Below are 288,358 nucleotides of genomic sequence, written 5' to 3' on the forward strand. Positions count from 1 at the left end.
AGGAGAAACGTGGTGTGGTGTTTGCATGCTGGAACAGAGAAGAGTATAGAGAATCAACACTAATGGATTCAAAGCAGAAGTAACAGGGTAGAAGGCTAGCAGGGTGAAGAAGAAAGGCTAAGGGCTTCTATTTTATCAGTGTGGCCTTAAGCAGTACCTTCACATTCAGGGAAGGGTCTCTAAGCATAAAGATGGGAAGTCATGACTATGAGACTGGAAAGGGTGAACTATTGTCTGATTCTAATGTCCCACTTGGAAAGCCGAACAGTTTTCAGGCCCTAAATGAATTATTGGACCAAGATAAAGGTGTAAAATAGAATACTTTTATATTTATTATATTATTATATGTATATAATTATATAATTTATAATAATTTTTTAAAAATAATTAGGATTAGAATAAATCTTAAATTAGAATCACTAGAATATTCTAATTCTAAATCTAAATTAGAATATTTTTATGTTTATTATATTTATATAATTTATAGTTATATAAATTATATAACATTATTATATTTATTGTATTTATATAAAACTTCCAGTTTTATCTTGTATGACTTGCCTTTTAAGTTAAAACCATCTTAAGATGCAGTTCACATGAGTCTTAATAGTTTTAATTCCACCTCTCATCTCTTTATAAGAAATAGGAGAGTGATTCATTTCTGTGTTAGTTAACACCAAACCCTTTCTCAGCAATATTTAAAATGTAAATAAAAGTTCTTCAAGAGTAACCCAAAGGCAACAGCTGAGCTGTGCCAACGTTGTGAGGTAAACATAAATCCTTCCACAAATGTTCTAACTTGTTGAACTGTGGATTTCCAAGTTGCAAACGCAAAGGATCCATTAAGCAATCTTAAAAGAGAGGACACCGCCCTAGAAAAACTGAGATTTGCCAAATTCTTCATACCTCTTTCAGGAACTTACCTGACATTCCTGAGTGTCTTCTATGGTCAGTGATCTGTGCAAGCCTCCATAGGGATACAGAAATGGATGAACATGAATTTGGACAAAAATTACAATGCAAATTAGGGAATGAGTCAGTGGCAAACTATACAAAGTTTAAAGAAATTAGAGAAGGGAGAGAGTGTTAGATGGAAGGCCTTAGAATGTAGGTGGGATTTGAATTTGGTCTTTGATGGGTAAGTGGGTTGAGGTGATGGGGTGGGGGGCAGGGGTAGAGGTTTGAAGTAAGTAGAATGGCTAGCCTATTTTTTTTGCTTATTTATTTATTTTGAGGAGGGGTGGACAGAGAGAGAGAGAGAGAGAGAGAGAGAGAGAGAGAGAGAATCTCAAGCAGGCTGTGCAGTCAGTGCAGAGCCCAATGTGGGACTCGAACTCACGAACCGTAAGATCATGACCTATGGCGAAATCAAGAAATGGACACTTAACTGCCTGAGCCACCCAGGAGCCCAAACAGCATGTTTTGACTGAAGTGGAAATTATAGCTGTCTGGCCCCGATGATAGTGTGGCGCTATAAACTCACTGGTTTGGTTTCTAAAGTGAGCCATTAAAAATTAGGTAAAGTGATTTTCTTTACTGTCACTGAATAATGTGAAAAGTGTTGCCAGATATATCCCTCTGCCCTCTAGACACACTCTCCACCTTTCTTCTCCTCCAAAGACTGGTGTTAAGGATCTTCCTTACCTTTTGGTTTGGTCAGTGGGGTGACCTGTAAAAGATCCAAGGAAAAGAGGTGCATGTAGTGAAGGAATTTATTTCCCTTCTTGCAGGGTCATCCTGGACTACTTCAGCCCACACAAGAATTTCACAACACCTTTTGGCCTTTGGGTTCCAAAATCCTTCTCCTCTTCTGGTTGGGTGTAGGGGTGCAAACATCCTAGTACTACTGTGACCCCATTCCCTACACCCTGTCATGCCTTTGTAAAGAGTCCCTTTATTAAACCTTCCTCAAGTTATCCTAAAATGAGCATATTCTCTTCTCTGCAGAGACCTCCATCAGACCGGAGCTACAGATACACCGGGCCTCTCCTCACCTCAATCCCAGGAGGAGCACCAAGGTGTACGGGGTGTACGGGGTCCCACACTCCAGGCCAAAGTTTATTGGAAGGATATATTGACACCTGAGCAAAATTAGACCAATCGGATACTCAGGGGGAGTTTACATTAAGAAATTCTTCATATGAACTAGAGGAGGTGAAGCCCTTTTTGCACAGTAAGTGGACTGAGAGGCAGAGAAAGTTGGTCTGTAGAGACATTTTACTTATTGAAGTTGTCTGAGTTTAATGGTTTTTCAGTCCTTGGTTCTAGTCCCACTTGACAGCCAAGTAAACTCTCGTCCCTAGGTCCTGTGAGGTAACTCTTGTTTTCTTATAGAAGTACCACATACACACATTCACGCATGCGCGCACAAGCACACGGTTTTGTTGGTTTAAGCACGTTCAAGTTATTTGCTGTTACTTCCAGCCAGAGACACTTAACTAATAGAAGACTTGCTACATATAATCCCAGTTACCACTTACAGAGTACTTCGTGTATGCCAGACTCCAGCATGACTTATCTTGTTTCATGTTCTCACCTTCTCTGAGAAGTTGTTTTCCCGTGACCCAGACTTTCACTTTCTTGGCTTAAAAGTTCTTTCCGATGACTCCCTCTCTGTGACCCTCATTTTTTTTCTGGGTGTCTCTCTCAAGGGGTGCCTCATTAAGTGGTTTCTGATGGCCAAATGCCGAAGGGAGAGCTTTCCCCATACCACCAACACGCACTTCTCAGACACAGGCTGGGTGTCCTACAATGGAACTCGATTCTGACACCATCCGGCCCCAGAGATAGCATCCGATCCCACAGGTAAAGGGCCCAGTCCTGCAGGATCATCCTCCATTTCAGACACCAGTTGCAAGCCCAGGTTGTTACCTGTACTTCTGACTGACCAGCTCTAAATTAGAGGTTCTCAGTGCCCCCCCCTTGGGTTGGATTCATTTGTCAGAGCAGCTCAAAGAGCTCGGGAAACCCGTTTACTCATTAGATTACCCATTTATTGCAAAGGATTTTACAGGATACAAATCAACAGCCAGATGAAGAGAGGCATAGGCAAGGAATGGGCAGAGCGCACAGAGCTTCCATGATCTTCCAAGTTCACCTCTTCCCCGAATCTCCTCGTGCTCACCCATCCTGAAACTCTCTGCACCCTGGCCTTTGGGTCTTTATGGAGGCTTCGTTACACTGGCATGGTTAATTAAATTTTTTGCCATTGCTAATTGAACTCAATTTTTAGCCCTTCTTGCCTCCTCAATGGGGCGGTGGCAGGGGGCAGGGGTGAGGTGCTGAAAGGGGCTGAAAATGTTCCAACCCTTAGGCATGGTTAGTTGCCTTGGTAACCAACCCCCATCCCTAGGTGCTTTCCAAAAGTTACCTTATTAACATAAATCGGGGGTGGTGGAAAGGGGCTTCTTGTGAATAACAAGACATCCATTTCACCTTTACTGTCTGAAGCGATTTCATGAATTAAGGACAAAAGACCAAACATTATGACAAAAGATGCTCCTACTGCTCTTATCGCTCAGTAAATTCCAAGGATTTGGGCTGCCGTGAGCCAGGAACCATGGATGAAGACCAAATATATGGTCTTCTCACATGATGAATTCTGTTCTTTTTCTTCATCACAGATGTCACTGCACACCGTGAAAATGACAACAGCTACATCCAACATTCCATCTGCGGATGCTACCAAACATTCTAGTCCTCAGGGTGCCCAAACATTCCTAAGTTTGATGAAAAGAGAGAACGTCTTGTCTCCCTCTGTGTCAACTTGGCCCTTTAGCAGTTCTCCATGGGGCCAGAGGCTTCTAAATTCTCCTGAGGAGATCCATGAGCTAATTGGTAGAGCTTCTCAACCCGGCACCGCAGCACAGGTTATGTGGCATATTGATTCCCCTGGCCCCTGGAAGCCTGATGGGGACCAGCTGACTAGAGCTCCAGCACTAACCTTGAGCAGTCTTATTTCATCAATCCCAGTGTGGTCTACAGATGTTACCATTTTCTGTAAATACCATGTCAGGAAACTAGCCATGTGCACAAAACCCCTACCCTGTGCCAGTAACAGGAGATGCAAATCCTGTCTGGACCAGGTCAACAATAGGCATTGCGCCGTTACTCGATGCTTGCCTCTTCTGTTTTCTGGTTTCTCTTCTCTGTTAGAAAATGAAACTTGCGTGCAAATGAAGAAGCAGATTGTGGTGTGTGTATGAGTGTGTGGATGTGTATATGTATGTATCATTAGGGAACAAGAAAGGTGTCGTCTGTACTGCCATTAGCCAGCCCCAAATGCCTTATTATATATACCGTCCCACTCTGACCAACATGGAGACAGTCATGGAGAGTTAGGTCACCTACCTGACGTTACACACTCAGTGAAAGATCCGGGATTCCAGTTGAGGCCCGCTCAGCTCTGGCGACATATGCCCCATTCCACATTATTGCCACATCCCATCTTTCTGGTGCTCCATTGATTAGGCTAAGACCTTCAACTCTCCATTTAGGGAACAGACTCTGGGGCGGCCGCGGAGATGCCCCCCTTAGAAGCCTCTTCAAGACGCAACTGTCACAAGGAATGCAGTCAGGCCACAGCCTCCGGCTGCAGCCACTTTGGGGTTTGGCGCAACGCTTGGGGCAAAGACGCACCCTCTCCCGGTAGCTCCGGCCAGTGACTGAGCATGCGTGGCAGCGCTACTGGGGCCCGTCCCCTTTGTTCAACCTGACACTCCTCTGGAGGAAATCTGTGAGCTGGAGCCCTTGTTGGGTTGGTCAGGGTGGACTTAGACCTGCACTCTCGTCAAAAGGCCCGCTGGGTGGGGCTCCCTTTCCCCTTTATCATTCATAGGCATTACCCCCAACAGATCTCTTAGACTTCTGACTCTGTCTCAGTGTCTGCTTCCTGACACAGACTCCCTGAGGGAAGGGCCGTGCCACAGCACCTAGCACAGTACTTTGTACCTAACGAGTTTCATGGAGCTTTTTTTTTTTTTTTTTTAATGACTAAGCATGGTAGCAATGAGCAGTTCCAATGTCTTCTTGTACTCGTTCTGGGGAAACACTGTGCCCAAAGGCCCAGAATGCTTACAGGCCAGGAAGGCTTTAGAGCATCGGGCCACCTGCAGCGTTTAAATGAAGATCCCTGGGTCCCATGCTCAAGGATTTTGCCTCAGTGGCATGTAGGGCCAGGACACTCCATGTTTAGCAAGCACCCCTCATGTGTTTAAAGCCAGGCGGTCCTCGGCCCTCTCTTGAGAGTGACTACACAGCTCTAAAGTTCTCCCCTTTCCCCACCACTAACACATTCGGTGGCATGGGTGTGCCCATGAATTTGGAGACTCTTGGTTTATTCTAGGATTAGGATTTTCTTTATCTCCTGGATATGTTCCAGTCTGCATTTAAAAATGAGTAGGTCCCCGAGGGTAGAGTGTAAAGATTGCCTTGAACTTGGAAGAGACACTCATTGGCGGTACTATCAGCTGACATCTGGATGTGGGCTGGGATTAAGAAAGGTAAGCAAGTAAGAAAGGAGTTCAGTCTAGTCCAGCCCCACTTTGTTATTTAAGCAGAATGTCTTCCATTCATCTCTGTCCTTCCTTCAGAGGTGACCTCAAATACCCCTTTCTGGCTCCTCCAAGTGCACACCTTTTCCCAAGATCCCCTCCCCCTCATACTTCCTTCCACAACAGTACATTATACTTAAATTGCTTACTTTACCCATCTTTCTTTACCCATGCCTGTGAAAATTCTTTGGGATTGAAGTACAATTCTTTTCATCTCTTCATTCCAGTGCCTACCTCAGGTGGTACTTAAAAATGGGAGGAGCTCCACTGATGGGATGGAGGGGTGGTGGGAAAGACGGAGGATGGGAAAAAAATCAAAGGTCAGAGAATGAACGCAGGAATGACCTCAGACGACCAGATACCTTCATTTCAGTGCTTCATCTGACTAGCTTCCCACACACATCTCCAATATCACATTGACGTAAAAATAAATGACTATGAAATATATATTTATTTTCTTTGTGGTTTCAACTGATTTGAATTTACTTTAAGCAAATTGAAAATATTTGTGAGGACATTTTTTTAAAAGTAAAATTTAAAAAATGCCTCGTCAAGATGAAAATTTGGATTACGGGAGGTAGTGTGTTCATAGCAGGCTTTGGAATCGATTAGTCTGAGGTTAAAATCCTGCCTTGTTATTACTTACTTATGTAGCTTCAGGATCCTCATATGTAAAATGGGTTCAGTGATGTTTCTACCGCAACAGTTATTAAGCCATTACAAAGTGCTTGGCACATAGTAAGGGCTCAACAAATATTAATTACTTTCTTTTCCTTTGGCCAAAACTTAATCAGATCCTTATATTTGGAGACCAAATCCATTTTGTCATTTAAAAAATTTTCTAAATGCATACACATGGATCAGATGCTCATAAGTACATGTTACATGAATGAGAAAATTGATGCATTGCTTCTGCCTTATTTCAAATTCTAATTTTAGTTCACTTCAGTGTTAGGAAGTGAATTTAAAAGCATGGCAACATGACTCAAGAGAATAAGATTTTCTATCCAGAAATCTTGATTTAAATCTTCACTGGTTGACTTTTCAGAAGAGTGCAAATGTTGGCATTATCTTCTTTATTAGCAATTTGTAAAGAACTGGGATCTCACACAGCTGTGTGCAGCTCAAAGATGTACCAAGCAAAGAATAAATTTCCTGCCCACGCAAACTCAAGGCAAAAAACCCACAAACTGTCTGATATTATTCTGACAGCCTGAGCAATGTTTCTTATTTTTCTCATAAAGCAGCTTGACAAAATTACAAGAATTTTCCACTATGTAGAATTTTTACCTTGTGGGATGGTTAAAGCTGATGATATATTTGTTTTAGGAGAGACTAAAGGCTCAGAGTCGCAGAAATGTACAGATTTCACTCTAGCAATTTAGCAAATAAAAATTCCTCTTTTAAGCCTCAAGGTGACCAGTGATATGATCTGGACCAGGTCCACTCAGGCACCTCTCCAAGATGCATTCCAAAAAATACAAGTATTTCGTACTCACAATTGTCGTGTACTCAACACTGTGGCCGGGGTCAAAGGGCGCCAGGCTTCCTCAAAATCCTGCTGGAACCCACCTCTTATTTAAAATGTACACCAGTGGAGGGGTGCCTGGGTGGCTTAGTCGGCTGAGCGTCCGACTTCGGCTCAGGTCATGATCTCACGGCTTGTGAGTTTGAGCCCCGCGTCGGGCTCTGTGCTGACAGCTTGGAGCCTGGAGCCTGCTTCGGATTCTGTGTCTCCCTCTCTCTCTGCCCCTCCCCCGCTCATGCTCTGTCTCTCTCTGTCTCAAAAATAAATAAACATTACAAAAAAAAAATTTTTTTAAATGGACACTAGTGGAAATAAGGAATTCAACAGTGGTCATTCTGCTTACGTCACCATTTACTGGACTCTATCAGTGTAGAACACAGAGATGAATGGAGACATCTAATAGTCTCAGTAAAACCAAGTGCCAGGCAAGGACCAAGGTGTCTCATATATTGGGCACTAATTCTGTGAGAGATGCTTAACATTATTGTGTATTTATATATATTTTTTACTTATACTTCCTTACGTTCTGGAATAGTTGTTTCCAGAACCACTTGTATTTTCTCCACCCTACACCCTCATATCAGTCATTTTTATAAGAGGCCCTGGTTCCTTTTATTGGAGAACATATCACCTTTTACAACCTGTCCTCAAGCCACATGGTTTCTCCTTGCTGGTTGAGTCACAAAGTCCACCCAGGTTGAAAGGGGAAGGGAAATGGATTCCATATCTTGATGGAGGAGTGGAGGTATTGCACAGTTTCAGGATGAGAGTATTTTATGGCCATATTTAGAAAATACATGCAGTCACAGGTGATCTGGATATCTCAGTGGGAAGGGAAAATTTGAGCAAAAACTTAGAGGAGGTGAGGAATTCAGCTTATCTGTGGGAGCAATGTTCCAGATGGAGGCAACAGTCAATGTAAATAAAAAGGCCTTACAATGAGACTATGTGTTAAAACACTAATGTGTTTTAAAGGAACAGCAAAGGGGCCACCATTGCTAATGGAGGTGTGGTGAAGAGAGTCCTAGAAGAGGAGGATGGTGAGGTAAAGGGAGGACAGATGGGATTGATTATAAAGAACCTAGAGGACATGGTGAGGATTTGAGTGAACAGCCATTGCCAGGTATGGAGTGATGGGATTTTAAATATTTTATTTTAACTTGGCCACCCTCAACATTTTAAATGTTGATCACCCTCAACAGGACCACCCTGTTGTGACTTGACTTCAGAGGACAAGGGTGGAAGGAGGTAAGGCGGTCAGGATGCTGTTGCAGTAATCTACACAGGGGTGATGGTGGTTTGGACCAGGGTGGTAGCAGTGGAGGTGGTGCAGAGTGCTTGGATTCTGAACAACTTCTGAAGCTAGAGCTAACAAACTTTCCTGCTGGAATGAAGATGGAGTGTCAGAGAAAGAGGAAAACTAATGATGACGTCAATATTGGCCTATAAAGCTGCAAGGAAAGGTTGTTGTCAGTTGAGATGACTATGGATGGGAGAGAGATCAGGAGCTTATTTTTGGAAATGCTGATTTCCAGATATCTCTTGGACATCCAAGTTGAGAGGTCAAGAAAGCTTTGGGCATACACATTTGGAATTCAGTAGAGGAGTCTAGACTGGAAATATACGTTTGGATGTGATTGCATCTAGATTTGTGTTTCAGGTCATAATGGCATCCCCAAGAAAGTGGGTAAATATAGAGGAGAGAATCGAATATAGAGGAGAGTACCTCAGAGGACTGATCCCTGGGGTACTCCACATTAAGAAGAAGGAATCGTCAAAAGGGATAGGGAGTAACCAGTAAAAGAGAAGAACATGTTGTATCTGGGAAGGAAATGAAAAAAAAGTGTGCCGTGGAGGAAAGAGTCATCGCCTGCCAAATGATGTCACTCAGTTCAGTAAAATGAGGATCCGGAATCTGACCATTGGATTAAACAATATGGAGGTCACTGGTTTTCCTTGACAAGAGCAGTTTAGGTGGAATTATAGAGCTGAGTGTAGCGGTTTGAAGAGAGAATGTGAAGAGAGGATTTAGAGATGGTATAGATATCTCTTTGAGGATTTTTACTGCAAAAAGGAGTAAAAATAATTTTGTGGTGACTTGTCAGGGAAAATGAGTTCAAGTGAGGATTTACATGCCTATGGAAATAAGCCTGTAAAAAGTAAAAGACCAATGATTTAGGAGAGAAGTGGCAAATTGCTGAAGTAAGGTCCTTGTGCAGGTGAGGGGGACAGAGATCTAGTGTCCAGGGGCTTTAGTAGGAGCACATATAATTCCTCTGATTCCAGGCAGAGAGGCACAGCGTGTGAGCGCAGTTGCTGGTAAGTCAGTGGTGTGTGTGTGTGTGTGGGGGGGGGGGGGATCAGTTGAAATTCTCTTGCAATTGATTCAGTTTTTCTAGTGAAATAGGAAACAAGGTCATCAGCTGAAGGTGAAAGTGGGGGAGGGTGTGTTAGAAGTTTGGGGAAAAAGGTAAAGGGGTAGAGTAGGCACGTTACAGCATGGGAGAGTGATTAGGGACACAGAGATTAGGGACACAGAGTATGAATTCCTGGAAGCACCATGGGGCCATCTGAGGGTTGTCTTACCTTCAGCAACTTGTGTTACAGTCAGCACCACCTGTTTTATGTTTCTCCACCCACCTTCAGGGGCAGGTGTGAGTAGGCAGAGAGGTGAATTTGACCAGGGCATGATGAAGTGAGAGAGGACAATGGAGATGAAGGTGTAAGCGAGGGAGTGGTTACAATGACTGACCATGGGATTTAAGCGGAGTAGGGAGGATAGTGAGGACACATCGAGGGGGTGAGAAGACAACGCAAAGTCTGTCGGATCATTGCACTGAATGTTTTAAGTGAGCGAAACGCCCAAGGGTGTCAGGTGGCCCCCCCTACCCTTCAGTTTAATAAATATACAAATCAATAGCCAATTCCTACTTCCTCGCCCTGGACAACTTCCTAGGGAAAAACCCAAATTAGGTTGAAAGAAGACAGGAATACCTCTCCTTGGCAATAATATCTACAAAAATTAGACAAGGTAATAAATGGATTTCTTTGGGCACGCAGTAAATGCAACGATGGGTTTCGACTAGTCTTTTTGTCTCGTAACAGCCTCTGGTTTCATATGCTAAGGCTCAGTGCTGCCATTTAGTCCCGGCTTGTGGTTGTCCCATGAAGGGTGGGTGGGATTGACACCCCTACCCCAAAATCTGTTTGGATAAGATGGTGCCACACGAACCCCAGAAGAGTATGGAGAGATTTATTACTCACACATTGAGGCTTCTGGGGGATCAGGACAGTCCCCCAAGGTGGTCTGGAAATGGCTTGAGAGAAGGAAGGGGTGAGTGGCTTTCATGTGTTCGGTTAGGAGGTGGGCTGGGGTGTGGTGAACTTCCTTGTGGGCACCAAGAGAGGAAAGATGCAGGCTTCCACATAGGCTTGCCTGGACGTGTGGCAAAAAGAAGCAGAAAGGGTGGGAACCTGAAAGCTGTCCGCTTTCCAGTATTAGAAATGAGGTCAAAGTCTTTATTACAAGTGTGTGCCACAAACCTATGGGCAACAAGTCTCGCATGTGCTTAAAATCTTAAGCTTTGGAGTCAGGCTGGCATTGAAATCCTGGCTCTTTAAGCTGTGTGGTTCTCAATTAGCTACTTGACCTTAGTTAGGCAAATTACTTAGTTTTTCTGCTGTGTCTCAGTTTCCTCACCTGGCAAAGCGACACAAGAGTAGGTAACTCCTGGGTTGTCGCAAAGCATAATAATGTTGGTATACTGCTCAGCACAGCTTTGCAATTTAGCAAGCCGCGTGCTAATTTCTGAAAATTCTGTGATTGACATTTCTATCTTAGGTAAGTGTAGTCTTCAAGGCGGAACAGTGTCACGTTGCCAATGACTCTGAAGATGTTACTTTTCAATAATTTCTTTCCTTTACCTTTGAGAGCATCACATATTCGCTACACAAAAAATATTCTTCTGTTGAAGCTCCTCTAATAGTTTATAGTTAGAAAGCAAAACTTAACACTAGAAAAATAAGGGAAGGAATCTTGGGTGAATCAGTTGGTGAAGGGCTTGAAATTCCTTTATCTCTGAAGTTCAAGTTTTCATACATAGAATCTCTTAAATCATAGGATACGTTCCACTTGTTTTGGGAAAATGAAGCAGGACGTTCTGATGTTGTTTACTGGCATCTCTTGTGTGCTCAACACTCATTCATTCACCAAGTAACTTTTGAGCACTGACCTTGCTTGAAACAAAGGAACGGGCCCCAGGGATTACGCCTTGTGAACAAGCAGACACAGACTCTACTCTCCTGGGACTTGGTAGTTTGGTGGGTTCTACCGACAATCAAATAATGCCAGGCTCACAGTCAAGGCTTTTGCTTGCAAAAGACGGAAACCAGCTCTGGTCACCACAAAGGGAAGAGGCGCTTTTGGAATGATGGTGGGTAACCCACGGATACCACAGGAAATCTGGAGAGCAATCTCACTTGAAAAGGGACTTGCTAGGGGAGCCTCAGCTCCTGAGCCAGGTCAAAGCCCAGTCGGGGAATTTCTGCTGCCCCTGCTGAATCCTGCCAGGGAAATCACCGCCACCGTAGGACATTTGGGCAGCCACTGAGCTGCTACAGCCATGGCCATAATGAGTCCTAAGCTCCCCTTGCTTCTTCTTCCTTTTTTTTTTTTTTTATTATTTTATTTTGAGAGAGAGAGAAAGTGCTAGTGGGGGAGGGGCATAGAGAAAGGGAGAGAGAGAGAGAGAGACAGAGACAGAGGCAGAGACAGAGAGAGAGGGAGAGAATCCCAAGCAGGGTCCACACTGTCAGCACAGAGCCCCATGCAGGGCTTGAGCCCACAAACTGTGAAATCATGACCTGAGCTGAAGTCAGATGCTTAACGGACTGAGCCACCCAGGCGCCCCTGCCCTTGCTTCTTCATGGCACTTGCTCTGTATTCATCCAGGAGCAGAAGCATCCAATTGGTGGCACCCACAGCCTTATGCCCAGCGCCTTACTGTCAAATTGAGGAGGTCAAAAGAAGCCAATTTGTTTTCTGTGCTGGGGGGTAGGAAATGCTGGGCAACCAGTCATATAAACAAATGCATTAGAAAAATCAAAAGAGGGTTTAGAAAAGGGACAAATCTTCAAACTTTATATTTTAGGGGTTTTTACTGGTTTTATTTTTTTAATCTTAGAAAGAGAGAGAGAGTGCATGAGCAAGGGAGAGAGGCAGGGGAGAGAGAGAATCTTAAGCAGGCTCCATACTCAGCAGGGAGCCCGACTCGGTCTCGATCCCATAACGCTGGGGTGAAGACTTGAGCAGAAATCCAGAGTTGGACGCTCAACAGACTGAGCGACCCAGGTGCCCCTTTAGAGCTTTTGGAATGCTCTCTGGGCACCATTTCAGATTAACTTTTAGGGGCGTCTGGGTGGCTCAGTCAGTTGAGCATCCAACTTTGGCTCAGATCGTGATCTCACGGTTGGTGAGTTCCAGCCCCACAGCTCACTGACGGTCAAGGCGGAGCCTGCTTCGGATCCTCTGTCTCCCTCTCTCTGCTTCTCCCTCTCTCTCAAAAATAGATAAACATTAAAAACAAACTTAAAAAAAGTAACTTTCACACCATTACTGGCACATGTTCTATGCTTGGGGTGATAAATATTAGAAAGAGCATGGGCTTAAAAATGGAAAAGGTTTGAGTTTGAATTTCAGCTCCCGCACTTAATAGCCCTGTGATGTTAGGCACATGATATAACCTCTCTGAGCCTCACTATATCCATCTGTAAAATAGATGCAATAATGCCAGATTTCTTGGTGTGTTCAACAGATCAGTGCTTTCCAAACTATATTGTGCATACAAATTACCCGGGGAGCGTGCTAAAATGTAGATTCTGATTTGGTAGGTCTGGGATGGGGCCTGAGGTTCTGCATTTCTCATAAAATCCCAGGGGATGCCGACACTGATGCTGTGATTTTGTGGACCTCACTTTAAGCAGCAAGGTTCTATTCCGTGCTGTCAATATGGTAGTCACCAGCCACATGTGGCTTTCGAGCCCTTGAAATGTGGCCTAGTGTACCTAAGGAATGGAAAGAATACTTTTATTTAATTTTGATTAACTTCTGAGCACTGATACTTGGTTTAGCTATAGGAAAACAATTTCTAGTATACTTTTATTTTTACTTTTTTTATTAAAAAAATTTTTTTAATGTTTATTTATTATTGAGAGACAGAGAGACACAGAGTGTGAACAGGGGAGGGTTAGACAGAGGGGAGAGACACAGAATCCGAAGCAGGCTCCAGGCTCTGAGCTGCCAGCACAGAGTCGGATGCGGGGCTCGAACTCACAAACTGCGAGATCATGACCTGAGCCGAAGTCGATTGCCCAACCAACTGAGCCACCCAGGCGCCCCAATTTCTAGTATACTTGGCACAACTTGTAACTCTATCTTTTCAGCTGTTCATTTTATGAAACGTAGTTAACTGAACATCTATTTCCAGTGGAAAGTTAATGCCTGCATGGAGAAAGGCTCCAAGTGTAAAATAAACAACACATTTTGAAGACTCAGTTGAAAAAAAAAAGTAAAATGCCTTGTTAATAAGTTTGATATTGATTGCAGGTTGACATGATAATATTTTGGGATAAGACATATTATTGAAATTAATTTCATTTGTTTCTTTTTACTTTTTTTGATGTAGCCACAAGAAAATTTAAAATTACTCAAGTAGCTTATGTTATATTCCTATTGGACAGCGTAGGTACAGGCCAGGGAGCACTGGGCCCAGCCCATCAGCCCCCTTCATCCTGTCTCAGTTAGGTGGGTGTCCTCTGGATGGAAAGAGGAGGTGAGGTGGTGGAAAGAGACAAGGTTTCTTCCTTCCCAGCAGGAGGCTGTAGCGAAAGCCAAAATTCCCAGCAAAAGTTTTTGGGCTCAGAGACTATTTCTTCTGTGGTGGGTTATTTCCACTACATTCCAAGGCAGGCTTTGCTTTCTGCAGAGGTGAAAAAGGAACATTTCCGCGGTCCACAGTAAGTTGCTCAAAGCTGGCTCTCATAAGAAGACGCTCACTTTGCAAGTTACGGGTCATGGCGAAGGGCTCGCTTGACCCAGCCTCCTCTGTGATACTAAGGGGAGTTAATGAAAACAGCGTGAGCTCCTGTAAATGTGCTGCATGATTTCTTGGTTGATTCAGCAGTTCCCGGGGAGGCTACAAGTTTAATGAAAAACAGTAATGAGGCCATCTACAAATTTGACAACAGCCAAGAAATTAGCAAAAAGAAGTGCGTAGAAGTGAAAGAAAGGTTTCTCATATCGTAAAATGCATTATGGCAACCTCCGTTCCCCCACTCTTGTGAAAAGTTCTTTTTTCAACAACTCAGGCAAATATTTACATGTAGAATCAGACCTGGCAGCAAATTCAAAGAAAACTATTAAGGCCAGAAAAAGCCGCTTCTGTATCAGAGGCTTGGAGACTCCAGGTCTCAATTAACCTTTTTAAATGGGAACTGACAGCCTTGGATGGAAAATGTGGGGGGAAAGTAAAATGTTTTTGAAGAATGTTTGACTACAAAGTAAACAGCCTGAATAGAAAATATTAAATCAGATGCTCCCTCCGCATTCCATAAGACGGTACGCAGTAAAGTATACTGTAATAATTAAAAGGCTTGGATAAAAGAAATATGAAACAATTTTAGTCTAGTGATAATTCAAACTTCATGGCCCTAGTTATGTTGGCAAAAGACAGAGAATTTATTTTTTCTTTTAATGTCAGATCTCGACATGAAGTTGTACAGTCGGCAGTGAAGGAATGACTTTGAAGATATTTATCGTTAAGCCTTCTTGTCCTTTCTGTCACCAAATCAAACCATGACAAAATATTTATTAGGCAGATTATTCACCAAGGAGTAGAATGTCCTCTTCATAAGCTCCCAAATTCATTTTTTTCCACAAAATTGTACAGTAAATATTTATTATTCTGAACCAGGATTTATTTTGCATTAGACGGAAGTGAAAGGAAGGCGGGTGTAGCCAATTCACAGTATAATCGAGATTATAAAGGGAAAGGTTTAAACAGTGGAACAGAACACATTAGAAGTACGCATTTATAAGCCACTGTTGCACTGTCAGTTTCTAAAAATCTATTATCCAACAGTTATTCTCATCTGAATGCCTTCACGTATTTAAAAGCAATGCAATCCCACATCTCAAAGAGTCTAGTTAATCAAGATAAGCCTTTCCCATTAGCTTGTTCTAGAGAGATTTTGACTATATTTTAAACACCTATAATTCAATTAAACTTAAAAGGTAGTGAATTCAGATCTATTGCTTACCTGATGGGCTTGCAGATGGTGGAGGAAAGATGTCTCCCCTGCTTCTCTGCCCCAGCTGTTTTCTCTGTGTGGCCCGCCTCTTGGGTGGAGCCCTGTCCAGCTCTCAAGTCCTGTCCCAGGGGTTTCTCTGCTCTGCATTCTTTTTTTTTTTTTAATGTTTATTTACTTTTGAGAGAGAGAGAGAGAGAGAGAGAGAGAGAGAAACAGCGCGAGCAAGCGAGGGAGGGACCAAGAGAGAGGGAGACACAGAATCTGAAGCAGGCTCCAGGCTCTGAGCTGTCAGCACAGAGCTTGACATGGGGCTTGAACTGTGAGATAATGACCTGAGCTGAAGTCAGATGCTTAACAGACTGAGCCACCCCAGGCATCCCTGTGCTCTGCATACTTTAACTGTGGATTTCCATTCTTGTTGGAGTTAATACTCCAATGTAGCCTGTCTGGCATGGCTATTGCACTTAACTGCAGTATTATAATTGTTCCTGTATCAGTCTCAGATACTGGGGATTGTGTCTTTTCCACACCTGCCCAGTGAGGTTTCTGGACCAGAATTTAAAGCATCACTTCGAGTTAGTCGCGTGACGGGACTACTTATTCCTGTAAGCACTGCTTTGCTCTGGTCTATTCTCTCACTGTCACTCAGCTTGGGTCTTCCATTTGAATCTCTTCCTAGAAGCTGACCTCCATCTCCCTCTCTCTGATGGAGAAATAGCTTTTCTGTTTATGTCCTTGTCTCAACTTATGAGGATCCCACAGAAGAGTGGCTTGGGCCATTGCTGTTTGATTCTACGGCCCTCTGGGGAGATGCCCTTGATCGCATCTTGCTGAGCGATTCAATACACAGCTCTTTTAACTTTTACTTCTTTCTTCAAGGGAGCCTCTTGTGAACCAAGATCCTCTGCTCCTTCCCCTCAGCTGGCCTGGTCACTGAAATTGGTGTGCCATGGTTTACACCTTCATGTGGATTGTTTTTCTTTCTAAATCTGGGTGATGAGATTAACTATAGTTTTCCTTGTCACTACATACTTCCCTTATTTAATAATGAGTGGAGATTAGTCTCATAATCTAAAATAAAAACCAAAGCTATTTGTATCTGAGAATGTTTCATAACAAATATAATCCAAAAATCTCCCGTATGAATTTGTTTCCAATCCAACGATAAAAGATTATGTTCCAAACGGGAAAGCATAAAAAGTTGTTTTCTCGATAACACTATTAGCGATCATTCTTTTGTTCTACCTTCAAATTAACTCAGTCACATGGCAAATCTCAGGAGAGCTTTACATTTTTATACATCCTAATAATGCCTCATTTATTTAGCACAGATCCGAGTATGAATTATCCACATCATCTGCTTTCCAACTCCTTTGCACTGTCTCCCTTTCCAGAAACTGGAGAGGAGAGGAGAAGAACATAAAAATGAAATGATGTAATTCAGTCACTTGTTCTTTGTATTAAGTAATGTTTTGGAGAAGCCTGAAATTAATAGTTAAAAGAAATTATACATATATCTGTGGATCTGTTTTTCATGGGTCTCACAGTTCCACAGGTAATCACGAGCCACTGAAGTCTTCCCCAGGTATCCTAAACCACAATAACCTCAACATACATGTTTCAAGGTTGTATGGACTTCAAGGGACAAGCTCTATCCAAGTTCTCCATTCTTTAAAAAAAGGAAAATCAGTATGCAACACACAATACCTTTTAAATGGTCTCTTTAAATTTGCTACAAGCATTGTTGCAAAGCTAATTACGATAAAAAGTTTTTTGAAGTTATTAGGCTATGTTAAACATCGGCATTTAGAAAGCTGTGAATTGCATGTTTCGTAGAAGGAAGAAGTATTGAGGGCTTGTTGACTCTAAGCAGAATTCATTTATATTAATTTCCATTATTTAAAAATTAGGACAAAACTAATAAAACTCTTAAGAGTCCAATATTAGAGAGACAACACTTTAGAGCTAGGTTCAGCCTCAACTTTGTTTTTAGCCAGTACCTTGGGTGAGTCACAATCTCCTGGGGGGTCTTAACTCACTCTTCTACACAATGAAGAAAAGAGAGGATTGTCTGGTCCAACGGGCTGGTTCCTTGTGGCTCTAGCATTTAGAAGCAGCTACTGCCTGCATACAAATGCCTATGGGGCAGGGGCAGGGGCAGGGGCAAGTAACATACACGAGTGAACAAGACCAGAGCAAGAAGAATTTTTGTTGGGAGTGAATCTTGATATTATCAATCTTTCATTATTCCACACTCCATAGCAATAAAAACATTTCACTTTCTTCTTAGTTTTGCTATAAGAGAAACAATAATAAATGGTCACAGATACTAGTAAATGATAGTGGTGTAGAGACCATAGGGATTGGTGGGGACTGTGGCAAACTGGAGAAGATAAAGGACCAAACTATTATCATATGGGACTGAGGGGCTAATGTTGCCAGATGCTACCAGTTTGGGTGCTTTCAGGGAAATCTAATGGTCAATGCAGGTAATCAATTAAAAACATTAAACAAAACACCCTATATCGGCCATTACCAGTTTGGCGAAACAAAACACTTCGATAGATCAAATGGGGTTGATTGGCTATCAGCTTACGCCACCTGATCTACTTTGTCCCCCTCATTGTACTGGGATCAGCACATATTACATCATTTGTGAATAATACCACTTTAATGAAAGTTCTTCCTACCATAAACCAGAGTATTTACTGAATTCTTTTCCAGGTTGTGCTCTGTACCAGGACTTTCTGACTTTTCATCTTACTTGATTGTCACAATAACCCTGAGACATAGGGGGATATATGATTATCCCAACTTTACAGGATGAAGTAAGGCCCCTAGAGACCAAATAATATGTCCTACTCACACAACTTATTTTGTTATAATCGAGTCTAAGATATTGACGTGGAAACATTTACAATATTATGCTGAATGAAGAAAAGGTGGCTATAAAAATTATGCATGATACTTTTTAAACTGCTTTTGAAAACATTTTAAACTGCTTTTTAAAACATTTTTAATGACTGAACATTCTATCATGAAGATATGCCATAACATACATAAACAGGCCTCTACCGTTAAACACGAGTTGCTACTAAAGTCATCTAGGGAACTAGTTTTTTCTTTAAATCATGACTTCATTCACTTATTTAGGGTCATCAGTTGACAGCCTCTATGTCAGTCATGTTATTGGATGCTGTCCTCAAAGGGAAATCTGATTCGTAATGTGTCCGGTAAGCAAGATTTATCTTATATATTTTTAAAAAGCCACAGGCCTTCTTTGAACTTTAAGCAGGGATTCAGCTCAGCTATGTGGAGTTTTAAGGTACTTAAGTCATCACCTCTGAATCAGTGGTCGGGTCCCAACTTACAGCTCAGCCTTTGGGTGGAAAGAAGGTCGGTTCCCCCAGATAGCCTAGTTTGAAGAACTACACAATGTATTACAGTGACCCCTTCAGCCAGAAACTGAGATTTTGAGATTTAGGAACTGAACTTTGAGAGCTATCCTGCTAGCAGGATATCCTTTGGCTACCCTTTGTGATCTATACAGATGACAAAAGGGGGCTCTGCATCTTTTCTCCATTTGCCATTAGAATCGCCAATAACACAATTTCAAAATAACAGCTTCCATGTCATAGACACAGAGGGATATAAACACATTAGAGGAAAATGACAAAGATGATGATGAAGCTTGAAAGTATATAATTTGGGGGGGCACCTGGGTGATTCAGTCAGTTGAGCATCCGACTTCAGCTCAAGTCATGATCTCTTGGTTCGTGAGTTCGAGCTCCGCATCGGGCTCTCTGCCGTCAGCCTATCAGAGCAGAGCCCACTTGGGATCCTCTGTCCCCTTCCCTCTGCCCCTCCCCCACCGTGCTCTCTCAAAAGTAAATAAATATTAAAAAAAAAAGAAAGTATATAATTTTTTATCATTCAAGCTAGCACACTTTTGAGTGTGAAAGGGGGAGCTCTTAACACTGACATTGGGATGGCAGGCTTGTACTCAGGCTAAGCCTGGTAACCTGGGGTGCACATAGGGTCCCCCTACTGTTTAGAACAGTGGTAGAAATTGGAGATGGTTGAGCATGGAAAAGATGGGGATGGAACTTAGAGGGCGGGGGATGTGCAGGCTGCCTTTAGACATTTGGAAAACTCCACGAAGAACTGGTTTGATACGATTTTAATTCTGACACTTGGAGCAACTGGACCATGCTGAAGAAGCTGGACAGTCTGATATAATGGTTTTGTTTGGTTGTTGAGCAGATCCGAGTGATTCAAATGCCGGATGATATTAACTGTGTGGCCATACACAAATTTCTTAACTTCTTCATTATATAAGGGGGCTAGAATTATAACGATTTGCTGAGGTAATACAGGAAAGCAAGTGACCCCCGAGGGGGCCTCAATAAATGTTAGTGTATGCATTGTAACTAATGCTGGAAATATTCAAGCATAGGGACAGACCACCAGTTGGCTCATGTTATGGGATCATTAAGAGATTAACTAAATGGATGGTTAGAGCCAACCTTTTTTGGATAATTTAACTTAGAAATTGTTCTTAGAAATAGAAAAAAATCAACTAGTAATTTTTTCCAGATATGAAATAAGGTGATTTTATGTAAAATCTTAAAGAGGTATAGTTTTAAATATTGTATTATAATTTAATATTCATCATAAATGACATTCATCAACACATCAAGTGATAGATGCCATTTACTTTCAACTATGTAAAAAAAGCATAATGTGCTAGAAATACATTTTTTAAAGTTATGTATTTATTTATGTATTTATTTTTTTAGAGAGCACACAGGAGAGGCAGAGAAAGAGGAAGAGACGGAATCCCAAGCAGGCTCCGTGATGACAGCCTGATATCAGCGGGGCTCGAACTCTCCAACCATGAGATCATGACCTGAGCTGAAATCAAGAGTCAGACGCTTAACCGACTGAGCCACCCAGGTGCCCCTAGAAATACATTTTTTTTTTAAATGGCATATTGCTTGAGTTTGAGACTGTATCTATAAATAGAGACTAGAAATTTCAAAACCAAGTAAGCAATAAGACCTGATATTTGACATCATTTCATTTTGCTTTTATAAAACCAACTAGTTTATTTTAGAATTGGCTAGAATTTTTCATGTCATGTGATAAAGAGGTTTTAGCTTATTAGTAAGCACATTTCAAAAAAAATACATTTCAGGTTAATTTTTAAAGTAAATTAAAAAAAAAAACTAAATTGAATATAATCTATACACACTCTCTTCTTAACATTGATTTTTAAAGTACTGGAAACAACCTGATTTTTTGAAAGCATTTTGTCCAAGCAAGTAGACTCTGGTACTGAACATCATCTTACTGGGCAAATTTATACAAAATTATCATGTTTTTTGATTAGCTACTTGCATTTCAGCATCGTAGTTCTCAATGTTTCCTTCTACTTAACCAGTACTTCCCAGACTTTGGCTGCATATTAGAATCATGTGGGAAATTAAAAAAAAAAAACAAAAACCCTCACGGCCAGGCCACATCTTTGTCCACACTGCCTGGGACTGGAGTCTGGTACCAGGGTGTTTCAAAACTCCTCAGGTGACTTCAATGTGCAGCAGTTTGGGAAATAATGCATTTATCCCATAGTCCAGTATGGGGATACAAATATGACCAGGAACCAAAAAAGCAATTCCAACTAGGTAATGGTCCCATGTTCTCGGAACATCTAGTGGTGTTCTGCTGAATGAAAACAAAGTTAACAAAACCTAAATGACTAGGCCACTAGTACACTCATCTGGCCTCTCCCTCCTAGATGTGCAAGAGGCGAGCAAGCTGCTTCTTTTTAAAAGGGAAAAGGTTTCTACTGACTAAAAACAGAGGGAAAAAAGGAAACAGAAGCAAACACGTATAATGAGGTGAATCTTCAGGGTAATCTTCACAGGCCTTAGGTGTTTATGAACCAGTTGGGGCTTAAGGGTCCTTTCAACTCAGAATCTTCTACTTAAACCAATTTATTGGGAGAGGCAGGAACCGGTTTTCACAGAATTGTTTCTGTTGCTATTGAGTGAATAGCGCCATCTTGCATTGCCCTTATAATTGTGAAAGCGCTTTCATGTTTCCAAGTTCACCTGAATATCCAAAAGCGAGGCAGGAATTGTAATACAATCCTGTTGAGGAAAACAAAGTTTCAAATATTAAAAACTGGTACAAGACGGAGTTGGGACCAGAACCCAGGTCTGCTGACTCACAGGCAAATGCTCTTTGGACATAATACTGCCTCTGCCTGAAGAGAGACCCACTGTTTGAGCTTCAGCACTGTCCTGGAGAGGCGATTTTCCTCTGAAAATAGCACTCTTCACCATTTCTTGCTTACATGTCAATTGTGTTGACTGGCTGGTGCATGTGCTGTGAAGAGGTAGGAAGTGCAAGAGGGGCCGGGAACAGGGCGAGAGTTTCAAGGAGGAATTTACAGGAGAGGGAACAACACAGAGGATGAGCTCATAGCAGAGGAGAGAGGGGCAGGTGACAACGATGAGGCCAAAGACTTGTGAAGGAGCAAATAAAGAGCCATTCAAAAGCTTATTATTTAATCATCTATTTTTTGAGGAGGGGAGGGGTGATGTGGGCTAAGGGGCCATTTAGGAAGGTTTGGATTATGTGATGGATAGATTGGTGATGGGAGAGGTGGAAGGTAGGGATATAGAGAGAACCATTGAGAAACCTAAGTGAAAGCGTCTGAGGTGAAGAGTGAACAGACTAGGGTAGTAAGAGTGAAAATAAAGACTGTCCAAAGAGCACCTGAGGGGCACGTGGGTGGCTCAGTCGGTTAAGCATCTGATTCTTGGTTTCAGCTCAGATCACGAAATGACGGTTCATGAGGTCAAGCCGCACGTAGGGCTCTGTGCTGACAGCATAGAGTCTGCTTGGAATTCTCTCTCTGCCCCTAGTGCACTCTTTCTCTCTCAAAATAAATAAACATTAAAAAAAGAGCACCTGAAACTAAGAAAGAACTATTAGGAGCAAAATAGGAAAGGTAGTAGATAGCATTTCAAGACATCATCCATTTCTGGATCTGATGGCCATTTTTGTGTAAAAAACATTTTTTTTTTTTTTTCCAAGTAGGCTCCATGCCCAACGTGGGGCTTGAGCTTCCCACCCTGAGATCAAGAATCACGTGCTCTACAGACTGAATCAGCCAGGTAATTAGTGATTCCTAATTGGTTGGATGACTGGATTAAGTGTACATTAATAATTCTGCATTATAGGTAAAGTGCAAAGTAAGGCAAAGGGTGGTTGGCAGACCTGTCTTTCAGTTTTGTTGTGAAATAGTGGTTTCCATAAAGGGGTAGAAGGAACGCAAATCACTGTCTTGGGCAACATTAAAGCTGAGAAGAGTTGAGAAAAAACTAGATGATAAAATTATTAGTCAAAGTAATAAGGGCTGACTAAAACAATAGTTTAATATAGACATAAACTCGTTTGTGGGGATGCCAAACCAGTAACAAAAGCACAAGGAGAGGCTGCTAAAATGTGTGAAAAACAAACAAACAAACAAACAAACAAACACACACCACAGGGCTGATTGACCATGAGAGGTAGAATGGAAAAGGCATGTTCTAGAGTCAGGCCATGCCTTGACTCTTTTTGGGTGACAGGAAATGGGCAGGTTCTGAGAAAAATGCAAAGGTTTGGAATAAATGCAATGAAGGAAGAATGACCCTAAAAAGAAGGAGAGACCAATTAAAGGTTGGTTTGAACATCAGTGAGGAAAACCAGGAAATGAGTGTGAATTTTTTGGTCACCAGCGAGTTTGTGAGCACACTCTGAAGCTGAGGACAGATACAAAGTTAAAGGTGCTTCAGATTTAGGTACCAAGATAGTGAAATGTCAAGGAGGCAAAGCCATCTAGGTCAATTAGAGAGCGGGAGTGAGGCAGCCAACTCAAGTGCATTGGTCAGGATGGAATCCGTGAAGGTTAGTAGGCTAAAAAAGACTGGAAGACGCTGCAAGAAATGAAAAGACTAGCAATCATCCCTATTAGTATACAGGGTAAGTTAGTAGGTGTAAAGAGCTTAAAAAAATTTTTTTTAATATTTATTTATTTTTGAGAGAGAGAGAGAGAGACAGAGTGAAGCGGGGGAGGGCCAGAAAGAGAGGGAGACACAGAATCCGAAGCAGGCTCCAGGCTGAGCTGTCAGCACAGAGCCCGACGTGGGGCTTGAACCCATGAACCATGAGATCAGGACCTGAGCCAAAGTCAGACGCTTAACAAACTAAGCCACTAAGGTGTTCCTAAAGAACTTTTAAAAGCAAGGAAAATTTAAGGTGCCAAATATAATCCTAGAGACCAAACAGCTGAGAGATGGCCATCTTCTATCTGTGACCATGCTGCTGAATAACAGAGCAAAAGCAAAGGCTACTGTGATCCATGCGGGAAACTGCAGCTAGCCTAAAGCAAATGAGGAAAATACGTAGGTTCTCCAGGGTTGAATGTCAAAATGATGGTAGTCTTGTGTCATCTCAGAAAGCAGGACAAGCACGAAGTTAGAAAAGGTAAAGGAGTCTACAGGCTCTTTAGAAGGGGGCTACAAAAAGGCAGAAAAAGCTAAATTGGAATGAAATGAGTCTAAAAAGGTTACCTTCCTAACTGGTTTCCTAACCTCCAGTCTCTCTCTCCAGAGCAGTCAGTGATCCTTTCAGAGGTCAGATTATGTTGCTGCTCTGCTCAAAATCATCCACTGGCTTCCCAACTCAGCATAAAAGCCAGAGTTCTTGCCAAGGCTTAGAACTGTAAGATTAGGCCTAGTCTCCCATTACGTGCCCAAGCTTGCCTCCTACCACTCTCCCAACTGGCTCACTGCTCTCAAGCTACAATGGCCTCCTTGTGTCCTCTCACACTTGCCAAGCATTATTTACCGGAACCTCCCTCTGGGAGTCTCTTCCAGACAACCAACTGGCTCCTTCCCTTCCTTCAGGTTTCTGCTGAAACGTCACCTTATCTAAGACAATGTCTCTGACCCTACTCTAGAACACAGCACTGTTCCCTACCAGGTGACAGAGGTCTCTTACTATAACATAAACTCTGAGGGGAAGGGCCTGACTTGGTTCCCCCAAGTCTAGAACTGTTTGAATCCCCCAGGCCAGGTACCAAGTATGTGTTGAATGAACGAATGAATGGCAAACAGGAAATGGGAGATAAGAAGCATGAAAGCGGGTGGCAGTTAAGAGAATTTTGGGTGACAGGAAATGGGGGACAGTCAGTAGTGTTTGTAGGAGTCCCAGACTCAGGAGACTTGGTATGGCTTCACTTGTTACAATTTCTCCTCTCCCCCATCACACCTCACACGTTGAGACCAAGCTCACGTCTCCAGCAGTGAGAAAGCAAAAGATGAACAATTCTAGCTACTACACACCCTCCTCAGAGGGTCTGAAGCTAAATGAAAGAGCAAGCTTGAAAAAACCTGCTTTCATTTATTTTATCTTGATTCACTAAGATAAATGTTACCTTAAAGACTATATAAATTAGTAAGCATCTCATTTTTAGACTACAAGGGTGGCCAGTTGATTATTCATAAACCATAAACAACATCAATGTAAAATGGTATTAAAATAGCAGTGAAGGGGTGCCTGGGTGGCTCAGTCGGTTAAGTGTCTGACTTCGACTCAGGTCATGATCTCGTGGCTTGTGGGTTCGAGCCCCACGTCGGGCTCTGTGCTAGCCTGGAGCCTGCTTCAGATTCTGTGTCTCTCTGTCTCTCTCTGCCCCTCCCCCGTTCGTGCTCGGTCTCTCAAAAAGAAACAAAAACATTTAAAAAACAGTAGTGAAATAATGGCTGCAATTTTTATTTTAAGAATTGCACATTTAAAAAGGGCAAAATAATTTTTCAAAAAATGCAAAAGTAGGTAGGTCCTGCTTCACAAATATCAAGAAAAATGCACAGTATATCATCAATGTGATAAACTTACTTTCATTCCAAGTTATTTGGGAAATAGAGCAGTGACCTGTTAATAGGTTATTTATGGAACTTAGAATATAGGTGTATTCTAACATATCTATCTTAAAAGTAAAGAATCACAAAAGTCTCTAATGGAAGTATGCTAGTAAAAGCGCCATTCTACTAAGTTTAATTTTGACTCTTCAGTTACAGGAAGTCTGAGTAAGGAAGGCATGGGTTATGCATCTTAATTGGGGACCCTTTACCTCAGTCTCTTGAGTGATCCTCCAGGATGTTCTTGAAGACTATCTCTGGAGCATTTGGTATCAGAAAAGTACAACACTGGAGGACTTTAAAGTTAAGCCCAGAATTTTAGGCGCTGGGCCCTGACTCAGGTTAGCAACGTGCTGGTACGGCAGAAAAGACCCACCAGCCTGGGCTCTTGAGAAGGTCTGCATTAAGTGTGAATCCCTGGTGTGCCATGTGACCTTAAACTCCTTAAGCCTGTTTCCCTATATGTAAGATGGCAGTAGTCATACACGTCTATTTACATAATCTACACAAAGTGCTTAGCATATTTAATAATAAATTAAATATTAATTTATGTGTGATGATATTCCTTTTAATACCTAAGGAAAGTTATCAGTGCTTACACTTCATGATCTGAAAAGCAATTTGGAAATTATGCGGTCCTTGTAACCCTGCCTTAAATTAAGAATCTCAGGGTCTTCCTGCATTGAACCCATAGCTGGACTTGGGTTAATACAGATTCTGGAAACAGTTTTCCTAGGATATGGTGCTGGTGAAGAAAGCTGTGCCAAAGACGGATGCTGTATAAGCACATAGGCACATTTCTTATTTTAATTGCCTACTTCGGAACAATTAATATTACATAGTTCAACAGTGATACTTTGGATTCAGAGAACCCAGATTAGACGTGTCTACGTTTAGCAGAATATCTGGAGGCTGAAGCGTTTTTCTAAAAGAGGGAAAATGTTAAAGAAGTAGTTAAGCTGAAAAGCATAAAAGTAAACTCCCAATTGAGAGTTTCAGGGACGAAATTATTGGTCTGTTGAAAAGGAAACTACATTATAAGGATAAAGACAATTCCTTTTTTGAAATCTAGTCATGAGAGAAGTACAGGAATACAGCCACAACTTCTGCCTGCATGAAATGCTCTTTACGGTATTATTATAGTGCTTATTCTAAAAGAAAGATTATTTTTCAAGAATCTTACAAAGATTAGTTTTTAGTTAGATGGTACTAATTATGCTAATAAAAGTATATATACACACACATATGTATATACACATACATGTATATATACATATGTGTATACACACACACACACACACACACACACACACATATATATTTTTGGTCTACAAATGAGTGCAACATCGTAATTTAAAAACAAAGGTTGGGATGGCATTTGGACACAGAATCTGAAGGGTAGCAGAGGTTAGAAGAACATCGCAGCTGCAATAGGACAGTTATCTAAAGACACAGGGAAGCAAAAATATCAACAAAGACTTACAGAAACTCCCCTTTCTTACTTAATTTTACAAAGGGAACTTAATCCTAATACATGACACATATATAAAATCTAACTTGACAAAATGGAAAACATCTCAGATCATGTCATAAATGTGGTACTTACAAATACTCAATAATTTACTGATAATTTTTACTAATGGAAAAATAATCACTTAAATTTCAGTATTTCAACAAAGTTGCCGATTTATGTGAATAATTTATTATAAAAATCAACTAAGGGCAATTTGATTAATTTTGTTACCACAGAGTTCAGATAATTGCTATTGACAATTTGGATCATTTAATGAAAAAAAGGAGCTCTAACAGTTATTGTGAAAAACTAATCTTTTCTAAAACCAAAACATTACACGCTCATAGACTATAGAAATGATCTAATGTTGCTGCAAGGATTGAAGACCATGGGTAGAAGAGTTAAGGACAAGATACCCACTTTCGGTCTAGGGGCAAGGTCATGTGTATTAGAATATCGATTCCGTTGTAACACAACCACAACATTTCAAGTACATTACAGCATTTTCATTAACCAGATTTTCAAAATTTCAAGTAGAAAAAAGTAATTCCAAAATATGATGTTCTGATCAGTTCCAATATTCAAAAAGTTCAGTCCCCATTCAGAAACAGATAAACAGTATATTTATTAAATGAGTTAAGACAAATAAACTTTACAAATAGACAAATAATAAAAGGCTCAGTGGCTAAAATAGATGGTAAGCATCATTGAAAGAAATCAACACCATCACGGTATCTCAGTTGGCTTACACGTGTAAAAAGAAATTTTCAAAGAGCAATTTCACAGAAATGAAGCCAGTTTTTTTTTTCTTATAAACAAATCATCATTTCTTGGTTCAAAACTGACATCTGTTATGAAAATTACCATATCACATATTTGTAAGATGACAAGGAGTAACTCATCTTCAAAGTGCAAGTAAGTCTATTTACAACCACAAAAAAGGCAATGATGAGGAGAAAAGGAGTTTTAAAAAATATACAAAGATTAAAAACATTTGGGATGCAAAATTAAACAATTTTTTGGTTAGAGGATAAAAGAGAAAAAGTGATTGAATTACAGATGCTGATTTCAGCTATACATACTATATAATGGGATCCAAGATCTTGAACAGCTTGCTTGCATTTTTTTCTACTTACATAATGCTCTGGAAATTTCTGGTAGAAATTACAGTGTCTCAAAGAGAGAAATACACACTAAGCATGTCTTGCTACTAATTCATGGATGTCATAAGACCCGTTTATGGATTAGAGTTGGTGTAAAAAGCCATTGCCTTGAGTTGAAAAATGAATACTGTAAGAGCTCAATACAAATCCTCCAAAGCACATGCACGTCTAAATCTTTTGGTAATTACATTCATATTTAAGCATAACCAAAATAAAAAAGAAAACTAAAAACATTTCCCTTTTCTCTATTCCCTATGCCTTGTAGGCTCTCCAGTTGCTAGGGTCAATTTTTAGAGTTGAAAGGGTTCTTCGAGAGAGTCTAGTCCACCACCCTCATTTAGGGTAAATGATTTTCCCAAGGTCATGCAGCACGTTAATGGCAAAACCAAGACTAGAAACCAGGCTGTGACTCCTAGCCTCGTATGCTTTCCAGCATATCATGCTACCTCTTTTTACAGTATGATTCACTATAAATACCTGATGAATAAATGTACAGTTACAAATGCTGACAGAGCCAATGTGTTTCTAAGACTTGCAGAGGATTACTGCAAAGGACTGATGGAGAGAAAAAGATTTTCCTCCACCCACCAAAAATATCAAGCACCATCAAACTAAACGTTTCTTTGCTAGGTCAGCATGCTCAGATGTCATAGTCCTCGTAAACTTTATGTCAGCCTGAGGATTGTATACCTGGTGAAATCTGGGCCCTAACACAACGCCAGTTCCTAAAAGGTAAAGACAGAGGCAAAAAAGGGGAGAAGGTAGACAAAAGAAACAAAGACTGAAAGAACCCAATTGGCTTAGAGATAGGCATTCATTCCAGTATATGGTTTACTGTTATATCTAAGTATGTATGTTTTAGGACCTTTTTCCACCTTTTCATATAAATCTCATTTTACCTAATTTGTTATTTGGCCACTTACAAATTAAAATAAATGTATCAAAGATAATGGTGATAATTATTATTTTCTTAGACTGTGAGACTATTTTAGACAAACTAAATTCTATGAAGAATATGTCAAATGGTGATTCTATTAGATTACCACTGGGGATCTATACCACAAGCGGTATTTCATGGGGCTGTTACCATCTTGAAATTCATTCCAATTGTGGTTAAAGAGAACAGACTGATGCACCATATATGCAGAATTAAGTAAAGAAGCTGCAATTTCTTTTTAAAAAAACATTGCCGTGTATTTATTTAATAAAAGGGCATATTTATGTTTACAAACAAGTTTCAAAAACAAAAGGAAAAACATGTATGCTTCCACCTGTTAACCTTTTTCAAAATGCCAACAGCCCTCATGCTGTATGAAGGTTTCTAAGGATTTATTAGAAAAATCAATACAGTTCACTCACAGTTCACCAAGACATCACTGAACTAACATGTTTAGACAAAAACAAAAAGGACTAAGGTTCTCTTGTAGTTTGATAGTTTGATTTAATTTGATTTGCCTGAAATAACAAAAGCATTTCAAGCATCTTTCATTATGTAGTTGATGTCCCACATTAAACAATCTACTAAATTCTGAACAAAGGTTATTAGCAAGTTTTCAAAAATTTTAAAAATTAAACAGTTGTTTCAAAACCATTAAGTAGTAAATGTATTTAAGAAACTAATTAGGACAGATGCCATAACTTCATTAAACACCACTGCTCATGTTTTTTTGTTTTGTTTTGTTTTGTTTTTTTGTTTTTTTTTTAAACAAAGCATTAGTGTTATCTATTTGGCTATTAGTATTAGCAATTTATCTACAATATTTAACAAGGTAAATTGTAGGCAAAAATTTAGTACAGTTTCAATAGAAACACCCCTTTTTGTTTTCCTGAAAATACAGCAGTATTTGAAGGACTAATTTTTCTCTGCATCAGTTATAAGGAAGCTTCCCATCTATGAACAGGAACAAAAAAAGTATCTACAAACCTTGTAAACAGATCTGTATCATTTATAAACATAAATAATCCAAATTATTAACAGCCAACAGCAGAAATTAAAGTATCAATTCAATGATCCAGGGTTTTGCTCGCTGTACCCTCCCCCTCTCCCATCAAGGACTGAGATAAACTAACGCTCTGCTAATACACTGTTCAGGACCATTCTTAGGTACTACTGATGATCCACAGGTCAGCATATGCTGAGTTTACTGTTTATCTGTCAGTTCGTTTCTCCCACCCCCCAAAAAGCACCCTCAGTCTGGCAGAAAGCTTTGCTTTTTTTTTTTTTAAAAAAATAAATCTACATTCGTACAAGTGTGTCTTCTGTTGAAGTCCAAAGACAAGAATACGATCTTGTCCATCACAATATGTGAAAAGACCCAGTTTCAATTTGTTTCTTTACAATGCAGCTAGTGTGTTAACATTCAGCTTACAATCAGAGTGATGTTTCCAAACTATGTAGTGGGCTTCCTGGGGATGAAGAGGTAGCAGACTTGTTCATTTCTATTGTAAGGTGAATCCCGCTGTCAACAGCATTGTTATTTTTGTTGGGAGAGGGTGGAGGACTGGAGTTACGTTTTGTAGGAGCATCATCTTCAGCATCAGTGTCATCAATAAGGGGGATATGAGGCTCTGAATCTTCTATCCTAAACTCAGGATGTGTCATAAAGTTGTGAATCGAACTTCTTGATTCCGGTTTTTCTAACCCTTCGTATAAAGAACTACGAAATGCATTCACCACTCGAATCTGTAAATATCAGAAAACATAGAAAGATGTCAGTATGCTATTTGCTTAATTTAAAAATGGTTCATTTATGAGTTTGAATCCACAAACAGCTAGGTATGAGTGAATCATATTTGCATGTAATGCAGTGGGACTTGCAATACACTGTAAAAAAAATGAATATTTTAGTAGGACACTACAGAACAACAAAACCACATACGCTAAGAATTAAGAGTTATAGAATTCAAAGTAATACTGACTGAGAAAATCTCATGGTCACTGGCTAAAAATTTAATAGCCATTTTATAGGACTTTTTTTCCCTAAGAAAACAAACACAAACAAACAAACAAAACAAAAACTTAATCATACACAAGCTTTAGCTGAGTTTTAAAATTAAAAAAAAAATGTAATTTTTGAAAACAATTCAAGTAAGTTAAACAAAGTCAAGCACAGAGGGTTACTATTTATCATGCTAGGAATTAGGGGGTCACCGACTATGAAAAAGCCAAGCAAATATAAGCTGAATGCCACAATGAACTCACATCTACCCCACTAGTCCATTAATTAAAAAATAAAAGTAAAGACAAAACCCAAATAAATATCTATAAAATGCCATTAAACAGCTATAAATATTTGAGTATATGCCATTTGTCTATAAAGCATTAGTATTTTTCTCTATAATAGATTAAAACATAAATCACTTTATATACTACAGTTCACTGGAAATAGATTTAAAACAAAACCAAAACCCTCTGGCATTCTTCTATAAACAACTCCGCAGTAAGACACAAAACTTTTTGGTATTTTTGCCCCTAAACAAACAGCCCAACAATTCACCCTCCTTCTTAGAAGTCTGCTGTATACGTGAAAAGAGGTTAATGGGTAATTAACTTAAAAACACTGTTGCACACACTGACATTAGGTCTCATTAACCCACGTCATACAGATTTTCAAAACAAAAAAAGGGACAAAATCCAAACAGTTGAGCATCTACTAAACATCAATCCAAATACAGTGTTTACTTTTGCATTGATTCTAATGAATCCTGTTTAGTAATGAAGACATCATTTACTCAAATGTTAAGAGAAATCACTAACATCAACCTTCATCAGAATCATCTCATATGACAATGATAATGAAAAAAATTAATGAATTTCTTCAAATGAACATTTGAATGTATTTTTAGAACAGGGAACAGGGGTGCCTGGGTGGCTCAGTTGGTTAAGTGCCCGACTTCAGTTCAGGTCATGATCTCACAGCTTGTGAATTCGATCCCTGCGTCAGGCTCTGTGCTGACACCTCAGAGACTGAAGCCTGCTTCAGATTCTGTGTCTCTCTCTCTCTCTGTCCCTCTCCCACTCATGCTCTGTCTCTCTCTCTCTCTCTCAAATATAAATAACCATTAAAAAAAAAAGTAACAGATTTATGTCCACTTCTTTTAATTGTATATAGCTAAGATGTACAAATTGATGATTTGATATACATATATACACTGTGAAATAATCATGATGGACAGTCAAGCTAATTGACATAATACATCCCTACACACTCTTATCATGTGTGTGTGTGTGTGTGTGTGTGTGTAAGAGTCTATCTTCTTAGCACATTTCAGGTATAGAAGTATTGTTACCTACGGTCACCATGCTACACATTACATCTCCAAAACTTACTGGTCTTACATAACTGAAACTTTGTACCCCTTGATAAACAGTTCTGTATCTCTCCCGACCCCTAACTGCCATTCTACTCTCCATTTCTATGCGTTTGACTATTTTAGACTCCCATTTCCAGGAATTTATCCAGAGGATTAAAATCAGGATCTTGAAGAGATACCTGCATTCCTATATTGCAGCATTATTTACAATAGGCAAGATACGGAAGCAGCCTAAATGTCCACTGACAGTTGAACAGATAAAGAGAATGTGGCATATACATATAAGGAAATATTATTCAGCCTTGAAAAGGGAATTCTGTCATTTGTAACTACATATGCTAAGTTCTGAGTAAAACATCATCTCTCCTCCCAGTTGTCTTCTCTCATTTACCAAGCCCTGTCTGCTGGAGGCTGCTTTACCTCTTGTTCATTTAGCTCTTATACACAGAAAGAAGATAGCATGGTAAAGTGAAGAATACAGAGGTGAAAGGTCTGGGTGTGAATTCCAGCTGGGCCACCTCCTAGCTGAGGGATGCTGGACAAACCTATTTCCTCAACTATAAAATGGGAAATAATAATGGCACCTACCTTACAGAGTTGTTACGGGAGATTAGTTAGTTAATACATGAACAAATTCAGAACAGTGTTAGCTCACAAGTAGCAATGTCATGTCAGGGCTTTTCAAACTTTAATGTGCATGCAAAGCATCTGCGGGTCTTGTTAAAATGCAGATTCTGATTCAGGAGGGGCTCTCAGTGGATCTGATATTTAATGTAAAGTCTGCAACACAACTCTACAGAAATATGGTAAAGATAGCACATCTAAGGTCATATGACACCCTCCAAATGAAGAGCCAGTTATTCAAAATTTTGCTGAATAAAAATGAGTATATACCACCCGGAAGATGAACTTGTCTAGGAAGTTTAACATGAAGTTAATCATGCAGAAACAATTAGACAAATCCAGAATGTAGGATAAGGCAATTGGCCTTGTTTCTTCCAAAAGGTCAAGGTCATAAAAAAAAAAAAAAAAGAAAAAAAAAGGAGAGACAAAATGGATCAAAAATGCTATATACTATAGGACATTGCAGGGACAACTGGAGAAATCCGAATAGGACTGTACATGACACAATGGCCATCAATGTTAAAGTTCCTGGATGTGATAATACAGTATGATTACATAGCACACTTATTTTTAGGAGGTATATGCTAAAGTATTACAAGATGAAATGTCAGGATATCTGCCACTTACTTTCAAATGGTTCACAAAAAATGTATATACCAATATGTAGACAGATATATACTACTAATGTATAGACAGATAAAGCAGACATTATAAAGTATTAAGAGTAGTAAATTCAGGTGACGGGTATTCATGTATTAATCTTTCCAATTATCTGTCAGTTTGAAGGTTTTCAAATATAAAATTTTGAGGGGTGGAGGTCCTTCAGGATAAAGTCTCATTTTGCATCCTTCTTACAAGATATACACAGACCCTAACCCCTACCTTCCATTCCAGTGTCATCTTAGCACCTGTCCCTGAAGCCCACTTTCCTCAACTGGCAAATTTCTATTAAGGGTCAGCTTGGGGGAATTTCTTTCAGGTAATTTTTCCTGACTTCCCAGGGTGGGTTAAGGACCCGGTTGTAATAGTCCATGTTTCGTTGCCATGTAGAAACACATTTGTTTCCTGTACTAGATTGCAAAGTCTGGTGGTTCTAGCACACAGCCCTGGCATATGGTAGGCCTTCCACAAGTGTTTACAGATCACAACTAAAGAAACATGAATTAACAGTAGGGGATGAAAGGGCGAGTGGTAATAAGCCCTCAAAAGCCAGGATGATGTGAAATCCATAAATACAGGGAAGGAGGGATGCAACCAACACTAGCTGTCCTAGGCATAACGCCAGGCAATTTACGTACACCATTTCATTTAGGTAGGTGCAGACCTGGGGTAATTTTTAAAAGCGAGTCCTATCTGTGGATGTATGTAAATTTAACATCCTGTCTAACTTTACAGGGTGGTCTGTCCTTGGAGTACTTGGACAAGCCACTTAAACCTCAAGTCAGTTTTCACATCTGCAAAATGGGGATAGTTCCTGTTCTTCCTGTTTTCCAACACTGCCGAAAGTGACAAATGAAAATTACTTAAGCAAACTGAACACATAGGCACTGTGTAAACCGTCCTCCTTAAGATAGCGCTCTTTTCTTCTTCAGCTCATCGCCTGTCTAGCTTTCTCGTTCTTCCTAGTCTTTAACTGGTGGAGGACCAAATGGAAAAGATAGGTCTCTGCCCAAATACGAGATTAAGCATAAGTATTTTCAGCTGATTTTGGGGATGGGTTGAATGGTGGGGTGAGCTTTATATCTTTAGTGCCTCCAATATTCTTAGAATTCACCATGAAATCAAGACTCTAATGCATAGTAAAGATGATAGAGGTTAAAAGGCTTTTGGGGAATTTGCCATTTATTAAAAACCTGAAAGAAAATGCATTATTCTAGTCAATTAATGGAAATCATGACATGTAATGGTTTAAGAATTGATCAATGGTACACCTTCCTACTTCCTTGGAAAACTTAATGGAACATTTCTTACCCAGGATAAAATTTTCATTAAACTGATTATATAAATGAAAAAAAAATACCCATAAATGCCACAAAACTTTGAAGCTTATACAGGGACCCCTTCTCAAAACTAAACAAACAAGTAAATAAATAAATTCAAAGCAATGCCACAAAGTCAGGACTAAGAAGGTAAACAACTGGCTGTATACTGAGATCTTTTCTTCAGGGTACTAACTTAACTTTGCAAACCGAACAAGATAAAAGTCAAAATGTTAGATTAATATTTAGCTTTAAAAATGTAAATTCTTGGTTCTGTTAGAGCAGTTTCAAATCACATGCTTTTGGGAACCATGCAGTATGAACATGTTTAAAGGCATATACTCAAAAATTTATAGTAGTTTCACAAATTCTAAGCTACAATTTTATTCCCCATATTAACTATCAGAGTTAGCACAGAGACAAGCTCACAGATTTCATATCTAATCTTTGGTTGCAACTGTTCCACCTGTTAGCTAGCCCTCTAAGAAATAAAACAACAACAACGACAACACTTTGAGGTCTCAATCCACTTTACGAAAAGAAAGCTTTATGAAAAGCCTGAACAATGAATTTAAACATTAAGGAGAAAATGAGAAACGTTAGGTGTGTGAAGTAGGAAATGTTAATTTCATGCACTTAGGAACACACACTCACACCCCACAGTAGTAGAAGCAGTAGAAGAGGAAAACACTACATGTGTAGGGGTAGAAATATTTGTTACATCATGATGCTGGCTGGCGATGGAGGGTTGCCGCCTTAGAGCCCCCTGAATGGAACTTCCACTCTGGAAAGCATTCACTACATCCATCTGCAAGGAATCAGAGATTGTGACAGCTTGCTCAGCAAGAGAGAGAGAGAACAAGAGAAAGGACCATTCCATCTATCAACATATAAAAAGTAAAGAAAAAGGCACTTTTTACAGAGCAGATAAATAGGCAAGAGTAGCATTTTGAGATGAAGGGGGGAAAAAAGCTAGGAAAAAAGGAGCTGAGGGGCATATAGACACATTCCTTCACGATGAGTTAAAACTTTCACTCATTCCAGGCACCAGTATTATTTTTCAAAAGAATAAGTTTTGTGGGTTGGGAAGGCTAGAAAGGAAGTTAAGGAGGGCATTCAAACCTCCTCCCCAGGTCTAAAAGCCCTTGGCCCCCACTCCCATCACTGCTCCTACCTCTCTACCAGGCCCATACCTGCGTCTGGATTCTGTTCAGACCTCTAAACCACAAGATCTGGCCGCGCCGCAACTCCCTTTCAGCATGGTCAATCTCTTCCACGTCCTCTGCTAGCTCCTCCTCAGGTATTTCTTCCTTTTGTGTTCCATGACCAGCTTCTTTTAGGAATTTTAAGCGGCTAGTTGGAATTGTTGAAATAAGCTACAACACAGGGGAAAGAACTTAGAAATAAATCAAAACCGAGTAAAATTAAACCAATCAACTGTAATACAAAAGGCACGAAAAGTTGCGAGTGTGGCCAACTATCGTCACCGACAGAGCAATGAGATCCTGTCCATCAGGCTTTGTTTCTCAGAACCACAATAAAATGCTCTTTCCTTAGCTCCACAGAAGATTTAAGTTTGAAAACTAAAAAGTTTTCCTGAGTGGAAATAACCTGATTATAGCTTTCTTATTTTAAGAAAGACATTCAAGACAGTAAAATACACAGACACGCCCTGACCTATATATATTAAGTTCATATTAATTATATTGATTTCAAATAAAAGAAAAATGGCAAGTAGTCTTACTGGATGCAAAACAAGTTCATGTTTCATTAGTGCAGGGAAGAGTTCAATGAAAAGAAACATACCCAAATCAAAAAATCTTCAAGGTTAAACTGAAAATAGTTTTTCTGTTTATTAAATGCATCTATTTTTACAAAATGAAGCTCTTTAAGATTGGATTAATACTGATTTATCATGACACCAACAGGAACAGATGCCCCAGGAAACACAAAGAGCATAAAAAACAGTAATAAGGATGTATTAACTTGTAAGTATTAATAGCCACTAAGTGCTTAAGGAAGTCTGGATTATCGGGGGGAAACAAGCATGCGGCCAAAATCAGAGCTGCTTGAAGAGCTTCTAGTCCAACCACCTCATTTCACAGAGGTGCTGGAACAGACTCAGGCACATAAGACCTAAGGTCTCCTGACAACCAAAAGCAGTGCTCTTTCTACGGCAGCACATGTAAAATCAATAGACGACATCAACCAAAGCCAGCAACCGGTCCCTGTTGGGTATGTCGGCTGTACTGAACTTCCTCTTCCTGAAATGAGCCAGATGTTTTGGGAGGTTGTGGGGTTCTGTTTTGCCTATGAGGAACATTATGAAATAACTGAAAAGGTAATCAAAAAAGAAAGGAGGCCCAGGTATGGATCCTACTTATAAGAAGATCTCTATTAATGAGTAATGCAACAGGAGTAAGAAGAGAAACCCCAGAACCTAGAAACATAATTAAGAAAAAGGTGAGATAAAGGCACATGAAGATTGAGTTAAGTTTCAGTAAAACCTGGATATTTACTTAGACTGACTTGCAGAACAATAAATTAGGTCACACAAGTTACACACCACAGCCTAATCGTTTATGGAAATGTTAGTACAGACTATCAGTTACTTTTACAGTAATGGTAACGGACTTAAAATGAACAGGGAACACACACCACTGCCATTTATCGTTTTTAAAAAAATGACAGGCATTTGTAAGCTGCTTATACCAAGGATGAAATAGATCTCATTTTTCAGGTATTGTATTTTATATGTATATTGTCAAAGCCAATCAATCCAAATAACTGAAAATGTCATTTTGTGGCCCATTTATCCAGGTACCATTATTTTTACAGAAGTATCCTCTAAATGAACTGAAATTCAAGCTTTTTCCTTAACTGTATTTTGGATTAAATTACATAACAAAATGATGAAAAGTCCAGTAAAAATATTTACTCTGACAATGCAAAAATAGGTCATAGAGCAAAAGATAGAGATATTAGCATCTAAATTTTTTTTTTTTTTCAATGTTTTTTTATTTATTTTTGGGACAGAGAGAGACAGAGCATGAACAGGGGAGGGGCAGAGAGAGAGGGAGACACAGAATCGGAAACAGGCTCCAGGCTCTGAGCCATCAGCCCAGAGCCCGACGCGGGGCTCGAACTCCCGGACCGCGAGATCGTGACCTGGCTGAAGTCGGACGCTTAACCGACTGCGCCACCCAGGCGCCCCGAGATATTAGCATCTAAACCAGTTATAAATACATCATCTTAATAATGGTTATAAACCTTGCTCTAACGAACAAATTAAAAAAAAATAGGTAAGAAATTTAAAGTTTTATTATATTGGCATAACCATCACAAACAATAATAACATATGAGAACAAATATTACATTTAAAAAACCCTCATGCCCCCGAATACCCTTTCATGATCTAGAATGGCAACTACTTAGAATTAAGTAACAGAACTGATTAAAGAAAATACATACTGGAAATTAAAAAAAAAAAAAAAATCACTTCAGGTTTCAACATAAAATGATGAGCTTTTTACCTGGCCCCAGAGTAACGTTCCCATTCCTAGGAATATTGACCATAGCCACTGTTCTATTGAAAGTTCTGAACAACTGAAAGGTTTTCCACCAAACTGCACAATTATTATCTGGAGGAATAATCAAGAGTAAATTTATTTAAATCTTTTAAACTTTACATTTCATATACTTCAAAAATTACCCAAATTTGTATCCTTTAAAACTCAAGCTGAGTAACGATTATTCTGATGGTGACAGGCATTATCATATTCACAGCTGAAAATAAGACAAATGAAAATAAATTAAAATCTCTCTGCTGAAAATTTTAAATGCATGTATATTTCATGTTTAAATTATGTTCACTAAAAACTAAAAAAAACCCAAAAAACTCCTAACCAGGAAAGATAACTTTACGCTATTTCTGGTATGATCGAAGTAACTATGTGCCCTTGTATTTAGTATAATTCTTTGCGTAATTTTAGTGTATTTTTGTGGAAAAGACCACAAACTATGAAAAGCGAACATAATATCCAATCTTGTTTTCCTCCTCCACAGCTGTTCATTCTTTGTTCACATTTAGATGTCAGGACAAACATGAAAAGTAACAGAGGACAAGCAACTTGCAAAGTTCCATGAAATACATGCTTATTTAGGTGGTGAATCCTCAGAAATTTGGTCTCCCTTATAAAGGGAGAGAAGTCTAATGATCTGCATGAATAAAATCCTTAATCCGGTGCTTATGCTGCTCTTATTTTAAAGGAATATTAAGAATTAAATATCAATATTCACCTTCTCGTGAGTCTGACAGGCTTCTCTTTCATATGGCAGTTAGTAGCTACCAAATATTGAAATTAAAAGGAATCAATTTGGTATTAACATTTTTAAATGTTTCAAGTTATGCATTCCATTCTTTATAGCTGTACTTGATCCCAAATTCAAGTGATATGTGTTTGTCAATTCCACTGTTCTTCAAAATCAAGACTATTTGTATACTTTAAAAATAGATTTCTTTTTTTTTTTTTTTCCAGCAGCCCAACCAGTCAATTATAACTGACCTGGCAATCTTGCTTGGATTTTAATAGAGATATCTAACTAAAATAATTTTCTTTCATAAACTGAATGCTCAATATTTATTTGTGGGTTTTCTATTTTTTTAAAAATTTGAACTTTATCTTTTGGTATAATAAGGATGTGAAAAACATATTAAGATGTTGGGCAAACAATCAACAATTAATATGATTGGACTGATTTAATTTTGTAGTTTCAGATTTTTTAAATTTTTATTTATTTTTTGAGAAAGAAAGAGAGACAGAGCGTAAACAGGGGAGGGGCAGGGAGAGAGGGAGACAAAGAATCCAAAGCAAGCTCCAGGCTCTGAGCTGTCAGCACAGAGCCCGATGCAGGGCTCGAACTCACAGACTGTGAGATCATGACCTGAGCTAAGTTGGATGCTTAACTGACTGAGCCACCCAGGTGCCCTGGACTGATTTCATTTTGTGAGAAATAATCTTTCATTTTAGAGTTGTAAGGAATAAAACTGAATAGTTGTAGCATTTACTTCTAAGAGCAAGAGACTAAGTTTCCACATATTCCTCAATATATGCCTTACTTAGATCAACAAAATACTACAGAACTGTGTAATTGTGCGCTGAAGCATTTTCTAAATGTGTGCTGAGGGAGCCTTGAATTAGGTGTTATCTAAATTTAGAAGTAGCTGGTTTAAAAATATTTTTTTTTAATGTTTATTTTTGAGAGAGAGAGAGACAGAGACAAAACCTGAGTGGGGGAGGGGCAGGAAAAAAGGGAGACACAAAATCCAAAGCAGGCTCCAGGCTCTGAGCTGTCAGCACATTGCCTGACATGGGGCTGGAACCCACAAACTGTGAGATCATGACGTGTGAATCACGACGTGATTAAGTCGGACACTTAAGTGACTGAGCCATCCAGGGGCCCCTGGATTATTTTTTAACTTTTTTTATCTATATTTGAGAGAGAGAGGGGCAGAGAAAGAGAGAGGGAGACACAGAATCTGAAGCAGGTGCCAGGCTCTGAGTTGTCAGCACAGAGCCTGACTCGGGGCTCAAACCAGGAACCGTGAGATCATGACCTGAGCTGAAGTTGGATGCTCAACCGACTGACCCACCCAGGCAACACTAGAAGTAGCTGGATTAAACAGAGTTCAACAAGTTCCTTAACTGTAGGATTTCCCAAAGACTTTGAACTGTTAATTAAAAAAAAAAAAAAAAAAAAAAGGAAAAAAAAATGCTGCGGACATTTGGGTAATTTTCCCTTCCAAGCACTAAACTCAGAGCTTCTTCACATGCATGGTCTCTCTTAATGATTCAGTAATTCTGTGATGTGACCCAATTATTATCCTCCCCATTTCAGAGATGAAGCAACTGCAGCTTGTCAAGGTCACACAATTACTAAGAGGCAATGACCTGACTCCACGACTAAGTGACTCCCAAGTTTGTACTTGTAACTACTGTGTTCTATTGTTTGAAGAAACTCCAAGGGGGTGCCTGGGTGGCTCAGTTGGCTGAGCATCCTATTCTTGACTTCAGCTCAGGTCACGATCTCACGATTCCTGAGTTTGGGCCCTGTGTTGGGCTCTGCGCTGACAGTGTGACACCTACTTGGGTTTCTTTCTCTCCCTCCCTCTCTGCCCTTCCGCAGCTTGTGTGTGCGGCCTCTCAAAATAAATAAATAAATAAATAAATAAATAAATAAATAACCTTTAAAAAAAAAAAAAAAAAAAAAAAAGAAAGAAACTCCAAGAGGTAAATAGGCAATATTTCCTTAACTTCTCTAAGGGTGTAAGAGGAACTAAAGGAACCAATGTTTCATGAGACATATTTTGAAAACACTGATTGTTTTAATTGCTACAAAGTAGAAGAGAGACAAAATATTTACAAAGAACTAAGGATTATGCTATACTTCATGACCTGTCCAAAAAAAAAAAAAAAAAAAAAAAAAAAAGAGAAGAAAAATCAGCTAGTAAATAAAAAGAGACAGAAATTAAATTTAATACAATTTATAAGGTGAACTCTTCAAGTACCTCAGCTCTACAATCAAGATTTTGGCTAGACTATCTGTGTAAATCAACGGCCATGTTTTCCTACCCAGCTGAAACTGTCCACAAAAATGCTAATCAAAGTGCTGATCCATGATAAGAAGATAAGGAACAGGCACCAAAGTACAAATCAATGCACTGTTTGCACAGCGTTACCACTGCGGCTGCTACTACATGCAAAAAGAAAAAAAAACACAGAAACCTCCAGCAACATATAAAAAACTCTCAGTTGAAATACAGTGTGATTAATGAAACTTGTTAATTTACATTCTGACACATGGTCCTTATCTCGCTGTGGACCTGTAATAAATGGACCAGTAGCTGGTCCACGGACCACACTTTGAACAGTACTGGCTTATTTATAAGGTATTGAAGAATGATATCTCACATTAACTGTTTTGGGTAGATCAATCTTTGCTGGGAACCAAATTACCAGATTTGCCTGATAGACAGTTAAATTTTTTGCAACTCCCACATATTACAAAGATAACTTCAATTTTATAGCAAGTAAAACTTTACCATGTCATGAACAATGATTTTTTAACAAACATAAACAAAATACTTCCAGAAAATACTTGATAAAGTAAGCAACGTTTCTCCTAAAGTTTATGGAAATTGAAAGCTAAAACAGAAACAATTAAGTCTGGGGTTTTGGTACCTAGAGTACACAAGCTATGGCTGAATAAACTGTTTAAAATTCTTCAATCTTCATTTCAAAACAAGCACTATCACTGCCTGGTTCCTTTGTTGAAAAAGCTCACTATTTAATTTTCAATCTTGTTTGACAGTACAGGTAACCCATGAACAACACGGGTTTAAACTCTGTGGGTCCACTTATACATGGATCTTTTTCAGTAAACACAGTACAGTACTGTAAACGTATTTTCTCCTTATGATTTCTTAGTAACATTTTTTCAACATTTTTTCTCTACCTTACATTATTGTAAGAACACAATATTTAGTATTTGTATAACATCCAAAACTATGTGTTAATTGACTAAGTTATTGGTAAGGCTTCTGGTCAATAGTAAGCTATTAGTAGTTGATTTCTGGGAGAGTTCCAAAGTTATATTCAGATTTTCAACTGTGCAGGGGTGAGCTGGGGTGAGGAAAGGGTGTGGGCTGGTGCCCCTATCCCGTGTTGTTCAAGGGCCAAATGAAAAACTGGCATGTACCAACTCAGAGAGCAGCATTCAGAATCACATGAATTTTAGAATATTCATTTCAGATATTATTATTTAGTAACAGACTCGACTGTAGACAAAGGATTACTATCAACTGTGGGACGCAATTAAGCGATCCCTGTAGCTAGACTAGAAACTGGTTAACTAAGATTTATCTTAAGTAACATTAAAATTATAATAGTTTGATCATGATATAGAATGAAGAATCAGTATCAGATTAAGTAAAAAGTATCACAACCACAGAATTGGTAGTGCAATTAAAATAGTATTAGCTTAATATGATCTTCAGGATTTCAGGATAGAAATGATCATACTTTCACTGGAAGTATGATATTTAAAACTTTTTTTAGGTGTCATTAAGGCAATACATAGAAGCCCCACACATGTAGCAGTCAAGTAATTTCTGGAACAAGCTACCTGTTTATCTAGTATCTCCTACATAATAATCAAATGTGAAACTATCTTTTCCAATTACCCACCTGTACCACAAAAGTGCCTAAAACAATTGTGCAGAAGATGGCATTATTAAAGATTCCTTCGAATACATTTCTTTCACCATGAATTTTCCGGGCATTTATTTCGTTGAAAAGTTGCATCAGCACAAAGGTATTAAAAACAATAGTATAATGTTCGGAAGGAGGAGCATGCAAAGGAGCATTTCTTCCACTATCAATATCAAAAAACTTTTCTCCTGAAAGAATGAAAAATTACGATTTTGTAATTAACCATACAAAATAATTTAACATTTCAAGAAAAGTATGCAGTAATAAAACCTAGCCAGACCTTTATTTGATCTCCAATGACAGCACAGGAAAAGTTGGAAGGAACCTGGGGTTATCTAATACAACTCTCTTGTTTTATAGACGAGGACATGGAACCCCCCAAATTATGATATCGAAGTTAGTGGCAGAACCAGGACAAGAAACGAGGATTCTTTTTACTTCCTCCCACTATCTATTGTAGTGCCTTCCTAATAAGCATCATCCACTGACAAAGAGGAGAAAGTAAAGATAAATGGGGGTCAGAAACAGAACAACTTCTGTTCTTGAAGAAGTTGTAACATTAAAACATCTGGGATTACATTAGCTTGGAATAAAAACAACCAAAGCTTTATCAGGCATTGAATTCTTACCAGCAAATAAGAGTGTAAAGACTACTACAAGTTGATAGAATGCATGACCCAAAATATTCTTCATCATCGTGCGTGAGATGAGAGGCTTATTTCTACCATAAGGCTTCCGGAGCAAGAGAGACTCAGTGGGGGGTTCAGTCGCCAGAGCCAGGGAAGCGAGCGTATCCATTATGAGGTTCACCCACAGCATCTGTACAGCCTTAAGTGGTGAATCCTAGAAAAGACAGGTTTCCTAATAGACATTCATAACTATTCAGGGACTCAGAAATTCTCAGGAAGCCTTTTGTATTTAAGAACTTACAGAACAGAACAGGATTACATTTTTATATTAATTAACCTATAATATTAAGGTTCAGTTTATTCAACTATTTAAGTACTTTAACGCAGCAGATTATACACACAGTTTTGCTTTAAAACAACCATGTTTTAATAAAAAAAACTGTGAACCTACTTGAGTAATACAGGCGCCCGTGAAAGCAACAATCACTGCTACTACATTAACTGTGAGCTGGAACTGAAGGAATTTGGAGATGCTGTCATAGACATTTCGTCCCCACATAACTGCCTTAACAATGCTCGTAAAGTTGTCATCTGTGAGAATAATATCAGATGCTTCTTTAGCTACGTCAGTTCCAGCGATACCCTATTAAAAAAAATTCTGTGAATTAGACTCAATGTTTAAAGTATAACCTTTAAATACCCGAAAGGGTAGTAAATAACAAAAATTGTTACCTCCATACTTAGTAACTAAGGACTTAAATTTACTGTAAAAGAAGGTAATATACTTATTCTGAGATACCTGTCAGGAAGATATTCCATCTAAAGCAAAAATCAAAGAATAAGATATTGCATGAAATATAAGTACAAACCAAATATTTCCAATGAAAACCTAGTGTTGTAATTGAGATATGCTGTAAGTATAAAATATGCACTGGTTCTGAAGACTTAATACAAAAAAGAAAAAAGAAAGCTCAACAGCTCACTAATTATTTTTTCATTGGTTACACTTTTAAGGGATATTTTGGATTCACTGGTTTAAATAAAATAATTATTAAAAGTTAAAAAGGAGAAAAGAAAGTTCAAACTTGGCTTGAAAACAATGAGAAATGAACACAGGCATCACCCAAGTTCCTCCCAACAGTCACACAAAAAGATACATTCAACAATAACAACTCACAACAACATTAGTGAGAAAGGAGACAGTGCAAAGAAATCCTAAAAGGCTAGAAAGGAGATAACCAAACTGTAAGCTGGCAGACCCTAGAGAACGGAATCCTAAGCCAAGAGTAGGGAAAGCAGAAAATTAACTTTCTTTGCACTACAGAACGCTCCTATACAAGGCCCAGTACTTGGCAGCACCAGGTAGCACTGGAAGGAGGGGTGAAGGTACGAATGAAAAGAGAAGGATTTCTTGTAAGTCGATCAAAGACACTGAAGAAGTACCAAGAAGGTCCAAACTAAGAACCACGTCCGTCAAGAGTAGAATGGGATGCATTAATAAACTGTGGATTAATCAAAACAACACAGGTGAATCTCATAAGCATAATGATGGATCAAGAATACTGGACTCACGGGGCACCCGGGTAGATCAGCCGGTTGTTTAAATGTCTGACTTTGGCTCAGATCATGATCTCGCGGTTCACAGGTTCAAGATGGACTCAAAATAACACGTAACACAATTTTCTTATGTTCAAAGTTTGGTAACAGGCTAAAGTAATCTTCAGACTACTAGTTATCTTTGCAGAGAAACAGGGCAACGATTAGAAGACGGTGTGACTGACACACCTATGGGAATAGGTAATAATCTATTTCTCGCCTTGCATAGTAGAACAGGTCTGTTCATTTGTGATAATCCATTCAGTTGTACATTTATTTATGTATTTTTTTTAATTTTTAAAGTTTATTTATTTCGAGAGAGAGAATGAGTGGGGGGTGGGCAGAGACAGAGGGGGACAGAGGATCCAAAGCCAGTTCTGTGCTGACAGCAGAGCCGGATGTGGGGCTCGAACTCATGAACTGTGAGACCATGACCTGAGCTGAAATTGGACACTTAACCAACTGAACCACCCAGGCGCCCCTCAGGTGTGCATTTATGACTTAGGCACTTTTCCGTATGTGTGTTACACGTTAATAATAAAATTAAAAGAAAAGGCACCTAGATCCTCAAGGCCTCTTCCCAAGTCCATGCAACCAAGTGACAATTTGGTGAGCCCTATGACCTGGACGAAGACTGCCTGCTAATTTATCAGAGAGGGTATGACAAAGAAGGTCGAAGGTCCAGACTGAAGGGTAACAAGCACTGCTGAATATAGGGGTGCTACCCTGAAAAAAAAAAAGAGGCTAAGAGTAACTCTGTTTATTGAGTGCTGAGACCACGACCCTTTTTTCTCTACTTCTTGTCCAGTACTGTACCAGTATTAAGGTACAGATTTGACAATTATTTTCTGAGAAATATTAAAAGACCTAAAAATACAATTCACTGTACCCTAAGGAAGTGAAATGGCCAAGCCAGAACACTTTACTGAGAGGCTTCTGTTTGACAAATTCCGCCTACAGGTCCAAGGCTTTCCAGCTTTCCACTGGTAGACACTCAGAGACAACCGAGAATCACCTGACATCTGAGGAAAGGCTAATCTGAAAGAGACTAAACCAAAAGGCAAATGGACACACAGACTCTGCAGAGACAAAAATTTATTTTAAAAAGTCAAAACCTTAGAAAGGTACATCAGTGAAACATGAATAGGATGCTAAAACAAGAACAAAAAACTTAGAGATCCAAAAACAACTCTTGGAAATTACAACATATGATCACAGAAATGAAAAAAACAAAAACAAAAACAAACCCAAAACTAAAACAAAACAGAAACCGAGGAAATATCCCTGAAAATAAAGCAAGATGACAAAGGTATGGTAAATATGAAAAAAGGAGACCTGATAGTAAGTCCAAGCAGTTCAAGAACTGGGAAGGACGTAGCACTTTTACGGGCTCACCAGGCACAGGGTGGGAAGCAGGGTGGGTATTCCAAAAGAACAAACAGTGGCGATGAAATGACTATTACAAAAAAATTTCCCAAAATTGAAGAAAATGAGTTTATTTCATAACAGAAAGTCGTTCCATGACAAAAAATCATTACATTTCAGGAGACTGGAAACTAAGATGTATATAGTTCCAGAAAGGAAAACAAAAAAAGAAAACAACACAAGAGGTTCAAAATTCAAAATGGTTCGTAACAATAGAGGAATGAATTCAAAATTCTGAGTGGAAAAAATGATTTTCAAACTAGACCTTTATACCAAGTCAGATTAAGAATCAAGAGTGAGGAAAGGGTGGAGACTTCAGTCATAAAAGTTATAAAAGAGTTTACCTCTCCTGAATTGTTTTTTTGTCAGGAAGTTATTGGAGAAGACGGCATTACTATATGAGGGAGTACACCAAAACAGATGATGACATCGAGTCCAGGAAACACAAGAGCCGACATGAGAGAGGAAAAGGAAATCCTCAGGTACGGAGAAAACAAGACAGCTGGGTCGCAGGCCTAGCCAACAGTCCACATTGAAGCATGTCAGAAGGTCTGGGAGAGGAGGCTCTAAGAAGGTAAAAATGTAAAAGTGCCAGATGATTCTGACGTAAAGAAAGGAGAATTTGATGATGAATTAGTGTTGGAGTACACAGAAAAGAGTGAACAAATTAAAAAAAAAAAGATTTAAAAAAGTCAATGAAAAAGATAATTTATAGGGAATACAAAAAGTTGTGCAAGCAAGTAAGACTTATCAGTAGGCCACACGGCTCAGCTTGGATCAGCATTTACAATCACAATGCTGATCAATATGTTGATCTATCTGAAATCATGCTCTAACTCTGGGGGAAGAGTGATAGGATAGGTAGTGTGCATGTATGCAGTTATGGAAGTGACCGTGGTGTGTGCCTGGTGAGCCCATAAAAGTGCTACATCTGCACCTTCCTTGGCGAAAAATCAATAGCCAGTGCTTAAGAAAACAAAAAAGCACCATCATGTCATTTAGATATGTGGACGCAAACAACTAAGGGAAACAAACAGCTAAACTAGTCGGTTTCCTTTCATCAAAAAAATGAGCTGGAATAATACTTATCACTGGGGACCTAAGCAGTAAATCTTACGAAGTGATCTGACTTTTTAAATGCATATATTGTTTTGATAAATAAGCTTTTCTCAAAAATATTCAAGGGGAAACAATCTTAATTTAAAATTTGAGGGGCGCCTGGGTGGCGCAGTCGGTTAAGCGTCCGACTTCAGCCAGGTCACGATCTCGCGGTCTGCGAGTTCGAGCCCCGCGTCAGGCTCTGGGCTGATGGCTCAGAGCCTGGAGCCTGTTTCCGATTCTGTGTCTCCCTCTCTCTCTGCCTCTCCCCCGTTCATGCTCTGTCTCTCTCTGTCCCAAAAATAAATAAACGTTGAAAAAAAAAAATTTAAAATTTGAGTCTCTAGCTTCTAATTGGAGTATTTGACTTGGAACGTGAACCGAATCTAAAACATCTGAGCCCTATAGGTTTCCCTGTTTCTCGGCACCCCCGTCTTGTACAAATGCAAACCTCACCATACCCTTGTTCAGAATCCTTCAAACTTTAAAGAGTAATTTTGAGATGTTAATTTGTGTCCAAATAAAAATGAGTTCCATAGTCAAGTAAGTTTGGGAAACTTCCATCAGAAAAAGTTAAACAGCTTTTTTGTGAGCTTCTCTGAGCCGTGCACCACCCTGTGTTGTGAGTCTCCAAGCTTCCTTTACTCCACTGGAAGTCTGCTCGGGAAAGGGCTGGTCTACCAGATGAAAGAACGAACTCTCTTTTCTCAGCATTTAAGGCCCTTTTCGGGTCCCCAATCAGCCTGACCTCATAGTCCATTACCTCCCAAGAGCACACACCCTCTTCTAGTCAAGTTAAACTTCCTGCAGCCCCACTGAGGGTCTCTGGGCTGTACTTCCGCACCTCCTCTTCTCTCTCCCTCAACTCCAATTGGCGCTTCTTTCAGAAACCCTTTCCCAGTTGCTCCAGGCAGTCTTCCTCCTTGGAGCACTCCGCATGTTGTGTCTGGGCCTTCGCTTGGTGCCACCATGCTCTGATTATTTATTTCTCTGCCTGTTGAACCTTCAGGAGGCAACTACTCATCTCTAATGTTTCTGGACCAGAATACTGAAAATGGCTTCTTGATGTTTGGAGAATAAACAAACAAATCCTTTATTAATCCAAACTTTAAAAAGACAGGATCTTAATTACCTTAGGGAAGATTTTACTGCCAAAGATGTATATGGTTATAGAAATACATCATGGTACTCAGACTCTGAGGACAGAAATATCGGTATGTTATGGTAAAGTGAATTTTGGTAAGAATAATGTAATATAATAAAATAATATAATCATATTTTAAATGTACCACGGAGGCTTGCAATCTTAAGGAATCAATGGGGCATGGCTAAATAGAGGAAAAAGTCAGACTTCTTTGCAAGCTAATAATGTACTTTTTTTTTTTTTAAGTACATATTGTATTTATTTTTGAGAAACAGAGAGAGATAGAGCACTAGAGCACAAACAGGGGAGGGGCAAAGAGAGAATGAGACAAAGAATCCAAAGCAAGCTCCAGGCTCTGAGCTGTTAGCACAGAGCCTGGCGTGGGGCTCCAACTCACAAACCATGAGATCATGGCCTGAGCTGAAGTCGGACGCTTAACCGACTGAGTCACCCAGGTGCCCCGCAAGCTAATAATGTACTTAGAGTCCTTTTGTAAATGTCACTTTAATGTTGAAATTTTTTTTAATGTTGAATTTTCTAAATATCAGTATGTATAGTGTGTGTATATATACATTATATATACATATATAAATACGCATACATACAGATATATATACATATATGTGTGTATATAGATATGCATACATATTATGTACATATATAGAGAGACAGAGAGAGAGAATACACAGATAGTATTTCTAAAATGGCTATTTCTGCCTGCAAAGTAAGAGACAAATTTAAAAAGGACTAATCAATAGTCATTTCTTGCGGGTATCTATTAAAAACTCAAGCCAAATAATTTTGTCTTTCAGTTTTAAAATATAAGATTGAAAAACTGAATAAATACACAAAGTAAGCTTGACTGAACAAAAGTGCTTTCAAGTTCAAGTCATTCTTCCTCTGTCTTTTTAAAATAAATTTAGATGTCTGATGTGCTAACTTAAAAAGAATAAGTGGTACAATGGGCCTAAAACCTTCCGGGCTTAAACAAAGCAGCCACTGTACTGTTCTATCTGTAATACTATATTTACCTGTATGTTTTGAAACCTCTTAGCATCTGCCTTAAACACTGAAGTTTTGGGAAGAAAGCTTTTTAGTTTTTAAAATGCACTGCAAAAGCCTTCCTGGCTGGCTGTCCAGATGAAAGTAACAGTCAGAGTCCTGGTAAATGCTCAAGAGCAGCAGAGTGTGATCCCGTGTTCCTAAAGTGAACAATGATCCTATCTGCCCACAGCCAAAGGAAAGGCACTTCAATATTCCTTCTCCCTTCATCTACCTTTCACAAGTCTTCAGAAATTCAGACAAACTTGCTGCCAACCCTACTGAGTTTGGAACAGGGTAGGGTGGGGCTCTTGGGGTTCACAGCTTTCGGCTGAGAGCACTTCACCCACAGAATTTCCTCTTTCCATCTCTCTCATGCCAGTTGAAAGGCTGTCACCATGGTGATGGTTCTGCTAAACCCCTATTTTAGCAGCAAAATATCAGGGGGACGAATTACACAAATAAACATTGGTACACATATATAATCTTGTATCTGAAACGTGTAGGGCCAGACTATGCTTCACGATTCAAGTCTCCCATATTTTAGAAAGACGATGAGGCACATAATTCCCATCACAAATTCCCCTGGAGGGGGCAAGTGCCCCCCAAAAACTTTAATACCTATACAATGGCTATGAAGGTTCACAGGAAGAAATTGATCCAAAGATATGAAAAACCTACTATCAATCATTAAACATTTATGTAGTACATATTTTCATGATAGCAATTTTATAGTAAATACTTAATCAGTACACTATCAGTATTATGGCTAGAGTAAAAGAAAATAATAATGAAATGCTGAGATTTTCTAGCACTTTAAATAATCAATCTAAATCCAAGACTTGTGGGGGAGGGAAGTACATTTTTTCCAATTGAAAGAGGATTATAGCTATTATATATGAAATGATGATTCGGTGACTCTTTAACAGACATTTTCAGTTGAGTGGAAGATTCTCAAATCATATTTTTAACTTAGACAAACACACACATACACACACACACACACACACACACTCCCTCTCTCATCTGTTCAAAGCCTGTCTCTCAAGAGGATTGCTGAAAGGTTCAGATCAGATGACAGATACATATATACATTTTGCAGAGTATAAGGTAAATGCATGATGTTATAAGTGTTCAAGAGTCACCTTCTAGCCAGATTTCACTGCATCAAATAAATGTAGTTACAAACTACTCAGACTTATATATCAATTTAGAGACATACTTTGACTCAAATCTTGAGGTACAGAGTTTAGTATCAATAGCAATTTAGTAACAAACAACTCAGCCAGTAAATTATATCTGAATACTTAAACAGGTAAGTTCCTACCATTGCAAATCCAACATCGGCTTTCTTTAGTGCTGGGCCATCATTTGTACCATCACCAGTTACAGCTACAACCTGGCGTTGTTCTGAGACAGTGCTGTCAATTATACCTGAAACAAAAATAATATTTTTGCTGTAAAAACATCCCCTTTAATTAATAAGATGATTCTGCAGAGTACCCTGACCAGCCAGTTTTACAGACCTGAAGTTAAAAAGAAACAAACACACATAGAGAAATGAAAACTGCTGAGACGCTGGGCAAGGACCAAGTCCAGAAACTAAGGTTACATTAGGAGCAATATCCTGTTTTTTTTTTTTTTTGTTTTGTTTTTTTTTTTTTTCAACATTTATTTATTTGTGGGACAGAGAGAGACAGAGCATGAACGGGGGAGGGGCAGAGAGAGAGGGAGACACAGAATCGGAAACAGGCTCCAGGTTCTGAGCCATCAGCCCAGAGCCTGACGCGGGGCTCGAACTCACGGGCTGCGAGATCGTGATCTGGCTGAAGTCGGACGCTTAACCGACTGCGCCACCCAGGCGCCCCGCAATATCCTGTTTTACTGAAGATAAACACAATTAACCAAAGGTGTGAATAGGAAATAGATTCATAGGGTGCCTGGTGGCTCAGTGGGTTAAGTGTCTAACTTCGGCTCAGGTCATGATCTCCTGGTTCGTGAGTTCAAGCCTCACATCAGGCTATGTGCTGACAGTTCAGAGCCTGGAGTCTGCTTTGGATTGTGTCTCCCTCTCTCTCTGTTCCTCCCTCAATCATGCTCTATTTCGCTCTCTCAAAAATAAACAAACATTAAAAGAAATAAAAAAATAAAAAGGAAATGTATTTAGACTTTATTGGAAAAGACAACATCCTAGAGTCAATAAATCTATTATTCAGTATCTATTACTATTTTCAGAAGGAGAACACATTTCTGTTATTAAGAAATTGTGAAATAACTGTAAAACCTACTCACCTTTAACCAGTGTATGTTTGTCAGTAGGAGATGATCTTGCAAGTACTCGAAGCTTTGGCCAAATCTTGTCTATCCTCTCTTGCTCAATCTATAAATGTTTATGACAGTTAAAATGCACCCAAATCTAGTTTTATAATTCCCCAATTAGCAATCTGGCATATGTATCAGCAGTTCTCAAAAGTATGGTTAACAGACCAGAACCATCAGCAACTCTGGGGAACTTGTCAGAAATGCAAATTTTTGAACAAGGCACCAAGCCTATCATCTTATCAAATAACAACTCTGGGTTGGGGCCTAGCAGTCAAGGTTTTTAAAAAACTCTCCAGGTCACTGTGATGCATACTCAAGGTTGAGAACCGCTACTGTATATAATCAAAATTAGAAAATCTTCCTACTGTCTATGAAAATGAAAACTCCTTAGCACAGTATAAAAAGCTCAGAAGAGTTTGAGGTGCCCTAAAATATGCTCCGTTATCAACCTTTTCAAATTCCTCTTCCCACACTCACTTACACATACACTTCTGAAATTGGCCTAGACTGAAAAAAAGAAGTGCTCTTTTTTGTCCCTTTAGGACAAATCTCCAGATCATGAAATCCTAAAATTTTAGTGTTTTTGTGCTTCAGGTGCAGGCTGCATTTATTCATGGTGATACCTAACACATGGTGCATATTCAGTATGTTATTTGTTGAATGAAATTCCTAATGTATGAAAAATTTATCAACATAAAAAAAACCAAAAAACAAAAAACAATCCTTACCTCTCCTTTTTCATTTCGTATTCTTCTGTTGAAATCTTTACCTTCTAAGCATAGAAAATCTTCCCCAGGATGTAAAATACCACATTTGGTAGCAATAGCCCGAGCGGTATTAATATTATCACCAGTGACCATCCGCACAGTAATTCCAGCCCTCTGACACTTCCTTATTGCTTCTGGTACCTGGTTTACACAGAAAAAAAAATCATATTATGAAAGAAAATTAATATTTCCGGGGGGGGGGGGACCCACTGCATAATGCATTACTGCATCGTCCCACAGATAATGAAAATTTAAATTTCATCTCAATATATTCAGTATTTCTTCAATTGTTCCCAATAATCTCTTCTTTCCTCTTCTACTGCCACAGTCCTAGTTCAGGCTTCATTTTCAGTTGTGATTCTATTTTATGTTTGCATTATTTATTTACCAAAGCCTTCTTAAAATGCTCCCCCTCCCCAACCATTATGCAGTTCTTTTCTGGTTGGCTTTCTACCTTTCTGGGTTTACTGCCCAGACCACACCACAGTAAAATGCTGATGTATTCTTGAGAGTATAGTATGGGTGGCTCACTTCCTGCCCCCCGCTCCCCCCACTCCTTATCTTCTAAGGATGACTTTACCTACTCTTGTAACTTCAACTGTCATGTATGTGCTAATAACTTTCAAATTTACATTTTTCTCCCACCTCATGGTGAGTGCTGGGTTCATAATTCCATCAGAGAAGTGGACATTGGAATTTGGGTGTCCAAAAAGGGGACGATGTTTCTTAAACCTATGTATCTAACAGAAACCTAAGGGCCATCATCATGACGTCTTCCATCTCCTTTATCCTATCCATCTTTAAAGGACAGGGAATCTTGTGGATTCTACCTCAAACCTTCCCTGCACCTTGTTCCCTCTACCTGGTATCCTTGTCTACGTTTGTTCCTCCTGTAAAACATCTGATAGACTTGATAGAATTATTCTTCTAATAGATTTTCTTAAAATTATGTGACGATTCCTCTACTATTATACTATAAACCACAAAGTTCTTAGTATAATAAAGTATCACACTTGAGCCTCAGAATAGTTTTCCAGTTTATCTACAATTCTCCTCTACTACACATCTTGATGGATGAATAATCTATATGTTGTTTCTGTGTCTCTGCTTCTAGCAATTCCTTTTGCCTACAAAATCCTTCCCTACTCTTCTCTAACAGGAAATCCATACTGATCCCTCTAGAGCAGAGGATGCAGATGCAAATGCAAATGCCTACAGAGCCATGTGGGTAACATAAATGAGGAAAACACTCTCACAGTTACAAACCCCAAACTAATGCCTCATGAGAGAGAGATTCCGCTCCAGCCTGTTTTCACTATGGTGGAGTAAGCATCTAATATTGATAGAACCTACAACTTCAAGAGAAAACAGAAACCTCGATTTGTGTATGCTCTCTCAATACATAACTCTTTAAACATACATACACACACACACACACACACACACACACACACACGGTCCAAGGAAAATTTGACTGAGGCTAAATTTGGTTTGCAGGCTGACAGTTTATGATTTCTTTTATAAATACAGTTTAAATGTAATGTCTCTGGAAGCAGCTTTCATGGCTTATCTACACAAAATTGTGTCTTTGTATAGTGCATACCTCTATCTACACAAAATTGTGTCTTTGTATAGTGCATACCTCTATTTAAAAAAGAAATCAAAATTTGATTTTGAAAACATTGGTTTGCTGTATAAATGTAATATATATTTGGATATCTTATTGGAGATAAAAAAATAACTCAAGATTGTCTACCCAAGAACTCACTGATTGGGTGCTATCCCAAGATCATTTGAAATAGGGAGACAATGAATAAGAGGAAGAAGCTGCTCTCAGGTTAAAAAGATGTGGCAAACAATATTTAACAAGGACAAACTAACATTTATTGATGGCCCACTAACCACACCAAATACTTCCACTCAAAGCTGACAAACTACCTCCACTTTTAGAGATAGGAAACTGAACAGAAGCCAATTACCACGTTCAAGAACCTATGCAAATGCAATAAAGCTGGATTTATTCTAGATACCTAATTTATCAAAATTCTCTATATCAGAAATGCACAGTCCAGAATACCCACCAAGAGAAAGCTGTTGTATATCACGTTGTCTCACTTTAGTCTGAAAGTACCCATCTCATTTGGTGATACTAAAAAAATTAAGTGCCACTTACATGTTTAAAAAAAGATGAAACTCTCCCATCAACCTCAATGCCAAGAGCATGATAAAAGCCATATATTTTCCAAAGGACAAAAGTTGTAGACACCTGATTTAATACTACATTTAGGTAAGATTTAAGGCATAAATCCATGTATAAAACTTTGGTTTCCCTTTGACCAAAGGTTGGGAAACATTACCCACCTGTATATTTCATAAGCATTTGAAACTCTAAAACCCCAAATGGAATTTACCTTGATCTCTATATAGGCTGTTTCTGATTCTCTTATTCCACCGGTAGTACCATCACCCAGTTATGCAAGCAGACTGTCCTCTATAGGGCATCTAATTGTAGAGCTATACTTTCCCCAGGAGATCTCTGGGAACCCCTCATGTGGATATCCCAGCCTAGGCCACTTTCAGGCTACTAGGTCCAAATGCCCACATGACATACATTTGGATGTTTCAGACACCTCAACAATGTCAAAAACAGTATATCCCAACCCAACAGATTCATTCCTATTGGTTCTACCTCCATTTACTTTGAAATCATCCTTTTCTTTTCATCTGCCCTGCCACACTATGTGAAGTGCTAAGCATGACCATCTCTTGCCTGCAATCACTGCAATAATCTTCCGGCTTCCCTGTTTCACCTCCTCTGTTTCTTACACAGTACCCAAGATAGTCTCTCAACAACACAAATCATGTCACTTCCCAGCCTGAATTACTTCCCAGTGAGTTTCAGAATACAATTCAGAACCCTTATTGTCTTTATAAGACCAAAGATAATCCTACCTGCCCCTTCTTGTCCATACTTCTGGCCATACTGGCCTCCTTTCTATCTTTGAAATGGCTAAGACTTTCTCACCATCAGGCCTCTCTGTATTTTTGGTTCCGTTTGCCTGGAATATTCTTCTCACAACTATTAAAATGGCGGGCTCACTTTCAGCCATCAGATCTCAATACAAATGTCTTATCTTCAGACATTCTTAACGTGGTCTCTCTCAGTTACCTATTTCATCACCCTGTGCCTATCCCTTGTAGCTCTTTTCACTTGTAGTTGTCTTATCTGATATCACCCTCCCAACTACCCCCACATGCCAGTCAGAATATAAAGCCTTTGAGGGTGGGGACCAAGCCTTATTCCTCACAGTATGTATTTTCTCTTGGCATAGTAAGTACCTATTATTTTGTCTGTTTGGCCTCCTTACTTCTCTAGAATATAAACTTCATGACAATTTTGTTTACTGCAGTATTTCTAGTTCCTAAAGAAGTACTTGGTTCTACACATTGGGTGCTGCTGACAGTGAGGAGCCTGCTTGGGATTCTCTCTCTCCCCCTCGTTCTCTGCCCTTCCCCCGCTCATGTTTTCTCTCTCTCTCTCTCTCTCTCTCTCTCTCTCTCTCTCTCTCCCCACACACACACCCTTCTCAAAATAAATACACTTTTAAAAAAGAAACATTTTCAATATTAAAGAATATATATATATATGGCATAGTGATCTTTTAAGAACATGTGTTTTAGACAAAGCCAAAATTTGAACATACTAGTTCTATGGTCTAGAGCTAACCTCTACACACCTTGACTTTTTTTCATCTGTCAAATTAGAGTAATAATTAATAGAGGTGAACATGAAATAATACATGTAAAGCAGGTGGCATAGTATCTGGCACACAGTAAGAATTCAATAAAAAGATGCTATTGCTTTAGACAAAGTTGGGGCTCATGCTGTTTACGTGTTTGCTCATTCCCACCCAAGAGTGACTTCTTTGAGGCCAGGGAACAAATCTCAAAAATCTTTATGGCTATAGTACCCTAGCATAGTGACTGGCACACAGCAGTTGCTCAATAAACTTTAAAATAAAAAGAAGAGAAACAAAGTCTAGAGATGCATGCTGTCCAGTATGGTAACAAGATGCTTCCATTCAAATTAAATAAAGCTTAAAAATTCTGTTTTTCAGTTGTACTAGCCATACTTCAAAAACTCGTAAGTCCCATGGGTGAGTGGCTACTGTGTTGAACAACATCTAGAAAACTTCTATCATCACAAGAAAGTTCTATTGAGCAGTGGTGGTCTACAAACTATGAAAGCACATAATTTAATGCATCTATTATTCAACATAAATATGACTGGAAAAACCTACTGAGTTCAAGGTACTGTGTTAGGTTATGGTGCTATCAGTACATAAGATCCTCAAGGGAAGCGGTCTAATTAAAAACTGTACATGGGGGTGGGGGGCGGCGCCTGGGTGGCTCAGTCGGTTAAGCATCTGACTCTTGATTTCAGCTCAGGTCATGATCTCGTGGTGTGTAAGGTCAAGCCCCACATCGGGCACTGTGCTGTCAGCAGAGGGATCCTCTGCTTGGGATCCTCTCTCTCCCTTTCTCTCTCTGCCCATCCCTGCCATCTCTCTCTCTCTCTCTCACTCAAAATAAATAAACTTAAAAAGAAAAAAACTATACATAGGTAGCATATGCATCACAAGCACTATATTTTCTTCACCTTTTGGACTGACACAGAAAAAAAAATTAAATCACAAACACCAAGAAGGTTACTAGAAAAGTGGCTGTAGTCAGTGCCTAGATGCCCTGGGGTTGAGAGATTCTGCACATGCAGAGCACGGAACGGTTCACCACCTCGGGTCTCACAGGGTCTTCAATCCCCACAACAGCAATGCACGTAAGGCCGGTGACAATATCATTTTCATTATCCCACTCGGGTTCTGGTTCTCCTGCTGGGAAATCTCTGAACGCAAGACATATGGTTCTCAAGCCTTCTGAAGCCATCGGTTCAATCACTGTTTTTACAATATCATCACGGTCCCTTGGTCTGAACACTTTTGCCTCACCATTAGCACTCAAGATTTTGAAACACCTAAAAGGAAATGTTGAATCCAAACATCAATAATTAACAAAAATAATGGTTAATGCCACTTAAGTGAATGGGAAGGGCTAGAAATCATGGGATCTGACAACTGGAATTTAGAGAAATTATGTATGCTGCATTTCTACAGACTTAAATTACATTCACTTTTCACCCTCCCCTTTACAAAAACAGTTCTAAATTTTTATGGTTCTCATTTGATAGTTCTCCACTTTATCAGTTACTCTAGATATTCTCTAAACCTTCTCTTTTGGAAACGCAAGGCTTTTACATTTTTGCAAAGAACCCCTAGTGGCAGAAGAGAATACACGATACACCTGTCCATTCTGGTACAGAATGAGGCATTAACTTTAACAAAAAAATTCACAAATATTCTTCTTTTAAAGTAAAAAGCCAAGTTCAATCAACCCCTTACCTGAGATGTTGTTTCATCACCTATATTGTTTTAACCATGAAAGAAAAAAAATAACTTGTTGTTAAAATAAGCATTCTATTGGAGGGAGAGAGATAATGCCAAAATAGTTTCAATTTCAGTGACACTAACTACAAACTTTTAATTATGTAGTAAATAAAGGTCACACTATGTACTTCCCTATTTAAAGTTTATTTTTCATGACTCCTTTCTCTGCTCCTCTCCCTTGGTGATGCGACCTCCTCCTGTTCTAGGCAGGTGACTGTCAAATCCACATCTTCTGTTTTGATGGTTTTCCAAAGCTCTCCATCACTGCTCGGGAACTCCATTCAGATGCTGTACCAACACCTAAATCTACTGCATGCAAGTCTAAACGCTGCCTTTTCAATATTAACATCAACGTCAGCCCAGTAATTTCAATGTAAATCTTAAATCTCACCTGAACACTTCCTTTTTCCTCGCCACTTATATATGATCAGCTCCTGAGTCTCCTCTGTTTGTCCTTGTAACAGTCTCCTGAATGGTACCTCCTGAATGGTGCCTCTTCTTTCTGTTCCCCCTGCTACTGCCTTCTTCAGGCTCTTACTTTGAGCTACAGCTATTGTAATAGCTTTTTAATTAATATGTCTCCAGTGCATCCTTTCTTTCCCCCCCAACCCACCTTACTCCTTGATGATGGAAAACATACTCCAGTTACATCATCTGGCCCACTTCCTTTTTACTGCTCAGCCTAAGGTGTAAGAGCCCCATGACAAAATGTAAATATCACTGTAGGACTAGTTACTGTATACTTATTATCTATCAGACTCCTAGCTAGATGGTTCACATGCATCATTTTATTTCACCGTTGCAGAGTTGGTGGTCAAAAAGCCTGATCGGTTTTGATTCAAAAACCTCCCTGTACCACCTATCTGGTATTCAGCAAGCCATGGATGAGACAGATTTCTAAACTTTCATACTGAAATCAGATAACCAAGTGTACAGTTAAGGGAAGAAAGCTCTACGTGGCGTGTGTGTCACAAAGCCCATTATTACCCAGCTGAACTGTGTACCCAGATACCTCCCCAATATGGCCAGCATATTCCCACCTCCTTCCCTTTGATGTGGCTTCCTTTCCCTTTGTGCTCTTACTTTACGCCAAAACCTTTCTAAAGTGCCACATGTTTGGAATAAAAGACTCTTAAAGTTAATCCTACTTCTGAGATTTCTTAAAAAAATAACGAAGTGTCACATCCTTCGTAAGAGTATGAACTCATCCTAAAACTGTACCTATCTGTCATATGCTGCCTTTTCAGTGATTTATTTACAGACCTGTCTCTTAAACTTGTTAGAGTACAATCTGTCAAGTATTCATTAAGGTTAATGCTGAATTATAATCTACACATAAGCAAATTAAAAGTAAAAATTTTTTAAATGTTATAATTTCAAATGAGCTTTAATTTTCCAAAGCTGCTTTTAAATTGGTTTTAAATTCTCTACTTCTCTCTGGAATAAAGGAAACCAAAATAATTTCAACACCTGTAATAACATATAAACACCAGAGAAATTATACATAATGTGTAATGTCAAAACTGAAACTACTGCTCTGTAAAAGGACAATAAAAAAGAAAGATAATGACTCAAAATGACAGGAGATATTTAAATATGACAATGCAGCAGCATAAATACAAAACCTGATTGGAGAATTCTCAAGATCTACTAGTTTTAATGCTTTGCTGTTCTAAAAACTAATCTATAATTCATCCATCACATTTTTCGAGTTCACTATCTACAATGCTGTGTTGAAGATGTAAACTTGAGTTTTTCTTCCCAGGAGGCTTTTATTTTTCATGATCCTCTATAACCACGGAATCAACATGTCTAAAAACAAAGAGCAAGGTTTACTTTATAAAGTCCACCAGATTGAAAGTGATGGGCAGAGTTTCCCTATAGAAAAATACTATGAAATAAAAGAAGCTGAAGTATGAAAATGGCAGAACACCATGGGCAAGTATCTAGATACCGTTAAAATATACTGGAAAGCTCTGAGGTCCTATCAAATGCCTGATGTTCACAAAAAAATGAAATAGCAACAATAGCAACATAGTAGGTATTCCATAAAGCAACTATAGTGAGCAATTTATTCATCTAAGCATTTTACTCTTACTTTTTCAGAATTATCTCAGATGCACCCTTGCTGAATATTCGATAACTTCCATCTGAATTTTTCAGGACAGTACTCATGGACTTCCTAACAGAATTGAAGGTGTAGACTTTGTACAGTGCTTCTTCTGGGATTTCATTTCTAACATCCTGATAATCTCGTTTTAAATCCAAAAGAAGTCCCAACAAGGCACATTCAGTTTTATTACCAACATGACGAGGTAATCCACCCTCTTTCTCTGGTGGCTATAAGAGAAAAAGGTTTAGAAGCTAGTATCATCTTGTTTCTCTATGACAGTTTAATTTATAATGTAAAATAGAATGCGACATTCTAAAACAAAATTATATAGGAAACTTCTAATAGCAGCATTTCAAAGAGGGACACAAAAAGGTACAGTAGAAAGGATCTCTGGGGCAAGAATGACATGAATTCCAATCTCAGCCCTGCCAGTTACTAGCTATGTGAATTTTTGGCAAGTTACCCCACTGCTGTGGTCCTTGGCTTCAGCATCTGGAAAACAGGTGCACTTATGACCCAAGAATTAAGTGAGATAAGGCATGTAAAGCTTACAGTTGGTTCTTGACACATAGTGGGATTTCATAAATTTTAATTCCTTTCCTTTTCTCTTCCTGTTTTCATTGAACATTTACATTAACTCAAATTCGGTCTACTTTACAAGTTTTTTAACTTAAAATAAAAGTAATGCATTAAAATAGAGCACTGTTGCCTTAAACATACATAAAAGCTTTACTTCTTCATAGTATCTTCCCAAATACCACCTTATATAATTGCCACTGCACTAATAAGGGCAGATGTGATAGTCTTTACTTAACAATTGAAGAAAGTGAAGCTCGGACTTTTAGCTAGTAAAAGGCAAAGCTAGATCTAGAACCAAGATCCCATAACTTTTCAGTCCAATAATCTAATTCATGCATATCTTCACTAGACAACTTGCAATATCAATTTTGTTCATGGTCTTCCTCCATAAATCAATAGAACACATACCAACTCAAGCAATTTCATACTTCATGTTGTAAATAACACTTTTAACTTGCAAAGTTAAAAATATTTTATTTTAAGGCAGCACAAAGTCTAGAATTACTTTACTGAGTTAGTTTCAAAAGGTCTAAGGATGACCTCAGGGGTAGGATCTACTGAGAAAGCAAAGAGAGCATATGGCAAGCATATATAAAAACATACTCAGTTGAAATCTGGCTTCAAAATTTTCTCTAGAAAATTCTACAGTAAGATAATCTGGACTTTCACAAAATAGGCTTAGTAAGAATTTAAAATTAATAACTTGCTCTGGTTATAAGTCTTGACAGTTTCTAAACATGGGACATTCAAAACATAGGAGGAAAATACAAGTAAATAGAAGATATAAGTCCATCAACAGATCTTACTCATAATACAAATTGTATCAAAGAAACTTATATTAACTGAACACATGACTTTTAAAAACATAACATAATTCAGTTCTTCAATTTATATATAATAAGGGTAGGTCTGAAGAGCTACATATAGTCTAATCATTACACATTTAAAAATTAATTTTCATATATAAATTAATTATTAAAGAAACCTTACCAATATTTTTGATGTATAAGCACAATTCACAGAAATCCCTGTTACAAGATAGGACAAAATATTTGGTGGAATAGCTTCTGGTTCAGGAATCTTTTTATAATGTTTTTCATTTATGTAAGCTTGAACAACTGTCATCCTGTTCATTGTCAATGTCCCTGTTTTATCTGAACAAATAGCTGTAGCGTTTCCCATGGTTTCACAAGCATCCAGATGCCTTACTAAGTTATTGTCTTTCATCATTTTCTATGGTGACAAAAAAGAACAAAAACAAAAACCTAGTTAAGCTACATACAAAACTAATCACCTCATTACACAAAATTGTAAAATGCTTTAAAATAAGAACAAAAACTCCCAGCTACATACAAATACACAGTATAAAGCACCAACTGGAAGAATTTTAGTATATTTGACCTATTCAAATAAAACTAAAGAGCATACCAGTTTTCTGTGGTTTCAATCTTTTTTTTTTTTTTACCACTATATAACATAATCTGGTAAATGAATACAGATACCTGTACTCATATGCAAATCATGTTGACTATATGCCCCCAACAGCCTCTGTAAGTGTCTTCACATTATAAGAGCATTGACAATTTGTATTCCCAAGTACAAAGGTACTTACAACCTTGTCAAAAATATAGTACATTTAAGGATTAAGTCTCCTTACAAAGTGGAAAACAAATCACCAAGGAAAAAGTAGCTTTATCAGTTAAAATACAGAGCCTGTGGGCACACAGTTGTCTCATTTTTTTTTTTCCCTTCTTTTAACTCTGATAGATTGACATAACAGATCAAAACCAGAGTGGGTCTTTTTTTATCCTTTCCATATACTAGACACCTGGTATTCTCATCTTAGGATAATCTCCTCCTCTAATTTACACGAACAAAAACACACACTTTCTAAACAACCAAGAGTTTTCACAGTAGCCCCAAAAGGCATTCGAATTAAAATGCTTGATATTTCATTCTCAAAAATGAAGAATGGGTTAAAAACCACACAGAGCTGTTTTACCAAGTATGTTCTGTGACTGCTAACATGCTAGATACTGCAAGAATTGGTTCCTGGAAGAAATAAAAATGGGGAAGAAAAAGGTGTACCCTCTGAAATTACTTACGATTTGCATTAATATTGATGCAAGTATTAATACTAAAAAAACTAAGTTCTACAGTGAAAAAAAGTTGTTTCACTTTGCAAAGTACTAACAAAGCATCCATAAATACGACACAGCTCCGTGAAAAAGAGCAGTAATTGGTAACATTTGGGCTAAACCGTTAATAAAAGCCTAAAGAACAGTAGTTACAATGCTCTTACTCATTTTCTATTAAAGAAATGTAAATTCTACCTACATCTTTTGATCAACTGAAAAATTAATGTTATTGGTGACTATCAAAATGAACTGGCAGTACTGATAAAATGATCATCTAAAACTTATTTACCCCAATTATTTCAAAATATCAAAAAACAGGACAAATAGATGATTACACTTCATCACCCTGAAAACGTTTACTATTTTATTTTTGAAACGGAAGATGTTAAATGGCTGAAAAGAAAATAAACCCAAACAGTAAGCAAAATATTCTTATCCTAATAGGCTTATTGCAAAGCATGCTGGAATACTGAAGATCAGAGCGCTAAAGCTGAAACTGTTTCTTCTGTTGCTCATCATCATCACTACTGCTTAAGGAGAAGAGCTAATTAACATCAGAAAATTGACAACAGAAGCATTCTTCCATTAAGTATAATTTTACCTGCAAAGTCATTTTGAAAGATCAAAATTATCCAAACTAAACCTTTCTAAAAATCCAATCCACCATTTCCATTTAAGATATAAAACTAATAAAAATAAATTAATAATTGTCAACCAGATGATGACTTTAGTAAATAGTAGTTGGCAAAGGTGTCAAAGCTCAGGTTTAGAATTCTACCTGGAAAACAAGAATCGAGCTTCCAGAGGTGACACCAGGAGACACCTGAATAAAGTAAGAGCAGATGATCCACGGGAAGAACGACTGGGCCCTGAAGTATGTGACAAACTACAGGGGGGCTGGTGACGCTGGACCAGAGGGACAGAGGTACAAGATGAGCACCGAGGGGTCAGCAGGGCCACACTGCCTGGGGCCTGCAGGCCACGGTGAGCTTGGATTTTTCTAAGTGTGACGAGAAGCCACTGGAGTTTTACGCAAGGAAATAACACGGCTGGATTATATTTTAAAAGGGGTCTGCCTACTGTGTGGAAGCTCGGCTGTGTTGTGATGAGGGCAGAAGAGTGGAAACAAGGAGGCCTTAGAAGCTTGGACTTGGAGAGAAGCCTCTTGGCTCTTGTCCCACAGGTGAATGACAAACACTTGAATTTTACAGATGGGAAAAAGGAGGCAATGTGACTTGCAACATAACTATCATACAGTGAAAATTAAACTAGAACTTTGCCTAGCAGGGTTGCACTGGGTGTCGTGTCCAGGCTGCCCTGGGAGGAAATACAGAAGTCTTGATGAACAGAGACCTTCACCTTGGGGAGTGGGAAAGGGAGAGGGGGGTGGGGGAGGGGCACGAGGGGAGGAGGAAACCTGTGACAACATTTCTAAAGGAAACTAAATTTATGGAAAGCTCCTACTTTCAGAACCAGGAAAAAGAGTAACCTGATGTGAATTTTCTCTACCAACTAAGGCTTTAAACTTAGTAAGTGTACTTAGCTCTTTTCTGCTTACCTTGACAGAATAAGCCAGGGAGATGGTGACTGCAAGTGGAAGGCCTTCTGGCACGGCGACCACTAAAACTGTAACTCCAATAATGAAGAACTTCACAAAATATTGTATATAAATTGGCGTGCACTCGGCAAGCCATGGTCTCTTCTGAACCCAGAACGTATCAATTACAAAATATAACACTAGAATGATAACTGTGATGGCAGACATCAACAAACCTTTCAGTATATAAAAAAAAAAAAAAAAAAAAAAAAAGAAAAGAAAAGAAAAGAAAAGAAAAGAAAAGAAAAGAAAAGTTGTGATTATTTCAGTAGTCCAGACACTACCCATTGCCAATTACATATTAGCCACTGGAAGAATTACCATGGGTTAGATAATACTTACTTTAAGTTCTTTGATAAACTGTTACCTTTTTGTTTTGTTTTTTCTTATACCTAACTCATCATTCAGCATTGTCAGATTTAATTTCTGCTTCCAAGTCTAGCCCTGTCCCCGGGAGAACTGGTAGAAAAGCATTTATGATTCTTTCCTAGACTTAATTGTATCTTCAGCCTTCTACTAAAGCTAAGACAAAATAACAGGCAATGACAAGGAAACACCAAAAGCTTAAATAAGCGGGCAGTTTACATGCTGCCAACTGCTTAATGCTGAAAGAGAAGCTGGTAAAAGTCTGATCAATGGGGAGACTTGGAATTAAACATTCAACCCTATTTTTTATTAAAAAAATACATTCTCTGAATTATTTTTTTCATCTATCCTTAGTGCTTCATTAAGTTAAAAAACCAAGAGCTAATCATGTTTTACAAACCATTTCCCTATTTTGTGGACTATGTAGCCTTTTACAAATGAATACTAAAAGATAAGACAAATCCACATATCTGCATCTGATAATCCAGCCCAGTGTCTGCTACCTATATCACCACCATCTAAAATCCACCCTTTTCCCCAACATGGAGTCAGTATTACCATACAGCTATATGTTACAGAAAGCAAATATTTGCTATCGGAAAACAAACTTATTGAGAACAGAAGCAAAAACCTCACTTTTTCCGACATACTCCTAAGAAGCAGAATTATAGAATTTAAGTGATTTTAATAATATATGCTGATTTATCCACATGTGATCTTTCATACAGATGATACTGTTGGAGGGCATGCTCTGTTTTTAGCTAAAAGCTCTGCTTCCGCTTTTTCTCCCCCTAAAGAGTGTAACAGGTGTTTTCTAGGGGTGCCTGGGTGGCTCAGTCAGTTATACATCCAACTTCAGCTCAGGTCATGATCTCACAGCTTGTGGGTTCGAGCCCCGCGTCGGGCTCTGTGCTGACAGCTCACAGCCTGGAGCCTGCTTTGGATTCTGTGTCTCCCTCTCTCTCTGTACCTTCCCCTGCTCACACTCTGTCTCTCTGTCTCTCTCTTCCTCTCAAAAATAAACATTAAAAAAATTAAAAAAACAAAATCGTAACAGGTGTTTTCTAGTGAAGATAGTAATTTAGTAAATTTCAGCTTCAGCAGGATGGTGCTCCAACTAATCCATTCAATTTAACTAAGCTGTAAGTTTTAGAAAAATATATACCTAATTTTTTTTCATAGTCAGTAAAAAGATGAGAAAATGGGTGGTGAAATTTCTTTTTATTAAAATGTAGCTGGGTACCTGTACTGAGTATCTTAACAGCCCTCTCTCTATTGCTTCCAGAAATCCTGAGAAATTCAGAGATGAGAGCATGGGCTTCTGAATAAACTGGGCAGACTCGGGTACTAATCCTAACCCGACCACTTATTAGCTGGTTGACAGAGGACACCTCCTTCCACGTGAGATGGGGTAAGAGCCCCCCAAACTGCCATGATATTGTGAGGATCTGCAAGAACTCAAAAGACCTGGTATATTGTGGATAAAAGTGAAAATACTTTTTAGCTCCCCTTCCACTCACAAAAGCAATGATTTGTAGCCTTAAGTGGGTCAAAAGACGATTTTCAAGCATAAAGCCAATATATTTTAAAAGCAAAACACCATATTTTCTTGTTTATCATACCTGCTTTGCCAATCTGAACAGCCAGCTTTGTAAGCTTCCCTTGTAAGACAGATTTTTCCTTTTTTGGCAAATTTGCTTTCTTTTTGTCTTTTTCATCACCATCTCCACCTTCTTCACTCTTCAAAGGCTGCATTTCCATGGCTGCACCATCCTGGGCTTTTGCTACATTTAAGAGCAAATATAACCTCACTACATTTTAAAGGCACCCATAACTACTAATATTTTGAAACAATTTTGAAACAAATCAGTTTCATATAGGAACTAGAAAAGATTTAAACATTCAGCTTTGTGTATGCAGGGTTGTATGTCTTACTTTCTCTGGCATACAGACAAATGTACGCCAGAGAAAATAAGACAATAGTGACACTAGGTTGCAAGTCTTCATACCAGACTTGAGAATGTTGTGCCGGTAACAGGGATGAGGCATAAGAAGAAACATAGTCCTTAAACCAAGAACTAAACACCAAACCATTTCTCTTCCCCTGTGTTGTGTTTGATAAGACTTATCCCAAACACTATAAAACCTGCCCACGTGTGACCATAATGGAGAATGTTATGTATAACCACACAGATAGAGAAACGTATGTGTGTTTACAAATCTAAATAAATGCAAAAAACCATTTAAGTTGTATACTTTGTTTCTTACAGTTTTCCTGGCAATAATATAGTAACCAATGCTAAAATACTTGACTTAATACTTGCTTAAGCTGAGAGTTACCTCACATCTGGATTTTTCTAAGTTTACTACCACAAATCACAGTTAAAATCTTATTACCATTGTAAAGGCAGCATGACTAAGGCACTGGCAGGAAGAGGTGTTAATAACCCAAGTTAACATAAACTGATTGCCCTTGCTACCCGTCTCCTACTTTTGGATAAATACAGTCCACGGTAGATACATTTTTGGATACAATGAAAACAAGCTAACTGTACTTTTAATCCTTGCGAACTCACCTTTGTTGCGATTCTCAATAGCTCCATCTTGTTTCTTATCTGTAGGAACAAAATGGGAATTAAAGCTTTCCAAAAGAAATAAAGGCAGCCATGCTAAATTATGCGAAGGCAGTTCACATCTGTGTAACGGAACTGTTACACCACGGTGTGTGCTGGTACAGATTAGAAAGCATTTGGCCTATAATGACCCGCTGGGTCAATCACTCCCCAGGCTCAACCGGAAGTACCCCAATACATTTTGGGGCACCTATTCTTGTTTGGATTCTCTGTAAGACTTTACTCCTTTATATGCTCTAATGAACCCAGAAATAGTACAAGAGGTTTCAAACTAAACACACATATAATTCTCAGAAAGTAGAAAACAGCAGGGGTAGAGGGGGAGGGAGCAATGCCATCAAGACAACAGGCACACGAGAGAGCTGTGAGGAAGAGGACAGCAAACACCAGGTATACAAGACAGAGGAGATGCAAGTAAGTAAACCCGGAATGTGCATGTAAAGAATAGGCCAGTGAGGCCACCAGTGACGGGGATTCCCCAAGTTAGCTTAAATTTGGACAGAACAGAAAGATGATGATGTCTGCAGCAAGAAAATCATCAAGAAGGGAATGAGTCTACTGTTCGGAGCAGGGAGTGGAATACTGAAAATGGCAAAGAGGAGGCAGAGCCATTCGGCTAATTTTTCTTCCAACTTTTCTATCTAGAAGAGTGATCTTGAAACTGGGAAACGTGGAACAAATAGAAAGGAACAGATGCTCAAGATAGATGAGGAGACAGTAAGAGAATATCTAGCTACTTTCAACGAGCTCTGAATCTGGAGAGATACCAGACGGCTACATTCCAGACTAGGAAGGAAACACAGACATATTACCCTGAACCGCTTTTGAGTAACGGCCAAAGCCGTCAAGGGAATGGAAGAAGGGCTGAAGTCCACAGATAGAAAAATGTCCTGTTCTGTGAAGAAAACAAATGAGTAACACAAATGAAGAAAACAAAAGAATAAAAAATGATACACAATGAGTTAGATGTTCATTCCTGGGAATATTTTTGATTGGATTAACAAAAAAAAAGAGGTAAAAGATCTCAGAAAAAATAGCGTTTATTGGAAAAGACACTGTGGGGTGAATTATAAACAAAGTCATGATACAAACTTCCCTTCCTTTTCAAACAGGGTCCACTGACCTCAGACTCCTATAAATTAGGATGCGGTACAGTGTATGGTTAAGAGCACAGACTCTTGAGCCAAATAAGCAGGTCTGATCTGCCACTTACTAGATCTTTGACCTGGAGTAAGTACTTAACCTCTTTAAGCCTCAGGTTACTCATCAATAAAAAGAACAATGTCTTTCTGTCATATGGCTGGGAGTATTAAGGAGATAATGCACATAGCATTCAGTAAATGGCAACATTTAAGCTGCCTTCCAGTCTACCTTAAACCTAGGGAGGTACAGCGAGGGCTGCCATGAGGACTGGGGACAGGAGAACTTACGAGGAGGGTCTTGTTACGTTCATTTGCAGTCACCACTTTTCAGATACACTTTTGTTTGAACTAAAAATTTCAAAACTGAAGACAAAACCCAAAGAACAAAACATCCAAATATCAAAAACATGGTTTTAGTTACAGCAAGCCAAGGTTTTAGCAAGGTTTTTATTTTAGAAGAACTCAAAGCGCTTGTGTGAAAGAGAGAAATATGGGCTTACTATCTTAGGTAAAATTAAACAAATCCAAGTGGTTAAGCCACAGTAAACTGCTGTCAACCTGAAGAGAAAAACCTGTAGAGGAGCAATCTGGAGTGGGAGAAAAGGGTAGTACAGCAGATACTTAGAAGCAGGCTGGGGAGGGCTTTTTCAAAAAAGTGACATGCCCCCAGCTAAGTAATTCTGAGCTGTCTCCTTACATACGACGGAGTTATTACTTGTGAGATCCTTGTGCATAAACTATGGTTATCAATTTTTGCTGAGGATAGATCACTTGTAGGGATAGCAAGCAGATACAATGGGTCAAGATCAAATTTCTAAAAACTTCCTATCTAACACTTTGGACTAAATGTAACAAAATAGACGTAACAGGTGTCAAAGTAAAGTCTTCACCTTATATCCAAAAACCAGCTACTTAATTATGGACTGGGAAATGTGAAGAGTAGAAAACCTGAAATAGATTAAAAGCTCACTGAGGCCAAAAGCTATCAATGAATTTGCAGAAAATATAACCAAATAGGAAGTTAGAGTTTAATTCATTTTGCTGGTCAGATAATAGAAAGATGCTAAAACTAAAGAATAAACAGAACAAAGCCAATGAAAGTGTTCAAGAAGATGGTGAATTTGTCTGGCTATGGTAAAGGGGACTGACATAGTCACTAAAGGCCCCTGATCGACTGTAAAGTCAACAAGAAAAACTGAGAAATGGAGAGGACTCCACTCCACTCGAAAGCACTACAGTGCGTAATTAACTTTTTGTATAACTTTTCATATCAGAACTTCCTAAGAGAAGTGAAATTTTTGTACCAGTCCTTATAACCAGTTCCCTTATTTCCAAATACTGATTCTCAAAGAAAATTGCTTATCTTACTTTTCTTTTCCTTTTTCTTTTCATCTTTCTTCTCTTCCTCTTCACCTCCAGCTCCAAGTAAGGTAAAGATAATTCCAGTCTGAGAATTAACACCTACAGCAGTAACTACCATTCTTCCAGAGCCTTCCATTACATGAGTACCTATGACAGAAAATTCATTATGGATTTTTTCCTCCCACTTTCATATTTCAAATTTTAGTCATATTGTCTTTAATATCTAGTATGTAACAAGATAAACTCAATAAGATATTAAATAAAGCCTAAATTCTTATGTTTAAGGTTTAAACTCTGTAATCCATGTTATATGAATTCAAAGCTCACTCCACCACTCATTTATCGCCATGTGATATTGGGCAAATCATAATACCTCAATTCCTCACCCATAAAATGAGGATAATAGTACCTGCAGTTGATAAAAAACAATGAGAGTCAAATAAGCCTACAAATAAATGTAAAGTGCTTTGCACACTGCCTGGAATTCATGGGGGTTCAAGGAATGCACATTATTTTTAGTTATAAAATTATTACAGTGATCATTATTGACATTTCTCTGAGAAAAACAAATGTCCCATTTACCACACCCAACCCCAAACCTGTACCTAAAGCCAGCTTTCATCCCAGCCAGTCTACATTACTGCAACAGCCTCCCAGCTAGTCTCTGTCTTTGCAGTTCATCCTGAAATCAGTTTTAATCTTCCTAAAATGTGAATGTTATCATAATTGTCTCATGGCTCAAAAACCTTTGATTCTGCATTGCCTACTGGATTAAGTCCAAGGTCTTCACCTTGAGATCAACCAACCTTTCAAACTTTCATCCACTACTCTAACATAAAATTCCATTATAGAAAGCCTGGGAACAAAGATGGGAACACTGACTGTATTCTGACAATCCCTTACAACAATCTTGCAAGATGTTAGGCATTATTATTCCTATTTTCCCAAAGTTACACAACTATTAAGTGGCAAGACAAAGATTCAATCCAGTCCTGTCTGGAGACAAAGGGCATATTCTCCAACCCTCTCCAAAGGGTACTGTTCTCCAACTTGTACATCCACATCCCTGCATCTTTCCTTACTAATTAAAAGACTTCTCATCTCTCTACTGCAATATTTTTGTGAATTTTAAGTAGCTTTCAAAACCAGCTCTTTTTTCTGAACTCTCAACAGTCTTCTTTATAGTTATCACAGATTTCCTTGATCTCCTAGTTTTGTTTTTTTTTTTTAATTTTTTTTTTCAACGTTTATTTATTTTTGGGACAGAGAGAGACAGAGCATGAACGGGGGAGGGGCAGAGAGAGAGGGAGACACAGAATCGGAAACAGGCTCCAGGCTCCGAGCCATCAGCCCAGAGCCTGACGCGGGGCTCGAACTCACGGACCGCGAGATCGTGACCTGGCTGAAGTCGGACGCTTAACCGACTGCGCCACCCAGGCGCCCCTTGATCTCCTAGTTTACAAGCATGTGGAGGACAGGTTCCATAGCCCCTATCACCATCTAATAGGCCAAGTCAATACACTGAGGTTATTTGTTAAATAAAGTCATAAAGCATATGTACTTATTCCAGAAGTTATAAACTTATATTTGTCTATTAATTACTGGGGAACTTCTCCAATGTGAATTTTTTAGGCCTTTGGTTTTCTTGCTTTTTAAAAAAAAATCTCTATTCTGAATATTTCACTAATTATTAGCTTCTCTGCCAGTGAAAAGGCAAGGGAAACAAGAAATGAAGTTCAAGATAGTGAAATAGTATTTAATGAGGAACTTCTACATGTAAAAGACAATTTCTTTCTTCTGACAGTTCAGGCTTTTGGCAGATTTCAATTATTTATGTTCTGTTCCTCCTTACCACAGGTAATCAGATGATGGCAGTTAATGTGCTCAGGCAAAGTAAACAGTTTTTGTTCTGGTCATATCCCCACGGCTAACTGAATAACTGCCTTTAAAAATCTAAATTTAAAAAGCCAAGAACAGCAGTGAGAGATGGCATCATGAGAATAAATTTAAAAATAAATGCATTTTATGTTTTTTATTACATTTTTGGAATAGGGAAATAAATGCAGAAAAACTTTCCCACCCACATTACGATAAGGGACTCTGCAAAGTTATTTCAGTCTTTTCTTAACCATGGAAAATTTACAGAGTTTTTGTGGTACACATGGTGTGTTAGGGACCTGAGTCGACATAAAGCTTACTAGCAATCTCTGTTAAAATAGAAAAGGACCAACGTTCAGTTAAACAACATCAACCTGAAGAGCTAATAAGCACTTTGTAAATGAGCTGGATGTACATAAAAGTCCATGCAGTATATATGGCAAAATGGCAAGAATACCATCTCAGGTTGCCAAATATCATGGTCCAGACAGTCTACGGTGGTTAAGGTATGATTTGATTGCTTCCCTTCCTTGGAAAAACTACGGATTTTTATTTGGTTAATAATTATAGTTTCTTAGAGGTATAGCAAGGAATAAGTAAAATGAGTATACGTTATACTTAAATACACCATACTTACATATCCAAGAATATTTCTGTCTATTTGAAATGAATTACAACTACACCCATGTAAAGAAAAGGCTAAACAGAATGTTCTTGGTAGAGCAGGATTTTGAAGGTGTACGTACAAAATCCCAAGATATTTCTGAAGAAGTTAAGTCTGTTGTAATTGGGAACGCTACCCTTTTATAATGGTGTTTATAAATGCATACATATGTAATTACTCTGATTTTTAGTGGTAGGATGTTTTGCAATAAGCTTTTTAGGCACATGTTTGCCAATCTTCAAAAGGTAATAGTTAAATTTAAATATACACCTGGAAGTTGTGATTCTCACTTAGCTGATTCTTGTCACAGTGACTCTGGTTTCAGTGAAGCCATGTTCAATCAATCAAAATATAAAATTCACAAAGAACTGAAAAATTATAGCTGCCAAGTTATTACACAGTTAAATCAGCAGAAATCTCCTTACACTGTATAAAATGTTAGCCCTCCACTAACATCTGAAAATGATAATAGAAGACAAATAGGCAACCTTCTGCTTGTTCCAAATTCTGGTATAATTCGATCTAATAAACACAAGTAAACAACTGTCCTACAGGCAATTTTGTAAATTCTATAAAGAATACTAGAAAATTAAGAATAAAAACCTGGAAATCCAATGTAAAAGAACTGGCATACTTTTGGAGGCAAGCTGTGGTACTCTTGCTTCCTCTCACGTGACATTTTAGAAGGCCGCCTGTGAATCTTCCCATCATCCCTTCTGTTTCATTTCTCATTAACCTCAGGTCAGGCTATCACAGTTACTGTTACAAGAGCCTCCCAAGTTGACACCCAGCTCCCCATTTCAAATAGTGCCCTCACCTGTACCAATCCTCTTCATTCTCAGAACATGTCCTACTTGTGTGCAAATTCAATCCTCCCTAGTACATGTGGTGCTACTTCTGGGCCTACTGTTGATTAGCCATGTGATCTTCAATAAATAGTTTATCTCAGATTTATTCCTTGACAGTTAAATGCGGGAGTCGGATTAGACAAATTTTAAGGATTTTATCGGTTCCTTAAAAAAAAAAACACAAAAAAACCCTATCCTTTATAGATCACCATAGACAGTTCATTAATTTGCTTTAAAAATACAATCATTCTGGGCAACTGGGTGGCTCAGTCGGTTGAGCGTCTGACTTCGGCTCGGGTCCTGATCTCGCTGTTCACGAGTTTGAGCCCCACATCAGGCTCTGTGCTGACACACCTCAGAGCCTGGAGCCTGTTTAGATTCTGTGTCTCCTTTTTTCTCTGCTTCTCCCAGGCTCATGCTCTGTCTCTCTCTTTCTCTCTCAAAAATAAACATTACCAAAAATAAACAATGAAAAATAATCATTCTTTAATTTTACACATCAACAGGCCTTAAGAATAAATGTAATACAGGAAAACACAACAGAAGTCATCAGGCTTATATTTTAGTTTTATCACTAACTAACATCACTGACTCTCAAAATCTCTTGATTTTTTTTTTTTTTTCATGTTCCTCATTTGTAAAATATGACTCTGGATTCAAAGACCTCTAATATCTCTGGCAATAAGATAATAATATCTCTGGCAACTTAGAGGAAAAAAAACCCCAAAACAACTCCCTAAGGATTATAAGGGTAGAAGCTAACATAGAATACAGAATCCTTCACCATGTAGGCTCTTAGGCAAAACTGTTTGCTGACAGTGGAAGAGAAAAAAGTTCAAAGATACAAAAGCAATTCATACCTGATAGAAGTAAGGGATCCTTATCTAAAGACTTCTTGACATGATCAGATTCACCAGTCAATGAACTTTCATCAATTTTAAGATCATTGCCTTGAATTAGTATGCCATCAGCAGGAAGAAGATCACCTAAAACAAAGAGCAACTGTAATGCACACTGTAAACAAGATTACAATGACTTTACCTCTAACCTAAAAGGGGTTGCTCTTTTTCACTTACCGTATTTCACCTGAGCAATATCTCCAACAGTAATGTCAGCTACAGGTATCTGAATGACCTGACCACCCCTGATGACTGTGAACTTCTGTTCTTGTTCAATTCGACTCTGCAAACCTCTAAACTGTTTTTCCTTACTCCAGTCATTGAAAGCTGTTACTAACACCACACACACTACTGATAAGAGGATTGCAGCTCCTTCAATCCAACCAGTTTCACCTTCACCTTCTTCCTCTCCAACAGAAACTTCTCCACAAACTATATGAAAAGAAAGAAAATGCTTATCAAAAAAAGATTCTGAATTGATGGCAAAGACAAACAGTAAGTTAATTATGATGTTTACATACCTTGCTAATTTTACTCTAAGTACCTTACTGAACTCAAAGCATTCCATAATGGCAAGAATGCAAACTACGTCAATTTCAAGTTCCCTGCACATGAAGATTCTCACCCTCAGGACAGGGAGGCAATCTAGGGCACTAAGATAAGCATAAGGACACTGAGGAAGATTAAACCTCAGCCTCAAGGCAAGTTCTTAATCTGTCAACACCACCTACCCCAGAGTCCTGAGGATTAAACGAGAGAACATTTGGAAAGCAGGTAGACCAGTGACTGGGAAAAATGGTTAATGCTATTAATTATTACATATGTTAGACAAGATATACATGAAAACCCACGAATCATGCTTACTTATTGTATAAATTTTACAGGAGTACAAGCAAAACTTGGTTTCCATAACATGAAAAGGTAAGCAAAGTGCTACTCAATCCAACTATTTGGGCATCTACTCTAGATGCCAGGCATAATTTTAGGATCTGAGGACATGGCAGTAAACAAGACCCAAGCTCCCTCTCCTCACAAAACCCATACTTAGATTGGTAGGTGCAGACAGTGTATGAAGAATTCAGGTAATAAAACAAATAATCAATTTCAGATATGGTAAATGCCATAAAGAAAACAAAGGGCGGTGATATGCTATCAAATGAAGAAAGGAAGTAACTGGTTGTGTGAACACAGAAGGTCCCTCTGAGGTGTCCATGATGTTTGAGCTAGGAGCCAAGTGATAAAAAGGAACTAGCCATATAATCGCTTTAAAGCATTCCAGGAAGAGCATTCCAGGGAAAGATTAAAGAGTATTCCAGGGAAAGATTAAAATCAGTAAAAAGGCTTTATGGCACAAAAAAGTTTACAGAAGAATGGAGGGGGGAAGAACCCCCCAAAACTCAAAATTTAAGGTAAAAAATGTTGAAGAAAGAACAGTGAAATAGTGCTGTTTTGACTGCGGGTTCTAATCTCTTTGGAGTCTAAAATCAATTCAGTGGCTTATGACTAGCATTTTTAAAAACGAAACAGAATAAAATAAAAAGGATATACATATAATAAAGGTAAGCATTTTTTTCTTGAAAGTTTCCATTGGGTATTTACAAATTCACATGAATGAATAGGTTCTGCACTCCTCTTTAAAGTTCTTTCTTACTGAGGGTTGAGCTGAAAAGTCTGAAAAATCAGTGGTTCTCTTAGGACATGTAAAGCAGGAAAAAAATTATTCAGAAGAAAAGAATGAGTAAATGAATGATACTAGAAACGATTAAAGCATGTTCCAGAATACAGTGCATGAGCCAAAGAAATGATGTGAAGTATAAAGATGCTGAATAAAGACTAATCCAGGAGAAGTATGTGGGACAGATGAGGTCAGAGAAGACAGAGACTAGAATAAAATCAACTGGTGGTGGTGGTGAAATGGAAGGAATGATGAGATTAAAACAAAACCAAACCAAACAAACAAAAAAAAAAAAAAAATCCTGAGGACCATCAGCAGGATTCAGCCATCAATAGGTACAAGAGCATGTTCTCCAAAGGAGATGGCTGGACAATCCATCAAGAGTGCTGGCTTCTCCATCCAAATATTAAAACCTCTCTTTGAATTACATCCAGGCCGGAGAAATGACCACGTACCATTGTACACAATAACCAGTTAAATGAATTTATGGTTTACAATGTTCGAAACAGAAGTGGTAGGACAGTTTCTCCTTCCCCTTCCACCTGCCCAGAAGACTCGAGATGTACTCCAGGTAGACCAAGTCAGGATGAGAGTTGAAATGCCATGTTGACCACTTTCACCAACTTGAAATATAGCTAAAATATTATCTTCCCAATGAAGCATTTCAACGGGTTTGATCTCATTGGTTAAAAATGTAAAAATGCAATACTTTCTAATAGTATGTAAGAACAATACATTGAAAGCAGAAGATGGACGGGGGGGCACCTGGGTGGCTCAGTCAGTTAAGTGTCTGACTTCGGCTCAGGTTATGATCTCACTGTTCATGAGTTCAAGCCCCACGTTCGTCTCTGTGCTGACAACTCAAAGCCTGGAGCCTGCTTCCGATTCTGTCTGTCTCTCTTTTCTCTCTCTGCCCTTCCCCCACTTGTACTGTCTCTCTCTCTCTCTCAAAAATAAACATTAAAAACAAATTTTTAAAAAGAAGATGGAATTTACCAGTCATATGTCAAAAAAATTTTGTGTAACTGGTGGATGGGAGTGAAGATATCATTAGTGAGTACACTTCTTACATGTGGATTTACAAAATGTTGTAAGTTTCTTTTCAGCTGTGAGAAACATTAAAACCAAGTTCTAGGGGTGCCTGGGTGGCGCAGTCGGTTAAGCGTCCGACTTCAGCCAGGTCACGATCTCGCGGTCCGTGAGTTCAAGCCCCGCGTCGGGCTCTGGGCTGATGGCTCAGAGCCTGGAGCCTATTTCCGATTCTGTGTCTCCCTCTCTCTCTGCCCCTCCCCCGTTCATGCTCTGTCTCTCTCTGTCCCAAAAATAAAAAAAAACAAAAAAAAAAAAAAACAAAAAAAAACCATTAAAAACAAATTTTTAAAAAGAAGATGGAATTTACCAGTCATATGTCAAAAAAATTTTGTGTAACTGGTGGATGGGAGTGAAGATATCATTAGTGAGTACACTTCTTACATGTGGATTTAAAAAATGTTGTAAGTTTCTTTTCAGCTGTGAGAAACATTAAAACCAAGTTCTAGGGGCGCCTGGGTGGCTCAGTCGGTTAAGCGTCCGACTTCAGCTCAGGTCACGATCTCGCAGTCCGTGAGTTCGAGCCCCGCGTCGGGCTCTGGGCTGATGGCTCAGAGCCTGGAGCCTGCTTCCGATTCTGTGTCTCCCTCTCTCTCTACCCCTCCCTCGTTCATGCTCTCTCTGTCTCAAAAATAAATTAAAAAAAAAAACGTTAAAAAAACAAAAAACAAAAAACAAAACCAAGTTCTGAAATAAAGCAAACTCAGACCCAAATCAAGGGAAATCAAGGTTAAATCAAAATTATAAAATAATGTATATTCAATCAGGCTATCAATAATGATATTTTATGGTTACTAAACATCAAAATTTTAAACCTCATTTCATCTTTTTAACATTTCAGTTTATATTTTTGCATATGTTTAAAACTATACATATTATAAAGTATAAACATTATACATACATTATGTAGATAGCTTTACATATATATAATTCATAAATGCATCCTTTGAATATATGCTCATATTTCTTCCTGATAAGGTATACAACCAAAAAAAGCTTAAAGATCAATGCAACAGAGATTAAGGGGAAAAGAATTATGAGACAATTATATCATTTTCAGCTTTAAATCTCACATGCATATTTAGAACTACATGACTAAATATTTCAAAAGAGAACATGAAACAAGTTGATGCCATATTTCATTTCATATATAGTTCTACCTTAAATTACAGATAAATTTAGAATGATTTTGAAACAGATGGTAGTAAAATACTTCCAAAAATTAAATCCTTTTCCTGCTGCTGATCGTTACAAATTTTTAGAGTAGCTGCAGTGAAAAAATAATTGCAAAAATCAAAGTTACAAAAGGACTGTCCTATGCTTTCAGTAAAGTCGGAGTATAAATACAATAAAAATCTATTTAACCAAAGGTGTTCCCCTGTAAACATATTCACCTGAGAGAGATGCACAATCTAAATTCAGTCTGTGCTCTACCATAAGGCAAATATTCCCTCTTAAAATTCTCCATTTGGGCTATTTCTTGGATGGTGCATCAAGTATGTACATTAACAGTATAAAGAATCAGTTCTCAAAAAGTGTTGTCTAGGAACCCCAGGAGGATCCCCCAAGGTCAAAACTATGTAATAATACCAAGATGTAATTTGCATTCTATTTCAGGAATGTGTAGTGGAATTTTCCAAAGACTACACTACATGTGCTAACACAAGACACTAAATGCAGAAGCAGATTATCTTCAATTATGCCAGACCTTAAAGAGATACAAGGAAATGAAGAATACTGCTAATTCTCTCTTCATAATTTCACTTAAGATTTCATTAATAATTATAGCAATTATATTTATTATAATACAACACTTAGATACAACTTAAATGCACTGATACAGTGTTTTTAAATTTCTCAATTTTAATTAAGAATACAGTAAATATCTACAGATATAGCTCATATAATCAAAATCCGTTTGTGGAGTCCTTAGCATTTTGAGTATAAAGGGGCCCTCAGACCAAAAGGTTTGAGAACCTTGGTATTATACTAGTAACTAAAGATGTGTTTATTGTATGGGTTATAATGCTTATTTTTATACCATCAGTACTAGTAAGAAATTTTGATAATATAGTCTATGACTACAGATTTACTAGTGTTAAAATATACGTGATGAAAAGACACATGAAGTACACTAATAAATGTTAAAAAAAATGCAAATACTAACATTTCACCGTGGAACAAAAATATCTTTGTATGTTTTACTAACACCTTCTAGCAGATTTTGACTGTTTTTAAAGTGTCTTATGACACTGACAATTTTAGAGTATCTTCCCAGTTGGATCTAATGCCAGTATTCTCCTTAAGCAAATTTGGGAAAGGGCTTGTCACTACATCCTACAAATGAAGCAGTCCAAATTCCAAAAAGATTTGTCCTTGTTAGTAACAAAATCCATTCCTGTTGAAAATATTTTTCTTTAGTCTTCTTATAATCTTAGGGGGAAAAAATGTTAAAAGTAAAGAAACATTTCATAATCTGCGAACTCGCTGAATTCTAGAATACCAATTCCCAATATTCTATAATGATAGTTGGGTAAATTGAACGCTACAGAATTCACCTATATGTTGATGAACATGGTATGACCTTCCCTTTTCATATAAAACATTTCATATACACACAGTTACACGCCCTCGTGCCTACCCACATATGCACACATATACATACGTGAGTACCCATAGACATACAAAACATATTTTAAAATCTGGGAGAATATGAAAATGGTATAGCAGTAATCTCTAAGAAGTGAGATTTTCGGTGAATATTATTTCCTATGAATTGTCATTTTTCCCTCCTAATATTTCCACAGCAAAATATGTATTATTTATTTAATAAAAACAAAAGTTTAAAAAATAATTTGGCTCAATGTTGACAAGAATATTGCCTAAATTTTTTCTTATTTAGACAAGTGATTCTCAACCATAGACAATTTTGCCCCCTATCAGAAACCTGGCAATGTCTGGAAAAGTTCTGGTGGCCTCAACTGGAGGGTAGTACAGTGCAGGGTGACAAAGAATGCTCTGGTGTAAAATGTAAACAAAGCTGTTGCTGAAAAACCCTGCTCTCCGATAAACTGACTTCTTCAGTGACCTACTTTCTAAAATAAACAAACAAAAAACACAACTCTCACATGAGCTCCAGGCACATCTTTAATGGCATTACTTTAAATTTTTACTTAACCCAACTTTTAGAGTTAGCTAATGTTTATTTAACTCTTCATAACTTGAAAGGCATAAGAATAAAGTTTTTACAAAGAAAAATATTGGTATATCACTCTCCTGATATATAAAATACTACTGGTTCACTCTATAGCTATTTAAACATAGTGACCAAAACCCAAGCTAGGTTTCTTAGCAGTTATAGAATGTACTGTCAAGGACTATCTATTTTAAATAAATTGATTAAAAAGAGAGTAAGAAATTTTAAAAGAGAAATGAAGAACATAGGCAGGAGAAAGACAAAACCATTGTAGCTACAAGTTAAAGCAGATCTACCACTGTATGATGTACTTTTCCTTTGGTCAAGATAAGTTGTAGTATAAACATTTCTAGAATGGCAAGGCATTACCCGAATCATGCCTATAATAACAATTTAAGAACTTGAAAAATAATGAATCAGGGAAGAGAACAGAATTTTGCTTTCATAATGATTTCCAAAAGATTAAAAAAAAACCCCAAAATTAAAAACTGTAATTATTTCAATTTAATGTTCAAAGACCTTAAAAACCATGATGGCACAAACCACACTGTATATGTGACTTAGCTCTTTGCCAACACATGGCATACACACATTGGCAGGTTATTTAACCTCTGTATCAAACGTGGAAGTGACACTAGCTCATAGGGTTATTGTAAAATTATCTGAGATGGTATATTTAAAGAACAATTAAAAACACTGCTAGAATGCTATCTAGCACACTTCCCTGACCTTTACTTATGTTTTCCCTCCCAAATGCCAACCTATTATTATATTTTAATTAAGCAAATGAATTTATTAACATCACACATGAAAGTCTTTTTTTTTTTTTTCCCCTCCCCAATTTACTTACGTGCATTATCCCCTTCTGGAGGTTGATAAAAAGAAAGGCCCAATGATACTATGGCTGCAATTTCTAATATAATTAAAGTGACATCTTGTAATGCTTCCCATACTAATTGAAGAAAGGTTTTTGGCTTTTTAGGAGGTATAAAATTCTTTCCAAACACTGCTTCTCTTCTCTCTATATCTGCAGGGTTTCCGCTCAAACCTAGTGAAAAGAAACAAATTTCAGTGAAAAGTTTCACTACTTACAAAAGGAAATACCTATTTTACTCAAAACATTAATTCATTACACTTTATTAAAAAAATTTTTTTTAATGTTTACTTATTTTTGAGAGAGAGAGAGAGAGAGAGAGAGAGAGAGAGAGAGAGAAAGCATGGGGAGGGGCAGGGAGAGTGGGAGAAAGAGAATCCCAAGCAGGCTCCAGGCCCTGAGCTGTCAGCACAGAGCCCAATGCAGGGCTCGAACCCACAGACTGTGAGATCATGACCCGAGCTGAAGTTGGATGCTCAACCGACTGAGCCACCCAGGTGCCCCTTCATTCATTGCACTTCAGATTCCAATTCATAAGACCCAATCAAACTGACCTTTACACATTATATCAAATAAATAGAATTTAAATCACTGAAAAACATGCACAGTGCTTTAAAAGAACAATTCACGTAGACAGGTCAAGACTGGATTAAAAATTTTCACTTTTCCAAAATGTTCATTTTTGATCATATTACCTTATACCATCTTGTAGGCTGCCAGAGACCAGAGTGATATGACAGTTGGATGGGTTTTATATTGGAATTAAAAATTTCCCTGACCTTTACTTATGATGTTTTCCCTCCCAAAATGGGGAATTATGTATTTATTTGATTTACTTACAGCATCTTGGTCACCCTAATCAGAGAAAGTCTTTGATTTTCACTCTTTTTTACTAAAGACCAATGAAACATTTATCACAAGCTCTAAAATTTCTCCATTAAAATGTCTGTTACACATGGACTGATAAATGATTTGCAAGTCACAAAAAAAAAAAAAAAAAGGAAATTATGGGATGACCTTTCTTTTGAATTTTATTTTTAGGATTTCCAGCTTGAGAAATAGGTACTTCTATTGACTGATAGCACCCACTGTCACTGTAAGGGAAAAGGTGCATGATAGGACATAATATTTATTGCCTGGAATGTGGAATTGGAAGGTTATGAGGAAAGAGGTTAAGAGAGAGTTGGATGACATGAATTTTGCCTTTCCCTTACCCCATCAAGCAGGTCGCCCTCAAACTTAACCGTGCTGATCCAATCAAACCTAGATATATCCCAAATAGCTAAAGTGAAGTACATACACATTTATATTTTTGTGGGAGGTATGAAAACAGGCAGGAGTGACAAATGACATGTTTCTGAGTCTGCTTAAAAATATCAAAGAAGGCAAAGATATCAGAATGATACAACTTTCAATTTATCATCATAAATTTAAATTTATAATTATTTTAGTTAACATAAACTCTTTTTTTGGCAAGAGCTCATCCCAAGAGAACAGCAAAGGAGCGAGACAGGAAAACAGCAGATTACTGGGAGGCTCTTGGTTTTAGGTGTTTCGACTAGTAATCTCAGTGTGGAGGCAGGCAGAGAGTAGAAGAGAGAGAACAAAGAAAGTACACTTTTAGAATAAACAACAAGAAATGAACACAGACATTTTAAAGTCATTATTTATTTGGTTAAAGGTATCAATAAGATTCCAGAGAATGTTTTCATTAGCAACTGTAACAAGGTCCGTCCATACTGGGCAGAAAGATTTGAGATTTCTGATGACAAAAGTCATCATCTGAAAGCTTCCACAGAGCTCCAGGCTTTGAGACAGTTCAATAGAAAGAAAGGAATGAAAGGATTGTAGTAATCGTGACTGAGGGAAAGAGAATATGAGAGAAGAAACTTGCAAACTGTAATTTAGAATCCAGTTTCTTCAGACTAGAGCAATGCTCCCCAATCACACCTGGCTGAAACCAGTTAACACTGGTCCATGGTTTAATTGAGGGACAGAGGAATCAATGCAGTAAGGTTTTCCACAAAACAAAATTTGTTTTAAAGGACTAAACTTTGAGATGTTCTGAGATTACGTGCTTGCCGCTTTTTAAATTTAAGTGCCCTTTCTCTTATAAAAAGATAGTAAGTTTGTTATATCTTGTATTTCAATGACCTTACTAGAAAAAATAAAAGACAACCTTCCCTAGCTGTCAGTCTCCAATCTTTTTTTCTATGAAATCTGAAGATATTGGTTTTATCAGTTTAACTCACACTTAATAGAACCTACTATTAATTACAAGTATATAACACCTAGTAGTTTTAAGTAGCACCACTATAACTATAAAAATAATTGACCCAAACCTACATTAATTATAATGGAGGCCAACATTTTATGTTAATGCTGATAAAAAGAGCCACAGAGCTAAAGAGAGCTTAAAAGCCTATCCGAAAGGGTGCCTGGGTGGCTCAGTCAGGTAAATGTCCAACTGTTGATTTGGGCTCAGGTCATGATCTCCTGGTTGGTGGGCTCAAGCCCTGCATCCAGGAGCATCAGTGCAGAGCCTGCTTGGGATTCTCTCTTCCTCTCTCTCTGCCTCCACCTCAAAATAAACTCTAAAAAAAATGTATCTGGAGGGAATCTGGGAATTAAAAAAGCAGCCGGTCCTAAAGGTTACTGTAATTCTTCTACACCACTACCACACATACAAGCACTCACCTAAGACACTACATCAATAAAGTCATCTGGGTTACAAACTAGAAGACCTAGATTCCAGTTCACCTACTGAAATTTTACGCATGTCACTCAATGTCTGTGGCAGTTGGGGTAGAGGCATTAGTATTTGTTGGTGTATCTTACAAACTTGTTTGGAAGAGCCTAAGAAGGTACAATGGATCAAAGCATATACTACAGAGTAACAGTGATTGAGCTCAGTAAGGGGATGACAAGTTATAAACTGGACATTACAGGTTTTAATTCCACTTTGGGGGAAATTAATTTCCATAAACTCAGAATAATAAACTCACATAATCTAAATATAATGAAGTTAAGAGTTTTGTAACAATAGTCTGTTCCCCACCCTATATTTACTTAACATCTACTACCTGCAGGGACTATTCTACATCCTGAGGAGTCAGTATAAACACGCTATATATTCAGCAATCTTATACTGGAGGGAAACAAAGAGATTATTAAAGTAACACAGCGAGAAGACTAGTACTATTCTAAGTGCAACAGAAACCTTTCTAAAACAGAAGGGATTTAAAGCACCATAGAGTATGGTAGTAATAATTGATCTCATTTAAATTGTTGTGTGAAGTATAAATTGAAGAGAGCAAGAGTGGAGGGAAAAGACCAGTAAGGAGGCTGTTTAAGTAGAAAGTAAGAGGTGATCGTGGCTAGTATCTGAGGTTTTTAACTGAATCTGCCAATTATCCTATAAAAAGATCAGACAGGACTTGCTAAACGACTGGATGTGGATGAAAGGAAAAGAATAAAGAATGATATCTAAGTTTTTTTTTTTTTTTTTGTCTATACACTTAAATGATTGGATAGTAAAGACATTCACCAAGATAGAGCAGGCCTTTGGGAATTGCAGAATTAAGTGGAAAAAGAGAGGCAAGAGTTAACAGTTTCATTTTACAGATTTACACCTGAGATGCCCATTTGTTTTTTAATGTTTATTTATTTTTGAGACAGAGAGAGACAGAGCATGAGCTGTCAGCACAGAGCCCGACACTGGGCTCGAACTCACGAGCTGCGAGATCAAGACCTGAGCCGAAGTTGGACGCTTAACTGACTGGGCCACCCAGGCGCCCCTGAGATGCCTATTTAATAAATAAACAAGTGGAGAGGTCTGTAGACAGCTGGCTAGCCATATTCGGAACTCAGAAGAGGTCTGCGCCAGAAAATCATCAATGCACAGATGATTCTGGAGTCATGGACCCAAAGAGAGCTCCCAGAAAGCAGACAAGAGAGAAGGATTAAGGCTAGGAACTTGGAATAGTCCCCAACATTTAATGATCAGATAGGGGAAGAAAAGGGAACCCAAAGAAATAGGCAGGGGGAGGTGTATGGCTCAAAAACAGGCTCGTGTAAAATTATGGAAGCCTACAAAAGGAGCGTTTTTTAAAAAAGATGAAGATGATGTGGATGATGACATCAAATGAGTAAGATGAAGCCAGAAAATAAGACTGGCTTTGGTTAGCTGGAGGCCCATGCCCTTGAGAAGAAATTTTCCAGTGGAATGCTGTGAAGCAAGTCTGATTAGAAAGAACTGAAGATAGAATAAGAATTAGAAAATGGATGGAAACTATGATTATACAACTTTTTCCACGAGTATGATGCAGCAGAGAAAAATAAAGCAGTAAAGGTGAATTAAAGTGGATAAATAAACCCATTATGCTTTTTTAAAGATGAGTGATAGATATCAAGGCAAGTAATTTACCAGCAGAAATAATCAAGTAGAGAAGACAACACTGATGATACAAGAGACACAGGCTAACACTGGAGTAAAGCCTCTGAAGAGGCAAGGGGAATGGAATCCAGGGTGTAGGTGTTAGCCTCCTCTAAGGGCAGGAAGAGGCTTCCATTGTTAGGAGAGAGAAAGCAAAGTTCTTGAGGGAAGGGAAATAGCCAAGCTGGTAAAACTGGTAATGAGACTACATGGTCTTAGTTTTGAAAATAGAGTAGATATCACATGAAATCATTAAGTATAACTTATGAATAAATATACTGACAACTCTTCTGCCTGGTCCCATTGGCTCAGTTGACTGTAGAATAGTGGCAATGAGGCCAAGGGCATGTGTGGCATCTGATCTCCTTATGCCCCAATTAGCTTCACAAAGAGACAATATATTTAAAAAAAACCATCAAAGCAGCTGTGAAAATGAATCAAGGAAACCGATTTAAAATGGAGTTCGGAAGCCATGAGGAGACAGTTCTCGGGCATGTAGCACTCCTCTCAGCTTACATGAGCAGCAGGAAGGAGGAAGATTTCCACATGCCTCAGTAACAGCAAACTTCTCACCACCTGCAGCCAGTGAGAAACCACCACAACCTGGAGCTCTTGTTCTTCTCCAATGAAGTTATTTTCAAAATGACTCACCCCATGTCCTCCCAGCACCTCATAAAAGCTAGCCTCCCCTCTGTCTCTTCAGACTTGCCTATGGTTTGCCACAGTCTGCTTGTCCTGAATGGCAACGCCACTGTTATTCCTGAATAAACTCATCTTTATTTAATTAAATTACCATTTGTTTCACTTAAGATTGATTACATGGTGTCATGAAGTGGGATCAGAAGGTGCAGAACCCCTGGGGAACTAATGACTGTTTGTGGGTCCCACTTGAGCCCCTTGTCCTCTCCATTTCTGTGAGCCGTCTTTCTCCTTTTGGTTCAGTGGGTTTCCTCTTGGATTCGAATTTAGTTTCTTTGGTTCAGCTCCCTGACTATCTGCTTTTGTGAATGCATTACCCTTCTTGGTGAGTTCTCTTTTGTTTTCTGTACTTCTACTTTGAGTAATGGGATCCGTAAAATCCAAAGAGTTAAGCAGGTCACCTTCTGGCACACCTATCTTTTTTATGTCTAAAAACTATGGTTTCAGAAGTTGTAAAATATCTACAAAAATGGCAAAATCTTACTAAAGACAATCCAAAATCACAATGGCCATTATGAGAAATGTTCCAGTTAGATAGGATCATTTAAGAAGTGCATTTGAAAGCAAAGGAGTCTCAAATCAAACAGAATGGGGCACCTATTTTTATTGGTATGCAGAAGTTTCCAAACTTCAAAATTCCAAAATAGCTTCATTGAAAGATTTGTTGTAAAAGGCTAATGAAAAAGTAAAGATATAAGAGGTACCAAAAACAAAAGGCTTTAAGACTGACATAATACTCCTACTGCTCCCCTCTTTCTTCCTCTGAGTACTCATTCTAGCAATCCTCTGTCTGAATTGCCTTTACACTCTGAAGAGACTATTAAATTACCTTTTAAAATAACACCGCCTGAGACTACAGGTGATTCTCTTCAGTTACTTTTCACTCCTTGGTCAAAGGCCACGCTAAAGGCCAAATGAAGTTAGGGCTATAGTTAACTAATTTCTTGAACTCAAGAGAAAATTCTCTAACAGTTTTAATAACTGGATTAACTCCAGAGATTACTGGAAACATAAAAAGGCAGAAAATAAGATGAGAGGCACTAGTCGGAGCCTGACAGAAAATTTTGTTAAGGCACTCTTCCCTCTGCTCATTGTGGATAATGTAGTTGGATCAGTGGAACAAGCTATAATGTCACTTAAGTTGCAACTCAATTCGTTGAGGAATTGAGAACAACAAACCTTATCTTGCAAATCCTTGTGAAACTAGAAATGCAACTCTAGAGACAATTCAAAGTTTATCCATTTCTTTTTTGCCAATACCCAAACCTCCCCTACTAATCTTTAAAGGTTTGTAACTTGCATTCTTCCTTGTGCCTCTGAGATGTAAATGCTAAAGTGCAAACTTCAGGGAAGTAATTCTTACCAGAAGAAAAACAAAAGGGGGAAAGGTCCTTCAAAACTTAGCTTTAGCTATCTGGGCAGGTAGCCTTAACTAATTCCATCTACCAGAAAAGTTAGATCCAACTTTTATCATGAGTGAAATGGAAGCCTCTGTTTATGTCTGTCTGTATGTTTAAGTGTGCCTATGCATGTGTGTTGTATATATGTAGTACTGTCTACCTCCAATAGTATTACTACAATCAATTTGTAAAAGACTTCTATTTAACTGACTCAAATGTGAATTAAGTATTCATAGAAATTCTCAAAAATGTAATAGAAAGTAACCTAAATGTTTTTCAGGTTCCCCTGAGTTTGGCAAACAAAAGCTGGCCTTAAGTTTGGTTTAATTAAAATAGGCATGTCTTCAGAGTTACCAGGATTAAATATAATGTAAACATACAACTTTTATTCTACCCGGTTTTAGTAGTCAAATAAGTTCACGTTATCTCTGTTACAAAATCTGTCAACAAGAATAACAGCTTGGGAAGATGGTTGATTTTGTCTAATGTCTCATGAAGTTTTTGTGGGATCTAAACATAATTGTGTTTTTTTTTTTAAATTTTTTTTTTTTTAACATTTATTTATTTTTGAGACAGAGAGAGACAGAGAATGAACAGGGGAGAGGCAGAGAGAGAGGGAGACACAGAATCTGAAACAGGCTCCAGGCTCTGAGCTGTCAGCACAGAGCCTGACACGGGGCTCAAACTCACGGACCGCGAGATCATGACCTGAGCCAAAGTCGGACGCTTAACCAACCAAGCCACCCAGGCGCCCCTAAACATAATTGTTAAGAGCAAGTAAACTAAATAGAAGTAAGTAGGATAAAAAGGTTTTAGGTGAACTTTTCAAATAATTTACCCAAGTCTTTTTGGGGAACCTTAAAGTTTTGCTGCATTAAATATGAGTTAAATTCATTAAATATCCAGATCATTTCCAAGTAAGATAAAATATTGCAACACAGATTACTGAACATAGGTTTTTTTGCTTCCTTTTACAGAGGAACTAAAGATATTTGAGTCTAACAGTAAACATGTTTTAGCCATGCTTAAAAATTTTTTATGAAAAAAGCATGTTTTCAGAAATCATAAAAAGAATTTATAAATCTGCCAATTCACAGAATGCTAATGTAAAGGCCAGTTCTTAATTGTTTACTTCTTAAAGTTGCTAAGGGTTAAGAATTCTAATTAATATGTGTGCTTAAAGCTACCAGAAATAATAAGGGAAACACCTCTATATGCAAAAAAATTATGACATGGGCTTTTGGTAAAAGAAGGTATAAGGAATATAAATGCACTTTTTAGAGGGAAAATTTGTCCTAGTGAGGCTAGTTATTTAAAAAGAGAAAAGAGGATAAAATCTGAATGTAAAATGAAAGTTGTAGGTTTGTGGAAAAGGAATCTTTGGGCATTTTAATGTACACTCAAGCTGGTTAAGATTAAAATACATTTATTTAAAAATGAGTTTTAATTTCAAAAGTACAGTGGTACAAAATTGTAATTTGTTCTTTTTCCTGTCAAAAGAACAATGTTTTCAGGGACCCTGGGTGGCTCAGTAGGTTAAGTGTCTGACTCTTGGTTTCACCTAAGGTCATGATTTCGCAGTTTTGTGGGTTTGAGCCCTGTGTCAGGCTCTGCAGCGTGAAGTCTGCTTGGGATTCTCTCTCCCTCTCTCTCTCTCTGCCCTTCCCCCGCTCAAGCTGTCTCTCTCTCAAAATAAATAAATAAACTTAAAAAAAAAAAAAGAACAATGTTTTCTTACATTATTGATCTGCTCTTAAGAACAAATTGTAAACAAAGGTTTTCCTTTACTTTTAATGTAATCTTCCTAGAAAAACAAAGATTGTGTGTTTTGCTTTCATCAAGTCTTTGGTTACTTAAAAAAAAAAAAAGCTGAGTCTTTTCAATATTAAAGAAGTTAAGGCTTTTTACAACTATTTAACTTTCTGTATTTTTCTGCAAAGTCTTTGTCACTTTGATTAAATGGATACCTAAAAGTATCGTTTCACGGTGACATATGATCCTCTTTGACCAAAGGTCCGAATCGTTTGATATTTAAAAAAAAAAGTGTCTGTTTATTTTGGAGAGACAGAGCACAAGTGGGGGAGGGGCAGAGAAAGAGAGAGAGGAAGACACAGAATTAATCCAAAGCAGGTTCCAGTCTCTGAGCTGGCAGCACAGAGCCTAGTACAGGCTCGAACTCATGAAAGGCAAGATCATGACCTGAGCCAAAGTCGGGCACTTAACTGACTGAACCACCCAGGTGCCCTGAAATCTTTTGATATTTTTGACAAACTTCCCAAAAAATCAAATTCAAAAGGAAGTATTTTGATCTTGAACTAACTTTAGGTTTTTACAGAGGGCCCCTAGAACATATCAAAGGACTTGTTCTCCTTATAAAGAAGGATATGTTAAACTAATTAGACTTATTTGATATGTTAAATTACCTGGGAAGTATTGTTAAAAACAGGTGATGCTAAACCTTCTTAGAATAAATTTGCATGGAAATGTTATTAATGTGTCCCAATAATAGCATGAAATTTCTAAAGATCTTATATGCCTTTTTATCACGTTAACATTTGTAATTCTGGTTACTATCATAAAGGGTAAGTCACAAAATTACCAAATTTCCTTGTCAACTGCATTATAATGAACTCTCATTGGGTTTTTAACCATGGCCACTTTTAAGTGTTTTGGCCATTTACAGACAGTTACCGTTTTACTCTGATGCTTATACAAGTGTTTCTGCAAAAGTACTTCATCTTCAAGCTGCTTCAGGAAAGGATGGTTTTCTGATAACTTTAAGACAATAGAACTGAACTTGGTAAGAATTTCCAGAACTAGTGACAAAACTGAATGCAAGCAGAACAACAATTAAAAACATGGGACTAAATGAACTGAGAGGATTGTTATAATTTTTATAGCTTCTTGTTTAAAACATTCCTGATTCTGTAATATTTTGCTTTCCCAGGTTTTAGGAAACCCTTTTCTCTCTTAAGCTATCAATAATTTGGTAAGATACACCTTTGTGAATAAAGACAAAACATTTACTTTTTCTCTCTATGTGATCCCTCCAGAATTTGCAAACTCTTTGTGAGTATTCTTATTTTTATGATAATAATTTGCATAAATTCAGTAAGAATCTTTTCTCTTTGTATCAGGACAGAGAAACACTGGTTATATTACCAAAGCTTTGACTGGAATATCGTATTTGAGAAATGTGCATAGATTCAGATACAACCAGAGAGTTTTAAAGAACACAGTTTGACTTTACAGCGCCAATAAATAAAGCCCTTTGAAGGAAAAATCAACTTGGTACCTTGCTTACAAAATTCCAGGAAAGCAGTCTTAAAAAGAGCTTAGATGGTTAATCATTTTTCTTGCTGCACTAATGCAAATAATCAAGCAATGTTTCATGCAAAGAAATTATTTTTACTATAAAAAATGAGGGTACTTGAAGAGAGAACAAATTATGTTTACCTCTTTGTCTATATCAGATTCTAATCCTATTAACTGTCCTTGAGTTTCTGTTATATACTTGTAAATTGAACTGGATCCTGAATTCTAGCTTCCTCAAAAATCTGGCTACAACTCTCCAAAGTAACATTTCCAATTTTCTCCCACCCTTTTGATTTGGAATCAGTTTGAACAAAGACTGCCCCAAGAATCTAGTTGGAAAGGACTATACCAGGTCTTCCTCACCACCCAGATGGCAGCCAGACTTCAGGGACTTAAACCTTGAATATGTATCTCACAGATGAAAAAGGCTCCACCTGACATTTGGCCCTACACAGATAGAGACCTCTGAATCAAACTGACTAGAAAAAGAAGTAGCTGACATAGAGGATGACTACTTACTCACCCTGATGCTTAATCAAGACTTCATCTCAAACATGAAACTTTTGTCTTTCCCTTTATTTTTTCAACTCTGGCACTGGCCTGGAAAGATAACATCTTCATCTGTTTCTCCCAGGCCTTTGTTAAGGAGGGGTAACTTTTGCCTTTCAGACTGTCGGATTTGTCCTTTAAAACTCTTATCTATCTATTAACAGTGCCACCTTAGTGAGAGTGATTCATACCCCAACAGGATTTATGTTTATCTGGGGTGGTTATCATTCATTCACCTTGGGCCTATACAGCTAGCATATAGCAAAGCAAGGTCTCTTAAGCTACCCCTAACTTTTCACAAACCAACTCAAGCACCTTCCTTAGTTGAATCCCCTGCACTGTCAAATCAGAAAGGACCTACCAGGAGGTTTTATGATTCAGGGTTCACTTCTGTTAGCAGGGCCGTACTTCCCTGGTTAGGAGTAAATGTGAACAGGAATATAGCAAGAAATCTCTCCTTAACTCTTAGAGATACTGCAGAATCAGTGCCAAGACAACACCTGCCCAAAAAAGAGCCTTAGACTCTTTGACCAAAGTTGATAATAGGTCAGTCCTTGACTAGCTTTTAGCTGAGCAAGGAGGTGTCGGCACTGTGGCCAACACCACCTGCTGCACCTGGATTAACACTTCTGGGGAAGTTAAAACTCAGTTACGTAAGATCATTGAGCAACCCACTTGGCTTAAAAAGGAAGTTGACCAGCCAACCTGGAATTTCCTAGTCAGCACTAGGAGATTTGGTGGCGGCAGTAGGACCAAAGGAGATTTCCAACAGCTCTGGGGACAAAGAGAAATACAGGCGTGGTACCTGCAAACCCTTTTTTGAGTTTAGTCTTAGCTGCTGTTTCTGAAGGCCATGAAAATAATAGAGCAAACAGAATGTTAGCCCAATGCCTTGAGATGATCTCCAAGGTTTCTAAGCTTAATAAGATATAAATTTATGCATGGGAAATGCCTGACAGCTCCTCCTGCTATTTTCCCTGTTACTCAAAAGTGGCATCCATGGTTTCCACTTTCTACCCATTCCTCCTCCCCCCACCAAAACCCCCATGTGAGACATGACTCCTGGGAAAGGTCCTTCCAAGCACCAATTGATAAATAGAGAAAAATATTTCAATCAAAATGAATGATCTGATGCTTGATCAGTGATGCTTTCTGAGAAACACCTTAATCAAAGGGGGGAAAAGTGAAAACAAATCAAGGAAATCTGATTTAAAATGCAGTTGGGAAGCCACGAAGGGAGAGTTCCCATGCACACAGTGCTCATCTCAGCTTACATGAGCAGCAGGAAGGAGGAAGGTTTCCACATGCCTCAGTAATAGCAAACTGCTCACCACTTGCAGCCAGTGAGAAACCACCACAGTCTTAAACTCTTCTTCTCTAATACAATTATGTTCAGAACAACCCTCTTTAATTTCCTCCCAGAGCCTCGTACTGTCTTCCTCAGACTTATCTACAGTTTGCCATAATTTGCTTGTCCTGAATTACAATTCCCCTGCTATTCCTGAATAAACTCATCTTTGTTTAATTAAATTACCACTTGTTTTATTTAAGGTTAACAATCTCAGAATTATGTTCTTTTGGGTTTTTTTTTCCCCTAGGTCTTAGCAACTGAGTGTGAGTGGGTGAAAGTTTCCTGTCAAAGTCCAGGCCACTTAAAAGACATATGTAATTGGAATGCCTGGGTGGTTCAGTTGGTTAAGCGTCTGACTCTCAATTTTGGCTCAGGTCATGATCTCAAAGTTCATGGGTTTGAGCTCTGCGTCATGCTCTGCTTGCTTGGGATTCTCTCTCTTCTCCTCTCTCTCTCAAAAATAAACAAACACTTTAGGAGGAAAAAAAAAAGATGTATATAATGATTTTGTTAGAAAAGGGAAAAAGAGAGTATGCTTTCAGAAGGTAAAGCCTGGAAAGGTTAAGAAAATAAGATGCCTAAAACAAATCAGGCTTCTAGGCTGAAGGCTTGGGGTAAAAACGTGGAGTGGAGCTACAAGAAACACCAGAATCCGGATGACATGTGAAGTCTTAGATGTGCATGGCATCATCCAAGGAGAGTATACAAAGAGGAGTGTGCACAGATAAATGGAAACCTGAGGCCCACCAACATCTAAAGGAAAACACAGAAGGCTGATACATGACCGGCCAAATAGGAAGAAAGAAAACGCTAATAATCTAATATTAAGAAAACCAGAACAGAATGGTTTCAAAAGGAAATATAAAGGTGCTTGGTTAGCTCAGTTAGAAGAGCATGCAACTCTTGGGGTGCCTGGGTGGCTCAGAAGGTTAATAAGCATCTGACTCTTGATTTTAGCTCAGGTCATGAACTCATAGTCATGAGATCAAGCCCGGTGTGGGGCTCTGCAATGACAGCGTACAGCCTGCTTGGGATTCTCTCTCCCTCTTTCTCTGTCCCTCCCCTGCTCATTCTCTCAAATAAATAAACCTTAAAAAAAAAAAAAGAACAACATGCAACTCTTGATGTTGGGGTAATGAGTTTGAGTCCCATGTTGGGTGTAGAGATTACTAAAAAAATAAAAAATAAAAAAATAAAATAAAAAGGAAGTAAGTCTATCGCACTCAGAAAAGTGAACTTAAAACAACTCTAATATTATACTACTTCAGGCTCTATCAAGTACAACTTTAAGAAATAATATATATGCAACAAAGTTAGAGAAGTAGTGTTACAATTACCTTCAAAAAATTCATAAGCAATGAAAACTAGTGAGCTGAGCAGGTATTCAATTAAATGCATAATTCTCTATTACAGCAGCAATAAATTTCCAGGACAAGGTCATGCAGGATTATCAATATCAAACCCTTGTTGGTAACTCTGTACAAGTATTAAAATATGCGTGGCTGGCATACCATGGTGATGGGAATCCTTCCTGAGTGCCTGAAAGAGCTGTGCCAACCTGTATAACCAAGCACATCCATCTGAGCATCAGAGGATTCTTGCAGTAGCCTATAAGTCAACAATGACTCATGCTGGGCAGCGGATGATTTTTTTTAGAGTTAAAATATATTTCCATGTGTGAATGTTAGTTTTCTTGTATTACATCATGAAGACCTGGTCAAAAGCACACCATTACTAACAATTTTACCTCTAGGAGTATGAACATAAACTGCCAGCATTATGGAAACATTAGTCAGCCAGAGACGATTACTGTTGACTTTACCTTGCTTTCTACCACACACCTCTTTTGTTTCTTTCTACCACTGTTTCCTTTTCTTATTCCCTTTGCTTTTTTTCTCTCTTATACCTAATTTTAGCAACTACGACTTCAGAAACTTAGTGTCTCATTTGCTTTCTTGCCTCTTTACAACGCTATGGAGCCATCCATGTCTCTTACAAAATACCACTCAGTACCTGTCTTTAATCTGTATACATTCATTGTTACCCCTTATTTAACGTGGTACTACTGAATGATAAACATGCTACCAGGGCTAGAGACCTGCGTTCCAGAAATCTCTTTATTAGACAGTCTCCTCTACCATCCAATATAAAATATAACATAGATAACATAGGAACACATTAAAATGGAAAAGATACCGAAAGCTAGGTTAAAAGTAAAAGGATCAATAAATAGGATTTACAACAGGAATAAGAAAATCAATACAGGAAAACAATAAAGATAATGAAAAAAACTACAGGGATAATTGCATGTAGTTAGGATGTTGTAAGAAGGTAATTCTGTCATAAAAGTATATTCTTAGATTCTGACGACTCTTAAGAGAGGTGCTTTCTCTAATAGACAAAGCAGAAATATGAGGTGACAAGTCTTTATTTCAGTTAACCTTGAAATTTATACTTCCAATTCTTTTAAGAGTAGAGATGGCTACATTTTTAATATGGAAATCACATCTGGCTCAAAACACTTCCTATTGATCAGTACACATTAAGAATGTCTCAAATCCAGTTAAAGGAGTACTCTGCTGGAAGACGAGCAGTAAATTAGCAGGCCAAATGAGGAAGCACACAGATACAACTTCCTGAACAGGGCATATTTTAAAAAGACTGACTGAGCAACAGAACCTTTATTAAACTCAAAATTGTTTTCACTATAAAACTCCTGCCAACCAAAAATACTATTTGAGAAGACAGAACACAGGTACCTCTTTCTTAATATTGTCAACTCTTTTGTAAGTTGTATGAGCTGAACTTTCATAACAGGCGATATAATATAGTGGTTAAAAGCATGTAGCTAGCATGTCAAGGTTTGAATCCCTGCTCTGGCACCTTAAGAGCTGTGAGACTTTGAGTAAGCCGATTAACCTTTTTGTGTTGTGGATTCTTTGGCTGTAAAAAAAGGTAAGGCCGTTGTGAGGATAAAGTGAATTAATATTTGTAAGTGCTAACAACAACCTACTGGGAACAAAAAAGCATTACCTATGTATTATTTTTGTTGTAACTGCTCTTAAGAAATGTCTTAAGCTGTTCCTCTTCCAGATTTTATAGCAATCTAATAGCCACATCCCCAATATTTCTGATTTTCCTTTTCCACTCAATTTTCTCTTAAGCAGACATCAATAATACACTATGCATTTCATCTAGCTGTCTTGTAAATTTGTCTCCCCCTTGTAGAAATAAGTCAGGGATTGTTTTATTGACGAATATATCTACCCAGCCAAGAAAAGTACCTACCACAGAGCAGGCAGAATATCCCAGCAATTCTAAGGTGCACATATTCTTACACTGTGTTAACACTGATGAGATTGGGATGTAACTTAATTACACACTTATAATTATCTTACGATTAAAACTGCCAACACTAATTCTTTCTTTAGAGGGAATAAACACCATATGGCAATTAACAACCTAGATCTGATGAAAGACTATATGTATCAATGAATAAATTAATGAATGAAAGAATTAAAGAAACAAACTTCAGTTTTCCTAACCAAACTTCATGTTCTTTAAAAAATTATTTTAATCTCACTTTCCCTCACGATAAGCAGCTTATATTAACAAAAGAGTACTTATTGTCTGGATCATTTTCTTGGGCAAACCCCTGGCTGATTACCCCTGATGATGATTTATTTACTATCATTTGCCTAGTTGATCAGTGACAAAATGTTCATTAGCTTTCTTAATAAATTATTTCTAAATTAAACTAAAACTGTTCCTCTGGAAACAATATTCTTATGAAGGCTGGTGCTGTTTTTATTTAATCTTACAACTGTAAACACAAATATAATGCTTAAAATGGTTTGTTCATATTCTTTAAAAGAATCTTTCAAAATGACAAACTGTTTATATAAAACCAGTAAAGACAAAAGTTTGTACAAATTTTAACAAAAATTCACAATACTAGGAAGAAGATGAGCAAGAATTTTCTAAGAATAAAAGAGGGAAATAGATTTCATATATTTATTTCATAGCACAAAGCAGCAACAATGAACATCAAATTTTGAGTGTTTAAGTGAATTATTTCTAGTAATTACCTACAGCTCCCATCATATTGTAAGAAAGATACATAACCATCTCCTCCCCAAATTTCAAAACTATTGTACTAAATGCAAAATTTTTCAGTTAACTTAATAAACTTCACTAATTAAACTAAAATCAATGTAAGGAGTACAGCCCAAAATAACAAAAAAGAATACAAAAAATAAACAAAAGAAAGTGCAATACAAACTAATGAGAATCACGTCTATTAAAAATGAGAACAGACCATGTTGGGGTGTTAAGTTATTAGAAGACAAGAATTTTGATTAACTAATAGCAGAGGAATACAAAGACATGGTTGAAGGATGTGTAGTTAGGTGATGAAACTGAAGTTCATTATCACCTTTTATGAACAAACTATGTAATTATATTGAGGATTTTTTATAATGTTTCCTATTAATTTGGTGATTATGAAACATCCAACAATTAGGTTTTAGGTTAAATGGATAAAGTACATATAGTTGAATTAATGAATATACTGAGAACAGCACATCAATATACAATTCTCTAAACAGGATATAAAGTTAGCTAATATTTCAAAATGGGTTTGAATAACGAACAAGCTACAAATTTTGTTAAATTACTATCTGTTACAGTCCATGGGTTTGTTCCTGAATCCTAGAATTTACATCAACAACAGGGATCCTAGCTACCTTAAAATGGTACAGCATATTAAGGTATAACTAAGAAGCTCATGTTTCTAAGTAGTTCTGACTTAAGGAAAAGATCCAGAAGATACGAAGGCTTAACAGGTCTTACAGAAAAAAGAACATACTCCAAGTGATCAAGGAAGCCCTTTCCAGACATGTGTGAATGATGTGTAAATGCTGATACTGGATTTGTCAAGATCATGCTACTTCAGAAAAATTAATTACCTACCACTTCTTTAAAACAATTAGGAATTTAAACAGCAATTCAAATGTGTATATATATATTTTATAGATATATAGGGTTAAAGAAATTTTTAATGAAATTTAAAATTAAAAAAATTTTTAAAACAATTTTGGAAGTAACTTTTTGCTATTACTTTTAATTTTGTGACAGTATGGCATGACATAAGATGTTTCAAAAAAAAATATTCAAGAAAAACATTTCTGGGGGCACCTGGCTGGCTCAGTTGCAAGAGCATGAGACTCCTGATCTCAGGGTTCTGAGTTCAAGCCCCATGTTGGGTGTAGAGATTACTTAAAAATAAATAAATGAACTTAAAGAAAAAAAAACATTTTTGCATAATTTCCCTGGAACTGGCTTTGGAATGTGTACTAGTCTACTTCAACTTTTACATTAATAACTGCCCATCCCTACTAAAATAAAGTACAATCATCAAACATTCAGCATATCTCTCTCCTTCGTTTGTAAACAGGAAATGCCTTTCTGAAACTTTCTAAACCTTAATTTTCTCTTCAACATGATGAACGTATAAAAGGTCATCTATCTCAAACCGTTTCAAAGACCATAATGCAATAAAGTCATAACTTTTCCTTTCTTGATTCTCAAGAAGAAACTTACTACAAATTGAGAATTATGAAAGCAAAGACTTCCTTGAAACAGGCAAACTGAACATAATTCTAAGACTGAAAATTAGTTTTCATTAAAGAAAAGGTCTGCTACGTAAAAAATTGGCATCTAATCTTTAGGATCTTCTGAACTAATTACTAAAGTTTAGGGTAAAAACAAATTGGTCAGCTACTGGCAGTGACAACTATTTTAAGCCACCTTATAAAATGAAGGATAAGTGAGCATTTATTTTCACTGAATCCCCTGGGTGGGTGGGTGGCGGGGGGGATTACATCCTCTATAATTCCAGCAGAAAGGCAAACTTGTTATTGTAAACAAGCAGCAATAACATGCACACTAGTACAAGTATTTCCTCCCACCAACCTAAAATATATAAATTAGGTGCGCCTAGGTGGCTTAGTTGGTTAAGCGTCAGACTTCAGCTCAGGTCATGATCTCACAGTTCGTGAGTTCGAGCCCCACACTGGGCTCTGTGCTGACAGCTCAGAGCCTGGAGCCTAACTCAGAAACTGTGTCTCCCCCTCTCTCTCTGCCCCTCCCCCACTCGTGTTCTGTCTCTGTCTCTCAAAAATGAATAAACGTTAAAAAAAATATATATATATATAAATTAATTTGCAACATTATTTCTTGATCTAAAGTTCTGTTAATTGCACAATCTGATAACTGACTCATCTTAATGTCACTAAAATTATGATATAATCATACAATAACCAAGACAATATAAACATGTTTACAAATCTACAGTACTCTTCGTACAAAGAACTAAAAACAAACATAACACAACTCACCTTCATTGGGAGATGTTTTCAACCTGCTGCAAATTCCATAGACATCTCCATAGCTTTCCTGTATTTTTCGTAATGCATCTGTAGACCTGAGCTCCATGAGAGCCCGCAGCTCCGCGAGCGTAATTCCAAAGTCTCCATCATGATTAGCTTCCTTCAAAGAGTTTTTTACTCCACTATATGCAACTGAGTTGTTTGCCATGTCGCCCATTACAAGTATTATTTATTAGGAGGAAAATGTTTCCCAAAAGACTCTAATTTTCACTTGATGTATTTCCAAGTTGAAAATTTTTTAAATATGAAAATCTTTCTTAAACCAAACACTCATTGTAGGACTTTCTAGAGCAGCATCAGCAGCATTTCCCAGAGAAGTATCTTGACCTTTGGCCCATGACTAGTTTCTTCATATCAATCATGAGATGTACATATCTGTAAGAAAATATTTAAAAGTTAATAAAATCCATCTTTTACAGCATTATGCATATAAGCATATTTTCTAAATGTCATCAGGTAACTAATGAAAAACATCATAAAAATATTTTTAACTGTGGTCTCATGCGTGTAAAGTTTTTGCATGACAAAAGATCAAAGCATAACCACTAAATAAAATTGTATTTCAAGATATTAGATCCCATCGTTATTAAATGAAACTGCATTTCACATGACTGAATTTTATGTTTCCATTCAGTATTATGGTTATTAGTAGTTATCATTAAGCACTTACATTCCAAGCACTATTTCTTTAAGTTCATTCCATTTAATCATCACAATGCAATCCCACGAGGTGTTATTAACTCCTTATTCTACTGAGAAGAGTAAGCCTCAGAGAATTTGAGGAGTTTCTGCACACCTAACAAATGCCTAAAACAGATGAGCTGTGATGTCTCCAACCCATGTTCCTTCTAATACGTGGACCATTCTCTCCAAACCTTTCATACAAAATAGACCTTGAAAGGGCACAAAGCACAACAAACACCCCACTGTGCTTTCCTGCAATTTTCCTTGGCCACTCTGTGACACCACCATCTTTTGTCTTCCTAAAACTATCTTCCACCATGATTTGTCATGTCACCATCTCCATTCTTCCCTTGACCCACCATCCAAAGAAATTCTCTACCCATGAGTCACTCTTTATTACTACTCTGGTTTTTTTTGCTGGCCTTTAGTATTATCTAAAATTACCGTGTTTATTTGTCAGGTTTGCCCATTAGTACATCCTGGGAATCGAGAACAGTGCCAGGCACATGGCAGACATTCAGTAAGTGTTTAAGCAATAAATGGATGCATTATGGGGCACCTGGGTGACTCAGCTGGTTAAGTGTCTCACTTTAGCTCAGGTCATGATCTCATAGTTCATGAGTTCGGGCCCTGTGTCGGGCTGTGTGCTGACAGCTCAGAGCCTGGACCCTGCTTCAGATTCTGTGTCTTCCTCTCTCTCTGTTCCTCTCCAACTCATGCTCTCTCTCTCAAAAATAAACATTAAAAAAACTTAAAAAATAAATGGATGCATTACTTAAATTTTCCTGATAATAATTTCAAGTTCTCCTTGTACTCTAAACTACCCAAAGATGAGTGTTCAACTTTTATCTCCATCCATGTCCTTTAATCACCTCAACCTTAACATGACCAACAATGGATTCATCTTATTCCCTAAATAGGTAACTCCCTTCCTCAGTCACCATTATTCTAATCACCTGGGCTTGGAATCCTAAGTCATCTTTGAGTCCATTCACTTCAGCTTCCATCAGTCACTGAGTTAATTCTTCCTTTGAAAATCCCGTTTTACATAACCTTTTTCTTTCTCATCATCAAGTCCCTCCTCCACAAATTATAATCACTACCCCGTATGTTCTCTCTCATTCTAATATTCCTTTTATCCAACGGCATGCTCTTTGCTGCCACCTTTTTTTTTTTTTTTTTTTTTTAAGTAGGCTTCATACCCAGTGCAGAGCCCAATGAGAAGCCCAATGCAGGGCTTGAACTCACAACTGTGAGATCAAGACCTGAGCTGAGATCAAGAGTCGGACACATAACTAAGCCACCCAGGTGCCCCAACTGCTACAGTTACTTTTTGAAACAGTTTTCATGCCATTATATCTAAACTTACAGGGTGAAAATACAGCTCTACTGCTTATGCCTGTTTGGCACTCAAACCTAAGCTTTATTTTATCTATTCAGTCTCTCTCCCTCCCCAAGTACCCAGTCTTCAATATTTAATAAAATAAGATGTTCAGTGATTGGGAACTAGAAAAGATTACTGGCAAGCACAATTAATCTTCATTTATTAAGCTGTTATGAGAATGTTTGTAATGGTATGTGATTCTCATAGTTCAATATGCATCCAGATGCCTGGGCCTCAACTCCACAGTTTAGATTCAGTAGGATTAGGGTAGGCTCCATCATTTGCCTTTTTTTTTTTTTTAAATATTTTTTAAAGTTTATTGTATTTATTTTGAGAGAGAGAGACAGAGAGTCAGAGACAGAGAATCCCAGGCAGAGCTTGAACTCAGGAACTGTGAGATCATGACCTGAGCCGAAATCAAGGGTCGGATGCTTAACTGACTGAGCCACACAGGTGTCCCTTCAACATTTGCCTTTCTAACAATTCCTAGGTGATACAGATGCTGTCAGTCCATGCAGCACACTGTGAGAACCAGTGGACAGGAGAATGGGTTAAAAACTTTGAAATTCATACCAGCTGGTTGAGGAAAATTTCCTTGCCTTGGGTTAAATGTGCAAGGATGTGATAGCTATAGATTCTATAAGACAATTTCTTTCATTGCCTGCTTCCTCCCACTTCACAAATCCTCCCTGTTTGCCCAATTATTACCAATTTTACTCATCTCCTAGGAAAAGTGGTTCCCTCCTAGTCACACATCAATTATTATAATAACTCAACTCCAAAATCTAGAGAGGGTGGTTATTTGATAATATCCCTGAGTTTCCAACCCAAATTTGCTGGCATCTGAATTATTATGCTAATCCTAAATAAATTATTATTTGTTCAAGAGATAAATTCCTAATGAAGTCTCTGTGTCGGAGGCATCTATGTCATCAGTCCTCTGGTTTCCTCCACAAAGAGGAATTTTCCTCAACAGTGGCTTCCTCCCCCATCAATTACCACTGAGGTGAAACAAGCTGCCTGACAGATTTTCCAAAAGGAACTAGGCAGATGTGGTTTCTTCACCTTTCTGCCTTCTTTTGGAAGCCAGATGTCTGCAGAACTCATACACATCGGTCTGAGTTAGTAGGGTAGGGACAGACCCCCCCGGTTAAAAAAAAAAACTACTACCGTTCAAAGTTGCTGGGGTGGGGTAAATAACTATGCCTGTAGTTTGGGGTTCAACATTAGAGCTTCCCTGTTGTCACACAAAAAACAAATCCTCCATTTCAGCTTCCGTCAGTATTAAAACTAATATTTTTACTCCTATGTGTCAGTCGTTGCCTTTGCTCTTGACAGAATGCAAAAACGGGAGAAATGAGTGTTAAGGGGTTCTGTTCCATTTCTCAACAATAAGGGGACATATCAGAGCTAGGATCTGAATTTCTGTTTGTGACTCAAAAGCCATGCTCCCTTCCCTACACTGCCTCTACTTTAGGTCTTCACATTTATTAGATTCAAATAGAAATTGTCATAGGTCAAAAAACAGCCAAATGCACCAGTTTATATAATAAAATCAGAATTCAAGACACTACAGTGGGTATTTGTTATTTGCCAGCTCAGCATCCTTTCCCCCACTTTTCAGCAATAGTCCCACTTTTGTTTAGGGATCTGCCCTTCCCTGACTCTCACTGTAGTCTCATGAGGTTCCATCCCACATCCAAACATTCCCCTGGCCATAATAACTGGTTCAGGAATGCTCATATGACCCAACAAAGGCCAAGAGGGCAAGGAGGCTTCTGCTGTGACTCTGGGGCAGAGACTTGTCTCTTCTTACTGAACTTAAATCTGACATGGCAAAAACCTCTGTGACTGGATCCAAAAGGGAAGGAAAGACAGAGGGAGGAAAGGAGAGAGGAAAGGAATGTGCCTGTCAGTGCTGGATCACTTGAGCCCCTTGGTCAATCCATGTCTCAAATCTGTTCTATCCCTGGATTTTTTTAGTAATTTGTCAGTAAGTTCCCTACCGAGGTTGAATTTTCTATCACTCTGCAAACCACATAGCTTTGTTAAATACATGATTACCAATTATATCCAGTCCCCCCTACTGTTTAAAGAAGTCCAGGCAAAAGCACCAAATGCAAAATGAGCCACTTTCCAAAAGAGGGCGATTGGTAACTACCTACAAGTTATATCATCAGGATGTTGTGTATTTCGGGATCTACTATAGCCTTCTCCACTATTTTCCTTTCTATCCACTTTCATTCCTCCATTCACTGAACTAGCGGACAAAGGTGCTTAGAACAATAAAGTTTTGTTGTTTATTCACTACAAAATGACAAGAGGGGGCCACACTATTTGAGATCGTGATACAACAGAAAGTAGATCTGTTTTGCTTTTGTGTTGTCTAAAAGATTTTGATCTTCCATTTGAAAAATTTATGAAGAAATCCTGTTATGTGGAAGCTGAGGCCCTAACAAGGGGGATTTTTAAAGAAAACACACAGCTACTCTATGGGGGCCTACTGGCCTCCATAACTTATCCCTGATCCCCAAATGACCTCTCTAGCCAAATGACTATTGGTAGTCTTTGAGGGATTATGAAAAAAGACAGAGGTAGTTTAAGACTGGAGTTAGGCAAAAACAGTTACAGTCTTCAAAAAGCAGGATAAGATGGAATCCAACTGACACACGAGCTTTACTATGAATGAGCAGGGCCCTCAAAAGACCAAAACATGACTTGAGGTCCTAGCAATGAGTGGAGCTCATAATTAATCACTAATTGCAATTTCAATTCCTTCTTTCACAAGAACACTTAACTTACAGCGATCATGAAATGGTTGTATGGACATTATCTAGACTCAACAATGAAAACCACAAAGACTGCATATCAGAAAAACTCAAAGAAAAACAGGCAAACAGTTAAGTAAATTGTGGGATGAAATATGAAGCTGGAGCTTCATTTCAGGGCTCTAAAAAGGATTATTATTATTATTATTATTATTATTATTATTATATTATAACATAGTAACATGAAATTCTTGCAGACCAAGTATAAAATATGTCCTCCTGAAGTGTATTAGAACAAAGACGGACAACCTGGAAGACACTACTGGGTTCCTCATTCCTGACTTCTAAACTATTGTTGGTGATTTACAAACATAGTATTTCTGTTTCTCCAGTCTATAGATGGCTTGAAGCTAGGTGAGCCAGCAAATGTTTGATGACAGAATCAGGATCCATAAAGACAGGTAGGAATGAGAAGATATATTTAATTGTTACAAAATGCACTAACTTGATGTTAGTTAACACGAGGTAAGTGCTTCCACTGGGCCCCAAAGCGAGTATGTTCTTAGGCAGCAATGACAGGACTCTAACATCAATAAAGTTAGGAAACAGACCTATTCTGCTTTGCCTTGGACATACACACCAATAATATTACTGGCTCATCTATAAAATATAGATACAAAAACAGTACCCATCTCTTTAAATGTGTTAATATATGGAAAACTATTTGAACTTAGCCTAGAACACAGTTAATGGTAAACACGTTAGCTACTTTTATTGTTAAGAATGTTTGCAGATATATTCTACAGAGAATATCCCCGCTCTCCTCAAATGAGAAGGGCCGCTGAGCCATTTCAGATGAGGAATGTTTGAAGGAATAAGATTTCTAAACCTAAAGGAAAAGATTCTATTCTTTTAATTAAAAAAATTTTTTTTTAACATTTATTCATTTTTGAGAGACAGAGACAGTGTGAGAGAGGGAGGGGCAGAGAGAGGGAGAAACAGAATCCGAAGCAGGCTTCAGGCTCCGAGCTATCAGCACAGAGCCTGATGCGGGGCTCGAACCCACGAACCGTGAGATCATGACCTGAGCCAAAGTTGGACACTTAACCAACTGAGTCACCAAGGAGCCCCAGGAAAAGAGGATTCTGATGATAGTCCAATATAAAAGAAACTCTGTTATACAGATAAAACATATGGTGACTCAATGTATCAAAAAGACTGAATGACAGAAAGAGAGGCACCAACTTCTATTTGTATTATACATAACAGGCCCACTAGACTTTGCACTGGTATGGTATGAACAATAATAATAATCATAAACAATCTTTAATAATAAAGAGAACACTGAAGAGTCAAGAAACTAGTGCATTTAAGAAATGGAGGAAACTTAGTCTAGGGGACGAATGACCTCTGATGGCAAACTTCAAACATTTGAAATTTTATAGTGTAGAAAGTGACTAGATAGATGTTGTGGAGTACTGGAGGACAAAACTAGAATGTAAACAGAGTAAGCTACAGACGAGTAGTTTTTGGCTACATAAGGCAGAACTCTTGTAACAAGTTATCCAAAATTGGAATAGGTCCATAACAGTTAATTTTACGGCAACTTGACTGGATCACAGGGCGCTCAGATATCTGGTTAAACATTACTTCTGTGTGTACCTACGAGGGTGTTTCTGAATGAGATTAGCATTTGAATAGGCAGACTAAATAAAGCAGACTGCCCTCCCCAGGGTGGGTGGGCATCCCAATTCATACAGGGCCTGAAATAGAACACAACTTGAAGAGGGACTTCGGAACACCTCTCAGCCTTCATGCTCTGGCTGAGACATCCATCTCCCACCCTCAGACAGAAAATTACACCACTGGCTTTCCAGGGTCTTTGGTTTGAAGAAGGCAAATTGTGGGACTTCTCAGCCTCCATAAATGCCTGAGAAAATTCCTCATAATAAATCACTCTACGTATATATTTCCAATTGGTTCTGTTTCTCTGGAGGACCCTAGTAAAGGGCCCCTAGGCCAGTGAGAACTCTCTCAGAGGCCTGGCATTGATCAAGCAAGATACTAAAAGAATGTATGGTTAGAGTGCTCAATACCTAAAGACAGCCCATGCCCTTTTTGTGACAACTCTAATCTTTAAAATTCCAATCCTATTTTAATTTTTAAAAATGTTTTGAAGAGAAAGCACACACACACACACACACACACACGTATGCACAAGCAGGGGAGGGGCAGAAAGAAAGAGGGAGAGAGAGAATCTCAAGCAGGCTTTGCACTGTCAGCACAGAGCCCTACACGGGGCTTGAACCGTGAGATCATGACTCGAGCAGAAATCAAGAGTTGGACGCTTAACAGAATGAGCCACCCAGGTGCCCCTGAAACGCCATTCCTATTTTAAAAGGTAACTCCACTGGTCTAATGCACTGAGCATGTTCTATACACATACACAACTGACTTCCTGTCAGCATCCCATTCTCCACTGACTCTGTTCAGCTTTTAAAAATCAAGACTCCATTTATGCAAGATTACTTCAAAGACAACAAACCCCAGACAGAAAAAGTATTCTTTCTTGTACATGATGTATGAAAGATCATGTACATACATTCAAATTAGATTTGAATATCTAATCTGAATATCTGCTAATTGTGGTCATAAGCTTAGAAAAGTCATTTAATTTCAATTCCAAATTTAAACAAATTGGTTATAAATCAAAAGTAATTTGTTAGAAGCCAATCCTTTTGTTTAAACTTTCATTAGTCTCTTTAAATGTCCACTGAATCAACTACAGTTTCTCAAGTAATCTTGATTTTTTTTATATCACCCCAAATTCAGAATGAAATTTCAAAACATAAAAATTTGTACTCCTCAATCTTACTCTTCAATTTTCTAATACTTGTAGATTTTGTAACTATTCAGCACATGAAGTTACTTTTGATTTCATATACTCTTTCCCCAAAATATTCAGTTTTCTTAAGGTATCTACACTGAAACAGCTCAATAAATGTCTTTGGGATATGCTGAAATAACTTAAGGGTTTAAGTCAAATTTCTATTTCCTAGCTCTAGCTCTAATATATGTCTCATTAAATTTTTAAAAGTACAAAATTAGTATCCACAAAGGTTTTTAATCTATGACTGGCTTTATAGGAACACAAATTATGGATCTGAGGCTTAAAAAAAAAAGCTGGGGGTGCCTGGGTAGCTCAGTCAGTTAAGCACCGACTGATGATTTCACTTAAGGTCATGATCGCACAGTTGTGGGATCCAGCCCCAGTAGGGCTTTGTGCTGACAGAGTGTAGCCTGCTTGGGATTCTCTCTCTCCCTCTCTGCCTCTGTCTCATTCTCTCACTCTTAAACATTTAAAATAAATAAAAATGGTTTAAAAGTTGAAGCTAAAGATAGATTTTCGCTCATTTAATAAGAGAATAATTGTTTAAAAGTTTCTAAGTCAAAATAGAATACTAACCACAAACAAATTTTAAAAGGCCATCATTCTGTTAAAAAAAAAAATGGTTACAAAGGAATCATAGAATTTAACAGCTGAAAGGGATGTTGATCAAATCCAGTTGCTCATTTTATACCCGTAGAAACCAAACACACCCATAATCTTCTACTTCCAAAAAGAATAAAAATGCTTATAATAAAAGAAAGCAAGCATTGAATACTCACAAAATCATTTAAAGAAAAAAAAAGAGTGAATGACCAAAATTAAATCACAGGATAGATCATAACAATGTACAGGTTGTAAAGAGGCTACTCCATGGAAATAGCTGGCATTTATTGTGCTTCAAAGTGGATACGGACACCCTAGCTGTTAGACACAACATTTGACTGACAAAAAGCTAAAAAACTGCTTTTGACTGCAGTCTTTCAAAAAGAATACTCACGAACCTTCATTTTCTTAAGTTTCTTTTTTTCTTTTAACATAAAAATTAATCCTCCTTTGTAGACAAGTAGTTGGTGAGAAGAGGGATAACCAGGTTTGATAGCTGTTTCTCACTGTGGCTGCTATTGGTGCTTTCTTGTCAGTGCTAGCTCACCAATGAAGAAATCCAGCCTGGCCCGCACCGCTCCATTAGATAATAGGAGTGATCTTCTGTCCTAGGGACAACCTAAAACTTGCCACTTTGAATGCCCCTCTGGAAGGCTGGATAGTAGGACTACTATATAACTAAGTGTAAATTTAGGCCCATTATACTTAAATTTATATAAAGGCAAAAACCCTGCCTTTTTCATCTTTAATCTCCCATATCTTACCAAGAGGTACCTATGATCATTCAAAATATAGTCACTTTGCAGGGGAAAAAACAAAAAACAAAAGAAAACCTTATACCCGATTCACATCCTACAAATGTAAAGTCTTCCAACAATTAAAACAATTTTTAAGAAGAAATGATAAAAATGTGCTGTAAACTGAAATAATGTGTAATATCAGATTAATGGTAGAAAGAAGATGCTTTATCCATAAGATGCATATCAAAGAGCAGAAACTTCAAGATCAAGAATGGTCATGTTTCTTTTACAGTTTTGTTATGCTCAGAGTGTTTTAATGAAATAACGTGAGCATAACAAAACTGTAGGGACCAAGGACCAACTATAAGAACCAAGGGATAACTCAATTTTAATATTCTCTGAACTCACACTTTTCATTTTTTAAGAGGCTCAAAAGAAAACACACACGCTGCATGAAGGAACATAAAGACTATAAAGCTTGTTTAGAAAAGTAATTTATATCAGGTGAGTAAAGAATGATACATATAAACAAGATTAAATTTACCAAACATGATTTCAGTTTTATAGAACTGATAAAAGCAGAAAATAAACATTGTCTACAATGTCTGATTTATTGGTCTCACAGGATTCATAAATACCATCACTGTGTCTGAGTTGACTAAAATTAGTCTCACTCCCCTCAGTAAATTACTTATCATCTACTAGACTCTTCCAGAGGCAGAGACTAAGTACAATACTTTGAAGGGCAAGTTACAGCTGCTGTCAGTGATAAATTCAGCAGGACCACTTTCGCAAATCTTTCAGGGTGGGCAACAAGTAGATTAGAATAGAGGAGGCACTGATTTGTTCTTCTCTTATAGCTTTTATTGCACAGCTGCAATGATTTGTTTACCTCTCTGTCTTCCCCAATGAACTGGGAACTCAAGGCAGGATTTGTGGCATTTAATTTTAACCCCCAGCACTGTCTGGAATACTATAGATGCTCCATATTTATTGAATAGAAATGTTCCTGTTTGAAACTTAAGCTAAAAATCAATTTGGAAAACTGGTTTTACAACTGTAAACAAAGACATTTTAAATAGAGCAAAAGAAAACCTCATAACCCTGTGTTTAAAATAATATGCTAGGCACATAGGGAGTTAAGAGCAGGTCATAGTATTCAAGGAAGGAATATTCACGCCACCTTGATATATAAGATATACAAGCTTAACTTTCCTTTAAATCCTTTCACATAATATTAAAAAGTACTTAAGATTTTCTTTTTTTTTTTAATTTTTTTTTTCAACGTTTTTATTTATTTTTGGGACAGAGAGAGACAGAGCATGAATGGGGGAGGGGCAGAGAGAGAGGGAGACACAGAATCGGAAACAGGCTCCAGGCTCTGAGCCATCAGCCCAGAGCCTGACGCGGGGCTCGAACTCACGGACCGCGAGATCGTGACCTGGCTGAAGTCGGCCGCTTAACCGACTGCGCCACCCAGGCGCCCCATAAAAAGTACTTAAGATTTTCAAATGAACTATACAATGACTGCTACATAACAATGGTTTTTAACCAGGGTCCTATATCCTTGAGGCTATGAAAAGTAATAATGCTGAGTTTCAATATTTCATAAACCCTGGAGTAACTGATACATTTACTTGAGAAATCATTTGTTAGGATTACCCACACTAAATTAAAATTATACCAAATCAATATGGTAGTAAGGTTAGCAACTAGTTCTAAATAATACATAAAAATCTCACCCAGTTGGGGCCAATGGATAACAAAATCCTGAACTCCATACCTAACGTCATCTTTTCTGAAATTTGCTATTTCTACTTCATCTCCAATGCACAGATCAACCCATTCCAGGCTAGCTGCTTCTGTGCTACATCAAAACTACTCTTCGAGGTGACCACTGACTCCTCTTGTTCTAAATCTAAAGGTCATATTTAGTCCTTCTTATCTAACCTACTGACAACCTTTGCCACTGCTAACCACTCCCTCACTCCTGAAATGTTCCGTTGCCTTAATTTCTCTGATGCTCCATTTCTGTTCCCACCACACTGCCATCTCTGGCTGCTTGTTTTCGTTTTCCACTGCTTGTTCCTATTCTTGAACAATTGTCAAGGGAGTCAGTGGGGAGGGGTTGGGTGGCACTGTAAGCCTGACCATAATTGCTTTCATCTGTTTTTAGTGAGAGCATGAGATCAGTTTATAGATAATAGTTAAAATTTATTTGCATGTGCATTTACAAGGTTTATTTTTTTTCTGTCTCTCTCATATTTGGAACCTCACAATTCAATTAAAATGATAAAACCACACTATAACCTTCTGGCTCAAAGTGTGAATGAAATCACCTCATTTCCTTTTCCTAGCCTGAAACACAGCCCTTATTCCCCACAGCCTTTAGTTTATAAAGAAATATGTCAGCCCAAAGAAGAGATTCTATAAACTGATGATTCATCCCCCCTCCCCAGGGCTGTAAGACAACTACTCTTGCTTTTGATGGCACAGATTGTTTATGCCAACAAAGTACTTAATTAAGCAGAGTATGTGATAAAATTTTAATGTGAATGATCCCAAACACAGATATCTTGAAGATCACTATAGGTATTTTTGCTTTATGGTCAAGTCAGCTGGAATCCTCTTATTCCAAACACTGATGATATACCCCCTATCTCTTAAAAAGTTGTTCTAATTTGCAATACTGATGATACCCATATATCTTAAAAGGCTGTTCCAATTTTGCAAAGTTGTACTTGATATAGTCAAAAAACACAATCCTTCTGAATGTACCACAGCTTGGTCACACACTGGATTATTAAAAGCATTTATATACTAATTCTACATATTTCAGATCAGTCATTCTCAAACTTCAGCATGCATCATAATCACATGAAGGGCTCCTTAAAAGAGGATCGCTGGACCCCACCTGCACAGTTTCAATTCACTAGTAGATCTGGGGTAAGGAGCAAGAATTTACATTTCTAATAGCTTCTCAGGCGAAGGTGATGCCGATGCTGCCTGCTACTGATCTCTGGAGAGGCACTATTGTAGATCACTGTGCCCTGAACTTCGACTGTTGGATTATCACTTTAGTCCAAAATTCCCTGACGATAATATAAGCAAATTACTCATGGTTCCTCATTATGCGATTCTCAATTTGCATGAATAATTGAAGGCAGATCATTTCTAAAAATATTCTGTGAGCTGTTATTTCAAATTGCCTTGATTTTTAATACCAAGTATATTGATATACAAACACTGAGAATAATTTTTCATGCAAAGAAATAGAGACTCATACGGTTTCATTTGAACAAATGTAAAATGACTTTAAACACCTAGAAGTATTAAATTTTAAGGAATTTAACAGAGAACTATAATTTTGATACCTACCTTCTCCTGCTGTTCCCCCAAATAAACTAGACTTTGTTTTGTCCTATTCTATTGTTCTATCTAGGCATTTCAGGAATTCTCATCCTAAGAGGAACAGTTTGCTAGTAAAAGGTAAGCCTTCGAAAAGCTCAAAATTAAGGAAAGTTAATTTTATATAATCCTGTACAGCTTACCACCAAATGTAAGAACATATTATATCTCTAGTTATACATGAGAACAAAATGTTCTATCATTTTCTAGTTTCACTGGTTTTGAGAATTTGAACTATAGTCAAGGAAGAGATTTCTAAATTAAAACACTGTTTTTCCCCCTTCTGTTCAGGAGCAAGAAGGCAATATGAACACTTGAATGTCACACCAGCTGCTCCATCAGCCTACTCAGTCCTTACGAGCTTCTATCCTGTCAGTTCACAAGAACCTACACTTAAATGCTTAAGGAAACAGGATGCTCATTATGTCACGAACAAGCTCACAAAAATAAAGTTGGCAATATTTAGGGAGGCAGAACTCTTATCTGTAAATTTAACATGAGCTTTCTGTTTTCTTAATTAAAAACTGTAAATTTCAAGGAGTTTTTATCCCAATATTTAAACAACTGAATGCAGAAATAAGGAGAGACAACACTTTCCCATTTCTTTATCTTCTTTTTCTTTATTTACACGGTTTGACGGCTGGTGGTTTTTTGCAATTTCCAGCTGTAGTTACTAAAGAACAGCACAGTAAATCAATACCCACTTTTGCAACACATTCAAAGACTCTGGCTGAAAAATAAGGTAAGCGGTATTTTAAGAGGATGTTAGGCAAGAATCTGTCTTAGAGTTAATTCACCAAAGTGCAAAGAATAATGGAAAGCAGGGGATGTGTTGAACCATAACCACTCCATCCTACCTTGCTGATGATCCTTCAAACTGGTTTCACACTTCCTGACCTTCATTCCAAGGCTTTGATTTGTACTCTGCTATTCAAGGGTAGAGCCACACATGAAAAGTCATCTTCATGTGGACAGTTTTATTTTCAGGACTTCTCCAAAACAACTGATCTCTACTCTCCTCATTTACATGGAACCTCGTGTACACATTCTGGCCTCCATGCTCAAAGGCAGTCAAGACCTCTTCTGATCATACCGGCTTCCCTAAAAAAGTCAACTTCCCAATAGTCAGGGACTCCAGTGTTGCTCTCATGTCTCACTTGCTCTTGTATTCTCCCGCTACACCCATCCGGCTCATTAGCTACCCCTGAATAGATATACCGTCTGGCTGAGCAATGCTGGTTACAACTTTTAAAACTGAGTTCTCAGGTCCACTGGAGACGTATTTTTCTCCGTTGTATATGATCCACTGGCACATATGTTTCCCTAGCATGTTCCTCTTTCTATTCCAAGTCTCCCAAATCACTCCAGCTCTTGTCTCTATGCAGGCTACGAGAAGTCTACTCCAACACTTTACTTCCTTGATTGTCATTGCAAGCCACTGCCACCACTTCATACAGATTCCTTCACTTAGCTTAACCAATATTCAGATGCATTCTACCACACGGAAGACTGTTCCCTCCTCACCCCCCACCCCCATCCCCAAATAAGCCTCTCCTGGATTCTGTTAATCAAACAAATTGTCCTTCCCCACTCCACCTTCTTACCACACCTCTTGATAAGATCTATCCTTATCCTTCTCACCATGGACCCTGGCAAACTGGGTCCATCCTCACATTCCTGAGCTGGCTGCCTGTGGTAAGATTTGATCTCTGGCTTTCTCTCAGTCTTTATCTTCCTATACACCTTTGTGTCATTTGACAGTACTCTTCCCTCTTATCCATTCTGTTGCTTACTTTGTTCTTCCCGGCACTTCAGAAATCATCCTCAGCCCACATTCCTTGGCTTTGTTTTTGTTTTCCTAAGATGGCTAGATGGAAGACTCGTCTTTCTTGGGCAGAAAATTTAGGGCAGATCTCATCTGCTCCTGGCTCAAGTCTGGCCATTAGGCCAGTGCTATCAGATGGGGCCACAATGGTGGGCTGATGTCTTAGGATGCAGGAGGCTCAAGCCATGGCAATTTGGAAGAGACAACTCCTCCCTGGGACCTGTCTTATATGACAAGGCCAAGGGCAGGGCACTCACTGTGCCACAGAGGTTCATCTAGCCCACCGCCTGTGACATTCTCACTTATTAACCTGCCTGTTGTCTCACCAGGAGGGGACTCCTCCTGGCAGGAACTGGGTGAGGACTTTTTACTTTGGGATGTTCAGTGCCCTAAACAGAGCCTGGCATGGACAACACACCCAGTGAGTGACTGTAGACCAGAACTACACCAAAGTTGGGTGTGAAATTCTCAGAGACTGTAGTTAGTTGAGATGCTGAGAAGGAAGAAAAGGGCTGTTCTTGCTGCCATAACCAAATACCACAGACTGGCTGGCTTAAGCAACAGAAATTTATTTTTTTTCTTTAATATTTATTTAAGTAATCTCTACACCCAATGTGGGACTCGAACTCACAACCCCAAGATCAAGAGTCACACTCCTTTGGACTGAGCCAATCAGGCATCCCCAGAAATTGATTTCTCGCAGTTCTAGAGCCTACGAAGTCCAAGATCAAGGTGCCAGCAATTTGGTTGCTGGTGGAGAACCAACCCTCTTCCTGGCTGTGGACAGCTGTTTTCTTGCTGTGTTCTCAACAGTGTCTCCTGAGCCTCAGTACAGGACTGGGCTCACTTTTAGGGGCTTGTCTTGCTGTGACTTGCTGGGAGGGGGGGGTGCTGTACATCACCTCTCTGTGCCTCAGTTTCCTGTCCTCTCTTTTTATTCCTTCTTGTTGTGCCTTGATCTTTCTCTCCGCTGAAATGGGAGTGCTCTGGTCCTTCTGGATTCTGGAGTGAAGGTCAGATGGGGGCCCACACCTACCTTGGGTGGTTAGGGGAGGAGCTGCACATGACCAAAGACCAGATTCTCTCACTTTTCAGGGGGAGTTTTCTGACTGTGGGTGCAGCATGGGCAGAGACTCCCCTGGCTCTCCTGGTGGGGTCAGGGGCTAGGCTCCCCACTAAGCTGGGGGGTCCTGTGCCAGTGTCAGTCCATTGCTCTGACACTAAGGTCCTATTCCCAGGTATCCCTCCTTGGCTTTTTTAATCACTACTATACTCTAAGTGAGGTTATCATGCAGGGATCCATGTGCAGACCTCTTTTCCCTCGTGGCAGCTGATACCACAGCATGACCCACATGTAAGGCCTTGATCAAGTTCCAGGGCCATGTTTTCAACTGTTAACACACAACTCCATTTGAATATCTTACAGCACAAACTCAACCATCAATATTAAACTTATCACAGTCACTCCTAAACCTGTTGTTCTTATCTGAAGTTGCTATCAGTCCCAAATATGTCAGTAAGCCCTATGTCCAAGGCTCCTTCTTCAAGGAGTTTACAGACTAAATGAGGGATAAAGACAAGTATACAAGCAAGTCCAATTAAGTGTTAGAGAGCTCATCATAAAAAAAAGTGGTGAACGCACAAACAAAGGATAAAGTGTTAAATGAATATGTGGCTTCAAGAAAGGCTTCACTGTCTAGGACACATCTAAACTGAGGCAGACTGGGGCCTGAGTGGGAAGGAGATCAAAACACAGAGATGTGTCTGATAGCTGATATAACTGAGCACAGGACAACAAGGAGGCAGCAAAAGTGAGTGCTGATACTGTGATTAAAAAAACAGTATCAGGGTGCCTGGGTGGCTCAGTTCGTTGAGCGTCTGACTTTGGCTGACTTTGAATCAGGTCATGATTCACGGTTCATGAGTTCAAGCCCTCCATAGGACTCACTGCTATCAGTGCAGAACCCACTTCGGATCCTCTGCCCCCCCCACCTCAAAAATAAATAGACATATATTAAAAAAAATCTATTCTGTACCTCTGGAGGGCTTCTTGAAATTCAATCTTCTTTCCTCAAATACAATGTAAGCTTCTTGAGGACAGGAGCCACAATCTGTGCTCTTTTTATAGCTCTTACAGAAGTGAGTAATAAATTACTTAACAGTTCACTTCAATAAAAATGGGTAAGAGTAAAGCTGACATTGTGAAAAGATAAATGTAATTAAAGTCCTCAAGTTCCTCTAACAGAAAACTGAAATAAAGTCAACAGGCACACACATAAAAAGAAAATAACTGAAACTTCAGGTTAATGTAGCACTGAGAGGGGGAAAACACAGTTTTCAGAAGGTCCTGACTTCCTAATACTTTCTGATAACTTTTGAATACACATGATTTAAATCACCTCATAAAACTAATGAGAGATATACATCATCTTTTGAGTAGGTCAGAACACGTTTGATTTCCTTTTGTAGCAATCACGGCAAATAAAACGAAGGGACGAGGGAGGGAGAGATCAGAAGGAAGTACTTTCAAGGCAGTGACAGATCCCGGGCACCTTGCAGCCTGTGAGCATCTTCCTCCTGCAGAGCTCTTCAACAGAGGACGTGTGGATGGGGACAGCTTCAGCATGGCTGTCTTTACCAAATCTGCAAACTTCCTCTCTTCCGTTTGTTTGAGTACTGCTCTCACACTCCCCACCTCCTTTTTCTTTGGACAAGTTTCAAATAGCAGTCTCTTACTGCCGTTTCCCTAATGAATTTTCCCTAATAAAAGCTGGCCTCTTCCCTTTGCCTTTCTATGAACTTCTCCTTCAAGGAACAGTTAACATGTCCTCTCTATCCTGATCCCATTACATGAAATTAGTCTGTGTGTTTCTATCTACGTCTGTAGTCTTTTTGAGACACTTTAACATTCAGTACGTACTACTATAATTATTTGTATGCGGCTTTCAAATGTGCATACAGTCGACTTGTGCATACAGTCGATTCAGCTTGACTGAACTGTAAGCTCTGAGGGCAGGATGGTCTTGCCCATTTCTGTATCTCCTGATGACCACTAGAGCAACAGCACCTTGCCATGGAAAGTACCCCTACAGGATAACTGAATTGAACTGGAGCACACAACACAATGCACTAAAGACAGTGGTCCTTTAGTAAGGCCCATCGTGGGTGCCAGCAAATGAGAACCTCAACTCTAGAGAAGCAGAGACTCTGCCATCAAGAGGATGCCCAGCTCACCACCATACAGTAGGTACTCAGCAGGTCCATAACATCTAAGCTTTTCATCCCAGCACTTTCCTGCACTGGCTGAGTGACTCTGGATAATTTACTCCATGTTTCAGCTTCCTCGTTTGTAAAATGGGGATAATATCTATCTCCTAATTGGTGTAGAGATTTCAATGAGTTAATAATATGAACTATTTAAACATCATCCCCGTTTCTTAGTGCCTGGCACTTAATAGTAAACATTCAATAGACTATAACTATTTAATTGTTATAATTAGCAGTAAGAGATTTTAAATTAGTTTCCAATAAACTGTCATATTTAGCACATATTATATAATACTTATGTTAGCCTACCGACAAGAAGACACATAATACATATTTGTTAAATAAATGAAAACCTTTAATTCAGTATTTCAATGTGATATCCTTATATATAATGACACCTAACAGTATTTAAGAATTAAAAACCAAGAGGGCTATATCACACAGCCAGAATTTTGTAACAGCTGATGTACAAACCAGACTGGTTGACTTTAAAAAAGAACAGGGGAGTGACACTCTAGAGAGAAAAGGGTTTTCTTCTTAAAATTAAAATTAGATGATTAACTATTGAAGATTCTTAAAAACTTAAAAATAACAGTTAAGAAAACTAAACACCAACCTGGAAAAACTCTTTTTGACACAAGCTTCATGGGGAAAACACATAAATACATCTATCCAATTATTATAACCACTTAGAATTCACATACTATAAATAGACACGAACCAGAAAATAAGAGGGAAAATGAGCTAATTTGTCAGATTATTTTCTTTCCTAAATGATTTGGCTGTTATTTAAGAACATAAAACTGAAGAATTTCCCTTCAACCGTTAGGCATTCTGACTTTGATCTGTCAGCATTATATTGAAGTTCCAGTGCAACAAAAGAATTTACCAACTATGGTTTTGACCCATAATATCCACATCAACTTTTTAAAGTTAATGGCTATGATCTAGAGTATCATGTACAGAAGTATACTAGGCAGCAAACGTTGGTTTAATAATCTTAATAACTTTAAGAATGAACTATGTAGGGGCTCCTGGGTGGTTCAGTTGGTTGAGCGTCCAACTCTTTTTTAAATAATTTTTTTTTAATGTTTATTTATTTCTGAGACAGAGAGAGAGCACGAGTGAGGGAGGGGCAAAGAGAGTGGGAGACACAGAATCCGAAGCAGGCTCCAGGCTCTGAGCTGTCAGCACAGAGCCTGATGTGGGGCTTGAATTCACAAACGGTGAGATCATGACCTGAGCCAAAGTGAGTGGTTCAACCGACTGAGCCACCCAGGCACCACGAGTGTCCAACTCTTGATTTCAGCTCAGGTTGCGATCCCAAGGTTGTGGGATTGAGCCCCACGTCAGTCTATGATTCCCACGCAAAGCCCATCAGAGAGAGAGACAGGGAAATCCGAGTCCCCTGTCTTGCAGCTATGGAGGCTCCTCAGACCCGCTCATCCCATCCCAGGACACCAGGCAGACCCAACCCTGGTGGGAAAGGCTGTCTCCAGCTCAGCACTGCACACGTGGGCTCCAAATGCTTCTCCAAATCCTGCAGTTTCACATGAAGCAAGAGAGGAGAAACTCAGAACACAAACTGACAGCGAGAAGACAAGAAAACCCAAGCAGCTGTACATACAGACTGTCACTTTCCACTTTTCACACTCAACATGGAACCTACTTGAAATTCTCTCTCTCCCTCTCTCTGTCCCTCCCCTGCTTGTCTGCACACATGCTCTCTCTAAAATAAAAGTAAATAAAAATTCACTATGTAACTATCAATCAAGGAAGTACAAATGATCATGCATACCTTCAATGTTGACCTGGGCAAAAAAAAAAAAAAAAAAAATGAAACTAAATGTAAAGAGAAGAGGAAAAATGACACACTACACAAAAGCATACATGCAATAATATAAGAACTTTCTCAGCATCAGCAATCAGACAACAAAAGGAAATCAAAGGCATCAAAATTGGCAAAGATGAAGTCAAGCTTTCGCTTTTTGCAGATGACATGATATTATACATGGAAAATCCGATAGACTCCACCAAAAGTCTGCTAGAACTGATACAGGAATTCAGCAAAGTTGCAGGATACAAAATCAATGTACAGAAATCAGTTGCATTCTTATACACTAACAATGAAGCAACAGAAAGACAAATAAAGAAACTGATCCCATTCACAATTGCACCAAGAAGCATAAAATACCTAGGAATAAATCTAACCAAAGATGTAAAGGATCTGTATGCTGAAAATTATAGAAAGCTTATGAAGGAAATTGAAGAAGATTTAAAGAAATGGAAAGACATTCCCTGCTCATGGATTGGAAAAATAAATATTGTCAAAATGTCAATACTACCCAAAGCTATCTACACATTCAATGCAATCCCAATCAAAATGGCACCAGCATTCTTCTTGAAACTAGAACAAGCAATCCTAAAATTCATATGGAACCACAAAAGGCCCCGAATAGCCAAAGGAATTTTGAAGAAGAAGACCAAAGCAGGAGGCATCACAATCCCAGACTTTAGCCTCTACTACAAAGCTGTCATCATCAAGACAGCATGGTATTGGCACCAAAATAGACACATAGACCAATGGAATAGAATAGAAACCCCAGAACTAGACCCACAAACGTATGGCCAACTCATCTTTGACAAAGCAGGAAAGAACATCCAATGGAAAAAAGACAGCCTCTTTAACAAATGGTGCTGGGAGAACTGGACAGCAACATGCAGAAGGTTGAAACTAGACCACTTTCTCACACCATTCACAAAAATAAACTCAAAATGGATAAAGGACCTAAATGTGAGACAGGAAACCATCAAAACCTTAGAGGAGAAAGCAGGAAAAGACCTCTCTGACCTCAGCCGTAGCAATCTCTTACTGGACACATCCCCAAAGGCAAGGGAATTAAAAGCAAAAGTGAATTACTGGGACCTTATGAAGATAAAAAGCTTCTGCACAGCCAAGGAAACAACCAACAAAACTAAAAGGCAACCAACGGAATGGGAAAAGATATTCGCAAATGACATATCGGACAAAGGGCTAGTATCCAAAATCTATAAAGAGCTCACCAAACTCCACACCCGAAAAACAAATAACCCAGTGAAGAAATGGGCAGAAAACATGAATAGACACTTCTCTAAAGAAGACATCCGGATGGCCAACAGGCACATGAAAAGATGTTCAGCGTCGCTCCTTATCAGGGAAATACAAATCAAAACCACACTCAGGTATCACCTCACGCCAGTCAGAGTGGCCAAAATGAACAAATCCGGAGACTATAGATGCTGGAGAGGATGTGGAGAAACGGGAACCCTCTTGCACTGTTGGTGGGAATGCAAATTGGTGCAGCCGCTCTGGAAAGCAGTGTGGAGGTTCCTCAGAAAATTAAAAATAGACTTACCCTATGACCCAGCAATAGCACTGCTAGGAATTTATCCAAGGGATACAGGAGCGCTGATGCATAGGGCCACGTGTACCCCAATGTTCATAGCAGCACTCTCAACAATAGCCAAATTATGGAAAGAGCCTAAATGTCCATCAACTGATGAATGGATAAAGAAATTGTGGTTTATATACACAATGGAATATTACGTGGCAATGAGAAAAAATGAAATATGGCCTTTCGTAGCAACGTGGATGGAACTGGAGAGTGTGATGCTAAGTGAAATAAGCCATACAGAGAAAGACAGATACCATATGGTTTCACTCTTATGTGGATCCTGAGAAACTTCACAGGAACCCATGGGGGAGGGGAAGGAAAAAAAAAAAAAAAAGAGGTTAGAATGGGAGAGAGCCAAAGCATAAGAGACTTAAAAACTGAGAACAAACTGAGGGTTGATGGTGGGTGGGAGGGAGGAGAGGGTGGGTGATGGGTATTGAGGAGGGCACCTTTTGGGATGAGCACTGGGTGTTGTATGGAAACCAATTTGTCAATAAATTTCATAAAAAAAAAAAAAATAAAAAAAAAAAATAAATAATGCTTAACATAAAAAAAAAAAAAAAAAAAAAAAAATAAGAACTTTCTCTGAACTTGATCACAAGAAAGGGGGCATAATGGTTCAGCCCTTTGCATTTAAAGGAAATGCTTCAGCACTTGTCAACAGACTTAGCCTCTCATAATAGGAACTGTTGGAACCATCTGGGAGGAATTAAATTTTAAAACTAGTATATTAGATTAAGCCATATGAGACTGCTATTTTTATAGATGAAAACCAGCAGAGTATCAGCAGTTTCATATGGTTCATCCTAATATAATTGATTGAGCTGAGCATCTACAGCAAGCATCCTACAAAGAGCAAAATGGAACCCAAGACTCAAGATCTGACATAAGCTAGACAGAATGAGTCAATTTAACCTAATGGAGGAAGAATACAAACAAACACATAACAGTCAGAAATGGACTGGTCAACCAGGAAAGCACAGGAGAAGGACAATCATTAGAACAGAAAAAGAAAACCTGGCCTTGCTCATTAAGCACAGTTTAGGAGAGACAGTATTCTAAGCCAATATTGTTTGTATACTGTGAAGAATTGTAACACTGATACTAGTTATCAGAGGTAAAGAGGAGAAGGGCAGTGCCAGGTACCGAGCTAAGAAATTTACAATATACTCTACCTAATCCTCCCAACATCTTCTAAACAAGGTACTATTACTACCCCCAACTGCCAGATGAAGTAATTGGTCTTTGAAAGGTTAAAAAAGTCTGACTCCATTATACATTCCAAACATGCTACACCCCTGGTTCTACCTATATGGTTTCCTATGTGGCAAATCTGTGTCAGAGAAGGGAATGTGCTAGCCAGGACTTAAGAGTCTGTGTCCCAAGGCAGATTTTGTTTTGCTTTACTGTAAGTTAAATAAATTGACATTGTGATTTTTGTATCAATCTCATGAACTTTAATAATACAAGCCTGACCCCAAAATCAATTATAAAAGAGTTCAGATGAACCAGGTCTCAAACCCTGAAAATCTTACTCTTGCCATCTACTAAGGGATGCAATCCCCATCCTGGGAGGGCCCTTTGGGGGAGAGCCAATCCTCATTCTCCCAAGAGAGGAGATACCTCAACATCATCAATAGCAGTCTCTTCCTTTTTGGAATCTCTAGAGTACAAAGAACGAAGGGACAAGAGTCTATTCCTGCCTCTACTCTGAGCACATTTAATACAGAGCAAATCACTTCTCTCATTCCTCAGTCTCCTTTTTCTTATGTATAAATAGAGGAATTAAGATCTTACTCCTTTCTTACCTAATATCTATGGCTGCCTATCCCATGAAACACTGTTCTCTTGCCTTCCATGTAAAATCCCTAGTTTTAGATCTCTAGCTCTGAGCATTCCTTTGGTCTCTGACTGGCTCTGTCATCTACTTTCTGCCTCTATACCCATCCCAGCAAAGTCAGGGGTCCCCTACTCTTATCTCACAGTACTCACAGTTATGACTTCAGATTTGTATTTACAAACATGACTTGTATCCTCATTATCTGGCTACTGTGGATTATACAGAATCCCATATGATGTTTATATATACTTGGGGTACTGAAAAGCTGTGCCTTTATCTGAAAGACCCACATGCAATTCAACAGTCTTAGGGTCAGGATTACAACTGGTTATTAGTATTTTCTTTTCCAAGTTTTGACTCCTGTTTCCACTCAGTGTGCCTACAAAACTATACTTGCAAGCCTCATTTCTCTCTCATCTCCAAAACCTTGATGGTAATTTAATTTTTAGTTATAACCTCAAGTTTAAACCTCAAAACTCCATTCCTATTACCAAACGCCAAATTCCTCTAAACCAGACTTTTCCAAACTGGTGTCTTAGAGAAAGCTAATTTATAGTATGTTAATAGCTATGATGTGAAAAGGTCAGCACAGTACATAGGTTTCTTTAGTCAGACTTTTCATAGCCTTGCACATTTGTGAATTTACAAGAGGGAAATATTATATGTAGCATTTCCTGAACTTATTTTTAACTACTCTTTTTTTTTTTCCATGGAGCACCTATTAATATCTCCTGGAACCAGTGTTTCACAGAATACTTTGGGAAACACTGTTCTGCTCTTTCCTGTTTCAAACTGTCAACCACATAAGCTCAAAAACACCTTTGATTTCTCACTCTCTCCTCAATATCCAATTAGTAGCTAAACACCTTTTGTTTCCTAATGTTATCATATTTATCCTTTCTATTCCCTCTGCAAAACTGAATTTCAGACTCTGTCACATATGTTATATATCATGTCTATAAAATAAATATTAGATAATGTTGCTATCAATCCCTTAAGGCTGCCATGAGGATTAAAAAAGGAATGAATGTAATAACTTCTTGCATAACGTGTCTTTCATAAGCATCCAATATTTCTCCCTAAAAGTTAGTTGGTATTTGTTCTTTACTATGGTAAAGTTTAATTCAAAGCTTAAGGAAAGCCATCTCCATGATAAGGGCAGAGCTGGCCTTATATGTATTAGCCATGATTGGGAACTTTTCTTAAAAAGTTTTCATTTAAGGGGCGCCTGGGTGGCTCAGTCGGTAGAGCGTCCGACCTCTACTCAGGTCATGATCTCACAGCTCGTGAGTTCGAGCCCCGCGTCCGGGCTCTGTGCTGACAGCTCAGAGCCTGAAGCCTGCTTCGGATTCTGTGTCGCCCGCTCTCTCTCTGCCCCTCCCCCACTCACATTCTGTCTCTCTTTCTCTCAAAAATAAGTAAACATAAAAAAAAATTTTTTTAAGTTTTCATTTAAATTCCAGTTAATATACAGTGTAATATTAGTTTCAGGTGTATAATACAGTGATTCAACAGCTCTATACAACAGCTGGTGCTAATTGCAAGTTCACTCCTAAATCCCCATCATTTATTTCACCCATCCCCCCCCCCCCCCCCACCTCCCCTCTGGTAACCGTCACATTATTTTCTATAGTTAAGAGTCTGTTTCTTGGTTTGCCTCTTTTTTTTTTCCATTTGCTTGTTTGTTGCTTAAGTTCCACATATGAGTGAAATCATACAGTATTTGTCTTTCTCTGACTTATTTCACTTAGCATAAACGACCGGGAACTTTCAAATGAAGTAAGTAAGAAATGGAAATAATATGAATATAGCATGAGTAACGATAGTGACACATACCTAGCTAGCACTGAGTCACCATCCCCTTCAAAATATAACCAGGAACTACAGAGGTAACAGCTTATACCTTTCTCAGTTATTCAAGCATGTAAAGTTGGGTTTTTCTAATTCTGTACCTATAAACTGCATACCTCCTCATGGAGCCCACGTTTCAGAAAGGTGAAGAACATTATTCAAGTATGTTTATATTTGTAATCCCTTGCCGAAATTAGCATGAAAATAACAGGCATTCATACAAGGTTTCCTCATTCAAGGTGTACCTAAGGAATAGGTGTTGAGGATGCAGAAGAGAACAAGACAGAATCATCCCTGTCTCCCCAGAACACATTCTTCTGGACGAAATATATATGAAACTATAATTGTACAATTATTTAATTACAATTGTGGTAAGTATGCATCAGTTGATTCTTTTTTAACCTTTGGTTATTCATAATTTGGTAGCAAGGAGAAAAAACATGGGCATTAAGCTCATACAGGGTTCCAAACTGCATGTATCATTAGAGCATTTCAGAATTGGCCAGGAAAATGCAAAATGAACATTAGGTTATTTGGGGGAAGACAAGGAAGGCCAAGGCTGGGTGTCGGGTTGATCTCTGGCCACAAGGTAGGAATAAGTAAGTACATTCTTTGAAATTGTACCTGACAGCAAAAACACAAGTACTACCTCTGTGGCTTGATGCCAAATGTAAAAAAGAAAAACCACCCCATTTTGAATGCTTACAATACAGAGAACACCGTGCTATCAATTTTACATAAAGTTGAAGGATTATCAAGGGATGGTAAAATAACAACTAACATTTTCATAGTGTTTTAGTTTACTATGTGGCCCTATGAGATTGGTACTATTACTTTCCATTTTATAGGTGAGTAAACTAAACCGAAGCAGGTTAAGTAATTTGTACAAGGTCACAAAGCTATTAAGGACAAAGCTGGAATTCACACCCAGGCAGTGTGGTTTGCTTCTCACCACTCTGCCCTACTTTTGCATATATATTCATGGAGGCATGTTCACCTATTCAGAAATTCAGCACATACAATTATCTGTCACTAAAATTCTCTTAGAATTTTGAATTCTGAAGGATCCTATGTTTAAAAGATCAGGAATTTTCATTATTATCAATATTTACTGAAGCTCATTATGTGAAAAGCATTATACTATATTACGATATTAAAAAAAAAACTAAAAAAAAAGATAATGTCTGGCTTATGTACCAAGAAGAAAATTCTTCAAAATAGACTAGAAAACCTCAATGTGTTGTAGCAATTAGGCTTACACTCTCACTTTTTACAATTAAGAGATATATATAATAGTATACAGGGAGCCCTATCATATAAATGCCAATTTATCTCTTTCAGAGCTAAAATATTAAACCCATCTATTCTGAAGGATGGTATACTTCTATTCTGAAAGCAGCATTACTAGGAACTGTTATTTTGAACTTTGAGAATAGTTGTGTTGCTGCTATATTCACAATGAATTGCCTAAGATGTTCAAGCTGCTTTTACCTTGAGTGGAGCATGTAGTCTGGCACAAGGTGGGCAATTAAGTGTTTACTAAATGAAGAGAATACTATTTTACTATAATGCTAGAAAAAGTATGCAAATATAAAATTTATACTCTCTGCAACTGCCGTTACATAATTTAAACTAAAGCAATGAAGTACTTTTACTACATTCCAGAAAAGTGGCCATCACAACTCAAGTTCATGATCATCAAAATCCTTCACATGATCCAACCATTAGTTACCAATATTATAAGCAGGTAAGAAAAGGGTCCTTTCTTGTTGCCCAGACTCCATTACAAGTGGCTATCTATGTTCTGGGGGAGGATGCTGCTTTTACCCCAGAGCCCTAACTAGCCAGGACTCATTTTTAGGTATAATTATTTCAAAAACAAATGATAAAAGAGGTTCTCAGAAAGTAATGTTACTTAAAGAGTACTTAAATCTATTTAGGCCAGAAGAATTATTTTTACAACCTCAGAGATTTACTGTCATCAAAATGTTTCTTCACTGCAGAAAGGGGGTTAATTAATAGGAGTTAACTTTTAAGGCAGCTAACCCACTGATTGTGGGTGTTTAGCATGTAAAACACAAAATCCAAGCTGGGGGTGGGCACTGGGGATGGGGAGAGATGTACAGGGATGGAGAATCTACAAATCTCCTCTCTCAGTGCAGGAGCTCTTAGGAGGCTCTAGAAAGTACAGATTAAAGGCTAAAACCAAAGGCTTCCATTTATTCTCAACAATAAATAGTTCCTGAATTCACCTTGGATGCACAGAACCACAAAAAGCACTGTGAAAGAATTATAGACATGGTTTATACAGAATTACTAGTGACAGATTTTAGACCGTGTGTGTCAGCATCAGACATAACTGCATATAACTTGGGACACTCATTTAATAATTACAATGTTCTCCTAGAAAAGAGCTAAAAAAATAAGCATTTACTATAATTTTTAAGTGAGAATAGTGTTTCTACTATTGCTGTTTTTGTAGACATTATTCAAGTTAAAAGAATGACAAAATGGTATGCAAATGTGGGGAATACATAGTCTTCTCCAAGACACCACTTTTACTTAACCAAAGGTATCAAAGTGGCAAATAGATGTAGCTTATTTTATACCTGTTGCCACATTCACATATAATTTTCTGGCTCCCACATCCTTAAGGTAATTATCCCTCTAAATTCACATTTTTAAAACAATTGTAATTCTCAGATTTACAAAGCGGTCATTTTTAATTATTATTATTATTACTGTTGTTGTTGTTGTTGTTGTTGTTAGAGAACACAAACAAAAACAAGACTTTGTTTTTGTTTTTTTTACAGTTTTGAATAATGTTCTCTCCTTAGAACAAAACTCCGTGGGAACTAGTATCCATTATGGATCAAAAAAATATTCAGAAGTAACCTTCTGAAAGCCAAAACCCACCACCACTACCCCACACACACACACACACACACACACCCCAAAACCCCAATCACAGCACTAGTCTGAAAAGTATTTCACAATTTTCAACAGTAACAACCACTTCATATACCAATAGTGCCAAGAAAGCAATACAGGAACCAGCAGATAGAAGCCTGCTTTATCACTGCCAAATGATACTGAATACAGACCCTGCAGGATATTAAACACCTTGTATTTTTCATGGATTCAGGGCCCAGCTTTTGAGGTACTCCTATGCAGAGCCCAGCTGTTTTGAGTGATTTATCCACAGGAGTTTAATTTCAATTGTGTGTTAGGAAGTGGGAGGCAGTGATTATACCCTCCCCAAATCTTTCTAGCACACTAATGAACATTTTAAGAAATAGTTTCCAACTGAGATTAATTTGTCCTTCAAATATTCTCCTCCTAACTCACTAATGGCAATATCTGATTCACCATACTTGAAATGAAAGAACACAGGACCAAGCCAATAATGAAACTTACGCTTTACTCATTTTAAGACTGAAAATGCCACAGAACAAATGTACTTCCTCTACTCTCTTCAAAGGAAAACTGTACTGGAAGGAATACTACTTACACTTCCTTGAAAATACATGAAGTGGTTCCTTCAATTCTTTCTGTACTTGCTTATTTCTCCTGGTACCCAATTGCACCAGTGTTCATTTCTTAGTCTCTACAGTATCAGAAAATCAGATGTGGCTATTCATAATTTCACCAGCAGAAGACTACCAATTAAATTATATGTTCATCCTGTTTAGTGTTCTTCCATCAAAAACCAAAATGAAAACATAAAAGACACAATTTTCAAATGCCACAACTAAAGGAGATCTCCTATATTAGATGGCAGACTACGCGTTTGATAGGTGAGACAAAAAAGGGAAACAAGGTGAAATTGTGTAAATGTTAAACCCTGTATTAAGATTTCTTAAGGGGGGGGAAAGCCATATATAATTACAGAATAGAGAAATCTTAAAAAAAAAAAAAAATCACTACAAATCTAACCTAACCCCCCCGCCTGGCTACCATTACACTAAATAAAAAGGGGAGGCAGCAGTGGACCTTCCAAGTTTCCTGAAGAAACGAATTAAGGAAAAGCATTATTTGCCTGAACAAGTCTTTGAGACTGAGGAAATAGCCAGTCTTAGAACACCTGATTATATACTCATGCTGTTTGAGGGGTTCAGTGCAAGACTAAAAGCAGTATCTGAAGAGTTCCCTCTTTGTGTGGGGTCAATGGTCAAGGCAACTTCACAGTCAAGGGTCAAGTCACTTCTGCAGAAATCTAAATTCAGACATTCTTACAGGAAAGCGCACGAACCATCAGCCTGTTCAACTCAGCTGAACTGGCCCTCAACTAACACTGAGAGAAGCAGAGTGGGGTGGGGGAGTTATACCATTGTTCACATCACTAATGAAAGACATTATAATGGAAATAAAAATCATAGGGACTGGCACAAATTTTTATTCATTCCTCAAAATGAGTGTTTACTACGTGCCAAGCAGTATTTTAGGAACCCAGAAGTCGGTCGTGAACATGATCATTTCCTGCCCTGATGAACCTTGAATTTTAGTAATTATCTGTCTCCTTTGCTTTACAAAAATGATAAATACCTGAAAGAAGGACAGTGTGCAAGATAGGGGCATTATTTTAGCATGGATAACAAACAGTATTTTACAGTGTCCTCAACAATGACAAGGAAGCAGCTTCAATTCAAGGTGGGGAAGAACATCACTGGTGTAGGGAACAGCAAGGGACAGGTTGAAACAAGGTTGAAATGTCCAAATGGAGCTAGAGAGAAGCTCAATGCAGCTTCTGCACACAGTGTGAAGCAGAGAACCTGGCAGGTAAATTGGGAGAGTTGAAAAGGGCCCGATACTGAGGGAGGGCTCTGCAGGCCATGACAAAGACTTTGATTACTAATTACAATGTGTCTGATTTGTGTTTTGAGATTACTCTTTCCACCTACCTAAAATGGGCTCCGGTGCAGGGAGAAGAAACAAAATTACTTCTGTCCATTTTTCTTGTTAGGTAAGGAAATGAAAATTATAACATGGTGGAGTCCGTGCCTGGGTGGCTATATAACATGGAGGAGTTGTGATGCCTGGGTGGCTCAGTCGGTTGAGCATCCGACTCGTGATTTCGGCTCAAGTCATGATCTCACAGTTCATGAGTTTGAGCCCGCGTAGGGCTCTGCGCTGACAGTATGCAGCCTGCTTGGGATTCTTTCTCCCTTTCCCTGCCCCTCCCTCCCTGCCCCCCTCTCTCAAAATAAATGAATAAATTAAAAAACAAAAAACAGTGGAGGAGTCAAGGACATTCCATCAGGCAAAATTACTAATCTAATTGCCCCGCCCTCCTGCACAAAGTGAGAGTTTGTGAGAGACTTTTAGACATAAATAGGGTGACTTGTGACCAAAAATAAAGGTGACCAACAGAGTGTCTTTTTTTTTTTAAACCACATATTTCAAACCAAAGTGATTCTACAATGGAAATCAACCCTTTCATGGAATGCAGAAGGATTAAATGATGTGACTCAAGGTTTAAAAAAGCCATTTTTTTAAAAATGGCCACTTGACCTCCATTTCATGTTTTCTTCTAGTGAGCAGAAAAAGAACCTGTCAGTGAATGACTTTCAGAAATGGCTCAACAAGTAATGAGCCTGCTAATTAAGCCTTGCTCCTCCTTACCTCTATGCTGTTATTCATGTTATTTATTTACCTTTCCAGAATGACATCTTTCCTCCTTAAGTGAGTCTTACACTATAAAACCTGTTTAAAAGTACTGCTGGGGAATCAGAAGTGGTAAAGATGACCACCAATACGGTAAGATTTCATGTGCCTTCTCCAACACATTTAGACAATATGGTAACAGCTTTAAGACTAAGAATGTGCCCTCTGGTCATGGGAAACAGGAAGCTGTTTTGCGTCTGTCTCACTAACACAAATCAAGAATTGCCTTAAGAAGCAACTGAACCTGTATACTGCCAGAAAAGCTCAGTATCAGCTGTGCAAAAAGTCAAAATAACTTTGGTATAAATTTTTAAAATTTAAATAACTCTGGAAGAATATCTGCAATTTACATATTCTTCCAAGACCTCTCATTCCCATATTTACACACTCTGTGGTGGTCAATACACTAAGCACCTATGAAAAGGCAGTATTTTGTCAAATCAGGTGTTTTGCAGGAATTACATAAAGTTATCTTGTTGTTGAAGCAGCTAACCAGTGACACCTATGTTTACATTTCCCGGTTCATATTGCTACTTCCACATGAAAGCCTGCACCCTCAACACCTATCTTGGTTTTACACTCCTGAGTAGATCCAATGCTGCTTACAACACGAAAGACACTCCTTGTTTCAGACTCTCCAAAATAAGTAAATATTACACTAACTTTCAAGCCAAGTTCAGAAAAAGGCATTTGAAGATGTTCTTAAACTGGGGTTGGCCTAAATTGCCCATAGCCTGTTTTTGCAAGGCCTAAGGCTAAGAATGATATTTTTAAAAATAGTTTTAAAGGGTTTAAAAAAAAAAAAAAAAAGAATATGCCATAAAGACTGGTCATGTTCTCAAAAGTCTAAAATATTTAACATCCAACCCTTTATAAAACACATTTGCTGATCTCAGGCAAGCAGCTCCCCAAACTAGCTGTGTATCCAAATAATCTAAAGAGCTTCAAAATAAATACAGAGTCCTAGGCCTCATACCACATGAAGAGAATTAGAGTCTCCCCAGGACTAAGGATCCAAGAATTTTAATTTTAAAAAGCTCCTCTAGAACTTCTGAGTCAGGAGGATAATGGTAGCAGCCTGAATCCAGGCCCCCCCCCCCCAAAATACAAAATCACAGAGTGCAAATAAAACCATACATGACCTCCAACATTACAAGGAGACAGAATAGTTTACAAAGTAAAGAAATAAACGCCAAATCCAACAGCGCTCCCACTGCCTTGCAAACCTATGGCTACAATGCACAGGAGAGAAGAAGCTTAAGAGACTCCATGGAAAAGAGAAGGGAACAGAGGATACAGATGAAGCACAGAAAAAGTCACCCAAAGAAAAACAAAATCCAAAATCAAGTGACAAAAAACTCAACACTGGAATTTGGTAGTTAATACCTTCAGCTACACAGGAGGAGACTGAATGAGACCAGCAATGGAAATGTAGGCTCAAGCAAGCAGTGCTTCTGGGGAAGAAGCAGATAAACAGAGAAGGGAGGTATCTCATGGACATAAGGCAGTGAAGGAAAAGGAAAAATTAAGCATCCTCCAGAAACCAGAGAAAATGACATACAAATGCCCACCTGATCTCATTACTGCCATTATCCATTAAAAAAAAAAAAAAAAAAGTACTTCACTATTTTGACTGAAGGTATTTATGAACTAAGAACCTTGTGCACAAAATGCTTAGGAATGGGGGGAGGGTGGAATCAAACCAATTCCATATAAAACTACTGGAGAAGGAAAATAGAAAATGCAAATCACAACATTTCAGCTGACAAACATACTCCCCATAAAACAACAATGACAACATACAACAAAAAACTATGAAGCATTAGCAAATTGTAAAGCGATACCTCAAACTGAGGTAAACATCCTCAAGCAAGTATTTGGAGATATTAAAAACAAATATTACCCAGAAGCAAAAATCCAAACACTAGAAACAGAAATGGAACAAAACTCCAGTAAGAAATGCAATGAAAACTGATCAATCTCAGAGAAGAAATAAGAGAAAAAAAGGCAAATTTCTGAAATTAAGAACAAATTACAAATGTTCAAGGAAGGATGCATTTGAATGAAAATCTAGTAAGAGACATTGAATAAAGGCAGGAAAATAAGAGAACAAAAACGAGATGAAGGAGTAAAAAGGGTCAAAAGAAAGTGTCTGAAATATGTAACACATGCAAGAGACCCAACATTGTATAATTGGAGTCATTTAAGAAACCAATGAAGAATATTTGAAATTAAAATAAAAAAAAACTTGCCAGAAATTAAAGAAAAAAAATGTAAATTTGCATATACAAAGGGTTCAAAATTACCTGAGAAATCCGACCCAGAATAACCTACTTCAAGTCATGTCCTGGTCAAAATACTTAGTTTAGGGGCGCCTGGGTGGTTCACTCGATTAAGCGTCCAACTCTTACTTTCGGCTCAGGTCATGATCTCTCACAGTGGGATCCAGCTCTGCGTCAGGCTCCATGCTGACGGTGCAGAGCCTGCCTGGGATTCCCTCCCCCTGCCCCTACTCTGCTCTTGAGCACATGCACTCTCTCTCAAAATAAAAAAACTTAAAAAATCCTCAGAGGGGGTAAAAATCAAATTACTTTAAGAAGTAATAAAACCAGACTTCAAAAACAATGTACAAAAAATAAAGATAACTGTGAAGAAGTATTTTCAAGAAACTTAACAATGTGGGAGCCAAGCTTTCCTTCAAAAATTAGTCTACAGAAAGAAAAAAACACAATTTTTAATGTAAAAGGACTCAGGAATACTATATACATAAGCCCTTACTGAAGAATTTACTGGAAGATGAACTTCATCCAAGAGCTAACTGGGGGAGCTTTAAGCAAAAGGACTAATGGTGAGCATTCAATGACTTCACTAACTCTAGAACAAAGACAAAAGTGATAACATGGTTAAAATAATAGAATGTACATGTTATACATGCTGACAAAGTAGAAAGACAGCACAAATATACTAAATAAAGTGACCAAAAAGGAAACAACATTGTGCAGAAAAAATTTCAAAAGAAATAGAGGCATTAAATATAAGGTCAAAAATAAATGCCCACTACATCCATTACTATTTAACATTACTCTGAAGGTATTAGCCAATGAATTAGACAAAACAACCGAAGTACTGCAAAAGAAAAACAAAACAATCTGTATAGATGACGTGGTAATATATCTGTAGGACCCTAGACTCCAGAACTAAGAGAACCAATGAAAACTAACTATACAAGGAAACGAGTAAGTGCCCTCCATATACACAACTAATAACCAATTAGAAGATGTAATGAAAACCCCATTACAATAGCAACCAAAAAAAAAACAAACCTCAAAAATACTTCTGAATAAACTTAAGAAATTTTCAAAATCTACATTTAAAAAAAAAAAAAATCCTGTACAACAGTCCTGAAAGACAACAGTGTAGACCCGAACTGGAGAGAAATCCCTTATTCATGATTAGGACATCTCAACATCATCAGGATGCCAGTTTTCATGACATCAATTTGTAAATGTAATGCAATCCAAATAAAAATAGCAAGCTTTTTTCTGGAACCAGACAAGCTAATGCTGAAGTTTATATGGAAAAATAAACACAAAAGAATAGCAGGAAACCACAACAAAGGAAGAACTATGATGGGGAGATTAGCTCTACTTGATATTAAGACGTACTGCAGAGCTTCTATGAATAAAACAGTGTGGTACTGACACATGAAAAGCCCAAAGGGCTAGAATAGAAAGTCGAGAAATAAGGCCTAACTATATACTGAATTAGTATATAATAACAGTGGTAACTCAAATTACTTGACAGGGAGAAGCCAAGATGAGCATTTTCATAAATTGAGTTGGGACAATTGGGTAGTTATTTAGACATATATAAAATTAGATCTATCCTTCCCTTATACCGTATAAAAATAAATTCCAAATGGATCAAAGACGTAAACCTATACAAAAACTGGAAGAAAACATAAGTGAATCTCTCCATAACAGGAATATAAGAAAAAGTTTTCCTATTATGACTTAAAATTCAGAGGCATTAAATAAGATTGATAAATACGACCACAAAATTAAACTTCTACATGGCAAAACACAACTTAAGCAAAATCAAGACATGAATAATATATATGGAGAAAGTAATAAATATGCAGAAAAGGGGCTATTTTTCCTAATATATTAAAAGAAATGTTTTAAACTGATGAAAAAGAAATTTGCTATAGGGGCGCCTAGGTGGCTCAGTTGGTTAAGCGTCTGACTTCGGCTCAGGCCATGATCTCGTGGTCCGTGAGTATGAGCCCCGCGTTGGGCTCTGCGCTGACAGCTCGGAGCCTGGAGCCTGCTTTGGATTCTGTGTCTCCCTCTCTCTCTGACCCTCCCTGTTCATGCTCTGTCTCTCTCTGTCTCAAAAATAAATAAACATTAAAAAAAAATTTTTTTTGGCTATAGAAAAATGAGCAGAAGCACCTGGGTGGCTCAGTTGGTAAAGCATCCAAGTCTTGATCTCAGCTCAGGTCTTGATCTCACGGACCTGAGTTCAAGCCCCACACTGGGCTACCTGCTGGGCATGAGGCCTATTTAAAAAAAATAAATAAATAAGGAAAAGTCACAGAGAATTCACAAAAATAAAAAAATCATAAAAAATTCATTTAAAAATTCGTAAAAAATAAAAAAAACAGCCCTTTAAAGACAAGAAAATGTCACTTAGAAATGCAAAATAAAACTATAGTGAAATACCATCTCTTACCAAACATATTAACAAAAATTCAAAAGCTGAAAAGTATGCTATTTAATTCAGGCTTTAGGGAAACAATGAATTCACAAGCAATGCATTCAAAACATCATGTGGCAGTTGTAAAACGTAACTGCAAAATTTTGACACTAGTCCCATGGAGAGATGGGGTCTATGTTCCCTACCCGTGAACAGCTCAGACTTCGGGAGTGCTTCCCCCAACAGACTACCACCAAAGCAACATCATCAAACTAAAAGCCAAGTCGTAAAAGGTTGTGTATCCTGTGGCTGTCTGGGAATGCTCACTCTCCCGATATGCCCTCTCAGAATTCAGGCTGTCAATTCTGTGAAGAAGCGGAAGCTGCACTGAGAGACCATACGTACACATTCTGGTTGACAGTATGAACAAGCCCAGCCTCAGTTGTCTCAGTCCTGTCTGAGTGACGGAGCTGCCACATAATTGTAGTCCCTATCTCCTAGCGATGTGAGATCTCCCAGTGGAAGCTCCAGACACCATGGGGCAGAGACAAGATACCCTGCTCTCCCCTACCCAAATGTCTCATCTAGAATCTAGGAGTACAATAAAAGGACTGTTCTATACAATTAAGTTTGGTGCAGGTCAAACAGTAACAAATAACCAGAACACAGCATATCCCTATGGAAGGAAATCTGGTAATAGCTAATAAATTTACCCTCCATCTTAGCAATCTTGCTTCCAAGAATTTACTTTGAAGATATATCTTAACAATATGAAAATAAACATGCACAAAACTATTCACTGCAGCATTATTTATAACTTCAAGATGCTGGAAACTACCTAAATGTTCAAACACAGGAGAGTGGTTGCATAAAGAACAGCACATACAACAGAATACCATACAGCTATAAAAAAGGAATGATGATTTCTGCAAGCCAGTATGGAGGCATCTGCAGGATATTCCAAGTAGGAAAAAAAAGCAGAGTGCAAAACCTACACCACAGTTTTAGAAAGAAGTAAGAAAACACACATATGGGGTGGCCGGGTGGCTCAGTTGGGTAAGTGTCCAACTCTTGATTTCGGCTCAGGTCATCGTCTCACAGTCAAGGGATAAGCCTGTGGAAGGTTCTATTCTGGGTGTGGAGCCTGCTTAATATTCTCTCTCTCCCTCTCTCTCTGCCCCTACCTACTCACACACAGACTCTCTCTCAAAATAAACATTAACAAAAAAAAGTACCTAAGTCTGTATATTTGGGGGAAAAGAAACACTAAGAATAAACCAAAAAACAAGAAAATTGGTTACCTGCAAAAAAAGCAGGAGTGGGTGGGTTGAAAGGAAAGGATGGACAATTCTGAGTGTACATTTTTTATGTGCAGTTTTGACTTTTGGAAGCACGCTAACGTTCTCCATATTCAAGATACAAAACTGAAACAAAAAGGTTGGGGGGAGGAGCTAAAACTGAATACCACAGAAGTAAAGGAGAACCCAACTGCATCTCAAATGAAAAAGACGGCCACACTGAAGGGGAAGGGGGAGAATCCAGTGCAAATAACTTCTTGACAGTTTCATTTTTACTATATAGCCTTGGTGCCTGGAGGGAAAAGAGAGTATAAATAAATCCTAAACTTCTCTTAGCACCTTTGCTTATGACAGTGACAAGAATCTACAAGTTCTCAAACTGTATCATGCGTATTGTAGGACCGAGCAAAGTGTTCACGTTGGAAGCTGCAGTTCTCATTGTGGAAACAGAGATGAAAAAAACGGAATGGGTAGGGGCGCTAGGTGATCCAGTGGGTTAAGCGTCCAACTCTTGATTTCAGCTCAGGTCAGGATCTCGTAGTTCGTGGGTTCAAGCTGACAGCGCAGAGCCTGCTTGGGATTCTCTTTCTCTGCCCCTCCTCTGCTCATGTTCGTGTGTGTACTCCCTTTCTCAAAATAAACATTAAAAAAAAAAAAGAGATGCAAATTCTCAGACCCATTCCAGACCTATTAAATCAGAAACCCTGGGGGTGGGGCCCAGCAATGTGTTTTAACAAGTTTTCCAGGTGACTCCTGTGCATGCTAAAGTCTGACAACTACGTGCTATTTGACTAAAATAACACTGTACTGTAAGTTTATTTGTGCTCCCTGTTGTGGACTGCATTGTGTCTCCTCAAAATTCATTAGGTTGGATCACTAAACCCCCCAGTGTGACAGTCTTTGGAGACAGGGTTTTTAAAGACATAATTAAGGCTAAATGAGGTCATAAAGGTGGGAAGCTATTCCAATAGGACTGGTGACCTTATAAGAGGAACAGACATCAGGGATGTGAGCACAGAGAAAAAGCAACACGAGGACACAGCAAGTCCACCATCTACAAACCAAGAACAGAGGCCTCAGGAGAAAACCCGACCTGCCAACACCTTCATCCTGGACTTCTAGCATCCAGAACTGTGAGGAAAAAAAATGTCTGGTTTTTAACTCTTCTGGCCTGTGGCATTTTGTTATAGCAATCCTAGAAGACTAATATATTCCCTTTTACCTCAAGCAATATTTAATTTTAATGCTTTTTCTCTCTAGGTATGAACTGAAAACACTGGTCACTGTTAAAAAAAAAAAAACCTCTCTGAAATTCCCTTAAGCATCTGTGAAACTCGTTTTTCAAGTCAATCTTTCACCCTTTTTAGATGATAAGAAGGATTATTTTATACCCTAACTCCCCTGAGAAGATAAACCAGAAGCATATCCAGCTTAAACTGCTAGAAGTCTACTTCTGAGTACAAAATGGTGTTGCTTCCATTATCTACAATTCATCCCACTTTGACTTTGGTCTACTCTTTACTAGACCCCTTTTTCCAACTCTGGCCTCCCCTTCTACAAGAATAACTAATATGCTTTAGAGCACACTCTTATTTTAGTCTGCAGTTAAGGATATAAAAATTGTAACTGTATTTCCCTTTTGTATCCAGTGTAATGAAGCACATAGTAAGACCTTCCAAATAATCTCAAAAAATGGTTCTACATTAAGTACATTCTTTAAGAATTTTTTAATGTTTATTTATTCTTGAGAGACAGAGAGAGAAAGAGAGAGAGAGAGCGGGGGAGTTGCAGAGAGAGAGAGGGAGGAGAATCTGAAGCAGGCTCCAGGCTCTGAGCTGTCAGCACAGGGCCTGAAGCGGGGCTTGAACTCATGAACTGAGAAATCATGACCTGAGCCAAAGTCGGGCGCTTAACTGACTGAGCCACCCAGGCGCCCCTTAAGTACAATCTTTATTAAGAACTACTGACATGTAAAAATGAACCTTAGCCAACCGATCACATTCATAAACCACCTAATCAGCCTGAGAACACTCTCTAGCTAGATACAGGCCATTTCCACATGCTTTATTATGCCTACATTGGTACACAGCATATCTGTGCTCAATCCCAGTGTGAAAACTACATGACTGGGAAGGGTTTTGTGTTTCAAGTATGTGACGTGTGTTTGAGTGCACAGATGCATGTAGCAAATTTACATTAGCTAAACTGGTAGTAAGTGCCACCTACAGTGGCAGCACATATACTGAGAAAACAACTGGGTATACAAATAAAAGTATAATCCTGTCTCTACCATATATCCATAATTACTTTAACATTATATTGCTTGGGGTTACTTATGTTTTCTAGAAATACAAATTAGCCTCTTTGAACATATTAGGCAGTGAGGTCAAGACAGTGGTGAGTCTAATCACCTAGTCCCTTCCTCACCTAAATAACACTGACAATGTCATTTTCCTAAAGACACTACTACACAAAACATCATTTTAAAAAGGTATAAAATTCTCATTAATTAGAACTTAACCTGAATATTTAATTACAAATACATTCCAAATGTTCTTGGAAAAGCATAAATTTACTCATTTTCCCTCTTAACATACATGATCTGATGAAGAGTTGATAGTAAAAATTATAAAACTGGGGCACCCAAATAAAGAAAAGTTAAGTTTTATCCCATACACTCCATTTGCTAAGACAGAAAAATACTAATATTTGGGGGTAAGTTCAACAAGGCATTGAAATAAATGTTACCCAGCAATTTCAGTTGCTAGATTTTACAACTTACAATAATATTTGCTTTTACAATGTTTAAACAAAACCAAACATATTTCACATAACAGGAAGCCACTGAAAGATGTCAAAATGAGGCAAAACTCATACAGTGCATTCAAGATCATTCTTTCCATCAATTTGGTCGCATGCAGAATAGTAAGGCAGATGTTTAAAAAAAAAAAGTTCAAGAACATACAAGAACACTCCTACAAGGACCATCCTGCTGACCAATTAAGAAGATCCTATGCAGGCACCCAAAGAAACCTACCTTATCAATTTAGACATCATTCCAGATCAAAATCTTTGGCAAGCATCTAACTAAAAGAGATGAAGCCTTAAGTCAAGGTCATTTTTGTCTGCTTATTCTATCAGATGATGGACTTCTAGCACTTTCTTTCATTCAATCACTGAGGACCCATTTTATGTTATTCCGTAACTGAATTAGCTACAAAAGAACAGTTAAAGCCTATCAGTTGCATAAATCTTTTAGCTTATAAAATATCTGGAGACCGACATGAGTTTTTGCACAACTACAACAAACTGCAGATCAGAGAAGGGACCTACAAAAATTAAAAGTCAGAGGTCGAACTCTGGACTACTCACATTCATGAAAGCACTTAATCCCAAGTCTTACTCATTTAGCATCACTATTTACAATACATAAATGGAAAGACAATAAATTTCCATTTAAACACAACGGAGACTATCTGCCTTTACCAATACTGCCTTAACCAATACTGACTCAAGCATCCAGTGCAGCACTTGAAACTATGCTTAGCACAACGTAACTTTAACCCTCACCTATTCTTTACTCTGCTATATTAGTACTTCAATTCGTCCATCTCACCTAGCTTTTCATACACGTTAAGGAGATACTTCTTTGGATCATCCCCTTCATCTCCTACCCTTTCTCTATGTACAGTGCACACAGTGTTATGTATACAGAAGTTAAGCAAGTGTTTTCTAATATTAAATGTCATTGTAGAATAGTACAAATACAGGAGCTGTGATAGTCTGCACTGAATCCACACTGATCCTATGACAAACCTGAAATTCACTTTTTGAATTAAATTCTTATTGACTGCTTGAGTTTCTATAGTTGAAGCATAAATTGGATAGAAATTCCAGCTATGAACTTTCTGGATACTTGGATTCACTCTCGTAAGCATTTACTGTGCATCTAATAAATCCAAACTCTGATCTAGATGCTGTTTACTATTCAACATACCTATAATGATCAACATATCAAAATACATATCAGAAAACATACAGCCTAAATTTATTTTTGTACCAAAAATTAATAGCCTTATTTCATCCTAATAAGGCTGCCAATGCTAAAAACATTTCAAGCACACTTATTTTGAAATTTCCTTTAGAAATTTCACTAAGGTCACTTTTTCAAGAAAATATCCTTAGGGCACTTGTGTGTCTCAGTCATTTAAGTGTCACACTCTTGGTTTCAGCTCATGTCAGGATCTCATGGTTCACGGGATTGAGCCCCGCATCAGGTTCTGTGCTGACAGCAGAGAGCCTGCTTGAGATTTTTTCTGCCCGTCCCCCACTGGAGCATGCGCTCTCTCAAAATAAATAAACTTAAAAAATATCCTCAATGGCAGCAAATCTTCATGTTTTTAGAGATCTATCGTCAAGAATAATTTTGTAAATAAGTTTCATTAATAAGGTGTCTGGGTGGCTTAGTCGGCAAGCATCTGACTCTTGGTTTCAGCTCTAGTCATAATCTCACAGTTCATAAATTCAAGCCCTGCATCAGGCTCCATGCTGACAGTGAGGAGCTTGCTTGGGATTCTCTCTCTCCCTCTCTCTCTCTCTGCCCCTTCCCTGCTCATGCACTCTCTCTCTCAAAATACATAAAAAAAACTTTAAAGAAAGGTGGATGGCTCACACTATATGTTATAGGGACACTGGCTAAATAATTGCATCACAGAAACTTGTTTATCCAAGGCAAGCGTCCATGAAAGATAATTTTGTAACATGGAACTTCCACTGTGGATTCAGAATGTCAACATCCTAAGCCCAAATGACTTGTTCAAATTTTTGAGATAAATTCAACCGAATCATGCTTTTTAAAAAACTAATAAGCGTGTTTTACCATTTATTATTTATCACTTATTACTTTTGACCTCTGCTTTCTTGGGTCTTGCATGTAATGTTTTTCTACTACAGACCTTAACTTTTTTGCCTAGATAGCATGAGAAATATCACAATTCATTGACAATTACTATTTCCTCCTAATATTGCTGGTAGCATAAGTTCTCCCATTAAGATCAGTATAATATCAGGGGCACCTGGGTGACTCAGTTGGTTAAGCATCTGACTTCAGCTCAAGTCATGATCTCCTCATTCATGAGCTTGAGTCCCAAGTCGGGCTCTCTGCTGACAGCTCAGAGCCTGGAGCCTACTTTGGATTCTGTGTCTCCCCCTCTCTCTCCCTCTCTCTCTCAAAAAATGAATGCAACATTAAAAAAAAGAAAAACACATCAGGATAATATCAAGTCTTCATTGTTTGTCACTTTAAATGTGTGACACAATCTTCCCACAACCTAAGCAGAACTAAATTTAAATTTGGCTTTTCACAGTCAATATTTAGAGTAAGAATAAACCAAATCCCTAGCCTCTTGTATATTTTTCATCAAGCCTTAGGTGAATAGATAAGCACTTCCTTCAACAAGATTCACGCAAGACCATTTTAATTCCAAGAAGAAAAAATGTACCTTTCGACATCAATTTAAACCTCTGGTAACATGTCAGAGGCCCAAAAGCGTATTAAAGCCGAAGCAGCAGGTGTCTAGGGAGTTACAGTGGGCCCATCACATGCCTTCTCTGCCATCAACATGTGAGAGGGTAAACTGACCCAGGTCTCTACCTACAGGGAAAGGAACCATCACCTTACTTACAGGGCTGCTATACAGAATAAATGATATCAACTGCTATACGCAACACATTTCTTACACAATCCTTCCTCATTACTATAAAGGAAAATCAAATGCTTTATTCTTATGACCTCAAATACAAAGCCAGTTAAGCCAAATCCATTTTCTTTAACAAACACAATGGGGTCTCAAGTCTGTGACTGTTACTAGGGGCTCACACTCGTCATGTCAAAAGCACTTATTTATTCAGCAGAATCAGGTTATGAGATATTTGTCCTAAGCTGAAACTTAGCCTTAAAAAATTTAATATTTTACATAAAATCTTCCAACAACATACCACAGAATTATGGTGGACAACTTTTAAGTCAAACATAATTAAACTGGCAAGTAATCACTGAGGAATACCACTCATTTTTTAAAGACCTACAATGTGCCAGGAACTTTGCTGGTCCTGAGGAATGAACCAACCTCATTCCCTTGAAAACTCTACCTATGGACTTACAAACAGACACTGATAATAAATTATATTTTAGAAATACCATATTTTCCTGGCTCAAATATATTTCAGGAATCATTCTTTCCACTTCCCAGCATTTTTAGCCCATGAAATAGATCCTTTACCCTTTTTTCCATGTTGAATTGGTGGGAATTTGAATCCTTAATTTTTCCTTTTTTAAAATATCTTTCAAAAATCTACAATTAAAAAGTAACACTGAAACCAAAATCTAGTTTTTACACAGACTGCTTGTCACACATCAGGCAAAGCAGTTTTTTTAAAAGGAACAGAATTTGCCACCCGTCAGATAATCACACAATTCTCAAACTAAGGGTAGTGTTTCTCTTTTATGAATTAGCACTCCAAGTTACGATTACATTAAGGACAAAAAAGACATAAAAAACATAAAGACCATTAAAAATAACCTTGAGGGGTACCTGGGTGGCTCAGCTGGTTAAGCATCGAACTTCTCCTCAGGTCATGATCTCGGGCTCCAAGAGTTAGAGCCCCGTGTCAGGCTGTGTGCTGACAGGTCAGAGCCTGGAGTCAGGTTCAGATTCTGTGCCTCCCTCTCTCTCTGCCCCTCCCCCACTCATACTGTCTCTGTCTCTCTCTCAAGAAATAAATAAGCATTAAAAAAAATTTTTTTAAAAACAAAAGTTTGAGTTTGGGGTGCCTGGGTGGCTCAAACATCTCACTCGATTTCAGCTCAGGTCATGATCTCAGGGTTCAATGAGATCGAGCCCTGTGTCAGGCTCCACGCTGTGGAGACTGCTTGGGATTCTCTCTCTCCCTCTCTCTCTCTGCCACCCCCCACTAGTGCTCTCTCTCAAAATAAATAAACGTTAAAAAAAAAAGTAACATTGGGTTTAATCAATAGGAAATACAAACAAAACCTATATACTTCACTAAGTTTCAAAGTTATGGGTCAATTACAAAGACATTAAGGAGCCTAAGATCATAGAACGCAGGTTATAAAAAGCAACATGTTACCATGCTACTCTTCATCAATTGCTAAAATGATTTACATGACCTGTAACTCAGAAAAGGCTTGGACTCGGATTTTTCTGTATTGAAGAGAGTGGAATACGCCTATGATATGCTTCCGTTAGTTAGTAAAAGTGTTTCTGCATGTGTATTTTTCATTTTACTCCCTACAACTACTATTAGATCAGTTTATTTTCTAAATGATGTTTCAGAATCAAGGAAACATGCTTTAGAAATTTTTTTTTTATGTTTATTTTTGAGAGAGACAGAGAGAGACAGAGTGTGAGTGGGGAGGGTCAGAGAGAAAGGGAGACACAAAATCTGAAGCAGGCTCCAAACTCTGAGCTGTCAGCGCAGAGCCCGACACGGGGCTCGAACGCACGAACTGCGAGATCATGACCTGAGACAAAGCTGGACGCTTAACCAAAGGAGACACCCAAACACCCAGAGGAAACACACAGTACAAAGTAATGGCCACACAGACATGGAAGTGACCTTGCCTAGGGAAGCTGGGAGAATGCTTCATCAAAGAACTGACTCAGTGCTTCCCGAAGGAAGAGCAGTATTTTGTAATGTGAGGAATTCAGGCAAGGGGAATGTGATGTGCAAAGTGTGTCACAGAATAATGAACAGGCTGGTATGACTGAAGGTGATCATTGTCATGGCAGAGATGGGGCAGCACAGGTGGCTCAGAGTCTAACTGGACACACATGAATCCAGTAAGTGCCAGAAGGAAGCTTCTAATTTTCTAGATGAGCTGGGAAGGCTTCATCTTCACAAAGGAGTTCCATAAGGAGTCCCAAAAGATGACTGGTCCAGATGGGAAGAGCAGCACAGAGCTATTGTTTTTGAATAAAATTTTCCATGACTGTTTTTTAATAGGTTTTGTGAATTTTTATTTTTGGTTTTAAAAACCTCCTTTTCCACTGTCAAATGTCAATTTTCAATTCTTTCCTGTAATACTTGCACCTGCCTCTGAACAACCTTTGCAGTTTCTCCAGTTTTGGTTTTATCTGCAGTATGCCGGGAAATCAGTCATCAAAATGTTACAGGAATATTCTCAAGATGCTAGAGAACACACCTAGTTAACACCTAAAGTTGAAGTGAGGCACTGAGAGTTCTTATGCATGGACTTCTGGCTTCTGAGAGGACTTTCCTGACAATTTCCTGGTTCTCCACTTGTTTTACATGGTTCAGGAAGACAGATAAATAATAGCCTTTGGGCTAGGAGGGAAATTACCCTACTCCTTCTCCCTATTCTTCTAGTCTCCTTCCTCCTTCATTCCTTCCCAATCAGAGGCATTCTAGATAGCAATTAGTTCAGTGATCTGCATTCCACAACAAGACCATTATTCACTGACCTCAACACCGCAGAATGCCATGATAGAGTTATTTTGGTACATTTTATCCTTTTACACCTATAACTTCTCCAAGTAACTAAGAGGTAGCACTTAAGAGAAAAAAACAACACCTGGTTTTAGTATTTAAACACATACATATATATTGATGTATAGCTACTAAATGTTAAAAAGTTACAGTCAACTACATACCTGTCCTATTCTCCTTCCTTTACCACATCCCACTTCTGTAGCTATCACCTTAAAGTTCTCAACACCACCATAACCCAGCAACTTTTGAGAAAATTCTTAGTGTGCATTTGCAGCTTTCAGCTAAACAGTGATCTGTTTAGAACCCCCCCCCCCCCCCCAAAGTCACTCAAAATTTCTTCCTTTTCAACTCCTTGGGGCATCTGCCTCATGGAGCTACCTGGTATTGAATACAGTGGAGAGGCATGGCCAAAGAATCTCTTCAAAAAAAGTTTTCCATCCCTTTGGGACCAAGATCTTCACCAATACAGCCTCCCTTTGTGAAACATTCAATTTGAATCTACAGATACCCAACAAGAATGGAGACCGTGAGGGCAAGTCCAAGATGATGACACAACTCAGAACTGATAGCCTGGCTCTGTACCTTGACTCCATGTGCAAATAAAGGAGAGCTCCACACAACTCAAAAAACCTCCAAAAGTAATAGTGACGGAAGGACAGCGATCACTATCAAGAGTTCTAAAAATAGCAAACGATGGTAGCAAAACTATTGAGGTTTGGAAACTTGACAGCAGAGTCCAAAATGCCTTTCTTCTTTGTAGAAGAAGAGTTGGAAACAATATATCCCCATTCATTACAGGAAGAGATCAAAGACCAGGAAGGAGACATGTGCACACACTTAACATCGGTTCCCTGGAAGCACACGGCACCTGATGAATCACCGCATAAAAAAAGAAACTGAGAAGGAACACTGGACACTGCGAGAGGCAAACTTAAAGCTCTGCTTAACAGTGTCTCTTCTTGGCAGGTCGCAGTTGTTACTGTCTAGCACAGTGATCACATAAATATTTTTTGAAGGAACGTATCTATCCAAAATCTTAAATTTTCCACTCAAAATCTGAGGATTAAAAAAAAGAAAAGCCAGATACGATGTCATAACTAGAGCCTGCTAGGACACTATCCTAAAACTCTGAAGTTTTATTTTATAAACAGTACAGAACCTCTACTAATGAGGATTAACTCAACATACATTTGCACTTAAAAGTTTAACGTTAGATTTTTGTAGTCTTCTCCTCTATTGAAGAAAAGATATATTAATCTGTAAAGAAACATTTTAGAAAAACTTTATGTATCACTGACATTTTGAAATAAGAGTAACACACATTTCTATGGGCTTCTTAGTATTCTATTCTACTTAGTAAAGTCTATCTATCCTACCCTCTAAAAGCAGGGATGGTAGAACTGTTTCAGAAAGGATTAATTTTATACAGCATAGTTATAACAAAGTATTTCTCATCTTCAACAGTGTCATTCAGCTGACATATTATTTAGCAGAACTTAAAAGAAATAGTGCCTTGTGATAAATTCTCACCACAAGCATATTATGGTTTCTAAGGAGAGACAGAACAAGCATTTTACTGGAGTCCAATGTCAGTGGATTCATGCCCAAGACAAGACCCAAGATGCTCATTCAAGAGTCATTAAGAACCTTACAGGTAGAAGGCATTGTGCCAGGGGTGAGCAACAGTAAGATGAACAGACCTGCTATCAAACTGAGTATCACAAACATGTAAACAACAACAAAATAGGAGTCTTTAAAAATGCTGTGAGAATTTGATAAAGCAAAGCAAGGACCCAGAATGAAAGGCATAAACTGTACACATAGCAAGAAAAGACAGAATCCCAAATACCTAACCAGAAGAAAAATCTTAATGAAGAGATAACTACCAAAACCCTTTAAATCCAGTAATTACAGGGGCGCCTGGGTGGCGCAGTCGGTTAAGCGTCCGACTTCAGCCAGGTCACGATCTCGAGGTCCGTGAGTTCGAGCCCCGCGTCAGGCTCTGGGCTGATGGCTCGGAGCCTGGAGTCTGTTTCTGATTCTGTGTCTCCCTCTCTCTCTGCCCCTCCCCCGTTCATGCTCTGTCTCTCTCTGTCCCAAAAATAAATAAACGTTGAAAATAAATATATAAATAAATCCAGTAATTACAAAGGAAATAATCAGAGATGAAAATAAACTATAAATAAAGGTGTTTGTTGAAGGATTATTTAACATAAGAGAAAATCTCAAAACCCAAATATCCAATAACAAGGAAATTTGCCATAGGATGGAATACTACAGTGTTTAAAATGATGTTAATGAAAAAAATTTAATGACATGAGAAAATATTATAGCTTTTAAAGGCACACAATTATACCTACACTACCTCAAGCATGTTAGTAAGTGTACAGATTTTTTAAAGGATCAAAAATAAACACAAGCAGGATCATGAGTGTGTTTCATTTTTACATTGGTCTATATTCCCCAAACATTATACCACCAGTGTTGTTACATCTTAAATTGGTAAAAAAAAAAAAAAAAAAAAAAAAAAAAAAAAAAGTTATGTAAGTCACTGTATTTTACGATTTTCCCTTAAACCCATTAATAACTCTTTCCATTTTCGGTAGTATCTCTCACCCCAAAATTCCACAGAACCCATGCTTTAAACAGATTAATGTTTATAAAGGGTATAGAACAATACCTGGCAGGTAGAAAGCAATACAGTGGTGTTCACTTTATTCAATTATTCTATTTTTTAAATTAATTAATTAATTAATTTTTAAATTAATTATTTATTTTTTCATATGGAATGAGCTGGGGGAGGTGCAGAGAGATAGAGGGAACAGAAGATCTGAAGCGGGCTCTGTGCTGATAGGAGACAGCCTGATGCAGGACTCAAACTAAGGAAGCATGAGATCATGCGTGACCAGAGCTAAAGTCGGATGCTTAACCAACTGAGCCACCCAGGCGCCCCTTTTCCAATAATTTTAAATACCCTTTATCTAAGTCAAAGTCAGTACTGTGTTTTAGAGCCAGCTGGTCTATTTTTCATGGCACTTTGGTAAAAGAACAGTAGCTTTTGGGTTTTTTTTTTCCTTTTTGAATTCTAACATCTCTTAAGAGTCAACTGCTATCTCCCCCTGAGGTTCCACTTCCTTCACAAAAAGAGCAACAAGGAAGAAATTTAGTCAAATATCAAGTTCCTCAAAGGGAAGATAAGAAATTAATGAAGGGGGTAGAATTCTGAAATATGGCTAATTCTTAAGACACACCTACAAAAGCGTACTCCTTAACAGATTTATTAAAGAGTCTCTCACAAGTCAACACTTCATGGGATTAAACTCTTTTAAGACTAAGAGCATATACTTATCCAGATGAAGAAATGGAGAAATCACATACCAGACTCTTATTAGGGAAGAGCACTATATATAATTATTTGGGGGAAAAAATGTCTTTACAGGTTTTTATGAGCTGCTTGGGGTGTGGGAGAAGGAGTGGTGGTGGTGTGGAACATCCCAGAGAAACTCAAGAAACCAAAGATGGCAACCAGCTGTTCTACCTAACAAAGGAATGATGAATTTGAACTTGCAAAGTAGAAAACTTTCAGGAGAAATCAAGGCTCTTGTGTTGTGGTGGACTGTTTTATTTTTAGTCACGTCCACACTGCTCACTTACATTTTTGTAAAAATTTATTCTTTTACCCAAAGTAATACTGAATTCTGAATCTAAGTTGCCCAAGAATGTACAGACACAAGAAGTGAATTACAGATGGATACCTGGGCTATCTACACGTATCAACTTAGTCCATACATGCATTCATTTTTGAAAACTTATATGTGCGTAACATTCATTTAGAGAAACTGATCTACAAGGATTATTTTTTATTTTTATTTTTTATTTTCGTAAAATACGAGCATCTCTTTTAGTCTCCTTACTCCATTCTCCACTCAGAGGTCATGAGAAATAGGTGCCATTCATTTTAGTACGTAAGCCCATCTCTACAAATAATGTTGCAGTGCTCCAGCTTGCTTTTTCACATTCAGGTGTTATTAATGGCTATACACAATTCTTCCTCCCACTCCCAACACAAACATAAATGTTTCCTGAAGAACTTTTATCTGGAGTATATAAAGAAACTACAACTCAATTAAAAAAAAAAGGCAGACAACCTAATTAAAAAGTGAACAAAAGATACGAATGGATAATACAGGTTACTCGAACTGAAAATGTCCATCAACAGATAAATGGACAAGCACGTTGTGGTATACTCATAAAAGCAAATCTTTATTAGCAATACCAAAAATTGAACTATGAATATATGTAGCATGGGTGAATTTCAAATAACTATGCTGAAGGAAAGCCAGAGCAAAAAAGAGCACATACTGTATGATTCCATGTACAAGAAAATTCTAGAAAATTCAAGTTAATCTATAATGACAGAAAGCAGATAGGTGGTTGCCTGAGGAAAGAAGAAGACAGAAAAGGGAAGAGAGGGAAGATTATAAAAAAAGCACAAGAGGGGCGCCTGGGTGGCGCAGTCGGTTAAGCGTCCAACTTCAGCCAGGTCACGATCTCGCGGTCCGTGAGTTCGAGCCCCGCGTCAGGCTCTGGGCTGATGGCTCAGAGCCTGGAGCCTGTTTCCGATTCTGTGTCTCCCTCTCTCTCTGCCCCTCCCCCGTTCATGCTCTGTCTCTCTCTGTCCCAAAAAAAATAAAATAAAACGTTGAAAAAAAAAATTTCAAAAAAAGCACAAGAAAAATTTTAGGGGAGTGGCTGTGCTCATTAACTTGACCATGGTGATATTTCCACTGCAATATACATATACCATCAAGTTTGCCATTTTAAATATGTGCAGTGTACTGTACATCAATCATTCCTTAATGGAGCTGTAACAATTTTTTTTTTTTAATTCTGAAAGAACAAAACAGAACACAAACTAAATACGAGTTCTGGATTCACACGTGGGACTTTCTGACTATGGAGTTCACTGTAGGGTGCGTGGAGATTTTTTTTTTTTTTTTTTTGGACAAACCCTCACACAAGCACAGAGCCAATGCCAGAATCTTTAGGTCCTTTCTCCAGAGCTGGTCAGTCCTCAGAGAAGGCAACTATAAGTCTAGCCGGCAGCCTGAAAGCTAAGTGAGGGAAGAAGGCTGCAGATCTTAACATAATATGTAAACTCACACATTCTCACATTCCAGTATATCTTTGGTAGGGAGCAGAGTTAAATGCCAGTTATATTCCACTTCTTTAACTGGAAGTCTTAGATAAATACATTTATCGAAAAGCTAGATCATTTTCATGAATGAAACTGCCTATCACAGACGAAACATCAAATGATGATAAACTAGTTACAAGACAAAATTAGAAGGCAAACCTAAAAGAATAAAGAATTAAATGGTTGAAAATCTGGGGCAGAGTGGGGAGAGAAGATCTACAACGGCCATTAAAAAAACTTTAAGTCAACACTTCCAAGAAAAACAAAAAAACAAACAAACAAAAAACTCCTTGACCTTATATTTTTTACTTTTTTGGAGGTAACAAAGAAACCCAGTGATTTACCCAAGGTCACTTGGCTTTTTACTGGTGAAGATAAAATTCAAATTTAATGGGGCGCCTGGGTGGCGCAGTCGGTTGAGCGTCCGACTTCAGCCAGGTCACGATCTCGCGGTCTGTGAGTTCGAGCCCTGCATCAGGCTCTGGGCTGATGGCTCGGAGCCTGGAGCCTGTTTCCGATTCTGTGTCTCCCTCTCTCTCTGCCCCTCCCCCGTTCATGCTCTGCCTCTCTCTGTCCCAAAAATAAATAAACTTTAAAAAAAAAAAAAATTCAAATTTAAATCTGGAGCGATCTTAACATAACATCACAGAGTAAAAACCGAAATCAGAAGTTTTAGGTCCAGTCACCCATACCATAAAGACACAGGAATAGTCTGAGAAAGGTGGGTATTCCTAGCAAAAGGAATGATGTGGCAAGAGGTCCAGAGGCAAAAGTAGATCAGGTAAGTTCCAGCATTCAATTACATATATAAAAAGAGCTGAGTTTAATAAGCTCAAACGCAGGTGAATTGAAACGTTACTCTAAATCCACTCTGTGTTCAGGGAAGGATTGCCTGATAGATGTTTGTTCTTCTGATACCAGACATTCAGAGGATCTGATGCTAGGTTATCTCCTTTTCCTAGACTCTGCCATCACCTCTTTCCCATGTCACAGACTGACCTTCCTTGTTTTCAGTCCTCTCTTTGCATTATTGCCCTTTAACTCAAAAGTTCTCCACCACGGTACTAGTGTCAGGATTGTCCAAAGACTCTGGCTTGTGATTTACTTTTTTTTTTTTTTAAAGTTTATTTATTTTGGGGGGGCAGGGCAGAGAGTGAAGGAGACAGAGAGAGAATCCCAAGCAGACTCCACAATGTCAGCAAGGAGCCTGACACAGGGCTTGAACCCATGAACCATGAGATCATGACCGGAGCCAAAATCAAGAGTCAGATGCTTAACCAACTGAGCCACCCAGGCACGCCTGTGATTCACCGTTTAAACAAAGACTACTTAAAGCATCTTTTACTTCATTTTAGGCATAAGTAAGGGAGAATGAATTATAGCAAAAAACTGAAAATCTCACATAACTCTAGGTCCTAGACAGGCAGCATGGAGTAATGTGCAAATGTCATCCACGTGTGTCCCAGGAGGAAAAGATCATGCCCTAACCCATTCTACTTTTGCTAGCTTCACTGATTTCTGCCTTCACAGATTCTTTTTATTTTTTTTTCACTATCAAAATCATTCTACACTCTTTAGATCAGCAATTTTAGTAGGATTACTATTGCCATGTTAAAGCAGGAGCAAGTCTCAGAATTCCTTCAATAATACCTTACCAATAATTAGGTCTATACAATTTAAAAGGGCTGGAAGAACAATCACTGGAAAATGAATGAGCTCTGGAGAGAAAATTTTCTCAAGTGTTTTTTTGTAATATAACAGCTTACATAATAACTCTATATAAATCTATATTAAATTGCTTAAATGTTTGACATTATAAGTTTATGTATTACATGAACATTTAACAGAAATGATAAAGTCAATTAGAGGCTTTCCTTTCTTGACCTAAGGAAGGCAGTTAGTATAATTACACTATGCTTTAAACTTTAACACAGACCTATACCTATAACTTCTTCCTGATGCCTACAATGATCCTGCACCAGCTCATGAGCTAACAGTTCCCTCTCAGTTCATGGAAAAGAACTCTCTTGAAAAAATTAGAACCTGCAGTAAACATACATTTAAAAACTTGGTTCCAACAGGGGTGCTTGGGTGGCTCAGCGGATTAAGAGTCCGACTTTGGCTCAGGTAATGATCTCATGGTTTGTGGGTTTGAGCCTTGTGTTGGGCTCTGACAGCTCCGAGCCTGGAGACTGTTTCAGATTCTGTGTCTCCATCTATCTCTGCCCCTCCCCTGCTCATGCTCTCTCTCTCTCTCAAAAATAAACATTAAAAAAAAAATGTTAAAAACTTAGCTCCAACAGTATTTCTATCAATAAAGAGCAACAACAAGGGTATCACGGTTTATACTTTAAACCATAATATGGGCTTCAAATTATTGCATTTTACATCATGCAATAAATATGCTAATGGACTACAGATCCAACAAACACATCTGAAGAACACCCATCGTGATGAAAGAAGTCACAGAAATAATGGAAAGGTGAAATTGGTCATTTTACAATATAAATTTTTGCTAATGTAATGATTCATTACAATCAGAATAAAACCTAAAAGACTAATTACTAAACTGAAATTAAGAAATGGAGGACTTCCAATATAGAAGATAAATTCTATTGTCCCAGCAACATTCTGTGGAATATGGTTGTTTTCCAGAAGTAAAACAGGTTGTCCTACAAGTCCATCTAAGTTAAAACTACAAAGGGAAGGGTCGTCTGGGTGGTGCAGTCGGTTAAGCATCTGACTTCAGCTCAGGTCATGAACTCATGGTTCATGGGTCCGAGCCCTGTGTGGGGCTCTGTGCTGACAGCTCAGAGTTTGGAGCCTGCTTTGGATTTTGTGTCTCCCTCTCTCTCTGCCCCTCCCCCGCTCATGCTCTGTTGGTCTGTCTAGAGCTCTCTCTCAAAAATAATAAACATTAAAAAAATTTTTTTTAAATAAATAAAAACTACAGGGGTAAAAAGGCTTTTTAGAAATTTACCAAGAAAAATTCCTTAACCTTATCTGCTTTCCCTTAATGCAAGCTATACAATATCTAAGTCCTTAATCAATATGCCAAAAAATACTGATTGGACATTTGCTAACGTTTTATATATCCTCAAGAACCCATGTTCTTATCTCAACTCCTCTATATTATTTCCAAATGAAATAATGACTAAGACAAAAAGGATTCATAAAAAATGGAAGGGTATGACCCAGGCTACAAATGCAGAGAAATTCAGACAAGAAAATTAATGAGTGATGATTGAGAAAGGTAGACTAATGCTGAGTTCTGAAGGATGGAACACTTAGACAAGAAGATCGAGGCTCCTATCAGGTGAGAGGAAAAAACATAATGACAGCAAAGGTAATGAGAAGGGTGTATATGGAAGACTGCCAGACTGTGACTGTCACAGAGTGGGCAGTGGACAGCGCTAAGTTACTGCAGCACTGTTCTCAGCTGCAGGAAACGTGATTCCTAGTGTGACCTACGCGAATGGCACCCACTGGAGGTGTACAAAGTGGTGATTCCATTAAGTAGTATAGGAAAGTGGGGATCCTTTTAGGTAATATAGAAAAGTAACAGGTGGGATGATCCACTAAAAGGGATTCTGTGAAACGGGAGCAAAACAGTAAACACATTTACAGAGATTCAGTAAACACATTTACATAGATTCAGTCCATGTGAGCACAGCAAAGGACAGGAGAAGAACCAAAGGGAAAACTGCATAAACCAGCAATCTTGGATGTTGGTTTTGCCCCTCTACCCTTATAAAACCCCTATTAATATTTCTTAGAACCAGCATTCTAACAGACACTTTGGAAAATACTGAGCTACTTTACAAAAGGCCTTCAAAGTCAAGGTGCGTGTTGATAAAGAGAAAAATGAGGAACCGTTAAAAGTTTTAGTGACGAAATGACAGCAGGAAAGCTTTTTAAAAACAACAAAAAAGTTCTGGCACAAATATGAAGGGTAGATTAAAGCAGCAGATCTGAGCATTTTGAGAGTAAAAAAATTGTTTAATATCCTTCTGGGAGCAAACTCACTGAATTAGTACAGTGAACAATAAATCCACAGTTAATAACGAAGTTATTTAAAAAGCATCTTTTAAACAAGCAAATCCTTTTTAAGATCTATTTTTCAGAAAATACAATTTTTTCTCCTAAAGTTACCAGGTTTTTACAGTAGTCATACCAGTTTACAGTTAGGCAGTATAATCTCAGATTTCACAATGTAAGCAAGCACCGGTCCATTCAAAACTATCCTTATTCTTTCCCCCAGAGGCCCAGGTGACAGTAATATTAATACAAAGCAGATATCCCAGATTTTGAGATACCATATTGTTGTAAGTTATTGTACCTTAAAATACCAAATAATGTTTTTAGCAAAGAGTTAACTAAAACACTGCATACTGTTTAAAATAGTTAACACTATCCTAGGAAAATTTTAATAAGAAATAGCTTCAAAAGAATATGGTTAACAGTTTACCCATAGTTTATCTGGATCTCTCTGCCAAAACTCTTTATTAGTTTCAATTTCTACAGTCATTTGTAAATTATAACCCATAATTCCTAAATATATCCTAAAGCACAGCCAATAAGTCTAACTTTTTGGAACAACAACAAAATGCTCAACACAGTCTTGAAATGGATTTACTTTTCAATTAATTTCATTATAAAATGTATTTTAAATACAGATATATAAGCTATTTACCATCCTGTTATAACAAAGCAAAAACAACTGTATTTTAAGACTGGTTTTAAATAGAAAGTAATCCATATGTGGTATATAATATTAGATAAAATAGTTTAAAAAGTCAAATCAGTTTACATCGACTGGACCTTATAGTAGAGGGCTAAACAAACTGCTGTACAAATTGTTATTTAACATTTAAGTAAAAAGAGCAGTAACTTGCTTTAATGCACAGAATAGTAAATTATCAATTAGTCTTATTCATATTCTTGAAAAATCATTAGGCACTAACCTGCTGCTTTTGAAGGAACAGCTGCTTGTTAACTGAAATTCTAAGGACCACTACTTATCCACCAATGTACGTCCTTTTAAGGAACATACAAAATTTTTCTTTCTACCAAAAAATAAGAGCTAGACTAAGCATAAATATACAGTACTGTCCTGACATAATATGCATTATTTTCACAAAAATAAGTCCCCATGTTCAAGTCATTTGGAAATGGCAGACACTGGGGCATGAAAACAAAAAGAATGTTCTTTGTCTAGGAGTTTACATTTAATAATAAGTAACTTAATAAATAATCACAGATGGATCTTCTGAAAGAAGACAGTGAACAAAGATAACAAGAATATTTTCAATTTACCAGGTTTACAACTGTTACAAAACCCACCAAGTCCACAAATCAAACTTGGCTACAAGAGTCAAAATTGTTTGAAAGCACTAACTCTGCTATGTTCCAAGTCAAACAAATCAATGATGCCCTTCTAATTTATAAAGGCATTCCTACTGCATCATATAATTTTAACCTAGTTATAAATTTAACATGTTTCTCAAAATACAGACTACGGGGCCCCACCCCAAATGTGCTGAATCAGAACTGCAGGGGCAACGCCAGGGAATCTGCACTTTGAATAACTCCCCCAGGTAATCTTCATGCACACTAATGCTGGAGAACCACTACTTACTTGCCTTGTGAGATTTATAAAAAGCTTTTGTATTTGAGGAACTAAAATCTCCTTGTTTGGGACCTTTGTAAAACTAAATGACATTACAAATTAATATTTCAAAAAGACTCAGGTAATATGTATGTTTGGCAGAAAAACAAGTGCATTAAAAAATTACAGCAGAAATTAAAAGAAACTTGTAGCATAGGCCATTTTAACACAAGATACAAGACACCCTTAAGTATTTCAAAGACCAACAGGTCTTTGAAAACAAAATTCCTTACTTAAGAATGATCCAATCCACAATATTAAAAAGATACTATTTCAAATAGGTTCAAATACATTTTACTGAGCTATTAAGTAAATCAGAGTATGAACTGTTTACATTATACCAAATATAAGCAATAGAGTATATGTATAAAGTTAAACCCAAACAAATCTATTTATATTACACTATTAAATTTATTCTGATCAGAAACTGATTTTTCATAAACTTACATAACTTTCACAAACTTACATAAAAACATGTATAATGGAAACAGCAATGGAGCAAAACCAAGAAGCCACCTAGAGTCCAGTTCTGGCTAATCTAGCTGTTAGCTATGTGACTGTGGGGCCTAGACAAATCAGTTTACCTAACTGGGGTGGGGGGGAGGGACTACCGATTTTACTCATCTCACAGGATTATTTATTGTGGACTCAAATGAGGTAGTACATGTTATATTCTGAAATACTGTAAAGCACTTTACAGACCAAAAGCATTATTACTGAGAGCAAAATCTGAGAGATACTATCTTTAGGAGCTTGCTGTAAAACAATGAAGAACATAAAAATTACCTTTCAGGTTCAATTAGATATTGGACATTAATTGTGTATTCTGTAAATTACCAGTAAAATTCACATAAATTCACTTCAGTTACCTGTGTCCCCATTTATAACAGATCTATTTCATGTGTAAAGATAGAAATGAAATTAGATGGGCCACCAATTGATAACTGTCAGTATTGGTCACTGAGTATATCATTCTCTGTACTTTCTCATGACTGGCAATTTCCATAATAAAACTTTTTTTAACAAAGCAACAACGTACATGCGTGTTTATGTAAAACACTTGTAAAAGCTAAAAAAGAAATCTTTTTAAAAGTTCTCTTTCCAAATATTTTTCCCATAACTACTCTGTATCATTTGCTTTTGACGTTACCACAGATTCTATATATTCCAAAACAAGCTACTCACATTACCCTTTTATATATCATGACACCGACTAGATAATAACATTCCCCTCCAACTGGGCAAGTAAAATCTTACCCAAGCTGCAAAAATTTAATTCTTAGGTTTTTGCTCCCTGATCTTTACTCCTTTACGTTTTTGCTCATTTGTTACAAAATTCAGGAATTAAAAAATGAAAACAAACCAATTTCAGCTGCATGTCAATGCAAAAAAGTAAGAAAGAAAGGGGCAAATACTCTTTTTGTTGTTGTTGTTAGTACATAAAAGAGTGACAATTGTAACTGGCCATTCATCTTAAAACCTGTTGACCTATACAACTCAGTTCACAAGGTAAGAGACTGTTTCATCCAAAATTAAGTTAACATGTCTGTCAGACAAAGGAATTTGGTAAATTTAACCCCCAAATTGAAGATTCTATCAAATTATGCATAACAATGTATAATTACATATATCAACCTAATTGCTCAACTAATGTCCTTAACATGAGGCCATGTTCCACAGACTGAAAAAGCATAAGCCACTCTTCATCTCAAATTTTGTGTTCAATTTTAACTTAATGAAACATCTGTAGGTGAACAGCTTATGGTTTACAGTAGTCTATGAAGAAACTGCAAGTGTTCAAATTAAACCTTAAATACAGATAGAAGGGCAATAATATCTTGTGGTTGATGATGAAAACCATTTGGTAATATCCACACACTCAGTCATTCATTACATGAGCTAAATCTTTATTTCTTCATATTACATCTGTAGTAATAATTATCAAAAAGTATCCTGTGCCTAAAGAGACAGTGTACCTTCAATTTTTGATCGGGGGGGGGGGGGGGGGGGGGGCAAGTGGGCAGGGAAGGGAATCTCACCAATTCAACTGTCACTACATCATTTATTTTCTGAGCATTAAAAACTCCATTTATTTTTGTATGAGATGCATTTGAAAGGAGCCATATATAGAAACCACTTTTCCCAACATGGTCTTTAATAACTTTGAATGTAAGAACTCCTGCTGGAAGTCCTCATTTATATCATTTAAAAACAAGTAACTGTAAAACTTGCAGTAAAACCATAAAAGGCAAGCTGTTCCAAGATGAAAAACAAAGAAGAATTACTAACTTTACTCAAGGTTCATAAATTTACAGATTTTTTGCATCTTTACTGTAAAATCTGTTAACAGAATATACGCCGTATTAAAAAAAAAAAAAAACCGAAACACTTGCAAAACCACTATCATAACGGTAGGTACCTTTATTTGGTGGCAATAGCTCATTTTAAAGATCTATTTACAATGCAGCTATTTCCTTATTTCTTTTCCTAAGTAGGTCCAGACTATCATTACTCCTATTATCACAGGCACAAATCAAAACTAGTTTCTCACCTCGTATCTCAGAATCCTATATTAAGTCACAAGCGTCAATTAAAAAGCAGTATTTCCCATTGAATGGCAGGAACCCCCATTAACACACAAAAAATTAAAGACAATTTCACCTTAACATCTAAATGGAGATGTCATAATGATAGCCGCAACAAAAACCAAGAAGGCGTACTCTGAATTTTCACCATTTTAATAAAAAAAAAAAAATCACGAAATTTTAAATTAAAGGTGGCGCTCTGTCCTCAACTCACCCATTGTGACTCACTTTTGCAGACTATATGGTAGGAAATAACAGTTACTTTTCAAAGATCTTTGCAGTTACACCCAAACCAAAATCAGGACAGAGATCCACCCTTAATTACAGCAATTTAACTGTCTCGTCCAAAGCAAGGTAGAAACTAAAACGTCCCCCTGAAATCATAGCTAAGTGAGCCCATTTCATGTACTGGTTTTCAAAGATTCCCTTTAAGAAAAACGTTTCTATCTACTTGAAATTTGAACTCACCAGGGTGGAAAAGAAAAAGGTGGGGGCGGGGGACCCAAATGAAACGCACCAGTAAAAAGCAGATTCTCCTCCAATCCCTCTAATACCCCCAATCCGCCTCCGCCACACGCAAGGACAGGGAGTCGGAGGAAGGCTAGCGGCAGGGCAAGCGGTGAAGGCCCTTTATTGACTCACGTGGGCCACCATCCAAAGGGTTACACACCCTCTGCTTGAGGACAGCCTCATACAAAGCAGGTCCTTAAAAGTACTTCTTATTATAAAATACACCCACGTTGAGCAAGAGCTTTATTTTAAAATAAGACTGTCCTCAGGTGGGGGAGGTTAAACACAACAAAGGCTTCCATGTTGAAAGACAATCCAGATATATGCATATACTTACACACATATGGGGAAAAAATCCATATAACTAATTCATCGTGAACAGCAATCGATACTAACAGGAGCCATTAGATTATTAATAAACCCAGAAAAGTAGCATGCATAACAGCCAAAGGTGACTGCTGTGCTCTAACCCCAGGGAAAGGTAAAAATTTGCGTGTGGTATAGGGTCCAGCCCTCCCCAGATTTACAGACCCTCTTTGACTTCCCTTAGCACGGCCCTCCCACCCCCAGCTCGGCACCAAGCACCGTTGCACCGCACAGGATGCGAGTTCTCCCAGCGCTGCGAGTCCCGCAGAAAACTGGTGAATGAAATCCGCACGGACACCAACCTGGCTAGTGACCGCGGCGCAGAACCAGGGGTCGCTAACTAGCTTAGCCAAAGATTCTCCTGCAGGATGGGATAAAGAGAGCACACCCCCACCCCCGCAACTGGAATGCGGTTCTTTCTTACTGACCCTTTCCAAAGGGGGAGTGGAGGACGCAGGGCTTGTGGGTTGGTGTTTGTTTTTCCTTTTAAACTAAGTCCAAAAAACCGAATCGGAAGCAACCGTCAACATCCTGGGGGGGCCAGAAGACGCCGGGAGAAAAGCGAGGCTGCTCCTTAGCTCCCCGCGGAATCACCGTCCGGTGTGACAACGCATCAATCAACCAGCCCCGGCCGGGGGACGAGTAGGGGACCCCGCTCTCAGCTCGCGGAGCGCCAGTGGGGCCGAAGCTGGGGATTAGAGGGTGACCCTCCTGGGGCTTGGGGAAAGAGTGCAGGGCACCGCTGCCCTCAAGGTCACCACACGCCGGGGCGGGGGCGGCCGGCAGCAAGATGGGCTATGGCGCGGCCGAGGCGGCTGAGAAAAGCCAAAGAGCTGCGGGTGTAGACACGAAGCCCCACCGAGCCCCGTCCCTCGAGCTCTGGGCGGGGACTCCCGGCCGGTCCCGGCGCTGAGGCGCACGCCGAGGAACCCGCTCACCTTTATGATCTCCCGGGGCGAGCGCGGCAGGAGACAACCTGCGAGGGGCGCCCCGAACGCCCCCGCCAACTTGTCCCGATTGCGCCGCAGTCCACTGAACACCCAGCTGTCAAGACCCCAGCCGCGACGCCCCGACCTCGACGTTCCGCCCGGCCTCCCCCGCAGGTGACCTGACCCGCCGCCACCGCCGCGGGCGGGCGGCAGCCGCCACTCACCTCGCCCGGCAACAGGAACCATTTTCCGAGGGGGGAAGGAAGGGGAGGCTGCAGGAGGGTCGGGGGTTGGGGGTGAGAGCGGTGAGGGGCAGCGGGAAGCACGGAGAGTGGGGCTCGGTCCTCCGCTCGTCCGTAGCCGACTCGCAGGGCTCGGGGCGCCACGCGGAGGTGCGGCTGCACCTCGAGGATGAGGCGGCCGCGGAGCCCAGAGGCTCGGCGTCCACCAGCCGGGGCTCCCTACTCACGCTGCACTGCGAGGAGGCGGCGGCGGAGGAGGAGGCGGCGCCCAGCCCGGCCCCCGCCCAGAGCCCGGCAGCCGCCGAGTGGCCGCCCGCGTCCCCGCAGGACCCGCCTCCTCGGCTCCGCAGAGCCGCACACAGGGCGCGCCGCGCTCAGCACGGGCAGCTCCGCCAGCCTCACGCCGCCGTCCGCAACAGTAGGGGCGGGCGGGGTGCAGCCCCCTTCGTGAGCACCGCAGCCCAGTCCGCTCCAGGCGGGGTCGTGGCGACAGGAGAGCGGACGGCCAAGCACGAGGGGGATGCGCAAAGCTTCGGGCAGGGGCCCCGTTTGCACCGGGTGGCCCGCAAGATTGCCGGGGTAGGCAGGGGGAGGTGAACGCTCACCCGTTCCGGTCTGGCGCTCCCTTCTTTCCACACCCACACGCCTCCCGCTCCACGCTGGCGGCGCAGCTGCTCCCGCTGCCACTGCCGCCGCCGCCGCCGCCGCCGAAGCTCGCGCCGCCGCTGCTGCCGCCTCGGCTGGGCGCGGTCACGTGACGCAGCCCGCGGGGAGCCTGGGGGCGGGCAAGCGCGCGCGCGCCGAAGTAGCGCGGCTCGAACAGGGACTAGGAGCCGAGCGGCGTGGAGAGGGCGTTTAAGGGGAGGACCCAGCGAGCGCGTCCCCGACAGGCGAGCGCGCGCCCGACGATTAGAACTTGCCGCGCGGTCGGGAAAGGGTGTCCGGAGTGAGGGGCGGGGGACAAGCGCCTCCACACGCCCCTCCCTCTCTTCCTTCCCCGAGAACCTCGGTCGGCCGCTGCCCCCGCCCCCTCCCGCTCTCGCCTTTCCTCTTACTGCTGCCTGCGATTGGCTGAGAAGCTCTGACGTCCGTGTTTCCATGACGTATCGAGGCGGGGGAGGGGCGGCGGGGGAGGAGGGGGTGGCTGGAGCGCAAGGGGCGGTGACTCCGTCAGTCACTCACAGCTGCCGTTTGGGCGCGGGGCCGGTAGGCTGCCGCGAGTGTGGAGGCAGGACGACGAGGACTGCTGCAGGCGGGCGCGGGCACTCTTCACCTGGGGCCCCGGGCCCCGCCCGAACCACCCTCAGGCCTGCGCCCCTCTAGAAGCCGGGAGCTGGGCCGGCGGGTGGGCGAGGGCGAGCGCTCCTGGCGAGGACAGTTTAAGGCTGACCCCTCGCCAGCGGACATTTGAGCGGCTCCTCGCCGCGTCTCTGCTCCACTTCGTACCGGACTCGCTGCCCGTCCCGGGCCGTGACGCACGCGCCGGACGCCAAAAGTGCCTCTCAGCTCGCTCGCTCCTTGAGGAGAGCCCACTCCCGCGACGGGGGCGGGGCGCCTCGTCTCCGTTCCAGTCGGTCGGGCCCCAGACACCGGGGATCCCCGCTGCAGCGCCCAAAGGGTTAACCCAGGCATGTCTCGGGATCCGCGCTTAAAATCCCCATGTTTTCGTTTTGGGTTTGCTTTTCCTACCTATACCCAGCCATTGGCTCTTTTAGTTCACTTTGTAGCATCTCGACCCAACACCCTTCTTTCGTGTGGGTGAAAAAAAAAATGGAAAAAAAACACACAAACAAACATCGGGTAACCTGCGGGATTTAGAGGCTAAGAAGTAACCTGCTTTGATCCAAATTTCAAGAGATTTTGCAAGTTAATAAAAAAAGAAACCACTCGTAGAGACATCTACTTTAAAAATAAAACTGTTTTTCCTTCCTCCAACACATGCACACTTGTATGTAAAGATTTGTCTTACCTAAGACACCGTGTTCCATCTTCCTCCAATTGCTTCTATTTGAACTAACCGTCGCCGCTCGTCCAGAGACCTTAGCAGTGTTGTTTTCAATACCACTTAATCAGAACAAAAAGATAAGTTCTGCGGAGTCTCCTCCCTTCTCTTAACTCCAGGACTGGAAAAATGAATATTTGTAACGTCTTCTTAAAAGCATACAAGCGATGCAAGACTTTCTTATGTATGTTCACTCTCTGGTAGCGTTTCTTTTAAAATATTTTAAAGGCTTAGAAACAAAATACGTAAAAAGTTTAAAAAGCAAAAAACGCCCAGTTGACCCTGCTAATATATTTTTTTTAATCAATTTATGTATCTTACCAGGTTAGACATTACCTTTTGAGCTGTGTGCCCTTGACGTGAAAAATTAGCACTTGGGCAAAACGATAGTTTTTCCTCTCTTCCTCTCTTTAATCACTGTTAAGGAATTGGTTGGTGTGGTACAATAGCCCTTCCTGACACTATTTCAAGACTGCTTTCCAGAAGAACAGATTATCTTTTCAAAACGACTTAGAGAAATTTAAGAATCATTGGCTTTGGTCCAACTTTTCCTCCAAGTAAGTCGCAATAGAAAATTGAATTATGTATTCTACTTTAATCAAGAATTTAACATTAAAGTAATATAGGAATCATTGCTACACTACACTAGCAAAAATGGATAATAGATTAAATTAGAATCTGTGCACTTTGTGTTTGTTACAATTCCAAATAATAAAATGTATACTCTTAAATTATTGTGGTCATGAAAAATTACTCAGCATCTTCATTTTAAGACATGATTTCAATAGAGTTTTCATTTATGGAGATTATATACATATATATCCTAGAACATATTTGTATGCATTTTAATGAAATATGAGTCACACACACTGATATACTTTCACTGTCATAGTCAAGATGATTGTACTGTGTAGTTTGGTTTTTATATTTTGATTCTTCAAATAGCAAATACAGGCTGAAAGCAATATAGAAATAACTGTACACATTACATAAGGAAATTCATTTTTTTCTCTAACAGGTTTATTACTGAAACCACCTTAATGACAATTCTCAATGTAAAAGTCAAGAAAATATTTCATTGCTTAATTAGAACTTCCTAAAAATGGAACTCCTTGAATTCAAAGATGCCACTGTGTAAGATTAAACCATATTCTCCCATTTAAGACCTCATGTATCCCATGGATTTAACTGACCTAGAGATCTATCAGTGCATATTAAGAATAATAAAATAATGTGGGTTTTTTTGTTGAAATACCTATTTTACAAAGTTCTTTTAATGCAGTTTGAATATATGACTATCTTTTTTTAGTTACAACGCAAAATTTATAAAGGTATTTAAATCCTATGGCAAGTTACTATTTGGGGTATTAACATTATTTGAAGATAGGCCATGTGTTCAAAATAACAATACTCTGCAAACTATTAAAGTACGTGACATTTGGTGAGGCAAGTCAAAACTATTGATTATTTTCTAATAAGTTGATCAATTCAACATGAACTAATCATGTATAACTCATAGACAGTTTTCTAAAATCTTCAATGTAATTAAGTATAAAGGGAAACATTAAGATCTTTACCCCCAAGGATTCTGTCACATGCATCTAGCAATAGGACAAAATAAGACATATCAACAGCAGCACATATTTAAAACCATATCATTTCCCAAATTAGATATGCGAATATACAAGTTCTGATTTTTACAGAGTGCTAAAGAGAATTGACACGTGGAGAGAAGCATGCAAGGAGAAATATTCAATGCTTCATAAAAAATAGTTGTATGTATTCTCAAATTCCATTAACCTGGATCACCAGAGAGCGATGTCAAGAGAAACATTACTTAACTGAAAATCACAGAGAACTGTTGTCTATTAGTAACACATTAATTACATTTGCTGAATTCAATGAAGTATGGTTTTGCGTAAGTCTAAAACAGGAATTTTCAAGTCACATAATGGAAAATTTTTATAGGTGAAAAATGCAAAACGGTTAGTTGTCATCTTTTGACAGGAATTATTTAACACCCTGTACTCTTCTAGGTATAAGGCATTTTTTTCTAACCCAAATATTATATAATCTAGGTCATGGAGTATGGTCCTAAATTTAAATTCCAGAAAATCAAAAGAGGAAAAGCTCATACTCAAATGTTATTGAGGAAGTTTTCCTAAAAGAGGATTTAGATTTGACTGGTGCCACAGAAGATATATAGGATTTAAATTAATGCAAAAGAAGACGGGCAGGAGAAATGCTTGGAAAAGTACCAGGGTATTAACAAGTTCACCACATCCATTTTCCTATCTTTTCATTAGCCATGAAACATATGTTTACTACCTTTGATATTCTTTGCCTCCATACAAGGAACTCATTTATTTTTCCATAAACAGTGCTGAGTTATGGTGTATCATAAAGTTGTTGTGAGGGTTTGGTCAGATATTTATAGAAAGCTCTTAACAATGTTTAGATGTAGTCAATGCTCAATAAATGTTACTATTATTCATCAGCACCATTCTTTATCCCTTACTACCAAATAAATGTACTACAAATTAAAACGTGTATTTTTACTTTACTTACTTCATTTTAGCGAATAGGGGTTTATTATTCTCACTTGACAAGTCCAAAGATAGGTGATGGTATGATTGATTCAGCTGCTGAACACAGCCATCAAGTATCCAGGCTCATAGCTTTCTGCTCCACCATCTCTGGTGAATGCTTACTTCACGATCTCTTTATGCCAAGACAAGGAAAATCAGCTGAATTTTTTTCCACATTTGGAGAATCTCACATTTTTCGGATTTTTTAGTGCTTATATTTCTATAATTTTTATTGTTGCACACCTTTTCTTTGACTCTCTTGTTTTTTATGCCATTAGAAGGTGCAGCTGAGTCACCTGTGTGCACTTACCAATGCAGATTCCTGGGGCCATACTCACGGAGCTTTGGTTGAATTTGTTCAGAGTGGAGCCAGTGAATACACATTTTGGACAGTTCCTTTAGGTGATTTTTGAAGCACCTTACTATCTCTTTCCCTCCATTGTTATAATGTTCTTTCGTGTGTCTTTCGTGTTCTTTCATTGGTTCTTCTTTCTCTTTCCCTGGCTAGTTCCAATACTAAATTCCTATACCTGAGCATTTTTCTGTGTGTTAACGTCTATGAAGTTCACCTACTTTCATGATTCAGCACCTTGAAGACAAGAATAATGTCACTCATTCGTTTAACATTAACCAATTGTTGATCCTGACAAGTGTCCTCTCCGCTGACTAAGGTAGGAAAACAAAGATGTCTATTTAGAAGGCATTAGCATCAAGGTGACAGTTCTGGCACTTAATAAGTGCTTAAAACAAAAATAGATTGACGTGAATGAATGAACAAGTGAACTATCACCTCTCCAAAGAGGAATTCTAAATTTATACCCATTGCCTTGCTCTTTTTTTCTGATGACCCAAGGGAACTTCTTTCCGTGTCAATTTTTCTTTCTTACCAATAGAAATATTGGAAAGAAGCCAATTTACCAGTCCTCAAAAAACAAGTCACTGAAAGTCAATTTTTTGACTATGTATTTTTCATGGCAGAGAAGAAGGAGGGCAAGGGAAGTCAGAGAAAAATGCTGGGGAGTAGACAGGATCTAAAGCAAATAAAGAGGATTCACCTTGAAAATAAAAAGAACCTCTCTTTCTCTGATGTAGAAGAAGACACACAAAAGAAGTGTGAAGGAAAGATAAAATTTGAAGCTTAGAGTAAGGATGACATAGGCATATACATGGCATCTTAATATTCCTTATATAACAGGTGCTTATGATGATCAGCCAGAATTGAGTAAGGCTAAAGACTGGATGAAACAGATTAAAGAAACTAAAAGATAAAGAAAATGCTTTCCAGGGCCCAAGCAAATTTAGACCAATATAGGTTTTCATGATATTTGCTGGTGACTCAGAGTTGGAGTTTCCCATTGCAGTTACCGTTGTGAAGGAGTCTGGCACAGAGCTTCTCCGTAGGATAGTCATGGGCACTGAAAACCACACCGGATCAGCCTACCAGTGCTACCATAACAAATAACACAGACTGGGTGGCTTAAATAACAAAATTTTATTTTCTCACAGTTCTAAAGGCTAAAAGTCCAAGATCAAGGTGCTCTAAGGATTGGTTTCTGGTGAGGCCTCTCTTTCTGGCTTGGAGAGAGCCACCTTCTTGCTATGTTTTTTACATAGCCTTTCCTCTATGTGTATACGTGGAGAAAAAGATCTTTGGTGTTTTAATCCTTTCCTAATAGTGACTCTAGCCCTATGGGATTTGGGCCCTACCCATAATACCTTTAGCCTTTAGCCTTAATTACCTCCCTAAACGCCCTTTCCAATTCCAATCACATTATGGGATAGGTATTCAGTGAGTGACTTAGGAGACGATACAATTCACAACATAAACTCATCTGGTGAGCATTTTTCAGAATTCACATATCAGAGTCCTTCCTCAGATCTACTGGATCAGATTTCCTGTGTTATACAACTCCACTTCTCAAATATGTGTGTGTGCATTTGTGTGTATGTGCATTTGTGTGTGTGTGTGTGTGCATTTGTGTGTATGTGCATTTGTGTGTGTGTGTGTGTGTGTGTGTGTGTGGTGGGGAGTGGATATAGCCAACAAATGCTGGGGGAAATATAGCTAAAAATGTTAATATGCAGTACAAAAAAAGAGTAAAGAAAAATAAAGGAATACCAAAAAGTACAAAAAAAAAAAAAAAAAAGAAGAAGAAGAAATCTGTAGTGCTGGGAACAGAGAACTAAAAGGTAGAACAGCCAGTATGCAATAAGCAGATACCAGCCCATGGGGATTACTCAACCTGGAAATAAGTCATAAATGTTAGTGTGGAGTTTTAAGATAGAAGATGTGGCTACACTTGAGTGAGGCCAGAAACTGGAATTGAATCCTGTATGAAGCCAAAATCTTTCCTTCTAGCCAGTGGTATGCTAGTACCAGTTCCTATTATTGGCTTTGCTGGGCTTTTCCCAGAACTCCCACATGTACCTATAAGAGAATCAGTATTTGCATACCTGCCATGCCAAAGGCATGAACTGCCAAAGAGACTTACAGTGGAGTCTAGCCAAGAAAATAGATTTTGCCCTTTCCTTCTCCTCCATCCTCCTTGACCTCAACACCAAAAGAACTGATGCTTGGAGAAGGGAGGCAAGAGGGGAGTAAAAATGCATAGAGTCAGGGGAGGGGAAAATATCTTTGACTCAGAAAGAGATTCAAGTCTGTAATGGTCATGGGGACTAAGTTTTTATAGTTGAAACGCCCCCAAAAGTTTTTAACATCTACTTTAGATCTTATTAAAGAATAGGTATGAGGGATTCATTAGATCACGGTTGAAATTAGTTCCAAGAAAAATACCTCATTGAGAGGAGTTGAGGCCATAATTTAGTAGGTGGGCAAATGTCATTAGAATGGAAATAATCAAGTGAGGGAGGTGAAAGAGGTAAAGCAATTGTAAATCACAGTTACATGAAAAACAGCTTAGGTAGTCTTCAGTATATAGGGCTGAGGTGACAGGTGAGGAGTTCCCTTGGGGTAGAGACAGGGAGGGAGTACCAAGTTGGAAATTTTGTGCCTAAATCTGCTAAATCATTATCACCATGAAAACCTGGCAATAAGCTACTTCTGGTCAGATGTGGCTTCCTATTTCTACTATTGAGACCTAGAAATACATCAGTCTCTATGAAATCTCATGGTCATGATGGAGAAACTTCTGGAGACAACTTGTCACAGAACCAAACCGTTCTTCCTACTCTGCTTGCCTGGTTATTGTGAGTTGTGCGGTTCTGGACTACCACCCGTGTGCAGATTATTTGCTTTGCCTTTCTCTTTTGGAACTTAGTTCTCCAGGGTCTCACTCTTTGCCCTGATCTCTAGTAACTGTGTCCTCTTAATCTGCTGCCTACCCAATTTCTGACCCGAAGGTTAGACTTACTTCTCACATCTATTTATACTCACTTCTGCTTGCTTGTTGCTAGTTTCTGACCTCACTGGCTCATCTTAAACTCGAACTATGCCTGTTTCTGAGAGAAAAGAAAAAAGTCCTGATGGCTGATTCCTTCCTTGTCAAGATTCTCAACTCCTCTGCATTTTTGGCTTTCCCGGTTCCAAATGCTAACCCCTTTATCACTCGGCTTCTATCACACACAATCCCAGCATTTAGAGTTCACTGTGTTTGTCTCCTATCATTTTGTTTCTTATTCACTTATTTTTCTTTTACATTTCTCAGATGCTTTCTTTCAGTGTAAGCTGTATCAATTCACTTGACCATTGAACAAAGAGTTTATCAGAGCAAAGTTGTTTTTCCCAAGTAATAGTACCTTGTTTATAGGACTACAAGAACATGTCTACGCTAAATAATCTGCCAAAAAAGGATGAAGATTTAATCATTTTGATTTAGTAATGTCAAATTCTCTTTGAGCTACCATTATATCGATCAAATAGCATGCATATATTACTTGTATTCATGATAATATTTTTGGGGGTAGTTCTAGTCTGACTAAAGATTGTTAACATTTTTACTTCCTCGCCTTTCTTAAACATGGTGTGTCTTTGTTTCCTATCGTCATGTTAATGCCTGTTTTCCATACATTTTGCTCTTTTGCTATCCCTTTTAGTGATACATATTGTCACTGTTCTTTATAATTCCTCTTCGTCTTTAATAATAAAATGCTAGATACTTAATACCTTCATATTCTTCCTGTTTCTGTGCCTTAGTCATCTTTTCCCAGATTTTTGGAACTTTATCCACTACTATTATAAACACACATAATTAAGCTACCTCTCCTATTTAACTCTTTCTAATCTGCAAGAATTCAGACAGAAAACCAGATACAGTGTCATATTCTATATATTTTTTTGCCTAATATCTTCCACATTGGACATTTACCGTTAGATTTTTCTTTTCTTTTCTTTTTTCTTTTCTTTTCTTTCTGTTTTTTTTTTTTTTGTTTTTGTTTTTGTTTTGTTTTTTTTTTTTTTTTTTTAGAGAGAGGGCACAAGTGAGCAAGGGGCAAAGAGAGAGAATTCCACGAATAGCAGAGAGAGAGAAAGATGGAGAGAGAGAGAGAACGTGCATGAGAGAGAAGGGAGCTCACCTGAAGCAGGGCACGGATTCACCTGATGTGGGACATGAACTCACGAACTCGTGAGATAATGATCTGAGCGGAAGTTAGATGCTTGACGACTGAGACACCCAGGTGCCCTACCATTGGATTTTTCTAATACTAGTTATAGATAATTATCTACCTGTATGTATGTGTGTGTGTTTCTTTCTAATTCAAACGATATGGACAAGTATGGTATAAAAAGCGAAAGATCTGTGTAATCACACCTGACATAACCAGTGTAAAAATGTGTATCATCTGCCCAGAGTAGTTCTTGCTGTGGGGGCATAAAAGGAAGTAGAGAATATAGTGTCTGGACTTAGGGAATATAGACATTTAGTAGCCTTGACAAGTCATGAAATAGCAAGAAAACTAATTCCAAAGGAAATACATAAACATGTGACGGTATAGTACACACTGCATAAATTCATGCCAAGGGAATTAAAATTCATTGGAAAGATTATTATAGGAAAGATGAATCTTAAACTTGGATTTGAGGAGGAGGTAATGTAATATTTAGAAAATGCCCAAGCTTGGATATAACGCAGGGCTGGATTCAAATCCCGTTTCTGAATTTTACCAGCTTTGTGATCTTGGGCAAGTTCTTTAACTGTTCTCTGATTCTTTAGTTTTCCCCTAGGTAAAATGGGGACAATCTTTTAGTGTTGCTATGAGGATGAACTTAGAGAATGCGGATTTTCATAGAATTCACTCAATGACTAGGTGTTTAATATTCTTCATTTTCTCATATGATCTGCTACGCTTTCTATTAAGTCTCCCTATTCTCTAGTGTATACAAAAATAAGACAATTTATGGAAGATGTAGAAAATATAGTTAAAATTAATATAGTTTCAAAAGGAATTTGTAAATTTTATAATCCATATTCATCATTAAAAGAGAGCTTTTAGAAATGTAAAGAAGTTTGAAGTGGTAAAGAAGTTGTGATTTAAGTTTTACTTGTTTGACTTATATACCAGTTAAACAAATAACTCAGATGATTTTTTGGATTATACAAAATCCCTCTATGTCTAGAAGATTGCCACCATTTGTTAAGTTAAGGCCAAATCAATGGCTGTACAGTCATGGCAAGAACACTGGTAGATGTTTCTGGGTAATGATTAAGCAAAGACATACGGTCTTTCCCTGAAAACAAAGACAAGCAATTCTTTAAGAAAGCTTAAAGTGACCACTGAACTCTGAACCAGAGCCCAAATAATGAATACCAAGCTACCTCCTCAACAAGAAATGTTATCCCAGCAATGCAGCTGCGAGCTAATTAAAAAGCCCAGGCCGCTGTGCTGAACTTTAGTACTGCATTTACAGAATTAATTCAGAGGACATGTTATTAAAGTCTGGGGTTTATCAGAAGAAGGCAGCCTCTTTTTTTTGAGCAGCGTTTAAAAAATTAACATACCAGATAAGCCGCTTTATTGTAGATGGAGCCTATGAGATCCTTCATATAGACGCAAAAACTAAGCCACAGATTTCTAAGCAAAATAATGAGGCTATTGCACTCTGACATTAAATCCAAAAATAGCACTGTAGATATCCTGAGAGCAATTTCAAAAATAAATTTATATTCCATACAATGATTTCTAAGATCCTAAACGACATATTGAAGATCACTAACACACTAGAAGATGATAGCTAGATATATATCTAAAATACGCAGCAATCCTGTACTGCATTAACTCAGAAATAAATCAGTAATAATTGGAATTTGTAAGGAAAGAACGTTTTATTTAAATATTTTCCTCTAAAGTCTAATACTTTCCTTTTAATTAATCTTAGTAACTGGGCTTTAAAATTTCTATCTGGAAACCTAAATACTAAACAAAAGTACTACTTTATCAGTGAATTCTGAAAGCTGTCATTATTTAAGTGATTACATGCGGGCTGTAAGAGCAAAAGTAAGGTATGGAGACATTTAATGACTGGAAACTTCTTGGAGGCCACAAAACACATTACATCATTTCAGGCACCTTATTGTCGTGACTCAAGACACGGAGCAAGTCAGCGAATTCATTACAACCCTATGCACTTGCACTCATGTCTAAAAAGGAGAGAGGGGCACTTACCTTACATTCCTTTCAGTGCTGTAGCAAATAACAGCTTTGGAGTAGCTGAACAGTTTGGGTATTTATGATGTAACAGGCAAAACGCATTCTAAAACAACCAACAAGAGCTTGGGTAGACACTTCATCCTGACGAACAAATAAACCTCCCTACGATATGTGCTCCTATTTATAAATTTAATAGGTGCATAATGAATTAAGTAAAGCCTTGGGGCAATGGCAGGGAAATTTTGTACATATCTTTTCCAAGTTATTTTTGGTGTTCATGTTGAATTATGAAAGTTTTAAATGTAGAGATAAGTATAGAAAATAGTATCACGGATACCTAGGTGCCATATCTACTTTTAACCTGCGGAGGCGAAGAAAATCTGACGGCAACCTTGTTAACAGGGTCGACTCATCTGACTTTTTAAAAAAGCAGGCATATGTATATGATCTTATTGTTCCATACAGGTTTTACCAGAAGGTTACTTCCTAGCTGGAAGAACAAGTTCATCTCTCGTATAGGAGGGCCATCCTTTGGTCAAATAGTTGATTTCCTCTCTAGATCCTCTCAACACCTTCCTAAATAATTCTAAGTAGGAATGAAAGACCTCCGCAAGAACTAGTAATTTGCAAGAAAAGCTCATTAAATGAAAACAAAGAGAGAGTGTATTAGCCTGGGAGATTTTCCAGCAATCTTAACTTTTTGAGTTAAGACCCAGAATTTTACAAATACCTTCTGTAGCTCATCCAAGCCAGACACTCCCTAGAGAAGACCATGGTCAGCTCTTCCCCTTGTCCCTCTACCACTGCTGGAGCCGGTTGGCCTAAATGTCTTGCCACGTTGAGGATGTAGCTTGGAAGAAGGCTCTGAGGCAAAGATTCAATGACTTGATAACATGGGATACCAGCATTTTTTTCTTGGACGGTGTAGCTTTAGGAGTAAGACACGACTGAGGGAGGGAGTTGTTCAGAAGATGTCTAGTTTTACTCTGAAGAAATGAATTGGATAGATTTTCGATGGTATGTTAAGAATTTTTGCAAGTGGAAGATCAGAAAGCAAGATGAGGTTAGATAGGAAATCTGTTTAAAAAGAGTGTGTGGTCACCAACGCAAACATGATCAGGATGTGGATTACTGGAGTGGTTGAGAATAAGAAGATACATGTAGACATAATAAGTATCTTCAAATATTAGGGCTATTATCTGTAAATGGTAGGAGACCCACACCTACGTGTGCTTTTTTGTTTTTGTTTTAGTTGTTTTTGCTTAATAGAAGCAGCTCTCATGTTCATTCAGCATATTTTTAAAAAGGAAACCTGTATTTTTTAAAAATGTATTTACTTTGAGAGAGAGAGAGAAAGAGAGGTACAGAGCGCAAGCAGGAGAGGGGCAGAGAGAGAGGGAAACACAGCATCCAAAGCAGGCTCCAGGCTCTGAGTTGTCAGCACAGAGCCCGATGTGGGGCTTAAACTGTGAGATCATGACCTGAGCTGAAATTGGATGCTCAACTCAACTGACTGAGCCACCCAGGCACCCCTCATTCAACATATTTGAATGAACTATATTTCAGGCACTATACCAGTAATGTGGGTACCAGGGGTATAAGTCTCATAGTCTTTTGGGAAAAACAAAGAATAAAACAATTCTAATTCAGTGTGATATGTGTTAGGTATGAATGCATGCTGTGGGAGCTTCACAGAAAAAATGATGCCCAGGTTGAATTTTGGAAAATTAGCTTGGCCAGAGAAGGCAAGAGGAGAGGGCTTTTGGGGGAGAAAGAATGACACACACAAAGATAGGGAAGTGTGAGGAAATGTAAAACTACAGGTTATTCACAATGGCTGGAGTATAGAATATAACTGAAAGTTGGATAAGGAATGAGGGTAGGGAGAATGAAGTTGGCTGGGACCAAAGTCTTTAATATGATGCCAAGAAGTCTGGTTTCAAGCAGCGGGTGACTGGATCTGATTTATTTTAAAAAGTTACTCTAGGGGCGCCTGGGTGGCTCAGTTGGTTGAACGTCCAACTTCGGCTCAGGTCATGATCTCATGGTCTGTGGGTTTGAGCCCCACGTTGGGCTCTGTGCTGACAGCTCGGAGCCTGGAGCCTGCTTCGGATTCTGTCTCCTACTCTCTCTGCCCCTCCCCACTTGTGCTCTGTCTCTCAAAAATAAATAAATGTAAAAAATTTTTTTAAAAAATAAAAAATAAATAAATACAAAGGTACTCTGACAGCATTACGGATTGATGGTTGCAGGGGTGGGGACAAATCTCCAAGAAGGCTGGGCCATTTCAGGAACACAAGCAGAAGCGATGAGGACATAAACCAGGAGTGATGGGGATGAAGATGAGGGGAAATATTACAGAGTTGGACTCTGTAGGACTCTGAGATCAGCTGAATTGGAGGGGGAGAAAAAGAACAAACAGGAAGGATTCAAACTCATTCCTAGCTAGGCTAGCAACGCTATGCTTCCAAAATGGTGAGTTCTTTACCTCTGGAAATGAGAACTGTTCAAGCAAAATCTGCGTGATTATGTCAGAGGCTTTTGCACTGAATGGTTACTTGGGATTCCATGATCACTAAGGACCCTTATAACTCTAAGAAAAGTCCCATTTACATTTGTATTACTAGAAAGATAAACTATCAGAGGATCATGTTACATGAATAATTTCTCTAAAAATGAAATCTATAGGTTTTCCCATATTCTTCAGTAAATTATACAGACCCATGGGGATTTTTCAAGTCATGTAGATATAATTTCTCATCTACACGAGTGGTAACCTAAGCAGGTTAAGTGTCTTAAGATGTTAAATTATATTTCTAAATGTACATATGCATGTCTTTGTCTCTTTTTTCTATCTCACACTCATATACATATATATATATAATAAATTTGAAAGTTCTACATGTGTAAGTTTCTATAGTATAGGCATATGTTTCTAGTAATCACTCTATGTGAACCAAACTCCAAAGATTTAGATAAAACTATATTGTGGATTTGATATAAATCTCTGCAGATTAAGGCATTTACTCTGTCTAAAGCTAAAAGTTGTCACAGTCAATAGCCATTAATGGTGATTAGAAACAATTGATCTGGAAAGGAGCCAGACTGCAAAAAGAAACAAAGCTTTCATAATAAATACACACAAAAAAAAAACCAGTTCAGTAAGCAGTAAAAATAATTGAGGCCAAAATGGCCAATTCAGTGAGTAAGAGAAAAAGAAAATACCAAATTCTTGAGATATGAAAAAATAAACAAATCACATCTAATCAAATAAATCTACCTCAAAAAAAAAAAAAAGAAAGAAAGAAAGTCAAAAATCAAAGTCTTACTCCCTTTGGACCAAATTCTTGGACAATATTAGGAAGAACTATTTTGGGTGCCTTTCTGAATCATCTTTTGCATTCAAAGCACTTATGCGCTGTCCAGGCTCCTTCTTCCTGGTGCCCCACCCTGGCTTCATTTACCAACAGACCTAAGGTCTTCCTTCCCATCTGGAAACCCAACGTGGTAAGTGTGAACCTCACACACCTCAATAAATAGGAGACAGTTTTGGTCAGAGAACAGTTACCCCTTTGGGTGGGTCACAAATCATAGAGCACGAGAGGAGCTGCCTACATTTACATGCATAATAACACTTTCCTTTCTAAACTGCCTGGTACAATACTACACCTGAGTTGCCATTCATTATTTGCCCTTGTGCAAATATGTGCCACTCTCCTTGTCCCATAAAAAGAAGAAAAGCAACAACAACAACAACAAAAAACCCAGCAGGATGTGTAGCAATCCGCTGGTTCCCATTTTGCCACAATGATGACTCAGGGCCTGGATACGTGTGTGTGTGACTTTCAGACTTTCCCCCCTGTCACTTTTCCACTGTATCTCATTTAGTGTGTGTGCTAATCACAAAAAATGCTAAGCGCAATGATTTGTAAAATTTTCCATGACTGTGAAGTGTCATAGAGTTTTACAGCATGTGAACACCATCTATGATAAAAAGTCCACTTTCTTTTGTTTTTTATTCTCCTGTTTGGCTGCCAAACTTACAGATAGTGACTTAATGGGCAAAGAGTAAACCATTATCCCTTTAATTGGTCTCCACTGGTTAATTTATAGGAGGCTTTTAGAAATGCACTTATTGTATAATTAACAGATATCTGTGCCTCCTTCGGAAGTCATTGGCCATAAAAGGCTTTGTTTCATAATTGCCCTCACCCAATCTATTGCTGTGTCAATGGCACAGTTTCACCTTCAGAGACTGTTTTTCAGAGTCTAAGCAGTGTCCTTGATCTTCTGTGTTTCTCTTCAGGTTATCTCTGAAATCCGTTCTTTTTAAGATCTCGGTGCTTCTGCTAGTCATTTGTAAAAAAGAGTTTCATAATTTTCAAGAAGATTGGAATAATCAGGCTTCTTTTCCCACCCATTTCTCTTACTTCTACAATTATCATAGCCTACTGCTTTAGAGTAATCTTCCTACTCCAAGATTCAAAAGTCAATTTTTATAATTTAGGCCATTATAAAACATACGCTAATAAACAGCTCTGGTCTTCAAACGAGGTACTTGTCAATATAGCATTATTAGAGTTTGAGAATGTTTTCATCTTTTGTATTTGCTATGTATTTGTCCAGGCCTCTATGATGAACTATTCTGCACTTGACCTCCAGCTACCTTCCCTCCTGATTTTTCTAACAGTTACAAGCTTTTTACATAGGTTACCGCAAGCTGCCCTTTTTCTTCCCTACTCTAATGGTGCACTTACATTCTGTGTACTTGGGCTGTGTGCTTGCCCTCAAGCTTACTTCCCAAAGTTTTTCAGAGACTGCAGAATTTGAGCATGGTAAATGCGATTGATATTCTTTGTCATCAAGCAAGTAGCTAAGGTAAGCCTTAAAATAGCAGTGTAAATTATTATATATAATAATAATTGTTAAGTGGCTGAGTGCCAATCTTGTGCTTTTAGCTGCAGAGAAGAAAATTTTCTTACAAAACTGCAGCTGTCTACTCTTGGTAATAAAATATAGTTGTGCTAACCATCATGGTGAGACTGCAAAAGTTGGAATTGTTGATGCCTTTAATATCACCATTTCTCCCCCTGTGAGACTTAGTAGAACCTGGAACTAGATACTAAATCTAGAGCATTTTTTCTTTCCAATATTATTTTATAGGCCATTCTAATTCTAATTTTAACTAAAAAGTAAGCCTTTTCAAAACTATTTCTATTACCAATGAAAAATTGTGTTGACATCTCCCTACTACTTTGTCAGTGGTAACCTTGCTTCTGCTGGAATTGATTCTACTGTCCACACTAGATAGGGCAGAAACTGCACTGGCTAAGGGAAATAGATAAATCTCAATTGCTGGAGTCTCTCTTTTTTTTCCTCTCAGTATAAATATTTAATTATGCCAAGAGAAATTCTGAAAAATTGCAACACACGATGGAATTGATTCTCCCTAGAAGTAGGGCACTCCTTATGGAGCTGAGAAAGGAACTAACACTTTTAAAGTCTTTCTAAGTGATGGCTCTATTCTAGGTACTTTAAAATATTCACTTTCATCTCCACTGTATCCTACAAGCTAGATCTCATCAGCCCTATTTTATAGATGAGTGATTAGGGTTAAACAACTTGTCCAGAGTTGCACAGTTATTGTTGAGAAGAGGTAGGGTAGAATCATGGCTGATTCTAAAGTTCACATTCTTTTCACTTTCTTAAAATAGTACCCTCCTGCTCATTCTTAGGGAGAAATATCAGTCTCGCAATACATTATGATTCCTACTTCAAGAGCCCCATAGTTTCAGGGATAAGAATATGGACTCTGGGGTCGAACTACTTGGGTTCCTGTCACTCACCAATTGTGTATTCTTTTTTTTTAATTAAAATTTTATTTTTTTATTTTAGACAGAGAGGGTGCACGAATAGGGGAGAGGGGCAGAGAGAGAGGAAGAGAGCATTTTATACAGGCTCTGCCCTTCACAAAGAGCCCAACATGGGGCTCAATCCCACCACCCTGGGATCGTGACCTGAGCCAAAATCGAGAGTCAGATGCTCAACCAACTGAACCACCCAGCGCCCCTAACTGTATAATCTTGACCAATTACTTGATGTTTCAGTTTTTTCATCTGTAAAAATGAGGTGATTACAATAATATCCACTCAGTAGTGTGGTGTGTGAGGACTAAATAAGAATGCATATAAATTCCTCAGCAGAGTGGTCAATACATAGCAAAGTTTAACAGATACTGTTTTCCAGGAGTTTGATCTTTCTATAAGAATCAGTCTTGTTATAAGTAGAGAAAAAAATTCTGGGTTGTAATCTCTTCTTGGCTACTTATGTGTGGTTCATTTAGCAATCAGTGTTTTGTTTTAGATCCCTACCCAATTTTACATATCAATTTCTTTCCCTCATGCAATATAGATGATGAAAACATGGCCATAAATTCCTTGCTATGCCTCTCTTTGAGAGATGGAGTCTAGTTCTCCTTCTCTTGAACAGAGGCGAGGCTTCGCAGTATAACTGATGAATAGAATATGATAGAATGGGACTTTCAAAGCTACGTGATAGGAAGTCTTGCATCTTCTGCTGTATCTCTTTGAATGCTCACTTTGGAAACTCTCAACAACCAAGTAAGAAGCCTGACTGACTTGGCACCTCCACGTTGGAGAGGTCATGTGTAGGGACTCCAGTCATCATACCTCATATGAGCCCAATCTTCCAGTCATTGCTGCCAAGAGTCAGAAGAGTAAGTAAAGCGGTCTTTGATGCCCCAGGCCAACCCATCCACCAGCTAACTATCACCAAAGGTCCTCAGTTGCCAGAAGAATCTCCTAGCTGAGCCCTGCCCTAATTCCTGACCCACAAAATCATAATAAAATGATTGTTGTTTTAAGCCACTAAGTTTTGGGGTAATTTATTACATCGTAATGTATACCTGAAGCATGCATTTATTTATTTAAAAAGAAACTATCATACCAGCAACTGTTCTGGGCATGGTGGGGCGTGCCTGTGAACAACCTAGGCGAGGCTACTATTCTCACAAAGGTCACATTCTACTGAGGGCAACGCACAAAACACGAACAGATAAGTGCGTATACAATTTCAGATATATATAAATACTCTGGAGAAAACATAGAATAACAAGACAGAGACTGACAGGGATAGGTGTGTTTAGATATTTAGGTAGGTTAATTAGGAAGAGACTCTCTGAGGACAGTTCATTTGAGCAGAAATTTGAAGTTTTAAAATTATGCACTCACTCATTAATCCATCCACCCATTCAACGAACAGGCAATTATGAGCCAGGCATTGTGTCAGGCACTGTGCTTAGTGTTGAATGAGCTAACTGTAATGTCTCGTGAGGCACGCAGATATGTAGAGCTAATAACAACATCATACGAATACGCTGTCAAAGAGATATGCATCTGAAGCTTTGGAGGCACAAGCAAGAGGCTTCCATATAGAAGTCAGGAAGATAGAATACTTCTTTAAGTAGTATGTTTTTCCAAGGAGTCAACTGTGGAAACTGGATACTTATTCAAATGATGCTTATTCAAATGTGTTCTTGCTCAAAACACAGCAGGAGCTTCCCTTTTGCTATTGTGCAAGTAGGAGCACAGGGCCTGGCCCACAGACACTGCAGGAAATATTTGTTGCATTGAAGTTGTTTTAAGGTGCAGTTATTAGTCAAAGAAGAATCTTCCTTGCACCTTGCTGCTCCTCTCTTTTGAGCCAAAATGATTTTATATAATATGATCATTCATTCCCCTTATTCATCAGACTTGGCCCTGAATTTTTGTTGCTCCCTCCCCATCCAATTTATCCTGAAACAATGAAGACTTGCCAATACTGAGGATATTCAAAAGAATATCTTGTTCACTTTTTAAAGGATGGCCCAAAAAAGGAAAGTTGAAAATATTTTTAGCAATAGTAGAAGCAAAGCCAGCACGAGTGCAGGGCCTCCCGAGGTGACTCATTTGAAAGAAGCATCATTCATTTGGATGTTTAAGCAATACTGTTTTTTTTTTTTTCCGAAGAAGCAATTGTATTACGTTATAGTCATGCCACATTTTTGTAGATGTTCATTAAGTGGAGCCTGATGTCATCTGTGCCCATGTTTTCAACTATCTTCTATGTTTAATAGATTCTGTCAAATATATCTTCTCCTTAAAACTTCTGGTTTCTTATCACCTATTCCCCAAAGTTTTCCCAATCCTAAAACTGTGTCTACTAAGCTTAGCTAACTTTGTAGTCTGCGGAAACATTTACTTCTAGTTTAACCTCTACTTAACAAATGGTATTATTACCAACCTAGTCACCTAAGGTACAAATGTAGAAGTCATCTTGAACACCTTCTGTGTCCTCAACATGCACAACCAATCTCTCAACAAATCTTGTTGATTCTACTTTAAAAGTACATATTGAATTTCCAATCACTCTCTTTACTACAATTGCCTTGATTCAGGATTTTATTAGGGCTTCGTTTGGTTTTGTTTTGCCAGAGATTATTGCCCCTTCTGTTTGAAATGCTCTTGCCCATCTTGACTACCTAGTGAACACATTTTTTAAACTCAGGCTAAAATCACTTTTTTTGGTATTCTTTGGCATCTTGTTCATGTTTCTGTAGTATCCTTAGCCACATCGTACTATTAGTTATGTTAGGCCTGTCTTCAACTTTCTTTTTTCACAGCTTACACAGTATTTTCATTTATCCATTTGAATGCATATATTTAACATTGGACATGCAGTTTGCTACACCCTACTGTACAAAAACAGACATGATTTCTTTTTTTTACTTTTATTTGCATTTATTTTATGCAGAATTTCCTCCTGGGCCCTAAGTTTTTGTTTCTTCAGTTTCTTCTGGGATATCTTTTTCTTTTGTGCAATCTCCTCTTCTGGTTTAGGAACAATCTTCTCTTTTTCAATAAGGATCATCTTAATGTGGCAAGGAGGGCTCATGTAGGGGTTAACCATGAGCCCTGTAAGTTCTTTTTGTTTTTTACTTAAAACATTTTTTAATGTTTATTTATTTTTTTTGAGAGAGAGAGAGAGAGCGAGAGAGAGAGAGAGAAAGCAAGCAGGGGAGGGGCAGAGAGAGAGGGAGACACAGAATCTGAAGCAGGCTCCAGCACAGAGTGTGACATGGGGCTCGAACCCATCAACCGTGAGATCATGACCTGAGCCAAAGTTGGATGCTTAACAAACTGAGTCACCCAGGCACCCCAAGCCCTGTAAGTTCTATGATGCATACTGGGGGCTTTGTTCACCTGGATGTGCTCTATGACCAGAAAATCATGCTTAAACCCTTAAGTTCAGCTCTACTCTCTGCATGTTTAAGCATGTGCAGCAAAAATTCAGTACTCTCTATGGGCCACCGACCCTGTGTCCAGGCCCACTGTTGGGCCGGGGAACACCTGCCAACTTCCACCATTGTAGTGACAGAATGGCACATGTGGCTTCTGCAAAGTGACATCTTTCAGATACTTGGTGGCTTTTCCCATATGCATACCCTTGATGGCCTGGGCAGTTTCACATGTGTTCTTAAAGTGAACGTGAAGATTTGACCTCTTGATTTGCATGACTTTGTAGGGTTTTCTGGGTCAAGGGAATAGTGAACCATTTTCAGAGATCACCTCAGGCCGCTTACGGGAAGAGTAAAACAGACATGATCTTAGACCTTGTGGGGCATACAATATAGTAAGGGAGATGGATAATAAAAGAAATAATTATAGTAATGTACAATGAGTATAATGATAGGTGGATGACAGGCAGCCATGAAAATATATAATATAATTATACAGGGTTAGAAAAAGGTTTTCCTGAGGCAATAACTTTTAATATGAAACTTGAAAGATGAATTAGAGTCGGCCACACTTAGGGATGGGAAGGTGGGACTAGAGGGGAGACTATTCCATTCAGAGGAGATAGCATGTGCAAAGACCCAGAGGTCACAGAGAAAGGCCATTGAAGGAATTGAAAACATACTGTAAGGCTGTCAGTGAACATTTATTAAATGAGTACAGTCTGGGGACATGAGTCCATCTGTTATGCTGGGTGTTCTGAAGGACACAAAACACTCTTTAGTTTGTACAGCGTACTTTTAAAATAGTTTGTGGGCTTCCCTGCATTCTTAAACAGACACCACCTAATTTCACTTTTAGTTGACAATTCAAGATAATCAATAATAATGTCAGCAATATCAGTCGTTGCTGGTTGCCTCTGTTCACACCCACTCCAATCTCCCTTCTCCCTTATTAACAGAAACTGGTTTGATTGGGGTGGCAATGTGGGCCGGGGGATAGACTGTGATTGCTTTAGGGTTGCACGACGCAATATGGGAAGGAGCTATTTACTGAACATTAGGCTACCGCCGAGCCTGGTCCAAACTGATGTGCTGTAAGTGTAAAATATACACTGAGTTTCGTTTACTGTGGTAACCTTGTTCTGTGACATATCTGTGTTAATCATCTCACAAAACCGCTGTGTCCTTAGGATACAATACGGTAAACACTGATCTAGTTGAATTTCCTCATTTTACAAATTAAATGTTAAATCTTAGAGAAGTTTCCTGATTTTTTGCAAAGCCTAAAACCTACTTAGCTACATAATTGCGGGGTATAGGCTGCTGTCCTCAAAGATAAAGGAGAAACTCTAGAGATAAGTGTCTTCCAGAGATAATCGGTAAGCAGTTAGAAGATACACCAAATTCTAAGTAAGAAGAGGCATCGATCTTTCAGAAGGTTTGAAGCAGTTGAAAGAAGGAGATGCTGGATGAATTTCCTGGGCTCCATGGTGTTCAGGTTCTGAACCTTTGTGCACTGCTTGAGATTGGGCTGTGGCCAGTTGAAAGAGCCTATGAGAGCAGAAACATTTTTCTATCACCACGTAATCTACTCCTTTACCCTCTAAAATCCTACAGCTTTTCATCTAGGAGTCACAAGAGAAGCTTTTAAAAATAGAGGCACTGGACAAGGAACAAGGGTCTGGGACATGAAGGAGACTGTATCACTTTGTTCAAAAGCCATCGGAAGTCAGTTTTAACTTTTCAGATCTAATCATATGGAGAGACTTAACCCACAGTTTGATGAAAGGTTCAACCAGTGTGAAATTTTGGAATACAGAATATCTGTGAGTTAGGACACATAGACCTTCCAGGACACATTTTGCAACTGCAACTTTAATTCAAAATAGAGACAATTCATCGAATTGATCTAACTGTGCCTCCTCTTTCCTTGGAATAATGGCCGCTGGAGAGTAGGAGGGATACTTAAGGGGTTTCCAGGGTTTAATTTATAAGTCCACTTATGTAAGCTCTCAGACCTCTCAATCTTCCCACCTATCTTGGCTCATGCCTTCTCGACAGTGGCTGTTTGGGATTTGCTCCCATGGCAGATCTCATTCCCAGCTGGCCCTGGTCCTTCTACCTCTGCCCTCACCCCGCTGCAAGGCCTCTGTTCTCACAGAGATGTGGAGGGGTCCCTCCTCACTACTGGTCATAGCTCTGTGCTGAACCTCAGTATAGCCTGACGCTTAGCTTATGAGAATTTCTGCCAAAGAATCTGGACAATTTCCTAGAGGCAGGGAGGAAGTAAATTTGAGTGACATAATCCTATGTCTTTCTAAACAGTTTTCTTCCTCACTACTATTAACAGGTATCCAAGGATGGATTCTAAACCTTTTGACCTTCTTTTCTTTGAGGTTAGCAATGACTGTGTAACAACATGAAGGTGTTTAATAGGATTGAACTGTACATTTAAAAATGGTTACAACAATAAATTGTGTGTTATATGGATTTACCACAGTAAAAATGGAAAAGACCCAATAAAAATAAATAAATGCATACATAACTTTAAGAAATGTATGAGTAAACAACAAAAAAAAATCTTTGTCTCTATGGAGCTTATAATCCAGCAGGGAGAGATGGATCACATACAATTAAATTATCCATATGCTAGAAGGTGATAAGTACCATAGGCACAAACAACAGAAGAGGGCCATGAGGCAACATGAGGTAGGTTGCTATTTTAAGTAGGATCATCAGAGTAGACTTTACTAAGGAGGTGACTTGAACAGAGACACGGAGGTGATGGAACTAGCCACATGAATATCTGGGAATAAAGCATTCCAAGGCAGTGGGAACAGCCAGTACAGAAGTCCCAAGGTGGGAGCATGCCGGTTGAAGGGACCAGGAGGAAGCCAGTGTATTTAGGACAGTGTGAGTGACTGAGTAGGGGTGGTGGGAGAGTGTTAGGAGTCAAGGTCACAGAAGTGAGGGAGACCATTTGAAAGACTTTGGTTTTTACTCCAAGGAAAATTGAAACCGAGACAAGATTTTAAGGAGAGGAATGACATGATGTAACATTTAAAAGGATAATGCTACAGAGGGAGAACAGATGCAAGGGGGCGAGGGGACCTGTTAGGAGGCCATTGCATTAGGGTCTTGGGGGGAGGTGACAATGGCTTGGCCAGAGCAGTAGTGGTGGAAGTGGTGGGACGTGGCTAGATTTTTAGATCTATTTTTTTTTTTAATTTTTAAAAATTAATTAATTAATGAGGGCACATGAGTGGGGAAGGGGCAGAGAGAGAGGAGAGAGACAGAATCGTAAGCAGGCTCCGTGTTGTCAGCTCAGAGCCCGACACAGGGCTCCATCCCACGAACCAAGAGATCATGACCTTAGCGGAAACCAAGAGTCCCGTGCTTAACCAACGGAGCCACCCAGGTGCCCCTTTTAGATGTGTTTTAAAGTGAGAGCCACGGGTCATGAACCCAGGGTCATGGCATCGAGCCCCATGTCGGGCTCTGTGCTGAGTGAGGAGCCTGCTTAAGATTCTCTCTTTCACTCCCTCTGCCCCTGTCCCCCCATCACATACTCTCTCTGTCTCTAAAAATAAAAATAAAATACAAATACAAATATAAATAAATAAATAAATAAATAAATAACATAACATAACATAAAGTGAGAGTCAACAGAATTTCCTGCAGAAGCAGAGGTGGAATGGAAAAAAGAGGAGTCAAGGATGACCCCAGCGTGTTTGACCCGAGCACCTGGACAGACGGAACACCATTATGGGAGAGGCTTTGAGTGAACAGATCTTTTTTTAGTCCCGGTGGGGAGACCAGGAGTTCCGTTTTGGATACACTGAGTTAACTCTGTTATCACTACAATTTGTTTTTTTTAAGTTGCACAAATGAGAGCCATGGAAAGCATGAGTCAGTGATACAGCATCTGTCCCATAGTATTGGCTCTGAGTAGGTTAATGGCTCTGAGTAGTATTGGCTCTGAGTAGGTGTCTTTTTTGGATGTGGAAGGAAATAGCGGATAAATGATTGTAAGAGCTCCATGACTGACTCATACTTCTCATGACCTTCATTGGTGCAACTTAAAAGAATTAACCTAATGATAACAGAGCTAATGTGTGTCGAGTTCTTACCATGCAGTAGACACGTGACATGTTAACTCATGCTTATGTGTATAAATCGGAGGAAATGTTATAGTTCAGTTAGAGTCTACAGAAAGTAAAGGTGTAGTTATTTTTCTGCATTCCAAATTCATGGAACCCTGTCTTCTATCCTTGGATGCAAGGGTAAGAACCCTGAAGTGCTTTGTAGTTTACAAATAACTCTTTGTGAACATTGTTCATCCTCACAACTGTCTTATAGGGTAGATCAGTGAGTTTATCCTTCTCATGCTCAGAATGGCTTGCCAAAGGTGAAAACACAGTTTGAGATTCTAGGTTCTCTGATTTCAAGGCCAACAATTTCCCTGCTGTCCAACTTTTTACTTAGAACATTTTTAAACCTACAAAAATTTTAGGATAGTGCAGTGGACACTTGTATACCCTTTACCTCCTTTATCCAATTGTCATTTTGCCCCATGTGATTTATGCCTTAAACACACACACACACACACACACACACACACACACAGAGTTTTTGGTGACCTGTTTTGAAACATAAATTGCAGACATCCTGTCACCTCTGAATGTATTTAACCTCCATTTCTTAACAATGAGAACATTCTCCCACATAACAAATCTTTCACACCTAAGAAATAATATCATATAACATCTATATTTATATTTCCATATCTGCCCCCCAATATTTTTATAGCTCTATTTTTTTTTCTATCTAGGAACCAATTTAGGGATCATGCATAACACTTGAATATTGTGTCCTTCATCTCTTGTCACAGAACAGTCTCCCCAGTTTTTGTTTTTCGTGCTGCTATCTTTTTTGAAAGTCAGGTCACTTGTCATGAACAGTGTCCCAAATTCCCTATTTGTTTAATTGTTTCCTCACAACTAGATTTAGGCTAAAATATTTTTGGCAGGAACAGTACAGAGGTGAATGTCAGGGTGCTTCACTGGTAGTGAGGCTTAGTTTGATTACTCGATTAAGATGGTGACTACCAGATTTCTCCATTGTAAGGATAAACTTCCTCTTTTTTAATTAGTAGGTTATCTGGGGATATTTCTTTGAGACCAAGGCTTTAGCCTCCATCACTGATACTTGCCTACATTAGTCACTACACTCTGATGGGTACAGAACTCCCCTTTTCTTTCTATGGTACCCGTAGACCAGGAATAGTCTACTCCGGAAGCTTTACTTCCAGTACTAGACCCAGGAGTGTCTAGTATATTCCCCGGTAGACATGGGCCATGAAACGATGGAAGGAGCAGGAAGTGAGCCATGGGATCACATAGCAGATCAGATAGCAGATAGGGTGTTCACTGTGTTCCAGAAATGCCTCACAGGGCATATTACTGTGAAGCAGAAGGGTTACTTCGGTGACAGAAAAGTTTCAGTTCTGTAATTCTTGAGTGGTTATAGTTTGTGTTTTACATAATGTAGCCAACTTTTTATTCAAAATAGTTTCTTTTTCTTTCTCCTCCTCCTCCTCCTCCTCCTTCTTCAGAAGGAAAAAGAATTAAGACAACATGTATTTGGATAAAACTCTATTTTTAATCTTTACTATTGTACTCTATCCTCTTTCTTTTTCTTCCTCTTTGTTTCCTATTCTCTTCTCTCTAGAAGCCTTCCTTATTTTTAAAAATCTGCTTAAAATTTCTCTCTGAATTTTCTATTTTCTCACTGGGCCTCTTCCAATTGATCCTTCTAGTTGATCTATAGCTCCTACTCTAGGTAGAGAGAGGGCTTCAGAAATTAGAAGGCGATTTTAAATTATGACATAAGATTCTGTAAGTCCAACTCTTCATATAATAAAATACCTGATTTTAGAAGATCCTCATTTAAAAAAATCTTATACTATATTCTTAAACAACCACTGATGGACTCAGTTGTCTCAACAATATTATGGTTATTTTTTTAAATTTTCTTTTTTAATGTTTATTTATTTTTGAGAGTGAGAGAGACAGAGCATGAGTGGGAGAGAGGCAGAAAGAGAGGGAGACACAGAATCCGAAGCAGCCTCCAGGCTCTGAGCTGTCAGCACAGAGCCCGATGTGGGGCTTGAACCCACGGACTGTGAGATCATGACCTAAGCCAAAGTCTGCCATTTAACCGACTGAGCCACCCAGGTGCCCCAATACTCTGGTTATTTTAAAATACATTATTTTGTTAATCACATGCTTTCTTCTTATATTAAACTGAAAAATAGGAAGATTGTTTTTCATGTTTTCTTGATAGCTTCTAACCACATTTTTACACAGTGGTTTCATGTTATCAGTTGTTGATAATCAATTGACAAGTGTTGTTCTGTACAGGAGTCATGCTTATGAGGTATGGAAATAAGTGAAACATTTGAGAAAATGTCTATTCAACTTTCAAAACATCAAGTTCCTATGGCAAGAGACACAAATAGATTTTTCTCTAATGCACTTAACTGTCCCACAAACAGCCCTTTGTTCGTTTGAAGAGTATGGTCATGATCCACTTTGTAATTTAAATAAAGATTTCGATTTTTTTTTTGCCTCAGTGTACTTTATTATTATTATTTTTAAATCCACAGTTTCCAGAAATTCTCTTCTGAATAATTTACAATACAAAATAATACTATTGCTATAGTGTATGGTGTAGTTTTAAGTTGATAACCACAATTTTATTGATTGATACGATTTTATATTCAACTCTGTGAAACAAAGTTAAAGGTGAGGCTTGTGCACAGGAATGGGAGAAGGCCTTCTGTACTGGCAGTACCTACTTGCCCATCTCTTTCAGTAGTCTGGAAGGAACGAGCTGAGGGGGATGTCTGCTCTGCCTTACAAGGACATCCTTGGCCCTGCACCTGCCATGTAGTTTTTCCAGACAAGGAATGCTATTCCCTGCCAAACGTTAGTCCATTCCCTACATGAACCTTCCGTGGCTAGAAATTTGGGCAAATAGAATAATTTATATTTCAGAAGAATAGATTATCTGAAGATCAGCTTTGAAGACTGTTGAAGATTAACCAAGACTTTTCCAAATTTTATTGACCCTGGAAATTACTGAATAAATCAAAGCAACACAAAACATGTATTTCAAAAAAAATGGCGGCTCTCATATTCTGCAGATACACTGGGGAGTTGAAATTTAATGACTCTATATTGGAGGTTAAGTCCTAAACCAGATAACTTTTGAAGGTTCCTTCAATCCTTATAATAATAAAATTCCAGTATGATGTGTTAACAAGATCTCATAGTCAACCTGAAGTGTTATTAAAATACTATAGATTTTATAAATGTATAAAAAATGAGAGTGTTGGGTGGCTGAGTCAGTTAAGTGTCTGACTCTTGACTTCAGCTCAAGTCATGATCTCAGGGCTGTGAGATCTAGCCCAACGATGGGGTCTGCACTGGGCATGCAGCCTGCTTAGGATTTTCTCTCTCTCTCTCTCTCTCTCTCTCTCTCTCTTTCTCCCTCCCTTCCTCCCTCCCTCTCCCTCTCCCCATTCCCCTGCTTGCACTCTCTCTCTCTCTCTCAAAAAAAAAAAGAATGTTTAAAGTAAGAAAATAAATGTGTTGCTTACTAATGTAAGTGCAATTTTGAGGAGAATTAAAATGATGAATTTTAGTTATATGACATTTTACTGTATGGTTTTACATTGAAAGACAATATTTTATTATAACCTAAATCTTGGGCTTATGACTTATATTTTGGTTATAATTTTTTTTTTAAATTGTTTTTTCAACGTTTATTTATTTTTGGGACAGAGAGAGACAGAGCATGAATGGGGGAGGGGCAGAGAGAGAGGGAGACACAGAATCGGAAACAGGCTCCAGGCTCTGAGCCATCAGAGCCTGATGCGGGGCTCGAACTCCCGGACCGCGAGATCGTGACCTGGCTGAAGTCGGATGCTTAACCGACTGCGCCACCGAGGCACCCCTATTTTGGTTATAATTTTTAAAAGAATTCTTTTGTAGTCTTTTGTAACAAAAACAAACAGAAGGTCAAAATGTGCCATTGCAGATTTTCTGATCTAGATCTTACCTTTGAAACCTATGGTACATTCAAATGAAACCTTAATAAATACCATTGTGACTTTGTTTTTTTGTATAATTAGATGCTAAAATTATTTTACAATACAACGAGAATACATAAGAAACTAGTAAGGGCATAAGTGCTCTAGATTAGTTGAAAATGTTAAAAAAATTATCTCACTATTTCTTAGAAAAATATGTATATTTTCCCCCATCAACTCTTGTTGCCTGCATTAAACGAACCCAGGGACAAAAGTAAGATGACAGTAATAGCCATAAAACAGTACTTCTCCGTTTTTTTTTTTTTTTTTTTTCCTTTCTTCTTGGTAGAATTCCAGTCCTCATACATTTCTCCCAACAGTCCTGGGCATCCCTTGGAAATGTTTAGAACTAGTTCTCCTGACTACCATGGGGAGTATTCCCTTTCCTCTCTCCTGGGCTCACTGTGATGGTGACACTACAGGTGGCAAAAATGTCATACCTATTCATAAAGATACTGGTGTTCAAATCTTGTCATCATAGTTTGGCTGCTCAATGTTGTTGTTGTTCAACGTGGGTAGCTGATGGCTGCATTGTCCTGCTGGTGCCCAAAGCCACCAACGGTGATAATGAGGTTGATCAGTACTCTCAATGACCCATGGAGAGTTTAGTTAATGAAATGCCTTTTTTTAGTTTGTATCCTTCATCATATTCAGGACTCTATGGGGCTGACCTGGATGAAAAGTGTTAGTGAGCACTTTTATCTGATTAGTCTTGGATTTTCTCTGCCCTTGAGATGAATTCTTTTCCCGAAGGCTTCTCACTTCTCAAATAAATAATCCTCTAGAATTCCTGTCCCTCAAGTTCTGTAGGTATGTCCAGATACACCTAAATCCTCGGATGAAGCTACCTTCTACCCAAGCCTGGAACTCTATTAAAATATATTGTCACATGAAATATGATAGTTCCAATTTGAGAACAAGAATTTTCACACCCAGAACCAGATATAGATATAGATATAGACATAGATATAGATATGTAGATATAGACATATAGATGGGTTTGAGGTTGAGCCATAGATGCAGCTGGCACTAGAAATTCAAATGCCATCACAATTCCATGTTTTTCATTTCTTGTGCATGTTAGTTTATCTCTTCCTCCTGCTGAGATTTTTCTGTGTGGTAGAAAACATGCTTGCTAATAGCTCTTGAGTTTTACAAATGACCCCTTCAGCCCTCTGGACTGTTTAAATTTTATTTCTAAGGATCCCCAGAAAGGATTCTTGTTGGCCCAGCTTGGGAAACCTTAGGACCTGTTATGGGTTGAATTGTGTCCCCATAAAAGATATTGAAGTCCTTATCCCCAGCACCTGTGAATGTGACTTTATTTGGAAATAAGGTCTTTGCAGATAATCTAGTTAAGATGAGGTCATCAGGATGGATTATAATCCAACAGGACTAGTGTCCTTATAAAAAGGGGAAATTTGGACACAGAGAAAAATGAGAATATAGGGAGAGCACCATATGAACATGAAAGCAGAGATGGAGTGATATATTTATAAACCAAGGAATGACAGAGATTGCCAGCAAACCACCAAAAGGGAGAGGCATGAAACAGATTCTCCCTCACAGCCTCAGGAAGCACCAACCCTGCTGACACCTTTATCTTAAACTTGTAGCCTCCAGAACTATGAGACAATATGTTTCTGCTGTTTAAGCCATCTATTTTGTGAAACTTTGTCACAGCAGCCCTGGCAAGCTAATGCACAACCATTCAATGGTGGCTTGGGGTGGGGTTATGCAGCACCATGGGAATGATGCAGGTGGGTGGAGGTTGATTCTCAGAAACTGGTACTGGGAAGACAGTCTCATAGATTTGTACTGTAGATCCCCCAAAGCAATTTATTATGATTTGGAACTCAATTTGGATCAATAAACTTGACATTTTTGGGTGTGAAATTTTTTCATTGAATGAATTATTTTTGTTAGGAATTGGGTGGATGATTAGAAATAACCTAAAAAGTAATTAGCAAATAGTTTTATATAATGGTATCTATACCTCATCGTACAAGTCACCATAATTGTCGTGGAAGTAACATATCTGCTTTGTAAGATATCTGTAGCAAAATGGAATTAAAAATTTATTTTTTATTTTTTCGTTTTTTGAGACAGGGAGAGAGAGAGGGGGAGAGAGTTCAAGCCGGGGAAGAGCAGAGAGAAAGAGGGAGAGAGAGAATCCCAAGTAGGCTCTGGACTGTCAGTGCAGAGCCTGACGTGGGGCTCAAACTCATGAACCGTGAGATCATGGCCTGAACTGAAACCCATGGTGGGACACTTAACCAACTGAGCCACCCAGGTGCCCCTAAAATGGAATTTATGTGAGGGAAACTATAATGGTTAAGAGCCTGCTGGAGAAGGATGATGATAAGCAAAATGGCGGATTCCTGTCTTAAAGTGGTAACTGTTCTGATTCTATAATGCCATTAGTTCTTCTGCAGTTGTTTATTTCTGATTGATTTCGGTAAAGACACAATCTTGTAACTACTGCTACTGTTTACCATTCTCAACCTGTTCATCTTTATAAGTACTAGCATTCACCAGGTTAGACTTCATCAAAAAGTAATTTGCATCAGAGTGAGTAGATGGTCTTAGAGTGAGTAGATGGTCTTTCTGTGCTTATGTTTTCTAATCTGGGAATATGATATCTAAGATTCTGGATCAGGGATTGGGCAACTGCAGCCCTCAGGTCAAATCTAGCCTACCATCTGTTTTTGAAAACACAGTTTTATTGGGTCACAGTACATTCATTCATTTATTTATCATCTATGACTGTTTTCATGCCACAGCAACAGGCCTGGATGGTTGTGACAGAGACCAAATAACCCACAAAACCTGACCTATTTGCTACCTGTCTTTTTATAGGAAGAGTTTATCAGCTGCTAATCTAGATGCCTGTGGGAGGGAGGGAAATATATTTTTTTAATTAAGTCTACCAAGCACAGATTTTTAGTTTTTGGAGTAAAACATAATTCCCACATTACTAAGGACCTGAACTCCACATTTCTGAACTGGAACACATGGTATTAAATGCTTCATTGAACTCAGTTTTTCTTATTTACAGTTGCTTGTAATTAGTAGTTATGTTGCTTTTATAATTACTTTTTTCTATTGCAAATAACTAGTTACAGAACTGAGGAATGGAAGGATTGTCCAAAGGCATCATGTGTTTGGAATATTTTTGACCTAATGTTCCTTGAAGCCAGGAAGATGCCTGGGCTCACCATGAGGGGCCTCATTTTCTCAGAGGAAATCACCTATGGCACATAGTAGCCAGCTCAGTATACTCTTGCTGCTTAATTGATTCATTGATTGATTTGAAAGAACAGAAATAATGAAAAAAGATACTTCTGTTTGGGAAATAAATTGAGACAAAGCATTTATAATGTGACTTTAGAAAGTTATCTAATGTCTTTGAGCTTCAGTGACTTTCTCTGTAGAATGAAGATAATAAAAGTACTCACCTCACAGGGTTATGAGGATTAAATGAGATGGTCCATTTACAGTGTCTGACAGACCATGTTGCATATAATTAAGGTGTAGTATATTTAACTCGTGCTATGAGTACTGATCTCTCTTTAGTTTCATATTCTAATTCCCCTGACGTATTTTAGCTAGACAAAGTATTTTTTTTAAAATTTTTTTTTCAACGTTTTTATTTATTTTTGGGACAGAGAGACAGAGCATGAACGGGGGAGGGGCAGAGAGAGAGGGAGACACAGAATCGGAAACAGGCTCCAGGCTCTGAGCCATCAGCCCAGAGCCTGACGCGGGGCTCGAACTCACGGACTGCGAGATCGTGACCTGGCTGAAGTCGGACGCTTAACCGACTGCGCCACCCAGGCGCCCCTGGACAAAGTATTTTTAATTCACCCATTTTATTCGTTGATCGCTTACTGTATTACTCTGGGTCTTGTAGAGAAATAGAATCAATAGGATATACACATATGTGTATACATGTGCATATACATTTATTATAAGAAACTGGCTTACACAGTTATGGAGCCTAAGTCCCAAGATCAGCAGTGCTTTCTCACTCTGCCTTTTTGTATGGTGATTGGAAGTGAACCACCTAGAGGCTAGGTGGTTGGACAGATAGCTACTTACCAGTCTGGTGAAGTTATCGAAAGTGATGATAAGGATGGTGACAGAGAACCAGTCAGTGAGGCTTGTGCTAAATATTCCCTGCAGTTCTCTTTCTTCCCTGAACGTGCCATGATTTTGTTGTTTCTGAGACTTGCAAGTGCTATTTCTGTTTGGAATACTCTTTCTCCTCTTCTCCTTCTTGGAAAATTCCATACATTCTTCCAGTTAAGATGTGACTTTCTCCTGCAGACCTGTACCAGCTTTCCCCATACAGATTGCTTTTCCTTTGTGATCACATGGCCCTTTGTAACTACTTCTATCATGATACTTAACAAATTGAAGGGCAAGTTTTTGTTTACGTCTGCTTCTTGTAGACTTTTGGTGTCCCAGAAGGCAGAGATTACATCCTTTGTTCCCATTCGATAAACATTTGTCAAATGAATGCTTTCCTATTAGAATATGGGCAAAGGGCGTTACTGTCTGCCCGGTGCATGCCACAACAGCAACAGTGCAGTCCCAATAAATACTGAATATGTTCCATTGACACTTTAAAAAAAAAAAAACCCAAGATTCACGTGTCCATAGTTGTCAAATACTTGATAGCATCAGCAACCCTGTTAACATCTGATTACAATAAAATATGGATCGTATCTGAGCTTTTCTATCTATAAATGTTTAAACCATGACGGCTGACTAATAGAAGGCAAATGGAAAGTTGAACCAAAGTGAACATTTACAGTTAAACTTTAGGAGAGACTTGGAGGGATTTAGATTCAAAGGTTGGGTTGGTGTTCATTGGAAATATGCTTGGAATTTACTGCAGCTGCTGGAAGTAAGATAGCCTGGAGGTGTGCAGATTGTAGAGCAACAGCTGTTTCGTGGAGTCCTGAAACCAAGGTAACTCTTCCTAGTGGTCAAATTCTCCTTTGGGGGGGGGGGGGCGGCATTTCCTTTTTTTAAGTTTATATGGCAATATCCTAACTAATTTCTTTCAGAGAAAGCTCACCAAAGAACTATTTACGTATCACTTATATCAGAATTCTCAATCTTGCTGTGTGTTAGAATCAATGGTGGAGCTTTTTTTTTTTTTTTTTTTTTTTTAGGCAAAGAAGCCCAGGTTATACCTTTGGAGTTTCTGATTCAGCAAGTGTTTTTATAAGGCTTCACAGGTGACTCTGATGCATGGCCAAGGTTGAGGGCCGCTGAAATAGAGTCAAATTCTAGCAAATGATTTCACTATGAGGTATTTCTTCTCCTAAATCCAATACAAACTAAAATCTTTTGTGCTTATGAAATTATTTTGAAACTGCAAGTTAGAAAAGAGTCAAGCTCTTTTGTGGGAAGGTTCCTATTATGTTGTGATTCATCCATTAGAAAGAAACATTTTGTTTTCTATAGTGCTGTACGGGTCAAATGTGTTCATTTATATGGACAGTTGCCTGAGTTTCTGTTCTTGAACTTCATGACTAAGCTGTGAGTGGATAATGGCCCTGTATTGAGGTAAATGTTGGAGAACAACAAGTCTACTGAGGTAGAGAGGCAAAATACAGTGTCTGACACTCATAGATGGAAAAAATCATACCCAATTTGTAAATAATAGGGAAAATATTAAAATTTCAGATTAAAACGTTTTATCACTTATTTTAATCTTTTTTTTAACCTCAGGAAGTACTCCTAATGTTATCACAGAATATGAGATAATTTTTAGATTCTGTGTCAACACATAATAGATTAAAAACAATGCGATGTCACTGAATGTACCTTTCTTTTACATCCTTTTAGCATATATTTATCCAGCTTATATTATATCATTTTACCTTAAAATTAATCCTATTTTCTACATATGCTTTTGGTCTTTAAGGACAGTGGTGTCCTTTTCTGTCTTATACCTTTTCCTCCTTTTCTCTTTTATAAGGACACTTTATGGCAGGGTCCTTTCCCTGTTTTCATAATGTGTTTATGGAAGAACTATACTCTTCCAAATGCAAAAAACAAAACAAAACAAAACAAAAAAAACCCGCAGAAGACTGAGGTTTGAATCCACACTCTGCCATCCACACAGTGACCTTACTCAGCCTCTTTGATGTTCCTTTTCCACACCATTAACATCCTTATTGATGGTGATTATAAGAGCTCCCTAGAGCTATGGAAAGGAAGAAAAATGCAGATGCCCCACAAACATAATGCCTGTGCATATTAGGTCCCTAATATCTGTGAGTTTTTTCTGTAAGGAGAAATCCTTAGAAATATAGTTCCATCCAAAGCACCTGGGTACTTGGTCTTCTTTCTGTTGTTTTTTTTTTTTCTCATTTTTTTTTTAATTTTTTTTTTCAACGTTTATTTTATTTTTGGGATAGAGAGAGACAGAGCATGAACAGGGGAGGGGCAGAGAGACAGGGAGACACAGAATCGGAAACAGGCTCCAGGCTCTGAGCCATCAGCCCAGAGCCCGACGCGGGGCTCGAACTCACGGACCGCGAGATCGTGACCTGGCTGAAGTCAGACGCTTAACCGACTGCGCCACCCAGGCACCCCACATTTTTTTTTTTTTTTAGAAGTTTAAAGTTTACTCCTCATCAGGGAAATACAAATCAAAACCACACTGAGATATCATCTCACACCAGTCAGAGTGGCTAAAATGAACAAATCAGGAGACTATAGATGCTGGCAAGGATGTGGAGAAACGGGAACCCTCTTGCACTGTTGGTGGGAATGCAAACTGGTGCAGCCACTCTGGAAGACAGTGTGGTGGTTCCTGAAAAAATTAAAATAGATCTACCCTATGACCCAGCAATAGCGCTGCTAGGAATTTACCCAAGGGATACAGAAGTACTGATGCATAGGGGCACTTGTACCCCAATGTTTATAGCAGCACTTTCAACAATAGCCAACACTATGGAAAGAGCCTAAATGTCCATCAACTGATGAATGCATAAAGAAATTATGGTTTATACACACAATGGAATACTACGTGGCAACGAGAAGGAATAAAATATGGCCTTTTGTAGCAACGTGGATGGAACTGGAGAGTGTTATGCTAAGTGAAATAAGTCATACAGAGAAAGACAGATACCATATGTTTTCACTCTTATGTGGATCCTGAGAAACTTAACAGAAGACCATGGGGGAGGGGAAGGAAAAGAAAAAAAGTTTTAATCTTTTTTTTTAACCTCAGGAAGTACTCCTAATGTTATCACAGAATATGAGATAATTTTTAGATTCTGTGTCAACACATAATAGATTAAAAACAATGCGATGTCACTGAATGTACCTTTCTTTTACAGAAGGAGGGAGGCAAACCATAAGAGAGTCTTAAAAACTGAGAATAAACTGAGGGTTGATGGGGGGTGGGAGGGAGGGGAAAGTGGGTGATTAGCATTGAGGAGGGTACCTGTTGGGATGAGCACTGGGTGTTGTATGGAAACCAATTTAACAATAAATTTCATATTAAAAAAATTAATTAATTAAGAAAAAAGAAGTTTAAAGTTTATTAACTCGAGAGAGAGAGAGTGAGAGAGAGAGAGAAAGAGAAAGAGTGCATGCGCAGGCATGCATACCCAAGCAGGGGAGGGACAGAGAGAGAGGGAGAGAGAGAATCTCAAGCAGTCTCAGTGCCACCAGCATGGAGCCGGGGGCAGGGTTCTGTCTCATGAACCTAGAGATCATGACCTGAGCCGAAACCAAGAGTTGGATGCCTAACCAACTGAGCCACCCAGGCACCCTGGTCTTGTCCCTATGTTCTTAAAACCATTGTCATATGTAAATGTTAAAACATTCAAAATGTGCCTCAGAGTTGTCTCTTAAGGATATAGGCAGTATGTTATACTATATAGTATAGTATGATGTTTTATAAAAGATTCAAACTAATCATGGTCAATCCTTCCTCCATCTTCAATTTAAAGAAACTATCTTGAAAACAGGATATAGCTTATTTTCAGTAAAAGGGAAGCCATTTTACAAACGTTATCAATGCATTCACCTTTACTCCCAAATACACTGAAACATAGCTTTACAAATTAGCTTTCCTATTTAGTCAATGGCACCATCATCCTACAGATAACTGTCATCACTGGGTTCAACCTTTGTCCTTTTTTTTTTTTTTTTGCATTTAGCACATACTGATCACTATGTACCGAATAGTCTTTGGTTTCTTTATCAATGACTCAGTGCTATCTCTAATGTGAAGTTTTACCATTTAGCCTACCTTATTTTGATGAGTCTTCTAATTCATCTGACATCGTGCTGCTGGATTATCTTTTCCTTTACTCCAACTTTGTGTGATTTGCTGGATCTGGATCAAATGTCTTGCCTGACATAAAGCTCTCTAAAACCTTTTAATCTCTTCTGCTTCATCTTCCACTACTACCTGTTACTCTCTAATACACACCTCCCTCCCCCATGGCATGCCAGTCTGGTCAGTATCTCCTACCCACAAGGGGATGCATAATGCTGTGATTTCATCTGTGCTGGCCACACGTGGAATCCAGGCTTTTCCTTGTCTACCTCTACACATTTTAGGAACACATGAAGAATTAGAACCCATGAAATTCCAAGTCTAAGGAAGGTTTTCCTTTCCCACCAAAAGAAGCCACAAGATTTTTCTTACTTACTAACTTGATGAATGTCTGTTGTCTTTTCTCTTCATTTGGGCAACTGTGTTGTATTTACTGTCTGTCTTGTTTCAAGAGGTTTTAAGGCAGCATTTCTGTGAATATTTTTGCCACAGCCATGAACCTAAGGCCAGTTAAGAGCAGAAAGCATATTATTTTTTTGAGTCAAGAGACCAAAGTTTGGGTCTCAGCTCTGCAACTTACTAACTGTGAGCCTAGGCATATTATTTTAACTGTTCTTTACTTGGTTTTTGGCTTTGATTTTTAATCTCTAAAACAAGCAAATAATATCGACAGTGTTCAAACTAGCACACAGGATTACTATGTAGGACAAACGAAACTTTTTCACTGAAAATACTTCATAAACGGTGATAACTATACACACCTGAAATATCTTAGTTTTTATTTATTTGTATTGACCAAAGTACCAGCACAGTGGCAATCACTGAGTGAGGCTTACTATAAACAAAAAATTGGATTAAATTAATATTGTATCTTTGATACACTAACAAACACACATGCAATTATAGTATACTATCCTCAGTATAGGATTTATTTTATTGGAAGGATCCAAAGGAGTGAATATTAGACACCATTAAAAATTCACTGAAGCATTTATAACAATATGGTATACTCTCACTCGTCTTGTGTTGCGAAGTAGGCGTTTCATTTCCTACTGTTCTAATATCGTGGTTGGTCGTTTGGGCTGGTAGTGGGCAATCTGAATCCCTCTGTGCAGCAAGTGGAGGAGTGAAGGGATAAATGGATTTCTCTTTACTCTGATGATTTGGTGACTTTCGTGACCCTTTCCTGTGCATAATATAATTCTTTGCATAAAGATTAATGGCAAACTAACAAAATTTGTTATGTGTGCCACTAGTATGTGCAGAGAGTCAGAGGCAGATTAAATCCTGGGTAGAGTTCTCAATGGAATCTCAGCCTTTGATCATGCCATCAACACTTTAATTTTAAAAATGTGACAAGATGATTAGAGTGTTTTAAGATCTTAGTACTAGGCACAATACAGAGTTGAAAGCTGCCATGAAATCTGTTACTTAGGCAGAATACTGTCCTCTGAGGCACTGACAAAGAAGTAGAACGTTAAATAAAGAAGCTGAAAGTCGAATCAGGAAGAATAAAGGATATTTGGAATGCTGTCGAACATACTGTGGACTTTATTAGATACCAGATCTTGACCCAAATTAAGAACTAGTGAATATTTAAGGCCTAGATTTAATAGAGGTCCCATTTATAACTCCAAGTAGTTTTATAATTATTTCCCCTCACCTATTTAATGTTAAATACAAATGAACAGTGATGTTTCAAAATTCCATTAGTGTTCCTGAGTTAAAGAGCTTTTTTTTTTTTTTTTTAACTAAATAGACATTCTGGGAGAATAGTGAATCAACATGAGACAACTGTTATATCTAAAATATGGTGGGCCCAAATGATGCTATAAAGCTGTCAAGAACAACATAATATAAAATACAATCAGAGCTGACTTTCAGCACAATTTTAAAGCAGAATCTGTGTGCTTTGTTCTTGTTGATTCAACCCTCCCTAGATTCTTAGAGCCCTTTGTTCCCCAGTGATGCTCTCCTGAAGCACTTCTCCATCTCCCTTGTCCAACAGTCAAACAGACTTGCTCAGTGTCTCCATTTCCCTGTGGGCCCAATGCATGATTAGTTACCAGTTTTTGAGACTCTACGATGGGCTACTGAATTAGTGTATTACTACCGCTCTTCCTCTCTGTATTTCATTTGCTTTTCAGTAGAATTTCTTTATGCATGATAAAAAGAAAATAATAATAGCTAACTTAATGGCATTTACTACATGGCAAGCATTATTCTAAACACTTTACACATATCAGTCATTTAATACTTACACCAACTCTCTGAGTTATATACTATCATTATATTTATTTTACAAATGAACCGAAGCTTAGAGATGTCAAGTAGGTCATAAACTGAGAAGTGGTTTTGAAATCAGACAGTTTAACTCCACAGTCCTTACTCTGAACCACCAAACTATCCTGCCTAAACATGGGAGTGAGGACATATTCAGAGAATTATTGGATACACCCGTGTACTGGAGTCAGAAATTTTAATTCTGTGTCTGCCCCTTACTGGATATGTGGCTCTCCAAAATTAATTCTTACATCAAAAGTTTATAATAGAATTAAATAAATTAATGCATATAAACACCTACCACCAAAGTATAAAGCCTTCTTCACATGTTTGAATGCACAGCTGGTTGGAAATGGGAGCTATGTTTTTGTGCAAAGGGATTTTACACAACCACTCAGCTGCCCTTCTCAGTCAGTATATAGTGTAGGCACATGTGCGGTACTTACAACAGCAGCATCAGCTGGGTCAGCCCAGTGCTCATCAGTCAGAACTGGGAGAGGGTCAGGCGATATGAATCCAAGAGGTAAAGGTGATTGCCAACCTACTGACCAGAGGTTACCCTAATTATAATGTCACAAGACCCTGATATTGACATGCATTTGCTGGTAGCCAGCTTTTAGAAGGAGATGATAAAGTTACCAAGCAGAGGTGTATAAAAGGAGGCTCTGTCCTAAAACCCAAGCATATATACTTACTTTCTGTGTAACTATACAATTTATACTTTATATAAAATATGGAAACCACTGCAAGCGTTTTACAATGTCTTTACATTTGACATATCAGGTAGAAAGTTAATGATAATTTTTATACTTTCTCCATATGTTCTTCAAAATACAAAATTTGAGATTTGTTTCATCTTTGTGTGGGTAATTCTTTTTTAATTTTATATTTACTATATTTTGATGTTAATTTAATTTTAATTATCTTAATTTTATATTTACTATATTTATATATACTCCATTTTTCCTTCGAATTCTGTAAACATCAGGAAAGATGTTACATGTAACACACTGTCACATGCAAGGAACAATGTTGAGAAATCCACAGTAGCCAAGGAGGTCATGAAGACTTCATTAAATTTTTTTTTTTTTTTTTTTTTTTTTTTTAGAGAGAAGGCACACACCAGCTGGGGAGAGGGGCAGAGGGAGAGAGAATTTAAGTAGGCTCCATGTTGAGCACGGGGCTGGATTCCATGCCCCTGGGATCATGACCTGAGCTGAAATCAAGAGTAAAGAGTTAGACGCTCAAAAGCCTGAGCCACCCAGGAGCCCGGAAGACTGCATTTACATTTAGAGAAAACAGTTACTTCCGGACTATTGATTGTTGAACTAATAATAGTTAAAATGTTTGTCTTTCAAAACCAAACTCTAATAGACAAAACGAGTCTTGTTATTTTAAAGGTTATTTGGAAAGAGCACTGAGAACATTTTGCACCTGATACATGTCATTAATAGTTTACATTAGCTTCCCATATAAGGGAAGATACTATCCTACTTTATAAATAGGTCTTGTGGGAAAATTGCTTCTTCCTTGAGGTTAAACAATCTGATATACATTTTTAATGTAGGGATAGTGTAAGGCAATGTGAAAGCTAACCCATGTTAGATTGTAACAATGCCAAACCCCCCAAATAACAAAGACTTCATCACTCATGGTGTTTTAAATTTGGTCTCCATAGTTTAGGGAATATATAAGGAAGCTAGAAAATATACTAAAAAGATTGAATGATATTTCTCATGAGTTAAAAAACAGACGTTAAGTGGGATAAAATGTCATATGGGAAGAATGTTTAGGTATAAATAAATTCTAAAAAGTTAAACATAATGAAAATTATAAGAAGCAGGTGACAATGATTCCACCTCCTTTCCTAATTCAGTAAGAATGGAAAAGGAAGTGGTTTGAAATTGCAGTAGAAGAGATTTGGGTTAGATATAAAAAAGAACTTCCTCACTGTGAGGATTGCTGATCACTGAATAAAGGATATATCACAATCTTAAAGAGCTTCTTGGAGACCTTTAAGAATGGGATGTAAACTTTATCCCAAGGGATGGCTTAAAGGCAGTCCCACTCAATCATACTGACGTTGATAAGACTGTATTCTTAAATCCTTTTTAGATTCATCAGTGAAAGTTGGTCTTTGTGTATGTGTGTGTGAGTGCGTAAATGCAATGCATGCAGGTACTTGTGTTTAAAAGTGAATAGATGAACTCATGATCACAACATAAAGCAATGGATTCCATAGTCTAGTGACAAAGCTAGGTGGCACAGAAAAACTTAGATACCTTGTGAAGATGTAGCGTGATGAACAAAAGTCAGAAATCCTCCGTTTATGGAAATTAAGTACTGACTTTGAGGGTTTTTTTTTTAATGTTTATTTATTGATTTTGAGGTGGGGGAGGGGCAGAGAGAGAGGAAGAGAGAGAATCCCAAGCAGGCTCTGCACTGTCAGCATGGAGCCCCACTCAGGGCTTGAGCCCATGAACCATGAGATCATGACCTGAACTGAAACCAAGAGTGGGATGTTTAACCAACTGAGCCACCCAGGTGTCCCTTAACTTAGAGGTTTTTTTAAATGAAGCGGGGTATTGATAGGAACCATCTGTTTTTATGAGAATCAGAAAAAAAGTTCCATATAAATCTCCCCTTTGTGTTCTTCCTTGAAAATTTTATTTAAAAAACTGCAAATTTGTAAATAGAAAATTAGAATAATAATTCTTAAAATAAAAAGCCAGAGTGCCAAATATATCAGTTAGAACTCAGCTCTTCCATTTCCCTTGTATCCAGATAAGGAAATGAGAGCTTAAGAAAGCTGAGTGGATTATTCATGCTCACTTGCTGGTGGCAGAGCCAGGGAAAGAGCCTCGGTGACTACTGTGGCACACAGCCTGGATGGACCCCACCACCCCACTCTTAGGGTCTCAATCTGTCTCTCTGTGTTGGGAATATTGGTTGCTGAGACAAACAGCCAGTGTCTTCTCCAGGAATTCCTCCTTTCTCGGGCATCGTCCCCTGCCAAAGGGAACTGCCTTGCCTAAGTCTGTGACTCCTCCCTAGGGACAGCTTGCATTCAGTGACTGATGTTGGGGCCCGGGGGAATTCAAAAGACCAGCCTCTCTGCCTCAATTCAGGACAACTCTGCAGGGACATTCTAACTCCAGTGCCCCGCCCCCGCCCCAGGGATCAGCTGAAGCTTTTGTTACAACTGCCGATCACAGTTCAGTTTCTCTATTTGTCCATTTCTGGTTCCTCTACCTTACTTAGGAAACACAAAAGAAGCTTCCCAGAATGCCTCTGTTCCTTTCTGTGCTATCACTACTGTGGAAGAAGATAGGAGAGGGAAGTAATTAGCCAAGGGGTTAAATTTGGAAGTGAAGTAGAGGGATATGTAGGGAAGGCAAAAAGAGGAAGTGAAATCAAACTACTTCCCTTTTCCTCCTTCACCATTATCTCTATTTACACACAGACTAAGAGCAGGTGGACCTAAACTTCTGACTGGAAGGTGGTCTTTTCGCTTTTCCAAAGGAGACATGCAGATGGCTAACAGACACATGAAAAGATGCTCAACATCACTCAACATCAGGGAGACGCAAATCAAAGCTACGGTGAGATACCACCTCACACCTGTCAGGACGGCTAAAATTAACAACACAAGAAACAACAGGTGTTGGTGAGGATGCAGAAAAAGGGAAACTCTCTTGCACTGTTGGTGGGAATGCAATCTGGTACAGCCACTCTGAAGAACAGTGTGGAGGTTCCTCAAAAAGTTAAAAATAGAACTATCCTACGACCCAGCAATTGCACTACTAGGTATTTACACAACGGATACAAAAATACAGATTTGAAGGGGGTACATGCAACCCAATGTTTATAGCAGTGGAGCCAGCCCAAACATCCATCGACTGATGAATGGACAAAGAAGATGTGGAATATATCTACAATGAAATATCACTAAGTCATCAAAAAGAATGAAGTCTTGCCATTTGCAACAACACGGATGGAGCTAGAGTGTATTATGCTAAGCAAAATAAGTCAGTCAGAGAAAGACAAATACCATATGATTTCACTCATATGTGGAATTTAAGAAACAAAACAAATGAACATATGTTAGGGGGGAAAAAGAGAGAGGGGAAACAAACCATGAGAGACTTTTAAAGACAGAGAACAAACAGGGTTGATGGAGGGAGGTGAGTGGGAGATGGGCTACATGGGCGATGGGCATTAAGTAGGGCACTTGTGATGAGCACTAAGTGTTGTATGTAAGTGAGGAATCACTGAATTACACTCCTGAAACTAACATTGCACTGTATGTTAACTCACTAGAATTTAAATAAAAATTTGAAGAAGGAAAAAAAATTCTCAAAAAAAAGGAGGACTCTTTTTCTCTATCCCTCCTTCCAATTTATGTAGACTATTGGGTAATGTGAGCGTCTTCGATAGTTATCTTCGAATTGCGAAGTGAGGAGTTGAACTTTCTGGCCCTAAGATGGTCATGAACTCAGCTTTTGTTCTGATTTACTCCTACTTTTGCAAAGATCCTTCGAACATATCCTCTGTACTCATAGTCACCAGCCAGCAATACCCAGCGCACCTGAACTTCAGGATTCCTTTACATCCCGAACACTGACTGTCTGGGATATGATAGCAGCCGTGCTAGTGTCTAGGAAGGTAGCCACTAGTCATGTGTGGCTATTTAAATTGAATTCCAATTAGATTTGTGAATTAAGTTATAAGATGAAATTAAAATGAAAAAAATCACTTTCTCAGTTGCACCGGCCAGACTTTCTAGTTCAGATAAAGACCATTTCTTTCACTGTAGGAAGTTTCTATAGGATAATGCTGTTAAATCTGGTCTTTGGAGTCTGGTCCTGGCTATATTTTTCCCTATGTGGACAGAACTGATTCAGAGTGATGCATCTGGAATGAAGGTCAAGATCAAGCCAGGTTTTAGGCTATACCAACTTCCTAAATAATTCAGCTTCCATGATCAGTTAGAAAGTCTGGAGTCTTTTACTGCCCTCAAAATGACCTTTGTCCCTTTTCTTTCCATTTCCACTGCTACCTTTCTTTTTATTATTATTTTTTAATGTTTTATGATTTATTTCTGAGAGAGAGAGAGAGAGAGAGAGCACGAGCAAGGGAGGTGCAGAGAGAGAGGAAGACACAGGATCTAAAGCAGGCTCTGCCCTGAGAGTGCAGAGCCCAATGCGGGGGCTCGAACTCATGAATCGTGAGATCATGACGAGACGAAATCAAGCGTCGGACATTTAACCAACTGAGCCACCCAGGCGTGTCACACTGCTACCATTCTTAATCGTCATGATGATCACACCAGTTAAAAGTTACTGAGTGTTTCCTATGTGCCAGATGCTATGTGATTCCCATATACCACATCACTTAATTCTCATGACAATTCCATGGTGTGGATTATCATCCCCATTTTACAGATGAGAAAATGGAGTCTTAGAGTACTCTAGTGTCTTGCCCAAAGGCAAACATTTGGTAAGTGGCAGAGCCAGGATTTAAACCAACATTTGTCTGCTCTCAGAGTTCATCCACTGTAAGATTACATGCCTTCATTATCACAGACTTAGATGGGAAGCACCTGGCTATTTACCTGTCCTTATTTTATTCTCTTCATAGCTCAGACTAGGTACTATCGTCAGACTAATTTTTCTTTTTTTCTTTTAAAATTAAAAAAAAAAATGTTTATTTATTTTGGATAGAGGCAGAGTGCGAGGGAGGGGCACAGAAAGAGGGAGGCACAGAATCTGAAGCAGGCTCCAGGCTCTGAGCTGTCGGCACAGCTTAACCAACTAAGCCACCCCGGCGCCCCCAGACTAATTTTTCTTAAATCTCACTTTTCTCCTCAAAACCTCAAAATCTTGAAGTCTCTTTTTCTGCATCTACTCCTCTGTCTCGTCCTTTTAAAAAATGGCTTTTACCGATTTTATTTTGTAATTTATAAATGTGTATAATTTATCTCCAAATGCATTAAGCTGATGACTTTTGCTTCTCAGGATTTTTTTGATAAAAACATTTTATTATTATTTTACAAAAAAATTTTTTAACATTTATTTATTTTTGAGAGACAGAGAGACAGAGTGTGAGCAAGGGAGGGGCAGGGAGAGAGGGAAACACAGAATTGGAAGCAGCTCCAGGCTCTGAGCTGTCAACACAGAGCCTGATGTGGGGTTTGAACCACAAACCATGAGATCATGACCTGAACCAAAGTTGGACACTCAACCGATTGAGCCACCCAAGGTGCCCCAAACATTCATTTTATTATTACTCTTGTATATATGTGATTGTGGCCAGGCTTTTAAGAGTCCTTTATGATTTCTACATACAACTGACCTGACTTATTGTCTATGTTTCTTTAATGAGCATCTCTGCTTCTAATCAGAAGAGTCTCCTTATATTTCAGGAGTATGATTATTCTCAAGGTACAGTATGGGCCCCACAATTTGTCATTTAATCACATATTCCCATGAATTGCTTACTGACTTACATTTTGTATTTATTAATGGGCTTAATAAACACTCGTTGACTGAAATCACACTAAAATAAATTTAAATCATGCTTTTAAATTCCACAAACAAAAAAAAATGGCTAGAGATAGTATTTTCTAGGAAATAACAAAGTGACCAATACCATCTTAAATGAATATTAAACATTTTGGTTTCAAATTTCTAAGTACATCTTCTGAGAAAATTGTTATGAGATAACCTACATGTACCATGATGTAAACTTTCTTTAGCATTCAACCAATCAGGAAACGTTTTCTTTACAGTTGTAGATGGAAGTGTCCAATTGCTGGCAAATAATACTTTCAATGTGGTATAAACCTTGGAAGGAATTACAACAAAATGAGTAGGAATGCATCTAAACTTTGGCTTCTCCATGAAGCTTTGGAAAAGTGCATTAATTCCTCAAGAATGCCAGCTTTAAGTATAATTAGTCGAAGTGTGGATTTCCATGTGGGTGAGGAAGGGAGAGAAAATGGAAGATGGTAAATGCTGAGCTACCTTTCAGAAACAAGATAGTCTACTGGAGGAACGCTGACTTGGGTTTGGAGTACACTTTTGTGATTTGAGTCTATTCTTTGTTACTCACTATGTGTCCTTGCAAATCTCTTGTCCAATTCTTTGACCTTCATTCTTCTCCTTTTTAAAAAAAAGTTTCAAAGTAATTTCTACACCCAACCCAACAGGGACTTGAACTCATGACCCGAGATCAAGAGTCAGATGCTCCACCAACTGAGCCAGCTTTGCGCCCGCATCCTCATTCTTCTCACCTGTAAAATGTGAGTAGTAATCATTGTGGAGAGGAAATTAATAACCAACCCCCTCCCCCACCTCCCGCTCCCAAAGATGTCCATATCCTAATCCCTGGAACCTGTATATAAGTTACGTTATATGATAAAAAGGGCTTTGCAGATGTGATTAAACATATGCTCTTTGAGATGGGGGAGATTATCCTGGGTTATTCAAATGGGCCCAATCGAATCACATAAGCCCTTAAAGCAGAAAACTTTTCCTGTCTGAGATCAGAAAAATGACAGATAAGGCAGGAGTAAATGTGAGAAGGACTCCCCTTAATGTTGCTGGCTTTGATGGAGGGAAGAGGCATGAGCCAAGGACCGGGGCAGCCTGTAGAAGCTGAAATGGCTCTCAGAGGGCAGCCAGCAAGGAAATGGGGGCCCGAGTCCTGCAGCTGCAAGAACTAAATTCTGCCAACAACCCAAATGAGGAGGGAAACCGAGTCTACCTGAGAGCCCCCAGAAAGAAACACAGCCCTGCTGACACCTTGATTTAGCCTGATGAAACTCTGGTAGGATTTCCTCCTTACAGAACAGTGAGATAGTAAACTTGAGTTAATTCACTAATTTGTGGCAATTTGTTATTCAGCATTAGAAAAGTAATACAACAATAATACAATTCCAGATACCCTACAGGGTTGTTGTGTGATCACGTGTATAAAAATGCATTGTACATTGTAAAGCAGCATTCCCAGGCTGATAATCATTGGTGTTTTCAGCATCATCAGGCTCTATCCCGATTTCGAACTGCCAACTTTAAAAATGCCAGCCTTAGAAAATAATAGCTACTATTTACTGAGGACCTACAATATGCAAGATAATCACAAGACAATCACGTGTGTGATGTAATTTCATCTGTACCATGAACCTGTGAGATAGAATGCATTACCATGAGCCTATGAGATAGAATGCATTACTCCATTTTATACATGTGGGACCTGACCAGAAACTGACCCTGTTGAATTTTGTAAGACTTAAATTTCCCTTTTTTATTTTTCAAAGTTCAAAAGGTTTTCATTAAGGTATAACTGGCATATAACATATTAGTTTCGGGTAAGATTTATATTTCTGAGGGTTTGTCTGCTTTCAGGAAACAGTCAAGGTGGGAAAAGTTTAGAAATGTAGTTCCAGCAGTGACGTACTAGGAGAAATCATCACAAGTTTTTCTTTGCCCTTTTTTGATCACTGAAGAAGAGAATTAAAATGGAAGTTATCCGAGAGAAGGAGATGTAGCACTTGAAGTGATTAAATATAAGTGACTTTCCAGAGGGGTGTTCATGAGAATGTGCAGTTTACCTTTGAATCTTGGCTTGAAAGATCCCTCCTGCTGAACTGTGGGCTGTGATCAGACACAGGTCCCAGGGAGCTGGCTGTCATATGCACACTCTGTGTGATGAGAGAAATTAGAGAAGAATGCTCAGTTTGAAAATGAGGATTAAGGTATGGTGCTTTGAGTTCTGAAATCCCAAACATATTCCCATGGAAGAGAGCGTCCTTTGAAAATTAATTGAAGATATTCAGCCCGACGCTTGGAGATATTCTTACAAACTGCCGCAGGCTTCAGTGATGTTCTTTTATGCAGTCAGAAAAGAACTTTGTTTTTGGTAGAGAGAGAGCGCTGGAAACGGCAGGTCATCGGTAGGTAAGCAAATAGGGAAGGCACGCAAATATCCTGGGTTACTTAATGATTTTGGTGCTATTTTCCACATTTAAAGGATGTCCGTGGGGCACGTGCTCTGAATCTTTTAGTAATTATTTGAACCTCTATATTCTTGTTCCTCAATTCTCTTTCGGATACAATGTGCTTGTTTTAAGTTTGGGGATGTAGATTGTGGCCTTGGAAAACAATTTCTCGGCCGGACAAAGTTAAAGAAAACACACTCATGTACTCATGACCTTAGTTTCAGGGCTGGTCCTAGCGAAAGTTGTAAAGTAGGCAGATTTTCTTTTTCCTAAGACTTTGCACTTCCCTATTCTTGGCTCTTTCCTCCATCTCCAAATCTTCCACTCCCAGACCCCAGAATACTCTTATGTTACCCTCATCCTTAACAGTATTTAATAAACTGATTTCCCCCTGCATTATCGACATACCTAACCGTATTTGCATTTTAATGGAGGTTATCTGTGGAGGTTATTTTAGTGCAGGTTATCTGACACTGATTATAAGCCTGATGCTAATGGTAGTGTTCAGGACACGTTTGTTGAATGGACCATGCCTTGAACACCTGGGCTTTGTATGCTGGAACAGGACACGTGGGAGGATGGGAGAAATGGTGCTAATTTCTTATATTGATGACTGTTATGATTGGTGGAAGCCTATAAGACATGTGATGTGATTTTCAACTCTGGAATGTTCTCTCTCACAACCTGCTTCTCCCATCAGTTCCAGTTAACCACTCTCTCATAGGTCTGGGTTACATTTGGATCCTAAATGCTCATATGCTATTTTGAAAGATCTCTGACTCTACCCCAGGGAAGACTGGAGAAGAGAGACTGGTTTGCAGGGGCATTCTTTCTTTCTGTGCTGGGTGAATCTACAATTGCTTGCTTTTCTTGGGGAAGGGACTAATCTGTTATTACTATCAATGAGGTAGAAATTTAGGATCTTGTTTTGGATCTACTAATATTAACTGTGCCAATCCAATGTCAATGCAATAGAAATATAACAAATGAGTTATAGAAATCGATATTTGGATTCTTTGGCCAGGGTACATTAAGAGTATCAAGATGGTGTCATTTGTACTATTTGGTCGTCAAAGCCATATGTCTCATGGTCACTGTGGACCCTGCACATGTAATTCATCACTTATTTTTTTTAAATATTTTTTAAAGTTTATTTATTTATCTTATTGAGAGAGAGAGAGAGAGAGAGAGAGAGAGAGAGAAACTGAGCACGAGCAAGGGAGGGTGTAGAGAGACAGGGAGAGAGAGAATCCCAAGCAGGCTTTGCGCTGTCACCACAGAACCCCATGTAGGGCTTGATCTCACAAACCGTGAGATCATGATCTGAGTCGAAATCAAGAGTTTGATACTTAACCAACTGAGCCAGCCAAGTGCCCATAATTCACCACTTAAATCTTATCCAGTTTGCCTCCCACATATCCCTTGTGTATGGCCCTCTCTCTTTAGCCCCACTGCTATTGGTCCAATTGGAGCTCTCATCATTTTTATTTTCTTCTTTTATTTTGACATAACTTCAGACTTAAAGAAAAATTGCAAAAATAGTAAAAGAACTCCCACATACCCTTCACCCACATTCCCCAAATGTTAACATTTTATGATATTTTTTTCTTTCCTATGTATTTTTTTCTGAACTGTTTGAAACCAGACATGAGGCATCTCTACCCCCAAATACCTCATGGGATATATTTTTTAAAAACAAGGGCTTTTTATTACAGACCCACAGTAGACAAATCAAAATCAGGACATTAACATTGACATAATACTGTTATCTGATTTACAGACCTCATTCAGATTTCGCCAGTTTGTCTTATGATGTGCTCATAGCAGAAGAAAACCTTGTATCATGTCTGGCACACAGTCGTCATGTCTCTCTAGTCAACCTTCCCTAGGACAATGCCTCAGTCTTTCTTTCTCTCTCATGACATTCAGATTTTTGAAGTAGACAGGCCAATTATTTTGTAGATTATCCCTCATTTTGGGTTTGTCTGATGATTCTTCACGATCAGATTCAGGTATGCACTTCCCACAGGCATGCAGGAATGTGATGTGTGTTCTTCTCGGTGAATCGCGTAGGAAGTCACCTGATGTTGCTTTGCCCCATTACCACTAATATCATCAACCTGATTACCTTGTCAAGGTGGAGTCTGCTAGCTTCTCTTTGTGATGATGAAGTATCTCATGGGGAAGCCCTCATCATTTTTCACCAGGACTGCATTAGAAGTCTGTGCTGGACATCTTCTGTTAGCCCTGCGATATCCTTGTCCTGCCCTTCTCCATCCTGCATTATGGCCTCCAACATTGACCTGTGTGAACTGTGTCAACCTGGTCCTCTGGCTTCTGGATGGGTTGGTCACCGGGGAATCCTGCAGGGAATCTGAAGAGGTTGGACGCTAAGGTCTAGGGACACATCCCCTTGTCTTCCTCCCCATAGGTTTCCTCCCTTAGGACAGGTGATGTTCCTCAGTTGAAGTTCCTCAGGCATCTCTCAGGCTGCGACTCTGGGTTCTGTAACTGTGCCCTTGTCTCAGCCTAGGGGTCGAGCAAACCTCCCTTGCAATTTCTCTATATTTCCTATGTTCTTCCCACATCTTTGTTTACTCTCCTCACCGTTTCCAATTTGAAAGTGCCTTATGATACAAGGACCCCTATGATACGTCTTCAGTTACACTGTCACCTCCTTTATTTCCTGTGTTCTGTCAGGTGCAGATTCTGCTGGGCTTCAATAGCCTCAGTCTTCACTTCTCCTCATGTCCATCCTGACCTAGGCCAGATGTACATTTGATACCAAAGGCACCAGTGAATTCGATCTAGAAAGAGCTTTTCTTTTCTGTTCTGTAGCCAGTGCTTCAGCATGCCTGGAGACTTTTTCTTACTCCCACATCCCTGGCATAACTTGTGCCTGCAGACTTCTGCCTTGATTTTCTGCTTAGCATCCTGACTTCCTGACTGCCTATGGGGGTGGAGTCCTCCTCTGACCTCTCTCTCTCTCTCTCTCTCTCCCCCTTTTTTTTTTGAATAAGGCTCCAATATCCTGTTTCACTCTGTTGGCCCCTTTCTCCAGAATTCTGGACCCTCATACTCAGACTCCCACATATGTTTTGGGATGCTGTTGAAATAGAATGCTTTCCCAGGTGTACCTTCATTCTTGTGTTTGCCCTGCCAGACCCCTCTTCACCCTACTTCCATACTGACCTACATAGACCTACCAGTTCTTGTCTTCCAACTTCTAGCTGGGTTTGGCCAATGGGGGAGCTGTGGTAGGAGATTCCAGGGAGTGACTGGATGAGATCAGGGCATTTATATTACCAGCTCCTTCCCTCTGGGGTTACCTCTAGCTGTTTATCTCCTTCCACTGAGGGTCAGAGACCTTCTCCAGGTGGTCCTCTGCTTCCAGATTCCAGGAACTGCTCCCACACCTCACCCCTCTGGCCTAGGATAGTTACAGCCTAGCTGGGTATTGGGGTATTGCATTTTCCCTTGTGGCTTAGTCTTACACCTTTAGAATAGTCCCTTTATCAAACCTTCTTTAATCATCCTAACCTGAGTGTGACAGATTTTTCCTCTGGGACCCTCACTGATTCAGACTCTATGGTGACAGGCCCGTCTGTCCTCAGCAGATCGCCTAGTGCCTAAAACCTCATTTTGCCAGACTTTACCTGCTCGGTGGATCTCAGATACTGAAGACTGCTGCAGCCAAGTACGAGGATCATTGTGCCCTTTGGACTAGTCATTTGACTGCAGACTACCTCCTCGGGCACCCGTCCTATAGCTGGGTCAGTTTCTCCCAGCTTTGCCCCTGCCCAGTCCCGGCCTCATTCATTCCCCTTATCATTTGCTCACACGTTGAATATCAGTATGCCTTGTAGCAGAAGCAACACTTGCCCAAGTGAAAACACTAATCTCCCTATCTGTAAAGAGCATGAGACAGACTTTTCGTCTGGACCTGTCCCTTCTGATGGTAGGACAGACCCCAGAAAAGGGGTCCAGTTCTCCTGTGGATGCAAAGATGTAGCTAAAATATTTATTTATAATCCACCAAGGACATGCTTTCATTGATTCCATAATATAGTTTGCTAATTTAAATTGGTTGTTTTCAAAATGGAAAAACGAGTATAAATGAGTTTCATTCTGCTAGGATTTACTGTCAAGAAAATCCTGTACTTACTTGATAACCTTATAAATTTCTCCATCTATGAAGATATTTGAAAGTGTTTAAAAAATTAAGCTAGTGGATTACTAGTCATGTTTTAACATTTTTAGCCTACCGTTGTTTTTTAGGATAATAACATTTTCACATAACCCAGAAATGTATCTTTAGGAGTATCTTAAATTGTGCCAAGTACAAAGGATAGTTTGTAGTAAAATGTCCTAAATTATAATACGTTACCTTAAAGCATTTTTTGGTTCAAATTGGATCATAAAATCACTGCTTTTAGTTTTCTAGTCTGTTACTTTAATAGTATATTAACTTGTTTGTTGGCAATGTGTAAACTGTATACCTTTTAATGGATTATGACCCACCATGACATTTTGGATTTGCTATTTGTACTCAGTTTTGGTTTGGTAGGTTCATGATTTGATAGGCTTTGCTATTTGTCTTATGTTAAATGACTGATGGTCTTAGTCCAATTCTTAATGGGCTTGTGTTTATTTCTGTTGAGGTTGGCATTAATAGGTCTTCTCAGCAAAGATGCGAAGGACTGACCTGGAATAGACTCTAAATTAATTTTCTGCTTTGAAGATGTTCTGTCTAGGTCAGGATTGAGGCCAACCAGCAGCGCATTGTACTGGACCAAAACGGTGTCTGATGTGTTTCCCCTATTTTGTGAATTGAAAAAACCATCAACACTCATAAAAGATAAATAAGTTCATTAGTTCGAAGGCAAGCAACATGTAGGATCTCACTTAGAATGGTTTAAGGCCCAATGTGCTTAAGGTCAAGATAATATAGGTTGAATTTTCAGTAGATTTCATAAGCAGTTGTGTGGAGTTGTGATTATGACCATTGCTCTAATATTGAGAGGTTAGCTGTATTGCCTGTTCCTCTGCCCTCGCCATTTTACTGATGAATAATGAACAAATATAAATGTATATATTTAAAGTGTATAATGTGATGATTTGATGTACATATATATTGTGGAATGGTTATCAACATCAAGATAATTTATACATCCCTCACCTCACACAGTTAACTCTCTTTTTTTTTTTTTTTTTATAGATGATGAGAATGGTTAAGATCAACTCTCAGCAACTTTCAAGTACATAATACTGCATTGTTAATTATAATCACCATGTTGTACAATAGATCCTCGGACCTTATTCTTCTTGTAACTGAAAGTTTGTCCCCTTTGACCTACATCTCTTTTTGTCGATTCCATCTATTGGGTTTTTCTCTATGTGGCCAGTTACAAAGATTAAGTAGGGACAAGAGAAAACATTTAGGAGAAGAGCCTGAAATAAACTGCTAAAATTAGGTTTTAGTATTATCAGTTATGTTATAATAGGTATACTAATTTTGCCCCAGTTAATTCGAGAGCTGCATGCCTCCATGTGCCATTTGAAGTAGAAGCATAGAATATTAGTGCTTCAAGAGACCCTAGAAGTGATGAAACTCTGATTTATAAACTAGGAAAGTGCTTGGACAAGTCACAGCTTCACTAGGCCTGAATTTGCTGATAATATTATCCTATTTAAAAAAAAATGGATGAACAAATAGATGTAATAATTCTGCTTGCAGATATATTTTTTAAATTGTTGGGTGTGCAGTCTAATATTTTATTGTTTTACTTGAACAAGCTCTTGGTAATAAAGTAGAGGATAACTGTCCAAATATTAGGAGGCTGAAAGAGGTAGAACTAATTAAACATATCCCTGCTCTTAAGTCTTATTAAAATTTCTGCTTCTCCACTGCTTGACTTCTTTTAGACTTGGTCTAGTTTATTGCTAGCCCTCGGCCTGGGAATCTACGCTATTTAACTTTGTTGTGTTATACAATATGGAAGGCAAGTGGAAAAATAAAAAGGAGCCTCATGGTAAATGAGATTTGGACTCCCCCAGACATCTTTATCTAGAGGTGCAAACCAACCTGCTAATGGAAACACTGAAAGTCCTGTGCCCATATCTTCACTTCTAGATATAATGTGGCTGTGAAGTGGCAGGGGAGGGAAAAGTATCAGTTCATTTATAGAACACTCTCTTGATGTTTTGCTATCTGAAAACCGAAAGCTGAAATTTTAACCATGCTAATGTTCAAGCAGGTTCCATTCTATCAGTCAGGTTCTCATAGAGCTGTGCCCCTTCATCCATCAAAGATGAGACAAACATAAGATGATGCTATGACCTTCTGCAAAATAACTTCTGCTCAGATTGAATACCTAGTGGACAAAGTGACAACATATTCACTCACGCACTAGGTACACAGTGGGCTAAGTTGATAACTGAATTGAGAAACTACATTGCTACTCTAACTTGGTTGCTCCTAAAGTAGGTTAATGGTTCACCTTAAGGCAAAAATCCATTTAAAATTTTTTTTTTTTTTTTAATTTTTTTTCAATGTTTATTTATTTAGAGACAGAGCATGAACGGGGGAGGGGCAGAGAGAGAGGGAGACACAGAATGGGAAACAGGCTCCAGGCTCTGAGCCATCAGCCCAGAGCCCGACGCGGGGCTCAAACTCACGGACCGCGAGATCGTGACCTGGCTGAAGTCGGACGCTTAACCGACTGCGCCACCCAGGCGCCCCGCAAAAATCCATTTAAATAAACATGAGAACCATAGCTGAAAATGTTCTCCAGCTCCCAACAGTGACTTAACCTGACTAGAGTAATCGAGTCCCGGGTCTTTGTACCCTGCCTCATTTTTCTTATCAACCAGCTTTTAACACATGACAGTTGAAACACCATTATACTGAGGTCAGGGGAAAACTTGTCCCCAGATAGAGCTGAGTATCACTGGCATGCTGCTGATGCCATCCTGAGGCACCAACTGACTGACCACAGCATTAGGAAACATTGAATAATTTTCAGGCCTAAGGACAGGACACATGGTTCAGGCCTTTGAACTTGAGGCTTTTATGTCAAATTTAGCTTTGGGATATATGTGAACTGCCATAACTAATTGCCTTAGTTTCTGAAAAAGTGGGTTTAACGCAGGAGAATATCAATTACTAGTTAAGTAAAATTATATCACTAATGCCTTACATTCATAAAATGCTTGCACATGCATTGTCTTCTCTGACTCTCCTAATAATCCAGCAGGGCAGGCCAGAAGATATTTTTATCCTATTTTACAGATGAAAACACTGAGAGTTATAAAGGCTGAGAGATTTTCCCAGGGACACAGCAGAGCTGATATTTGATCTTCTGGCTCCTAGTCCGGTGCCTTTCCATTGTGCCTCTCAGGCTGCCTGAGAGAGATAGACCTTCTATCAGCCAGCCTGCCGATCAGCTAAATGGATTGAGTACATACGGTATCCAGAACAATGTGCTAGCAATTGTATCCAAGGTATATCTTGTTTTTCTCTTTGTAAATCTAGGGGCGCCTGGGTGGCTCAGTCAGTTCAGCCTCTGACTTTGGCTCAGGTCATGATCTCACGGTTCGTGAGTTTGAGACCCGCGTCGGGCTCTGTGCCGACAGCTCAGATCCTGGAGCCTGTTTCAGATTCTGTGTCTCCCTCTCTCTGTGCCCCTCCCTAGCTTTCTCTCTCTCTCTCTCTCAAAAATAAATAAAACATTTAAAAAAAATTACATTCCATTGTACAGAGGTATATTATAATTTTTAAATATCTGTTAAGATTTTTCAATGGGATTATTATTTTAATTGCTTTTAGGTGAATAAAACAACTCATTTACTTTGGACTTCATGAGTGACTATGAAAATATATATATATATATGTATTCAAAATCATATGGTTCAGGTTTCTGCATTTGTAAAAAGCAGTTTCCATTTAGAGATCAGAAAGGCAATCCATATTTGATACCCATACAGTCAAGGAAAGGGAAACATAAACAGCCCTAAAAAGATGAAAGTCAAAAAAATATGATCTCATCCTGCACTATAAAAAAGGAAGAAAAAGAAAGGAAGAAAGAAAAACTAGACACATAGGAGAAGCCTGAAATCAAGTATTTATTCTGTAATTGTAAATGTCTGCCAATACACAGACATCAACTTTGCTGTTCACAGACATCTGAAGCACATTCTAGTTCTGTTTTCTGTAGCTTCTGTAGTCTGATTCTGGTGATATTTTGCTCCCTGAAGGCTTCCCGTTTCCACAAATGTGGTTTCACTTCTAGAATGGCGTTTGCATTACCTATGCTCCACTCAGCCTTCCAGACATTCCACGATATTTATGAGTAATCTTAGCCTGTCCCGTTGCTTTCTCTGACAAAAACTGCAATTTCAAAGATCAGAGAGCTGAGCTTTAGAGTTGAAAAAGTAAGCAGAGGCATCCCCGGATTAAGGTGGATTCAATTAATATACAACTTTTATGCCTATGTCACCAAGATGGGAATACCGAAGAATGAACAAATATCATGGCAAATATCATGGTGACCATACCCTTCCCTACTTCTTTTTCGTGGTCATGGCTCTTTGGTGGTCTTAGGGAATTTAAAGAAACAGACCATTGAGCAGGAGAGGAGATTTGCTTATTTACACAATGGTGAGACACTAACCAAGAGTACGCCTGATTCTAAGGCATACTTTCATAAAGATCTTGAATTTTATGCTTCCACGGTAGTCAAAGAAGATATAAGACTGGCACTTCTACCTGGAGGTTTCCAGGTAGAGGTAGGCTGGTATTAATACCGCAGATCAGGGATATTATGCAGTAAGCAGATTTTTGTGAGATGCCATAAGGACCGAACTGTCAGGTAAGACACTGATATATCACAAAAGGGGGGTGTTGGCAGCTTCTTGTGAACTGCGTGCTGACAGAAGAACAAAGACAGAATTGTTGAAGGGGTGAAAAACCGTCTGCTGCAGGGCTCTGGGATTTAAATGAAAGTCAATATTGATCAGAACAGGAGGCGATAGAGAGGAACACCAGGCCTGAATCCTGAATTGCAGGACAGGACACAGGCGTGGAGGAGCTCACTTGAATGCTAGGCCCAGCTTCAGACTGTTCAAGAGAAGTGAGTCTTTGGCTGTAATTTCAGAAATAACACACATCAGGTATTCCAACCAACTGGGTGGAGCACATCGGCAGGTATTACAGTGATTAAAACTCTTTCCCATTTATTTGCTTGCTTGTTTAATTAATTTTTGTAGCCGAATAGATCTTAGGTTTCTTGGGTTAAAGGAACGTGGAAACTCTTTGTCTAGAATGAGATTTTCTTAATCACATGACATTTATCATATTATGGGAGTCAGATAAGGCCCCAGTTCAAACTAACATAACACTTTTACAAAGTATTTTAAAGGTATGATAGCATAGTTTCTCCAATCTTCTAATGCTATGCCTCCCCTGGGTATCCGGGCAGTCGATTTAACAAAGGGAATAATTTTGTTCAGGGACTCTGAATTATTCTTTGTTAGTTACAGACTTTCGATGTCATAGGATCCTGAGCTCTTGGAAGTTTACACATCAGTTGCATCAGAGACAGCTGGAGATAGCAGAATTATTTGTTACAAAGCCTTTAGTCGGGGCAACAAAAACAACCAAAGGAGCACAATGAGAGTTCATATCTGGCCATTCTCTCTACCTTGGTGCGACGGCAAACTCCTCACAGAGAGTTGGAGGAGGGGAGTCAGTACTCCACCTCTTTTGAATATTAGAAATTCAATCTCTGTAAACTCAGCCCTATGAAACCCTAATTTAGCAACAGCATTTAACATTGAGAATGTCCAAAGGGCAGGAGGTCCTGGTTTACTGCTCTAAATTTTAGCCACAAAATGTGCCCAAGATTCATCTGGAGGCACATAAGCAATAGTACATATAAATAATTACAAGAAATGTATGGTTTGGGGATCTGATGGGGTAGAAGCTGATGAGAATTCACTTGTATGCAATACCTAAGTGCGTTTGTGGCAGCAGGAAGCAAGTACGTCTGATGGGCATTGAGAGTCTAAGGAACTGTGCTTGTGTCTCGTCGGTCACGGTTATCTGTGTGACCTCTCTGGTTTCTACCAAGTAAGGAGGTGTATCAGTGTTCCTCAGCCATTTTTTTTTTTTTAACTCAAGCACCCTTCAGTTAAATATATAATCTATAGAAATTCCTTAGGAATTAAAAAATATATATTATTTGTGTCATATATGATAAATGATTTTAAAAGCATGTAAAAATTTCAGATCGATTTGTCTTGAAAGATTACTGTATAAATTCCTATTCCTTTTCTTTTAATATTGCTTTTATAAACATTGTGGATTAGTCACTATATATTTAAGTATATGTTTTGACTTTAGAAAATGCTTAGTTTTTAACTTCCTGAATTCTATTGTACGAGGAAAAGCATAGTTTATTGATGAACCAACTAAAAATAATGTTATATTGTGTTTTATTTGGGAGTGAGTAGACACTGAAACATATAGTAAAAATCAACTACTCATTATGCATCACATCTTAACCAAAAATTGCTTTTGTATCTATGCTGAGAATTCTTACATTTTGCTTTAAAAAAGAGCGTTTATTTTTGTGATTTTTTTCTTTGTTTCTAAAAGATGGGATAAAAGAAAATACTTCAGGCTGCTATTTACAAACACTTACCCACAAATAACACGCTGAGAGTTTAGAAGGTCTTTATACTAACTAACAAATTATAACTCAGATTGGATAAGATGGTATTATATTTTCCCTTTCAACAATGGTTTTTAAAGTACTAGAGGTATATTGATGTGCATCTAAAAAGTTCGATCAGACTAGCGATTTATTCATTGTTGGCCGTCTTGAAGAAAAATTTCAGAATTATCATTTTAATACTTCTTATTAGTATGTATCAGTATCAATTATACCTTGCAAATAGTAGAAACCTGTTCACAAAAACTCAAGCAGAAAGAGAATTGACTGGAGTGTTCTGGGGTGACTCAAACATCAAAGAAGGCTCAGGGTGCAGGTCTGAGAAAGAGCAAAAATGTGTAAATCTCTTCAATTTTGTGAGCTGTAGCTACTTAATAGTCCTATCAAAGTGTCATGACAGAGATGAATTACCTTCTGCCATTCTCTCCTGTCCTTGGTCACTCAGGTAAGATTCAAAGTCCAAGGAAAAGGGAATTGGATTGGCCTGTTCTGGATCACATGCTCACTGCTTGGCTCTAGGAGAGTGAGGCACCTTGATTGACAGTCCCAGTTAAATTGTACCCACTAGGGTAAAGGTACTGATGCTCTCCCATGATAACTTATGGTGCTATCCTCAGAAGGTGCTGTGTGAACATGAACCACATATGTTAACATGTATGTCTTTCTGTCTCTAATCAGTGGTCCTCTACAGGTATTAAGTTATATAACAAATGATTAAGAATACAAATTATTTGAAGTTGAAGAACAAGTAAGACATTCAACTAGTAGTATTGATCTGGATAGTAAACCGACAGAATGAGTCATGAGAATATCCATCTGATCTCCACTGGCTGCCATGAATGTTCATTTAGGAAACTCTTGGAGGCTCTAAGATGCTTCCAATTAAAGCAAAACATCTGGACAATTATTTTACTTATCAATTTAAAAACACTCCTCTTCTCCCACACATAGCAGACATTTGCCATTTTAGGCTTCTTGGCATCCAATGAGCTCCTCCATGGCAACAGCATCCCAGCTTTTCATTTGATTCAAGAAAAAACAACTTTATCCCTAGCTCTAGGGATGGGCCCTGATTGACTGAAACCCAGTGAATTCTCCTGACTTCCAGGATCAGGTTCCACAAACCAGCCTGGCCTAAACACAAATGAGGACACACTTTTTTGAGATTTCTAAAAAGAAAAGATTGTTGTGTTTTGTTTTCTCTTTTTCCTCAGAATTTACCTGGAGAGACATTTTCTCTGAATGGCACACAATGCTGATGCGAGGCTTGATATTGCTGTAGCCATTTGGCTACATCTCTTAATGAGAGATATTAAGTCTGAAGTCAAGGTTGATACAAGCAGGAGAGTAAATAAAAAAAAAAAAAATCACAGAGAAACAGATTTGGAGCCCACAGGTTCAAGCTGCACCTGAAGCTGTCACTACCTGTGGGCTTACATGAACACAAAATCTATTTGATTATTTATGCTAGTTTGAATTGGAGTTACTGGTGCTACATACGAAATAATCTTAATTGCTACATTGCCAGAAAACCTCTGAGAGCCCCAGAGTCTATGAACTGTTGATTGCAAAATGCTGGATTACATGATATCTAAGGTCATCTCCAATAATAAAAATTTTGTCCTATTACTGGTAATAGGTAGTGTTACTGAAGGCAAGCTGTAGAAGTGTGAAATGACCTAGGCATTCGGCAGTGGATCTCAGCCTTGTTGCTGAAGTACATTTACTATTTAATTAGCTATTTTTAATTCAGAAAGAGGAACTTTCTTGATTTATTTTTCTTTTTGTGTTCTGTGTGGTTGAATATTTGTGGCTCTTAAACTGTAGTTCTCTTTTTATATATCATCTTCTGCACAGTTTCAAATTTTATTAATAATCTCAACTTTTGTCTTTTGTTGAGAAACAGGAAATTTGAAGACATATTAGGTATTTGATAAATACATGTTTAGTTAAAGTTATGATTTTATCAATGGCCTGTGCCAAAACTAGTGGTTCTCAAACTTGGCCACACATTAGAATCACCTGGGTAGTTTTGAAATAGTGGTTCTTAAAAGTTCAGCATACACCAGATTATCTAGTAGGCTTGTTAAAAACACAGATGTCGTGGGCCCATCTCAAGTTTCTGATTCAGTAGTTCTAGGGTGAGGCCACAAAGTTTGCATTTCTAACTAGTTCCCAGGTAATAACGAGGCTGCTCGTCTGGGAACCACTGCTCTAAAACACGTTCATCCTATACTATTTACGTCAGAATCTCCATGGTGGGGTGATTTCTGACACTCGCCAGATGATGCTGATTGAGAACCAGGTTGAGGACCAGTGTTCTCAACAGAGGAAGGTGGCTGGCTTTTATCTCCCGATTAGGTACTTACAGAGGCCCTTTTACTATCCCAATAAAAAATTCTTTGAAATACCTCAAATGAACTCTTTGCCCCCCATCTCCCTCGGAAAAATTAATAAACTTAAATTAAAAAAAAATTACTGAAGTTAACTACTCAGAAGACTCACAGGCCACGTATCAACCATCTTGCTCCAAGGAGAACTATAGATCAACACAAAAGAATTTCTGCAATGATTTTAGCAGAGTCCAACCGAGAAAACAAAAGTTGTCATGTATGAGATTAGTAACTGCTGGAGGCACAGAAGGAGGAGGTGGTATTTATCAGAGCTCGGTGGCCTGGGATCCCAGAGGGAAGCTGGAACCAGGGTGGCCTCTTTCACTTGCTGCAGTTAAGGAGGAGACAGAATTCCCGCTAGAAATGATCCCCAAGGCAGAGAAGGGGAAATACCACCCCTTCTCTCTTCTTTCTGCATCTCTGATCAGCCTTTCTCATTGCTTACATATAATAGGATGGCAGTTGACAAAGGGGTCTGGGAAAAAACAGCCTGTTGGTCAGACCTTCTGCATACAGAGCAGAGCAGAAGAGGGGGAAGCTTAGGAATGAACGTGAGGGCAAACGTGCCCAGGACCAACACTCTCTTATTTCTGGGACAATTCAGTCTCTTATTGATAAAATTCGTTGAAGGAACATCCATACATGTCACTTTATTTCTAATAACATTTGGAATCTTTCGCTACTTATATTGGAATTTTAATCCAGCCTTAAAAATGTGTGTTTATGTATGTGATATGCGTATTTGTTGTATGCGTGTACGGTCTCCTTTAGCCAAAGGGCAAACTATTCTAAACACTATAGCCGCCTTTTAAAGTAAACACAAAAAGGGGCGCCTGGGTGGCGCAGTCGGTTAGGCGTCCGACTTCAGCCAGGTCACGATCTCGCGGTCCGTGAGTTCGAGCCCCGCGTCGGGCTCTGGGCTGATGGCTCAGAGCCTGGAGCCTGTTTCCGATTCTGTGTCTCCCTCTCTCTCTGACCCACCCCGTTCGTGCTCTGTCTCTCTCTGTCCCAAAAAAAAAAAAAAAAAAAAAAAAAAAAATTAAAAAAAAAATTAAAGTAAACACAAAAAGATTCTCCTAGTGTCTGGAATGGTGGCTTTTCTAAACTCTCCCTTTTTCATAGAAAGTAAGGAGTTGACTAGGACTGGGATGATCCCTACCACGGGCTCTAAAATATTGGTATTCCCTTTGACTTTTTTTGTTTTCTAAACCACAGAATGACCCCATATGCTTCCTTGACTATTAGGGTTAAACTCTCAAACTTCCCATGAACAGGACCCTTACTTCAGTTTTTGATGCACTAAACCCCCGCTTTACATAAGAAAGAGTGTTGAGTATACTAAAATCCAGTTAAAGAAGATTTCTTGAATTCTACCGCAAACAAAAAGCCATTCTGAGTTGGCTCGAATCTATCATCTGAATGGTATACAGGGTTAAATTTTCCAGTTAATCTGCCTTTCTGCACTCTCTCCATAAACTCATCAGCAGATCTTTCTGTCCAGATTGGTTATTTGTCTGAAACTGTTTTCTCCATGAATGCCTATCATGTTTTTCAGTGTCCAGAATATCAGCCATAATGTTATAATATGATAGACAATATATATAAATATATAATGTTATTAACTATCATTAATCATTGACTCTTCATCAAATTCTAGCCCTTCTGAGAGGATCAGTTTTAGGACCTCTCCTAACTGTTCCACATTAAGGAATTAATAACTTTATTAGCTTTAGTCCAGACCAAGAGCAGGTGACCCATCTCATCTGGGGCCTGTTAGTTAATTAGCAGGTATAGATTATATATGCCTTGTAAAAATACTGTTCTTTGGCTCACTCAACTCCATTCTGACCTTTGGGTCATGCCTTATTGAAGAAAAGGGGCTGGAAAGTCAAAGCCTGCATTTCTCAGCTTCCCTCACAGCTGAGATTTTCCCAGATCTCCGCTTGAAATTTGGAAGTCAGAAGTCAGGTGGCTGTGCTTCTCTTGTTGCTTTGGGCAGACTTCGACACAGAGAATTCAGTTCTTTGCAGCAAGGCTGTTTCTAACTTCTTGGGTGTTGAGAGGCGGGACACAGAGCATCCCTTTTGCTGATGTGGATTGCAGCTAGGGGGGTGTGCTCCGGAACGAACGATCGCATTTCCCCTATTTTCTGATCTTCTGATGGCAGAAAACAGCAGCTCCCATATCAGCTCATCGTTACATCTGGGAATCACTGTGGACTCGAAGACTAGATCTTGCTCTTCCAGCTCTGTGTGTACCTGTTCCTCTGTATCCGCCACTTTTCTGACAGATGAGCTGACGTGGTTCTGTATCTTCACTAGACCTTAAAATGCTACAAAACACTAAGTAGTACAAATGGCAGTATTGACCCTGAGTTCAGAAACAGACTTCACACTTACAAAAAATTCTATCCTAAGAAGAGTCATGTAGATTGAAAGATTCTGGCCTGCTAAATTTGCTCATGGGTTTGGTTTACGTTATTTTAAAATTTTAATGTTAGTTGTTTATTTTTACCAATGTTACATACATAAATATAATTTTAAAAGTCAAAATTTTTGTTTTTACCAGACTTATAACACAAACAGCAGTTACCTGTGTCTACTTCTTTGAGCCCCATATTCCCTTCTCACAGATGTTTTAGCAATGTCTTCTGGTGTCTACTTTTCATCTTTAAATAGCATCTCTATGTTGTTATTTCTTGAGTTTTTCCATTTTATTTATTATCTTCTGACTTCCTTCTATGAAAGATGAAAGCTTACCTCTTCTCCATTTGTCCCTTACCAATGAACACCTTCACACATTTCCTTTCTCCTTTGATTTTACAGATATCATTTTTTTTTAGTAGGAAAAATCTTTTCTGTTTACATTGTTATGACTATGTCAACATTATTTACAACCGAACCAGGTACCAAATAAGGCTCACATTTCCTTTCTAGCACATTTAAAAATGTTTTTCCTCTAAGGTAATAATTATTTTTTTAAAAATTGACGTGTAGGGGCGCCTGGGTGGCTCAGTCGGTTGAGCGTCCGACTTCAGCTCAGGTCGCGATCTCGCGGTCCGTGAGTTCGAGCCCCGCGTCGGGCTCTGGGCTGATGGCTCAGAGCCTGGAGCCTGCTTCCATTCTGTGTCTTCCCCTCTCTCTGCCCCTCCCCCGTTCATGCTCTGTCTCTCTCTGTCTCAAAAATAAATAAAACGTTAAAAAAAAATTTTTTTTAAAAAAATAAAAATTGACGTGTAGTTGACAAACAATGTTACATTAGTTTATCCTGTTTCATGAATATATTCTTGTCTCATGTCACATTTTCACGCAATCGTTACATTTAATGTATATATAGTACTTAAGGGTCAGACTATATCACAATTTACTTAACCATTCCCTTATGCAAGCTGCTGATATTTTTGTTAACACATAATGCCAATGGACAGCTTTACATACATCTATGGCCAAATTTCTGATGACGTCCTTAGGACAAATTCTGAAAAGGAGAATTATAAAATCAATGAATTTTAAGGCCCGTGGTACATATTGACAGGCTCAATATTATTATTTAATAAAGAACTTTATAATTATCTTCATTTGGGGGGTATAGAAAACTTTTCCAAAATTAGTCCCATTTCTGTTTACTTTTCTTTCCTTAACAGAACTATTGCTGAATGTGAATATACCCATAACTGGCATTGTGAGATCTTGGGACTGAGAAAGCTGAGATGGCAGGAGGAGCTCGTAAGGAGTCACTCTCTGCAAAAAGGAGTAATATGTTACTCAGTAATTCTGGGTAGACTACTCTCTGCTAAGTAAGTACTGTGAAGTCATAGCCAGGATTCCTAGCGGCTCAGGGTTTACCGAAACGGTCTCTTAGTTTGGTAAAGCACACTGAAAAGGCAGAAAAGAGTATTATGTAAAATCACACTTTGAGTAAAACCCAGTGTTTTGGACTGAATTGTGTCTCTCCTCGCTGCCAAATTCACATGTTAAAACCCTGACACTGACTTTGACTAGATTTGGAGCTGGGATATTTAAGGTTATATGAGGTCATAAGGGTGGGGCCTACTCTGATAGGATTGGTGGTCGTGTAAGAGGAGGAAGAGCCGCCAGCTAGTCCCTCTCTCTTCATGCCTACACAAAGGAAGGGACATGTGGGGACACAGCCAGGGAATGGGTGGCCATTGGCAAACTGGGAAAGGTGGTCTCACCAGAAATGAGCCCTGTCACACCTTGATGTTAGATCTCTAGCCTGCAGAACTGGGAGAAAATACATTTCTGATGTGTAAACCACCATCTGTGTATTTTGTTATGGTAGCCTGAATCGACTAACATGCTCAGAAACTTGAAAATTTGTATTGAAAAAAAAAATTGTCTCTTGAGGCCAGGGAAACCAAAGCAAAAATAAACTATTAGGACTACATCGAAATAAAAAGCTTCTGCACAGTGAAGGAAACAATCAACAAAACTAAAAGGTAACCTAAAGAATGGAAGAAGATATTTGCAAATGACATATCTAATAAAGGGTTAATATCCAAAATATATAAAGAATTTATATAAAATATATAAAATTTATATATAAAGATATATATATAAGTATATATATATATATATATTTAATATATAAAGAATGTACACAACTCAGCAACTCAACAATGTGAACAATGATAGGGATTTATTCATCTTTGTAATACAAATGGGTTACAATGTATCTTGTTATGGCTCCCTTTTCATTATTTTTATAATACAAATCTTTTAAATTTGAAGACTCAGTTCTTCATTTCAGTCAGTAAAAATTTTTTCTGTTATATATTTAACTTTGATTTTGCTCTTTTGATTCAGGGTTCTTCAATAATACTGATGTAGGGGCGCCTGGGTGGCGCAGTCGGTTAAGCGTCCGACTTCAGCCAGGTCACGATCTCGCGGTCCGTGAGTTCGAGCCCCGCGTCGGGCTCTGGGCTGATGGCTCGGAGCCTGGAGCCTGTTTCCGATTCTGTGCCTCCCTCTCTCTCTGCCCCTCCCCCGTTCATGCTCTGTCTCTCTCTGTCCCAAAGTAAATAAACGTTGAAAAAAAAAAAAAAAAAATTAAAAAAAAAAAAATAATACTGATGTAGTCATTTATTGAATTTCTATTCTCTGGACTTTATTCCTATCACCTTTAAATTTTTTTCTTTTCATTTTCCAAAAAGCCTTCTAAATTTTGACTTTCAAGTCATTAATTCAGTATCTTTTTTGTCTCAGTTTTGCTAATGATTAAGTTTTATTACAGCCTTCTATTTTAGTTCAGTCTTTTCATTTCTAGTATTATTTAAATATTACCTTATTCCAATTCTGTTTTTATCACCCCTTTTGAATTTTAATCCTAATTCAAAGTTTTTTAATCTTCTGTTATCCTATCCAAAACACCCAGAAGTTTTTTTTTCTTTCATTGTGACGAGAATTTCCCTTGTGCTAAAGAATGTCATACGCCCTCATGTTTGTTTGTTTCCTGCTTACTCATCCTGTTACAAGGTGTTTGCCAATAGATAGGGCCTTTGGGTGGCTTCTTATCTGATTATGGCTTATTGGTTGTCAGTATAGCTGACTTTTTAGATTTCCATTTGGGGGGAAATTAATGTTCACAAGTCCTAGACGATTTAAGTGCTGCAGGTTGACTGGATTGAGATGGATTCTATGCCACTCAAAGTATCTATTGTTTGATACGTGTTATTTGGATCCAGGGAGTAAAAGCAAAACTAGAAACCCCATATTTGACTAACAAGATTGTTCTTATTTTCACTTCCGTCCATAGTACATTACTTGTTGAAGCTGTTTCCAAGCATGCAGTATATCTATTGTCACCACGAGCTCCTCCTGCTACACACACACACACACACACACACACACACACACGTGTCTCATTCGGCAAAGAGAGGCAGGTAACGATGAGGGCCGGGTTGGGGTATAGCACACTCACTCCTTTCAAAGGTTATCTGAGTCCTGAATAGCATCTATTGCCTGGCATTCTGGCAAGTACTGATCCTCAGTCTTTGATCTGCATGATACACAGTGAAAGAAAGCTCATCCTGTATTCTTTATGTTGTCAACTTTCTCTATTTAAAGTGGTTGCTGATTATGATTTACAATTCATCTCCCTAGTTCCTTCAGTTAATGGAATTTTCTGTTTCTTGCGGTAGGATGACTGTCAGTTATAGTTTTTGTTGTCATCAATTTTTGTCTTTCTTTTGCCTTCACAGGTATTTTAGCAAGCCATTGGGACAGTCTGCAGCCTGGACTGCTAGTCAAGTGTCAGGTTTTCACTGGATTTCGATTTTAAACATTGGTAGACAAGTTGTGTCTTGGTATCCCTTAATTTCCAATTTGAATATCATCCTGATAAACTGAGGATATATCTTCCCCCCTTAGCAAACAGGGATACTAGCATCCTCCTCTATTCTGGTGACATAGTTTTATTCTTATTCAGCAATAAGAATAAGAACTAACTGAAATGATGTTAACTATCGTCAGAAAATGCAATTTCATATCAACTCTGCCAAAATTAGAATCATGATTTTGATAGCTATTCTCCAGGATTCAGGTCGACAAGACTAATCACCTATTCAACAGGTCAGTTCTTAAAGTTATCAGAGGTATATTTTACAACGAATTCACTTTTCCTGGGCAAAAAGGGTTTAGTATCATTCAAAATTGTATTTGGCAGGAGACAAGTTATTTAATAAATGTTTAGGTCAGCTATCAGCTTCTACCTAACTTGAAATTCTAGGCCTGTATTACTTCTACTGTGATACATGATGAGCAGTTGACTTTAGACAAGTATTCACTGAGATATTCAGTATGATGAAATGTTACTTCTGTAAGAAAATTTTAGCTCTGTAGAGTTCCAGTAGGAAATGGAGTAGTCAGTGCTGCCCCCCAGACTACGAACAGTCCCCCAGTCTGCTGTCCCCCAGTGAGACTACGAACAGTTCTCTTTTTGACAAACTCCTCTGAACTTGTATGGCAGACTTGAACACGTGTAGAAGGAATATGCTTTATGGGAATATATTTGTTAATTATTGCCACATAACAAGCTACCTCAACAGTTAGTAGCTTTAAACAACAAGGATTTAACAAGCTCACAATTCCACAGGTTGGCAATTTGGGCTAGGCTCAGTTAGGCAGTTCCTTTGGTTTATAGAAAGATCGTTCATTTGTCTGCAGTCAGGTCACCTGGGAGTTGGCTGGCCTGAAATGACTCATTCACATGTCCAACAGATGGTTCACTGTAAGGTTGGGCAATGGGAGGCACCTGGGTGCATCCAGCAGGCTAGAACAGGCTTCTTCACATGGAAGGGCAAAGAGTTCCAGGTAAGGAGGAGAAAGCATCAAGACCTCCTGAGGCCTGGACTAGGAGCTGGCAGAATGTTGCTTCTGTGGCATCTTGTTTTGGTCAAAGCAACAGATAGGGTGGAGAAACTAACCATAACCTTTTTTTTTTTTTTTTCCCAACGTTTATTTATTTTTGGGACAGAGAGAGACAGAGCATGAACGGGGGAGGGGCAGAGAGAGAGGGAGACACAGAATCGGAAACAGGCTCCAGGCTCTGAGCCATCAGCCCAGAGCCTGACGCGGGGCTCGAACTCACGGACCGCGAGATCGTGACCTGGCTGAAGTCGGACGCTTAACCGACTGCCCACCCAGGCGCCCCTAACCATAACCTCTTAATGAGAGCAGCGGCTAATTCCCGTTGCAAAAAGACAGGTATACAGAGAGGAGTGGAGACTGGGGCTAGTTTGCAAGCTATCAGAGAATTACATCTAATATGGAGGCAGCTTGAAAATCAGTAAGTATATTTGTTTCCTATGACTGCTGTAACAAATTACACAAACTTAAATACAACACACACTCACTTTTTTACAGTTCTGAATGTCAGGTATTTGAAGTCGGTTTCCCTGTTTGAATCAACATGTCAGCAGAGCTGTATTCTTTCTAGAGGCTCCAGGGGAGTCAGTCTTTTGCCTCTTTCATTTTGTGGTGGCTACTGGTGTTCCTTGGTTTGTGGCTCCAATCTCTGCTTCCATGGTTACATTACCTTCTCCTTTTTTTATGGTTAGATCTCCCTTTGCCTCCCTCTTTTAAGGATACATGTGATTATGTTTAGTTCATCTGGGTAATTCAGGATAATTTCTCCATCTCAAGATAAGACTTCATTTAAGTCTTAAGACAATTACATCTGCAAAGTCCTTTTTCCCCCTACCATATAAGGTAACATTTATAAATTTCACAGCTCAGGATGTGGATATCTTTTGGAGAACCACAGTAAGGGATGCACCTGTGAAATAGTGTCCAGTTATCTAGTATCACATATTTTTTTCCTTGGTCAAAAATAAACCCAAGTGGCAAGTAAATCTGACCTGATTCACCTAAAATTATACAAGAAAACATTATCTTTGTCACTGCAAATGAGGCACCAATAGGATATGGATCTTCTTTCAATCTAAGGCAGAGAATACTTATAGTCCACACATTCCATATTCCTCTATTCTCCAACTTTATGGAATACATGAAGAGCCAGACACTGTTATGCTAGGTTCTGGAAATCTACCGGTGAACAAGAGTTTACATTTTAAATTGCCTTGTCCAATATGGTAGCCACTAGCCACATGAAGCTACTGAACACCTGAAATGTGTTCATTTGATATGCAATATGTTGCCAGTGTAAAATATATGCAAGATAGGGGAGCCTGGGTGGCTCAGTTGCTTAAACATCTGACTCTTAATTTCAGCTCAGGTCATGATCTCACGGTTCAGTTTGTGAGACTGAGCCCCACATCAGGTTCCACGCTGACAGTGTGGAGCCTACTTGGGATTCTCTCTCTCCTTCTCTCTCTGCCTCTCTCTCTCAAAATGAATAAATAAACTTAAACAAATAAAAAATAAATATACACAAGATTTTGAATACTCAACAGGATAAAAGGAATATAAAATATCTCAGTTTTTATATTGTTTTCATATTGATATGGTGGTATTTTAGATCTATCAATCAAGTTAAATACAATTTATAAAGTTAGCTGGGTTTCTTTTCACATTAAAAAAACTTTTTTTTCATGTTTATTTAGTTTTGAGACAGAGAGAGAGCATGAGCAGGGGAGGGCCAGAGAGAGAGAGAGAGAGAGAGGGAGACACAGAATCTGAAAGAGGCTCCAGGCTCCAAGCTATCAGCACAGAGCCCGATGTGGGGCTTGAACCCACGAACTGTTAGATCATGACCTGAGCTGAAGTCGGACACTTAACTGACTGAGCCACCTAGGCACCCCTCTTTTCACATTTTTTAATGAGGCAACTGGAAAGTTTAAAATTACATATGTGGCTTGATTTACATCATATTTCTATTAGACAACACAGTTCTAGAAGTTGGGAAAATAGAATAAATGAAGTATTAATAACGTTTAAAAATAAAATCTAGTGATAGAGAATATACTAGTAGGCTTCTCTAGATTGGGTGCTCAAGGAGGGACTCACGTGACTTTTGAGCTGGGACCTGATTTATATTAAACCATTAGTTACATAAAGATTTTTGGAAACTTGTTCAAGGTAGAGTTAAGAGAAAAAATATTTTCTTGGTCGAAAGGTTTTTTTCAAGTGTAAAACCCTAGTGTGGGGAACAGATTTGGTTGGTCAGACCAAAGAAATCCAGTGAGCATGGAGGAAAACAGAGTAGGAGAACATTGGAAAGAGTAAACCAACCCATTTTAAGGTCAACGGAAAGCTCAAACTCAAAATTTGTCCTATTCAACTTCCTTTGAACTCTCAAATTAGATCATTAATATTTGAGCGAGAAAAGGGCACTATTACTAATGTAGCTGTGTGAACTCCATAAGCCATTCGCTTCTTTGCCTCAGTTTTCCTATCTGTAAAATGGAGTGGCAATAATTGTACTGACCTCATAGAGTTTTTGTAAAGATTAAATGAGATCATGCATACGCACACATTCAAGTGATTTGTGTTGGCTACGACTAGTGTCGATTCCATATCAAGTTAGATCATTAGAGAGGTATATATTACTTGAATAACTTACAGAAATGCCCTTTTTGGAATACAATTAAATGTGCTATCAGTTTCATCAATGGTTGCTCTGAGAATGGGTCAAATGCATGATATCTTTACTTTTCTATTAAACTATCTCTGCCCACCAGGTTATTAAACATTCCTTATAGAAGATTCCGTGTCACAAATTTCTTCTGAGAGTTCAGTACAAAAAAAAGTCTCCTGCTGGATTAGTATATACCATTTTATTAGAAGAGAAGCAAAAAAGAGGCCTAAAAATGTAAAAAAGAGGTAAAAAAAAGAAGAAAAAGCCCTCATTATTATCTTTCTTTTAAATTGTATTAGCTGATAGGACTCTCAGTTAAATTTCTACTTGGTTTTGGGTTAGTGTAAGTTTATGGGATTTATAATATAATTACTTTCCATAGGCCATATGTATTGTTACAGGCCTTCTTTCATTATTTTAAAAGCTTATGACGTGAGTATTTTATTATATAGTACTTAAATCATTTTAAAAATAGTTTAAGCATAAATTAAATAAAATATATAAAGCATTGGTTCTATGAGAAAATACATTTCCAAGCTTCACAGAACCGAGTCATAAAAGAATTTTTGGAACATAGCGTTTTAGAAGTTCAGGAATTCCTCATATATTTGGGGTGGGGGGTATTCTAAAATATCTTACTAAATGCTCTCTTTAGATGATGTGTTTCCTAAAAAGAGGAACAGATTTAAGACCTTATTGATTGGATGATACGTGTTAAGCTTCAAAACAAAGGAACTTTGGAATTAATTTTTATAGAAAAACATTATTTGTTGAAGATAAAAAGAAGCCATATGACTTTTTTTTTTTTAATCTAAGGGCACCTTTCTCGGAAGTCATTCATTCATTCATTCAGTCAGTCAGTCAGTCAGTAGGTGCCTGTTAAAGGCCTATTTGGTGTTAGAGCTCTAAATACAGAGATAAACTGAAGTGTCTGTGAGATGAGGCAGGAGTTTTCTGGAGTCAGCTAATGGAGGGCTTTGTAAGAGAAGCGTGGTGTGGAGTTAAAATTTCATCCTGAAGACAATGGGAAACCACTGAGACATTTTAGGCACAGAAATGACATGATCAGATTTGGTTTGTAGAATGGACTTTGATAGCTATTTAAGAGATGAATGCATGGTGGGGATGGGGAAACAGGAGCAGGTGAGCGGGTAGGATTGCACATAGACCAAATAAGGAGTTTTCTCGTAAGAACTAGGAGAAACATTTTGAGAGTGTCAGTGAGCACAGGAAACAGGGGCCACAAACAAGAAACATTTAGAAAGAATTGAGAGAGAATTTGCCAGAATTGTCTGGAATGACTAAAGCTTCCAACTTGGGCAATGGAGCGGATAATACTGGTATTCATGGGGACAAGGAGTGAGTGATGCGAAGGCTGGTGGGATTTGATACAATACATCTGGTTTGGGACCTGTTGAAACTGTAATGCCTGTAGGACAGCTGAGTTGTTTGTGGATTTAGTGATCAGGAATGGAGACAGAGATTTGGGAGATATTAAATCATTGACAGTAATTGAGGGCATAGGTATAGATAAGATTTGCTAAAAGAGTATACCCACAGAAAAGGTTGTTGACAATGGGACCTTGAGGATTAATAGCATTTAGGAGGGAGAATGGAAGGGAGGGAGCTATCTAACATGTGAATGAGTCAACAGGGAAAATCCAGAGAATGTGGCCTTTGGAGGGGAGAATTTTAAGGAAGGAGTAGTTTATAATGTCAAATGCTAGAGAGAGGTCAAGTAAGATAAATAGAAAGAATACTTTGGAATCTGAAATTAGAATATGGCATCAGAACAAGTTGAGCAAAACAGAGGTGGTGAAAACAGAGTCGGTATGAAAAATGAATGAGGGATGAACAACTGGGAGACCATGAGTTTAGACTTTGGGTTCTGAGAGGGAGAAAGGAGAGCTGTGGTTAGTTGTGGGGGGACACAGGGAGGAGGCAGAATTGTTTTATTACTGGAACTGGGGACTACAACTTTCTGTTGAGTAAACCCACAAGTGAAGAGTGGATATTTGGTGGCAGAAAGTCCCTGATGTGGGACAAGGAACCGGGTCCAGACCAGTACCTTTCCATTTTAATTCTGTTGAAACATTATATAGCTCCACAATAATAGGGTAACTTACATGTGTCCTTCATCAATTAATAATCTTCATTTATAGCCAATGGGAATTTCAAGAAATGATTAATTTTCATTATACTTTCAAAAAGAATAATATCTATCGTCATGGCCCTCATAAAAGTCTTTGGAGTTCCATTTTTTTCTCTAATCATTCTTCAGATTTTATGACACACTAGGATTTGTTCTCCATTAATTCAACCAAAATTATGCATAGCGTCAGGGATATGATGGTGAGTGAAATGCAGTACCTGCTTTTGAGACACACAGGGCTTCTAGTTGGATCTGGGTACCTACCTAGGTACTTGTGATTACTGCTGGTGATAGCAACGTGATGGTAACATGCTGGTGATAATGATGTGGTCCTTAGTCCATTTGTCTGTTTAGGATTGTGGCAAAATAAAATGTCAAATTCTCTTTTGCGTGTTCTTTTATTAGAAGTTCTAGGAAATTGTCCTATAGAATTGTTCATATGCAAATGAAGTAGTACTATTAAAACACAAAACAATTCTTCACAAGAAAGTGCTTTTAAGGACGTCAGTTTCTTTTTGTCCTTTTTCACTGTTAATTGAGTGTCTTGAGGATAAGGATCTTGTCTGGTACTTTACTTTCAAGATATGCTATATTGGGAAATGCACAGTATTTAGGACTCAGAATACCTGGGGTCAATTAGTAATCAGCCGTGTAACTTACCAGCTGAGAGACCTTGAGGACATCATTTAATTAGCATCCAGAAAATGAAGATAACACCTGTCTTGCCTACCTCTTAGGGTTTAAAGAAAAAAAAAATGTTTTTCTTTAAACAATCCAACGCATGAGAGGGTTCTTTATAACTTAAAAGGGCTGTGTAGTTGGTTTGGGAGGGTCCCAGAATCCTAATGTCTTATAGTTCTGCTGATGCCTAAAGTTTTTCATGTAGGGCAGATAATAACTTCTCTGTTTTGCCTCCACAGATTAGAGTTGGGTTCTGTCCTTTGTAATGGAAAAAGTCCTGACTTACCACCCGAGGCTTGGTCTGAATCAGATGAAGGTGGCAACATGGCTCAATAAAACTAACACATATAGAACATCTTCTGGGGAGCGAGCACAGAGCCAGGAACTTCCCCAAATACTCTCGCAGGGTGCAAGGGTGGCAGTGCGGTGTGGACTGACTGGACACTGGGAGGCCAACTGTGGAAGCTGAAGGCAAAATTGTAATGATGCCCTGCCTGGTTGTGCTCAAATTAAACCTCTGACTGGTTAAGTTCTAGATCTGCTGCCCCAGGTGGGAACACAAGTGTGTTCTTATCGAGAGAAAGAAATGGCTCTTCCATTATCAAGAGTCAAGATTATTATTTAAGGAAAGAGATATGCGGATCAAATTGTAGAAGCTGGGAATTCTAGTTGGTTTGGGGGAGCAGAATAGACTTTGGAGGGAAATGAAATCAGGCTCCCCTGTGGTAAATTAGCAGTTACAGTCTTGTACACCGGAAGCTGAAAAGGAATCATCCACCAGGGCCGGATCTCTTAAGAAACTAAATACCCTGGCTACCCAGGGTACTCTTTCAGAGGGCATTAATGATTGACAGTACCTGTGGAATGATCCATGTTGTATGTACATCATTCTGTAATTAAAGTTTTCTTTTGCCCTCTCTTGACTTCTGTGACTTGACACATATTGCTTACCTTGTACACATAATACTAGCAGCTTCTGTATTTTGAAAGGGCTTGGATTCTAGATATGAAGTCATTGGTCATTAACTTTTTGTTAAGCACCTGCCAAAACATAACCACGTAGATGCTTCATGAGTAACAGCATTTGCCCTGAGCTTATTGATCCCATGGAAAGGTTTTGGCACTCATACCTATCAAGTCATATGTACTTTAATCAACATATCCTTACCAATTGTGTCTCCTACTTTTGGACAGCGTCACCTCTTTCCATATCACTACAGTGAAAAAATACAATTGCGCTTACAAAGAAATGCAATTTCTCCCACAAAAACTAGTTTCTATGGAATTACATGATCAAGCATGAATACGTTAGGACTTGCGGCCTATCTCCTTTCAGGAGACAGGCCTGATGTTTTTATGCCTTGCCTAGTTCCACGGCTCATGTAAATAATACTTACCAAGCAGCTAGAGCCCTTAGCTGGCTGCATGCTTAATCCTACTGAGGGCTCAAATCAGGTTCACCCCTGCAAGTGTTGGCAAATGTCCAGCAGAGAGTGAGGCTGTTTTGATCATCTTATCTCATGTGAGGAAGCACAGCAGGAATGGGTAAGAGCAAAGACTTTGGAATCCTACAGAGCAGGATCCAGACACAAAGCTCTCCTTTATCCTAACTTCGAACCTGGGCAAGTCACTTCAACCTTTTAAGCCTCAATTTCTTCATCTGTAAAATGAAGGTTGGTTGAACCACCTCATTGTTCTAGGATTAAATGAGTTAATAGAGGTATAAATAGCTTAACAGAGTGCCTTCTCCGGGTAATCACAGATAACTACCACTGGCTATCATTTATGGGCCAAGGGTAGATCAAACAAAACTCATATGGTTTTCTCAGATTCTTGTCTCTAAATTAAATCAATGGTTCTAAACTGGGGGGCAATGTTTGCCTTCCCACTCCTATTCACAAAGACATTTGGCCACGTCTGGAGACATTTTTGGTTGTCCCAACTCACAGCGGGGGTGGAGAGGGGTGGAGAGGCTGCTACTGGCATCCAATGGGTAGAGGTAGTGGGATATTTCATTTGTAAACTTCGGGGATTGCATAGACAACCCTCCCATCCTTGTTCCCCCTTAGTGAGGAATTATCTGGTTCAAAATGTCAATAGTGCTGAGATAGAGAAACTCTGAAGTAAATGGAAAGGAATCCTTCCACAGATGAGTCACACATCAATCCTCATCAAAAAACCAGTGTATCAACAAATACTTGCCACTCTTGTGTTCCAGGTATCATATCATCAGCTTTTTGCAGTTTATGCAGCATCTTCTCATATATTAATCTACTCATTCTGACAAAAGCCCTGAAAAAACAAGCTGGGCTGGCATGAACCACCCCCCTCACCCCCTTTCTCTGCTGCAGACGAAAAGTCAGGCTGAGAGGTTGACTTTCTTAGAAAAACACAGATGGTAATTAAACCCAGATGTTGAGTCCCAAATACAGTGTTTCTGCCATTCTCACATGCCCCGCATTGCATTTCTGCGGGGAATGCAGGAGACATTTTAGACATGGTTCCTCCCCCAAGATTTTTACTCAACTGTTAGGAGATTTACACCCATGAACACTTATGTATACATCCTGGGCTATAATAGATGCACGTTCCACCTCCCATCCCCATCCCTTCAGGGTTGAGAGTCCTGCCATGCAGCTCACCTGAAACCAGTGTTTTCTTTCTCCCAAATCTTAGAGGGCCGTTTTGCAACAAAAATGTAGTAACTTGTCTGAAAAACCAGGGTGCTACCCTTCTTTACAATCTGTACTTTCCTAGCATATGCCATCATGTTCCTTTTTCCCCACCAGCCCTCCTACATAGCCCAGATGGTGCCTGGCCCGCTCCTGCAAACTTCTGATTGCCTCTATTTCTTTTTCATGCTGGGCGGCTTCTGAGCTCTTCTAATGCGGAGCTGAGATTCACCGATACTCTGTCCAACTTAATGCCCAGATGTTAGAATATTCCAAAACGTAACCTGTTTTGATGTTAACTTTGTTCTTCTTGGCTCAGCGGCTATCAACATGTCAGCACCTGCAGATTATTTCATGAAGTTTTGGAAAGTCCTGATTTTTAACTCAGATTTTATGGAAGTTAAAGGAATTAATTTTAGAAAAAGAAATAAGACATGTGATGTCTTGCCGCGGCGTAGTGGCCTGATATCTCTAAAGAACAATGTACCTTCCTCTTTTTATAGGCTGCGTTTATGCTGTCAAATTAGCTTGAGATTATTTTTACCAAATAAGTAAAACTGATTCTAGCTGACACTCAGTCACAAAGAAGTTTTAATACCTAAGCTAGTAAAAAAGCAGCTCAAACATCAGGTAATACTCCTTAACCACAGAGGAAATAAACAACTCAGGATTAATTTAGTGCATATCTATTAGTATCTATTATCAAGAAGTTATCAAAAGACTCTTAGAAAAGTCTTTTCATGAGTTCTTTGAGGAGGATAATAAAATTTACCCTGGCATTTCTTATTCAAATACATGGAACCATTGCTAACACCAACATTAGCAAATACTTCAACCAACGACATAAAGTTCACAACTGCTTATATCCCAAAGGGGACGTCTTTGTTTATTTGTTCCTATGTTTATTTTACTTTGGAAAACATACCTTAATGAAAAGCACTGAAAGTCCAGTGGTGCTTCACAGACAAATGACTTGGAACGATATAGACCCCCAAGCTGGCTTTTTTTTCCTGCCTAAGGACATGCCAGGAAGTGGAGTGTAAAACACAATCCTTCTTGATTTATTTTTACTTGGGTGGCTTTGGAAGTTACTCAAAACTTATGTGCTCCATAAAAGACAGAACCGAAAGTGTACAAGATGCAACTCAAGTGGAAACTGCCAACTAGAAATATTTTCCAGAGTCTGTTCCTGACCCTCGTGGTGGGCTAAGTCACCCTCAGAGTTGATCACACAGAGACATGCTAAGTCATGCCCACACAGGAAGGATGCACACGACACTCTTCTCTGAGTAGTCCTTTCTTATGTTCTTGCCTTGCTGGGAGCCCTTCTGTAGCTTCTGATTGCTTTAAAGACTTTAATCCCTAACATGTCATACGGTCCTACAGAGATCTTTTTAGATCTGGTCTCTGACTGGCTCTCCAGTTCAGCTGACATCACCAAAACAGGCAGGTGTGTGCAGGGAACTGTGCACAGTTGACTCATTTGCAGAGTGCCTACTCTGTTGCAGGCACAGGGCTTGGCACAGCTGGCCATCATCGTCAGAGCAGGAAGAGGGGAGCAGGGGATGGAGGGCACAGCATTGGGCAGGGCTGCGGAGACTGGTTCTGGAGGCCTTATATGTCAGTTGAAGGAACTCAAACCTCATTTTATCACCTTGGTGATAAAGGACTTGTTTTTGTTTTTGTTTTTATGACCTCTTTTTTAGGCATCATTGAATAAATGTTTATTAAGAATTTTCTGGGGCTCCTGGGTGGCTCAGTTGGTTAAGTGTCAACTCTTGATCTTGGCTCAGGTCATGATCTCACGGTTCCTGAGTTCAAGCCCTGCGTCAGGCTCTGCTGATGGTGTGGAAGCTGTTAGGGATTCTGTCTCTCCTTCTCTCTGCCCCTCACCTGTTTGTGCTCTCTCTCTCTCTCAAAAAAAAAAAAAATTATCCAAGGCATGGTGCAGTGATACATACTCCATGATACGGTACAGAACAAGACATTTTGATTCCTTTCGTATGGAGCATGTGACCAGATGAAGGGCAGATAAATGGAAAAGCGACATGTTAAGAAAAACACAAACAAGAGGTCGAAATAAAAACCACCAAGAAAGGTTCCCACTTTTGATAAAGTACCAGGAAAGGCCTCACTGGGAAGGTGATACTTAAGTGGCTGCACAAGATGAGTGACCAACTCATCTTCAAAGAGAAGAAAGATGAGCATTCCAGAAAGAGAGAATGGCAAAGGGACAGTTACATATGATTGCAGGAACAAGAGAGCAATGGGCTGGATTTCATAGGATGAAGAGGAATAAAGTATGAAATAAAGTACGAAACTGCAAAGACAAAAGCCAAAAGATGCAGGGAGTTGTAAACTGCTAAAGAGTTTGGATGTTGTTCTCATTTGCTCTTTGGGGATAGGACATAGTGTTTATAACATGGTTATGTGGCTTATCTGATATGTATGTGTTACAAATATGATATATATATTTCTTTGGGTACAACCGTAAAATATTTAAAATAAACTGAGAATGATTATAATGAATCTTTCTGTGGAAGTGAGTCTAAATGTGTATAATTTTTAAAGGAGCCATTTTATCTTTCGGCTTAATGGGGAAAAAAAAGGAAAAATAAATACCATTTTCATCGGTATTCTAGGATCAACTTATTAACATCTTAATATTCCAGCTAATCATTGGTAGCTGAGACTATGAAAGACTATGAAATCAATGGGTAGCTTTGACTTCCAGAGAGAATTTCTGAAGTTTTGTTTAAGTAATCTGAAATTCATATCTCTTTCCTTTAAGCTACCCATCAATTTTATCCTTCAGTGTATGTCACACTCAACAGAGAAAACAATTCCGTAGAGCTGTATCCGAAGTCAGGGAGGCTGAGATCATTTACAGCCCAGCCTCTTAGATAAAGTTTCATTCTCTGGTGCAGGAAGATGTTAGGTCTCATGACGCAGCCTGGACCATTGAGATTTTGACCGCAACAGGGTTCTAAATACACGTTATGAGTAGACTCTAGATGTTAAAGAGTGACTTGAAAAATATCTATACAAGTCTTATTTTCTTAGATAGCACCCCCCCGTTAAAAATATTGGTTGCCTTACAATGTAACGATTCTAATATTAAATAGTAATGCGAGCAAGACCTAAAATGTTTGTTTGTTTGAAAGCTAAAAGGCCGCTTAGACAAATGAAAAACTCATTTACCTACATCTGGAGTATATTTAATAGAGTGAAAAAGAGCAATGACCCCAGCTTATCACTAAAGGCTGAATAAAAATTACCTGCCATCAGGTTTAAAGCTTTGTTAGTGTCCAGCTAAATTTATAACCAAGCCATTAGATCCTATGAAAAATGATCTTTTATTTGATGATCTTTTATTCTGAACTTTCTCCCAGGATTCTTTTATTTCTTTGTTCCAAAAATGATCCATATAATACTGAGAAAACTTTATTCCATTGTCATTTCCTTATTAATGAGATTCTGATTTAACAATATAGTGAAATTATAATAAAGAGTGGATTTATTACAAACTATCTTGTATGTGTGTCATATAATATACTGAGTAGGTCCCCATGAAGCCATACTTATCTAATTATAATGAGGCCAACTCCTTGAAGAACACATGTTTGTGTCTCATATAACTAATTAATGAAGACTGAAATAATTGATGGTGAAGGTAACAGAAGTATACCAGTAGGTACTGAAGTTTATCTCCGTTTTCACCATTGGTTCTTTATCTGTGCTACTAATATTAATTGAGTAATTAGACAAAACAATAGCTCTGTTCGCTTGCTATACAAATGGCGTGACATCCCCATGGAACACACTGTATAAGATGAAAAACCTGAAAATAAATGATGAATGGGGGATTCCTATAGAAAACTAAAATTGCTATTAGGCGGTTCTTTTGAATTGTTTTCTTAGATTCGCAGATCACAGTGGTCTGTTTTCATGGATAAGAAAGTAATCTAAGATCCCAAGCTCAGTTTATTCATTTTTAAATGATTGGAGCTTTCACTTTCCTTCAACATGACACATAACGACTGCACTGATTGATCCTTCCAGAAGGATAACAATCTTCATTTGCATGATTTGGAAACTTAATAAATTCTAAGACCTCCTAGAACTTCTACAGCGACACAATAGGATCAGTTGGTGAGCCAGGCCATGGGTATCTGTGTGAGTACAAGGTGAGACGAATGGAGTTTTAATAATGTCGGGTATAGGAGATAAAGGTAAAAAAAGAAAACATTATAAAGGATGAAGTGTTTCATGAGGTGTGGACCCACCCATAGTAAATAATAGAGCTGAGGTAGCTAGGAGGTATAAAACAGATGGAGATTCCACAGCTATAAAAAACATTTTTTTTAGAATGATATGACAGTTATGAAAAGCAAGGAGAGATAAATGGTGACCAGTACCAGCATATAGATTCCACATGGAACCATACACAGGTTAAGGTTCTTTTCTTTCTTAAAGAAATGAGGCTTTTTCCCTCCACAATTTGAATCTTTCCTTTCCAATTCAATACTGTGATTCCTTTCTGAATATTTAACTGATTGAGGTTTAAAAAAAGAGTTTAGGCAAAGTTAGAATTCTGTTACTAGAAAATCTAAGTATCTATCTTCAGATGGTCATATATATGTCAAGATCTATATTAAAAAAAAATTTTTTAACGTTTTATTTACTTTTTGAGAGAGAGAGAGGGAGAGAGAGAAATCCCAAGCAGGCCCTGTGCTGTCAGTGCAGAGCCCGATGCAGGGCTCGAACCCACACACCATGAGATCATGACTGGAGCCAAAACCAAGAGTCAGATGCTTAACTGACTGAGCCACGCATGCACCACTGGGTCCTACCTCTTTTAATGACTGTGTTTGTGTGAGTTTTTCAAATTTGCCCAGTGCTTTGGAAAGATCATATTGGACTTATGCAGATATTTTTCCGAAAATATCTTTCACAGTCCTTTTGTAGCGTGCTACTTTTGTCAGAAAGTAATAGGAATTTACCTTTTTCTCATTTTGAGCTACTGTGTGTTTTTCATTTTGAGGAAAATGGAACAGGCTGTAGATGATATCAATCTTCTTGATCTTTCATCTCTCTTTTGATGGGTGAAAAGAAAGCCAGGTTAGTTTCTGTATCTGTCTTTTGCTTACAGTACAAAGATAATGGAGCACCTTTTCTGAAGGGGCTGACTTCCACTTTTCAAGAAAAGTGGCTGAGAAAAGGAGGCAGGGATGTTTTTACATCAGTTACTCATTGAGATATATGGGACAGCATCAATAGCTGCTCTGTTTAAAGGGAGACCTAAATTCATCTCCTAACCTCCCATTAGAATGGCTGCCGTTCCGGGGAAGCCGACTGCTGCTACATACTCAATGTTTAAACGGAAATATTTTAATGAAAATAGTAGGCTGCAATGAAAAGCTTGAATGGCATAGAGTTCTTCTAGGGAGATTAATTTGTAAGCAATGCAGATTTTTTACTTCAGTGTTTTCATATTTTAATACAAAAATTTAACAGGAAAACTACAAAGTCACAAGGTATCATACATTCCCCTTCCCCCGCCCCGGCTTATTGGCAGGTTAAAAACAAAACAAAACACTAAAACTTGACCTTTCTATTTACTCCATAATCTGAGACTTACATAATAAGCTTCATAAAATTTTGATTCTTTGTTGTTCTCCAAAAAATAAGAGAGTAATTTAAAAATTCACACATTTATGCTGAGTATCAATTATATAAGATTTCTAGAACTAAGTAAAATGAACACAAGTACTGTGTACAATGTCATGGTAGGTAAACTGCTTGTTAATTTTTTTTTTCCAGATCAGCTTACATAGTGTAACTATAGCCTTGTTTTATCTGCCTTTAAACTCAATTCACCCAACAGTAAAGGATCTGAACTGGTAACACAGTCTAGACAATAGATAAGATAGTGTCATGTGGTACAAATGGAGGCTTCATTCTCTTTTTTTAAAGAAACCTCTTAAGACAGGCACTAGACTCAAAGACATTTTTGCACACCACAAGCCTAAGGCACAGTTTGTAACCCACTGATGACAAAATTAAATGGTTTCAAGCTGGGAAACATTTTCTCCTATAGGATAAGGACAATTTTATTTGTGGACAAAGTGCCCTGTGGAGGGGGATCTTATAATCACATCACCCGTTATCATAATCATCAAATGCATACAACATCTAAGTCTAATTAATGGAAGATGGGACCATATGGACGTCTGTAAACAGTGTCGTGGTAAGAAGATAACGCTTTCTGTCTTCAGTCCAAGTGCTTTAGAAGCATTAAGCTTCTCAGTACCTTTGTGAAATAGGTAAGCGATTTTCTATGTTCCGCTTTCCCTTTGTGCCTCAATATATCCAAGGTAAGGCTGGGGCTGTTGATTATCTTTGAATATGCAATGATAACTATGAATTTAAAATGAATGTCTAGGGGCGCCTGGGTGGTGCAGTCGGTTAAGCGTCCGACTTCAGCCAGGTCACGATCTCGCGGTCCGTGAGTTCGAGCCCCGCGTCAGGCTCTGGGCTGATGGCTCGGAGCCTGGAGCCTGTTTCCGATTCTGTGTCTCCCTCTCTCTCTGCCCCTCCCCCGTTCATGCTCTGTCTCTCTCTGTCCCAAAAATAAATAAAAACGTTGAAAAAAAATTTTTTTTAAATGAATGTCTAATTCAGTCTCCTCAGGAGGGACCATACAGAATTCTGTTTTATATGATGAGTTAATGAGGAAAATGACCACTTATCTTCGTCACATCACTTCCATTGTGTTTGTTAAAGTGACCTCATTCACAAAGCAAATGCTCAGGCAAAGGCAGCTTTTAGCACAAACACACATGAGGATGATTTCTGTGTGTTCTCAGGGCCCTGCGGCTGCAAGTGGGGAGAGGGCGAACTTTCAACAAATAGGTCAATTCAGGTGGCTTTGCCCTTGCACTTTCTTAATAGCTGCCTGTCTCTGGGATTGTGGCCCAGGAAGGAGCTGGGAGCAGGCAAAAGCCAATGGACATGGAGACATAATGGTTTTGTACCTGCATGTTCAGGGGTATCTGCTATATGAAAGGAATATGTTCCTGGGTGGCCAAAGAATGCTTTGCTTAGATGTGCAAATAGTTGGTAAGGTTTTTGAGATCAAAGGGAAGATTGAATACACAGACTTTGGGTAACTTTCTTTTTTAGTTTTTTAATGGTTATTTATTTTTGAGAATGAGAGCACAAGCAGGGGAAGGGCAGAGACAGAGAGGGAGATACAGAATCTGAAGCAGGCTCCAGGCTCTGAGCTGTCAACACAGAGCCCAACGCAGGGCTTGAACTCACAAACCGGGAGATCATGACCTGAGCCGAAGTCAGACACTCAACTGACTGAGCCACCCAGGCGCCCCTGGGTAACTTTATACAATACTGTACAACTCAAGGAAATGCTCAGTCAATTGGGCAGTAGACATTATGGAAAACATCTGGCTGATGACATTATCTTATGGCTTGACTGAGTTAACTTGGTATTTCAACATTTATACATATACTATAACTGTGTGCTGAATAAAAAATTGATTCCTAGAGAATATTTGTAGGTATTAACTGTGTTATCTCTGCAAAAATTACTCTTGCTGAATCATATTTACTGTTGCCTTGATGGCTTTCGTAGAGGCATGACCCCAAAGCCAGGCAGATAATTATCACTTTTCTTTTTGCTGTGAAAATGATATTTAAGACATGGTTGATTATGTTTCTCCATAAATCCAATATAATACATTTATTTTAGAGTTTAATATAAGACATTTTTTTTTCCTCAAAGTCTTGATACAAGAATTATACAGCCCATCACTGGTGCTTTGAGTTGCCCTGGTTCTCGGAAAGGTCGAAGATAAATAATGACAGTGATGGTACAGTCTTTACATAATGAATGAATTTGTTTTCCCATTTATATAAAAGTAGTCAAATCAGGCAGAACCCAATATTTGGGTCATGCAAGCTATTATGCTCACTTACACGGGCATATTGACTGTACTACCCATATGCTAGTAAGACTTCAAATTTCTCATGATTCTGGGAAATTGGCTGGCAAATCGTTTGGCACTAATATGATTAACTCCTACTTGAAAAAAAATGTAATGACAGAAAGAATGGAATTATAGTCCCCTTGTCATTAACAGAACACAGCTCAGTATATGCTTATGGAAAGACACCAGATTCCGAGTCAGACTGACATGGACTTGAATCACAGTTCTTCTATTTTTTATTTGTATCATTTGGAGCATATCGCTATCATTTTAGACTTTCAGTATTCTCTTTGTGAAATATGTGAAGCTCTTCAAATGATTCCTACCACATAGTAAATATTCAATGAATACTACTATTATTCTGAATAATGATCATTATTGATTAAAGCTTAGACTAGATGACACTGGTTAAAACTTGAAAATACCATGTTTTTAGGTCATTCTGTAAGGGATGCAAAATAAACATTACTGAACTAATGCACATTTTCTTGGTTTTTTTAAATTAATTAATTAATTAATTTATTTATTTATTTATATTATGAAATTTATTGTCAAATTGGTTTCCATACCTAATGCACATTTTCTATTGGAACACAGAAGTTTTATAAATATTCCATTATATTTAAACATCTATAAAGACTTATTTTTTTTTTTACCTGTATAATATGGAAGTCTAAAATATGGTCAGGATTTCACTCAGAGTTTAATCAATTTTTTATTTAAGAATGAAAAAAACTATGGTCAGTGTTCAAGATGAAATCTTACTAATTAAAAGTTATGAAAATAAAACAATTAATGAGTTATGACTGAAGAATATCCTAAGGTTTCACAGTTCCAGAAATCCAAAAACTATAGTGCTGATTTTTAGAGTTTACATGTCTATGGGTAGCCCTACCCACCAATTTGCAAATATGTTGTCTTCTGAAAGTTTCCTTATAACTCGCCAGAGTGAGACTTGGATTGAATTTTCTTACATAAAATATATTGTAAATGTTGGCTTGTTTAGTCAGTTTAGTTCTTCTTTCCAAAGCTGATTTAATCCAAACTAAAGTTTTATGTTTCAATAAAAGACAGAAAACAGTACTTTGGTAACACCTTTTATTCTAAAGCTAATAAATTATGTTTAAGCATACAGAATACTCATAAAGCATTTTAATTAAATATTTTCCTATTATGAAAACTATCATCAGAAAAGACTGAAAACAATTATGAAATTTATTTTGAATGTGTTTAATTAGGTGTGAGCAAGAAGGCCAGAGGGAACTTTGGTGCATATCTCAGTGGAGAATTGAGTGGTTTCTGAGGTTCGATTCAATAAGTATGTTTTCCAATTGGACCCGCCCCATTGAGACTGTGTCGCACATTTCAATGAAGCTCCAATGAAATGTCATCTCTGTACGTCCACAGCACTGAAGATCAAGTCCAGCTGCACACCGCAGGAACAACCCAAAGTAGCCTCAAGTTAAATGAGAACGAAGTATATTTCCCACCCATTAGTAGAGCAGTGGAGCAAGGTAGTGCAGGCCTGGTGAGAGGCTTCATTCAGCTTCTCCTCCTTTGCTTTTCTGCTGCATATGGCTTCTGTTCCCACGGCCACCTCATGGTCCACGATGGGTTCAGCCCATAGCCAGCCCATGTCAGCAGCAGGAAGGGGAAAGGAGGAAGAGATGGGCACACCTCTTTACACTTGTTTTTATTAGAATTTCTTCTGAAGAGCAGTTTTAAGTTCACAGCAAAATTGAGTGGGAGACACAGAGACTCCTCACATACATTCTGCCCCTACACATGCATTACTCCCCTTTATCAACATGTCCCACGGGCCCCTCATTTTTTAAAATTTACTTATTTTTTAATTTACATCCAAGTTAGTTAGCATAGAGTGCAACAATGATTGCAGGAATAGAATCCTTAGTGCCCCTTCCCCATTTAGCCCATCCCCCCCTCCCACCACCCCTCCAGTAACCCTCTGTTTGTTCTCCATATTTAAGAGTCTCTTATGTTTTGTCCCCCTCCCTGTTTTTATGTTATTTTTGCTTCCCTTCCCTTATGTTCATCTGTTTTGTATCTTAAAGTCCTCATATAAGTGAAGTCATATGATATTTGTCTTTCTCTGGCTGACTAATTTTGCTTAGCATAATACACTCTAGTTCCAGCCACGTAGTTGAAAAGCACAGACCCCTCATTTTAAAGGAAATTTTCTGGAAATCTCACTCAACATTTCCGCTTATCTCTCATTTGGCCAGAGCTTGGTCAGATAGGTCACTCATATATGTGTAGAAGACCAAGGAATGTGGTCTTCTGGCTTCTGGGCAATATACCCAGCTAAAATTCAAGGTTCTATTATGATAAAAGGGAAGAGTGGATACTGAGGGCAACCAGCAGTCAGTATAGCATTCTGAAAGCAGTTCTAGTAGAGAAGTTGGTCGATCAGTATGAAGAGATTTATAACACTGGTCATATGAGTGAAGGGCCACAAAAAAGGTATACACACAGGACAATGGGTGGTCAGAGAGCAAATCAGTCGAAAGTACTGGAGAATGTCTTCCTGAACAGGACAACAACTGAGGGAGACCTGGAGGTGGGTAGTGTAGCAGACCATGTTGCCTACCCCAATCCTGTCTGCTCCTTTCTTTCTGACTGGCAGATCCTGAATTTGAGGCCCTTCTTACTATGAGGTCACTCTTAACAACCCACCTTTCCAAGGGATGGAAAAACCATGTCAGTTATAGCATAAGCTTCACTTAAGCAGAGAATTAAACATAGAATTGTAAAGTTTTTGATGAGAACCTGAGAGCCTCTTTTCCCAGGGAATCTTGGACCCTAGGTTGAGAAATACTGGTCTAAGCCCATAAAAACGAAGAAAATATTTTCCTGTCAGGGGTGGTATACCATAGTGCTTAAGTACTTGGCCTAGAGCCAAACGGCCTGAGTTTAAGTCCTAATTTTGTCCTTGCTAACCACATGTGTGGGGCAAGTAATTTAACATTTTTACATTTCAGTTTTCTCACCTGTGAAGTGAGCATAATAATAATGCCCATTTCCAGGTTATTATAAGCAAATGAGCAAATATTCATGAAGTACATAGAACAGTGTCTTATATAGCTTGTGCTGTATTAGTATTTATTGAGTCAATTTTTAAAATTTCAAATGGTTTCTCCCTCTGCAGGATCAGTAATCCTCAACATTTTGTGAAGTCTAGTCCCCTTTCTTCATTTCCCACCCTCTTTTCCCTTTATGCTGGCTGAGATTGAGAGAAGGGTCATTTTGCTGACTCATGTTCCCTTCGTCACACAAATGAAACCTGAGAGACCCATAGTTGGCACACATTCAACCCAATTGTGTACCAGTGTCCTTTGTTCTTCTTCGATTCTACCTTGTGGAAGGGAGACAGTAGTTCATTCTTTCTCTTTCAAAAATGAGACCTGGGTTTGAATCCGGGCTTTGAATTTCTGCCTGCATGTTCCCTTCCTTTCTAAACTTCAGTTTCTTCATAGGTCAAAAGGAAGAGCAATGTCTCAGAGGGTTGTGATGACATTTGAATAAAATGATGGCTACGGAGGGTATGGTGCCCGCATGTGGGAAATGCTCAATAAATTTCATCTGCACTGATTTTTAGACTTGAAGACATCATAGTGTAGGTTCTGTGAATGATCCCCAAAGGTCAGGGAGGGGACGAACTGTCATGCAACAAATCTGTCCTTCCAAATGCTAAGCAGACAAGAGTAGATGGAAGCTGGGGAAGGATCAAAGAGAAATCACTCTAGTTGAGGAGATGAGAAGGGAAGGGGAATCTCTGAGGACAAAGAGATGAGTTTTTGGCAAGGGCTCTGCCTTGTCAAGTGTATGCTCTGAACTCGAATATTAAACATAGAAGAACAACCATCAATTGACGTTTTTTGTTTTTGTTTTTTTTCCCTCAAAGAGAAGTTTTGACCTTGTGCCAATATCAAAACTGAAATTTGGGCAAAGTGCATTTCTGATCGTTTCAGTAAGTGTAACAGTAATTGATTGCCATGATGCATAATATGAAACCTCAATGCAGAAATAGTGGACTTTAATAGCATATGAAAGCAACATTTCAACTTATTTCTTGAAATTTCTTGGCAGAAGTGAGAATCCCCTCAGTAACAGTATGTGTTAACATGGCCATAATCAATTATTTCAAAAAAATATAAAAGGTCCCCTGAGAGATATTTATCAAAACTGTCTTCTGTATAGCTAGAGAATTCCCATCACTGGACTGATAACTCCCTAATAGGCCTTAGCTTTCTTTTACTGTTTGGACTCACAGATCCTTGCAATATACAAATAGATTCCATTTCTCCTTAGCTGAAACCAAATATTGGTCTAGTATTAGACTCAAGTTTTCTCAGATAGCATAGCATAATTAAAAGTGATCACAGTACATCATGCTATCTAATTAAAATTTTCTTTCCTAAGCTCAGAGGGACCTTTCTAGAAATGTATCTCTGAAAACATCAGCCGTCATGATGAGAGGCTGTCACCACAGGTTTCCTAGGGAACCTATGTATATAGTAGCCTGAGGTAGAGGCCCATTATTTTCTTTTCTGCTCTTTGATCCACACCAGAAATTTCTTGGGGAAGTTTAAATAATATTTATTCAAGTTCATTTTGTTGACAAAGGCAAGACTTTATTAACTGTCTGATACAGACATGTACTATGTAATTCCTAATTTTTTTCCATATAATTTCCTTGACTTATTTTTGACAAAGTTAAATTGATACAAAGGTTTATTCTCTTATTATTTTATAAGCAGTTGACTTCTAAGAAATTACTTATTTTTGGTACCAAAAACTCCTACGAATTTGCTCTGAGTAGTACATCTGAACTTACGATGGCCTTTGGTCTCCGGAAAATAAAATGCCTAACCTATTCTTGGATTTCTTAATACGCAGTAGACAGGACAATGTTAGTATAAAACACATTGTTAAAACTGAGCAGAAGCAGTCAGAATAAACTGTTGTAAACCTTCAATGAAGTGAAGAGGTAACAATTTCTACAAAGGAATTGCTCCATTTTGGGCCCAAATTATAACTCTCTAAGGGCAAAAAAGTTCACCAGATGGGAGGCCTTCTGAACTCCCAACCATGCATATCTTTTTCTTCTGAAAGAAAGAGGCATTTGTTTCCTGACATATTATAGGCAACATCGTTCATTTTTATTCTTCATCTGTCACTCAAAGTTGTCACTACATTTAGTGGCTATTTATTCTGTATATCATTTCTACCTCTGATAGCGCTGTCAGTGTGTCTGATATTCACATGGCAGCAACACATTTCTTTATACTTCAAACATAACTTCTGGAAAGTAACTTCCTCCTTCTGTTATAAATCCCAACCGAGTCATTGCAAGAAGTTCCAGTCTGCTCACTCTCCTTTCTGTTCCTTATTTTGAATCAAAATAGGAACCAGTGACATTTTCCTTGATTAGTGGAGGCTTGTTTTGTGTTGTTCCTTGAAGTGTTTGACTGAAACTAATCACTGTGCATTTCCACTGAACCTTCTTTGGGACAAATGGCACAAGGTGAAATCTGAATGGTGAGGGGGTAAAGGTATATACCTTGATCTGTAACCTTCACATCATACATATTTCAACTAACTTAGCTTGATAAATATTAAGAAATAGTGAGGTCAATTTTTATTTGTCTCTTATTTTTTTTTTTCAGAGCTCAGAAGCTCACAACCCCTCAGACAAGGCTGAACACAAACTGGGAGTTCCAGCTAATGCATAATTTAAGGGACGTTTATTTTGCTAAATAAAACAAAAACAAAACAAATCAAACCAAAACAAAAAAATGCGTACTTTAATTCCTTTCTTTACCACTAATAGACTGCATGCTTATAAATAAGTGAATTAACCTCTCCATTCTAGTAATTCCCTTAGCGATGAAGTGAAAACCAGAGTTAATTACCCCAGAACACAAACAATTTTTCAGATTATTCTTGAAATATTTTCATTAAGATTTCCTCATCTAAATGTTTTTTTTTTTTTTAATTTTTTTTTTTTTTTTTTTCAACGTTTATTTTTATTTTTGGGACAGAGAGAGACAGAGCATGAACGGGGGAGGGGCAGAGAGAGAGGGAGACACAGAATCAGAAACTGGCTCCAGGCTCTGAGCCATCAGCCCAGAGCCTGACGCGGGGCTCGAACTCCCGGACCGCGAGATCGTGACCTGGCTGAAGTCGGACGCTTAACCGACTGCGCCACCCAGGCGCCCCTAAATGTTTTTAATAATAATCTATTTACCGAGAAAATGTTCGCTAATATCTAACAAAGATCAAGGCTTAAAACATAATTATTTGAAGCAAACATGATAATATTCTGAAATGTATTACCTAAATGAGTTTAAAAGTCAAAAATGCCAGATGGTTTTAGAACTTTCATTTCCAAAAAGGAATTTTAGTGTTTGCTCTTGTCTCTTCTGAGGACAAATGTTTCATCATATATTACCCTAGCAATTATTTTCTGACTTAAGATTAGTGAATCGAGTTAGTAGAACAGAGTTGTTGGATACAGAAAGGCTAAAATCTGTGCTCAGAAAGAAATAATCTCCCAAAGAAGAATTTACTCCTCATTTACATGACGGTTGCATCCTGTGATATGGCAAAGAGCACTGGAATATGGGTCAGGGGACTTAGCATCCAGTCCTGCCTCTTCCATGAGAAAGTCCCCTGGGCAGCCTGGGTTTCATTTTCTTCATGTGTAAAGTACAAGGGGTGAGTGAACCAGATAATTTCTAAGGACTCTTCTATTACAAAGATTATATTTAAGATTTGGAAAACTGATTTACACTGCATACAAAAATAGAAAAGCTAATAAAAAATAATTTAAAAAGTTGAGATAGTAATTTGGGGCATAAAGATAAAAACAAGTTGCATCACAACATATTTAGCTAAAATGACTGATACGCAAATGGTGGCATTCTCAATGTTAAAAATAAAATCTATGTTCTCTGCATTGGACAGTGAGCTGCCCTGAAAATCAGGCAACGCTAAAAACCTGTCCTTAAGATAACTGTCTTCTTTCTGAACCGGGGTTTCTCAATCTTGGCATTCTTGACATTTTGAGTTGGATATGTCCTTTGGGGGGGGTGTCTCTTGTGGATTTTAGGATGTTTAATAGCCTTCTGGTCTCTACCCACTAGATCCTTCAGCCCCCAAGTTGTGAGAACCAAAAATGTCCCCAGATATTTGTCCCCAGTTGCGAATCACTGTTCTAAAGTGAACTAGTCTTCTCTGGCTTCCTGTCTTCATCTGTGCCCAATGTACCAAAGTTGTCCTATTTCCATACATTTTACACGTGTATATATTTTTATGAAACAAAAGCACCAAAAATAAGAACTGTCAATATTAGCATGGAAGTCATAAAATATAGCTGCTCACCTGAATCTAGCTTCCATGTAGTTAACACCTGCATTATGTAAGGACTATAATGTTAATCCCCATTGATCTGACTTTCCAGCTGAGGACACCTGCAATCCATGAATTTAAAATAGGCTTCATCACTAACTAAAATTTATTGTTTATTTTTTTATGTTTAATTATTTTATTTTAGAGAGAGGGAGAGAGAGAGAGAACGAGCATTTTAAGCAGGCTGCATGTTCAGCACAGAGCTGCGGTGGGACCTGATCTCACACCCTGGGATCGTCACCACAGCCGACATCAAGAGTCGGTTGCACATCCTACCGAGCCACCCAGGTGCCCTGGTAAGTAACTAGAATGTAAATAAAAACTTAAAAAAAAAGAGATGTTTTGCTCAGTCATGGAATAATGGAATGGTACCCCACTATCGGACCAGAAAAGATAAATCAATCAATCAAATGGTCTTCGGATTTACAAAGTGGCGCGCTGGGGAAGTGAGGATGACTGAAGAGAGTGCTGAGTGAAGGCGGAGAAGGGTGGTGGGGAGGAGGTGATGGAGAGGAGCCAAGTGGTCCTTGAGCTGGGAGGCACGGCCAGGGCAGTGGCATTCTCAATGCTGGGACAGCAGGCGCCCAGGAGCAGTGAGAACTCACAACTAGGGAGAAAGGCAGTGGAGGCCAGAAGGGGAGCTTGCAGGCATCCTGAGGTCCAGCCAAGGGGCGTGGCTTTAATTTTACATGTTAGCTGGCCTTGCATGGAGGTTTGTGGTGGAACCGGCACCTTTCCTTCCAAGACAAAGGCTTTGAAGGCAATCGAAAGACTACTGGCATTGTACGTCCCAGGATGGCAGTCAAGGGATGATTTTACAGTTTCTCCTTTCCACTCCCACTTAAAAAGGGGACTGGCAAGAAAATTCGGCCTAGTCAGGCTGATAAACAACCTTTTCAGAGCTGCTAAATTATTGTGACTAGACTTTCATACCATGCAGTGGCTATGTCCTCATGGCAGGATGTTAGAAAATGTCACCCTCCCTGATAAGCAAATGCCAAAGTCAGCAATGCCAGAGTTATCCAGAGCAATAAACCATATAGACTTTGGGCCAGAGCATGGATGTTGGGGTCACATGGGTTTGGGCTTGTGTCCTGACTCCATTATGTGCTATGTGTGATACTCAATTTTCTCTTCTGTGAAATGGGAGTAAGGTGTTACAAGGAATTATGATATGTCAGAAATATTGGGATAAATCACTTATGTAATGTGTAATAAGTACATGATTTATAATATAAAGCACTTCGAATTTCTGGCATCTAGTTAAGGACTCATTAAACATGCACTCCATTATTATTCAAGCTAAAACATAAATACTTCTCCTTAAGAGTTGTAAATGTACCACAATCGCCTTGAGGTTGTCTTTCACATTTAAGCACGTTTGTGAATCCACAAAGTGAGAATGCTTTTAAATACAAAGATATGGTATGAGAAGGAAATCTTCAGTTATGCCTGGAGAATAGAAAGAGCTCAAAAGTCTGTTTTGTTATAACCAAAAGGCTAGTTGAAAAATCAGCAGATTGGCTTCGGAGCCCCTGAGAAGTGCTATGGAGAGTGGGACGGCTAATGCACTGCTGGGGCTGATGGGGAAAGAGGTATTTCTCTGTGCTTTTGGATGTCCCGGGGCACTGGCTTCTCCATATTATTTCCTGTCCCTCTTCTCCCTCGACTACAGGAAAATGGCAAAAAGTGTTTGAGCAGCTCAGACTCTCCCACCACTCCTAACCCTGGGAAAGAATGGCAAGGGCATCTGTTTTTGTTCAAAATGATCTGTTTTCTGATTCTTTGTCTGACTTTGCCTCCACATTTCCTTTTCTCTTTTGACTTTTATTTACTTGTCTCCAGGCTATCTGTTCAGTGGGTTCTAATAATCCGGGTCCATCTTCTTCCTTAGTTCATTTTTTTGCTCTAGTTCTCTTGGTTTTCTTGGTTTATAATCCTTCATTTCACAGCCCATTGTTGCTAAAGTTCCTGGGCAGCATAAGAAGAGGGTCTATGGAATATCAGAAGGGACTGTCCAGTGTTTCACACAAGAGGAATGGAGGTGTTGACAATCCTGAATACTGAATTTGTCCTTTGAAGTGTGCTTGTCCTGTTATAACTTAGTTGAGTCATGAACTGACAGTGTATGCACGCTTACAGTGTGTAGAGCTTGTGGTGAAGGGAGACGCTGGAGAAGAAGACCACCAGGAGAGACTCACTTAGATGGAATCGTGTGGTTTTGAATGGAAGAAATCCTCCCTTCTGCCCTTCTCCCCCTGCTTACCCTCCTTACACTCTTTGATGGGTATGCCAGAGTTCACTCGAGCTCTACCTGTACGCGAGATGGGCTCCTTATCTGTTTTATTGCCCAGCTGTCATTCTGCCATTTGATGTTTGTTAAATATGGCATCTTGTTATTACAGAGGACACTCTTCAGAGACCAAGTGTGACAGCAGAAGCCAATTCAAGTCTCACATTCATCAGTGTTTGGGAAAGAGCATAGCCTTTTCACTGTTTAATTCCTACCTATTCCTTGGTGTACGTAAGTGCTCTCTGACTTCCTTCAGATGTTTGTAACTTACTTACCATTGTCGTATTTTCTGACAGCATATCAAGGATAACAGAATTCCATGTTGGCTTTCTATTCTGAGCTGTTCCCCCTTCGTCTCTTTCTCCTCAGTGTCCATTCTGTGAGGTTTATGTCATGTTGGCCAAAATGTTACTTTTAACTAAAATACATCATTCTCATCAGTAAAATTCTGCTATCAGCAAAAAATCTGGATCAGTATAAATGATTAACAATAGGTAAGCGGTGACATTCAGAGTAATGGTACATGTATCTTATGGACAACAGGCAGCCATTAAAAATCATGATTTCAGAAAATGTTTAACAGCATGGAAAATGCTTACAACCTAACCTAAGAGAAAAGAGCGAGATGAACAGCTATATAGAGAGTATAGTTCAAGTAGGTAAAAACAGATTATATATGAAGAAAAACATTGGAAAGGAAACTCAAATGTTTTACAGAGTTTATATCTGGTATGAGTTTATGGATGGTTTTGTGTATTTTTCTTTCTGTATACCTATGCTTCCCAGATTTTCTTTTTTAATTGTGTATTATATCATAATACAAAATTAACGTTATAACATTTTTGCTTAATTAGACCTTACTTAGAATATCTTTTCAGATTACATGTTCTAGTGCTACAGAAATTTCCTCTCTTCTGGATTCATTGCTCTTTGTATCTTTTAAATAGCTAAGCATTTATATGTCCATCTGAACAGCCATGGGCAGTAATGCATTTAATGCTCCTTTCTTATTACTTGTGTGGGTAGCTTCGTGTTTTTGTAGTAAACAATATAGAGCTTGGTATATAGTAATGTGAAAGATGCCTTTGCTTTTTTTTTTTTTTTTAATCTTGGTGTCTGAGAAGCAGAACTGTCAAAAAGGTGCAGGCTTCACTGTGAACTATCAGTCCGAAGTTAAAGTAAAGTGCAATATGGAAGGAGAATGAGTGGTTATGCAGTACTCTCTACTAGGCACTTCCACATGTTACCCCATTTTTCTCTTTACGAGCCGTTGAAAATGCAAGTTTGGGAATGCCTGACAGAAATGTGTGTGTACATTCACTTAAAAAAAAATGTTTGTCATTTCATATCACAGCAACTTATTATGTGTCTGTTGTATGCAGTTTCATTGTTGTTAGAGAACAGATGTTTTCACTCCTTTTTAACTTCCCACAGTTACCAGAACACAGTACTTTCTAAAATTTTTTTTAATGTTTATTTACTTATTTTGAGAGACAGAGAGGGAGAGCGTAAGCAGGGGAGGGGCAGAGAGAGAGGACACAGAGAATCCCAAGCAGGCTACTTGCTGTCAGCGTAGAGCCCGATGGGTTTGAATGCATGAATTGTGAGATCACGACCTGAGCTGAAATCAAAAGTTGAATGCTTAGCCAACTGAGCCACACAGGCACCCCCAGAACATAGTACTTTCAATGTAAATTTTCAATAGGTGCTCCCACCTAGCCATCAGATCTTAGTAGCATATAGTGCTCACAGAACACTATTATTTTGAACCCAGAGATGGCTTGCCGCATCTCATTATGTTAGGGTTTTATGTAGATGAATAGCTAATAAGACAACAAAGATTTCCAGAAACCAAAACAAGTAGTGTGGGAACTATAGCTATTATCTCATGTGTTCCTTCATAAAATTGAGAGAATTAAAATTGGCCCATTTTATAGTTAAGTTTTAGACAAGAATGGTGGAAATGCATGTGTTATTAATGCTACTTATATAACTACTTCCTGGCAGAAGAGTGTTTTAAGCTAGTGATATTTTCTGAGCTATTAAAATGTAGTAATAACCACTGAATTCCAAATACAGTGCTGAAATGAGAATACTTTCATTTCAGTAAGGTCAGTAAGGAAAGCTGTCGTAATTAAATCATCAGTGACACATGTACATGAGAGTTCTTAGAATCCACATACATTGCAGTATCAGAATATTTGATAATATAAATAAGAAAGTGGTAATAATTGAAATACCACCAACAAAACCATAGCTCCTTGGCTTTCTCTCCACACATTTTAACCCGTTTTATGTAGCCAAACTTTAGATGTATCCTAGAATGCATTGATTGATTAGCTAACTGAATATCTAATCATGTCCCAGGCGTCCTGCCTGATAGAACACAAAATGCAAAGATAACAAAGATGCACTTCCTGGCATCAAGGACATTACAATCTGGTACGTCATTTGCATTGAAGAAGGGCAGAAGTAACAGTAAATGAAGAAGGGGGAAGAAGGGGCAGTGTGTTCTGAGTTAGAAACAGTCTGTCTCAAGACTGCAAGGAGTTCTTATCAAGTCATCTGGGTGCAGCCAACCCTGCTGGCCAGATGCTAGTGAAGTGATTTTCATAACATTTCACTGAAAGATAGAAAGCCATGAGCCATGAATCAGGGCATTATTGTGTGCAAAGGAAATCAGTTGCCAATAATATGAAATGAATACCTGCATACTTTACTTGTATTTCTCAAAAACCATGAAGGGTGCAAAGAGCTCTCAGAAAATTTCCTCAAAATTCCCCTCTCCTCTTTCCCATAAGCTGCCTTCACACCCTACAGCTATTCTCACTCCTAGCTTCTCTTCTGAACCGTTTCCTCTCCCCCAGTTGGGGCTGTCTTCATTTCCTCTGCCCTTCCTCTCCTGCTCTTAATCATAATTGACTCTGTGAAGTCCTTCCTTCTTCCTGCTGCCTCAGAGGCGATGCTCCCTCTGTCCATTCTCTGATGGTTCTCCAACACTAACACCAAGGCATTACTTTCTTTTGACATTTGTCTTCTCTTCTCACAGCACAGAGGAGAGGGAAGAAGCTGAACAAAGCCAGAATCTTCTTTAGCAGGATGGAAAGACTTACATGAGTAGTTCCTGCACCTTCACAGAGGTACAAGATCTCCCTTAAAACCTATGGAATCTGAGGTCCTGCACATGATTGCTTTAATCTGTTGCCTATTGAATTCTTCAGCCAGAGCGCCGTTGCCTGGGCACTTCTTATGTCTGTTGCCGCACATGACACTGCAGCTGTGTTTCACTCAGGAAACAGCCTTCCACTGCAGAAATGTAGGTCAGGATCATACATATTTAGGATGTCATTCATATGGAAGATAAAAGACAAGAATTCCTATTGTAAATTTCCTCTTTCCTTAATCCATTCCGGTATTTTCCAGTATTGCAGGTCTTGGTACTTTGACTTTTCTTGTTCTCATACAGAAAAGAGGTGGATTCTTTCACATTAATATTCACGGACATGTACACATGTTGTATCAACCCATAAACCACCCTTAAAGAGATTATTTACCAAAACTGATCCAATAAGTAGATAGTTATGACTATGTGCATGTGTATTATAGGGATGGCTTTGATGAAGTATTCATGAATATAGGCTGAGAGATACATTTTTGAATAGCCAAGGGGCTCTGCTACTTTGCTGCTTGAGTGATCACACACACACACACACACACACACACACACATGCAAAATTGTTTTAATAATGACATGCAGTATAGAAAAAGAATTGCACAAATATTATAACAGCTCGCCTAAGTTCTTTCCCACCAAATTCCTCTTGAAACTAGAAACGCTACAAGGCTGAAAACCAGTGAATGTGAGCTTTCTCAGCTCTGCTTCCTAGCACTCTTGTTGGAAGTGCTAATGAACTGATGGCCTCACACAAAACCCAGCACAGGGTAGTCACTCAACTTTTACTGAATGAAAATGAGCCCCTAAAATCAGAGCACAGAAGGATATAAAGGTAGTTAGGAGCTGAGTGCATCCTGTTCATTTATATACCGTTCCCTACATAATCACAGAGTAGCTGAAGATGATTCATCTGAGAGACCTATTTAAGGAAGGAAGTGAAAGTCAGAGGCTAAAAAATGACCCATAATCAGGTGCTGACAGTTGTGTGTTGAAAGGTTCTATGTAAAGCCAAACTTTCCAACCACAAAAAGGGACCTGTTTTGTTCAACATTTTGGAGTGAAGAAATTAAGGGGAAAGCTGAGCTAGGATGAAAGGTCTAGAAATAGTTTTAGCTTTCATGCTTGACACAGAGAAATAAAAGAAATCTACTGAGTAGATTAAACAAATAAGTGTCCAATCATGCATTTAATTTGAATTCCCACGAAAATTTGTAGAATTTGTAAGAAAACTCCAGAGTTTATTTTTGATACAAGGTAGGCCATCTCATATGCCAAAAATTGAAAAGCCCCATGAAATTATGTACAGATGACTTGATGATTCAGGGGCAGAATTTTCAGATTGTCTGTTGTTGATATTCCTTGCTGCTTCTTTATCAGTTAATATATGCATTTATTCACTCTTTCATTTCTTCTTCTTCTTTTCTTCTTCTTCTTCTTCTTTTAAAATTCATCCTAATAGTACTTACTTCATGCTGGACATTGTTCTGGGGCTTAGGAATACAAAAAAGTGTGTCTCCCTCTGTTAAGGAACTTACAGTCTGGTTTGTAAGACAAAAAAAAAAAGAGTCTTTAACTGTATGGCGCTATAAATGCTGCGACAAAAATAAGCGCAGAAGGCTAATTTAGACTGGGGGATCTAAGAAGGCTTCCAGAAGGCATTAATGCATGAACTGAGCTTTGACTAAGAATGGGTTTAACCAGATGAAGGAGAGGCACTACAGCATGCTTGCTAAATGCATAGATTCTATCTACAGTCAGGCTGTCTCCGCTCAAGTCTTGATTTTACCAGAAACTATGCATGACTCCAGACAAATGTCCTTCACTTTCCTCCATGAGTGGTGATAATAATGGTACCCACCACTTACCCACCCCAGGGTTGTAAGGATGAATATGTGAGTTGATTATTTCCAAAGAACTTGGAAGAGTGCCTTTCTCACTTAAGCGTTAGATAAGTGTGTGATGAATAAAGGGGTCAGGAGATGCGTGGCCTGGGTAGCAGGTGCAGCTGGTACAGTGGCCTGAAAGGGCATGCATACTGCACTTAGGAAACAATGAAGAACAAGGTATAGGCTCCGTAACTGAGGAGGACTGAAAGATAAGGCCGGAGAGACATGAAGGCGCTGCTGAAGAATGTGAATATTATCCTATACGCCATGAAGAAACATGGAAATATTTTAAGCAAAGACATGATTAGATTCATATTTTAAACAGATCATCCTGGCAATGCTGTGGAACATGGATTGTAGGGTGGGAGGCAATTCTGGAGTCAAGGAGGCAAATTAAAACAGCGTTTCCCCAAATTTTCCAATAACAAGAATTATCTGGGATGCTTTTTAAACATACAGATTCTCAAGCCCCTTCCTGAGAGATTCTGATTCAGAAGATTTGGGGCAGGTCTGGTGAAACATATGCTTCCTGTCTTCAGAGAGATTCTGTAAACCCTGAGTTAGGTGGTGGTTGTAGGCATCTGGGTGAGGACTAATAAAGACCTAAACAAGTTCTAGAAACAACCTGGTTGGAGATAAGGGGGCAGATTTCAAAAGGAAGAAGTAACAGGACTTGGTGACCAGTAGGATAGAGTCAAGGATGACACTGAGCTTTTGGGCATGGGTGATTGGGCAGATTGTGAAAGAATCTGGATAAAAAGCAGGTCCGGCAATGAAGTCAGGAAGATCAGATTTGGATAGGCTGAGTTTGGGGTGCCAGCGGGAAAAAGTCCAGTCAGAGTTTACATATACGTACCGGCAGTACAGGAAAGAGATTTGGGCTGGAGTCGTAAAATTGGAAGTCATCAGCATATAGGTAGTAACTGCAGCTTGGCAAACTGCAACATTTAATTGGTGGGTAGAGGAACATGATCCCATTTTATTTGTTGGCTTATTTATGCATTTAATCATTCATTCAACAAACAAATTTTTAAATGTATGTTTTGTGCCAGGCATTATGTTACACACTTATTACATAAAGGAGCCTGTGAAGAAATGGCTAAGAGGACTGTAAGGAAAAGAGTAGTGTCATTGAAGCCAGGGGAGATGATATCAAATGACGCCAAGATGCCAAGTGAGATGATGAGTGAAATGGGTTCCCTGGGTTTAGCAAGAAACAAGAAGGTCATTGGTAACTTCGGAGAGAATAGATACTGCTGAGTGATGGGTAAGGAAACTGAATTTGAAATATGGCTCGAGGCAGGAATGGGGAGTGAGGAAGCGGAGGTAATGAAGGAAGATGTGGTTGACTGTAGATGTGGTTACAAAATCTTCCTGTACCTGCATGTATGTCTCTTTGCAGTGTTTCTCAGTAGTTACTCCTATCCAGAAGCTGAGTGTATGTATCCACCCTTTTAATCTGGGCTTGGTTATGTGACTTGCTATGACCAATGGGACATTAGCAAACGCGGTGCAAACAGAAGCCTGAAAAACTCTTGCACACTGGGGCTTGTCTCTCTTGCTGCTCTTGGGAACCCTGTGTCTGCCACCAGCTGAATATAAACTGGGACAAATTTGCTGGAGACCTGGGATCACTCATCTTTGTCACCCCACCTTCAGCCAGCAGCAACTGACAGCCAGCAGCAACCACCAGACATTCAGTGGGACATTGAATCAGCCCCTAGCCAATTCCTCTGCTGACGTTAGCCACAGAGTGAACCTAGCCAATTCTAGCGGAAAAACTGCCCTCCAGAGACCAGCCTAAATCACTGATCCACAGAAAAATGACTATCATTTTAAGCCACTCAATTTTGGGGGGAGTTTGTTTCTTACACAGCAAAAACTCACTGATAAAATAGGATATTGTTTCAGTGTCAAAGATTTCAAATGTTTATCTTGGGATTTGTACTTGTCTCTGAGCTGGACTGGAAGTCAGAAGGGCTTTGTGTTTTCTTAGTCTCTTTTCTCTTCCTAACATATTGTCCCAGGCAGAAACACTACAAGCAGCATTTAGGAGTGAAATAGCTAAGTCACAGAGTATTATTGATTCACACCACAATACAGATGAATCTTGAAATAACTATGCTCAATGGAAGAAGCCAGACATAAATAAATAAATAAATAAATAAATAAATAAGAAAGTACTTACTGTGTAATTTCATTTATATAAAATTCTAGAAAATGAATAACCATCTACAATGACAGAAAGCAGATCATTGATTGCCTGGGGATGAGATGAAGGAGGGAGGGATGGATTACCAAGGGACATGGGGAAACTTTTAGGGGTAATGGATATACTCATTATCTTGATCGTGGTGATGGATTTATAGGTCTATATGATATGCATAAGCCAAAACTCATAAAATTATACATTTTAAAGATGTGCAGTTCATAAGTGTGGTAGCAGAATAATGCCTCCCCCTGCCCCAAAGATGTTCATGTCTTTATCTCATGGACCTGGAAATACAGATATGTGAAACTGTGCAGGAATGTGAATATTTTACCTTACACGGTGAGGGAACTTTGCAGGTGTAATCAAATGCATGGGTCTTGAGTTCAGGAGATTATCTTGAGTCAATTACATTGTCCCAATGTATTCACATGAGTCCTCTAAAGGAAAGAAGCTTTTCCACTTGGGTCAAAGAGATGAGACAGAAGTGGGGGGAGATTCAAAGGACTCAACTGCCATTTCTGGCTTTGAAGATGGAAGAAGGGGGCCAGGAGACAAGGAATGTGGTAGCTTCTAGAAGCTGGGAATGGGCCTCCATTACAAGAAGCAAAAAGACAAGGACTTCAGTCCTACCATCATAAACAACTAAACTTTGCTATAACCCAAATGAGCAAGAGACAAAGTCTCCCTTAGAATCTCTGGAAAAAATGCAGCCTGTAGACAACTTGCTTTCTTTTGTCTGGTGAGACCTATACGAGACACCGACCTGCTGAACCAAAACATACTTGATTTGTGTTGTTTTATGCTACTAAGTTTGTGGTAATTTGTTACAGCAGTAATAGAAAATTAATACATAAGGTTTTCATGGACAGAAAACTGAACTTCCTGGCTAAAGTAGCTGTTTGAAGGGCCTGTGTTTCACTGTCATAAATCACAAATAGTCATGAGCTGATTGCGTTTTGCCTCCATTTGCCAGGTGCTTCCATGTTACCAACTTTAGGCTTACTCACCTTTCAAAATGCAGCTCTGGGCATTCAGGTGTGCTGCCTCAGGCTGGGTGCGGGAGCCCAACTCTTCTGATCCCCCAGTCTGACCATACACAGGTGACATTTTCCACCAACTGTAGAGTTAGCTCTTCATTAAATGCTAGTCCCATCAAACATCACTATGATAAATCATGTTTTGTTTTTTCCCTTTTGTACAGACTTTGAAAGTCAACTGACTCTAAGGGAAAATATTGTATACTTTCCCAGATACCTATTATCTCTTCAGGATCTAAAACTGAAAACAGACTTCTTGTTTCTTCTTTAGTTTTTCCATCTGTAAAACGGGGACATTAGGGGTACACTGAAAGTAAGGATTAAATGAGTCTATGAAAAACAATGCCTGGTGCATCTAACCATTCAGTGAGTGTTGGGTTGTTAATTGGTACTGTTATGATGGTGTCTTTGCTGCCAGATAGGAAAATTTCTATCTCAGTAGTGAATCTGTATGTCCTAACTTCATATGTCCTAGCAGAAGGGACCTCAGTCTCCCTTTTTCATGTGCCTGTCCTGCTAAGAAGATGCAGGTCACTTCCTCTGGTTTTCTTGCCCCCTAAGTTCCTGTTTCTTCTGAGGCAGAAGCAGGAAGAGAAAATCACAGAGGAACGTTTGCTGAACACATCAGGATTCTGGCCAGTGACTTCTTTTTCCCCCAATTAGAAGGGTGTGCTGCTAGGGCGAGGGTTGTTCTTTTTCACTTTCTGCATCTTTTCAGCTTTTCCCAAATGGCCAAATCCCGACACTGAGCCTTTGCTTCTCAGCGAATAATGATGAGCTGAAAGATTCTTGAAGTTCTGTTGTCTCTGAAAACAAAACAGGACATTCCGACCAGATTTAAGCAGAACCATTTACAATTTTATTATGTATCAGCTTTCCTGTGTGGCATTTGTTTGAGGAAAGGCCCTCTGGATATGAGGGACTTGATTTTAGAAAATTAAATCACACAGATTGAAATGACGATCTGATTCAGGAGAAGAAAAAAAAATCCACTATGCGATTGAAGAGTTATTTTTAATGAACTTATTTTCATGGCTCTGAGTGCACAGAGGAGAAAACATATGGATGGGATTGCTAATTTAATACCATGTTTGCTTCAGGCTCTATATGCAGTTTTCTAGACTGGGCATCCAAGTCTTTGGCCTCCAGTTTTGAATGGAATACTGACATATGAAGCAGTCAACTGAAAATAAAGGAGCGGAGTTAATGTAGGCAGTTTTCTTCACTGTGGTTACAAGATGGCGGGGGCTTCCAGATTTGCACACTGTACATCAAAGTGGAAGTGGATGCCAGATCTAAGAGCTCTGTGTGGGCAGCTGACAGTGGGTACTTCAATGTGAAAATTTTGTTAGTTGCCATAGTAATTGTCACAATCATGTGGTTTGTGTGGTCTTTGTGGTTCTGAACACCTATCAGAAGCACCCAGCAAGCAGTAAGACTTTACTTTTTCTCTTATGCATACTTGTAGAGAAAGATAATGTGTGTTTGAATTTTAAGTTGAATTAAAAACAAAAAAAAATGATCACTTGCTTAACTTTATTTAAAGCATGTTCATTTCCTAATTATGTTTTTCATCAGATTTTTCTTTAGCAGAGAAATCATCAGGAAGTAGGTTTTTTTTTTTTTTTTTTTTTTTTTCCAAAACAAGGAGTCCCAGAAACCAAGGTTACAAAGCTTCATAAAAAGAACAGGAAACTCCCCTCTTGCTATGAATGTGTTGTGTCAGCATGATGCTGCTCAAGTTCAGATTGAATTTCAACTGGACCAAAAGTGACTGTATATGTTACCACTCCCTTTGCAAACGGTGCTCAACATGGCCGCGGATTACTTAGTCCCTGGATGCCATTCCCAAGGCTAGGTTTTGCAGGTGGTTTGTCCTTTGGATTGGTCACGTAAAGGAGAGACAAACTGAAGTCCCCCAATATTAGCGTGTTCGTTCTTGTTCCTTTTTATAACTCCTGTAATTTCTGTTCTTCACATGTTGATATATTTTGGTGCACAGGTATATACATAATTGTTATACCTTTATAGGGAACTGCACACTTTGGCATTATTAGGTTTTCTTCTTTGTCATATTTAGCCATTTGTTCTGACTTCCACCTTGTTTGATATAAAGATGATGACTTATGCTTTATATTATTTTTGTTTGGTAGATCTTTGACCACTCTTTTTTTGTAAGCCTTTATCTTTTTTTTTTTCTTGTATTTGGCATGAAGTAGGTTTTATTTGGTGATTCAATCTGTAAAAATTTGCCTTTCAATAGACGAATTAAGACAAGTTACATTTATTGAAAGGCAAAAATGTTTGGTCTTAATTTTGTTATTCTCTTATATCATGTTTTTTTCTGTCCCTCTTTTTAAAAGTTTAGTTGTTTGAGACACAGAAGAGAGAGAGAAAATGAGAAGGAGGGGTACAGAGAGGGAGACAGAAAGAGAGAGCGAGAGAGAGGGAGAAAATTCCAAGCAGGCTCCACAGTCAGTGCGGAGCCTAATGTGGGGCTCTGAGTCACTAACCAGGAAATCATGACCTGAGCCAAAATCTAGACTCAGAGCCTTAACTGACTGAGCCACTCAGGAGCCCCCTATCATGTTTCTCTTTTATAACTTTTTAAAAAAAATCTGTTACCACAAGACCTTATTTTTTTCCTCTGTGAAATTTGGCTGGGATTTAGGGAGGTTTACATTTTTATTTTCATAATTATATATTTATATAATGCCATCAGTCCTAATCTTCTTTATTTATTAGAACTATTATATAGAATTTATTAGTTTTCCTTTACAAACAATGATAAAGGTAGCTTGTCTACTATTCTATCTTCGTTATTTTCTCTTTTACTCCCCAACTTTATTGAAATCTCTTTCCTAGTGTTCTCTTTTGTGAGTTATATATGTTTGTAAGTCCATTTTAAATTATAGTGTTTGCCTCTTGGCTGTTGTAGATGGACAAGCTTACTATTCCACTCATATTTTCCCTTTGACCTCCCATTTTTTAAAAAAAATGTTGAGTTTTTATTGTGAAGCATATACAACTTACATTATGTTCCTTCATCATAAACTGCAATTTGTGTAATCATTTCAATTGTACAGTTAAATATATTCAGGGGTCACTACCAGTCTTTTTTTTTTGGTAGCTTCCCTCATTATATCTTGGTTGACTGAAGTTTTTCCTTTAGGAGCGTGCCTGAGAAATGTCCATAAGAACACTATTCCATGAAGTCTTGTATATGTAAAATGTCTGAAACTTTTATTCTCTAGGGACAGCCTGGCTGAATATAGAATTCTTGATGTACCCTTTCTTGGTGGAGTGTTTTGCAGGCATTGCTCCACTGTTTCTGGACTTTATAATTGCTGTGAAGATTTCTGAAGCCAACATAATTTCCTTCCTTTGCAAATAACTTGATATATTTCTGCCTGGCTGTCCAATTCTTTCTATATTTGAAGTATTTAATAATTTTGCTAACATAAGACTGAGTATTAACTATGGTGGATCAATTTTCTTCTGTGATAGCACACTGTGCCCTTGCAACATAGAGATTCAAATCTATATTTAAAGAAAATTTGGGGGGTGCCTCAATCAGTTAAGCGTCCGACTTCGGCTCAGGTCACGATCTCGCGGTTTGTGAGTTCGAGCCCCATGTGGGGCTCTGTACTGACAGCTCAGAGCCTGGAGCCTGCTTCAGATTCCATGTCTCCCTCTCTCTCTCTGCCCTTCCCCCAGTCATGCTCTATCTCTGTCTCCGAAAAATAAAGTTAAACAAATAAAAAAAATAAAGAAAATTTCCCTAAATTATAACTTTAAATATTTGTTTTGTTAATTTTTTTAATTTTTCTTTTTGGGCACTCCCTCTATGCAAATATTGTGTCTTCTCTGACAGTCTTCCATTTCTCCTGTTTTCTCTCTCCTATTTTTTTATCCTTTATTTTCCTTCATCTTGTTTGCTTTCTTACCTCTATGCCTTTTACTGTGTTTTTGCTGTGTCTGTTTCCCTTGATCATTCCAATTTTATATTGATTTCTAAACTCTTCTCTCTTAACTGGAACAGCAGGAGTGAGGTGGGTGCGGAGGGGTTTGGGCATGTAGCGGCACCAGGCAACAGAACGGTAGAAGATGAGTTTAAAGCATCAGCCAGGCAGTCATTAGATCATGCCTTGGGCTATTGGCAAGGTGTTTGGATTTTATTCCAAGTGTTATAGGTGATTATTTGTAAAGAAAATATGATAAAGAGGGAAAGCCTCTCTGAAGAAGGGTAGTTGAGCAGAAACCTGGTAGACATACAGGAACCATCTATAGAAGAGTCAGGGTAAAAACATTACTAGGCAGAGTGAATAACAAGCATGAAGATTTAAGAACAGAAAAAGATCGATATGTGAGGAACAGAAAGGAAGTCTGGATGGGTGGAACATGGGCAAGAGAGAAAAATGGTACCAGATGAGACAGGAGATCCAGCTATGGATTGTGAAACCACAGTGAGATGGAGATATCAGTTAAGAGGTTATTGCTAGGGTCCATTTAGGGGACTGTGGCTTAGAGTAGATGATGACAGTAGAGGCGGACAGAAGTGAATGGATCTGAAAGATACTGTGGAGGCTGAATTAATGGTACTGGCTAACAGTCTTGGTAAGGAAAGAGAAATAAAGGGCTCAAAGATAATTCTTAGTATAGACATGAGGGTATCTGAAAATGAACCTATTGTATGAATTGAGTTGAAAGAATTCAGCCTTAAACATTTGAGCTAATATGGTAGGAATGAAGATGGAGTAAGGTAGAGGTTATTAAAAGAACAAACTTTTATTAATTGTGTGATAGACATTTCACATATGGCATCTTTTTTTAATGTGTATAATGTTCATTCATTCAGCAAGTATTGGAGTGCCAAGTCTTAGGTACTGAAGATACAATGTAATTGAGGGGAAAACACCAAAATCTCAGATTCTTTACTCTCGTGAAGTTTACAAACTGGTGGAGATTTACGTTCTCTATCACATATATTACGTAGGTATTATTTATCCTGTTTTCAGATGAAGACTCAAGACTCAAGGTGCATACGTGATTTGTCCAATGTCATATGAATGGATACGGTCTAGATTTTACTGTAATCTTTATGACTTTAATGTACCTATTGATTCCTTTATTTCACATTGAAAATGCAATATCTAGGTAGGGACCTCGATAGCTATCCATATAAATTGATATTGATAATCTAGGAAATTGAAGATTTTTTTCTATGAGAATGTTTTGAATTTTTTTCTTTGTTCATCCCTATTTGATTTAAATTGATATTTCAATTTGGCATTTGCAGTTACAGGATGCTGATAACAACGTTCTCAATTAGGACTGAAGAAGTGTGTCTAACACTCTGGAAAACACATCTCCCAACCTCCAAAGTGCCTGAGTTGATGTAAAACAGAGAGATATTCTTCGCTGTCAGGTTCCCTGCCTCTCACTTCACTCCCACAGCTGTGTGTTTGAATATTCAGAAGCAAGGTTGGAGGCAGGAGTCAATTATTTTGGGCGGGTTATATATCTGAGCTGTTTGCTCCGTGGTGGAGGCAAAACACAGTGTAAGTAAAAACAGAGGTTTCTGAAATGTTTGAGTTGCTATTCTGAAACTTCCAATACAAAATACGTTTCTAATGAATTATCTTAAATTAAAGTTTAATGGCCCCTAAATTGTATATAAAGTACTAGCACAAAAGCAGGCTGTGTGCAGATAAACATCATTAGTGTGTAAGTAGGAAAAGTTCTTTAGCTTCTATTTCCCTCTGGGTTTTCTAACAGCTCCGTGGGTCCTTTTCTGCCTAATGTGAATGCCAATGTGCTTTTCTTTCCGACTTCCCCAGTGAACCTCCTGTGTTAATAGCTGGATTTTGACTCCTGAAAAAAACAAAAGGGATCGTTCTTTGCTGACGCACAACTTCACCTGCCATCTGCACATGCTCACTCTGGCAGCTCCTCGTGATCCTTCAACTCGCAGGAAATCCTTAGAGGAATAAAAAGGACAGGCCCACCCCCACAGCAGAGTGAGCTCCCAGCTGAGTCACATCAGTGGGACGAACGCTGACACGTGTATTGACAAGCCTGTTTCATACTGAAGTGCCCCTGCAAATCAGCACATGGTTGCTTGGAAGCCGGGCAGTCCCCCAGGCTGGGTGGGATTCTGCCTTCTCAACCGTTCTCCTAGTTGGAGTGGAAGCCTCCCTTTATCCAGCCAACCTTTCTGGAGAAAGTGGGGTGGACGAGAGGGGTGAAAGGGGGTACTGAGGCCTGGATGCCGAGAAGGCTACTGTAGGAACGTAGCCTTCTGGTCTGCTCACTGCTACCATCCACACCAGTCCACATGGCCACACCCTGAGTGGCCTGGTCCCAGAGCAGCTGTTTGGACGGCTTGTGTGGTCATACCATGCCTCGGTACGTGACGGCCTGCCAAACCCTGGGAAACTTGGGAGTTTAGGTCAATTTCATGCTTTCCCATTAGGCCCTAGGAAGAAAGAAGGTGTAAAGTGACATGCCTTCACGGCAGCCAGTATAACTCTGGTTCAAACGTTTTCTATTTTCGACAGATTGCTTTTCTGACCAACTGCTTTTTATGAAGCTATTTTTCATATTAAATCCCAGTTTCATCTCTAAAACAAAATAGGGTATGCATAAAAAGTAAATAAATGGAAACTCTCAGTTCAAGAAAGTCTACAAATTACATTGTTTACTTAACCAATTACATTAATATCATTTGACTTTCATATTTGTTTTACATAGAATGCTTTGAAATACCCAAGGATCCGTTTTCAAGTTGGAAATGGGTAATTAGAGGATTAGGCCTTTGGGCCTAGTCTTTTGGTATCATACAGAACTGTGTGTTTCATGCCTGCTCTACCTCTTACTCTATGATCTTGGGCAAGTTACCGAATTTCTCTAAGCTTCAATTTCCTAATCTGGAGAATGGAGATCATTATTATACATCACCTGTCACATTATGTTGAGAGGACTAACTGAGATCATGTAAATAAAATGCTTGGCCCAGTGTCAGGCACATAAAAGGCTGTAAGTGAATGTCAGAGGTGATGTTGTTAATGAAGCTCACAACACCAGCTGTAATGAGTGTCATTTTGATTTGTGTCAACTTGACTGGTCCAAAGAATGCCAGGATAGCTGGCAAAATGTCTCTGGGCGTGTCTGTGAGGATGTTTCCAGAAGAGAGTAGCATTTGAATCAGTGGACTGGGTAAAGAAGGTTGCCTTTACCAGTGTGAGTGGGTGTCTTCCCATGTGTCGAGGGCCTGGACAGAACACAAAGGTAAAGGAAGCAAGAATTTGCTCTCTGCTTGAGCTGGGACATCCATCTTCTCCTCTCCTCAGACATCTGTGCTTCTGGTTCTCGGGCCTGTGGATTCGGACCAAATTACACCACAGGTTTTCTTGGTTCTCTAGCTTACAGATGGCAGATTGTGGGACTTCTCAGCCTCCAAAATCATGTGAGCCAATATATATGAATTTTGGAGGCTGAGAAGTCCCAAGATATCTATATCTGTATCTATATCTATCCATATCCATTTTCAGCTACATATATGAATATATATATATATATATCTATCTCCTATTGGTTCTATTTCTCTGGAGAATCCTAATGAACCACCACTATGCTGAATTTTCACCCTCTTATATAGATTGCTAACCACCAAGACAGCACAGGCTATCTAATTATTAGAATTGTGGAATTTTGATCATTAGATAAACTTTAAAAAGAAAAAATCCAACTACATCAAATGAGTATATAATGCCCTTCATACATGCATTTATAACGCAGCAAATGGATTTTAGCAAGGCTTTGATTGGTGTTCAAAGTAATTTTTAGTGAAAGACTCAAAGGTATGAAAGTTATTTCTTTTGTTAGGACCAACTTCAATTCAACAAACCAGGTGTGTGTGTGTGTGTGTGTGTGTGTGTGTGTGTGTGTGTGTTTTGCTTTATTCATACTGTGAATTTTTTTCTTGCAGCTGATTTGGACTAATGACTTAAAGAAGAGACAAGCTTTGGGGCGCCTGGGTGGCTCAGTCAGTTAAGCGTCCGACTTCGGCTCAGGTCACGATCTCATGGTTCATGAGTTCAAGCCCCACATCGGGCTCTGTGCAGACAGCTCCGAGCCTGGAGCCTGCTTCGGATTCTGTGTCTCCCTCTCTCTCTGCTCCTCCTCAGCTCACTCTCTGTCTTTCTGTCTCTGTCTCTCTCTCTTTCAAAAATAAATAAAATGTTTAAAAAAAAAAAAAAAAAGAAGAGACAAGCTTCATGTAAGTGTGTGATTCTCAGCCACGTGTAGAATAGGGTAAGGGTGTCACATGATTATAGTTCTTAGGATGATTTTAATGTCAAAATAAGGAGTGCCTTCTCACTATTGCCATAATGAACACTGCTGGAATTCAGGAGGAATTTATAGAATAATTATTCATTAGATTTTAAAAATTCAAGCATAATTAGCATACAGTGTTATAATAGTTTCAGGTGTACAATGTAATGATTCAACAATTCTATACATTTCTCAGTGCTCATCAAGATAAGTATACCTTTAATCCCCTTTATCTATTTTCCTTATCCCTGTCACCCACCTCCCCTCTGGCATCCACCAATTTGTTCTCTGTATTTAAGAGTCTGGTTTGTTTTTTATTTTTTTTAAGTAGACTCTACCCTCAATGTGGGGTTTGAACTCATGGTTCCTAGATCAAGGGTCTCATGCTCTACTAACTAAGCCAGCAAGGTGCCCCTGTTTTTTTGTTTGTCTCTTTTTATTCTTCACTTGTTCATTTGTTTTGTTTCTTAAATTCCACATGTGAATGAAATCATATGGTATTTGTCTTTCTCTGGTTGACTTATTTTACTTAGCATTATACCCTTGAGGTCCATCCATGCTGTTGCAAATGGCAATATTTCATTATTTTTTATGCCTGAATAGTATTTCATAATACATATATCTCCTTTATCCACTCATCTATCAAATGGGCACATGGGTTGCATCCATATTTTGGCTATTGTAAATAATGTTGCAATCAACAGAGAGGTGCATATATCCTTTTGGGTTAGTGTTTTCATTTTCTTTGGGTAAACACCCAGTAGTGTTTGGAATTGCTGGATCATATGGTAATATGATAATAATTTTTGTATTGATTAGGGGAAAATTATCTAGTGTTTGAAAACTTAAGGCCATGGTATTTTATTGCATCTTATGATATCAAAGTGACCACTTATGAAACTTTTACTAGAAAAACTTCTTTTAAGTTTTTTTTTGTCCTTCTGTATATACTTCACATTTTTAATCCTTCTTGAACATTCTGAATTAGAAACTCATCCAAAAAGCTTGAAACTTGCATCTGAAAAAGTAGCTTCTTTGGAAAAAGAATGAAATCAAAGTTATACAGCATCCATCTTGGTACCATAATTTGTAAGAGCTGATAAAATTCTCCTTCCTTTGGCTGAAACTCATCTCTTACTAGTTGAACAATACAGTATTAGTATCTTTGCTCTCTAACAAACCCTATCTCCATTCTTTGTACTTTATTGGTATAAATCCACTCTGATTTTGGCATATTGCCAACTGGTTTGACATATGCACAAATCTCAGTGAAAGTACTGCAAGAACACTGGGAGATGTTTAAATTGTGTAACATCCACCAGTGGGTATTTCAGAATGTCTCCCAACTCTCAATTACTCTAGTGTTACTGACCAAGTCAGAAATTAATCATCTGCCATTTTTCATGCGATCACTTGCAAATAGACGTTTTATGCTAATATGTTTCTGATAAAATTTGCCTGTCACTTTTTCCTCTAATAAACAAAAAAAAATCTTTTCAATTAAATGACTACTCAATGATGGGAGCTACCAGCCCATGAGGTAGAGCTACCCACAGAGGTAGTGCTTCATCTCTGTCACTGTTGTTCAGAGGCCAAGAAAACTTCATCATAGTGTTTGTAGAGAAGAATGTACCTGTAACACTGCTGGCCCAGTCTACCCACAACAAATACTAGGGAGAGTTTCCAGGTTTGAGAAACACTAGCCATCACACAGTGGGACAAAATGCCTTTCAAATGGGGGGGCATAAATCACATATATGAATGGATAGGATTATTCTATTCTGCATATCCCCATAGCTTTTTTAAAAAGCTTATAGTTTACTATAACTCATTCCACTTTATAGTTAGGCATGTATACTTGCCTATCTTTTCTACTGGACCGGATTTCAAAATTCAAGACAGCAGAACGTGTCTTCATTTATGTCTGCATCCCATGTATGGTTCAGTACAATATCTGGAGCTTTAATGATGTTCAGTAAGGGTCTGTCGACTGTGCAGGTGTTGAGGGGGCACTACCATCCCTTTGCCCTTTGCCTGGGACATGGCAGAAGTTAGACATTTCTTATAAGATTCTCTTTATAAAAACCACTACCCCATATACAAACTTTTCTTCTTTGTCTCTCCTGCAACTACCCTCTTTGAAGTCACTGTCAAGCTGCCATACTTGTCAGAGCATTCTGAACAATCAGATCAAATGCATTCACCCAAATCTGCCGTATTTTAGTGGAGTCAACCCTAAGATTCAGGGAAGGAAATGAAATCTATGGCTTATATAAGATACACTGGTAAAGAACGATTCAGAAGTATACAGCAAGAGGAGGAAAATTAGCTTTGCCAATCACCAGTTGGTTGATGAAGTCATTGAAGGTAAGAAACCAGTTAGAGAAGCACAGAAACAGTAAAATCTTAAAATTGAGAGATGTAAAGACAGAAATCAAGAGACATTCAAACACACACACACACACACACACACACACACACACACGCACGAGCATGCATACACACACACACACACACACACACACACACACCAGCATTCTAGTTCCAGGGCTTAATCTGTGAACGTATTCACTGACATGGCCTCTTCACGTCCTTTTTTAATCCAGCCTTTAAAAAAGAGACATTTCACTTGTAGTTTCTTTGCAGGAATATTTTGAAAATTATCTATGTAAAAAATAAAGATGCTGTCAAACACTATGAGCTCCTCAGAGATAGTAATCACCCACCTTCCCCATAGAAAGTGCTTACTTATAATTTTTATAAATTTTAGATAGCAGTAAGAGAGAATATTAGTCACTTATATGCCAGGTTAGTAGCTGGCAGCTGCCAGGTGAACTGCTCTTTTATTCTTTTAAGATTACAACACCCTCCCCCCCAGCACTCCCACCTCTCCTATTTCCTGTGATCCTTGCTCCCAATGTTTGCTCCCAATGTTTATAGCAGCACTTTCAACAATAGCCAAATTATGGAAAGAGCCTAAATGTCCATCAACTGATGAATGGATAAAAAAGTTTTGGTTTATATATACAATGGAATACTACTTGGCAATGAGAAAGAATGAAATATGGCCTTTTGTAGCAATGTGGATGGAACTAGAGAGTGTTATGCTAAGTGAAATAAGTCATACAGAGAAAGACAGATACCATATGTTTTCACTCTTATGTGGATCCTGAGAAACTTAACAGAAGACCACAGGGGAGGGGAAGGGGGAAAAAAAGTTAGAGAGGGAGGGAGGCAAACCATAAGAGACTCTAAAAAACTGAGAATAAACTGAGGGTTGATTGGGGGGTGGGAAGGAGGGGAAAGTGGGTGATGGGCATTGAGGAGGGCACCTGTTGGGATGAGCACTGGGTGTTGTATGGAAACCAATTTGACAATAAATTTCATATTAAAAATAAATAAATAAATAAACATTAAAAAAATAAAAAAAATACAGCACTATCAATAATAGCCGAATTATGGAAACAGCCCAAATGTCTATGTACATATATACATATATGTGTATATATATATATATATATATATGTCCATATATGTATATATAGTGGAATATTACTTGGTGATCAAAAAGAATGAAATCTCGCCATTGGCAACAATGTGGAGGAACTAGAGTGTGTTATGCTAAGCGAAATAAGTCAGTCAGAGAAAGATAAATATATTTTTTTCACTTGCATGTCGAATTTAAGAAACAAATGAATATAGGGGAAGGGAAAGAAAAATCAGATAAAAAGAAAGAGGGAGGCAAACCTTAAGAGACTCTTAATATAGAGAACAAACTGAGGGTTGCTGAAGGGGAAGTGGGCAGGGAATGGGCTAAATGGGTGATGGGTATTAAGGAGGGCACTCATTGGGATGAGCACTGGGTGTTATATGTAAGTGATGAGTCACTAAATTCTAGTCCTGAAATAAAGTAACAGTAATAATAATAATAAAAGGAAAAAATTATTAGACAAAAATTACTTTTTTTTCTAATGAGGTGAGGGTAGGAGAAGGTCAGGTCAAAAGAGGAAAATATATCTTTTATAGTACACATTTACAAGTAAAACACCTTTCAAGAAAGCTGTTTATTTAAGAATAAAAGGGCCCATGAACATCTATGAAATGTGAATCTTGTGTGAATGAGTCAACACTGGCCTGTGGCTGCTCTGGCTAGGAGTTATCATCATATGTAATGGAAAAAGAAATCCTATTGTTTGGAAATAGGATCTTCTATGTGATTTTAAAGATTTATAAGTACTTGTTCATAGGAAGAAAATGCTGGATTCGTCTTAGAAATCTTATTTTGATCAATTTTATAATGTGTTAACATTTGTTACAGTTAACAGATATTCTATTCAAATAAAAAGAAAGGAACGTGTGAGCATATACACAAGAAGCAGTAAATTCTGTAACGTAAAAATAGTGAAAATACCACCACATATTAGTCTTTCCTAGATTTTACCAAATAAATTTCACAATCTAAATGCTCTAAGACTATAATTCTTTGCAAGTAAATGATTCACTCTCCAACACTTATTTTAAGTGATCCTTCTATCACTATCAAAATATTTGGTGAAGCAAGTCAAATGATTTGGGAAGGGGAGAAGTAATTTGTTACAAGTGTCACTTAGAAGTGGTGTGAAATCCCAACTGGAATACAGTGATCCATAATTAGTAATTGGGTATAATTTTTTTAATGAATGTGAAAAAGTCAAATTAGGGATTTTATCATCATCAGTTGACACATGGAATACTTCCTATGCATTCAAAAAGCAATGATGGATATCAGAATATGTCCCTGGGAGTCAGTCCATTTTCAACTTGACTATGACTTGCTATATCAACATCTTGTTACTGATCAGTTAATTCATGTTAATAATCCTGGCAGTGAGGTACTGAAATGTTCTCACTCATATACTTATACACATACAAATGCATACACTGACATACACACATCCTAAAAATCAAAGGCTCAAATATTTCCGAATCCGGCACCTTTCAATTTAGGGTCCAGAATTATTCTCTGTACACAGGCCATCTGATTTTCAAATATGCCTGTGAAGCTGGAATTACAAATCTCATTCAATGGATGGAGTCAGAGATCCAAGAAGGAGAAGAGCTGAATTTGAACCGAGTTCCATTTCATTTAAAGCCTATGCTTTGTGGTTTCAGAACTGTGCCTCGAAAATAGGAGAGACGGTCATGCCCTACTTACTGGGACATTGTTTTTTTAGCCAAGTTTGTTATAAAGGGCATTTTTTTCTGAAGGAAACTCTACTTTGCCAGAGATTTATATTACACAATTTGAAACTGTTTACCAGTATATAAGTTTTATGAGGGCTGGGACCATGTCTGGTGTTTTTTTGTTTTGTTTTGTTTTGTTTTTGTTTTCTAATGCATAGTATCTAGGAGACAGGAGGTATTCAATAACTATTTGCTAAATGAATTCACTATGGAAAATTTTTTTCTTGCAGATCTAATAAAAGCATAGTTCAGAATCCAGAAAATAATTTAGTGTACATTTTAGGTTCAAGAAAAAGTTTTTAATATAATGAATAATACTCAAATATGGTTACACAAAGTATTAGTAAAATTCTTTGCCATACTGTAAGCAATAAAGTATTTCTCATAATCAAATATAATATACATCAAGAATCTAGATATCATAAATATCTGCTTTGTTGATTTCTCCCATTATAAAGTAGTTAAGCCTTATAAATTGAGCAATTTCAGTAAGTTTTCATCAGTTTCAGTTTATTGAACACATGTAACTTCAAATTCAGAACAAATTTCTTCATGCTTTGCTAACATTGAAACTTGCTGAATTTTTCTACTCTGGTAATATTTTATAACCTCCTTTAATCTCTCTAGGTAATCACTGACTTTTACTTGGAATCCCATCTATTTTTATGCTATGCCACCTTCATTTTTCTGTAAGCATCTTAAATTCAGGAATACTGTTCATCATTGTATCTTTAGGGTTTAGTGTGGATCGGGCCAATATACAGATTCAAGAAATTCCTGTGGAAAGAGAAGAAAAGAATGAGAGATGTAGTGGGAAGGTGGAGGAAAAGGGGGAGGGAAGGATGGAAGGAGAGAAAGAAAAAGAGAGTGAAGAGAGAAAGAAAGAAAATAGTAAATTAGTTCTTGGATTAGGAGAAATAAAGTCAAGGATCAACAATGCTGAATCCTTGCTTAGAAACAGAGAACTACTGCGACATCTACCAAGATGTTTACATGTTAAACAACTTCCCAGAGTATATGGATAGCCCATTGATAATTGCTACTTCTGACTAAGAATTGTATCCTTACTGATACTTCATATAGGATTTTTGAGCCTAGGGAGTATTTGACATTTCACTACAACCCATTAATTGCAGGATGAACCAAATCATTCAGGTGACTGATAGCACAAGAATACATTTATTAATTAGTAGCAATATCCTCCAGATTCTCCAGGTTCTAGGGGACATAGTAATTTTTTTTACCAGTCCTATTTACATTAATTTTGACTCATTATCATATTATACTCATACTATATGCAATTTAGTAATACTTTGTTCACGTGCATGTTAAGTAGTCATAGCTTTCCAAACCTGAACTCTGTTTCTTATAATGCTGATACTAGCAACTAGAAAGTTTTTTTTTGTTTTGTTTTGAAGATGGAAGAAGACCAGAACACAGGATCTATGACAACCAGTTCTAAAATTGCCTACTAGTTAGAGAATCCTTCTACTCCTCAAAGTCAATCACTCAGGAAGCATTTATTGAGCACCCAAAAGATGAATTATATAAGGCTCTTAAATAAGAATAATCTTCAGAACTATAGTATTCCAGCCAAATACTTATTTTTTTATGTCATTCAGAAAAAGAGGCTTATGATGCCTTTCCAAACAGCTAATTAGAATACTTAACACCTATTCACCTTTTATCTAAAGATAAAATAAATTGAATGGGGAACTACTAAAGAGCTCTTCTCAAGTGTAGATTATGCAAATTTATTGTATTCTTATCCTTGGCCTCAGGGTGAAAACAAACAAATCAAGAAATTATTGAAGAATCCCCTCCTTAAAAAAATACAAGTACTATGTAAATTTTATATCTTTTGTTTATTCAAGAGTCACTTGTTGAGTACCTATTATGTTGAACAAAGATGTAGGACAGGGACATTGAAGATTTCATAAAAGTGTCTGATGCCTCTCTGAGGTGTGGTCATGTTTTTTAACATTTCTGTCCAAAGGGTGCTATGGGTTTTCCTAATACAGTGGAAGACCATCAATCCCCTATTTCTTTCCATGTCTAGCCAACTACTTGAGCCTGTTACTGATTGCTTACCAAGTACAAGATGCTTTAAACATTTTCTTTTCTGAATCTTTAATCCATTCCAGTCTGGGGTCATCTGATTATTCCTAAACCAACCACAAAGTTTGATGTGTAGAGAAAAACAAATGGGTTGTAGTTTAAATTCCAGCTCTTTCACTAATTAAACTCTTGGTAAAATTACTTAACTCCTTTAAACTTTGTTTTTCTCATCTATAAAGTAGAACCTCTCCTTTTTTTCTCTCACAAGTTTGACTAGAGGATTACAATGAAATAAAGCATATAAAATACATAGTCCAATTCCTGCCATAAACTACTAACTTAGCAAATGGCTTTATCCTCCTGGCTCCTCCCTAAATGAGCCAAGGGGGTCTGGAGGAGAGGAAAACACAGGAGTGAGAAGGATGGACACTACTAAAATCCCTGCTGTGGGTTTGGAGTCACTGTCTCCAGTGACTTTGCATTTTGAGCAGTTATCCCTCTGCATCTTTATTTACAAGAGCCAAATTATGGAAGCAGCCCAAGTGTCCATCAATAGATGAATGGATAAAGAAGATGTGGTACATATACTCAATGGAATGTTACTCAGCCATAAAGAGAGAATGAAATCTTGCCATTTGCAACAACATGGATGGATCTAGAGGGTATAATGCTACCTGAAATAAGTGAGTCAAAGAAAGACAAATATCATATGATTTCACTCATATGTGGAATTTAAGAAACAACCAAAGAAAAAAAAAGAGACAAACCAAAAAACAGACTCTTAACTGTAGAAAACCAACTGATGGCTACCAGAGGGGAGATGGCTGGGGGATGTGTGTGAAATAGGTGAAGGGGATTAAGAGTAAGTACACTTATCTTGATGAGCACTGAGTAATGCATAGAATTGTTGAATCACTATATTGTACACCTGAAACTGATATAACACTGTATGTTAACTATACTGGAATTAAAATTTTTAAAATTAAAAAAATAATAAAATGAAAAAAAAGCAGTTATTCCTTAGTGAAGTTGATTATTAAAATCCTTTGGAGGGGTGTCTGGGTGGCTCAGTTGGTTAAGGGTCCGACTTCGGCTGAGGTCATGATCTCACAGTTCGTGAGTGGGAGCCCCGTGTCTGCTCTGTACTGATAGCTCAGAGCCTGGAGCCTGTTTCAGATTTTGTGTTCTCCCTCTTGCTCTCTGCCCCTCCCCGACTCTCTCTCTCTTCCTCTCTCTCTCTCTCTCTCAAATAAATAAACTACAACAACAAAAAATCCTTTGGAAATGGGCCCAGGCCTCTATCTTATATTTAGATCTAAGATGGGCCTCAAACTCGGATTCTCATTCAGAAGGTTGTAATTAATGGAAGCCTAGAAATCCATGTTTTCATAATATTCTACATTTTGATGTCAAGCAAGGCTGGTAACTGCTGAACTAAGGTGATGTCAAAGACCATGGTGACAAGAAACGACTGCACAACTCCCAAAGAGCTCATGCTTCTAGAACAAATCCTCAGGAATAAATGAAACAGAAGCATATGTGATTTTTGTTACTGTGATAATTAATTTTATATGTCAACTTGGCTGGGACACAGACGTGCCCAGATATTTGGTTAAACATTATTCTAGGTATGTCTGTGAGGGTGTCTCTGGATGAGATTAACATTTGAATCAATAGATGAGCAAAGTGGATTGTTCTCCCCAGTGTGGGTGGGCATCATTCAATCCCATGGAGGCCTGAAAAGCAGGGTTAGGGAAAATTTGCTTCCTCTGTTTTCAACTGAGACACTGGTCTGCACTCAGATTGGAACTTACACCAGTGGCTCTCCTGAGTCTCAAGCCTTGGGGCTTGAATGGTTGTAGAAAAGATGGACATTAACTGGTAGAATTTAAGAGAACTGAGACCCATCTCAGAAGCTGAAGCTTGTAAGTGTAGGATCGGGAAATATGATGGGAGCCAGAAGACGAGGTTCCCTGCTACCTTAAATGAAGAAGCTTCAAATAGCCTGGCATATCTTCATCTTATAGGTGGTAGAGATTCTATGGAGAGTGATAAAGTTAGGAGGAAAAACCACCAATATATTGGATCATGGCAGAGGAAGGAACAGCATGTGATAGTGAGCCCCTAGTAATTTGTCATTTAAAGAGATGATGGAGGTCTCCACTATTCCCATCATGGTGCTACAGAGAAATGAGGGGACTGTGTAGAGAAGACCCTGCTTTTGGCTCCCTCCCCACTTAGACTTACTCATCTAGTAGAGGTTACTTCACTTTATGAATTTCTTTTCAGTGAGTCTTTGAAGTCCTGCTGGGGTCATTTTTGACAACTCTCTTCCCTCCATGCCTTAGAAGAGCATCACATCCCAAAACGTGCTTAGTGAAACGGGTGCTCGTAGGTGTTGCATAAAAGGAGACTCTACTATCAACCAAGTTTGGGGAAACAGCAGGTTAACACAGAGAAAGAAAGTTAGTTTACAGCAGGTTTTCTCAGATCTTTTAACAAGTTAGTACACGTTGTGAATTTGTAAGAGACAAATATAATTTGAAGCATTTCCCCAAAACTTGTGACCCTCATTACTGTATTAGTAAGGATTCTCCTGTTTTTTAAGTGACAGAAACTGAGCTCCAACAGGCATAAGCCATAAAAGGAATTTATTGGCTCACAGAATTATGAAGCCCAGGCATGGCTGAATCTGGAGGTCTCAAATGATGCCACCAGTGTCTGTCTTTCTCCATCTGTTGGCTCAACCTTCCTCTGGGTTGGCTTCATTCTCATGAACTCATTCTCTATGTGGTGGTCTCTGGCATCTTCAGGCTTACATTATACTTATAGTTACAAATTTCACTTTGGAAAAATCTCCACTACAGAATAGAACTTATTATAAGTGAATTGGTTTTTTTTTTAATTTAGAAGTATTTAAATCATAAGCAATTAAGTTACAATAATGAGATATAAAATGTAATTCCTGAAGACCTTGTTTTTATATAAAGGTCTTTTTAATCACAACCCATGGTATGGGTGCATACTGGTTTAAGATATCATGAAACTACCTAATTAAAGCTATCCCTCAGATGTAATAATGTATTTGAGAACTTGGTTTGCTTCCCAATTTCCTGACATTCTCCCACCCCAAATTAATGCTTTATAATTTACACAGTGTTTTCTTATTGCTTCCAGAGTCATGAGGGGTCACCTTTGGTTAAGGAAATACGTATCTATCAACAAATTAAGGTGAACATATTTAATTTCTGACCATGAACCTATTTCAGATGAACTCTGTTAGAAAATTGCAGAAGATATACTCACTTAGAAACTCTCACTAGATGTCAACTTTTAAATTTTTTTTATTTTTTGAGAGAGAGAGTGCATGAGCAGGGGAGGGGCAAAGGGACAGGGAGGGAGAGAATCTTAAGCAGGCTCCACACTCAGCATGGAGCCCGAGGTGCAGCTCTATCTTATGACTGAGATCATGACATGATCAGAAATCAAGAGTTGGACACTTAACCAACTGAGCCACCCAGGCACCCCAGATGTCAACTTTATTGTAAATTTATGACTAGACTCCAAGGTATATTTGACTGTGAATCATGGGATTCTTCATTAGCGTCCCCAATTGGTTTTAAATCATCAACATCACATCATGATACTGGCAGGAATTGCTGTATAGTCAATATGAAAGAGGCTTCTCTTTAATTGGTCAACTAGTAATCATTTTCATTTTGAAATGCTTAATGGTAATGAGTTTATTTTTACATATGGCATATTTTGGGGATTTTGATTTTTCTAACCTAAGGAAATTATTTTAGCATGTTAGAAACTGAATTCCTTGGAGATGCTCATTTCACTTCCTGTATATTTACTGTGTCTTTATGGCCAGCTAGGAAGTGAACTATAATGAAAGCAAAATCATTTGGAATTTTTATAACTGCTATCCTAAACACTTGTCAATCCATTCTATGATGCTACTTAATACTCACTAATGATAATATCTTGAAAGATTTCAAGATTCTTCAGCAGTTTCTGAATCATTAAAAGAGACCATACTATGCCTAACAATAAAATAACTGGTTATTATTTATTTTATTGCTTGAAAACTAGTTGTCCACAGACATATGTGCACCTTCTTTCAACTGTTTGGTATGAGATCACTCTGCAAGATAATAAAGTTTCTAACAGAATTCTTAGTCCCAACCTTTTGAATAAAATGCATAAGTGTCCTTCTACATCAAGATCCTTTTAGGTAACAGCTAACATTAATTGATAAGCGCTCTATACAGATATCACAAAAAAATTTTTTTTTAACATTGATTCATTTTTGAGAGGCAGAGAGAGACCGAGTGTGAGTGGGGGAAGGGCAGAGGGAGAGGGAGACACAGAATCTGAAGCAGGTTCCAGGCTCTGAGCTGTCAGCACAGGGCCCGACGTGGCGCTTGAACTCACGGACCGCAAGGTCATGACCTGAGCTGAAATCAGACACTTCACCTACTGAGCCACCCAGGCATCCCCAGATATCACATTTAAACCTCACAATGACTTTAGAAAAAAGGTAGCATTTCTTTAACCTCAATTTTACAGAGTTGGAAGCTGAGGCAGAGGGAAGTTAAGTGCCTAATACTACACAGTTTATAAATGGCAGAATTGGCAAGGCAATCCAACGTCAGAACCAGTGATAGTGACCACTGTTACTAGAATGATTGATTGTTTCGCCTGTGAGCAGAGTACTTGATAACGTTACTTAAGGCACAACAACAAGGGGGACATTTGGATTTATCTCAAATGTAGAAGAGTCTTACATTAAGGGCACTGGTGAACATGTGCACACACACACGCAAGCACGCACACGCCCACTCCGTAAGGATTGCCTGATGGCTCAGCACATTTTGGTTATTGCACGGCTTTTGTTTTCTTGTCTTGAGTTAAAAAGACTTTAACAAAGCTCCCATAAATAAGAGCCCAAGTAAATAAAAATCTCATATTTGTAGTGGTACACTAATAAGCTTAATAACAATAATCCACAAACATCTGCAATCATAAAATAAAAACTTCATTACCATTTCAATGCAGTCACTACAAATCCTCAGGTTAGCCAGTACACCAGCTGTGTCCTGTGTGCTTCACAACACAAACAGCAATTCATTCCAAATTACCACTCTCTGTTAGTGACTCTTGCTCCCTGGCTCCCGTCCCAAACACTCCTGCTGTTCAGGTCTATTGTTTCCCCCTGCTAGAAGCCTTTTATTTCCTGGGAAAGCTTGAAGGACTGTCTCCATGAAAAACTAGGCTAATCTTCTAACTTCTGATCTCCCACTCTATGTCCTCCAATATTCTGGGCGCACTCAGCCTTTCTTTCTCTCTATCCAAGTGACATCGAATATACATTTCTAGAAGGTGTACAGAATACTTCACCCAAAGAATGAAATTAAAGGAGTTAACAAAGCTTATGCTATTTCATAGCTCTGTAAGATGAACTAGTTTGAGATTCAGATAATGAGCTTTAGTCTCTCTATAGGAGCTGTGGAGTTGAGAAAACTCCCTCTCCGTAATTCCTGCCATGGGCCTCTAAGTCATCAAATTCCATATAAAATTACAGAGGACTTCCCTCTGAGAGTTTATGGCCTCAGAACAGCAGGTTAAAAACCAGATTGGTGGAAAATGAAGGGTAGTCTTTTAGCCACATGTAACACATATCCCAGCTTATAGAAATTTTATACTACTTAAGAGATCATACTTAACAGGCAGTTTATTTTTATGTTGCAAAATACTTATCTATTCCTTTTCATCTGGAGCTGAAACTTTTTTGCAATTCTGAATACAATTGAAGAGAAGGAATGAGAGGGTATTTGATCTTAGCCCTACTGATCCGAGCTGTACTGATATATAATATTTCAGGAAAACATTGTCTTTTGGATTAACTCTTCCACCGCACAAGCATAACCAAGAGATTCATTTCTTCTAGGATATGGAAATTCAAGTCTATTCACAGTCAAAATAGGGGTCATTTAAATACTTCCTCTATTAACAATTTCTAAAAGGATGCTAGAAAACATTGGGAGAAATGTACTTAAAAAATTATCTTCTGTTTTGTTGTTATAACCCAGTACCTTGTACAGATGACCTCACATTGTTTTCCTAGGGACCTGGGGATCTGTTCGTAAAGATTCTTCAAATCTTCATCTGGGAGCCTTTTATGGAGCAGATGGGTAGCTTTCTGGAGCCACGAGTTTATATCAGAGACCATCTTCCCCTTGGAATATAGCAGCTGACTGAAAACGAAGTTAACCCTAATACCATGTACCACAGGTATCTTGACTCTTTGATGTGCCTATTTTGACTCCATCAGTAAAAGAGGATTGCTCTGCTGGCTAACATAGAATATAACTCTGCAGAGATGAACCATGGCAGTCCTTTATAACACCATACACCCTTTCCCAAGCAGCCTGTTATACAGATGAAACACTGTTTTTACATGGCATATTTACAAAGGCAAGAGGGAAGAGGGTAGAAAATCTGTCTGCAGGGTTCCATTGAACATTACAGAGATAGCTATTGGGGAACACTTGTCCATAAACATGGTAATGGGCTCATTTTCACAGATTGGATATTTCACAGATAGATCCCATCTCAGGGGCCACTTGGAAATCTTGACAAGAAATGTGCCACAAAGAAGTACAGGCATTGTGATATGAAGAATGGAAATGGGACACCCTGAAAAGCTGATTCATTTTAAACACGAAAGCCAAGGGTGAGTTAACCTATCACTTATTGCTCCTTTATAATCTTCTCTTTGGCAGCCAGCAAACGGTACTTGATGTATTTTTTCAAGATAGAAAAATAAAGTGACATCTGTTTATGGAATTCACCAGCAGGTCCACACATTGTGGGCTGTTTTAACAATTGGTTTCTAAAAATAGATTTAGGACAAATGTAAGCATTCTTTGGCATGGTTAGAGTCATCACAGACTGCCTACGTAATCAACTCCTGGCACCTGAATGCCTATTTTTAGGAGACCCAAAGGAGTGAGCTGTGGTCATTTTGGAGACATTTATGAGGCTCCGAGTAATTCATAGATGATGGATTTCCATTATGAATGCAAACTCTCAGAAACAAGATTCAACTTAAAGGAAACATTTTTGTCTGAAAGCACTACCCTAAACCTTGTTTCATCATTCCAGAGTATTGAATCATAATACACTATTGTGAATTTACTATGCTTACATAGATGGTTTGTATAGGCTGGGTTCAAAGTGCACCATTCTTAAAAGGGACCAGGAAACTTTATCAACTCTGAACACCAATAGTCAGGTGACAGTCATGCATCAGTGTCGGCATATGATAGGAGAAGTCAGATTCTGGGAGGCAAAACAACTTAGAACAGAGATCCAAGCACAATATTTGATGACTCCAACTCGTTGCAGACAATGACATTTAGTACCTTCTGTAGACGCAGGATAGAAATAGTAGGTATTTGGATAACTTTTTCTGGGATAGTTAGAATACCAAATTAAAAGCTTACAACTCCTTAAAGGAGACAAAATACTCAATCATACTCTTTAACAGGAGATTCTATCTATCTATCTATCTATCTATCTATCTATCATCTATCTATCATCTATCTATCTTCCTCTCTAACTACCCATCTATCTACCTATGTACCCATCTGTTTATACACACACACACACACACACACACACACACACACACACACATACATATACACACATAATATACAACATTTTTGTTTAGAAAATATCGTGTACTTGAAATACATTAAATATCTCCATATGCATAGCATTGTCTAGGAATAGTACACAATAAACCAATCAAATAAAATCTATATTAATTGGAAATATATGCTTTAATTCAGACGACTAGATACTGTTACCCATAAAAGTAAATGAGACAATGGAACCCTTTTGGAAGAAATTCTTGATTTAAACAAGAAAACAATGTTGATATTTTATACAAGATAAGATTAGATTCATATGTCTTGTTTTTGTGGCAACCTCTAATTAAGTCTTTAAATACTCTGATACTTGCTTCATCCTTTACTTTCCTCTCTTCACATTCTATCTTCACTTATATCCCTGATACTGGTGATTAAGACCCTCTGGACACTTTCATTCTGTCTTCTTGATCAGTAGATTTCTTTAGAGTGATCTCATTTTCCAAAGGCCAGCTAAGTTGTCCTATCATTAAAATGCCTTTTGATTTCTAGAGATGATTATTTCATTTTGAAAATCTTTCTCAACTTCTTGGGAGCTCAAGTGTTGACTACATTAACAATGTGGTAGAAAGAAAAATGTGTAGATATTAAACTTCTGCTAAAGATAATTTGGAATTTAGGGGTAAAGGCAGAAGTGGACACGGGGGTCAGAGGAATGGGATAATTAAAACCACTCTGATTAAATTCAGCCTATTGAAATATTTCAATGAAATGAGAATGATCATTCATGTCCTGAGGGAAAACTGCCATTCCCTTCTGGATGGAATTCCTATTTTTGAGAACTGCAAATTTGCTAAAGTGGTAGATTCGTCCAAAATTAGCTTGTAAAATGCTTGCAATAAGCAACATCTCCAAATCATGGTCAAATGGCATTTTCCACAGATATTCCACGACAAAATATCTTATATAGGCTAAAGTACAGCTATCAAAATATCTTCTATTTCTTCAGGGTTTTATTACGATGTTTTGCAAGTTTAATATCATATACTGAGCTGATATGAGCCAAAAAGCAATACATTTCTCTGTCTGGCAAGGATATCTAGCTTCTGTACTTCAGAACCAAAGGAAGCTGTCCTCAAAAATATGTGAGGTTTCTTCATCCAATAAAACATTGCTAATGCCATGGTTGATCACCTGCCTCAAAGTTTATCTCAGCAAGTCACATGAGCACTATTAAGTGCCCACAGCACACAAAACCCTTTATGGTAATGATTAAATGACACAATATTAGTTTAACAAAAACAGGAAAAAAATTTGAATACGGTGGGTGATACCTACTAAGAGTTCAATAACAGTTTCTTTCCTGACTCTTAATGGGTCGGGGGAGGTTGGGATGAAGAGAATAGGAAAAAGTTAAATGGTATTCAAGAAAATGCTATGTGGTTCTCAGTGTCAAGGATGGGGTAACACTGATCTGTCCTTTCTCTTTCAGATCCATTGATGAGTCAAGGTGCAGATTTACAACATGGCCAATTTGGTGTGGAGAAAGCAAAACTTGACTTCTCTCTTGGGAACTGAATCCACAATCCTATCCTTTCTAGTCTTATATTCTAATAGAAATGAAGAACAATGCAAATGAATGGTGATTTTAGAAATCATCTTTAAATTTAATCCTTTGACGGACAAATTAGTGTGGTCCTCTCCCACCTATCAATAATACCTGA

General features: G+C 38.5%; 1 protein-coding gene across 4 annotated transcripts; it reads right to left on the reverse strand.

Annotated features, from left to right (window-relative positions):
- Positions 1-27,474: 27,474 nt before the first annotated feature.
- ATP2B1 (ATPase plasma membrane Ca2+ transporting 1) lies at positions 27,475-161,210 on the reverse strand. 4 transcript variants are annotated; one of them, XM_047865819.1, is made up of 22 exons: positions 160,364-160,617; positions 99,948-100,373; positions 81,777-81,974; positions 75,144-75,398; positions 74,928-75,053; positions 70,684-70,824; positions 68,117-68,155; positions 67,163-67,324; positions 65,136-65,350; positions 62,430-62,672; positions 60,846-61,087; positions 58,041-58,278; positions 53,208-53,387; positions 52,450-52,537; positions 51,485-51,591; positions 44,305-44,496; positions 43,854-44,067; positions 43,201-43,412; positions 38,488-38,595; positions 36,148-36,330; positions 35,649-35,762; positions 27,475-30,720 (listed from the first exon to the last, which is right to left on the reverse strand). In XM_047865819.1, exons 2-22 carry the CDS (start codon positions 100,153-100,155, stop codon positions 30,409-30,411), a joined length of 3,777 nt encoding a protein of 1,258 aa, XP_047721775.1. In that variant the 5' UTR covers positions 100,156-100,373; positions 160,364-160,617; the 3' UTR covers positions 27,475-30,408. The 4 variants fall into 4 exon arrangements, with proteins under 4 accessions (XP_047721775.1, XP_047721772.1, XP_047721773.1 ...); XM_047865816.1 differs by lacking the exons at positions 35,649-35,762; positions 160,364-160,617 and adding an exon at positions 160,987-161,181; XM_047865817.1 differs by lacking the exon at positions 35,649-35,762.
- Positions 161,211-288,358: the final 127,148 nt, after the last annotated feature.

This window comes from Prionailurus viverrinus, chromosome B4, assembly GCF_022837055.1.
Source record: "Prionailurus viverrinus isolate Anna chromosome B4, UM_Priviv_1.0, whole genome shotgun sequence".
Taxonomy (NCBI): Eukaryota; Metazoa; Chordata; class Mammalia; order Carnivora; family Felidae; genus Prionailurus; species Prionailurus viverrinus.

What these genes read in the sequence shown, in the direction of transcription:
- ATP2B1 (XM_047865819.1), bottom strand. Translation starts at nt 100,155, where the DNA reads ATGGGCGACATGGCAAACAACTCAGTTGCATATAGTGGAGTAAAAAAC. An exon ending in CCGATGTTGGATTTGCAATG is followed by an intron (nt 44,497 to 51,484) that starts GTAGGAACTTAC and finishes TTTTTTTAATAG; the next exon opens with GGTATCGCTGGAACTGACGT. An exon ending in ATATTTCTACCCCTACACAT is followed by an intron (nt 30,721 to 35,648) that starts GTAGTGTTTTCC and finishes TGATATTTACAG; the next exon opens with ATTCGAGTGGTGAATGCATT.